We start from the raw sequence: 288,358 nt of genomic DNA, 5'->3' as shown, positions 1-288,358 counted from the left end.
TTTAGTTTCAAACTATTTGTACCTTTGAATCTAAAGCATGTCTCCTATAGACAGCACATAGTTGGTTCTTGTTTTGTTTTTTTGTTTCGTTTTGTTTTCCCCTCTGACAACCTGCACTTTGAGTGTATTTTTTAATCCATTCAAATTGAATGTTATTGTTGATATAGTTGGATTTATATCTACCATTTTATTTTGTTTTCTCTTTATCTTTCTTTGTTCCCCTATTCCACCTTTATGAACTTATTGTCTTAGTCATTTAGTGCTGCTATAACAGAAATACCACAAGTGGATGGCTCCAAGAAAGAGAAATTTATTCTCCCACAGTCTAGTAGGCTACAAGTCCAAATTCAGGGCTTCAGCTCCAGGGGAAGGCTTTCTCTCTCTGTCAGCTCTGGAGGAAGGTCCTTGTCATCAATCTTCCCCTGGTCAAGGAGCTTCTCAGCACAGGGACCCTGGGTCCAAAGGATACGTGCTCCTGCTCTTCATTCTTCAGACATCTGTTTTGGTCTTTTCTTTCTAATGACCTTTTCTCTGGAAACCCTGGTGGCATAGTGGTTAAATGCTACGGCTGCTAGCCAAAAGGTCAGCAGTTTGAATCCACCAAGAGCTTCTTGGAAAATCTATAGGGCAATTCTACTCTGTCCTATAGGGTCACTATGAGTCAGAATTGACTTGACGGCAATGGTTTTTTTTTTTTTCTTTTTTGCTTTCTTCATGTGTGATGTCCTTAAGGTCATCAACAACTCTTTTGGTCTTTGGTCATTAACGTTCAGTGCTTCAAATCCTTCCTTGAGATGGTCTCTAAATTCAGGTGGAATATACTCAAGGTCATACTCTGGCTTTTGTGCACTTGTTTTAATTTTCTTTAGCTTCAACTTGAACTTGCATATGAATAATTGATGGTCTATCCTGTAGTTGGCCCTGGCCTTCTTCTGACTGATGATATTGAGCTTTTCCATCATAATTTTCCACAGGTGTAGTTTATTTGGTTCCTGTGTATTCAATCTGGTGAGGTCCATGTGTATAGTCATCGTTTATGTTGCTGACAAAAAGATATTTCCAACAGATAAGTCATTCATCTTGCAAAATCCTGACATGCAATCTCTGGCATCATTTCTATCACCAAGGCTTTTTTTTGCAACTATTGATCCTTCTTTGTTTCCAACTTTCACATTCCAATTACCAGTAATTATCAATGCATTTTGATTGCATGTTTTATCAATTTCAGACTTCAGAACTTGTTACAAATCTTCAATGTCTTCATCTTTGGCCTTACTGGTTGTTTCATGAATTTGAATAAGTCTTATTAACTAGTTTTCCTTGTAGAAGTATGGATATCAACCTATCACTGGCAGCTTGTACTTCAGGATAGATCTTGAAATATTCTTTTTGACGATGAATATGATGCTGTTCCTCTTCATTTTGTCATTACTGGCATAGTAGACCATATGATTGTCCAATCTGAAATGGCCAATACCAGTCAATTTCAGCTCACTAATCCTAGGCAATTTCTGAAGTCTGAAGCACTGATAATTACCAGTAATTGGAATGTGAAAGTTGGAAACAAAGAAGGATCAATAGTTGCAAAATAAAGTCTTAGTGGTAGAAATTATGCCACAGATCACACATCAGAATTTCAGAAGATGAATTACTTATTCATTGGAAATACCTTTTTGTCAGCAACATAAACAATGAGTATACACATGGACCTCACCAGATCGTGTCCCAGTGGTTAAGTGCTACAGCTGCTAACCAAAGGGTCGGCAGTTTGAATCTGCCAGGAGCTCCTTGGAAACTCTATGGGGCAGTTCTACTCTGTCCTATAGGGTTGCTATGAGTTGGAATCAACTTGACGGCACTGGGTTTTGGGTTAATGCCTAGGATATCAATCTTCATTTCATTTTGACAACTTCCAGTTTTCCTTGATTCATACTTCCACGATCTACTTACTGATGGATTTTTTCAGCTGTTTCTTCTCATTTTGAGTTATGCCACATCAGAAAATGAACTTCCCAAAAGCTTTATTCCATCCAATTCATTAAGGTTGACTCTACTTTGAGGTAGCAGCTCTTCCTCAGTGTATTTTGAATGCCTTCCAATCTGAGGGGCTCATCTTCAAGCATTATATCGGACAATGTTCTGCTGCTATCCATAATGTTTCACTGGCCAAATTTTTTCAGAATTGAACTGACAGGTCCTTCTTCCTAGTCTGTCTTAGTCTGGAAGCACTGCTGAAGCCTGTTTACCATGGGTGACCCTGCTGGTATTTGAAATACTAGTGGCATAGCTTCCAGCATCACACCAACACACAAGCCACCACAGTACAACAAACTGACAGGTAAGTGGTGGGTGGTTGCTCTAGGACCTACCATATACATCTTAACTTACTATACTCTACTTCTAATTTATACTAATTTAATTCTAGTGAAATATAGAAATATCCCTATAGATCTATTTTCTTGTCCCTACTTTATGCTATTATTGTTATACATATTACATCTATATATGTTACAACCCCAACAACACATTGTTATAATTATTGCTTTCTGTAATCTTATGCCAATTAAAAAAGCTGAGAAAGGAAAGAAAAGCAAGAATTCATTATATTAACCTTCTTATTGACCATTTCTGGTTCTCTTCATTTGTTCCTGTGGATTTGTAATACTATTTAGTGTCATTTCCTTACTCCATTAAACTTTGCCCCAATCACTTCCTTTTTGCTGCTATTTTCAAATACATTACATTTGTATATGTTATAGGCCCCAAAATACAATTATATACATAATGTATTATACAGCTGGTTTCTAAATTAGTTAAGAGAAGAAAGATGCATTTATACTGTCTTTTATAATTGCATAATTGCCTTTACTGGTACTTTTGTTTTCTCGTGTGGACTCAAATTACCATCTGGAGTTACTTGTTTTTAGTCTGAAGAACTTCCTTTAGATTTCTTATAAAGTGGGTGTGCTAGCAATGAATTCTCTCCATTTTTGTTTTTCTTGGATTATCTTTATTTCATCTTAATTTTTAAAAATTTTGCTGGGTGTAAGATTCCTGGTTGATGATTTTTTTTCTTTCAGTACTTTGAATATGTCATTTCATTGCCTTCTGGTATTTATTATTTATCATAAAAAGTCAGCTGTTAATCTTATTGGTGTTCCCTTGTGCATGATGAGTCATTTTTCTCTTTCTGCCTTCAAAATTTTCTTCATTTGTCTTTGGATTTGGGCATTTTTATATGATCTGTCTGGTTGTGAATCTCATTGTGCTTATCCTTCTTGGAGTGTGTTGAATTTCTGAACTATAGATAACCATTTTTTGAATCAAATTTAGAAAGCTTTCAGCTGTGATTTCTTCAAATATTTTCCCGGCTCCTTTCTTTCCTATCTTTTTCATATACCTGTTACATTTATATTGGAGTGCTTAAAAAAAAAAAAAACCCTGTTACCGTGAGTCAATTCCAACTCAGCAACACATTTCTCTGAGGCTGTTTATTTTTCTCTCTGTTCTTTGGACTGCATAATCTCTACTGATCTATATTCAAGTTTTCTTATTCTTTCTTCTACCAGTTCACATCTACTATGGAGCTTTTCTGTTTTATTTTTCATTTCAGTAATTGTACTTTTCAACTCAAGAATTTCCATTTCATATTTCTTTTGATTTAAAGGAGTATTTTTTAATTACTCTATTTTATCTGTTTTGTTGACTTATTAACTATAACTTTTTGTTGTATTATTTTTTTGCGGATGCTTTAGGGGTATAGTGTACATATGTTACTTATCACAGCCTACCTTCAGGTAATATTATACCACTTCATCCAAAATATTAGAATCTTACAAAAGTAAACTTACATTTCTACCTTCCCACCCTTTGTGCTGGAAACCCTGGTGGTGTAGTGGTTAAAAGCTATGGCTGCTAACCAAAAGGTTGGCAATTTGAATCAAAAAGACTTTCCTTGGAAACCCTATGGGGCAGTTTTACTCTGTCTTATAGAGTCACTAAAAGCCAGAATAGACTGAACAGCAATGGCTTTGGGTTTTTTTGGTAGCCTTTGTGCTATGGTTGTCATACATTTACTTCTGCGTATGTTATAGACCCCACAAACCATTATTATTTTTTGTTTTAAACAGTAAATCACCATTTAAAGAAGTTAAAATAATAAGAAAAATCTTTATATTTATCCATGTAATTGCCATATTAGTGCTCTTCATTCCTTTGTGTAGATTCAGATCCAGGTATCATTTTCATTCTGCTCCAAGGTTGGTTTTAACATTTCTTGGACTGCAGGCTAGCTGGTGACAAATTATCTCAACTTTTGTGTGTCTGAAAAAGCCTTTATGTTACCTTCACTTTTGAAAACCATTTTACCTGGATATGGATTTCTATATTGGCTGCTACTTTCTGTCTCAGTACTTTAAAGATGTTCCTCCACTTTATTCTAACTTGCAATAATTCTGATGAAAAATCTGTTGTCCTCCTTATTTTTGTTCCTTAATATGTAATATGTCCTTTTTTCCACTGGGTTCTTTTTAAGATTTTCTCTTTATTACTGGTAGTAAACAGTTTGATTATAATATGACTTTTTGGTTTTCCTTGTGCTTCTTGTGCTTGGCATCCATTGGGCTTCTTGGACCTGAGGTTTTATAGTTTTCACTAAACTTGAAAAATGTTGTCTTTTTTTTTTTTCCAAATTTTTTGTCCTTCACTTTCCCTTCTGCTTTAAGCAATCAATTAAGCATATATTAGGCCTTTTGAAGTTGCCTCATAGTTTAAATGCTCTCCTCTTTCTTTCTTTCTTTCTTTCTTTCTTTCTTTCTTTCTTTCTTTCTTTCTTTCTTTCTTTCTTTCTTTCTTTCTTTCTTTCTTTCTTTCTTTCTTTCTTTCTTTCTTTCTTTCTTTCTTTCTTTCTTTCTTTCTTTCTTTCTTTCTTTCTTTCTTTCTTTCTTTCTTTCTTTCTTTCTTTCTTTCTTTCTTTCTTTCTTTCTTTCTTTCTTTCTTTCTTTCTTTCTTTCTTTCTTTCTTTTTTAATTCTTCTCTGTTTCATTTTGGATATTATTTTGCAATGTCTTCACATTTACAAATCACTTTGTCTTCAAAGTCTACTCTGGTGTTCATCCCATGCAGTGAATTTTTCATCTAAGACTGTGGTTTTCACCTCTAGAGGTTCAATTTTTGTCTTTTTTTTAATCTCCCATATCTTTACTTAATATGTTCAGTCTTTCCTCTAACTTGCTGAACACATGAAATATGGTTTTAATGTTTTAATAACTTTTGTGTCCTTGTTTACTAATTTTATTTTTTGTGTTAGTTTTGGGTCAGCCTCAACTGACTGATTTTTCCCCCCTCATTATTGGTTGTGTTTTTTTGTTTCTCTGCATGCTTAGTAATTTTTTATCAAGCAACAGACATTATTAATTTTATCATGTTGGTTGCTAGATATTTTTGTATTCCTAAGAAGATTCTTGAACTTCGTTTAAAGACACAGCTATTTGAAATCAGTTTGATCCTTTTGAGTGCTGCTTTTAAGCTTTCTTAGGTAGGCCAGAGCAGCATTTAGCCTAAGGTTAATGTTCCCTGCTATTGTGGGAAAACCATGTACGCTGTCTCTGAGAATTATGATATTATCCACTCAGAACAGTGAAAACATGTACTGTTCCTGGCCTCATATGAACTTTGGGGATTTTTCCCTGTAATACTTTCTGATAGTTCTTTCCCTAGCCTTAAGTTCTTTTTTTCACATGCATATACTCATCAGAGCTCAACTGAGTTCTCTAAAATTGTTGCTCTGTGCAACTCTCTTCTCTTTTGTACCCTGCCCTACAAAGCCCTCCTTCCTTGGCCTCCCTAGACTTCTAGCTCCATCTCCTTAATTCAGAGAGGCCACCAGGTTCCACATAGGTCTCCTCTCACTGTGACATGGCCTGAAAAACAGGCAGTAAGCTGGGACAGTCATGGGGCTTCCCTAGCTTTTTTCCTACCTCATAGGGGCCCATGTCCTTCATTAACTGGTATCTAATTTTTTTTTTTTTAATGTCTTTAGAACTGTTGTTTCAAATATTTAATCTAGTTTTTAAATGTTTTAGGCAAGAGGATAAATCTGGTTCCTGTTTACCCATGTTGGCTGGAAGCAGATGTCTGAGAAATTTAATTTTATTGACTTTAACAAAAGAAAAAGAAACAGAAGTGAAAGAACAAACTTCAGATAAATATTGTTCACCAAGAGATATTATTTCCTGAAAGATTTCTCTTAAGTTAAAAAAAAAAAAAAAAAAAGATTATGAAAAACATTAAGGGGTTGGAGTAATTTTTTTTAATTATATGTTTAAATTTCACTAGAATCAATAAAATCCCTTTTATGAAAAACGAGTATCTTAGCACTTTTACATTTCCATCCAATGTCCTTTTGTCTGCATTCTGATTTTTGGTAGTTACATTATTATTTGTTCTGCCAAGGTTTATTAACATTTACATTCTGTATCTGTAATTATACAAGTGTTTATTTGATTGGCATCAGTGGACATCATCAATCAGTTCACATGGCTTCTTCATTTCATTGGAGGCAGGATTATAATCAGGGACTAAAAGCACAGGCTCAAGCCCCAGCCACCTAATTTAGGAACCTGGTATGTCCATACTTCTCATGTGACCCAGGACAAATTGGTTAACCCTTCTGAACCTCAGTTTCCTCATTCATAAAAATGAGTGTGATAATACTGCCCACATCATAGGATTGTTGTGAGAATTAAATGAGTCATTATGTGGAAAAGCACTTAGAACAATGCCTTGCACCTAGTAAGTACTCAATACCTTTTAGGGATTATTTTCCTTAAGTCCTTTATTTTGATTCATCTTCATATTTAAGTAGCCCCCTCACCCACTTAAAGGGCTCTTAGAGGCTGTTTGAGAGTTCTTACATGTTTGAGAATGTCTACTCGTTCCCTTTATATTTCATAGCATTTGGGCTGGGTTGAATATTCTCAAGTCACACTTTCTTTCCATCAAATTTTCTAGACATTGAACAATTGTCTTCTAGTATTGAATTCTGCTGTCTCCTTCCAAGATCTCTCAGTACTCTTCACATAGTTCAGGGAGTCTTGAGTATTTGTCTGTGATCTTGGACCATGGTTCTGAAACTTTGGCAAATATTTTAAAAACGTAAATAGCAAAGCCATAGCATCAGACTTCCCACTCCTTATTCCCCAACCCCATCCCCTTCCACCATCTACATATTTACACCCTGGCATTACACACATCTAACACTACTTAGAAGGTGAGGGAAAGGATCTTCAGCTGCACAGATTCCCCCTAAGCCCTGGTCCTAAGTCATGGGACTTTATTTCCCAATCTAAAAATTTCCCTAAAAAGCCAAACCATAGGTACACTGCTCAATATATTTTTATTACCATAGTGCTGAAAGAAATATAGAGATTTATTAAGGCACATGTATGAATTGAACCAATACATATAATCACCATGCATGAAATCACTTGGAAACTGTAAGACATAAATTGTCTATTAAATAATGGAAAATGAAATATGCAGCCTAAAAATAAGCCTTTCAACAAGATAAATGAGGTCATTTTCTTGGAAAGAACTCTGCCAGATGTTCCTTATGCCTATGCATTTGAAGATATTGAAAGAATGGAACCCAAGACTTCTTATTATGGACATTCAGTAAAGGTGTGGTGTTGGTTCTAATTATCATTCTCAAAGAAGAAGAAAGAGAAGGATAGAGAATTTTGTTTTTTGATTTCTCTCTCTCCCTCTCCCACAACTTAAATACCCAGACACTGCCCATTTTCTCACTGATGTGCATGAAGCTCAGAAAATAAATAGCCAATCTGTGCTTCATCTTCTCCCTCCATAATCTAAGGAATTCTGATGTTGTCTTTGAAAGAGCAAATGTGTAGAAAAGGCATAGAGAGGGGTTAACTTATTTACACCTCCACAACCTTTTTGAGTACAAGTGGCAAACCAATTTAAAGATTGATGGAAAGAGAAAATGGAAGAAGTCATTACCCAGAAGGAGAAAACAAAGATGTCTGAGGATGTAAATCTTAGAGAGAGAGAGAGAAATGACACTATTGACAAAAATGAGTAAACTAGGAAGAGCAGCCAGTTTCATCTTGGCTGGTAACCAAAAAATCGATGGTTAAAACCCACCACCTGCTCCAAGGGAGAAAGATGTGCCAGCCTGCTTCAGGATGATGGGCAACATAAGACCAGTGAATTCTATGAGCATAGGCCCATTGCTGCATTTAATTTGCCGTGAAGTGAGCTCCTTGATCTGAGGTGATGTTGTGTGGGATACCATGACAGTGGATAAGGCATCCTGTAAGTCCACAGATGGTAGTTTTGGCAGAAGCATTGTGTGCAGGAAAGACAAATCCATATCCACAGTGTCTATTCCAGTAAGAACAAAATGCTGCCCTTTTCATGATGGAAGTGGTCTAATGCAATCAGCCTGTCATCAGGTTGCTGGATGATCACTTCAAGAAATGCTGCCATATCAGGGACTCAGTGTTGGTCTCTGCTGCTGGCAGATTGGGCACTTCACAGTGGCTGTAGCCAAGTCGGCTTTGGTGAGTGGAAACCCATGTTGCTGAGCCCATACACAACCTCCATCTCTGCCACCACGGCCACTTTGTTTCTGAGCTCATTGGGCAATGATGGGAGTGTCTGGGAAAGATGACTGGCATCCACAGAATATGTTATCCTATCCACTGGATTGTTAAAATCCCCCTCTGCTGAGGTCACCCTTTGGTGAGTGTCCACATGAGACACAAATACCTTCACTTCTTTGGCCCATTCAGACAGACCTTTTCCCCATACATCCTTGCCTCCAATTTTCCAGTCATGTTCCTTCCAAGTCCCTGACCATCTAGCCAAACCACTGGCCACAGCCCATGAATCAGTATACAATCGCACATCTCCATTTCTCCTTCCAAGCAAAGTGAAAAACCAGGTGCACTGTTTGAAGTCCTGCTCATTGAGAGGATTTTCCTTCAGGGAGGTCCCAGAAAGGGGATGTAGTGCTGCCACTGTCCACTTTCAAGAAGTGCCAGCATATCGTGCAGAACCATCTGTAAACCAGGCTTGACCTTTCTGTTCCTAAGGGTCTGTCCTGTGATTCACCAGTAGGGACCTGCCAAAAACCCGAAACAGCATTTCTATCTGCCACTGACACTTCAAGCATTATTGAATCAGTTGGATTAGATGTCCCAAGTGGCAGAACAGCTTGCATGGCAGCCTGAGCCTATTACAGAGCCTTCTATTGTTCTGGGCCCCAGTCACAATTAGCAGCTTTTCAAGTCACTAGATAAACAGACTGGAGTAACACACCCAAATGAGCATTATGCTGCCTTCAACATCCAAAGAAGCCCACCAGGTCTGGTGTCTCCTTTTTAATTGTAGTAGGGGAGATGCAATACCTTATCCTTCATTTTCAAAGGAATATCTCAACATGACCCACACCACTGAGCCCCTAGAAATTTCACTGAGGTGAAAGGTGCCTGAATTTTTGTCAGATTAATTTCTCACCCTCTAGCATGCAAAAGTTTTATCAATAGCTCCAGAGTCATTGACACTTCTTCCTTACTAGATCCAGTCAGTGTAATGTCATCAGTGTAGTGGCTTAGTGTGAAATCTTCTGGAAGAGAAAGGTGGTCAAGGTCCCTTCGGACTAAACCATGACATAGGGCTGGAGAGTCGATATACCTCTGAGGTAGGACATTAAAGGTGTATTGCTGGCCTTGCCAGCTGAAGGCAAACTGCTTCTGGTGATCCTTCAAAACAATTGTGCAGAAAACGACACTAGACAGAACAATAGCTGCATACCACATACCAGGAAATATATTAATTTGCCCAAACAATGAAACCACATCTGGAACAGCAGCTGCAATTGGAGTGACCACCTGGTTAAGTTTTCAATAATCCACTGTTATTGTCTCAGATCCATCTATTTTTTGCACAGGCTACATAGACAAGTTGAATGAGGCTGCAGTGGTTATTGCCACCCTTGCCTCCTTCAAGTCCTTCATGGTGGCAGTAATCTCTGCAGTCCCTCCAGGAATGCAGTATTGTTTTTGTTTACCGTTTTCCTAGGTAGTGGGAGTTCTAATGGCTTCCACTTAGCCTTTCCTGCCATAATAGCCCTTACTCCACATGTCAGAGATCCAATGTGTGGGTTCTGCTAGTTGCTGAGTATGTCTATTCCAGTCATGCTTTCTGAACTGGGGAAATCAGTACAAGATGGGTTGGAGGACACACTGGACCCACTGTGAGATGGATATGAGCTAACACTCTATTAATAACCTGACCTTTATATGCCCCAGCTCTGAATGGTGGGCCACAGTGATGTTTTGGGTCACTTCAAATTAGTATCAGTTCAGAGTCTGTATCCAGTAATCCCAAAAATGTCTGATTATTTCCTTTTCCCCAGTGAACAGTCACTTTCGTAAAAGGCTGTAGATCCCTTTGGGGAAGGATGGGCAAAAGATTAACAGTATAAATTTTTTGGCAGTATAGTGGGACCCTTCCTCAAGGGGACCCAGCCTCCTCCTTCACCCATTGTGAACTTGCTAAAGTCTGGGAATTGACTGAGGGGCTGTGACTCTCTGTTCTGATGTTTCGAGTTAGTCTGCCATTTACTTGACCTAGAATTCTTTAGCTTGCACAGATCAAGTAAATATTTAGTAGATTTTCCATCTATTTTGCTCCTAGGGATGCCATAAGTGTATATGAGTCAGACTATTCTAGTTACTGCTCTGACTCCGCTGTCCATTACAGTAACCATGCCCATCCTGTCTTTGTCAGTTGAGTGCCACCACTTGGCCCCTACCACTACAGGGTACAATCAGCTCCATTGTAGTTAGGTGTCTTAATTCAGTTAGGGCAGCTCCCACTGTCAAATCTAACTTACATAAAATAGCAATCACAGCAGTCTTCAAGGATGCTGGGGCTCCCTTCACAAATTCGTTCCTCACCATTGTGGTAAAAGGTGTGTCCTCTGGGCACACCACGTGTGGGTCTATGGGTCTAACCTGATAAAGTCACTCTAACATGCAGATTTCCCTAAGCCTTTGGATACCTTCTTCTACAGTACATCAAGACAGGTCTGGTATTTCAACTTGATTTAGTGTAGGCCACCATGTAATCCATACTTCAGCAAAAGAACCAAATAAGCTATTAGATTCTTCCTTGACTGAAACGCCAAATGAAGAATCTATGCTTAGTGTGCTCATATCAATAAACTCAGATTGCTCCAACTTTATGGTTCCTTGCACCATTATTCCACACCCTTAATAGCCATTCTCACACACATTCCCCAGGTTTCTGTTTGTACATATTATAAAAGTCAAGTAGTTCTTTTGGAGTGTACATACCTCCTCCTGGGTCACACTTTGTACTTCACCTTTTAGGGTTTGCTGGGACTTGAGTCTAGTTGTAGATTTAGAAGCAAAAATGAGTTGTGGGGATGCATTTTGAGAACATTCAGCAAAGTCTTCTAAGGCATCTGCCTCAGGTGATGCCCCAGGGGATGTCTCAGACAAAAGCTCTTCAGACAGAGCTGGGTTAATATCCCCAGATAGGGGTGGAGTGGCTAAGAGTTTGTTGGCAAGAGTGATTCAACAGAACTTGGGGGCTCCCCTGCTTTATGATTATCTGCCCATATGTCCCCATCCCAAGTTTCAAGATCCCATTTCTTCCCAATCAATGCGCTCACATTAACTTCAGAAACTATTCAACGTTGGGAATTTAATTGATGAAATTCAACCACTTGTATGATAAGACTCTGGGTTTGGCTTTTGGCAATATCAGCTCTATTACTATAAGAAATAACGCTTCCTTTCAGTGCACAAGTGGCAACTTTAAGGTCATTTATGTGGTGCTTGAGCTTTGACTCTGAAGCCCTGAGCTCATGTCTTTCTTTCACCACTTTGTCTAGTGAAAGTAGGACCAACCAACCAGCTTCCTTATATTTCTCATTCTGACAAAATTGTATAAAAGTATCAAACATGTAATAACCCAGAGCCTCGCCTCTCACCAATACTTGGTCTAATGGTGGTGACATTTTGTGTGTTTCTATTGCCACTTTACACCATAGACTAGTCATGCCCCTTTACTACAGGAAGCAGAGTCATCAACATCTTTAAGGCTAGCTAAACTTGAGAACCAATTTAGAAAACTCACCCTTACAATTTTGTTTCTCTAGAACCACTCTTGGTACCAAATATCTTAGACTGGGTTCTCTAGAGAATCAAAACCAGTGAAGCGTAGAGAGAGAGAGAGACAAATGGTTCATGCGGTTGTAGAGGCTGGAAAGTCCCAAGTCCGTGGGTCAGGCACCAGGCTGGAGACCTCCTGACACACGTAGCTGCCGTGGCTGATGGACCCAAGATTGGCAGGTCAGATGGCAGGCTGCTGGCTCATGGGCTGTGAAGGCTGATGAATCCAAGATCGGCAGATAAGGTGGCAGGCTGCTGGGTTAAGTCCCAAGATCCAGAGTTCAGATGATTATGGTCTGAAGACAAGATCCAGAGCAGAGCAAAAGCCAGCAAACTTTGCCAGAAAGTCCATATATATTGGATGCAGGCCATGCTCCCAAGGAAACTCTCCTTCAACTGATTTGGTTTCTCATAGCACATTTCATCATGGAGGAGATTATATTGTATCAGATCTCATCATCAAGTGATTACATCATTACGTAACTACCAAACTACATCGTAACTGCCAAACCATTGAAACTCCTGGCCCAGACAAGTTGATACACCACCTTAACCATCACAAAACAGATAAAACCTTAAAGGAGCCTGATGCTAGCGCAAATCAGGAAGGAAGAAGAGATGAAAAAAAGCAAATTACAGGGAGAAACGAGACGTATTATATGGTCTATATGTTTTCCTTGGGTGGAGGAGAAAGGGATTTAACTCTGGTCTGTCTGAATTTAAAGTTTACACTTTTGCCACCATTGAGTGGTGCAAGCAGTTAATGTGCTCAGTTGCTGTTGTGAAAGGTTGGAATTTCAAATCCAGAGGCACCAGAAAAGAAAGGCCTGGCAATCTACCTCCAGAAATCATCCAATGGAAATTCTACAGGGCATAGTTCTTCTCTGACACACACGGGGTCTCCAGGAGTCAGAGTTGACCTGACGACTGGTACTTCCAGGACAAAATTGCAGCTTCTCAACCCAGCCTGTCCCTTGTCTTGGTCTCCAAGGTCTTCTAGAAGTACAGAAAACCTCAAGTCTTCTGAAAAGGGGCTTTACCCCAGTCACAGAGAGTTGGAGTGGGCCAACAGCTAAGGCTTACAGATGAGTGACTGACTGTAAGTGTGATGAAGCAGGTGCTCAGAGTCAAGAGTCTCAGATGAGGGGCAGTCAGCTGAGAATCTAGGCCATGCTCTTTCCACAGTCTTTTGCTGCTGGGAAAAGTTTTTTTAAATGAGTTGGTCATTTGTCACTAAAAAGTTAGGGAGGCTTTGAGATACTGATGAATAGTTTGAATAGTAAAAAGATTACCAGTGACTTTCAAACATCCAGTGGTGTAGAAAAGAATGGTGATTAGACCACACTGTCAAGAAGCATGGCAGTGACAAGCAGGAGATGAGTCCGTGGGGAGTTCAAAGTAGGCAGCAGGATTAAGTGAAGGCATTGTATTAGAGATGGTAGAGGATATCTGTTTAAAAGTAGAATATCATGAGCTCTTTGAGACTGATACTGAGACTAAATTAAGTGTTGGAGTTCCTGGTGGCACAAAAAGTTAAGCACTCTAGTACTAACCTAATGGTTGGTGGTTCAAACCCACCAGAGGTGCCTTGGAAGAAAGGCCTGGTGATTGGCTTCTGAAAAATCAGCCATTGAAAACTCTGTGGAGCACAGTTCTACTTTTTCTTCATAGCCTGGTGGCTGACCTGATGTCACAGCCCAGCCAGTCTCTCAACTCCCACAAGGGTTGGAGGTGCTAGGGCAGGAAGGCCTGAGAACTGAAGTGTTACATCACAGAGACTGGGTACACCTCGTCCAATTTGTGAAACTCGATTCTTACGAGGAAGTCTCCCCAGGCCCCAACCTTCCTCTCCTTATGGGATTCTGACCTGTTCTAAAGACAGCAGAGAAAAATTAGGTTTTGTAGAGCAAATTGGAAAAAAATATTTGTGCAATTCTAGAAGCTAGGATGTCATAACCAAAACCAAACCAAACCAAACCCACTGCTGTTGAGTTGATTCCGATAGCGACCCTATAGCACAGAGTAGGGTTTTCAAGGAACAGCTGGTGGATTTGAACTGCTAACCTCGTGGTTAGCAGTTGTAGCTTTTAACCTCTACCCACCAAGGCTTCTAGGATGTCACAGTGGGCTCAAAATACCACAGGTGGCCCTTCTTCCTCCCAGAAATGGGCCTAGGGCTCAGGCAGCAGCCATCTCCAAGTGGGGCCAGAAGTGGTCCCAGGTCACACCCAGAAACAAGCATGACAGTGATGCGGAGCAGGCCATCTGTGGGCCAAAGAGACTCCATGGAGCCTGGACCAGGAGCAAAGGAAATGATTATAACAGGAGATCTGCATCCAATTACTCAGGAAGAGCACCACCCTTTGGACCACTGCATTTTCTTCCAACACCGAGGGAAGAAACACATGCCCATCCAGCAGACCGCCCACTCCACTCTCTGCCTAGTCACCATTGCCGGAGGCCCGGCAGGAAGCAGGGCCCACGCACAACGGACCGAATGTGCTTGTGAGAATTCTAGAAGGTCTGTGGTGGAAGGAACCTCAGAGATCACCCTCCATAGTGGTTCCTTGTGTTCTTCTGGGCCATAGACTCCTTTGAGAATCTGAAAAAAAGTTACGGGCCTTTCCATCAAGAAAATGCACATACAAAAGTTTGCACGTAATTTTAGAGAGCTCACAGAGTGTCTGAAGCCTACCTGTGGACTTCAGGTTAGAATCCAGGCCCCTCAAGTGAAGGTTTAGCAAGACTATGTGACTGGTTCCAGGAGGCGCAGCTGACCTTTTGCAGAGCCAGGACTGGACTTACAGTGCTCCCACCTGAGCCCTCTTCCTTTCCACCACTGTATCCATCTACCTGATGGATCCAGGGCCTTCCATGGCCCAGCACCCTTCCTTGGAGAACTGGAAGCTTTCCTGTCTCTGCTTTAACTCATCCACATCATCTCAAGAATCCTAGTTGTTATAATTTGCTTTAGTAGCTTGGTGACTCTACCACTAACTGCGCTAAGCAAGGGGCACAGTGAGCAAATCCCAGTTTTACTGTGGGAAGGATCAGCATGAATCCAATCTCACCTGGAAGTGGGTCCAGTCCTCACTTTCCAACAACTCCATCAGCCTCATTGCCAGCCATGTGGCAATTTCTTTCTCTGACCCTAACCACCCAGACCTTACAAGTTAAAAGGAACTCTGTCCTTTTAGATCAACTGCTGTGCAGCCTTTCTCTGACCATTAACCACCTAGAGCTGGGTCTTCACAAATTAGGATTCTGTCCTTCAGCCCTTGCTGGCTCTTACTGCCCCCAGTGAATACGATAATTTGTTAGAGTGACTTACAGAACTCATGGAAAGGGCTATAGTCCCTGTAACAATTTTAAGATAATCACAAAAGGATATACGCAAAGAGAAGTACAGGCAAAGTCAGAAGGGGGTTTCGGGTACGGAGCTTCATGTCCCCAGAGATGCAAATCTCTCCAACAAGCATCATGAATATAGTCAAAGGCCTTCTAAGAACAATGACTCACTTTCTGGTACTAAAATGTCTAGGTTAAGCCTAGCTACTAAGGAATGAAGTTTAATTCTCCTGGAATCCAGATTTCTGAATTCCACAGAGGTTGGGGTGACCCACCTAGGCCATTGCTCTCAGATGTTCTTGTGGATATTGAGACTTGAGGAAACCGGTTTCCTAAAGTTATCTTTGAGTCAAAAAATAATCCAAAAACCAAACCAAACCCATTGCCGTCAAGTCAAATTCTGACTCATAATGACCCTATAGGTCAGAGTAGAACTGTCCCATAGGGTTTCCAAGGCCGCAAATGTTTAGGGAAGCAGACTGCCACATCTTTCTCCCATGGCGGGTTCAAACTGCCAACCTTTTAGAGCAACCAAGTGCTCAACCTCTTGCCCCACCAGGGCTGAGTCAAACAATGGTCTAGATAAATTAGTAAAGACCATTTTGCCTTAGGCATTGTGTTCTTTTTAAGAATTATCTGTGTGTAGTCAATTTCAAGAAGCAGAAACTCCAAGGTCAGACTAGAAGCTGTGTTTTAGGGTAATTCACTATTACATAATCACCATTCTAGCCCTGTTTCTATAGCAGTGTTGATAAGATGGGCTATAAGAATCTTTGGAAGTTCTTTCTTCTTGGGAATATTTTTTACTTCCTAGTCAAAATTTTACCCTGATTTGCAAATAAATTTCAATTAATATCTATTATTAGTGTGATATAATCTTTGTTTTAACAAAAATATGGCATCAGAAGTGGGACTTGAAGGCATCTGCCCATGTCCTTGGATCCTTGGAGGAAATCAGAAATTAGGCACATCTTTTTTTTTTTTTAGCTCATTAATAATTTTTAAATATTAATTACCTGTTGAAATTATACTATTTTAGATATATTTGGTTAAATAAACTTTATTATCAAACTTAATTTCGCCCGTTTGTTTTTACCCCATAGAGTATTTCTTTTTGCTCCGTGTTTCTCTCCAGTATCATCAGGGCCGTGGTAAAAATTCTTGGATCCTGAGTTCCCTGTCTCCTGCTGCAGCTCGGCTGGTTAATAGAAATTGGTTTGAAGTTGTAGAAGATTAAGTCTCTAGCTGCAGAATAAACTAGGTCCAGAAAAATTGAAACTAGGTTTCAGATGGTTCTTACAGAGGAATCTCAGAGACTTTTTCAGCCGTACGGATGTGTGGGTATGAACTCGGCACTTTAACCGCCTCTAGGGTGCTCGCCACCAACAGAAAGATGCTCATGAGAGGATGAGCTGGACATAGGAAGGGCCAAGACATTAGGCTGCCCTCCGTTTGCGAGAAAACTCTCATGCAATAGAAGAACACGGTAAAACAAAACACTGACCAAACCCCACGGCAGACTCCTGCTAGGTATTTTTCTGGATCTAGGAAACCAAAGTTTCAACCTAAGGAAAATAAGGCCCTTGGTATCCTAGAAAAGTGAGCTTGGAGCTCTCCAATCCTGGGACCCTGGTTTGGGGTTCATGTTCAAAAATGCTATAAACTGCGTAGCTGTTTATTTCTAAAAAATATTAGAGGTTATTTGGAATTCAAGTGGTTACTTTGGGGAACTGGATTCCCATCTACTCTGTCATTTTTTCTGACTTTGGAAAAGGTGAGTTCCCATTTGCATTGTCTTTTCTTTTCCTTTTGGAGAATTTGTGTTTGGTGCCCAGGTTTTGTTATTGCTTTCCGTTTGTGTTATTTGAATACTGTCCTTGGACTGGGTCCAAGGGAAATAGGTGTAGGTCTGATAAAAAGAGAATCTGACTAGGTCTGACAGAGGCATCAGGTAGTTTTTAACATTGATTCAGCTGAGTCAAATTGTCTGGGATTCCTCCATCTGAGACTCTGGCAAGTTAAAAAAGTTTTATCTAGAACCTGTATTTTTCTGTTGAAATGGATCAACCTTTCCAAAGACAACTTAAAGTTACAGTAACCATTTTAGGAAACTGGATTCTCTATTTACTTTGTTTTTTCTCTTTTCTTTTTTTTTTTTAATTGTGCTTTAAGTGAAAGTTTGCAATTCGAGTCAGTTTCTCATTCAAAAACCTATACAGACATTGTTAAGTGACCCTAGTTGCTCTCCCTATAATGTGACAGCACACTCCTCCTCTCTACCCTGTATTTCCTGTGTCCATTCAACCAGCTCCTGTCCCCTCTGCCTTCTCATCTCACCCCCAGAAAGGAGCTGCCCACATAGTCTTATGTGTCTACTTGAGCTAAGAAGCACACTCCTCACCAGTATCACTTTATGTTTTATAGTCCAGTCTAATCTTTGTCTGAAGAGTTGGCTTTGGAAATGGTTTTGGTTTTAGTCTAACAGAGACCAGGGGCCATGTCCTCTGGGGTCCCTCCAGTCTCAGTCAGACCATTAAGGCTGGTCTTTTTACTGGAATTTGAGTTCTGCATCCCACTGTTCTCCTGCTCCATCAGGGATTCTCTGTTGTGTTCCCTGTCAGGGCAGTCATTGATGGTAGCCAAGCACCAGCTAGTTCTTCAGGTCTCAGGCTGATGGAGTCTCTGGTTTATGTGGCTCTTTCTGTCTCTTGTACTCTTATTTTCCTCGTGTCTTTGGTGTTTTTCATTTGACTTTGTGTTTTTGCTGTGTTGTTTAAGAATATAAGCCTGGTTGTTTTAGCTGGCCTCACAGATGGGTGAGCTTACGTGGTTCTTCTGTCACGTTTTTTCTTGAGAGCTTTGGGTTTGATTTAGAGAGTGTTTTGTCTGATTTTTTTTTATTTTAACACCATCAGATAGTGTGGCTGAAAGTGACTTTACTAGCTTTCATGGGGTAGTTTTAAATATCAGTTCTTTCCTCTTCCAGATAGTGCACCTATCTTTCTAAATGGCACGATTCACTAAGGATGATTTTGGCCTTTAGTAGCTACTTTGAGAAACATTTTAATATAAATTGGTTCATTTGAAAAGTGCACTAAAAAAAGGATGGATAGTAAAAAAAAAAAAAAAGTAGCTTCTGAGGCTGGTTGTATATAACCAAAATCCTCATGGGTTTTGTTTTCTTGGTTTAGAGTCAAGGTTTCACGAGACATCCCAGTTAATTGGCCTAATAACATGCTTAGTGCCTCTGGTCTACCTACTAGTTTGTTGCATAGTTTGGGGTTGTAAAAGCTTACAAGTGGCCATCCAAGGCACAACAATTGGTCTCTATTCACCTGGAGCAACAAAGGAAGAAGGAGAGTCAGGAATACAAGGAGGATATGGAATTTGTGGTTAATTGCCTACACGAATAACTACTTCCTTCGCCGTGAGACCAGGAGAACTGGATGGTGCCTGGCGACCATTACTGAACATTTTGATCAAAGATTCCATAAAACAATCCTGATCACGGGGGGGAATGTAGAAGAGAATTTCAAATTCTCATGGACTGTACACTTTTTGGAGCCATGGAGGGTGGACGAACTCTTGCAACTATTGCCCTGAGAAAATCTTTAAACCTGACACCAAAAATATCCCTGAAGTCTTCTAAAACCAAGCAACAGTTAGTAAAAAACGTCTGACTTGAGCATTATGCTCTTTTAAGAACTATCTATATAGGATCAAATAAACAACAGCTGACTTGAAAGATTAGATAGAAATCTTAGGGGGAAGTGAATTTATGTTAAGGGGGGAAGGAACAACTCAGAAAAGGAGGGTGAGAATGATTGTAAAACTTGAAGAATGTAATCAATGTCACTAAATGGTACATGCAGAAAGTATCGAATTGGTGTATGTTTTGCTGTGTGTATTCTCAACAATAACAACAAAATAAATTTTTAAAAAAAGGATGGATTGTTTATTTTGGTTGGTATAACAAGACCTGGGAAAGGCAAATTATTCTAAATTGTTCCTCTAAAAGATTATTTAAAGCATGAGTGATAAGTAAGCACTTATATAAAATTGAATTATTTCCACAAGGAGATTTATTCTGACTGGTTGAGTGATAAATAAATACTTATATAAACTGAATAGTCCTAATAGTCCCAAGGGAGCCTTAGTGGCACAGACGTTAAGAGCTCAGCTGCTAACCAGAGGGTTGGCAGTTCAAATCTACCAGCTGCTCCTTGGAAGCCCTGTGAGGCAATTCCATTCTGTCCTATAGGGTCGCTATGAGTTGAAATCGGCTTGATGGTGACAGGTTTGGTTTTTGGTTAGTATTCCCAGAAAAAGTGAATTCATTCTGACAAATTTTTTATAGTATGTTGACTTAAAAGCAGTTTCCAAGATCTTTTTAAGTAACTTAGGCTGGATTGAGTACATGGAATGTATCTTGTTAGAGGAAAAGAGAGTACTTTGCCCATTTTATAATTGAATTATTTGTCTTCTTTTTGTTGTTAAGGGGTTGAAATTTTATATATACCTTGGTTATTAGATTCTTGTCAGATATGTGGTTTCTGAAGATATTCTCCCGGTCAGTAGCTTGTCTTTTCACTTTTTTGGCAGAGTCTTTTGATGAACAAAAGTTTTTAATTTTTATGAGGTCCAATGTATTTATTTTGTTTTTTGTCGTTTATGCTTTTGTTATATTAGATAATCCATTGTTGAAAGCTAGGCCTGACAGTGTTGCCCCTTCTTGTTCTTCTAAGAATTTTATTGTTTTAGTTTGCACATTTAGGCCTTTAATCCATTTTGAATTTGTTTTTGTATATAGTGTGGTATATGGATCCTCTTTCATTTTTCTACATGTGCAAATCCAATTTTCCCAGCACCATTTATTGAAGAGACTCTTTTTTCCCCGTTGATGGCTTTATCTATCACTCTTGTCAAAAATCGGCTGACAGTAGATGTGTACGTTTGTTTCTGGACTCTCAATTCTCTTCCGTTGGTCTGTGTCTATTGTTATACCAGTACCAGGATGTTTTGATTACTGTAGCTGTATAAACCAAAAAACCATTGCCATTGAGTCGATTCCAACTCATAGCCACCCTATAGGACAGAATAGAACTGCCCCATATGGTTTTCAAGGAGATGCTGGTAGAGTTGCCGTAGCTCTTAAACCCTGTGCCACCAGGGCTTTATAGTTGTATAATATGTTTTGAAATGAAGAAGTGTGAGTCCTCTTACTCTGTTCTTCTCTTTCAACATTGTTTTTAGCTCTTTGGGGCTTCTTGCCTTTCTGTATAAAGTTGAGAATTGGTTTTTCTATTTCTGTGAAGAAGGCTATTGGAATTTTGATCAGGATTGCACTGAATCTACAGATCATATTAGCAATATTAAGTCTTCCAATCCATGAACATGGAACACTCTTCCATTTATTTAAGTCTTCTTCAATCACTTTCAGCAGTGTTTTATAATTTTCATTTTATAAGTCCTTCACATCCCTGGTTAGATTTATTCCTAGGTATTTTATTCTCTTAGGTGCTACGGTAATTTCCCTTTCAGATTTCTCATTACTGGTATATAAAAACCCAGCTAATTTTTGTTTGTTGACCTTGTACCCTGAAACTTTGCTAAATTCCTCTACTACCACTGTATGTTTTCTTGTGGACTCTTTGGGATTTTCTATATATACGGTTTTATGTTTACAATTAACGTCCTTGATTAAGAAAACCAAGCCTCATGACTTTCGAAAAAGTTAACGTTTTTACTTCTAAAATCTTTTTTTTTAATAATTTTTAGTGTGCTTCAAGTGAAAGTTTACAAATCAAGTCAGTCACTCACACAAAAACCCATATACACCTTGCTACACACCCCTAGTGAGACAACCCGCTTTCTCCCTCCACTCTCTCTTTTCTTGTCCATTTCGCCAGCTTCTAACCCCCTCCACCCACTCATCTCCCCTCCAGGCAGGAGATGCCAACATAGTCTCAAGTGTCCCCCTCACCAGCATCCCTCTCCAACCCATTGTCCAGTCCAATCCATGTCTGAAGAGTTGGCTTCAGGAATGGTTCCTGTCCTGGGCCAACAGAAGGTCTGGGGACCATGACCACCAGCATCCTTCTAGTCTCAGTCAGACCATTAAGTCTGGTCTTATGAGGATTTGGGGTCTGCATCCCACTGCTCTCCTGCTCCCTCAGGGGTCCTCTGCTGTGTTACCTGTCAGGGCAGTCATCGGTTGTAGCTGGGCACATCTAGTTCTTCTGGTCTCAAGATGATGTAGTCGCTGGTCCATGTGGCCCTTTCTGTCTCTTGGGCTCGTAATCACCTTGTGTCCTTGGTGTTCTTCATTCTCCTTTGATCCAGGTGGGTTGAGACCAATTGATACATCTTAGATGGCTGCTTGCTAGCGTTTAAGACCCCAGACACCACTCTTCAAAGTGGGATGCAGAATGTTTTCTTAATAGATTTTATTATCCCAATTGACTTAGATGTCCCCTGAAACCATGGTCTCCGGACCCCTGCCCCTGCTATGCTGGCCTTTGAAGCATTCAGTTTATTCGGGAAACTTCTTTGCTTTTGGTTTAGTCCAATTGTGCTGACCTCCCCTGTATTGTGTGCTGTCTTTCCCTTCACCTAAAGTAGTTCTTATCTACTATCTAATTAGTGAATGCCCTTCTCCCAACCTCCCTCCCTCCCTCCTCTCGTAACCACAAAAGAATGTTTTCTTCTCAGTTGAAACTATTTCTCAAGTTCTTACAATAGTGGTCTTATACAATATTTGTCCTTTTGCAACTGACTAATTTCACTCAGCATAATGCCTTCCAGGTTCCTCCATGTTATGAAATGTTTCACAGATTCCTCACTGTTCTTTATCGATGAGTAGTATTCCATTGTGTGAATATACCATAATTTATTTATCCATTCATCCGTTGATGGGCACCTTGGTTGCTTCCATCTTTTTGCTATTGTAAACAGTGCTGCAATAAACATGGGTGTGCATATATCTGTTCATGTAAAGGCTCTTATTTCTCTAGGATATATTCCAAGGAGTGGGATTGCTGGATCATATGGTAGTTCTGTTTCTAACTTTTTAAGGAAGCGCCAAATCGATTTCCAAAGTGGTTGTACCATTTGACATTCCCACCAGCAGTGTATAAGTGTTCCAATCTCTCCACAGCCTCTACAACATTTATTCTTTTGTGTTTTTTGGATTAATGCCAGCCTTGTTGGAGTGAGATGAAATCTCTTTGTAGTTTTTTGATCCGCATTTCTCTAATGGCTAATGATCATGAACATTTCCTCATGTATCTGTTAGCTACCTGAATGTCTTCTTTAGTGATGTGTCTATTCATATCTTTTGCCCATTTTTTAATTAGGTTATTTGTCTTTTTGCAGTTGAGTTTTTGCAGTATCATGTAGATTTTAGAGATCAGGCGCTGATCAGAAATGTCGTAGCTAAAAACTTTTTCCCAGTCTGTAGGTCGTCTTTTTACTGTTCTGGAGAAGTCTTTGGATGAGCATAGGTGTTTGATTTTTAGGAGATCCCAGTTATCTAGTTTTTCTTCTATGTTCTTTATAATGTTTTCTATGCTGTTTATGCCATGTATTAGGGCTCCTAACATTGTCCCTATTTTTTCTTCCATGATCTTTATTGTTTTAGATTTTATACTTAGGTCATTGATCCATTTTGAGTTAGTTTTTGTGCATGGAGTGAGGTATGGGTCTTGTTTCATTTTTTTGCAGATGGATATCCAGTTATGCCAGCACCATTTGTTAAAAAGACTGTCTTTTCTGCAGTTAGCTGTTTTGGGGCCTTTGTCAAATATCAACTGCTCATATGTGGATGGATTTATGTCTGGATTCTCAATTCTGTTCCATTGGTCTAAGTATCTTTTGTTGTGCCAGTACCAGGCTGTTTTGACTACTGTGGCGGTATAATGGGTTCTAAAATCAGGTAAAGTAAGGCCTCCCACTTTGTTCTTCTTTTTCAGTAATGCCTTATTTATTCGGGGCCTCTTTCCCTCCCGTATGAAATTGGTGATTTGTTTCTCCATCTCATTAAAGAATGTCCTTGGGATCTGGATTGGAATTGCATTAAATGTATAGATCGCTTTTGGTAGAATAGACACTTTTATAATGTTAAGTCTTCCTATCCAGGAGCAAGGTCTGTTCTTCCACTTATGTAAGTCTCTCTTGGTTTCTTGCAGAAGTGTACTGTAGTTTTCTTTGTATAAGTCTTTTACATCTCTGGTAAGATTTATTCCTAAGTATTTTGTCTTCTTGGGGGCTACTGTAAATGGTATTAATTTGGTGATTTCCTCTTCAATATTCTTTTTGTTGGTGTAGAGGAATCCAACCGATTTTTGTATGTTTATCTTGTATCCCGATACTCTGCTGAACTCTTCTATTAGTTTCAGTAGTTTTCTGGAGGATTCCTTAGGTTTTTCTGTGTATAGAATCATGTCATCTGCAAATAGAGATACTTTGACTTCTTCCTTGCCAATCTGGATGCCCTTTATTTCTTTATCTAGCCTAATTGCTCCGGCTAGGACTTCCAGCACAATGTTGAATAAGAGTGGTGATAAAGGGCATCATTGTCTGGTTCCCGGTCTCAGTGGGAGTGTTTTCAGTCTCTCTCCATTTAGGGTGATGTTGGCTATTAGCTTTGTAGAAATGCCCTTTATTACGTTGAGAAATTTTCCTTCTAGTCCTATTTCGCTGAGAGTTTTTATCACGAATGAGTGTTGAACTTTGTCAAACGCCTTTTCTGCATCAGTTGATAAAATCATGTGATTCTTTTTTGTTTTATTTATGTGGTGGTTTAAAAAAATTACATTAATTGTTTTTCTAATGTTGAACCATCCCTGCATACCTGGTATGAATCCCACTTGGTCATGGTGAATTATTTTTTTGGTATGTTGTTGAATTCTATGGGCTAGAATTTTGTTGAGGATTTTTGCATGTACATTCATGAGGGATATAGGTCCATAATTTTCTTTTCTTGTGGCCTGGTTTTAGTATCAGGGATATGGTGTATGCTCTGAAATACCTTTAGTAGTAGTGGTGTTAACTCTCCTCTGAAAGTTTGGTAGAACTCTGCAGCGAAGCCACCCGGACCAGGGCTTTTTTTTTGTTGGGAGTTTTTTGATTACCTTTTCAGTCTCTTCTTTTGTTATCATTCTATTTAGTTGTTCTACCTGTGTTTGTGTTAGTTTAGGTAGGTAGTGTGTTTCTAGGAATTCATCCATTTCTTCTAGGTTTTCAAATTGGTTTGAGTATAGTTTTTCATAGTAATCTGATATGATTGTTTTAATTTCAGTTGGGTCTGTTGTAATATTGCCCATCTCATTTCTTATTCGGGTTATTTGCTTCCTCTCCTGTTTTTCTTTTGTCAGTTTGGCCAGTGGTTTATCAATTTTGTTGAGTTTTTCAAAAAAACAGCTTTTGGTCTTGTTAATTCTTTCAATTGTTTTTCTGTTTTCTATTTCATTTGGTTCAGCTCTAATTTTTATTATTTGTTTTCTTCTGGTGCCTGTGGGTTTCTTTTGTTGCTCTCTTTCTATTTGTTCAAGTCGTAGGGATAATTCTTTGAATTTGGCCCTTTCTTCTTTTTGGATGTGTGCATTTATTGATATAAATTGGCCTCTGAGCACTGCTTTTTCTGTGTCCCAAAGGTTCTGACAGGAAGTGTTTTCATTCTCATTGGATTCTCTGAATTTCTTTATTGCATCCTTAATGTTGCCTATAATCCAGTCTTTTATGAGCAGGACTATACTTTCTTTTCTAGTGCACATGGAACATTCTCTAGAATAGACCACATATTAGGTCATAAAGCAAGCCTTAGCACAATCCAAAACATTGAAATATGACAAAGCATCTTCTCTGACCATAAGGCCATAAAAGTGGAAATCAATAACAGGAAAAGCAGGGAAGAGAAATCAAACACTTGGAAACTGAATAATAATTTGTAAATTAGAGAATGTTCCATGTGCACTAGAAAAGAAAGTATAGTTGGTTGCTGTTGGGTGGACTGTTCTGCATATGTCTACAAGGTCAAGTTGGTTGATTGTGGCATTTAGATCTTCTGTGTCTTTATTGAGCTTCTTTCTGGATGTCCTGTCCTTCACCAAAAGTCTTGTGTTGAAGTCTCCTACTATTATTGTGGAGCTGTCTATCTCACTTTTCAGTGCTGATAGAGTTTGTTTTATGTATCTTGCAGCCCTGTCATTGGGTGCATAAATATTTAATATGGTTATATCTTCTTGGTGTATTGTCCCTTTAATCATTACATAGTGTCCTTCCTTATCCTTTCTGATGGATTTAACTTTAAAGTCCATTTTGTCAGAAATTAATATTGCCACTCCTGCTCTTTTTTGATCGTTGTTTGCTTGATATATTTTTTTCCATCCTTTGAGTTTTAGTTTGTTTGTGTCTCTAAGTCTAAGGTGTGTCTCTTGTAGGCAGCATATAGATGGATCTTGTTTTTTAACCCATTCTGCCACTCTCTGTCTCTTTATTGGTGCATTTAGTCCATTTACATTCAGGGTAATTATGGATAGGTATGAATTTAGTGCTATCATTTTGATGCCTTTTTTTGTGTGTCGACAGTTTCTTTTTCCCACTTGGTTTTATGTGCTGAGTAGATTTTCTTAATATATTGTCCTTTCCTCATATTTGTTGTTGTTGATTTTATTTCTGCTGAGTCTGTATTTTTCCCTTGTATTTTATTTTGATGAGGACAGTTTGTCTCCTTTGTGGCTACCTTATTATTTACCCCTATTTTTCTAAATTTAAAACTGACTTTTATTTCTTTGTATCACCGTATCTTCCTCTCCATATAGAAGGTGTATGATTACATTTCTTAGTCCCTCTTTATTATTTTAATGTTGTCTTCTCTTACATAATAACATTACCGTTACCCTGTGTTGGGCTTTTTTTTTAAATCTTGCTTTGTTTTTTTGGATTTCCCTGTCTGGGTTGACTTCTGGTTGCTAGGCCCAGTGTTCTAGTCTTGGGTTGATACCTGATATTGATTTTCTAACCAAAGAACTCCCTTTAGTATTTCTTGTAGTTTTGGTTTGGTTTTTATGAATTCCCTCAACTTGTGTTTATCTGGAAATGTCTTAATTTTACCTTTATATTTAAGAGATAGTTTTGATGGATATATGATTCTTCGTGGGCAATTTTTTTCCTTCAATTTTTTAAATATGTCATCCCATTGCCTTCTTGCCTGCATGGTTTCTGCCAAGTAGTCCGAGCTTATTCTTATTGGCTTTCCTTTGTAGGTGACTTTTCATTTATCCTTCGCTGCTCTTATAATTCTCTCTTTATCTTTGGTTTTGGCAAGCTTGATTATAATATGTCTTGGTGACTTTCTTTTAAGATCTACCTTATGTGGAGTTCGATGAGCATCTTGGGTAGATATCTTCTCATCTTTCACAATATCAGGGAAGTTTTCTGCCAGCAAATCTTCAACAATTTTCTCTGTATTTTCTGTTATCCCTCCCTGTTCTGGTACTCCAATCACTCGTAGGTTATTTCTCTTGATAGAGTCCCACATGATTCTTAAGGTTTCTTCATGTTTTTAAATTCTTTTACCTGATTTTTCTTCAAATATATTAGTGCCAAGTGATTTATCTTCAAGTTCTGAATTCCTAGCTTCTACTTGCTCATTTCTGCTCCTCTGACTTTCCATTGAGTTATCTAATTCTGTAATTTTATTGTTAATCTTCTGAATTTCTAAGTGCTGTCTGTCTATGGATTTTTCCAGCTTATTAAACTTTTCATTATATTCCTGAATAATCTTTCTAATTTCTTCAGTTGCTTTATCTGTGTGTTCCTTGGCTTCTTCTGCATATTGCCTCATTTCCTTCCTGACAACTTGAAGGGTTCTGTATATTAAACTTTTGTATTCTGCATCTGGTAATTCCAGGAATATACTTTCATCTAGAAGATCCCTGGATTCTTTGTTTTGAGGGCCTGCTGAGGTGATCATGATCTGTTTCATTATGTGACTTGATATTGACTGTTGTCTCCGAGCCATCTATAAGTTATTGTATTAGTTTATGCTTGCTTACTGTGTCGTAGCTGCTTGCTTTGTTTTGTTTTGGTATACCCCTATGGGTTGCTTAAGTGAGCTAGCTTGATTATTTTTCCCTTTGGAGCTCTGGTGTCCTGTCACCAGCTGGCTAGAGCTGTTACCAGGTATATCAGTCTAGGAGTCCATTCAGTTTTCTTGTATGAATTCAGCTCAGGTTTCCAGGTAGCTGATATCAAGTGTGTGACACAGGCTCTGTCCTACAGTCTTAGAGGGGCAGGGGTGATTGGCATATATACCAGTATCTGATTGCAGCAGGGGGTCAGGCTCTGAACAAGGCAGGGGACTGAGAACCAATCCCTGAGTGTCTCTGAGGAAAATGCATCTCTGTTCCCTAGAGCATGCTGGCAGGTGGGTTCTGCAGAGGGACCATGGGCACCCAAGGTTTTTGGTTGTAAGGACTGGGAGGTACCAGTTATCTTTGGACCCCTGTTGTGGGTGGCTGGGTGACCTGAGTGGAGCTACCAGTCCTTATGTCCCTGTTGTGGGTAGGTGAGGACCTTTTTTAATAGGTAAAGCAATGTCAAACATCAAACAACACCCACCTCTCCACTGCGCAGCTGAAATGGTTGGAGTTTGCCGACAAGTGTCTATTCTCCTGAGATAGGCCCACACAGGTCCATGCAGAAGGGAAAGGTGCTCAAGGTCCATGGACGGTTTATGCCTGGACAGGAGCCACTACTGTCCTGAGCTCCCCCGGCTAATGGAGCTAGCAAATTATCTTTTCCCCCAGTTGCAAATTTTTTCCTTCCCCAAGGCCAGGAAGATGGCTCTAGGTGCTCACCAGGGTCTATCTCAGGCCCAGAGATTCAGCCACTGAAGCTGGCTTGGGGGTGGGGAGGCGTGGTAAAATATATGCAAGTACTTAGCTTTTGCCAAGAGCACTGTTCTCCTCAGGTTTCAGAGGTGTGAGTGGGCTGTGTGGCTGGCTACTTCTCCCCGAGGAAACTGTGGCCGAACACTAGGACCAGCCCGCTGCCGCTGCAGCTCCAGGAACAATGCCAGGAACAATGCCTGAGGCTCCCTGCGATTCAGGCCTGGTAACTCCTCTCCACTTCTGAATGGCCTCTCCCTCCCCCTCCCCCTCAGTTCATTGTCTAAGCTTGCCTTTGGTGCTCAGTGCTCCCAGCTTGTCATAAATATACTCGTTTCACTTCTTTTTTCAGGTCTTTTTTGTAAAGAGGGCTCGACGGAAGCATCTGTCTATTCCACCATCTTGGCTCTGCCTCCTACTTTTAAAATCTTTTATTCTCACTGTAAAAATGGAGTGGCAGTGGCAACTGACCTCCCCTAACTTCAGAAGGGGAGAGAGAATCACATCAGCGTCAGCCAAAGGCTGATTCCTTTGAGGTAGAGGTCAGACATGCCTCCTCTCTCCACCATCTGTAACAATTCTGACACCAACTGTTCCTCCCACGGCACTCTCTACTTCTCTGCTGATTTTGATAATTCATTGCAATGGCCGCGCAGAACTCACAGACAGTGCCCACAATTATGGGTTTTATTAGGGAAATAGCAGGTTACAATTCAGGTTCAGGAATGCTCAGGATCCAGTTCTTCAATCAGGACAGCCTCTTCTCAGTCATGCTGGAAGACACACCTCTCTCTGGCCCCTCACCCTCTGCCCTGCTTGGGCTATTTGTTACAAAGCACTTCTGGCTCTGCCAGTAAGCCCCAACCTGAAAGAGCTCGACTCTAGCTCCATGAGTGAGCAAACCTAGCTTCACCAAGTGTCTGGAGGCAACCTACTCTGCCAGCAAGCCTCCTGTCCAAAAGCACTCAACTGAAGCCCTCTGCACTATCTCCTGCACTCTCTCCTGCCTCCGCTGCACTGTTTCTCTGCAGTCGCTTCTCACTGTATTCAGTGTTACAGCTCTCTCTCTTGGTCTCTTGGTTCCAATAGCTTCTCAGCACAGGGATCCTAAGTCCAAAGGATACACCCCACTCCTGGTTCTTCTTTCTTGGTGGTGGTGAGATCCTCTCCTCCCACCTCTGAAATGGCTCATTTTAAGCTTAATGGGATGGCAAAACTAACCAATCCCCTCATTAGGGTTCCAAGTACCTTATCAGCATGGTCCCATCCAATCATTTGGTGGGAGCTACAAAGACTATGGCTAGAAAGGCCATATTAAGTAATTCAATTGCACCACAGTCACTGTGGCTAAATAGATATTTAAGGAAAGGAAACGTTAAAAGGATTAAAAGAAAAATTAGGAGACGAGAAAAAACCCTTACCATAGGATACTTTATAGTCAGCACAATATTATTAGTTACTGAAATAGCTGATTTCTGCATTAAAAGGAAGCTTCTCAGACTTCAAATGGTTTTATTTAATCCTCGAATTAGAAGTTTTTGTTGATAAACTTGGCAAGGTTGTAAAACCATAACTAGAGAAATATCTGAAGTTTGAGCTATGACTTTACAACATAGGATAACATTAGGTTTCCTGTTAGTCTCCCAAGGAGGAGTTTGTGCCTTAATATATGAACATGCTATGTTTATATTAATAATATACAACCTGAGATTTTCCAGAAGGCAGTTGCTGCTCAAGCACTTGAAAAGCAGTTTTACAGCTGCTGTTGATGTATAACCAAACACGTCATGGGTTTTTTTTTTTTTCTTGGTTCAAAGCCTTAGCGTCCTGGTTTTGTGGGTCATTTCAGTCAACTGGCCTAATATTGTTCTTAGTGTTTCTGTTCTACTTCCTAGTTCATTGTGTAGTGCCTGGGGTCTTAAAACCCTGCGAGCAGCCATCCAAGGTGCAACAATTAATCTCTATTCATCTGGAGCAGCAGAGAAAAAGGAGAAACTAGACACCATGGTCTCATTGCCTCCATTAACAACTATCCCCTTTGCAAGCGACAAGAAGAATCAGATGTACCCAGCTACCACTATTGAATATTTTTGATAAAGAATTCTACAGCAGAATCCTGATCAAAAGGAGGAAACTGAGAAATGTAGTTTAATTCTTCTGGAATCCAGATTTCTGGGTTTCGTGGAGGTCGAGCTGACCACCCCAGGCCATTGCCCTGAGATGTTCTTTTGGACATTGAGCCTTGAGAAAACTGATTTTCTAAAGTAAGTGACTTTGAGTCAAACAGTGGTCTAGATAAATTAGTAAAAACTGTTTTGCCTTAGGCATTGCACTCTTTTGAAGAATTATCTATGCGTAGTCAGTTTCAAAGGCATTCTCCTGGGTGGATCATAACAAATTATGGATAACATTGCAAAGAATGGAAATTCCAGAACACTTAATTGTGCTCTTGTGGAAGCTATACATAGACCAAGAGGCAGTCCTTCGAACAGAACAAGGGGATACTGTATGGTTTAAAATCAGAAAAGGTAGGCATCAGGGTTGTATCCTTTCCCTATACTTTTTCAATCTGCATGCTGAGCAAATAATTTGAGAAACTGGGCTATGTGAAGAAGAAAGCAACAGCAGAATTGGAGGAAGACTCATTAATAATATGCAGATTTGCAGATGACACAACCTTGCTTGCTAAAAGTGAAGAGGACTTGAAGTACTTACTGATGAAGATCAAAGACTACAGCCTTCAGTAGAGATTCCTCCTCAACATAAAGAAAACAAAACTGCTCACAACTGGACCAATAAGCAACATCAGGGTAAATGGAGACCAGAGTGAAGTTGCCAAGGATTTCATTTTACTTGGATCCACAGTCCACACCCACGGAAGCAGCAGTCAAGAAATCCAATGATGCATTTGCATTGGGCAAATCTGCTGCAAAAGACCTTTTTAAAGTGTTCAAGAGCAAAGATGTCACTCTGAGGACTAAGGTGTCCCTAATCTAAGCCATGGTATTTCAATCCTCTCATACGCATGCAAAAGCTGGACAATGAAAAATGAAGACCAAAGATAGATTGACACATTTGAATTATTGGTGCTGGCAAAGAATATTGAACATATGGACTGCCAAAAGAACAAATAAATCTGTCTTAGAGGAAGTTCAGCCAGAATACTCCTTAGAAGTGAGAATGGCAAGACTCTGTCTTGCTTACTTTGAACATATTATCAGGAGGGACCAATCCTTGGATAAGGAAAGTATGCTTGGTAAAGTAGAGGGTCGGCAAAAAAGAGGAAGACCCTTAATGAGATGGATTGACACAATGGCTGCAAAAATGGGCTCAAACACAGCGACAATTTTGAGCATGTGTAGGACTGGGCAACATTTCGTTCTGTTGTACGTAGGGTCACTATGAGTGGGAATGACTCCATGGCACCTAACAACAACGGTCAATTTCAAGACAGAAACTTTGAGATTTCTTTGATTCAAACTGTGTTTTATGGTAAATTGTTATTGTATAAACACTGTTCAGGCCCCTTTCCATGGCAATGTTGATAAGTATAAGAATCTTTCCAAGTTCTTTCCTATTGGGAACATTTTTTATTCACTGGATGAAATAGACTTGATGGCAGCGGCTTTTGGGCTGGTTAGTCAAAATGTTACCCTGATTTGCAAATCATATATTAAATAAACTTCAATAAGCTTCTGTTATTGGCTTAATATGATTTTTATTTTAACACTACCTTCTGAGTGTCCCTCTGACTTATGAGAAGCCCCAGCACCTTCTCCACTCTTGATTTGGACATGCCGGCTGCTCCTCTCTGTCAGCCCTGCATGGACCCTGCCTCTGCTGTCCTTCCACCACTGGGATTGGGAGCTCAGGGGCACGGAGTGAGGGAAATGGGAGAGAAGAGCTAGAGCAAAATGTCAGCAGCAAGTCAGGCAGAACAGACACTTCGTACATGCCAGGCACTATTTCAGAAGCTTATGTCCCAGTGGATATGCAGGTAAAGGTGATTTTAACCAGTAGCTGGAAGGTAAACTTGCTTTGTAATATAACCTAATTATTAAGACCAGAGAGAGCAAAGACTGTAATATGTGTTGATTTTTATTAAAGTTGAGTCCAAAAAATTCAAAAAAAGTAGCATAACTCACCAGTCAGAATCATGTTTTAAGGAAGACTGTAGTGTGTATGGCTAAGAAAGAGCAAGCTATGAGGTAGGATGCATTGTAAACCTCCTGCTGGGAATATACTAAACATCTGTAATTTCTGAGTTGCATTTACTCCATTAAGTCAGATACTGATACTGTGACTTTGTGAGCAATTATCCAGGCTATAGAATATAGATATCACAAAATTTCAGGGGAAAAGAAAAAATTTCAAAGAGTTTGATTTCGGGCTGCTTTATTTAATAAGTTTAATAATGATAATAACATTGAATAAGTATTTGCTATGTGCCAGGTGCTGTTGAATGTGGTTTACATGTTTTTCACTGAATGAATCCTCATAACAACCCTGTGACACAGAACCATTATTTCCCCACATTAGATATGAGGAACCCAGAGAACAGAAAAGCTAAGTAACGTGCCTTATGTGATTTGCTAATAAGAAGGCACTTAGAAATCGAAATTGTTTGCTGTCAGTAATGGGATCAAGACATAGCGGGGCCCCAACAGTAAGATAGCCGATGGCAGGGGAGGCTTTTTCCTAAGTGGTCTGGCTCTAGAAAGAGGGTAATTCATAAGATAGCATATTCTCCTAAATAGTGTTACAGAGTGGCTGAGGCTAGAATCCCTTGGGACTCAGGATGCTAGCAGGGAGGGGAACTATCCAAAAATGCAGTCCTGTGGAGTCCTATCACTTGCCGGAAACCCTGCCTCAGAACTTGCTGAGTTTGGGATGCAGGTTGATGTAAAGTAAGAGATTCAAGGACACATCAGCTGTTCTACTTGTTCCCACGGAGCCGTGGAGCCGTTCTGTCTGCCTTAGGACAGGATCAAAACAAAAGCTCAAGTTGGAGGGGGGCAGAGGCCATAGGGTGCACACAGCCAGGCTTGCACAGGCTAAAAGAAAGCAGAGTATGCAGGTCCAGCTGTCTGGGATCAAAGCTGGGCACCCAGCCTGTCAGTACTTCCCAGCCACCAACTCCATCCTCAATGCCCAGTTCTAGCTGGCCTGGCAGAAGAGTTAGGGAGACCGGGAGGCTGGGGGACAGAGCCAGTGTGGTGGAAGGAATCATCCATTTCAGCACAGTCTGAATCCCTAACACCTCCCCCTACTTTAGAATCAGCCCTCAGGAAGTCACAGGGGAAGTCAGATAAAGGGATAGCAGGGCAGCAAATCACAATGCATGGACGTTCACAGAAAGCAGGCATGCAGGTAAGAGCAGATTAAAATGAGCATCAAGAGAAACCTGAAGTGAGAATAAAGTCATTAGATGGCATCATGCCCTCTTAGGGGTTGGAAAGAACCTTCGGCATTGCCTTGGAGGTAGAAGAGAGGAGAGGGGACAGTAACATGGCCAGCTGGGTAGAAGTCGTCTTAGGCACCAGGAGGGGAACCCACTTCCTTTGGCCCCTTCCTCCTGCTGCCTTCCTGAGTCATGTGCAACTGCTAATAAAAATAATGGCTGCTGTTCACTGAGTGTTTGCTATGTGCCAGGCATTATGTTAACAGCTACTTTATTTCATCCTCACAACTACCCTGTGAGGTTGATAGAAGCTTTTGAGAGAGGTTTTTCTATAATTTACCAAATCACAATTGGGAAGGAATCTCAACCTTGTGGCCCCAAAGTCCATCTTTAACTTCTCTACACCCCTGTCGATACTTACCTGGAACTCCCAAAGCTAAGACCACAGGTGGTATCCACAAGGCTAACACTTGCTGAAAATCAGGGATGTCAGTGTTATTACTCTTGTGCTTCTGAAGGAATAAAGACACTGTATCGCAAAATTTTTTTTTTTTTTTATCGCAGGGCATAGGTTGTGCCTGAGGCCACTGGAGCCCTGGGATACACAGGGTGCAGGCACCAACCATCCCCAAGGCTAGACAGTCTCTGCTGTAACTCCACCCCTCTCCCTACCCAACCCTGAGCCCTCAGGGACACACTTACATAAATTGCATTTTAGAGGCTGTGACAGCTTCCTGCATTATTCCCCTCTGCGATCCAGTGACAATCAAACCCAAAGAGCTCTTCGGCAAGGCCTCTCTGAAAGTGTCCTCTGGCCCTACTCATCCAGCGTAAGTTCCAGGCATTGGCACAGTCATTGGGCTGACACCCCCATCGAGCATGGCAGAAAGTTAAGTGTAACAATAGGCCTGGATCTACCACAGGGAAGTTATCTCGCCCAGGAAAAGAGGCCACTTGACTCTTCTCCAAACCACAGAATACGTACAAGCTATTTGTGTTTAAAAGACAATGCACCCACGGAATCTGAATGTCATGGTCACGCATCTGTGCCCAAGTATTTCTAAAGAGGCTCCTGGGGTCTGTGCAGCAGCCAGCTCTCTCCACCCCTCCCCAAAGGCTGCCTACTGCCAGCCATCCTGTCTCTGCCCTCCCACGTACAGCCTTTCCTCTTGGTTCGCTTCTCCTCCCCCGCAGGCCCTGGATGCTGTTCTTGGCTCTGCCGTTGTTGGGTTGGATGCCTTTGAGCAGAACAGTCAACCTCAATGTTCTTCTATTTCTTCAGCTGGAAAAATGGAGAGAATGCTGGTTACCGTTTTCCTCAGGAGGAAAAGAAGTCACTACAGAGAATGCCTGGTAAAGACTGAAAACACACTGATTATCTGGAAGAAACGCTGCTGCATAAAGAAGCTGCTGACACCAGGCCCATCTTGCACTTGTCCAATTCTTTGATGTCATTTTTATTTACTTTCCTGCCTCACAATCCTGAAAAGTCAGGGTAGGCCAAAAGGCAAGCCTGCCCTTTCCAGACCTTTCCTGTCAAATCAATCTGACAATTCACTGGCATAGTGAGGTAGAAGGAATTGCTCAGCTGTGAGGCTGATGGTGGGGTTCCCTGAGCAGAGAGGAAAGAGCACTGGCCTGGAGATGTAGGTGAGTCTCCCTCAGGACCTGAGCTCCATGATTTGTGTTGAAGTTGTCCAAACTCAATAAGCTTTCCAGTCCAAGGCTGAGTAGGCCAGTTTTTAAAACTGGCTGTTAACTCTGACTTCAGGGTGTTACCAATCGCCAATCTGACACAAAGAGTCCTTGTCTTTTCCCGAGTAAGAATACAGGTGAAAGACAAACTTTATCTTCAGCAAGCTTTATTTTGCTTGAGTCAAGCAAAAGGAGTCAGTGGGGAACTAAGCCTCTCCAAAAGGCTGACTCGAAAAGGGAAGCAAGGCTAGGGCCTATATGGGTTCGGTGGAGACAATAGAGTAATGAATATTTAGTGGGCTTCTTTCAAGGGGCAGGTACTTCTCAAAATGGTGGTGCATGTTAATTAGGTTGAGTGCTCATTTGGAATCCAAGATGGAACCCGCTGATATTCAAGATGGAGTCCACTTGGCAGCCCTTGGCATCACTTATTATGGGATATAGCACAAGCACTCTGATCTTTTGCACTACATCGCCATCTTCGGAGGGCTAAGGAAGGTTAAACAGCAGTCACATCTTGTTCTTCTGTGCATGCATGAAAAGGGGGAAGAACCAAAAAAACCAAACCCGTTGCCACGAGTCAATTCCAACTCATAGCAGCTCAGTAGAATTGCCCATAGAGTTTCCAAGGAGCACCTGGTGGATTTGAACTTTAGGTTAGCAGCTGTAGTGCTTAACCACTACGCCACCATAAAGGTGGAAGTAACTAGAAAAACACTGAGAGGGAGACAGTAATTCAGGGATATTTCAACCTTATCTCATGTTGATAGGGTGTGGTTCCTATTTACCCAACTTCTAGATGGTAATCTTTTAATAGCTCTTTTGTTCCTGCAGGCAGAGTTAACCCTTTCTGTCTCAAAAGTTCCAGTCCCTAGCCTTCAGATTAGTCCAAAGTTTCATTGATTGATTCTGTCCATTTTGCTGCACACATTACATTTAAGGTAAGGCTGATAAGTTTGTCTGTGAATTAAATATGTTGTTGTTGTTGTTAGGTGCCATCGAGTCGGTTCCAACTCATACCGACCCTATGTACAACAGAACAAAACACTGCCCTGTCCTGAGCCATCCTTACAATCATTGTTATGCTTGAGCTCATTGTTGCAGCCACTGTGTCAGTCCACCTCGTGGAGGATCTTCCTCTTTTCCGCTGACCCTGTACTCTGTCAAGCATGATGTCCTTCTCCAGGGACTGATCCCTCCTGACAATATGTCCAAAGTATGTAAGACGCAGTCTTGCCATCCTTGCTTCTAAGGAGCATTCTGGTTGTACTTCTCCTAAGACAGATTTGTTCGTTCTTTTGGCAGTCCATGGTATATTCAATATTCTTCACCAACACCACAATTCGAAGGCGTCAACTCTTCTTCGGTCTTCTTTATTCATTGTCCAGCTTTCATATGCATATGATGTGACTGAAAATACCGTGACATCTTTGCTCTTCAACACTTTGAAGAGGTCCTTTGCAGCAGATTTACCCAATGCAATGCGTCTTTTGATTTCTTGACTGCTACTTCCATGGCTGTTGATTGTGAATCCAAGTAAAATGAAATCCTTGACAACTTCAATCTTTTCTCTGTTTCTCATGATGTTGCTCATTGGTCCAATTGTGAGGATTTTTGTTTTCTTTATGTTGAGGTGCAATCCATACTGAAGGCTGTGGTCTTTGATCTTCATTAGTAAGTGCTTCAAGTCCTCTTCACTTTCAGCAAGCAAGGTTGTGTCGTCTGCATAACACAGGTTGTTAATGAGTCTTCCTCCAATCTTGATGCCCCATTCTTCTTCATACAGTCCAGATCAGCATACAGATTGAATAGGTATGGTGAAAGAATACAACCCTGGTGCACACCTTTCCTGACTTTAAACCAATCAGTATCCCCTTGTTCTGTCCGAACAATTGCCTCTTGATCTGTGTAAAGGTTCCTCATGAGCACAATTAAGTGTTCTGGAATTCCCATTCTTTACAATGTTATCCATAATTTGTTATGATCCACACAGTCGAATGCCTTTGCACAGTCAATAAAACACAGGTAAACATCCTTCTGGTATTCTCTGCTTTCAGCCAAGATCCATCTGACATCAGCAATGATATCCCTGGTTCCACATCCTCTTCTGAAACCGGCCTGAATTTCTGGCAGTTCCCTGTCGATATACTGCTGCAGCCGTTTTGGGCTACAATTGATGGTCTGTTCCACCATGGTCAGCAAAATTTTGCTTGTGTGTAATATTAATGATATTGTTCTATAATTTCCACATTCAGTTGGATCACCTTCCTTGGGAATAGGCATAAATATGGATCCCTTCCAGTCAGTTGGCCAGGAAGCTGTCTTCCATATTTCTTGGCATAGATGAGTCCTTCACTGTTGCAATTTGAGCCTTGAATTTTTTCTTCAGTTCTTTCAGCTTGAGAAATGCCAAGCGTGTTCTTTCCTTTTGATTTTCCATCTCCAGCTCTTTGCACATGTCATTATGATAATTTACTTTGTCTTCTCAAGACGCCCTTTGAAATCTTCTGTTCAGTTCATTTACTTCATCAATTCTTCCTTTTGCTTTAGCTGCTCGATGTTTGAGAGCAAGTTTCAGAGTCTCCTCTGACATCCATCTTGGTCTTTTCTTTCTTTCCTGTCTTTTCAATGACCTCTTGCTTTTTTCATGGATGATGTCCTTGATGTCATTCCACAACTCGTCTGGTCTTCAGTCACTGGTGTTCAACTTGTCAAATCTATTCTTCAGATGGTCTCTAAATTCAGGTGGGATATACTCAAGGTCATATTTTGGCTCTCATGGACTTGCTCTGATTTTCTTCAGCTTCAGCTTGAACTTGAATATGAGCAATTGATGGTCTGTTCCACCGTCAGCCCCTGGCCTTGTTCTGACTGATGATATTGAGCTTTTCCATTGTCTCTTTCCACAGATGTAGTCAATTTGATTTCTGTGTGTTCCATCTGGCGAGGCCCATGTGTATAGTCGCTGTTTATGTTGGTGAAAGAAGGTATTTGCAGTGAAGAAGTCGTTGGTCTTCCAAAATTCTATCATTCGATCTTCAGCATTGTTTCTATCACCAAGGCCATATTTTCCAACTACTGGTCCTTCTTCTTTGTTTCCACTTTTTGCATTTCAATCAAGAGTAATTATCAATGCATCTTGAATGCATGTTTGATCAATTTCAGACTGCAACAGCTGATAAAAATCTTCTATTTCTGACTTACATCATCCTGAGACCAGAAGAACTAGATGGTGCCCAGCCACAACCAATGATTGCCCTGTCAGGGAGCACAACAGAGAACCCCTGAGAGAGCAGGAGAACAGTTGGATGCAGACCCAAATTCTCATAAAAAGACCAGACTTAATGGTCTGACTGAGACTAGAAGAATCCTGGCAGTCATGGTCCCCAAACCTTCTGTTGGCCCAGGACAGGAACCATTCCCGAAGACAACTCATCATACATGAAAGGGACTGGACAATGGGTTGGAGAGAGATACTGATGAAGAGGGAGCTACTTGTATTAGGTGGACACTTGAGACTGTGTTGGCATCTCCTGTCTGGAGGGGAGATAAGAGGGTAGAGAGGGTTAGAAACTGGCAAAACAGTCATGAAAGGAGAGACTGGAAGGAGGAAGCAGGCTGACTCATTAGGGGGAGAGTAAATGGGAGTATGTAGTAAGGTGTATTTAAGTTTATATGTGACAGAGTGACTTGATCTGTAAACTTTCACTTAAAGTGCAATGAACATTATTATAAAAAAAAAAAAAAAAAACCCTGTGGAGCACAGTTTTACTCTGGCATAGATGGGGTCACCATGAGTCCTAATGGACTTGAAGGCAACAGAATTGCTTAGCATAATTAAACAGTTGTGTTAGTCATTAAAAAAAAAAAAAATTCTTCTATTTCTTTATCTTTGGCCCTAGTGTTTAGTGCATAAATTTGAATAATAGTCTTATTAACTCCAAATGAGAAGAAACAGCTGCAAACATCCATTAATAATCGGAACCTGCAATGTACGAAGTATGAATCTAGGAAAATTGGAAATCAACAAAAATGAAATGGAACGCATTAACATCAATATCCTAGGCATTAGTGACCTGAAATGGACTGGTATTGGCCATTTTGAATTGGATAATCATATAGTCTACTATGCTGGGAATGACAACTTGAAGAGGAATGGTGTTGCTTTCATCGTCAAAAAGAACATTTCAAGATCTATCCTGAAGTACAAAGCTGTCAGTGATAGGATAATATCCATACGCCTACAAGGAAGACCAGTTAATATGACTATTATTCAAATTTATTCCAATAAAATTAAATATGGGATCCTCTAATTCTAAAGAATACAGCACTCCACCTTCTGCAACCCTGGCTTTTTGCCAGTCCTAAATTATGGACCCAGAAGTGGCACATGTTTACAAAAATGGCAAAATATTACCAAAGACAATCATGGGGAATGATCCAATTGGATAAAATTGTCTATTAAAGAGGTGCTTTTAAAAGGAAAGCTTCCTGAATTAAATTTAAAAAATGGGACTCTTATTTTAATTGGTATGCAAATCCTTCAAAATGGCATCATTAAAGATTCACTCCAAAAAGCAAATGAAAAACTTAAAACTCAGGAAACTTCAAAGACAGATGACTGTTGTAAACGGCTGACTGCCTTGACTTTCTTTCTCAGCACGCTTAGCTCCTCTTTACCCTTCTTTATTCTGCTAACTCTTTGTCACAAATGCCTTTCTATCACAAGGAAACAGTTAAGCAGCTGCCTTTTAAAAATCAGACCACCAAAGAATGATTTGGGCCTTCAGTTGCTACTTCCAGAAACTTTTTGACATAAACTGATTCATTTGAAAAGTGCTCTCAAAAAGAAAAAAGGATGGACTGTTTATTTTGATTGGTATAATGAGGTATCAGAAAGACAAAATTATTCTAAAATGGATTTCTTTAAGAGATTCTTGAAAGCGCATAGAAGATAGTGTTATAAATGTGAAATATTTTCTACCTCTGGATGGCATTAACAATTTAGATTATAATATTCCTTTAAAGAGCTTTATTCTGGTTTCTGGTTGAGTTAGAGGTAAACAAACACATAAACTGAATAGCCCTAATATTCCCAAAGATTAATGAAAGTGAATTTGTTCTGATGAAAATTTTTGTTTTGTAGTATGTCAGCTTAAAGATAATTCCCAAGATCTTTTTGGTAACTAAGAATAGATTGAGTATGTGGGGTGTGTTTGTTAATGGAAAAGAGAGTAATTTTGTTCTAAAGTAAAAAGACTGGTTGTTCCAGAATGAAAAAAAAGGGAAGTGTAGGACAAAACCTGGATGGATATAGAAAGGGGAAGATGGTTTAGACAAAAGGTTAGCTAAGAACTCATGGGCTTATTTCTCTACAAGATTGTTAAAGAAAGGATTATACTAAAGAAGAAAAGGCTACAACTGATTACCAAGAAAATAGTAAAGAAAGATTTAAAAAAAAAAAAAATGTCAAGGGACCTCTCCCAACAGGATGGAAATCTTTATTTAAAAGATCTAAAAGTTTATTAAAAAAATAGGATAAACAAGGTGGATGCTAATGGGGTTAAAAGAAAATAAATACTGTCTTAATACAGCTATCAGAAACTAGGTGGATCATTAGGAACTTCTGCTTATCATCCAACATTAAAGAGCCATAAGCAAGTCTCTTCTACTGTGACTCAAAAAAAAAACAAACCCACTGCTGTCAGGTCGATTCCAACTCCTTGCGACCCTACAGGACAGAACAGAACTGTCCCATAGAGTTTCCAAGGAGCACCTGGCAGATTCAAACTGCTGACCTTTTGGTTAGCAGCCCTAGCACTTAATCACTACGCCACCAGGGTTTCCTCTACCATGGAGGAACTCTAAAATGCCAAATGACAAAAATCACAATAAAAAGCCTCGCCTGAGTTGCCTGGAGCTGTGATGTAGATTCATTACAATTTCAGTTTACATACTTCTGATTTTATATGCCACAGAGAGACGATATATACATATTTTGAATCTGCTGCTAATGAATGTGTTCTTTTTTTTTGCTACGTTAAAAAGTTGTATTATAAGTGAACTGTGATAAAGCTAGAAAGCTTAACAGGTTTATAAAAGGATATTTATTTGATGTGGTCAAAGTTTTTATTTGTCATGGTTAAAGTCTGATGGGCTTTTTTAAGAGTTTAGTATCAAATAGTATATAAAACAAAATTTGGTTTTCTCTCTGTTAAAATTACAAAATTTTCTTTTATTACTAGGATGAAGGTTGTAAAAGGTTAACTTCATCTTCTGTGTAATCTGCCTAGAAGGCAAAGATTCCACATTTCTTACTAAGCTCCTGAGCTCATGTTGACTTAATCATGCCCTTCTTGTAGTGTGCCTTTGAGTTGATTCCAACTCATAGCAACCCTTTAGGACAGAGTAGAGTAGAATTGCCCCATAGGCTTTCCAAGGCTGTAATCTTTACAGAAGCAAACTGCAACATCTTTCTCTTGTAGGGGCGGTTGGTGGGTTCAAACCACTGACCTTTCAGTTAGCAGCTGAATGCCTAACTACTGGGCCACCAGGGCTTTTTTGTTGTTATTATTTAAAAAGAAAAAAAGTCAAGACTTCTGGCTTTTGGAAGCTCAGGTTTTTACAATCATGTTACCTCCAATATATACTTCTAGCTATCCAACTATTATTTCTCAGTGACCTATGACCTGATCCTATTTCACCAATTGTTAAAACTCCTGATAACTTCTAATCCTAAATGATGTCTTTTATAACTAAAACCTTGTCTTTTGGAACTTTACAGAAAACTTGTGGAGAGCCACAAAACATTTTTTCCTGCTTTGTAAGGGGAAACGTGCTAGAAATAATAAAGGTTATTTGGTGTGTTGTGAGTTGCATGGGAAAGGCCAAATCAAAAGAGGAGCTTAGCTTCCCCAGGTTAAATTTGTGTGGGTGAAATGTTACTAATATAGACATTTTTGAAAATATATACTATATAGGAAGTTCCTAGAGATTTGTCAACATTCTTATTGTCCATCATATGCTTCTATTTATCAGGATCTTTTTGTTATTTGATCTCATATTAGACAATCAAAATATAGTATTATCAGTTATAACTTCAGTTTTTTGTTTTTTTTTTTAATTGTTAACTCAAAAACCAAAAAACCCAGTGCCGTTGAGTTGATTACGATTCATAGTGACCCTACAGGACAGAGTAGAGCTGCCCTATAGAGTTTCCAAGTAGTGCCTGGTGAATCCGAACTGCTGACCCTTTGGTTACAAGCCGTAGCACTTAACCACTACGCCACCAGCGTTTCCATTGTTAACTGAGTCACAACTTTATTTCTTTAATTTGAATCTAGCATTATCTAGGTCAATGGTTTCCAATCAGAGATTCACATCACTTAATGAAGTTTTACTAATACTCAGTTTTTTGCATCTGCTAACCAAAAAAACCAAACCCATTGCTGTCGAGTCGATTTCGACTCATAGAGGCCCTGTAGAACAGAGTAGAACTGCCCCATAGGGTTTCTAAGGAGCGCCTGGTGGATTCAAACTGTCGACATTTTGGTTAGCAGCTGTAGCACTTAACCACTAGCTAGAGCTGTAGCTGTAGCACTTAACCACTAAATCTCTTCACTTGATAATCTTGGTATAGTCTTGGTATATCCTAAATGTATGTTTGATATATCTCAAGGTAATAACATGTTATATCTGAAGTTCTTTTCTTTCTAAAGATTGTGTTTAGTTATTTTTATAGAATCAGATATAGTATTCATATCCACTCTTTGAAAACAGAGTAAATCATTATGCTTAGAGATATTTTGTCCAAAGGTTTTTTTAATTGACTTTATTTTGCTTTAATTTCCTTGTCGATGCATTGTTTTTGTAATAAATTCTCATTAGATCTTTCACTTTCAAAAAACTATTAGTAGTAAGTGGCCATTTTTAAGTTTTGTCATCTGCAGATAGGCTTTACTCTGACTCCCTTTACTCTCCCTGCCCTTGTAGACCAGAGTGTTTCAGTTCTAGGGGGATCAGAGAGAGAGAAAGGTAAGTGTTTCATTTTTGTTTACAAAATATAGTCTGTAGGAGAAAAGAGAAAGATGTGTAATCAGAGAGGTGTGGTCACTGAGAATATAAAAAGGGACTGTCTCAGAGACACATGGAAAGGACTATGTTGGATATATATATATATATATATATATATATACATATATATATATATATATAAGTCCCTGACTTACGACGGGGTTCCATTCTGATGACCCCATTGTAATTTGGTTCTGACTTTAAGTCAAATACCTGTTTTTACTTTTTAGCTTCCATTATTATTGCCTTTTATTATCGGTATCTTTACAAATCTGATTTTAGAACACCTGCGAGTAAACACCTGAGAATGAAAACATCAGCAAATTATACACTGTAACATTGTATGTAGTACACACTACTAATGATAAGATGTACAAAAAAAAAAAGTCTTAAGTGGGATTCATTGTAACTTGAATATGTTGTATGTCGGGGACTACAGATGACGGATGGATGGGTGGATGGATGGATGGATGGAGAGATAGAGAGAGAGATAGATAGGTAGGGAGGGAGGGAGGGAGGGAGGTAGGTAGATAGGTAGATCAATCTAGGCTTAATATAATTTATTGTATTATTTTGTTGTTGCTGTTGAGAATATACACAGCAAAACGTACACCAGTTCAACAGTTTCTACATGTACAATTCAGTGACATTGATTACATTCTTTGAGTTGTGCAACCATTCTCACCCTCCGTTTCTGAGTTGCTCCTCGCCATTAACATAAACTCACTGCTCTTTAAGTTTCCTATCTAATCTTTCAAATTGCTGTTGTCCATTTTATCCCATATAGACAGATCGTGAAAGACCACAGTGCTCAAGGCATTCTTTACTAGTTAAGCTAAACTATTGTTTGGTTTTAAGAAGTTTCAGGGGCTATTTTTGGTTTAAGGTTTAAAGATTATCTTAGGGCAATATTTCCAGGGCTTCATCCACTCTCCATGGCTCCAGAAGGACTGGATTCTATGAGAATTTGACATTCTGTCCTATATATTCCCCCTTTTGATCAGGATTCTTCTATACAATCTTTGATCAAAATGTTCAGTAATGGTAGCCAGGCTCCATCCAGTTCTTCTGGCCTCATGGCAAAGGAGGCAATTCATGGAGGCAGTGAGCCACACATTCCACATCCTCCTATTCCTAACACTCCTCCCTCTGTTGCTCCAGGTGAATACAAATCAATTGTTGTGCCTTGGATGGCCACTTACAAGCTTTTAAGACTCCAGGCACTATGCAATGAACTAGAGGTAGAAGAGAAGCACTAAACACATTTTGGTCCAATTAACTGGAATGTCCTATGAAACCATGACCCTAAACATGCAAACCAAGAAAGCAAATCCCATGAGGTGTTTCGTTGTACATACCATATTTTTATGCAAATAATGGCCACCTTTTACGTTTGCTTGTTTGCCAACCACTCCCTCCCCCCGCAAAGTATTTTCATGAACGTCGCTATGCCAATTTTTTTTACATGTTTCCGTGAAAAAAAAAAAAAGGATGGCATGCCTACAAAAATACTTCAACAGGGGAGGGAGTGGTTGGCAAAGAAATGTACAAGGAACACATTATTTGCATTAAAATACTAGAAGCAACCTCAGCAGCTACTGTTTTTGTTTTTCATTGTTACAAATATATCTATCACACAACTTTTGCCAATTGAACTTTTTACAGGTGTACATCTAATTGACAGCACTTACAATAATCAGCCATGCAACCCTACCCCTAGTTAATGCAATTTTTTTTATCACTATAAACCAAAACTAAGTACTCTATAAACAATAATTCCCCTCTCCCCCACCCTTTTGCCCCTGGTAACCACTAACAAAATTTGGTCTCTATACGTTTGTCTGTTCTTGTCTTTTTATATAAGTGAAGTTATATGATATTTGTCCTTTTGTGATTTACTTAGCATAATGTCTTTAAGCCCCATCCGTATTATAGCATATATCAAGACTTTATTTCCCCTACTGGCTGAGTAGTGTTCCATTGTATGTGTGTGTCACATTTTGTTTATCTACTGGTCTGCTGATGAGCGTTTAGGTTGTTTCCACCTCTTGGCTCTTGTGGATATTGTGAATGCACCTTGTATACTAGTCTCTGTTTGAGTCTCCGCTTTCGAGTCTTTTGGGTATATACCTAGGAGTGGAATTATTGGGTCATATGGTAGCTCTATTTTTAGTTCTTTGAGGAACTGCCACACTGTTTTCTACAATGGCTGTACCATTTTGCAGTCCCATCAGTAATGGATAAGGATTCCAATTTCCCCACATCCTTGCCAACATTTGTTATTTTCTGGTTTTTGTTTTTATCTTAGCCATCCTACTGGAAGTAAAATGGTATCTCATTATGGAATGCCAGATATTTTGAACATGGGCATCTAATAACACTGCTTAAATAGCTCTGATATTATATCACTGAACAGAATCATGATTTCCAGAACTCCTGGGGAAAAGCTGACAGGTTCAGGAGACTGCTAATCCAGGATCGAGCAGAACAGAAATTAATTACACAGGACTTAGTGGACTAAAAAATTATTATGGGTTTTAAGTGGTGAAAATTACTGATGTTTTGAGGTTCTATTTTCTGAGTATAAGAAACCTCTTTCACTTTTCTCCTAAACTACAGACTATGTTTTGCAAACAAAAATGAAACGTTTATCTTTTCTCTCTCCCTCCTCCCTCCAGAATGTGAAAACTCTGGGTATTCTTATTTTTATGACAATATAATTATTTTCATAAGTTCAATAAGAATCTGTCCTCTTCGTTAACAGGACATGATTGGAAACCTCGGTAATATAACCAAGCTCTAACTGGAATGTCATATTTAAAATGATGCTCAGAGAATCAAGTATGACCAAACACATACTTTATGGAGCCAGTGCTTACAAAGCCCTTCCCCAAAAATCGCCCTGTTTACCTGGAGAAGAACTCACTCAAATCTGTGAGTACTACAAATGAAATAATCTGGTGGTAAGCTCTTGGTTTGGCTTCCTAGCCTCACGAGGCTTTCACAAATTTAATCTGAGATTCCTTATAAAAACTTCCAGCAAAGCAAATTTAAAAGGCCTATATGATAAATGGCAGAGTGGCACAGTGGTTAAGAGCTCGGCAGCTAACCAAAAGGTTGGCAGTTGGAATTCACCAGCCACTCCCTGGAAAACTTATGGGGCAATTCTTCTATGTCCTATAAGGTCGCTATGAGTCAGAATTGACTTGACTTGATGGCTGTGGGTTTTTATGGAATAAATTACCATCCTTGCTGTCTTATTTTAGATCAAGAAAAAATTTGTTTTGCGCTTGTATTTTGGTTAAGAAGAGGGTGATTGTACAGAAAAATGTTGTTTCAATCAAAAATTATGGCAAAGATTTTGTGGGCTATCATTCTGGTTTTGTTTCATTGTCTTTGAGCTATTTTTACATCTTTTGTAAACTACAGACAACTAACGGCTTTGATTTCTACCACACATTGGACTGGTTCTTGTTATATAGCTTATATTTTGCATATGTGTCTATACATAATTAATTCTTAGATATTAGTCCATGTTCTAGTTATAGTCACAATAATGGCTATTGTTTTTCAGATACTAAAGGCTTCTGCTCAGGTTTATTTTCTTTCAAGGACCAAAAGACCTAGGAACTAAGGACATTATTTTGTGTGTGGTCACCAAGCATGTAAAGCCCTGCCACCAAATTAGATTGAAGCTTGTTACTTGGCTTATGGAGTCCCTCATATTTCATTTCATTCAGAACTCCCATCAGAGAGAATTTGGAATATGACAGACTAAAACTGATAGCGACTGTGAATAGACTATCAAACAACTGACTGAACAGCTATCAAATCAAGGTCCATCGGCTAATGGAGCATTAACTGAGCGTACTGTAACAGCCATAGTACCCATAGTTACTGGAACTGGCTTAACCTATGTAAAAAAAAAAATTTATGGTTGCAAATGGTGTTGGACAAAGTGACTCTAGAATTGGATAGCTTTGTTAATCATCTACCAAAAAAAAAAAAACCCAAAACCCATTGTCTCCGAGTCAATTCCGACTCATAGCGACCCTATAGGACAGAGTAGGACTGCCCCATAGAGTTTACAAGGAGCTCCTGGTGGATTCAAACTGAGGACCTTTTTGTTATCAGCTATGTCCTCTCATTCTCAGAAGTAGCACAGATAAAGATAAAAACATTCTTGATTATTTACCTGCTCAGCAAGGAGGAGGAGCCCTGGCAGCACAGTGGTTAAGCGCTTGGCTGCTATCTCAAAGGTCAGCAGTTTGAACCTACCAGCTCCTTCGTGTGAGAAAGATGTGGCAATCTGCTTCTGTAAAGATTTACAACCTTAAAAATCCTATGGGTAAGTTCTACTCTGTCCTTTAGGGTTGCTATGAGTCAGAATCAGCTCAACAGTAAAGGGTTTGGTTTCGTTTTGGAAGCAAGGAATAGTCTATTTGGTGGCTAATACCACCTGTTGTACTTGGATTAACATTCTGGGGCAGTCGAGGCTCAATTACATGAAAGAGAAAAACAAGTTGTCTGGCTTAAACAAATAAAACATAACTCAGGGTCATTTTTTGACCTATTTGATTTAAGCTGGTTTCGGTCATGGGGACCTTGGCTTTGAAGTGCACTCCAAGCAGTAGACATTGTTCTCTTTATAATTATAGTTACCCTGGTGCACTGTATTCTCTCAAAAATCTTAAATGTATGTTCACAGTCATTAACGCATCACCAAATGGTCTCAATAAGACTAAAAACAAAGGAAAAATGAAGCAGAGGTTGGCCTTTGTTGTGTAACAACCCAGCGGCACCTGAACCCAAGGTCAACTGCATCTGCAAGAGAGGGAAGAAAGACTCCGGAACCGATGATCATGACATATGGTTTATTTGGGAAGCCTACTTACAAGACCATGGCCCAGGGCAGAGGCTGGACCAGTTTAGTGCTCCACAACCACCTAGCAAGAGACGCAAGCTTATATACCATTCCAGCTGGGACCAAGGCTCACTGTTTTTCTGCCCCGTCCTTGGGCAATCAGTGTTCCCAGGGACTTCATGCCCAGGCCCAGATGTTTTCCTTCCTGTGGCTAGAGAATTCCTCGGTCTTGGCTGCTGGCCTAGTCATGCTACTCCCAGTGTTGTACCTTAGCCTGGGTCCATCCTGAATTCATCCCCAGCATGCTTTGGGGAAGAGCAAAGCTGATTCCATTAGGAGGGGATGCATATAGCTGAATAGCATTACCCTACAGCCTTCAAGAATACAAACTTGATATGTGACCTGTGAATACTATGCAGATACCTCCCCCCAATGACAAAGCAGTGACCTTAAATTTTGATCACACCTCTGTAAAGGAGAAGTTCATGAAGTCTTTTTGATCAGGACTGGATGATCGAATTAAACTGGTCTATTCACCTGCCTGCCCAGGGTACACTAATTAACTGAGTCAACCCAGAGTGCTCACAAGCTCTATCACTAAACTCTTTTAATTGCTTAGCTATCATAGAAACATGGGAGAATGTTTTCTCTGGGTCGAGTTCGAGATGTAGAAGCAACGCACTCTGAAAATGGAATGTTGACATAGGTGCACTTTGTGTATAATGGGCCCAGAAAATATTTCTTTATGACAAAGATATGATAATAATGTTTTGAGAGTTAGCCTTATCTGAAATTCCCTGAGTAACTTAAATGGATTTTGATTAATCAAGCAATCCTGAAAAGAAGAATCCTGGTGCCAAGTGTGCATCATGAATCTGGTCCCTAACCTCTCTTAGGGAGCCCTAGTGACACTGTGGTTATGATCTTGGCTGCTGATCAAAAAGTCAGCGGTTCAAATTCACCAGCTGCTCCTTGGAAACCCTATGGGGCAGTTCTACTCTGCCCTGTAGGGTCACTACGAGTCAGAATCGACTCTACGGCAACAGGGAAACTCCCTTAGAGATACTTTTCATTAAACATAAAGTTTCATGACATGCCATGCTGTGACTATAATTTGTAATCTCTGTAACTTCTGTAATTAACTTCCGTAATACATTCTTAGTCCCCTTACCTCACTAACCACCAATCAAAATAGTACAAGCCCCATTCTTTGTCTAAACACTGTAAAAATATTTGTGTAATTATTGGGACCCTGACTTGTGGTTTCATCCTCATAAGCCACATTGTTCCCAGTCCAGACTGCTTTTAAAACCCTTAATAAGCCTCTCTTTTATTCTAAAGCGGCATTGGAGTTTTCTCTACAATTTCTCTCAATAAAGCAAGAGTATGATCAAAGAGGAAGAGTTGTTAACCTGACTATTATAGGCCCAAGATGGAGTCACTTATGCTAAACCCATGTCAGAAAACCAAAACCTAGTTAAGTTTCTATTTCCTGTAAATACCTGACCTTCCCAGGAGCGGAAACCCAAGACAATCAATTTAGTCTCTCAGTGACAGAAACCTAAGATAACCAATTAAGGCTTGCCTGTTCAGTTTAACCTAGTTCAAAAATTGCCCTTAATCCCAAATAAAGAAAATGCCTGCCAGTCAAACCAAAATTTGCCCAATATAGCTTCTTTGTTAGTCTGTATCTGTGCTTACAGAAACCCTTCCTCTTTATACCACGCTGAAGAGCTCTTGTCTGACTTCCAGACCAGGAGTTCCCTAACTCATGAATTGAAAAGTAAAGCTTATGATATCATGCACAAATTTAATATTGTGGAAATTTAAATTTAATAGCATAAACATAGGCCCAGGTTCGGAGGGGCTGGAGAACGTCTCTGGAACAGAGAATTTGAGAGGCCAAAGCAAATGGACAACTTCTACTGTCTAGCAGTTTCCAACCTTCATATCTTCAGTGGAACATTTCTCACAATGAAAATCTGATGAAAAATCTCCATGTATGAGAGAGATCAAGTTAGAGTTGCTCTAACTGAAGAGGTTAGACCAGTCACCAAGCCTCTCCAAATGTGCCTGAAGCACCTCCTTAGAGTTTTAAGCATTCAAATTATCAAGTTGCCCCAGCCTCTAAGCTTGGGCCCACGTCCCCAAGCCCCACATGCATCACTCTCCAGACTTCCCTCCACGACTTCCCTAGGGAGGCAGGAAGTGTCTATGACCTCTGCCGAGTGCCTGGTGCTTTACAAACCTTCATTTACAGTAGCCTCAAAAAAAAAAAAATTTTTTTTTTTTCACAGCTTTAAAAAACAAAACAGAACCTAGTGCTGTGAAGTAGATTCCGACTCATAGCAACCCTATAGGACAGGGTAGAACTGCCCCATAGAGTTTCCAAGGAGCGCCTGGCAGATTCAAACTGCCGACCCTTTGGTTAGAAGCCGTAGCACTTAACTACTATGTGACCAGGTTTTCCCTCACAGCTTTGTGCAGTGGGAATTACTGGGCTCATTCTGCAGAGAAGGAATCTGAGGCATTGAGAGCAAAAGTAACTTGCTCAAGATCACACAGCTACTAAGTGGAGGAGTCTATTCATATCAACCTGTCTGCCTCAAAGCCCATGGACTTCCCATGAGAACAGATTCCATCCGCTTCAGACAGACAAACTCATGATTAGCAGGAGTCTCAGTATAGGTACCTTTCAAGATATTAAGATTTCTGAAATCTCCCAGAGCACAGGCTTAACATGCTTCACAGGCTGTGTAATTCAGACTTAGAAATCAATATGCCTTTCTAGAGTGTCCAAAGCACCATACAATTTTAAAATGTGATTTTTTTTTTAATGTCTCACATGTAGGTATATTTTGTGACATAACTTAAATGCACCTATAGGCCTAAAAAAAGCTATGAAAGTATAGATTTATCTGACACACACTGGGTGCCTATCCCATCACAAGCAATTCAAAAATATTATTCTATTCCATATTCATCCCCATTGTGGAAAGAGGGGTAATGGGGCTCAGAGGAGTGAAATCATCACACAAAGGTCTGAGAGCTCAGGAGCTGCTACTGGATTCCGTGAAGATTGTTTCCTCCTAAAATACCAAGGGCAAGTGGTATTTTCCCCTCCCAGAGATGGGACTTTAGAGGCAAAGCTCCCCCCACCCCCGCCTGTGACAGGCACTGCCACAGTGTCGCTCCAGTATGGGCACCCAACAACTCCATCCAGATGAGGATGGGAACAGTTGGGCACCAAAGACCATGTGGAAAACAAAGGGAGCAACAGCTTTCATTTAAAAAAAAAACCAGGAACATAATTATGAGCCCAAGAGACAGAAAGGACCACATAAACCAGAGACTACGCCAGTCTGAGATCCGAAGAACTAGATGGTGCCCGGCTACAACCCATGACTGCCCCGACAGGGAACAGAAGAGAGAACCCCTGAGGGAGCAGGAGAGCAGTGGGATGCAGACCCCAAATTCTCATAAAAAGACCAGACTTAATGGTCTGACTGAGACTAGAAGGACCCCAGAGGCCATGGTCCCCAGACCTTCTGTTAGCCCAAGACAGGAATCGTTCCCAAAGCCAGCTCTTCAGACAGGGATTGGACTGGACTATGGATAGAAAATGATACTGGTGAAGAATGAGCTTCTTGGATCAAGCAGACGCATGAGACTATGTTAGCATCTTCCATCTGGAGGGGAAATGAGAGAGCAGAGGGGGTCAGAAGCTGGCCAAATGGACACAAAAATAGAGAGTGGAGGGAAGAAGTACGTTGTCTTATTAGCGGGAGAGCAATTAGGAGTATACAGCAAGGTGTATATAAATTTTTGTATGAGAGGCTGACTTGATTTGTAAACTTTCACTTAAAGCACAATAAAAATAATAATAATAAAAAAAAAAAACAGGAACATTAGGCATGTAAAATTGGGTGTTAAAGTGACCGAATTAATATTTCACTCTACAATAAACAAGCATATGAAAAGGGGGCCAGTGTGATGTTCGGGAAGATGAGTTCTTTGTGGCTCTGTGCTCTAAGAAGAGAAAGGACAAAGGTTCAATATATCACAGCTCAGTGAATTTAATGTCATGTCAGAGGAAGCATGAAGATGTTTCAGAACAAATGTATCTGTCTTTTAGGAAACTACTTCATTGAGTTTGAAGGAAATAACGATCCTCATAGGCAGGTGATCAGGACTGTATGCCTCTGCAAAATGGCTGTGCACTCACTCAGAAGTCAGGTGGGCCTGGGCTTGAATCCCAGTTTGGCTACTTGCTAGCTGTGTGACCTTCAATAAGTTGCTTAACCTAGCCGAGCCTCGGTTTCATAATCTGTAAAATGGAACTAATACCAGACTCACAGAGGGTATGGTGAGGATTCAATGGCATAAAATAAAACACCTAGTACACCAGTTGATACCTATTAGATGTTTAATAAAGGATAACTCTTATTATAATAAGATCAGTTTCCAAGTGTCCCAGACAGCTCTGGCTACCTCAACCCACACTCGATGAGATAGCCGCAGCACCCGTAGCCACAGGGGAAATGCCAGTTTAGCTCCTGAGGCGGTCCCATCTGAGACAGGACAGGTAAAAAGTACCGTAAAATTGAAGTCCTTTCATCTGTGGCGCTTTCCCAGCCTGCCTCACACAACTGATCTCTCCTTTCTGTCATTTCCTCTAACTCTATAAGTGTTAGCAGGTTGGTAATTTACAGTGACTTACAGATTAACAGTAAAAAATTTTCAACTCTAGCTCTCTTTGCCTCAACAGTGAGATGCTTGAGTACAATGATCACACCATTATTCTTCTTTGTACCCCCTGCTGGTCCCAGCACTGACAGCCGTATGTACCCCACCCACTGGCGGGTTAAATGCCTCAGAGTGTGGCTGGACACTGGTGGTCAGGGCAGCGTCTGTCCCCACCTCCTGTCCTCAGAGCTCTCTCCAGCATCCGGCTGCCTCTTCCGGCAGGGGGTTGCTATCATGATCTAGGGGCTCCTCTTTCCACTTCCAACCCAGATGGCTACCATTTCTCATCGCAGTGACGGAGAGAGAATGAAGGCAGGTAAAGTGCTTTGTAAATGGTCAAGGGTCTGCAAAGGAAAGGAAGGCTGTGTATCTATCAGTTTATTATTGCTAAATGAAAACAATAAAAATATTCATTGTACTCTACAAGGCTTTATCAGGTTGGGTAGGATTTTTTGTTTTGTTTTGTTTTCTCTTCATAATAGAAATGCATTGTGGGCTTCAAGTTAGGGGGTAGCGGATAAGAAAAGTGTATTAGTGATTTTGCCGTCCATGAAACCACCCCAAAACTTAGTGACTTAAGTCAATCACGTTTTAATTGCTCACGATCCTCTGAGTCGGCCTTTAAACGGGCCTGTAGGAGCATTTGGTTTTTGCTGGGTGGGTAGGAGCATTTAACTTACGTCTCACAAAATGTACCTACAAGTCAAACATTTTAAAAAGCACCTTTTGAAATTGTATGGCTCCTTTGTGTTCCTTGTGCTGTCAGCTGGGCTTCCTCCTGTGTTTGCAGTCAGCTGGCAAGTTGGCTGGAGGCTGGCAGGTCCCCTGAGCTCACTCAAGTGTCTGGCAGCTGGCTGAGTCTTCCCTCCGAGGTGCCACAGTTCTCCTCCCCAAGGCCCCTCATCCTCTCGTGGGCTGGACCAAGCTTTTTTGCAGGATAATGCAAACACTTCTAGAGGGCAAGAGTGGAAACTACAAGGCTTCCTGAGGCTTAGGTGCGTAAGTTATACAACATAGCTTCCACCACATTCTTTTATCAAAGCAAGTCACAGGGTCAAAGGAAGTCCCAGATTCAAGGCGATGGTAAGTAGACTCCACCCCTTGACAGAGAGAGTAGCGTGCATGGTCAAAGGTGGGAAGAAATTGTTAGAGGCCATCTTTGCACACAATCCATCCCAGTGAATTGTGAGTTTACCAACAGTATGTTGGATTAATCTAACACTGACACTCGAGCTTGGCTTAGTGAGTACTTGTGGCTAATAAACTAGCCAAAAAAGATTTCATTTCTTATCCGACCTCAATTTTGGAGAATCAGGTCATCTCCAGTCCACACATCGTTTTCTTACCAATCAAAAATGCCACTCTCATTTGTGCTTAGCCTACCATGGCAAGGCTGATAATAGACTCCATCTCCCTAGAGTGTGCCCATTCTGTCAAGCTGCCTCCTAAATGTCTCTTAAATCCACCCACTTCCTTCCATCTCCACTGCCACCCATCTAGGCCAAGCCGCCATTCCTTGTCACCTGAACTATTGATTACAATGGTTTTCTAAGTACTCTCCTGATTTAAATATGCCTTCCTCATTTTGGTGATTTTATCAGGTAATTAAAAACATGCTGAGTGCAGGGAAATTGAGACCTTTATGCGTTGCTGGTAGGAATGCGGAATGGTACAACTGCTGTGGAAAACAGTGTGGCAGTTCCTCAAATAACTAAAAATAGAACTACCATAAGACCGGGGAGTCCCGCTCCCAGGTATACACCCCGAGGACTTGAGGGCAGCGACATGAACAGACATATGTACACCAATGTTCATTGCAGCACTATGCACAATGGCATAACGGTGGAAACAATCCAAATGTCCATTGATGGACAAATGGATAAGCAAAATATGATACATACATACAATGGAATACTAAAACATGGATGAAACTTGAAAACATTATGTCGAGGGAAATAAGTCAATGATAAAAGGACAAATATTGAATGACCTCACTTATATAAAGTGACAAGAACAGGCAAATATATACAGCCCAAAGTTTATCAGTCGGGGGTGTGAGGGAAGGGGGAGAAAGGGAGCCATTGTTTGGGAAGCAGTGAGTTTTTGTTTATGGTGATCAGAAATTGGACATCAATTAAGGGCAACAATTGCACAACTGATTAATGTAATTGATATCATTAACTTGTACACCTGAAAAATATTGACTTAGTAAATACCTTGTTATATATTTTTTACAAAAAAAATGCAGCTGTTGAGGCTGCTTATGCACAACCAAACACTGCATGGGATTTGTGTTTTTTGGTTTGGAGTTTTAGGGTCATGGTTTTGACGGACATCCCAATCCCTCCTAGTTCCTTTTGTAGTGCCGGGGGTCTTAAAGGCTAGCAAGCAGCCATCCAAGGTACAATTGGTTTCTCCATTAGTTGAAGCAACAGAGGAAGAAGAAGAGTCAAGAATCGAAGAAGGAAATCAAATGGGTATCTGGTTGTCTCCATGAACAACTGCCTCCTTTACCATGAGACCAGAAGAACTGGATAGTGCCAAGCTACCATTACTGAATGTTTTGATCAAAGATTCTATAGAAGAATTCTGATTAAAAAGGGGGAAATGTGGAACAGAGTTTCAAATTCTCAATGGAATCCAGATTTAAGGGAGTCATTGCGGCTTGATGAGGCTTCAAAATATTGCCCTGTGATAATCTTTAAACTTTAAACCTTAAACTTATCCCCTGAAGTCTCCTGTGAACAAAAAAAATTGTGTAATTAGTAAAACACATCTGCTTTGAGCATTGTGCTCTTTTAAAAAATTTTCTGTGTGAGATCAAGTTAACAATGGCAACTTGAAAGGTTGGATGGGAAGCCTAGGGGCAGTGAGCTTAAGAGAATGGCAGTAGAATAATGCGGAAAAGGATAGTGAGAGAAGTAGCCCAACTGATGTCACAGAATTGTACATGTAGAAATTGTTGAAATGGTGTATCTTTGGCTATATATACTCTCACCAAAAACAAATATCCTATGGTAGGCGGAATAATGGCCTCCTCTCTCCCCCAAAGATGTCCTGTCCTAATCCCTAGAACCTGTGAACATGTTGTTATATGGCAAACGGGAATGAAGGTTGCAGATGAAATTAAGGTTGAGAATGAGCTGACCTTAAAATGGGGGGCTTATCTTGGGCTATGCAGGTGTAATCACGAGCTTCCTTAAAAGTGGAAGAAGGAAGTAGATGAGGAGAGGCAGAGGGAGATGTGAAATGTGGAAGACCTGTCAGAGAAAGAGATGTAGCAGTGCAGGTTTTAAAGATGGCACCAGGCCCCAAACAATGTGGGAAGCCTCTAGAAACTGTAAATGGCAGGGAAGAATTCTCCCAAAGAGCCTCCAGAAAGGAATGCAGCCCTGCTGGCAACTTGATTTTAGCCTAGTAAGAGCTGTGTTGGACTTCCAACCTACAGAACTGAAAGATCATAAATCTGTGTTGTTTTAAGACACCAAGTTTGTGATTTGTTACAGTAGCAATAGAAAATGAATACATGTTCTCAACCACCTCTTGGGCTTGGGGTGAGGACTGGGGATGGGAGCGGGTGAGGCAAGCAATGAGGCACGGTCCCTGGATGGGGTACGCATGCATATTTCTTATCAACAAAAAATGGTTTTCATTGTACTAACTACTACAACATCAAAGTGTCCCACCATCACATTGGCTATGCAGAAAAGCTGTTTGAAACCAGCTCCTTCAAAATATCTGCTTTAACAAACCAGCCCATTCATCATTCAATTTAACTGAAATATAAGAAGGAAGGCTCACGATAGACCATCTCATCCATCACCAGGTCTTCAAGCAGATCCAAACCAGACCAGTTTGGTTCCGGTGTCCAAGCCCTGCCTAAACACACTGTCATTTTAACTACTAAGATTTTTATTTTAGTTTATAGGGCCCATTCAGCTGAGGTAAGCATTTCAGGAGTTGAAAAAAACTGAGTTGCCATTATTACGCTCCAGAATCAGCTTCAACTTCCTTTTTCACACTGTCTTTCCAGCTCTTGGGATATTTCTGGGGCCAGGGACTACATGAGGACAAGCCCCATGAATTTCTAGGAAAGCATAACTGGAAAGTGGAGGACGAAAATGACCTCCTACTGAGCTAAGTAAAAGGAGCCCTGGTGGCACAGTTGTTAAAGCACTTAGCTGCTAACAAAAAAGGTTGATGGTTCGAACCCACCAACCGCTCCACAGGAGAAAAATGTGGCAATCTGCTCCGGTAAAGATTTACAGCCTTGGAAACCCTCTGGGGTCACTATGAATCGGGATTGACTGAAGAGCAGTGGGTTTGGTTTGGGTTTGGGTTTAAGCTAAGTAAATTCCAACCTGACTGGTCACTGTAGCAATACATTTGTTCAGATTCATCCATGTTGCCATGTATACATCCGACTTGTTACTTTAAATGTCTGCATAATGCTCCATGGTGTGAGTCCATCACATCTTATAGCTTACATCCACCTCCTACATTAACACTGCAACGAGCAGCTCTTTACACATTCCCTCAAGTACTTGTGTGAGAATTTCCTTAGTATATGTATTCCAGAGGGGAATTGAGGGGTACAGGATATAAAGAAAAAAATATATATATGTACACTTAATTTGGCAAAATGGTGGCAGATTACTTTTGACACAATAGCTGTATGGTTCTTCTGTCCCAGGGCTTCTCAACCTTGGCACTACTGACATTCTGGGCTGGATAATTTTTTATTGTGAGGGGCTGACCTGTGCACTGTAGAATGTATAGCAGCATCCCTGGCCTCTACCCACTAGATCCAGTAGCACCCCCTCCCCAATTATGACAATCAAAAACATCCCCATAGTGCCACATGTTCCCTGGGGGGCAGAGTTGCCCAGGTTGAGAATCACTGCTATACCCCATCTCTGTCAACATTTGGCATCATCCAGTTCTTGGATTTTTCTCTGATTACCAATTATTTTTAGCATCTTTTTGCGTATAGGGTCATTATGAGTCAAAACTGACTTGACAGCAAAGGGTTTTTGGTTACATATTTGATAGTTTTTTGGATTTTCTCTAATGTTAATTTTGTATTGTGGTTGTTGGCCTCTTCTTGTTGATTTCCGAGAGTGCTCTATATGTTCTTGATACTTCTTTATTGGAACTGAAATAGTAAGTAGCTTCCTGTTCTGTCAGCTAATGAACTCTATCCATAGTGTACTTCACTGATGTGTGTCCTAAATTTTCATGTTGTTGTTAGGTGCCGTCGAGTCAGCTCCGACTCATGGCGACCCTATGCACAACAGAACAAAACACTGTCCAATCCTGCGCCACCCTTACAATCATTGTTATGCTTAAGCCCATTGTTGCAGCCACTGTGTCAATCCACCTCATTGAGGGTCTTCTTCTTTTCTGCAGACCCTGTACTTTGCCAAGTATGATGTCCTTCTCCAGAGACTGACCCCTCCTGACAACATGTCCAAAGTATGTAAGATGCAGTCTCGCCATCCTTGCTTCTAAGGAGCATTCTGGTTGTACTTCTTCCAAGACAGATTTATTCATTCTTCTGGCAGTTCACGGTATATTCGATATTCTTCGCCAACACCACAATTCAAAGGCATCAATTCTCCTTCGGTCTTCCTTATTCATTGTCCAGCTTTCACATATATATGATGCGATTGAAAATACCATGGCTTGGGTCAGGCGCACCTTAGTCTTCAAGGTGACATCCTTGCTCTTCATCACTTTAAAGAGGTCCTTTGCAGATTTACCCAATGCAACGCATCTTTTGATTTGACTGCTGCTTCCATGGCTGTTGATTGTGGATCCAAGTAAAATGAAATCCTTGACAACTTCAATCTTTTCTCAGATTTTCATGTAATCAAACTTATTAATATTTTGCTTTATGGTTTGTGTTTTTGAAGTTTTATTAAAGAAGCCCTTCCTTGCCCTAAGTCGCAAGATATATTCCTCTATTAATTTTACACTTTTATAATTGGTCTTTAATCCATAGAACCCACCTTCTATGCGATGTTGGGTAGGAATCCATATGTCATATAGGGAGAATCCATCCACTAAAGAATCTTTCATTTTCCCCACCAGTTTGTGGTGTCACACTGATTGTAACTTAAGTTCCGATATCGGCCTGGGTTTGTCTCTAAGCTCTCCATTCCATTTCATTGATCTAATTGTCTGTCATTGTACCAATATCCACACATTGTAACTCTATGGCCTTGTAACATGTCTTCATAGCTGGTAGAGTAAGCCCCGTCCCCTTTAGTAAACTATCTTAATAAACTATTGAACTATTTAGTAAACACCAGGGTTCTTTAGTAAACTATTTAAATTCCTCCATTTACAATTGGAAATAAATTTATCAAATTTCTCAAAATATCCCACTGGAATTTTTTACTGAGGTTGCACTAAATTTATTAGATGATTTTGAAAGATTTAACATTTTTATAATATGAAATTGTCCCACCTAGGAACTATTCAGATCTCCTTCTGAACAATAGGTTTTCTAAGTCTTCTATGATTTTCATAGTTCTCTTTAAAGAAGTCTTTGTCAAAGCTGAGTCCTGCATACTTTATATTTTTGTTTGCCATTATGAGTGTTATCTTTTTATTTAAGTGTCTAGCTTGTATTGCAGCTCTTGATTTTTGTTAAGTTGATCTTATATCCTGCATTGCTCTCTTGTTTTCTGCCTGAGTTTGGGTGAAATTCAGAACCACTCTGGTTTCCTCATAAAGTGCCCCCCTCTTGGTATGAAAGCACCTAGAAAGCTGATAAATTCATCCCAAGAGTCATATAACACAGAATCAGACCAAAGAAACTGTTGGGAACCCCATGAATACCCTTGCCCTACAACAGAGAATGTTTTTGTCCCCTAGATTCAGCATCTTCCTTCCCTGGCTGTAACATGCTGAATAAATCTAGATGTATTTTAATGGCTCCCTCTTATATAGAAACACTCCCTTGTACTGCATAATAAGCTACCTTAAAGGTTGCCAAACTTAAGGGCTTGGGAGCTATTTTACCTCCTCCCATAATTTGTAGCTAAAATAACCCAACTGTTGACAGCCCACAAACCTTATCACAAATAGTCCATATCAATACATAAACCAAAAAATCAATACATAAGAGATTAAAATAACCTCCTTGCCCAGAAATCTCTGCTCCTAGAGGCACAACTTAGAAGTCTGTTAACTGGAAGCACCAATTTTCTGAGCGATATTAGTTTTTCTTTCTTTTTTTTTTAAATAATTTTTATTGTGCTTTAAGTGAAAGTTTACAAATCAAGTCAGTTTCTCACACCAAAACCCATATACACCTTGCTACACACTCCCAATTACTCTCCCCCTAATGAGAGAGCCTGCTTTCTCCCTCCGCTCTCTCCTTTCGTGTCCTTTTCGCCAGGTTCTAACCTCCTCCACCCTCGCATCTCCCCTCCAGGCAGGAGATGCCAACATAGTCTCAAGTGTTCACCTGATTCAAGAAGCTCACTCCTCAGCAGCATCCCTCTCCAACCTATTGTCCAGTCCAATCCATGTCTGAAGAGTTGGCTTTGGGAATGGTTCCTGTCCTGGGGCAACAGAAGGTCTGGGGGCCATGACCACTGGGGTCCTTCCAGTCTCAGTCAGACCATTAAGTCTGGTCTTATGAGGATTTGGGGTCTGCATCCCACTGCTCCCCTGCTCCCTCAGGGGTTCTCTGTTGTGTTCCCTGTAAGGGCAGTCATCGGTTGTAGCCGGGCACCATCTAGCTCTTCTGGTCGCAGGATGATGTAGTCGCTGGTCCATGTGGCCCTTTCTGTCTCTTGGGCTCATAATCGCCTTGTGTCCTTGGTGTTCTTCATTCTCCTTTGATCCAGGTGGGTTGAGACCAATTGATGCATCTTAGATGGCTGCTTGCTAGCATTTAAGACCCCAGACGCCACTCTTCAAAGTGGGATGCAGAATGTTTTGTTAATAGGTTTTATTATGCCAATTGACTTAGAAATCCCCTGAAATCATGGTCCCCAGACCCCTGCCCCTGCTACGCTGGCCTTCGAAGCATTCAGTTTATTCAGGAAACTTCTTTGCTTTTGGTTTAGTCCAATTGTGCTGACCTCCCCTGTATTGTGTGCAGTCTTTCCCTTCACCTAAAGAGTACTTATCTACTATCTAATTAGTGAATACCCCTCTCCCACCCTCCCTCCCTCCCTCCCCCCTCTCGTAACCACAAAAGAATTTTTCTTCTCCGTTGAAACTATTTCTCAAGGTCTTACAATAGTGGTCTTATACAATATTTGTCCTTTTGCAATTAACTAATTTCACTCAGCATAAAGCCTTCCAGGTTCCTCCATGTTATGAAATGTTTCACAGATTCCTCACTGTTCTTTATCGATGAGTAGTATTCCATTGTGCGAATATACCATAATTTATTTATCCATTCATCCGTTGATGGGCACCTTGGTTGCTTCCATCTTTTCGCTATTGTAAACAGTGCTGCAATAAACACGGGTGTGCATATATCTGTTCATGTAAAGGCTCTTATTTCTCTAGGATATATTCCAAGGAGTGGGATTGCTGGATCATATGGTAGTTCTGTTTCTAACTTTTTAAGGAAGCGCCAAATCGATTTCCAAAGTGGTTGTACCATTTGACATTCCCACCAGCAGTGTATAAGTGTTCCAATCTCTCCACAGCCTCTACAACATTTATTCTTTTGTGTTTTTTGGATTAATGCCAGCCACGTTGGAGTGAGATGAAATCTCATTGTAGTTTTAATCTGCATTTCTCTAATGGCTAATGATCGTGAACATTTCCTCATGTATCTGTTAGCTACCTGAATGGCTTCTTTAGCGAAGTGTCTATCATATCTTTTGCCCAATTTTTTATTTGGTTATTTGTCTTTTTTCAGTTGAGTTTTTGCAGTATCATGTAGATTTTAGAGATCAGGTGCTGATCAGAAATGTCATAGCTAAAAACTTTTTCCCAGTCTGTAGGTTGTCTTTTTACTCTTTTGGTGAAGTCTTTGGATGAGCACAAGTGTTTGATTTTTAGGAGCTCCCAGTTATCTAGTTTTTCTTCTATGTTCTTTATAATGTTTTCTATACTGTTTATGCCATGTATTAGGGCTCCTAATGTTGTCCCTATTTTTTCTTCCATGATCTTTATCATTTTAGATTTTATATTTAGGTCTTTGATCCATTTTGAGTTAGTTTTTGTGCATGGAGTGAGGTATGAGTCTTGTTTCATTTTTTTGCAGATGGATATCCAGTTATGCCAGTACCATTTGTTAAAAAGACTGTCTTTCCCCATTTAACTGTTTTGGGGCCTTTGTCAAATATCAACTGCTCATATGTGGATGGATTTATGTCTGGATTCTCAATTCTGTTCCATTGGTCCATGTATCTGTTGTTGTACCAGTACCAGGCTGTTTTGACTACTGTGGCGGTATAATGGGTTCTAAAATCAGGTAAAGTAAGGCCTCCCACTTTGTTCTTCTTTTTCAGTAATGCCTTATTTATCCGGGGCCTCTTTCCCTTCCATATGAAATTGGTGATTTGTTTCTCCATCTCATTAAAGAATGTCCTTGGGATCTGGATCAGAATTGCATTAAATGTATAGATCACTTTTGGTAGAATAGACATTTTTATAATGTTAAGTCTTCCTATCCAGGAGCAAGGTATGTTCTTCCACTTATGTAAGTCAGTTTTGGTTTCTTGTAGAAGTGTACTGTAGTTTTCTTTGTATAAGTCTTTTACATCTCTAGTAGGATGTATTCCTAAGTATTTTATCTTCTTGGGGGCTACTGTAAATGGCATTGATTTGGTGATTTCCTCTTCGATGTTCTTTTTGTTGGTGTAGAGGAATCCAACTGGTTTTTGTATGTTTATCTTGTATCCCAATACTCTGCTGAACTCTTCTATTAGTTTCAGTAGATTTGGATATTAGTTTTTAAAACTTATTTGATATGGAAAACTGACATCTGAAAATCGTCCTTAATCTATAGTTTGTAATTTAGTCCCTGCACCATAATGAATGAAGTAGGACTGACTGGCTGGCTTAATTTTGTGTTTCTCCTGCTAAAACGCAGCTTCAACCAGGTCAACCAGATGCAACGTAAAAGTTTTCAGGGAGATAGCATTTGCTCTGCTGAGTCTTTGGGAAGACTCACCAAAGCTTCATTTCACTGGAAAGCCCTCCGAACAGGGCTCCCCTTTTGTCTACAAGCCCTCCAGGACAGAGCCCCCCTTCCGTCTACAAGGCCTCCCAGACACAGCCTTCCCTACTCCTCACCAGGGACCTTGTGCATCAAAATGGTGCAAATTGGGCTTTCTGAAGAGGTATCAAGCTAGTTTTAACTAGTATTAATCCTTTTTTCCTCTCATGTTCCTATCAAGCTTCCTGATTCCAGCAGAAACCTGAAATACACACACCCAGCATATTTTAAATGGTTTTATTAAAGGTTATTAATATAAAATATGACCAAGTTACAAGTTGTCAGTAAGAATTTATAGTTTTTGAAAACATGTATCAAAGAAAGGGCAGCATATTCAACCTCAGTGGCAGCTGCTCTGACATCCAGGGGGACAGAGGTGGGCAGGGTGACCATAGCACCGCCCAATGGGGGCCGCCTCCGAGACCCAAAGGTAGGGGACCAATCCCCGGGCTGAGAGAGCAGAGACTGGTTTCTCATTTCCTTGGGGAGGTTTTGTAATATGCAGTCATCCAAAGCAGGGCTCTGAATCTCAGGTGCAAAGAATGGGGTGGGGGTGGGGCGGGATCCGAAACTACATACAGGCTTTAGCTGAAAAGTGTGTATTTTTTTTCCCAACAAATATAAACTCTTGATGCATGGAAAAGAAAGGGACAAATGTAGAAGCTTAACTTTCCTCTACTTGGGCACACTGAACATAGATCCCCAAGAGAAAGGGGAAAGAAACTACTTTTGCTTAGACTTTGCCCAGGGTTTGGAGGAGGATCTCACAGGTCAGGAGGAATGGACAGTCCTGGGAGCAAGTCGCCCCAGTCCTTCATCCCCCTGGGATGCCATTACTTTCATTACTTCTGAAACTGGAGCAAAGCAACACAAGGCTTAGGATGCTGTCCGTGATTCCCCAGTTGCTAATTTTTACATTCAACCCTGGGAGGCTATACTATTAAAAAAAACTTTTAAAAAATATTATGAAAGATAACTAAACACTGGTGGACACTGCCCCTAGGTGCTACTAAACATGGCAGAAGCTTTCAACAATGCCCACACCCCCTAAGCTCCCAGAAGAACTTTAAGGGAATACTGGGCTTTATGAGAAAGTTGGAAAGAAATTAAATTTGTCTCCCAAGAGAACACACAGATCATCTTGGACCAACTGTCCAAGGACATAAACCTGTCTTTCCTGCTACAAAAACACCAAGGAACATAAGCTCACATCTACATATCTTAAAAAAAAAAAAAAGGAAGCCCCAAATTCTAGGCTGGACTGTGTAGTGTAGCACCTCGTTGGCCACGACGCTGAGATTGGAGGGCAGGGCAGGCTGCGAGCCCATCCCTGAGGCTGCAACCCAAGAGGGGAGCAAGCATCCTGCTTGTGCAGTTCCAGCTGGGATCCGAAGCCCCTTTCCCCTCATTGCAACTCGGGAAACTTCCTCTCCCTCCCCCTTGTATATATCAACTATGCTCAAACAGTACAGAAAGAACCTGTATTTGCCAAGTTATAGTCAGTCGCTGAAGGAGAAATGTAAAACCCAAGACCCCAGGGGGCCAAGTGAGGTTAAGGGACATAAAGCAATTGGCAGGAGCCAACCCAAAAGATGGCTGAGCCACAGCTTTGGCAGAAACTTTCCTTGAAAAAAATAAAGTTGCCATGTGCTTTACCCTGGAGCCAGATAAAATATTCTGGAAATCATTGTAGAAGGTCCTATAACACAGAAAAACATTAAAAAAAAAAAACCCACCATGGTATTGAAACCAAATGCTTACTGGCAAGGGTTCAAAGGAATTAAGGCTTCAGGTGAGAACGCAGTGAGAGGAGACGTGTTAAGTCATGCTGTACTGGGGACAATGGCTCTGCCCAGCGCCTCCTGCACGCCATGTAGCTCAGGTGCACTGGTCGGGGACACCATGTGGGCAGCTTCCTGAGGGAAGGTCATACTCTCCACCTACTCGGAACATGGTCCATCTGCTCCACTAGGAAGCCCTGGAGTCTCCAGCCACAGTCAGAGGTCACCGGAGCAGCAAGGAACACAGTGCAGGGCAAAGTCCAGGTCCAAGGGACACCCTCACTTTGACACCACCGAGGTCTCCAGGGGCACGCCACCAGGGATGCAGACACTTGCTTTTGCACTTCCGGTAGTGGTCAGGGTGGAAGAGGATCCATCACAGGCTGACCAGTCCTTGGGGTGAAGGACATTGCCTCCACCTGCCAGTCTCACACTGAAAGGTTCAAACCCAACTCATCAGAAGCCAGCTCTTTCCTCCAGCAATGCCTGCCATTGGCCCTTTCTCCTGTCGACGCCCAGTACGGAAATAACCAACAGGTCACAGAAGTAACAAAGAATTTCCTAAAGGACATTGGTATAAAACAAGAAAAGTGGTAGCCCCATGGCTGCTAAATCTAGATACAAAATAATGAAGTGTTAATACAAAACTTTTAAACATGCAACTTTTTTAAAACAATGATCAACAGTTTCAATATGTATTAGGGCAGATTAAGGATGAGCTTTACCAGGTGCCAACCATCTAAATCTGAGAAATGCCATGAGGGTGGCGTGTGGCACAGAATATGAAAAGTGTGGCTTCAGAAAGAGAACCTCTGGACAGGCAGAGCATCACTGAGAACTTCATTGGAGGCAAATCATTCTATGGTTAACAGCCAGGATATTGATGTCATGATGCTGAGGACATCACCGTCAATTACCCCATCAAAGTCAACCCCATCCATCAAAGGGGGGATAAAAGAGAAGGAGATGGAGACCATGTTTATGATTTCTGTGACATGGCTAAGAAAACTCTTTCTTTGAGGAGGGGAAAAACCGGGTGGAGCCGGGAACAGGAATTTTATTTACAATATTGACTGAGTGCCAAATAGTCTTTTAAAATTCCAAATGTAAAAGTGCTGTTATCAAATCATGGAAAATGGCATATATATCTGGTCTTACCAAAAAAGGAAAAGACCATATTTAACAATTCCCCAATGATTAAGAAAAGAGTGTACAGAAATCAGGGAAATACACAAGAAAAATGTTGCCTTTTCATCCTCTACCACCACACCACTTTGGAAAACATTTGGGAGTTCTTGGTTTTATTTATTCATTTTTTTCTCTTCTAGCTCATTTTACCAATTGTCCAGAAAATCAAATCCCGTCTTCAAGACGACACTGCTGGAGCTGACCTGCAGAAGGGACAGAAACACAGAGTAAGGAGAGAGCTTTTTCCCATTACACATAATCTAAAAACAGCAATTCATTTAAAGTGACCCAAATGAAGCAGCCTGCTTCCTCCTCAGAGGCTCCCTGGCCTGAATGGACCTCAGTGCTTGGAACCAGAAAATTAAATAAACTCATGCTGCCAGCATCCAACACCTTTCCCTCCCTCCCCAGGCAAGCCTGCAAGCAGCCTGCAGACCTACCTACTGAGCAAAGGACAGAAAGGCAGTTTTCCTATTTGTGAATGACAGACACATGTTTAAATGTATTCGCCGTGAAATAAGTGAACAAATCATAAGGTATTCTTTCTAATATAAAGCAAACGCGTGCACACACAGAACATAACAAAAAAGAACTGGCAAAGTTGAATGAAAGGATTTAAAGCTTATTTCTTTCAGATTATATTAAAAGGATCTGAGGTGACTTTCCCTAAACCAGGAACATTCTTAGGGTCCAGGATAACCCATTTAAATGAAATATGGCTTGATTTATAGGGGCCCTTGAGGAACACGGGCTTTCACAAGCTGCGGCTGGGTTTATAGACATTCCAACAGGCTTCTGCTCAAGAGCCTGGTTAAGGTTTAAGATGCCCTAATCTTTTCGTCTAACACAAGCAGGTCTTCGTCTGGTAGGCTGCTGTCCTCTCGAGCAAGGAAACCTTGGCACTACGTCCTCCACAAGGCTGGTAAAGAAAAAACACTCACGTGGAAGCAATGGCCTGGAATGTACTAAGCAACTTACCCCTGAAGCTTGGCTCAAGTTTTGCTGCACCTAAGGCTGATACACAGCGTGCTGAAACATGAAAAATCAATGGTGTCTAATCGAGGTTTTCCTCTTCTGATCTCCCGTTTCTTAAACGCTATGTATGGCATTTCACTCTGCACTTTGCTCTCGGCAATCTGTTCTTTAAGGAATGGTCTGTGCTCTCGCCTGCTCTCTACCCCCACCCCCATACTTTCCTGCTCCTCCTTATGGTTTATATAAATGCTTCCTTCAGAGGCAGACTCAACTCTAGAGTGTCAAAGAGGACTCAAGTAGACACAAAAGACTATGTGGGCAGCTCCTGTCTGGAGATGAGATGAGAAGGCAGAGGGGGACAGGAGCTGGTTGAATGGACACGGAATTCAGGGTGTAGAGGTGTGTGCTATCTCATTAGGGGGAGAGCAGCCAGGGGTACATAGCAAGGTGTGTATAAGGTTTTGTATGACAGACTCACTTTTTAAAAAAGAAAGAAAGAGGGAAGAGGAGCATGGAGCATGTTTGTCAGGAGGACCTGAGAGACAAAAAGCTCAGAGCAGTAAAAGGTACCAAAAAGGAGGTATGAGAGGGGTAAGGACCAGAGAGGCTGGGAAGTATGGCATCAAAGCACTGCCTCAGATGGTGGAGATGACGGAAGTCAAAGGGACAGACACGGAAACAGAGCCATACCCGGGACAGACTGCATGTGTGGAAACAGCTACAAGCAGCAGAGCAACACCAAGGATGCCAGCAGCCACCAGACACTGGGCAGGAGGTGGGGACAGGGGCCTTCTCAGAGTCCTTAGGGGAATGGACACCGCTGATACCCTGAATTCAGATTTCCAGCCTGCAGAACTGTGAGGTAATAAATGTCTGTTCTTTACAGCCACCCACTTGTGGCATTTTGTTATGGCAGCACTAGGCAACTAAGACACCCCATAATCATGCAGGCCAGTTCCTTGCAATAAATCTCCTACTACCTCCCACGGTTCTTCGTCAACAGGACACAACACTCATCCTCAGGGGCCTTCCTCACCACCTGCTGGTGGCCGACTGTCACCCCCACTGACATCACCCACAGGCACCTCTGCTGTAGAAAGTACCCACAGCCTGCCCATACCAAGGTCCCACCCCACTTCGAAGAGCTGCTCGGTGTCTCCTCACTCATGTTTGGCCTGCCGACTTCATGGCATCCCACCAGCTACTTCCCAATTCTGCATTTTGGCCTCATTGTTATTCTAGGTGGCAGCTGGGTTATAACCCCACATTTGGTCCTCAGTTCTCTCATCTGTGAAATGGAGACTACAGCTTACCTCTCTGATTCTTGGTTTAAGTTAATGTACATACAAGCCCTATCCCAAAGTAATGTGAGCAACATTATTTTTTCCACCAAGATTGTGGTGAGGCCAGAGATGAGTTTTAAGCAGCTAGCAGCTGCTCAGAGCTGACCTCACGTGCACCCTTACTCCTGGTCCCAAGTCCCCGGCAGCACCCTGGGAAAGGCAGCAGTGACAGGAGTGGGCCCTGGTGCAGGCTCTGCTGGTGAACAGACCCTCAGAAAAACTCTTCAGGGGTCAGCAGGAGAGCAGCAAGGGAGAGCTACTGGCTCCACTGGGGCCACATGGCTGGGCCCTCAGCCCCTTCATGGCCAGCACCTTTGGGCAGTGCTCACAGGGAGGCTAGGGCGCACAGGAGACCAGGAAGCAGGGGAGGCCAGAGAGCACGGGAAGCCAGGGTGCACGGGAGGTCAGGGTGCATGGGAGTCCAGGGTGCACAAGAGGCCAGGGAGCACGGGAGGCCAGGGCACATGGGAGGGCCGCAGCCTCCAGACCCCGTGTGTCTTCCCTCTGGCCATCCTCACCTGTAAGCAGGTTTGCCTCTTCTCATATCCTCCCTTCCTCCTTCCCTCAGGGGATCAGCAAGCACCCTGACTCCTCCAGAACAGCTCTGAGTGACCAGAAAGCACCAGTGTATGGACAGCACCAGCCGTTTCTCCCAACAGCGGCGCAGTATGTGAGGGGGAGCAGAGCTGTGCCAGAAGCTGCTGCCAGACAGCCATTGCCCGGTGTGGAGCCTGCCTACGGCTTCCTCCAGATGTAGGAACAGTCTGTGCTCTTCTCCCAGAAATGGTGCTCACACACACCATGTCCACAAGTATTGTTCTGTTTATTATACAACACTGACTCGAACCAAGGGCTCCCTCTAAAACATAATGACTAGTTTTTTTTTTTTTTGGTTTTGTACATCTGTCCAACAGTAGTTCCATTTAAATCAAAGGTTTTTTCTTCTTCTTGCTTTAAAAGGTGCCCTGGTGGCAAAGTGGTTAAAGCAATCGACTGCTAACCTAAAGGTAGGTGATTCAAAACCATCAGCAGCTCCTAAGGGAAAAGATGTGGCAATCTGCTTCCTTGGAAACCCTATAGGGTCACTATGAGTCATTTTTGGTTTTGTTTAAGATATGCAAACCAACCAGTAAAGAACAAGGGACACTATTCCCACAAAAAAATGGGGAGAAAAAACTCTAAAAGAAGCCACTTACACTGTTTCCCCTTGCACAGTCCCTTCCTTCCTTCCTCACCCCACCTCGCCCAGCGACCTCCCAGACGCCCCCCCTCAGACCCTCTCAGATCTTTCCTTTGCTTCCTCTACATCCAGTGAGAGGAACTGCTGTCTCACGGTCCCTCTCAGGACCCCTGCCCCTGCCCTGGTGGGGAACGAGCAGCTCCACCTGCTTCCTCTGTATCACCTCTGGACCTAGCAGGACCCCTGCCTCTGCCCTGGTGGGGAACAAGCAGCCCCACCTACTTCCTCTGTATCACCTCAGGACACCGCTGACCCGTCCACACCCAAAGCCACAGCCAGCCTTGAAGGCCCTCCAGTTCAGCAGGTGTCCAACTACCTACCAACCTGACAGCTTTCTCTTCTCAAGTTCCCTGTTCACACCCCCTCCTGGGACCTTGCAGTCAAATAAGTCAAGACAAGCTCCTGTAACTCACTGCACTGCACATTTAGCAGTGGCAGTGCTGATGAGTAGTCCAGCTCTCTCCTGACCCTACAAACACTCTTAGGGGGAGGTGGGGCAAGAGGAGGAAAGGGGAGGAAGACAGCCGGTGAAAGCCCTCTGTCACTCTAGGAGCCACCGACCTGGAGCAGCATCGCACAGGAGCAGCATCGCAGCAGCCACCCACCTGTGTAGGCGTGGGCTCCGAGAACAGAGCATCGTCCTCGTCCTGCTGGATGGTGTCAGGGGCAGGCAGCTTCCTCTCGGGCTCGGTGGGGCCAGCCTCCCTAGGTGGGCTGGCGGATGCTTGCATGAGCAGAGGTCTCTCGTGCTCAGCCCCCAGGCTAGAGAGGTCGCATGGCTCCTGCCGTGGGCCGCTGGGCCACTCAGCCTGGGTCTCCCTGTCCTTCAGGGCAGGCTCCTGACGATGGCAGGCAGGCACAACCTTCTCCCCCTTCTCCATAGACTTGATCTGGCTGGGGGTCAGAGACTGGAACTCTGCCTCAGGCCCATCACCCCGGGACCGCTCAGCATTGATCTTCCAGAAGGTGGCTTCCTCCTCCTTCCGCAAGGCCCCCAGGACTTCTGGGACAGGTTGCTTGTTGCCCTGGGAGGACTTGAGGGCCTGAGTGGCATTGCCCGGGTCTTGGACTGACAAAGAGGAGATGCTGAACTCCATCTGACTCTGGCAGAGGGGGAGCAGGGGAGAGAAGAGACAAGAGAGCAATCATTACAATCAGTCAGTGGTAAGAGCCCTGATGCTCACACACTTCCTCCCCAGCACGCGCACCAGCAACGACACTACTTAGATCATCTCGGTTATTGTTCTCCGTTTGCTGGAAATGACTCTCTGTCCTGGTGGTAAGTTTCACAACTGCCACCATACCTGAAGCACACTAAAGCTGGGGTATCCAGGCCCTTCCAGCCCCAGGTCCCACGAGCCATACCAACAGTGAAGGGTCTCTGCTTGGCAGGCAGAGTGTGCTCACCTGTCTGCTCATGGTGACCCCAGCGCCTTCCTAAGAGAGCTGAGGAGGAAGGGAAGGATGCCTGCCTCTTTCACCCAGTACAGTAGCCAAGCTGGGTCCGCACCTCAACATGACTGCACTGAAAACCAGTTGCCAACCAATCTACTCCAACTCATGGCGACTCCATGCATGTCAGAGTAGAATCAGAGATGGATTACCCAATAAGCAAGGTACGCACAGGCTTGTGTTTATTTACTAATCTGTAGTGCACAATTCCACATGGGTTTCTGATTCCATGCATATTTTATGAGGGTAGAGTTGTTCTTTTGTGCATATTATCTGGGGCACTGCTTTGTCACTTCATCATAAGTATCATCCATATTGCTGCATAATCTTCATAACCATTATTTTTTCTTTTTTATTGTGCTTTAGGTGAAGGTTTATACAGCAAATTAGTTCCTCATTAAACAATTAATACACATATTGTTTCATGACATTGGCTGCCAACCCCACGACATGTCAACACCCTCCCTTCTCAACCTCGGGTTCCCCATTTCCATTCATCCAGCTTTCCTATCCCCTCCTGCCTTCTTGTCCTTGCCCCTGGGCTGGTGTGCCTATTTAGTCGCATATATATGGTTGAACTACATGTGTTATTGTTTGTTTTACAGGCCTATCTAATCTTGGGCTGAAAGGTGAACTTCAGGAGTGATTTCAGTACTGAGTTAAAACGGTGTCCAGGGGCCATATTCTCGGGGTTTCCCCAGTTTCTGTCAGATCAGTAAGTCTGGTCTTTTTTGTGTGTGTGTTAGAATTTTGTTCTACATTTATGTCCAGCTCTGTTTGGAACACTCTATGGTGACCCTGTCAGAGTAGCTGGTGGTGGTAGCCCAGCACCATCTAGTTGTGCTGGATTCAGTCTAGGGGAGGCTGTGGTAGATGTGGTCCATCAGTCCTTTGGTCTAATCTTTCCTTTGTGCCTATGGTTTTCTTCATTCTGCTTTGCTCCAGATGGGGTAGGACCAGTAGACTTAGATGGCCACTCACAAGCTTTTAAGGCCCCAGATGCTACTGATCAAAGTATGATGTAGAACATTTTCTTTATCAACTATGTTATGCCAGTTGAGCTAGATGTCCCCTGTCTAACCATTGCTTTTAATGGATGCAAAATATTTCATTGAGCAGCTGTCTCACTATCTACTTGAACATCTTTTTATTATTGGACAATTTAGTGCTTCTGATCTTTGTTGTTATAATTCAAGTTATGACAAACATCTCCTCTATTTTGGGTTAATTTTTTCAGTAAGATTTCCAGAAGTGATATTATAAACCAAAATAGAAAAGATTTAAACCTTTCTGTTTAAACCCTTCCTGGGCGCAGATTAGGTCAGCAGTTCGAGTCCACCAGCCGCTCCTTGGGAACCCTATGCGGCAGTTAGTTTTACTCTGTCCTATAGGGTCACTATGAGTCGGAACTAACTTGATGGCAATGGGCTTTGTTTTTTTTGTTTGTTTGTTTGGGAGCAGATTTGCTTTCTAGGGGCTGCCCTGATTCTAATGCCATCAGCTGTCTATCAGAGCAGCATTTTTTGTCACTGAATCCACGTTAGCACTAGGCATAACAATCTAAAAGTATGCAAACTCAGTATCCAAAACATGGCTCTTTCTTACTTTAATAAGTGGTCAAGTCTTTACAAACAATGGCACTCCTCCAGGATTCTCACCGATGGGCCAAAACATTTGTGAGGGCAAGCACGAAAAATATTGCTTTTCCTGTAAAAACTGTAGGCCCCGGAAGAGCTGCCACATTCTAGCAGTCTCAAACCTAAGGCCCATCATTTCTGTGATGGCTAGAGGGCTCCCTCCATGTCTCAGAGGCAAGATGGTGAGGCCACAAAGGACTCCAAGTTTAAATCACAGCCCAGGCTGCCTGGAAATTCAATGTTACAAGAAAGAAAACCCAAGGAAAGATATCTGGCTTTGCCAGTTGCTGTGGTTACAAACAGACGTGGGTTCCCGTGTGCAGGTTCTGCACCAGACCCTTACTATCTGCATTCTACAGATGAGGACAGAGGTCTGGCTGATGAAGTGGCAGACCCTGGGTCACTCGTCCATCAGGACATCTGGAGTCGGGATTTCCATTCGATGGCCTGACTCAAAGCCTGACAACTGCACTCATGGCCCTGAGGTTGGGTCTGAAGCCATGCTGGGCATCACTGGTATATAAGAGCCAGGTGCCACCAGATGTAATGTCAATCTAAACAGCTGATGGCCTTTGCACATAGTACAGTTTTGATAAGTATCTCAATAATCTAATGTGATTTTTAAAGGACTGTGTCTGAGTGAACCTGTCTGAATACTCTCCAAATTCTACAAAGGAATACAGAGACTGTGGGCAGGGAGACTGTGGTTTCTTTAAATATACAAATTGTTAAAAATAGCTCAGAGGTGGGGCCCCAAGATTCTGAGAACAGATTTGACTTTGATTTGGAAATTGTAGTATCAGGGAAGCACTCAGCACTGAGCACTTCATCCAACCCCAGGCTTTTTTAAGATCAGCAATTTCTCTTTGCTTAGAAGCTTCTGGAAGGAGGGGCTGAACATTTTGTCTATGTGGAGGGCAGCAATGGGCCGAGTGGCAATGCTGGGGACAGAAGGCAGTCACAGTGGCTCCAAGAGTGATTCGGGGCCACTGCTGAACTCGGCAGCACTTAGCTGGACGTGGCATCCTCAAACAGAATGACAGATGGCTCCCGTCTCCTCCTGGTAACAGATATCTGGTTAGAAGAGGGTCATGCTGAGAGAAGCAGCTACCTGCTGCTGTGGCTCCAGCGTGGATATGAGGAAAACAGGAATGCAAGAAGAAAAAGTGCTAGCGTATTTGCTTCTAGGGCTTTCCTACCATGTACATATTGTTTTTAATTTTGCAAATAAAATAAAGCTACAGTCTCCTTTTACGAACAGTTCTCTTTGATCACCATGTCCTGTGCCCACCTCCCCTCACCCGGAAGGAAAAGGGTTTGTTTGTTATCTAGTATTCCTAAAAACTTGTTGGGAAGGGAGGAGTGGGATGGTGGGAGAAGAGGTAGAAATGCTCTTTTGTTCTGCCTAGATATGATTTTACTCAGCTCCAAGGACCCCAGGAACTCTAACAAAAATGGACTCTAACAGGGCCAGGTGAGGCGTCGGGGAGAACACACTGCACCCCAGGGCTGCAGTCTACCAGAGAACTCCTTCAGCCCTATGGGGCTGTCTACAATGGCACAGACCACAGGGAGCCGTCGGAAGCACAAGGACAGAATGAAAGTGACTTCATGCCCACTTCATGTTCCTTTTGCCTTTTCCAAATACACCTTATTGCTTTTTTGCTTCTGCGACACTACACTACCCCTGGGATTTCCTCCCTACTGACCGCTCCTCCTTCCCTACCAGCCGGGGGCAGCCCCAGGGTTCTCTTCACTGTACCTAAAGGATATCAGTTATCATCCAATGTTTGGGAGCCACAGATTCACCCCCAACTAGGAGCTCCTTGCTGAGCCCCAGACCTATAGATAACCCTGCCAGGATGTTTAAAAGGTACCTCAGCTCACCAGTCCAAAACTAAAGTCACATTCTTCCCCTCAAACCTACTCTTCCTCAGTAAATGGCAAAGCTGTCCACCAACTGCCAACCCCCAAACCCAGGGGTCATCCTTGACTCTTCCCCCTGCCCCGTTAATCAGCAAACCTTCGCAATTCTTCCTCGTCAATACATTCTGTTTGGCCCATTTCTCTTCTTCCTCACTCTGGTCACCCTAGCTCATGTGTCACCTACAGCTGCCTCCCAGCTGGCCTCTCTGCCTCCATCTTGCTTCCCTCTAGGCCGTTCTCCAGACAGCAGCTAGAGAGTGACCTTTTACCACACCAATCTGACATGTCATGTCCCAGCCTGGAATAGCCCCAAGAGGTGGGGTCTGTCCCCCGCCCCTTCAACCTGTGCTGGTCTGTGGCACTCTTTGACCAATAACAGAACAAGGCAGACATGATTCTGGGCCATCTGGCCTGGCCTTGAAGAGGCCAAATTGCTTCTGCTCTCCCATTTGGAAGCCAGCCAGGTCAGGGAACTGCCACCCCCTACCTGGAACATTGTGCCATGAGGCCCTCAGCCCAGCCCAGCCTGCTCCCAGTCCTCAGCCAAGGTGCCTGGCCTCCTACTCACTGTTGACAACTGCACTGGTCACCCCCGCCCCAGCCCACTGACCTGGACAGCTCTTCTTGTGTCAGCACCCACAGCCCTGCATCTCCACACAGCGGCAGACCAGGTGTGCAGAAATGGCCTCCCCTATGGGGCTCTAAGTCCCACGAGGCAGGGCTGTCTCTCATCTCCTCAGTGATCTAGCCCTCACACCCACCTCTCACACTCTCCAATATTACACAGCCAGGGACCACCAAAGGCACCAGAGAAGGGGCGGAGATCCCACCCAGGAGGGCAAGGCTCTGGGGGAGCCCATAGAACTAGACAGAGGCTCAGCCACAATATCACGTGTAGTCTCACAGCTCTAGCCCCACTGCCCCTACAACAGGGCGGCATCCACCCCAGTCCTGCTCTTCAGGCACAGGCACCGGCACAAGCTGCAGTCCCAGCCATGCTGGGCAGTCCAGGTCCAATGATTAGAGGAATGAGGGAGAGAAGCCAAGCCCTGTGGGCACCTCAGGAACACTGCTGCTGTGCCCCTAAGTCATGGTTGGGACATAGAAGTGGCCAACCTCAGCCCAGGGCGACTCAGGAGGAAGAAGAGGCCAGTAAAGTAGCTTAGGCTTACTAAGCACTGACTACGGGTCAGGGGCTGCTCTAAAACCTTTAGACGCACTCATTCATTTAATTCCCAGAGCTGTCCAATGAGATAAGTATTCTCTTTTCATTATAAGGAGTCCCTGGGTGGTACAGTTAATGTGCTTGGACACTAAACAAAAGGCTGGAGGCTCAAGTCCACCCAGAGGTGCCTTGGAAGAAAAGCCTGGTGACCTACTTCCCAAAAACCAGCCATTGGAAACCCTATGGAGCACAGTTCTACTCTGACACATGGCATTGCCATGAGTTAAAGTCAACTCAATGGAAACTGGTTCTGATTTTATTATATAAAAAAAGGAAACACAGCAGTCCCCAGCACAGAGCCCAGTCTGTCCCCTCCAGGGAACACCCTGCCACCATTCAGCCAGGGTGAGAGCAGGCACTGGATCTGTGAGAAGGGAGGGTGTAATCAGAAAAAAAATGAAATTCCACAGAGTTATTTATTTCTGGGAAAAGTCCATTTCCCAGGTGTGGCAGAAGAGCTAGGCTCTTGTGTCTTGGGAAGGGCAGGAACATCAGCCCCACTTCCACAGCACTGAGCAGCACCAGCAGAGGGCTATGGCAGGAAGAAGGGGCAAGGGTGATGGTTAAGTAGGCTCTCCCACACCCATACTGGATACAGGCAAAAGTCAAGGAGCAGAGATTCGGCCCAAGGGGTCTTACACAAGGTTCGCAACAGGGTGCTGAGAAGGTAAGGAGCCGCTCTCCCCTGGCAGCCAAGTGGAGCCCCACCTCGATGTCCCCAGAGCTCTGGCTGGACCCTGGGAAGACCTGTCCAGAGGACCCAGTTCAGTCAGGTCAGGATCTGGGCGCCAGCCACCCCATGTGGGGAATTGGGTCTTAGCTGGCCATGTCTGCTCTAAAAACAGAAGAGCCACAACTGAACCCAGTGTCTATTTTTGCGCCCTCGTCACTGGAGAGGAATGTGTAATGTTTCAGCAAAGCGGGGGATGCATGCGGCCAACACTAATTGTTTGGCTTGGCAGCCTCCGGCACATCTAAACTGTTGAAACAAAGGCTGCAGAAACAGTGTCAGAAAATAGTTTACTGGAGCAAATCCTAATAAATTCACAAACCATTTAATATCTATTCTCCCCACCTCACCCTCCAAAGAAGGGGGAGAAAGACAGGAAAAAACTAAAAACCTTCATAATCACAGAATTAGCAGAAGTGAAGACCTGGCAGGAAAGAGAGTATGAGAGGCCACCAGAGCCGGAGGTCTCAGAGTGCTGGTCCACATGGCCTTGAGCAAGTTTCAGAAGGGCAGCTCCAAGTGAACCCTGAGTCCTGAGGTGCTCTGCACAGACAGGCCAGGCTGATGCCAGTCCACACCAACCGCATCTGTCCAGCCTCCATGGGGCTGCGTGCCTGGGGGACAACCCGATTCAGATCAGACATCCGTGAAGGGCGTGCAAGGGGCCATGCTGGGCCCTGTGGTTGTAAAGACTAAAGGATAAATATATAGTCTTTGCCCTCCAGGGGCTTGTCCTCTAATAGGGGCAGGGACACAGCGGCAGCTAATTAACAGGACACTGGCATTCTCAGTGGTAACACAGAAGAGAGAAAGCCTGCGGCAGGGAACAATGTTGGAAGCTGCAGCACAGGGCTACCAGCCTGGCCTAGGGAGTCAAATCTGTCTGCCCTCAAATCTCTCCCTAGCTGCTCATGCTGTGGTTTCCTCATCTGTAAAACAAGGCTGCTGTGAGGATCAAATGAGGAACTCACCCAAAGTGCTCAGCACAGCACATGGTGAGCCATGTCAGCGGTTATGTTGCTGGGGACAATAGTCAATCACAGGTCTGCACTGGGTCTTGGGAGGACAGGTGGGCCTGTCACAGACAGGTGTGCAGGCCAGGGGGTGGGTGGGAGGGTAAAAGACATTCCAGCAAGGAACTGAGGGAGGCGAGAGCATGGCCCCTGGAGACAGGGAAGAAGAGAAGCTGTGAGTGTGGGAACTGTGGGGCTGCGGGAAAGACACCTGGTGAGGAAGCTGGTGAAGTTCTTCCACAAACATGGACAGAGCAGCAGGGGGCCACAGGGGTCAGCTCCAGGTCTCAGGAGGTGAGCTGGGGCAGCACAATAAGAGGAGGGAAGGGGAGAGCCCAGAGCCCAGAGCAGTGAGAGGACAGAGTGACTGCACCCCTGGACCAGGACAGGGCAGTAAGGGTACAGGACTACAAGGTGGAGAGATGCAGGGTCAGGGAGGGGGTGAAAAGGACCCTTGCTTCTCAGAAACCTTATGACCAAGGGAATGGATCCTCTGTGAACTGAGATGACCCCTGTGAGCCACCAACAGCCCTGAGGGCCAATCTCAGCTCACCCAGTCAACAGGCCACGGTTTCCGGGACCGCCAGTCTCCTGACCTGTAACAGTTTGACCTATAATAAAAACACCTGCCTCGCAGGGGCACCGTCAGAGAATTCATAACGTGCACAGATGCCTACGGTGGTGGGTACAGCACATAGAGGTGCCCGTGCTCATTCCTCCCCTTGAAGAGGGGCTGGAGGGCTCCCCTACCTTGGGAATGATCTGTACTAGCCCTTGGAGATCTCTGAATGCTAAAGGACTCAAGGATCTGATCCCCACCCCAGCTACTTGCTATCCCACAGCAGGCAGCTCAACAGTAGCAAAGGAGACAGAGAGGAAAAGCCAGACAGCTGGGGGAGGAGTGCAAGGCTGGGCAGGGGACCCAAGAGTCTCCCCAGGCGTCCTCCTCCACTGGCTGGAGAATGCCAAGAATTCGCTCTGCTCCCTACCTCCCTTAGCTAAAGCATTCCAAGTGCTAGGTTTTTTCCTCTTGGAACACCAGCAGCACGAGAAGAATCCCACACTGGCCATTGGCACCCTCTCCGCAGCACTCCCTCCATGATGACACGATGACGAGTGTTAAAGATGGTCACCCTCACCTCTACCTGGCTCTTTAAAACTCAACCGTGACTAGTGAAGGGAGCAGAAGGGACAAGTTACTCTGTTCTCTAACCCAAACTTGCTGCTATCGAGTTGATTCTGACTCATAGTGACCCTACAGAACAGAGCAGAACTGCCCCATAGGCTTTCCAAGCAGTAGCTGGTAGATTTGGACTGCCGACCTTTCGGTTAGCAGCCAAGCTCTTAAACCACTCTGCCAACAGAGTTCCCTCTGCGCTCTGGGGTGCTCTGTTTTGCCTGTAAAAGTTCTAACACTGAACTGTATGTACTAAGTCTGACCTCCAGAGATCACACCAAAAGAAAGGACACGCGGTGAACCTACCACAGCTTGTGAAGTGAGCTGGTACTCCTGGAACATGGAATTGAACTGAGAACTCTAAGCTGCAAAGACTATGCTTTTCTCTAATAAGACACGGGTTAAAAAGGGCAGCATACATGGACTTGATTTCAGCTAGCCTTCTCAATTTACAATGGCTTCAGAAGTGGCCCCGCTGGTGGCTGTGGCCAATCAGCATCAGCACAAGTGTGACCAAGCTGGACTGTATTAGTTCTACTTGTTATGGAGTAAAAAGACCCAGTAGCTGGGCCTGTATCAGCAGCTGCCCCAGGCGCCACACTGCCCTTGTCCCAGAATGCCATTTGCAGCAAGTTAATAATAGATGTAATGTCCCATCCTGCAAATAGCTGACTCAGGAACATTTAACAAGGTAAATTCTTAAGAGAGCAGATAATTCTCATGGGTCGCCTGATGGGCTTAGGTGTGGAGACATTTGAACTGCTTTGACCGCCCTGAATCCCCATTGCTGTGATATCACCAAATGCAGGGCTCAGCACAGGCAAACAGGTGCTGCCTTCTGGGCCACTGCACTCAAGGCTGCTGGTTCCCAGCATATAGAGTGCCTATTTACATATGACCGCCAGGCATCACTATAGGATCAGTGCTTCTCACAGCCACCCATTCTCGGCGACAGAAAAAAGGAGTATCCAGGACCCTGGCTGAACACCAGGGCAATGATGTGCTTCCACCCAGCATGGTCTCCTCTGCAGTGCCACCAGACACAGGATTTTGGTCCCATTGAGGAGCTACTGAAATTGCAGGCTGCTGTCTGGTATCCTCTGCTCCCCGCCCCAACCTCAGCCAGCCCTTCAACCAGTGCCCAGAACCCCCAGGGACACTCAGCTGCCAGTCAGGCCATCCTCCCTCGCCCTGCCCTCTGCACAGACCTGGGCCATCAATCTGCAATGGCAATAAAAACAAGACACACAGGTCACTGACATCTGTGTCTTTACTTCTAGGACGTTTAGGATCCAACATAAATGCTACACTGAAGGCAGAGGGCATGTCAGCTTGCCAAGTGAATTAGCGCCATGCACTCCCCCAAACCACCTTGTCACTCTGACATGAGGATAGATTCCACCTGGGAAAGCTCCATGTCCTGAGCCCAGCCCGCTTCACTCAGGGCGATCACAATCACTTACTGAAGGTGTCTGTGTGCTGGCGGCACCTGTCCATCTGATCCCTTGTGACATACTTCCTTGGAAGACACAGTTCCCCGTGTGAGGGCCCTAGGCCCTGGCTGGCCCCCTCACTACTTCCCCCACCTGGCTCACCCTCCCCACAGGCTTACCGGGTGGCAGAATCCTGCCCTCTTCACCTGGTGCTGCTGGGGTGAGGGCCCCAATTGGCGACCGACAGGTTTCATGAAAAACCCACAAGTGCCACCTCAAAGATGAGTGGCTGAAGCCCTGATCTGACTCCTGGCCTAAGTCCTGTCCCAGGCACACAGCCACCTCCATCACCCCAGCATCCACACTGATTACACCAGTCTTTAGAAACGCCTGGCTCTTCTTTGGGAGATAGACGCCTGCCTTTGGACATTTTGCTGCTTATTAATACAGCTCTACCAGGGCAACTCACGGGGGAAATATACTTAAATCGGTCAACTTGACGCTCTTAAGCAACTCTGTAAAAAAATAATAATCATCATAAATAAATGATTGGGAGAAGAGAGTTAGAGTCAATCAGCCAATGTCATTCGTTGACAATACACAATTCTCATAAAGCTTTGTCTTACGGAGCCACCGAGATGCTCAGTCCTGGCGGGGGGTGGTGCCAGCTAGAAAGGCCTGATGTTGCTCCTCACACACCCTAGTCGTGGGGCCACTGGGCCCGCCAGCAGCACTCACTGCTACTTCACATTCCATCACCAGACCCCATGGCAGTGTCCTAACTCCCAACAGTCTCTCCTCCTTCTGCTCTTCTCCTTTTCCCTCCACAAGGGCAGGCCAACTGCAGCCCGGGAGTGTGGGCAGCTGCCTTCTAAGTCCATCAGATGTGGAAAGAAAAATACTTAATCCCTCAATTCTTTTTAAAAAGTAGAAATAAATCTAAATTTAGTCCAACTTACCCTTGTTTCCCAGGAGAAAGGGGCCGAGTGCTCGTCTTGCCAAGTTATGTCCTGAAATAAAAAGTCCAGAATAAATCTGAAACCCAAACCAGACATACCACATGCAAACACCCACCCAAGGCCAAAGGGGAAGGAAAACTCAGGCGTAACCCTGGCTCCCGGCTCAGAACAAGCCCGTCGTTTGGATGCTCTGAGTGGAACGCACTGGCCTTCTCTGTGGTTTCATCCTCACCTTTCTGGCAGAGGCTGTAAGACCATTTCCAGCACTCTCCTCCTCTCCAAACAGGCCCACAACGGACTCAGAGAGGCAGGGACGGGAGCAGAGAGGGAACAGGGCTTTACTGTGTATGCGGAAATGGGCTCAAGTCTCAGCTCTATCCATGACTGGTCATGCAACCATGGGAAGACACTTAGCCTCTTGGGCTCAGTGTCCTCAGCTGAAAAAGGAGTATATTGGTTCCCTCGCAGGGTTGTTGCGAGGTTACATAGGAAAAGAAAGCCATGCCAATACAGCTGAGCTCCCCTTCTTCCTCCACGGCCTACACTCTGAAAGGTGAAGGCAATGAAGAAAACACCCAATTAATATATAATGGGAACTTAGAAATCCCTCCCCAGCCTCTGCCCAGCTTTTCAGAACCATCGATTCGATTTGATGTTGGGCCCAGGATGGTGTGACTTAGGGAAATGACTTAGGGAAACCACCTCACCCTGCCTAGCCCACCCTGTCCCAGCCCTCAGCAGGATTCCTATGCTGGCAAATACCTCACCTGTGCCCAGCTGCCTTTAAAGATCATATTTTCTGAACCAAAAATTGGGACATGCTGTGTGATAGAGACTGAAAATGGCATGAAATATTTTAAATTGAACTGATAATGAGAATATTATATCGATGTATCACCCCACCCCCAGGCTACAGTTATTCGTCTCTTTTTCCCACCCAGAATTGCTCTCTGCCCCAAGTTAGGTCATCTGCCTCTTCCTGTCTACAGACAAACCAGTTCTGTCTGTTGATGGGCCGCTTCCTTCAGCTTCTGGCAGAGCCCAGTCCCACCCCCAGCTTAGCCTCAGGGATCCCAGGGATCAAGAACATCGAGGGAGAATGTCTTACAACAAATTGCAGTTAGCCATGACAGCCTTCCAGCAGGCCCTGTGCACTCTCTGTGTGGAACCCTCCAACGGCAATAATGAAGCTGTTGCAGGGTCTTGGCACTAAAGGTCTTTCCTGAAGAAATGCGGGAGAGGAAGGGCACTGGATGCTGACTCCCCAGTAAGCCGCAAGGGCCAGGCACCTTTAAATCATTAAGTCTACCAGAGCGGGGCTGTGTTCGCTGTCTACGGTGTGTCCAGTGTCCATAACAGTGTTGGGAGGTAGCGCACATGCAAAAACCACTTATGAATCAGTGAACTCTGTACAAGCCCAGGTCCTCCCATGTGGTTGACGATCCCCTCCCCCAGGCCCCACACTCAACACTCATCCCAAGACTTCCACACGCAGGGACTCAGCGAGGCTTCCCTTTCCCCCTTCTTGCCAGGGCTGATCTCTGAACTCTAAGCCCAGGAGATAGAGCCACCCATCTGCAGAGCGCAGAGTTTCTGCTTTGCACCCTGCCGCACCCAGGGCTGGGCAGCAGGGCCTTGCATCTGTGACTCGAATACTTCACATCAACTGGGGATAAAGAGCAAGGAAGACCCAGAGTGGAGGCTGCTGGAAGCCCAGAATCCAGGCTTTTATTTCTGTGTGGCTATATGTATTCGTATCAAGAAAAAACTACTAACAAAGGTATTATTTATGAACATTAAGAACTACAAAGGGGGGGAAATATTAGAAACTGGGCTGAGTTTTAAAGAGTAGTATTTTCATAGAACCAGTAGTAATATCAATTATAGTACTATAGTCACTTTTGAGAACCAGATACTGTGTACAACTAATTACCGTGTTACAATAAGATTATCCCTATCATTAAAACGTCATGCTAATGTCCATGTAATACTATTTGATTATAATCCTGACATCTGAAGGGGTTTGCATAGTCTCTTATCAGTCATGGTTGTCAGGAAAAACTTTTAAAAATTAGAGGGAATATAGGTTGTCTTCTTCCTGTTTAGGATTTCGGTTAAACTCAAGTTACTTCCCAATTTACTAAGGTTGCTCCTCCAAAATTAGAAATAGCTGTTGAGACTAGAAGTGTTTGGTAGAGGTTGTGGGTCCCCCTTCAGCTGTCAGGGTGACCCCTGCATCAGTGTCTCCACCGGGATGTTGCCGGGGAGGTGTGTAGCAAACGTCTAAAACTCTAGTGTTGCAGCAAACATCTAAAACTCTACGATCTCAGGGCCCTCTGAGTTCCTCTTAGAAATAATAAAACAAGCCAAGGAGGACTCTTACCCCCCAAATGGGAAAAACAAAGGAGGCTGAATGAATGTAAATATCATTTACTCTGCATTTGAACCTACGGAAAAGAGGCAAAGGGAAGTCAGCCAGCCAATCTGCCCTTTCTGTTCTGGGGTGGGAAAGTCCGCTGACCAGCTCTGTGGGCAGGTAAAGTACATGCAGACTTCATCTGGGGAGCAAAAGCTGGGCAGCAGAACCGTGTGCGTGCCAAGGACAGAGCCCCATGTAGCTGGACTGCCCTGTCATGTAAATACAATCGATCATCTAAACAGCAACTTTGCAACTAGAGTCCCTTTGAAATCTGTAAGGATTAAAATAGAGGCTTTTGGACTTTGGGAGGTGAAGTGGGTACAGAGAGCTCAGAGCTGGGTGAACCGGCCCAGTCTCCAGGGACTGGAGCCCAAATGAGCTGAAATTCCAGGGGGCCACAGACTGAGAAAGGGTCACGCCGTGATCTCTCCCCAACTTGGTGCCAAGTCAACAGTCTTTTGTTTACTCCAGCAAGAAACTGAGTCAAGGAGCAGATTCCTTGGATGTCTGCAATTCTGAGCTCATAAAAATAAAATAATAAAACGCTTAACAAAAATAAACATGTCAAACAAAAATGTGATTAAAGTTCTGATGTCAGCCACCAGCTGCACACTCTAGCCACAAAAAAAAGTATTTGCAGCAAGAAAAGGCTCCCAGGCAGCTGGATGCAAAATGGTATCAGAATTGCAAAGTGGCAGCACCCCCCTCTCACACACACAGTGGAATCTTTCTTCTGCTCCCATGATGACCAGCAGGCTCTCAAATCATGGCCAGGCACTAGCTTGTGGACCAACCATGGATGCTTTCTGTAGGGCTGCTTGGAAGGCTGCCCCCTCGCCATCTGATTATCTAAATATCCATTTATTTACACACCCATTACTTATACCACAGAACAAGACAAAGTGGTTTCATTTTTGCTAAGAGTGTATCCTCAGAGTCAAATTCCTTTCCGTCAGAGATATGCATACCAAAGACAGCACTGAACCTCTTCTTTTCTTGACAAAGCCTCCTCAGGGCACCAAATTCCAGAGGAGAAAGTCAAAAGGTCAAGTGGAATCCACTGAAAGCCAGAGACACACACAGTATCTGGCAGTTACCAGAGACAGCACAAGTGGGAGGCTTTGCTGGTCCCCCACAGTGACTCCAAGGACTTCAAGTTGAAAAGTCACAGAAAGTACCTCTGCCTCTAACCTCCCAGAGGCCTTGAGCACTGCGCTCTCTTCTGAGGAACGTTCATCCAATACAGTTTTTACTTCGAAAGGAGACAGCATTTAAAAAGTAAATAAATAAAAACATATATTCTCTGCCTGCAGTACCTAAATACATATTTGCATGAAAGCGCTAACATTTACTGCTTTCCTACTTGGTAAAAGGAGCCCCGGTGGTGCAACGGTTAAGTGCTCTGCTGCTAACTGAAAGGTTGGTAGTTCAAATCCACCCAGTGGCTACACAGGAGAAAGACCAGACAAACTGCCCCCATAAAAATTACACCTAGAAAACCCTATGTGGCAGTTCTACTTTGTCACATGGGTCGCTATGAGATGAAGTTGACTGGGTGGCATACAACAACTACTTAGTAAAGGATGAACGCATGGTGGTGGGAACGTAAAATGGTATAGCTGCTGTGGAAAATAGTTTGGCAGTAAACATAGAATTTTCATATGTCCCAGAAATCCCACTCCTGAGACCTGAAAGCAGGAGCTCAAACATACACTTGTACACCAATGTTTTTTCCCATTCACAACAGCCAAGAGGTAGAGACAACCTAAATGTCCATCAACAGATAAGCAAAATGGTATTTATAGACAATGAAATATTACTCAGCCATAAAGACAAATGAAGTCCTGTCACATTACGACATAGATGAACCTTGAAAACATTATGATGAAAGAAATAAATCAGATGCAAAATGAGAAATATTATTTGTTCTCACTTACATGAAATATCTAGAATAGGCAAATGTATAGAGACCAAAGTTTATTAAGTTGTTACCATGCACTGGGGGAGGGGGATGGGGAGTTATTGTTTAATGGGTACAGTTTCTGTTTGGGGTGATGAAAAAATGTGAAAACACATATTTAGTGTTGTCAGTCTCAGGGCACGATGAATGTACTTAATGTCACTGAATTGTACGTGTAAAAATGGTTGAAATGGCACATATTTTGTTTTATATACAGGTAAGTGCCAAATAACGTCCGTTCGGACAATGTCCGATTGCATATACTTCCATGGTCCCATAAGATTATAATGGAGTTCAGAAATCCTGATGGGAGAATGGAACGTGTCCTGTGTACTTTGGTACATACTGTAGATTCTACCTGACTCTCACTGGCTATCTGTGACCACGTAGGAATGGTGGCGGTGGGTGCAGTGCCAAAGTTCTCATGCAGTCCCTCAGCTCAGTGGAGGCGGGATGGAGGCAGCTTGGTCCTGGCTCAATGACCCGTCCTGTGCATCTCTCTCCTGTATGTAATACGGTGATTGCACATAACATCCTATTTCACAGCCCTGGTGGCACAGCAGTTAAGCGTTTGGCTGCTAACCAAGAGGTCAGCAGTTCGAATCCACCAGCCACTCCTTGGAAACCCTATGGGGCAGCTCAACTCTGACCTATAGGGGTCACTGTGAGTCAGAATTGACTCAATGGCAATGGGTTTTTTTGGGTGGGTATCACAGACGTTAAGCGACATACACCTGTATATATTTTACCACAATAAAAATTTTAAATTAAATTTAAAAAATAAATAAAAGAATGGATGCAAGACTGTTTTAAGATCTCTGTTGTTGTTAGCTGTCGTCGACTTGAGTCCTACTCATGGCGACCGTATGTACAACAGAACGAAACACTGCCCAGTCCTGCACCATCCTCACAATCATTACTACATTTGAGCCTACCACTGCAGCCACTGTGTCAATCCATCTCATCATGGGTCTTCCTCTTTCTTGCTGACCCTCTACCTTACCAAGTATGATGTCTGTCTTAGTTATCTTGTGCTGCTACAACAGAAATACCACATGTGGATGGCATAACAAACAGAAATTTATTCTCTTGAAGTCTAGGAGGCTAGAAGTTTGAATTCAGGGCACCAACTACAGGAGAAGGCTTTCTGCCTCTGTCAGCTCTGGGGGAAGGTCCTTGTCATCAATCTTCCCTTGGTCAAGGAGCTTCTCAGCACATGGACCTTGAGTCCAAAGGATGAGCTCCACTACCTGGCGCTTCTTTCTTGGTAGCATGAGGTCCCTCTCCTCTCTACGTGATTCTCTCTTTTATATCTCAAAAGAGATTGACTCAAGATACAAACTAATCCTGTAGATTGAGTCTTGCTTCATTAACATAACTGCCTCTAATCCTGCCTCATTAACTTCATAGAGGTTAGGATTTACAACACATAGGATAATCACATTGGATCACAAAATGGTGGACAACCACACAATAGTGGGAATCATGGCTTAGCCACGTTGATACACATTTTGAGGGGACACACTTCAATCTATAACATCTGGAATTCCCATTCTTCACAATGTTATCCATAATTTATGATCCACACAGTCGAATGCTTTTGCATAGTCAATAAAACATAGGTAGACATCTTTCTGGTATTCTCTGCTTTCAGCCAAGATCCATCTGACATCAACAATGATATCCCTAGTTCCATATCCTCTTCTGAATCTGGCTTGACTTTCTGGCAATTCCCTGTTGATGTACTGCTGCCACCATTTTTTAATTATCTTTAGCAAAAATTTACTTGTGTGTGATATTAATGCTATTCAATAAATTTCGCATTCTGCTGGTCACCTTTCTTTAGAATGGGCACAAATATTGATCCCTTCGGTCAGTTAGCCAGGTATTTCAAATGTCTTGGCATAGACAAGTGAGCACCTTTAGCGCTGCATCCATTTGGTGAAACATCTCAATTGGTATTCCGTCAATTCCTGGAGTCTTTTTTTCCTCAATGCCTTCAGTACAGCCTGGATGTCTTCCTTCAATACCATAAGTTCTTGATCATATGCTACCTCCTGAAATGGTTGAATGTTGACCAATTCTTTTTGGTACAGTGACTCTCTGTACTGCTATCTTCTTTTGATGCTTCCTGGATCATTCAATATTTCATCCATAGAATCCTTCAAAATTTAACTCAAGGCTTGAATTTTTTCTTCAGTTCTTTCAGCTTGAGAGATGCTGAGCAAGTTCTTCCCTTTTGGTTTTCTAACTCCAGGTCTTTGCACGTTTCACAATAATATTTTACTCTATCTTCTTGAGCCACCCTTTGAAATCTTCTGTTCTGCTCTTTTACTTCACCATTTCCTGCTTTCACTTTAGCTGCTCTATGTTCAAGAGCAAGTTTCAGAGTCTCTTCTGACATCCATTTTGGTCTTTTCTTTCTTTCCTGACCTTTTGCTTTCTTCATGTATGCTGTCCTGGATGTCATCTCACATCTCTGGTCTTTGGTCATTACTCTTTGATGTGTCAAATCTATTCCTGAGATGGTCTCTAAACTCGGCTGGGACACACTCAAGGTTGTACTTTGGCTCTTATAGACTTGCTTTAATGTTCTTCAGCTTCAGCTTGAACTTCCATATGAGCAATTGGTGGTCTGTTCCACAACTGGCCCCTGGCCTTGTTGTGATTGATGATATTGAGCTTTTCCATCCTCTCTTCCCACAGATGTAGTGGATTTGATTCCTGTGTTTTCCATTTGGTGAGGTCCATGTGGATGGTTGCCGTTTATGTTGGTGAAAAAGGTATTTGCAACGAATAAGTCATTGTCTTGTGAAATTCTATCACAAGTTCTCTGGCATCCTTTCTATCACCAAGGCTGTATTTTCGAACTACAGATTCTTCTTCCAACTTTCAAATTCCAAATCACCAGTAATTATCGATACCTCATGATTGCAGGTTTGATCAATTTCAGACTGCAGAAGTTGGTAAAAATCTTGAGTTTCTTCATCTTTGGCCTTAGTGGTTGGTGCGTTATTTTGAATGACAATCATATTAACTGGTCTTCCTTGTAGGCATATGGATATTATTCTATCACTGACAGTGTTATACTTCAGGATAGATCTTGAAATGTTCTTTTTCTGGTGAATGCTATGCCATTCCTCTTCAATTTGTTAGTCCCAGCATAGACCATATGGTTGTCCAATTCCAAATGGCCAATACTAGTCCATTTCAGCTCACTAATGCCTAGGATATCGATCTTCATGCATTCTATTTCATTTTTGACAGCTTCCATTTTTCCTAGGTTCATACTTCCTACATTCTATGTTCCATTTATTAATGGATGTTTGTAGCTGTTTCTTCTCATTTTGAGTTGTGCCATATCAGCAAACAAAGGTCCTAAAAGCTTTACTCCATCCATGTCTTTAAGGTCAACTCTACTTTAAGGAGGCAGTTGTTTTCCAGTCATATTTTGAGTGTCTTCCAACCTGAGGGGATCATCTTCCAGGACTATATCAGACAATGTTCCAGTGCTATTCATAAGGTTTTCATTGGCCAATTTGTTTTTATTATTGTGCTTTAGATGAAAGCTTACAGAGCAAATTAGTTTCTCGTTAAATAATTTCGTGACATTTGTTGCCAACCCTGCAACATGTCTACACTCTCCCCTTCTCCACCTTGGGTTCCCCATTTCCATCCATCAAGCTTTCCTGTCCCCTCCTGCCTTCTTGTCCTTGCCCCTGGGTGGTTTGCCCATTTAGTCTCGTATACATGGTTGAGCTATGTCTATTACTGTTTGCTTTATGGGCCTGTCTAATCTTTGACTGCAGGGCGAACCTCAGAAGTGACTTCACTATTCAGTTAAAAGAGTGTTTGGGGGCCATACTCTCGGGGTTTCTCCAGTCTCTGTCAGACCAGTAAGTCTGGTCTTTTTTTGTGAGTCTGAAATTTTGTTCTACATTTTTTTCCAGCTCTGTCCAGGACCCGCTATTTTGATCCCTGTCAGAGCAGTGGGTGGTGGTAGCAGGGCACTGTCTAGTTGTACTGGACTCAGTCTGGTAGAGGCTGTGGTGCTTGTGGCCCAATAGTCCTTTGGACTAATCTTTCCCTTGTCTTTGGTTTTCTTCATTCTCCCTTGCTCCAGATGGTGTCCAATTTTTTAAGAAGTAGACTGCCAGGCCCTTCTTCTAACCCTGTCTTAATCTGGAAGCTTCACTGAAACCTGTCCACCAGGGGTGACTTTGCTGGTATTTGAAATACCAGTGGCATAGTTTCCAGCATCACAGCAACATGCAAGCCACCACATTACAACAAACTGACAGGCACAACGACAGGCCTCCTGCTGCAGCCTCAAAGACAGAAACAGCACCTTTCTGTGATACTCAAAGGGGTGTTTCTGTGGCACTTGCACACATTAAGAGTCTATTCTACACTTCAAGCATCTCTGGAGGGCAGGTTGAGGGGCTGTCTTTAATCTCATCCTCAAACTGGGTCTTCTGCCAGTGCCTCCCCATCCTGCCCTGGAGGACACTGGCCTGTCATTTATATTAATTGTATACACCTCTTTCTGTCCTTGTTCTGCCCTGGCTTCACGCTGGAATTTTTTCTTAACACCCAAACTTAAAATCCTGGGACTGAGAGAGGCTCAGAGACTCTCCAGCCCAGTCGTCCCCAATTCTCGCTGTAAATCAGAGCCGCCCACGACGTTATTTTAGTATGCAGAATCTTTGGGTCCCACCCTCACTTAGTTTAAAAAACAAACAATTCCCTAGATCACTCTAATGTGGCCACTATACTGAACAGCTTACCTAGTTTCATCCTTCCTGGGATGCTTGAAGCCCCCCTCAACATTTTTAACATGAAGCCATATGGCTCTGCTCACTCATCCCTAGTGCACAAGAGCCTACATCCTTCTGCCTGGCTCCACATAAGGTGATACCATGTGCAAAGATGCCCTCAATGACTACCGTCATGCAGGCTCCCATGCTCCCCAAATAAAGAACACCTGAGAAAGCAACCAAGGTGCAGGTTCCCTCACCCAGCCTACTGTGGAGCAGACAAACTCAAATTCTTATCTTCGATGTGGGAGACCCAGTTTCGATTCCTGGCCAACACACCTCATGTGCAGCCACCACCCATTTGTCACTGGAGGCTTGGGTGTTGCTGATCCTGAGCCATTCTCAGTGGAACTTTCAGACTAAGATAGACTAGGAAGAAAGGCCTGGAGATCTGCTTCTGAAAATCAGCCAGTGAAAACCCTAGGGACCCTGTTGTACATGGAACTGGCACGAGTCAGGAGCCAACTCAACAGCAGCTGACAACATGCTTTAGTATAAAGCAATAAGGCAAATTAACAGCCTCCTAAAACACTACAAGACTCTGGCATAATAAGAATCATGTTTAAAGGCTTCTTTGGTTTTTCGCAGCATTGAAAGAGTTTATACAAGACTACTGTAATGGATTTTTAATAACACTGTTTCACAATTACTACAACTATGTAACTAGAAACAAAACACCTTGTCTGGTAGAGGCAGCATATGGACATAAATACAGCTTTGTGAATATCACCCCATACCTAGAATGCTGAGTACTTAAAATTAGAATCTCAACTATCATACCCAACCAAACCCATTGCTGTCCAGTCAATCCCGACTCACCAAGACCCTATAGAACAGAGCAGAATTGCCCCATAGGGTTTCCAAGCAGCAGTTGGTGGATTCGAACCGCTGACCTTTTGGTTAGAAGCCAAGCTCTTAACCACTGTGCCACCAGGGCTCCTCCCAACTATTAAGCTCCCCCAAAATATATTTAATTTTTCTTGGATGGTTCAGAAGCAACTTCAGGATCTTAAAACACGGGAACCATCGATTGCCACTGTATCCCTGAAGCACGTCACTTAGGGTGCTTTCTGGTTCACAGGCTGCGGCTTCTTGGCTTGAAGGTAAAAACTCAACCCGTTGCCATCGAGCTGATTCCGGCTTGTAACAACCCTATAGGACAGAGTAGAACTGCCCCATAGGGTGTCCAAGAAGTGGCTGCTGGATTCGAACTGCCTACCTTTTGGTTAGCAGCTGAACGCTTAACCACTGCACCAAGGAAATTCAAACCGAGAATATACCAGAAGGTAGAGAAACAGCCCTAGATGGAGACTGAGAAAAGGGGGCAGGACCCCCTATACTGATGACTGCAATCCCTGTAGTGACATTTGTGGGCTGGGCCTCCAGGTGAAGCACACTGCTCCTGTGAGCATGTAGGGTCTGTATGTGCCTCCAAGGTCAAGCAGTCTGACCCGTGGCCCACCTGTAAGCCTAGATACCACATGACTACGCAGCACCCTGGATGTGATAACGAACTGAAGGCAGTATCTAGCCTCTGACCCACAGCTCCTCCCTCCACAATTTAAACAGCGCTACTGCTGTATTAATGGCTTCACATTAATAATGGGAGGGAGGAAGAAAAATGACTAAAATATGCTCTAACTTAACAACTGCTTCTTTTTAAGGACAAATCAAAAAAAAAAAAAAAAAACCAAACCTGTTGCAGTTGAGTCGACTCCCACCCTTAGAAATCCTATAAGACAGAGTAGAGCTGCTCCATAGGGTTTCCAAGGATGTAATCTTTACAGAAGCAGACTGCCACATCCTTCTCCCATGGAGTGGCTGGTGGGTTCGAACTGCCAAACTTTTGGTTAGCAGCCAAGTGCTTAACCAATGCGCTGTTAGGGCTCCCTTTTTAGGGACAACTGTTTGTATATTTGGAAACCCTGGTGGTGTAGTGGTTAAGTGCTACGGCTGCTAACCAAAAGGTCAGCAGTTTGAATCCACCAGGTGCTCCTTGGAAACTCCATGGGGCAGTTCTACTCTGTCCTATAGGATTGCTATGAGCCAGAATTGACTCGCGGCAATGGGTTTGGTTTGTGTATTTATTGAGTCAATGCTCTCATCTTTGACTTGAATATATATTTAGCTCAGCTGAGATAAGGGGGTTTCCATAAGTGGAAATACAAAACTGCAGTCCCAATGACAGTGATGATCTAACAGCTGGGCAGGTTCCACCATGAACATAAACTCAGAATTCGGGTCTCCACAACGACAGCTGATCAAGTCCTCTGGGCAATGTGGTGATGGGGGAAGGTGGAGGGGGTGCTAAGGAAATGAACAGGAAGAGGAAGGAATCTAAACAGACAAGATTCGGCCTTCCTTAATTTTTTTCAAGAAATAGGTATTTTTTTCCAGCACTATGGGAATCTCTGGAGCCCTGTTGGCACAGTGGTTAAGTACTTGGCTGCTGAATGAAAGGTCAGCAGTTTGAACCCACCAGCCGTTTCACAGGAGAAAGATGTGACAGGCTGTTTCCATAAAGATTACAGCCTTAGAAACCCTATGGGGCAGGTCTCCTCTGTCCTGTAGGGTCACTATGAGTCAGAATCGACTCAACAGCCATGGGTTATGGGAATCTCTTGCTTAGAGTGTAAAAGTGATGCCTGTCATCTAAAAGATAATACCATACCTGCAAACATGCTTCCCAGCTCTGCCCTCTCCCTCCCTGCTTGATGGTGAGCAAGTCATTTAATTGTTTGCAAGCCCTGTTCCTGGGCACCACTGGGCCACCCCTGCCAAGAGGTGGAGGGGGAGAGGCCCAAATGTGGTTTAGCACGCTTCGGCCTGGAGCCTACCAGTGAGGGTGCCAGGATAGGTACTGCTCTGGGCGGGAGAAACCTCAAACTGAAAGGGGAGCCTGGCAGGAGGGAGGCCCAGCAGCCTCCTACCCCAGCCTCTGGGAACTGGATTTGGAAGGCAGGGCCACATTCTCACCTCCTAAGGTAGGGAAACAGAGAAACATGCCTTTGGTCATCATCCCTAAAAAGCACATTCATCTGCCCGACTGAGGTAGGAATCACAGTTATACACTCCACCTTCTCAAAAATAGTTCCGAACACTGAAAACGCCAACGCCCAAACACCCTGTTTTCTTCAAAACAAAAGGCTGAGCTGCTAACGTGGAGGGGGCGGGCTCTCCTGTGTCACAGGTCTGGCATCAAGCCACTCAAACCTAAACAAAGACTGAATACTTGAGAAAAGTTCTGGAAGGGTACCAGTGCTCCTTCTGCATTGCTTGCAACAGTTAACAACAATGTACAAGTGTAACTTTTTTTGGCAACTTTTACAGTTAATTAAAAACACATACAAGCATCTAGGCTGGCCAGCGCTTAGGCCTCCAAGCCAGCAGGAGCCTGGATCCTAACAAGGAGAGGCCGGGGGCGGGGCGGGGAGGCCTTTGCAGACAGCTCCAAGGGCACCATGTGGCCTCTGTCCACCCAGACCCTCCACAGCAGCAGCTCAGCAATGTTTGCTGAGCCCGCACCTACTCCTCGGGCCTCCTCAGGTCCCTAAGGAGCACTCTAGGAAAAGGTGGGGGGAAGGAGCGCTGGAAGAGGCCTGCCACAGAAGAAAGGGTGGGTGTCTAAGAATCAGGGAGGGCACGGCTCAGGCATAGAAAAGCAGGTCAAGGCTGAGCACTCAGAGAGCAGCCAGCAAGCCAGCCAGGCTCACTGGTAGTACTGGAAAGGTGCAGTGAAGGCCACAGGCAGGGTGGACAGCAGGCACCAAGGGACTGTGCCCGCCGCTGGGACATGGTAAGCTAGTGACAAGGGGGCAGAGCTGTCTGGCTCCAGAGTCTTAAAACTCCTCGATCAACAGCAAGCAAAGTCCAGATCAGGGCCCCTGTGGGCTGGTATGTGGAAACACCACACCAGTTTAGCTCCACCGACTTTATGGAGAGGCAGAAGAGGTAAGTAGGTCTATACAAAAAAAATGCACGGGCTGTCCTCATTTCCCAGGTCATCTGCTTATGGCCCCTTTGGAGCAAAGAAGGTGGCTCAGTGCCACGGCTTTAAACTGGTTCATTCTGGTTCAAACCATTGCTGAGAATTTGTACTTCCAACCCTAGATATACTGAATCAGAATCTACTTTTTTTCTTAATATTTTATTGTTGTTAAGTGAAAGTTTACAGAACAAATTAGTTTCCCGTTCAATAATTTATACCCAGCTTGTTTTGTAACATCGGTTGCAAACCCCTGAATTTGTCAGCACTCTCCCCCCTTTCTCTCTGAATTCCCTGTGTCCATTTGCCCAGCTTTCCTGCCCCTACTGTCCTTCTGAACTTTGTTTTGGGGCAAATCCTGCCCTTTAGGTCTTGTATAATTGATTGCTCTGAGGTGCACATTCCTCACTGGCATTTTGTTTATTTTATAGGCCTGTCTCTTGTATGAATATAATATGATCTCTGAGCATGATTTCAGTTCCAAGTTTGAAGGGTGTCTAAGGACCAGAGTGTCAGGGGTTCTACCAGTCTCTATCAGACCCGTAAGTCTGGTCTTACGTATGAACTTGAATTTTGTTCTACATTTATTTCCCACTCTGTCCATGACCTACTATTGTGGTCCCAATCAGAGCAATCAGCAGTGGTAGTTGGGCACCATCTAGTTCTTCTGGTTTCAGGCCAGTGGAGGCTGTGGTTCATGTCGTTGATTAGTCCACTGGATTGCTTCCTTGAGTTTTTGTTTTCTTCACTATTCTTTGCTCCAGATGGAAAGAGGCCAATTGTTGTACCTTAAATGGCAGCTTGAAAGCTTTTAAAACCCCAGTAGCTAGGGGCAGGATATAGAACATTTTCTATGGATTATGATATGCCAATTGACCTGCATGTCCCCTAAGACTATGGTTGCTAGCCCTCAAACCCAGTATCTCAGTCCTGGGATATATGTGGTTATGGCTAAGAAATTTTCATGACTGTGTCCCCTGTGCACACTACTGCATAAAAAACTAAAAACATAGATAGGTATATTTGTAGCATGTACCCATATATATGTTGAGTGGGTGTACTTCCACACGCCCACCCACCCCTGTTCAGCTTACATACCTACCTATGAATCCACTTGTACATTAAACCAGAACCAATCCCGTTGCCGTCCAGTCAATTCCAACTCATAGCGACCCTACTGTTCATTATTACTGTTGTTGCAGGATTGTATGCATATTAGTATTTACCACTGTTGCCTTTTACTCTTGTGTACCTTTCAGTGTCTTCCTTTAAAAAAAAAAAAAAATTACCTTGATTATATTGTGCTGACTTCTCCCATATTGTGTATTATCTCTCCCTTCACCGAAGTTAGTCCTTGTCTACTGTCTAGTTAGTGGTTTTCCCTTCCCCTCCTCCCATCCCTGGTAACCAACAAAGAATGTTTCTGTCCGTGTGAAACCCTTTTCTTGACTTTTTATAACAGTGGTCTCATACAATATTTGTCCTTTTGTGACAATGGGGTGGAAATGCAAATTCTCAGCAGGAGTTCAAACCAAAATAAACTGGTTCAAAGCCCTGTTCAGAGTAAAGAATCCTTAACTCCTTTCAACCTACCCTGATCCTACTAAATTAGTAGCAAGGAGTTTGGGCGTGGGAGCAGAGAGCAGGAAGTGAAACATGTTAGTAAACCTTAAAAATTCAGCTTTTTACCATTTCACTTCCACTAGGATGGCTAAGGGGCCCTCATGGCGCAGTGGTTAACAGCTTAGCTGCTCACCAAAAAGGCTGGCAGTTCAAATCCACCAGCCACTCCTTGGAAACCTTACCGGGCAGTTCTACTCTGCCCTATAGGGTTGCTATAAATCAGAATCGACTCGATGGCAATGTGTCTGTTTTTTGTTTGTTTGTTTTTAGTATGGCTAAGATTAAAAAAAAGTGGCAACTAACAAGTGTTGGATGGGACATGGAGAAATTGAAACCCTCATCCATTGCTGGTGGGAATGCAAAACAGTACAGCCATTGTGGAAAACAGTCTGGTGCTTCCTCAAAAAACTAGAAGTAGAGCTGCCATATGACCCAGTAATTCCACTCCTAGGTATATACTCTAAAGATCTAATAGAAGTGACACAGACGGATACATGCACACCTATGTTCATCACAACACTATTCACAATAGCAAAAAGGTGGAAACTACCTAAGTGCCTATCAGTGGAAGAAAGGATAAGTAAAACATGGTACATATATACAAAGGATACCAGAACATCTTATGTGGATGAACCTGGAGGACATTATTTTAAGCAAAATAAACCAATCACATAAAACAAATATTATATGTTCCCATTTTTGTGAAATGACATGAATAGGTAAATATACAGAAACTCATGCTCATTAGTGGTTGCCAGGGATGGAGGGGAGGAGGATTCACTCTCTAAATAGTAGATACTTGTTATTTTTGGTGATGGGAAAGGTAGCACTGAATGAGGGTGAAGTGTCCACAGCTTGACCAAAGTAAGTGATGTCTCTAAGATGTACGCAAGAAAAAAGGACCTTTTGGTAATTGCTGACATATATAATTTTGCAACAACAGCAAACACAAACAAAAAATATATGTGCAGGTATATATCTACGTATGTAGGTATATACACATATAGGTATGCATATGTGGGTATATGCGTGTGTATATATAGATGTGCTTCAACACTTACTAATGAAGATCAAAGACAACAGTCTTCAGTATGAATTACACCTCAACATAAAGGAAACAAAAGTTGTCACAACTGGACCTATAAGCAATAACATGGTCAACAGAGAAAATACTGAAGTTATCAAGGATTTCCTTTTACTTGGATCCACAATTGACACCCATAGAAGTAGCAGTCAAGAAGTCAGACAACATATTGCATTGGGCAAATCTGCTGCAAAAGGCCTCTTTAAACTGTTAAAAAGCAAAAAAGCCAACTTGAAGACTAAGGTGTGCCTGGCCCAAGCCGTGTTTTCAATCACCTGGTATGCATGTGAAAGCTGGACAATGAATAAGGAACAACGAAGAAGAATTGATCTCTTTGAATTATGATGTCAGCAAAGAATACTAAAAAATGAACAAATCTGTCTTGGAAGAAGTACAGCCAGAATGTTCCTTAGAGGCAACGATGGTGAGACTTCGTTTCACGTACTTTGGACATGTTATTAGGAGGGATCAGTCCCTGGAGAAGGACATCAGGCTTGGTAAAGTAGAGGGTCAGTGAAAAAGAAGAAAATTCTCAATGAGATGGATTGCCACAGTGGCTGCAACAATGGGCTCATGTATAACGATTCTGAGGATGGCACAGGATGGGGGCAGTATTTTGTTCTATTGTACAGTGTCACTATGAGTCAGAACTGACTTGACGGCACCTAACAACATACACAGGTGTATGCATATGTATATGCAGTATGTGTGTACATACACATATATTCATATATAATAATAAAACATATTGGGGTACAGTTACAGATACTTCTTAGACATAACCAAACATCTCCCAGGATTGGATTTCTGGGTTTGAAGGCTTAGGACCGTAGTCTCATGAGACAATTCAGCCAACTGGCATAATACAGTTCATAAAGTTTATATTCTACATCTTAGTTTGGTGAGTAGTGTCTGGGGTCTTAAAAGCTTGCGAACAGTCATTTAAGATACAACCATTGGTCTCCACTCGTCTGGAACGAAAGAGAAAAAAGGAAACCAAAGTCTCAAAGAAGAAACTAGTCTGCGGGACTAATAGTCTACACAAATCATGGCCTCATCTACCCTGAGACCAGAAGAACTAGATGGTGCCCAGCTACCGCTACCGACCATTCTGATCAAGGCAACAAGAGATGATCCTGATAGAATGGGAGAAAAATATGGAAAGGAACCTCAAAATCTTAGAACCACAAACAAAAAAACCAGACTTACTGGACTGGTTGTGACTGGAGGACTCCCTGACACTATTATCCTGAGATACTCTTTAAGCTTTGAATCAAAACTGGCCCCTCAAGCCACCTTTTTGCTAAATAACAAATAGCCTCACAAAATAAAGAATACTACCCATGAGTACTGTGCTTCTTTAAAAAAATCACCTATATGAGACCAAACAGTCAACAATCACTTTAAAACAGAGATGGGAAGGTAAGGGTGTAGGGAAACTAGATTAACGGCAATGGAACAACCAGAACGGAAATAATGAGAATGTTCCCACATTGTGAAGAATGTAACCAGCGTCACTGAACGATTTGTGCAGAAATTGTTGAATGGGAAACTAAACTGCTGTGTGAAAACTTCACCAAACCACAATATCATTTTAAAAATCAGCTTTTCCCTATTTGTTAACAGAAAGCAGCAGAGGCAGGCTGGGGTGATCACTAAACACTTCCAGAATGAAAAGCTTTAACCTCCCAAAGTAAGCCTTCCTAGAACTTCACTGCTGGAGGAAGAGCACAGGAATCAAGAAACCCAGGGCAAGTGACCATGTTAAAACATGCCTTGATCTTCTCACCAAAATACTTGACCCAAAGGGCTTGTCTCCAGGGTCTATGTCTGCTCAAAGCCAGACCACAGGCCTGAAAGACCTTGTGAGCCACTTGGTTCAGCTCTCATCCCACAGGTGGGAGACCAAGGCCTTACAAAGTGAAGTGACTTACTGCTGGTACAGGCAGGACTAGAACCCAGGTCTTTGAATCCAAGTGCTTCTCTCCTCTTATGCAGAGAAAAATGGTCCTAACAGCAGAAGCTCTGGATTCTGTATACAGGAGAGGCTTGAGGGAAACAATCTGGGTGGGAGAGGGCCTTGTGTTAACACTGTACTTACATACTTTTTACTGAGATCATATGTTCAGGCAGGGTGATTTTTTGTGAGGCTGGTGAAGATTATGGGGGGACTAAGAACCTCCTATTTAAAGTATCTCTGGGCAGTGCTGGCTTACTGGTAGGATTCTCGCCTTGAGGCCCAGCCAATGCACCTCGTGCACAGCTACCACCTGTCTGTCAGTGAAGGCTCAACTATTGTTACGATGCTAAACAGGTTTCAGTGGAGCCAGACTAAGACAAAGTAGGAAAAAAGGACTGGCAATCTAGTTCCAAAAACCAGCCAATGAAAACTGGATTACAATGATCTCCTCCCCAACAGATCATGGGGATGGCGCAGGATCAGGCAGCGTTTTGTTCCATTGTGCATGGGGTCACCATGAGTCAGGAGCTGACTCAATGGCAGCTAACAAAACAAGGATCCCCAAGCTAAAATGTCTCTAGTACTAATACAGTGAAAAAAAAAAAAATTTTTTTTTTTAGTAGTCCCCGTTTATTCATGGTTTTGCTTCCTGCAGTTTCAGTTACCCGCAGTAACCATGCTCCTATTATTGGTTATTGTTGCTAATCTCTTACTGTGCCTAATTTATAAATTAAACTTTGTTATAGGTATGTATGTATAGGAAAAAACACACAGGGTTCGGTACTATCTGTGGTTTCAGGCATCCACTGGGGGTTTTGGAACATATCTCCCACAGATGGGGGGAGCGAACTACTGTATAATAACCAAAACAAAAAAAATCCATTGCCATCAAGTTGATTCCGACTCACAGCAACCCTATAAGCCAGAGTAAAACTGCCCCATAGGGTTTCCAAGGCTGCGGTGCTTATGGAATCGGATGGCCACATCTTTCTCCCACAGTTCTAATATAATAAAAAATATATATAATAGGCCTTGAGAAATATTCGCTAAATTGATTCCCAAAGAAATAACCACCCCCCCCCCCCAAAAAAAACAGGTCCCTGCACAGCTAAAATGATCAAAAGCAGTCAATCTCCTACACGGCAGAGGGTCACACTAGCCCAGGGCCAGGTCTTCCTGCCTCACAGGGCGCGAGAGTAAACATACACTCAGATGCCAAATTGCTGCACCTCTTCTATGCAGGCGGTACCATGACATCGCCAGTTCTGGTGTGTGAATTTGGCCCCTGACGCCCTCACAGTCACCAAGCTCTGTGTTATCATCATACAATGACGTTTTTCCTCAGTCGTTCCTGCAATATATCGAAATGGCTAAATGGATGGGTTAGAACACTAGGAGGCTATATTCGCACGGTCTGACTTACATTATGGCTGTGTGGGACACAAAATGTCACTGAGGAGGATATTCAAACAGGCAGCTGTCCTCCAGGCTGGCTGAACCAAGGCACAGTGTGAGGCTCATGTGACTGCTGATAGGAGACATGCCATATCAAGTCTACACACTGTTTACAGAGCAGACTGAGGTTTCAAGTACATGCCCAAAGACACCACCAGGCCTCTGGGAGCAGGGCTGCTTCTTGCATGGGCAACTCTGCTTTAGGGTTAGCAACAGCAGCAACTTATTTATTTCATGATGGTGATTTTTCCAAGTGGAAATGGGGAGACTAGCTAATATTATTACTGCTACCATCAGCAGCCACCACTTCTATGCCCATAGGCCTTTCACATACATTATCCCTAGCATCATCCTGCCGATGCTATTTCCATTGCTGAGGCAAGAAAACTGAAACTTGGAGAGGTTAGTAATTTACTATGGTCAAGAGACCAGTAAATGGTGGAGACAGAATTCAAATCCAAGTCTGACAACAAAGCCCAGACTCTCCTGCTATAAACCAAAAAACCAAACCCACTGCTGTTAAGTCAATTCTGACCCATAATGACCCTATAGGACAGTGTAGAACTGCCCCATAGGGCTTCCAAGGCTGCAATCTTTACGGAAGCAGACTACAACATCTTTCTCCTGTGGAATGGGCTGGTGGGTTCGAACCACTGACCTTTTGTTAGCAGCCAAGTGCTTAACCACTGCACTGCCAGGGCTCTTTCTCTTGCTATAGCCCCTAAGAAAGGCCCTCAGAGCCAGCATCCCCAGGGGTCTTTCATCAACCAACTGGCCAAGCTCTCCCCTGATTGTCTTCTAAGGTCAGACATCGGCTAAAAGCAAAAGCTATGTTTGCTTGTGGATGCTGGGGTCACACAGATTGGTGAACCCTACACCACAAGGCACTGGGTGGCCTGGGATGCATGCTCTAACACTTGATTGGACATGAAAGCCTGTGAGACCAAATTAGGAGATGGATCAAGCAGGAAGGGACAAAGTGCCCTACTCAATCTAGGTCTGGGTCATTTTGGACAAACCCAGGGCCACCTGTTTGGGTGGATCTGCCCAACTACTAGGGAGCCACCCGCCCACCCTGTCCTTGTCCATGGCCCCCTTGTGCCCAGAAGCTGATCCTCTTCCACCCAGGTGCCGATCTCTTAACCAGCCCAGGAGAAAGTATTTTAAACTCCTTAGTGCCATTCAACCATGGCAGGCTGCCATTGTAGACTACCCTACCCACTGGGTAATGTTTCTATGCACCTCTCCTAAAACTCAGTGTCTGTTTGCTGCTCGGCCATCTGCGCTGAGGGTGGGCAGATACATCTGGGGCATGGTCATAGTTTTGCAAAGCTAAGGTTCAACTCTGAGAAAAAAGGCTGGTTTGCTCCTGGCAGGGTGTGTAGGTGCCACAGTGCACAGTCCATCTGCCTTTAAATCCCATTGGGTTCACAAGCAGCTTAGTCTGGCATTTAGTACAGAATAGAGTAAAAAAATAATTTGGCCCCATCTTTCCTTAATGGTGATATCGGGTTTTTATATGGCATGGGCTTTTTGATTATAAGCAGGTGTGTGTGTACATTTGGCCAGACACCAAGCCAGGAAAAAAAGACTGTCACGTTTCAACATTTGTAAGTATTTACAGATTTATTTCCTCTCCTATTTATTTATTCATGAATCTTTGAAAGAAGCGCTGACTACCTCTCATCACCCCGATCTGAGCGCAGATACTCCACACGTGTCTCTATAGGCACAGTTTCACCCTGAAAAATCTCTCAGCTCTGGGAATACATCTTAAAACTTTCCCAGTTTATTTCACCCTTGTCTTCCTGGCAAAGCCCTTGGAGTTTAAAGCCCAATGGAGAATTCTCTTTTAATGCCGTCAGAATAAGGCAATGTTGGCAGCAGAGTTCTGTCCTTTCCCACTCCTCTCACATTCAAGTGGTTTTACTACCACAAACGTTTTCTGTTAATAAATGCCTCAGCACACCCAAGCCTCAAAATTAGATTTAACCCTTATTCTTAAGTTCGATTACTTCAACAGTAAACAACTTCCCCTGAAAAACTCTCCAAGCGCAGCTCCTATTTCCTGCAGCCTAACAGCCTTTAGCATGCTGATTTCATTTTCATCATTTTCACTCCTTTTGACCCTGCCCTTCAACGTCAAAGTTTAATTTGAAAGGCCAAATAGCCACGCTGTAGATTCTCATGGCACTAAACGAGTATTGGCTAAACACCTTTCCAAGAAAAAGATGAACAAAGTTTCTGAGCAGCACAAACCCCTCCGGCCTCTGTGATGTGGGGAGCGACCCTTTTTCTTGCACAGGGTCAGTGTTTCATCCTCCAGTGACTGCCCCTTTAGAGAAGTCTGAGCACAGCGTCTCCATCAGAGACCTACGCATACTCCCACGTAGTGGAGGCTTGTCGTGCCTTACTTTTTCAGTGGAAAAATGGGCGCCACAATGCTGACCCTCAAGACATAATAGGGGTGAAATGCTCACCGGCAAACACCTCAGGGGTTTGCTTCAGGATTTGGCTTTCCCCTTCTAACCTCGGGAAGCACCTCTTCTTTCTTGTTATCTCGGTTGGCAATTTCACGAGTCCGAATCGACTCGACTCGACGGCACTGGGTTTGGTCTGGTATAATGCTCACCATATTCATAATAATGCCTGTCATTTACTACGTGACTTCCCTGGCAGGCACTGCATCAGGCACCCATGTCCTCTCCACTCACAACAACTCAGTGGGCGGGGTATTATTACCCCAGTTTTACACAGTGGCTAACTGAGGCTCTATGAGGTTAAGTCACCCACGCCACACAGCTACTAAGTGCCAGCGCTGGGTTGGAATCCACACTTGTCCGGTTTAAGAGGCTTTGCTCTTTCCACTTTGGGCTGTCTGTCTGCCCAGCGGCCGCCTCCCACTCCCGGCGAAGTCTCAGGCTGGGGCGCGGACCCGGTGGGGCAGGTCCAGACCGAGGGTCTTTGAAGACCCCTCTCGTCTCGGCGATTTCTCCACACCCGCCCCCCCGGGGAGCGCCCCTCCCCCACCTCACCCCATCTTCGGCTCCGGGACGCCCGTGCCCCTCCCCCACCCGGGGTGCTTTTCTCCTTCCAGCCGCTGGGTCCCCGCGCCCACCTCGTCCCCGAAGTGCACGATCTTCTGGCCCGTGGGCCCGCGGGGGCCGGGGAGGCCGGGCGCGGGGTCTCGGGCGCCGGCGCGGTGTGCCGCGTAGCGGGCCTGGACGTGCGGGCCCACCAGGTGCCGGTCGATGATCTCGTCCTGCTGCGCGGGGGGCAGCCGCTCCCACTCGGGCCCGTACTTCTCGCGGATCTTCTCCTTGTCCTGCATGATCTTCCTGGCCATGGGGCTCAGCGACGAGAAGTAGGTGAAGCGCTTCCGCTCCTTGTCGTCCAGAGGCCGGTTCCCGTTCATGACCGCCGAGCGCGAGGCCGCGATCGCCGCCGCCATGGAGGCCATGACCGGGACCCTGCCCTGTCCGCGGCCGCGGTCGCCTCGCGCCGCCCCGCCCGGCTCCGGCGGAGGCGGGCGGCTGGGGGAGGTGAAGGGCCCGGGGCGCCGCCCCCAGCCCCGCCCCTCCTTCTCCGGATCCCGCCCCGCCCACCCGGCCCCCCCCCGCCCCTCCCTCTCCGGACCCTGCCCCCCCCCCACCCGGCCCCGCCCCTCCCTCTCCGGATCCTACCCCCCAGCCCCGCCCCTCCCTCCCCGGCCCCGCCCTTCTCTCCCCGGGTTCCCCTCCCTCCCCAGCCCCGCCCCCTCTCCCGCCCCTCCCTCCCCGGCCCCGCCCTTCTCTCCCCGGGCCCCGCCCCTCCTCCCTCGGCCCTGCCCCCTCCTCTCCCAATCCTGCCCCTCCCACCCCGGCCGGCCTCCCTTTTTTCCCTTTCCTCTGCCCTCTCTTTTTTCCCCGCCTCCCGCTCCCGCTCTCTCGATCCTCCTCCTCCTCCCCTTCTTCCCCACCCCTCTCCCGGCCCTTCCTTTCCTCTCCGCCACCCCCGGTCTGGCTCCTCCCCGCCGGCCCCCAGCGCCGGGCTCCCGGCTCTCCGCCTACCCAACCGCTGCAACCTGGCCCGGGCGCCTGCTTCGCGCTCCCCCGCCCTCCCCACTGCGAACCCCACTGGGCTCCGGCTTCTGGTTTCTGCAGTGTACCCACCCCCTTTTCGGGTCCTCCCACCGCGCGCTCTGGAGGTGGCTGGCGCGTCCCCGAGCCCAGCCCGGCGCTTTGAGAGGGTCGTTACAGGTTTATTCTTACGGTCATCACCGCAGCGCCACGTGGTCACTTGCTGGACAAAGGAAACTTTTCCCCCTCAAATGTGCTTGAATAAGCCCCGACATTTCAGGACCGAGCCACCTGTCGTCCTACTCCTGTCATGAGATCCTTACTAATTCCTTTCCTTGTAGTGCGGTCCTCGTTTTGTTTCTTTAACTGGTCCCAGAAGCCGGGTTAGGGTCTGGCCACGATTAGGTACGAGAGAAGTGGGTGGAGTACCGGCTAGCCACTAGGCGCGGAGGAACGCTGTGGGAACACCAGAAGTAACGTCTGGCACATAATGATATTAGAAAACTAATTCCCACCCTTTCTGAAAAGATGGGGGAGTAAATGAAGCATCAGGTAATTCATAAACGGCTCTCTTTAATCAAAGGAGCGGGAACTACAGGACAGAGGAGACCGCCCCGAAGCCGGGCACACCTGGAGAGGCCGCTGCCTTACAAATGTCTTCGGGCAGCAACTCAGGCTCAGGTCAGGAAGGACGTTTCCCCCAAGCAGGCCGTGTGGCCTTTCTTTTCTCCAATGACAAGGTTTATTTTCGAATTTCAGAAGTCACCAAAACTCTGACCAGCTCCATGTTTGCAAACAAATCGTTTTCAGTCAATCAAGCAGAGAAGTACTGTACAAACAGTGCGGGGGAGGGGGGAGGGGGAGGGTTTGCAGTGCCGCAGGTGTATCATAGTGATATGAGTCAGAATGGACTCGATGGCACCCAACGACAACAACCAGGTGTATCCCTGGAACACAAAATAAAAATCGTATAGCGCCCCATCTGCTTGACCTGTCCGATTTTAACACAAGACTGTGACAATAGACAACACAGGTGAGAAACGTCCACTCTTTACAAAAAACACCAAAAAAAAACTGAATTTCAGCTCTTACTTAGGGTCTTTGCCACTGAAGTAGCACTTGGATCATTCTGAACACAGAAATGGAAAATAATTTGCAAAGTTCTATTTTAAATGTGAGATGATGTTCTTATCATCTTCCAACCCAGAAATTCTAAGAAAACATTTTTGGAACGTCCTGAATGTGGCAAGTTCTAGAATAAAAGATAATATAATATCAGTAATGTTATTATTAGAATAATATATTGTGGCCATTGGGAAAAGTTCCAGTCCAGATAATAGCTGAGTTGCCAAGTATGTGGAATACTATTTATGAAGCCACAAAGTTGAGAACAGCTTTTTGGTGAAATTATTCTCTCTATTCAAGTTGTCGCTATATAGTGTCAGTACACTGACTTGAATCCCACTGATTTCTTTCACTGGGTTTGGTTTTGTTTTTTTGGTACTCCTTATTTAATAACGTGGGTGATTTTTAAAGATGTATTCTTGACATTTAATTAACATCTTCAAACTTGCTTTGAAATTTACATATGAAGGTTTCTATATTATTAGAAGCTTGGTCCCATACTGTTTTCAAAGCAGTTGCAAAAATAAATGTTGCTTTCAAAAAAAGCACAAACCTTGTTGAGTGTTTTGAATCAAATATAATTTATGGCCAGGGAGGTTTGCAAAATAATATAAATATGAGATAATTCAGGGACATTGGCCAAAGAATGTAAAGTCCATGATCTGGATGGTAAGGGGTAATTAAAAGAAAAATTGAGATTGTGAGAAGAAACTCAAGGGAATTAAATGGTTCAGACAGATGACTTGACTGAAATTTAAGAAGTTTGATAAGTATGCTCCAAGGGGGAAAATAAAAATAACCAAACTTAAAATATGTAATGTAAAACAGTGGGATGGATCTAGTGTTAAGAATCTTCTTAAGCAAGAATTCGGTTGGAGGAACCTGACCTTGTCTCTCTGTATGAATTTGGTTTAGCCAGTAGACTGGTTCACAAAACAAAGAGATGCATGGTCCCTGACTCACTGAAATGATCTAAAAACTTAGAGTGGTCTAAAGAGCATTCCTTTATTCTTAAAACACTTACTAAGTCATTAGCTTCTTTATGTTAAGCACTATGGTGAGAAATGAAAGCGGTTTGAGAACATAGAGAATACAGTTATTTTTACTAGATCTTTTGGTGATGGACAATCTATCTTCCACAGAAGGTCAACTCCTCAAGACCTTGATCATACTCCACATAGTTTATATAATGCAAACTCAAGTTTTTAGGTGCTGTTCGTTCCTGGAAATGCTTTTCTTAGAAACTAGGGAGACATAGCAACGAGTGCCTTAACTAAGGATTAAATTGTCTCGCGTGGCCTGGGCTGTGGAGCAGTGCCATTTCAGTTATTTTTCTCAGGTGTTCTTGAGACCCCATCACAACAGTGAGAACTTTGTCTTATTTACTGTTGTGAACAATAATGCCTGATTCAGAATAAGGGCTTGATGATGACTATTTGTTGGATGAATGAATGAATGTTACATAATTCGTATTATTATCCCCTCTTTACAGATAAGGAAACTGAGGCATTAAAGAAGAAGGCTCACCTGAGATTATCTACCACTCACCCTGCTATTCAGGTCCCTGAATGGTGCAAACAGTTTACGCTAGGCTACTAAAGGTTGGCAGTTTGAATCCACCCAGTGGCACCATGGAAGGCAGGCCTCGTGATCTGCTTCTGTAAAGATTACAGCCAAGAAAACTCTGTGGAGCAGTTCTACCCTGTAACACACGGGGTCACCATGAGTCATACTAGACTCAATGGCAACGGGTTTGGGTGCTTTTTTGGTTTACTCTGCTTTATAGTTTTTGGTGGAATTGAGATTTATAGAACAGGAGTTCCTTTGCCTTTTGTTAAATCCTTAAGCATAGATAAGTGTGCCTAAGGTTAACTAATTAGGAAACCCTGGTGGAGTAGTGGTTAAGTGCTACAGCTGCTAACCAAAAGGTCAGCAGTTCGAAGCCGCCAGACGCTCCTTGGAAACTCTATGGGGCAGTTCTGTCCTATAGGATCGCTATGAGTCGGAATCGACTCGACGGCACTGAGCTCTGGGTTTTAAGGTTAGTTACTAGATTATTAATAATAAACGGGGTATATGGCTACAATTTATTAGTTTTCATTTCTCATTTGTCAAACACAGAGCTAACTTTCAGTATAACTGAATTCCCAAGGTGATGACCAACATTTCCATCACACACCTGACATCTTGGCTAACAGTCATTTCCCTGAAACTCCTCTCTCTAGGTCAGCCCGTTTTAAAAAAAAAAAAAAGTCTATTGGTAGAGACACAAACAGCAAGACTAGCTGGTCTCCAGGAAGGTGAGCAATTCTCTTCAAGAACACTGCTACATCCTGTGTTTTGGCGAAGGAAATTTCGTTTATTCTGTTCACTTCTTACTAGTATCTTACAATAGAAACTAACTTTATCATTTAAATAATTATATATTTGATTTTGTTTCTTTTGGCAGTTGTTCACACATATTTTCTCGTGTAATTGACACTTATTGAGACCCTCTGTGGCAGGCATTGTGAAATTTTACGTTAGTTGGCTGTTGTACATTAGTTAGGAAATTTTACATTTGTTGGATGTTTGATATGCATGTTAATAAGAACCCCCCACCCCACTGAGGAACTTACTAACTTCTATTTTCTTTCCATTTGGCTTTAGATTGGCTTTGGAAGTTCTTTGGGAATAGAACAGGTAGGATGAAGAAGATGTTTAAAATAGACTAAATTGTCAGCTGCTGTGTTTCTTCCTTTGTGTCTCCTAAAGCAGCAGTTCCCAAACTTGACGGCGTCAGAAACACCTGGTAGAACAGATTCCTAGATTCCACCCTGTGAACTTCTGGTTTAATTGAGGCCCAAGAATTTGCATACTTAACTAGCTGCCAGGTGACGCTGGTCTACTGAGAGGAGGACCAGCTTTAAGAACCATCATTCTACAGCAGGAGCCCTGGTAGGGTGGTGGTTAAGAGCTCGACTGCTAACCAAAATGTCGGCAGCTCAGATCCACCACCTAGCCGCTCCTTGGAAAGCCTATAGGGCAGTCTTACTCTGTTCTGTAGGGTCACTATGACAGCAGTGGGTTTGGGCTTGGTTTTACAGATCCTATTATTTTTCCACAGTTGTTGAGTGTACAGTGGTGCTCTCAGCTGTATGACTCATGGAAGCGTTAGAGAACACAAGCCCCAAGAAACCTGTCCTGGAACAGAAAATGTGTTGTTATGTCACTGTTTTGTAGGAATAGGGGTGATCCCAGCACTTTTGGGAAGTTTCCTCTCCAGGCAGACAAGTCCATAGGGGGGTGCAGAATGCTTATGTGGGAGGCAGAGATGAAATATGAAAGCCCTTGCCTCAACACATGTTGAATCCAACTTCTCTGACTCCACATCCACCTGGCATCTATGTGCGCTGTATTTGTCATATTTTACTTATGTGTCATGTTGGTTGGTTTTTTTCTATGGCTATTTCAGGTCTTTAATCTTCTTAGTTGAAGATAAGGACAGAGTTCCTTTCTTTTCTTTCAGTCACCCATCCCAAAGTGCCTACTACACAGCTAAATTCCAAGTAGGCTGTGATGGCTAGGCCATGTTTCTCAGTGATTTGGCAGATATTATGTAATCATCCTCCATTTTGTGATCTGATGTGAGCAGCCAATCAGTTGGAAGGGGAGTTTCTTTGGGGGTGTGGCCTGCATCCAATATGTATGGATGTTCTGGCAAAGATTGCACTCTCTATCGATCCTACATTTGTCTTGTCATCCTCTAACTCTGGTTCTTGGGATATGAGAAGCGTTCAGCCTGCTGCCTAACCTGTAGATTTTGGGTTCGTCAGCTGCTGCAGCCACGTGAGTCAGAAGAAGCCTGTGTCAGAGGAGCCTCCAGCCTGATGCCTGACCCATGGATTTGGGACTTGCCAGCCTCAACAATGATATGAGCCATTTTCTTGAATATTTCTGTATCTATACTCATATACACCTTTCACTGGTTTTGATCCTCTCAAAAGCCTAGCCTAAGACATAGGCTCTAAGTATAAATGTTGTTGAATGAATTTCCTATCCCGAACAAATACGTGTGAGACCATACTCCCCCATGGAGATATTCTGGAAGGTAATGGAAAAATCACAGGGCAAGGACTCTAGTCCTACTTCTATTAGCTGAGTGACCAGCTCTACCACTTTGCAAGCCTGTTGCTGATCCCTAAAGGAGAAATTTCAGGCAGATGACAGCTTTGGGAAGGGAGTTGTTACTGTTACCTGACCAATGAAAGATAGTCTGCTGGTAGATAAAGTTGGCCTTCAGCTTTATCAGATAAAACAGATGCTTTTAACCTGGTGCAGGTAAGGCTCCCTGAGGATGATGATTCCTTTGTACATCTGCTACTGATTATTCTACATGCTGCCCTGTAGGAGGCCTATTCTTAGCCCTTCATCTTCCTTGCCCATCAAAAAATGGGTAACATTCCATTTACAATAGCACCTAACGGAATAAAATAACTAGGAATCAATTTAACTAGAGACATGTAGAGTTTATACAATGAAAATCATAAAACACTGCTGAAAGTGATTAAAGAAGACTTAAATAAGTGGAAAGATTCTTCATATTCATGGACTGGAAGACTTAATATTGTTCAGATGTACGATAAAAAACAATGATGAAACCACAAAACATAACATGGATGAATCTGGAAAGCATTATGCTGAGTGAAATTAGTCAGTTGCAAAAGGACAAATATTGTATGAGACCACCATTATAAGAACTCAAGAAAACTTCCAAACACAGAAGAAAACATTCTTTGATGGTTATCAGGGTGGGGAGGGAGGGAGAGGGGTATTCACTAACTAGACAGCAGACAAGAATTAGGTAAAGGGAATGACAACACACAATACAGGGGAAGTCAGTACAACCGGACTAAACTGAGCTAGGAAGTTTCCTGAATATAACCAAACACTTTAAGGAACAGAGTAACAGGGGCAGGGGTCTGGGGACCATGGTTTCAGGGGACACCCAGGTCAATTGGCATAACAAAATTTATTAAGAAAGTGTTGTGCATCCCATTTTGGTGAGTGGCACCTGGGGTCTTAAAAGCTGGTGAGCAGCCATCTAAGATGCATCAATTGGTCCCAACCCACCTGAAGCAAAGGAGAATGAAAAACACCAAAGACACAAGGAAAATATTAGCCCAACAGAGGGAAAGGGCCACGTAAACCAGAGACTCCATCAGCCTGAGACCAGAAGAGCTAGATGGTGCCCAGCTACCACCAGTGATTGCCCTGACAGGGAACACAACAGAGAGTCCCTGATGGAGCAGGAGAAAAGTGTGGTGCAGAACTCAAATTCCAGCAAAAAGACCAGACTTAATGATCTGACTGAGACTGTAGGAACCCTAGAAGACATGGTCCTGGGCTCTCTGTTAGCCCAAAACTAAAACCATTCCTGAAGCCAACTCTTCAGACAAAGATTAGACTGGACTATAAGACATAAAATGATACTCATAAAGAGTGTGCTTCTTAGCTCAAGTAGATAACATGAGACTAAATGGGCAGCTCCTGTCCGGAGGTGAGATGAGAAAGTAGAAAGGGACAGGAGCTGGCTGAATGGACATGGGAAATCTGGGTGGAAAGGAGGAGTGTGCTGTCATACTATAGGGAGAGCAACTAGGGTCACATAACAATGTGTGTATAAATTTTTGTGTGAGAAACTAACTTGAACTGTAATCTTTCACTTAAAGCACACACACAAACACACACAAAGATGTCAATACTACCCAAAGCAATCCATAGATTAAATGCAATCCCAATAAAAATTCTAACAGCCTTCTTTTCAGAAACGAAAAAACAACCCTCAACTTTGTATGGAATGGCAAGAGGCCCCCAAATAGCTAAAGCAAAGTTGAAAGAGAAGGACGAAGTAGAAGGACTCACACTTCCTGATTTTAAAACATGTTATATGGCTACAGTAATCAAAACAGCCTGGTACTGGTACAACAATAGACACATGTTGCTGTTGTTTTTAGGTGCTGTCAAGCCGGATAAGACACGTAGTGACCCTACGTACAACAGAACAAACCACTGCCCAGTCTTGCGCCATCCTCACAACCGTTGCTATGTTTGAGCACATTATTGCAGCCATTGTGTTAGTCCATCTCATTGAGGGTCCAGTGAAACAGAAGTGAGAGTCTAGAAATAATGCCACACATCTGTACCACACCTGTTGCCATCAAGTTGATTCCAACTCATAGCGAACCTATAGGACAGAATAGAACTGCCTCATAGGATTTCCAAGGAGTGGCTGGTGGATTCGAACTGATGACCTTTTGGTTAGCAGCTGAGCTCTTAACCACTGCACCACCAGGGCTCCCATACATCTATGGTCAACTGATTTTTGACAAGGGTGCTAAGTCCATTCAATGGGAAAAGAAGTCTCTTCAAGAAATGGTATTGGGAAAACTGGATTTCCACATGCAGAAAAGTTAAATAGGATTCATGCCTCAAACTATACACACAAATTCAAAATAGTTTAAGGACCTAAATGTGCAAACTAAAAGCATAAAACTTTAGAAGAAAACACAAGGGCAATGCTGTCAGGCCTAGCTTTTAACAATGGATTACCTAAGAACAAAAGCACAGAGAGCAAAAGACAAAATAAATAGGACCTCATAAAAATTAAAAACTTCTGTTCATCAAAAGACTTCACCAAAAAAGTGAAAAGACAAGCTACCAGCTGGGAGAATATCTTCAGAAATCCGACAAGAATCTAATAACCAAAAAATATATAAAACTTTGACAATTTAACAACAAAAAGACAAATAACTCAAACACAAAATGGGCAAAGAACTTGAATAGACATTTCACCAAAGAGGACATTCAATTGGCCATCAAACACATGAAAAGATGCTTATCATCAGCCATCAGAGAGATGCAAATCAAAACAATAATGAGATACCTTTTCACTCCTACTGGGATAGCTAAAATTAAAACAAACAAAAAACACGAGAAAATAACAAATGTTGGTGAGGACGTGGGAAAATGGAAACACTATCCATTGCTAGTGGGAATACAAAATGGTACAGCCGCTGTGGAAAACAGCGTGGTGGTTCCTCCAAAACTTAAAAATAGAACTACCATATGACGCTGCAATTCCACTCCTAGGTATATACCCAAAAGACTTGAAAACAGAGACTCAAACAGAGACTTGTAGACCAGTGTTCATTGCAGCACAATTCACAATTGGCAAAAGGTGAAAACAACCTAAATGCCCATCAACAGATGAATAGCACATACATACAACAGACTACTACTCAGCCAATAGAAGAAATGAAGTCTTGATTCATGCTATTGTATGGATGGAGCTCGAAGGCATGCTGACTGAAATAAGTCAATCACAAAAGGTCAAACATTGTATGACCTCATTTATATAAAAAGACAAGAAAAGGCAAATGTATAGAGGCCAAAGTTTATTAGCAGTTACCGGGGCAAGCGTGGGGAGTTGGGGGGGAAAGAGGAGTGTTATTGTTTATGAAGTATTGTGTTTTGGTTTATGGTGATGGAGAATTGCATTGATTAAAGGTAGGGTTGCACATCTGATTACTGTAAGTGCTGTCAATAAGTTGTACACCTATAAAAAGTTGAATTGGCAAAAGTTGTGTGATAGACGTATTTACAAAAAAAAAAAAAAGGCTGTAGTTGCTGAGGCTGCTTATGTACAACTACACACCTCATGGGATTTGGTTACTTCGTTTGGACCTTTAGGGTCATGGTTTCATGTGACATACCAGTTACTTGGCCTAATAACATGTTCAGTGCTTTTGTCTACCTCCTAGTTCCTTGTGTAGTGCCTGGGGTCTTAAAAGCTTGCAAGCAGCCATCCAAGTCACAACAATTGGTCTCTATTCACCTGGAGCAACAAGAAGAAGAAGGAGAGTCAGGAACAGGAGGAGGAAATTGAATATATGGCTAATTGCTTCTAGGAATAACTTCCTCCTTTTCCATGCGATCAGGAGAACTAGATGTGCCCAGCTACCATTACTAAACATTTTGATCAAAGATTCTATAGAATAATCCTGATCTAAAGGAGGAAAATGCAGAACAGAATTTTAAATAAATTTGCTGATGTCTGCTGGATCCTGGCTGAAAGCAGAGAATACCAGAAGGAGGTTTACCTGTGTTTTATTGACTATGCAAAGGCATTGAACTGTGTGGATCATAACAAATTATGGATAACATTGCAAAAAATAGGAATTCCAGAACACTTAATTGTGCTCATGAGGAACCTGTACATAGATCAAGAGGCACTTGTTCTAACACAACAAGAGGTTACTGCATGGTTTAAAGTCAGGAAAGGTGTGTGTCGGGGTTGTATCTTTTTACCATATTTATTCAATCTGTATACTGAGCAAATAATCCCAGAAGCTGGACTATATGAAGAAGAATGTGGCAGTAGGATTGGAGGAAGATTCATTAACAACCTATGTTATGCAGATGCACAAGTTTGCTTGCTGAAAATGAAGAGAACTTGAAGCACTTACTGATGAAGATCAAAGACTACAGCCTTCCATATGAATTACACCTCAACATAAAGAAAACAAAAATCCTCTCAACTGGACCAATAAGCAACATCATGATAAATGGAGAAAAGATCAAAGTCTTCAAGAATTTCATTTTACTTGGATCCACAATCAACATCCTCAGAAGCAGCAGTCAAGAAATCAAAAGACGCATTGCATTGGGCAAATCTGATGCAAAAGACCTCTTTAAAGTGTTAAAAAGCAAAGATGTCACTTTGAGGACTAAGGTGCACCTGACCCAAGTGATGGTATTTTCAATCTTCTTATAGGCATGTGAAAGCTGGACAGTGAATAAGGAACACCGAGAAAGAACTGACACCTTTGAGTTGTAGTGTTGGCAAAGAGTATTGAATATACCATGGACTGCCAAAAGAACAAACAAATTCATCTTGGAAGAAGTACAGTCAGAATGTTTCTTTGAAGTGATATTGATGAAACTTGGTCTCACATGGTTTGGAAATGTTATCAGAAGGGACCAGTCTCTGGAGACAGACATCATCCTTGGTAAAGTAGAGGGCCAGCAAAAAAGGAAAACCCTCAACAAGATGGATTGACACAATAACTGCAACAGTGGGCTCAAGCATAGCAATGATCATGAGGATGGCACAGGACTGGGCAGTGTTTCATCCTGTTGTGTGATAGATCACTATGAGTTGGGACAAACTTGTCAGTAGCTAACAACAACAACAACGTGGACTCCATACTCTCTGGAGCTATGGGGGCTGGATAAACTCCTGAAGCTATTGCCCTGGGATAACCTTTAGACCGTAAACCAAAAATATCCCTGAAGCCTTCCTAAAACTCACCAATAGCTTAGCTTAACTAGTAGAGTATGTCTGCCTTGAGCATTGTGCTTTTTTAAGAACTATCTATATGAGATTACCAAGGTCATGGAAGCTCCATAGACACAACCAAACTCCCTGAGGGACAGAATTACTGGGCTGAGGGTTATGGGGATCATGGTCTCAGGGACATCTAGCTCAACTGGCATAACATTGTTTATAAAAAAAAAATGTTTTACATTCTACTTTGGAGAGTAGCATCAGGGGTCTTAAAAGCCTGTGGGTGGCTGTCTAAGATACTCCACTGGTCTCACACCTCCAGGAGCAAGGGAGAATGAAGAAAACTAAAGACACAAGGGAAAGATTAGTCCAAAGGGCTAATGGACCACAACTACCATGGCCCCCACCAGACTGAGTCGAGTACAACTAGATAGTGCCCAGCTACCACCACTGACTGCCCTGACAAGGATCACAATAGAGGGTCCCTGACACAGCTGGAGAAACCCCAAGAGTATTGATACAGGAGGATAGAGGAGAAGAGGATGAGTAAGAGAGACAAAGATTAGAGAGAGAGAAAGCGAGACTGGGGAGAGTTCTAGAAAGTGCCGGTGTGAGAAGGAGAGAGCCCATAAGAAAAGAAAGACAGAGACACAGAGAATGTAAAGAAAATAACAGTGTGAGATTGAGAAACAAAAGAAGGGGAGGCCAAGATATTTGGTAGACAGTGCGGGAGGCACTCCCCTCTATTACTTGGTATCTACCCCTTTTGGGCCCCCTAGTTGCTATCCTTTTACTTCTGATTTTTGGGCCTTGTCTCCTCAAGATTCTGATAAAGTTTGTATTCTCTAGGTTACAACAATTCCAAGATGATACAGGGTTTCCAGCCCATTCCTGAAAGTGAGGCTGCCAGTCCTTACAAAACTTTAGAACCAAATAGGGAGAGATTTCTACTCTGCTAGGCAGGCCAACAACCCAGTGTCAGCTTGAAGAAGTTATAGAAGAAGAGACCTCAGCCCCTACACCCCCGTAAAGAATCATAAGTATGAAATCTCTCAGGGGCAATTGAGACAGAGAGGGTTAACTGTGCCTGAAGCTGAACAAAAGAGGTGTTAAAAGATTACCATCTAGGAGTTGGGTAAACAGCAACCCACCCTGTCAACATGAGATAAGATTGAAACATTCCATGAATTACTATCTCCTTCTTAGTGTTTTTCTAGTCCCCTCCTCCTTTACAAGCTCTGCATGTGCAGAAGAACAAAGTGTGACTGCTGTTTAACCTTCCTTAGCCCTCCAAAGATGGAGATGTAGTGCTGAAGATCAAGTGCACTTGTGCTATATCCCATAATAAGTGATGCCAAGGGCTGCTGAGAAGACTCCATCTTGAATATCAAAGGGTTCCATCTTAGATTCCAGACCAACCTAGTTAGCGTACACCACCATTCTGAGAAGTACTCGCCCCCCTGAAAGAAGCCCACTAAATATTCATTACTCTATTGTCTCCACTGAACCCATACAAGCCCTAGACTTGCTTCCCTTTTCCAGTCAGTCTTTGGAGAGGCTTAGATTCTCTCTGACTCCTTTTGCTTGACTCAAGCAAAATAAAGCTTGCTGAAGATAAAGTTTGTCTTTCATGTGTATTCTTACCCGGGAAAATACAAGCACCTTTGTGTCAGACTGGCAATTGGTAACAGTATGGCCCCTGGACACCCTTTTAGCTCAGTAATGCAGTCCCTCCTGTGGTCCACCCATTAGCCAAACATTAGACAGGCCCATAAAACAAAACGAGACTAGAAGGGCACACCATCACAATGGCAAGGACTAGAAGGCAGGAGGGGATGGGAAAGCTGGTAGTAGGAACCCAAGGTTGAGAAGGGAGAGTGTTGACATGTCGTGGTGTTGTTAAACAATGTCATAAAACAATATGTGTACTAACTCTTTAATGAGAAGCTAGTTTGTTATGTAAACCTTCCGCTAAAGTACAATAAAAAAAGAACCATCTATATGGGATCAAATTAATTAACAGCAACTGAAAAGATTAGATAGTAACCTTAGAGGGCAGTGAGTTTATGTTAATGGGGGAGCAGCAACTCAGAAAAGGTGGGTGAGAATGGTTATACAACTCTAAGAATGTAATTAATGTCACTAAACTGTACATGTAGAAACTGTTGAGTTGGTATATGTTTTACTGTGTATATTCTAAACCACCACAACAAATAAATACAAGGTTTTTAAAAAATTGAGACCAATAAATAAATAAAGAATGGGTAATGGATGTGAGTGAACCTGTTGATTTAGGAGACCAGTGCCTGGATGTGGTTGCAGGGCAGGTTCACGACCAAGCGGAGTACGTGCTTTGAACTGTCTAAGGTGTTGAGTCACTTTTCCAACTGTAGGGAGAGTGTTCCCTGAAAGAACCCTGGTCTGTCACCCCGTACACTCCGTTTGGAGACCTCCCTGTGCCTATAGCATAGAAGAGAGTCCTCTTCTCCAGGCAAAGCCACATGGCTCATGGGTGGGTCAAAACCAGGCCCTTCTTTCCATCTACCCCATAATCTAATTAGCAACAGTAACCGGTTTTGACTGCTCTGTAAAAAATGCTAAAAATCATCTCAACAGTAAAAAAACCAACAAAATCTCCTACCTTTAGAGAAGCCTTTGAGTTTTTTACTCTCTTGTAAAAACATGAATAACTCTAGAAACAGTTACTAATCCCTTTCTCCTTCATCTGAAATTCCTGCTCCACTTACCTCGGACTTCAGAAATTCTGTCCTTAAGACCTAGCTCAACTCCCCCCTTCCGTGAAGTCCTCATGATCACCCCTACCAATAAAAGCTCTTCCCTGGAGAGAAAAGGAAGTAGGAGCAACAGAGACAGTTCCTCTCCTTCTTAGTTTGCTCTCAGACTTTGGTGACTTGGGAAGAACAATGTCAACATTTTTTACATCATGCATATGGAAATGGCTTCAAATTCATATAAATATTTTATTTATTAAGAGTGTATAAATATAGCCAGAGAAAAGAGGGGAGTGAAAGACAGGGAGAGAATGAACAAGGGAGATAAAAACGGCTGAAGGAGAAAAGGATATATGGAAAAGTATGTGGCAATAATTTATTGAATGAGAAGGGAATTCCCCTCTTTCTTCCTCTAAAGGATCTGTTCCCAACTTCTAAACAGTTCCAGATGTGGAATGCATTTTTCCTCATTCTGTTCTTCTCTTCAGGCTGCCCTGACATTTGTTATATGGGTTCCTGGCCCTTGGTTTTCTGAATGTCACAACTTAGACCCATAGATGGTCATTCCAAGGCTCCCTCTGAGAGTTTTGTGGAATCCACCAAAGCCCTCTGCTTGAAAGTAGAGTCAGTCTGGGTTTTTTCCTTTCCTCTTTCATCACTAGCCAAAGCTCAGGGACTTAGTTAAAACTTTAGGCAATTAAAAAAGACTGATGTACGGGGATCATAGTATTTGCACTGAAATGTCCTTGCTTGGATTTAATCTGTATCCTTGAATTCCATTAGAATTCTGAAATGCTTTCAAAATACTAAGATGATATGAAGAACGGGAATGAATATGGAAAGGTCAAAGCCTTTCCAAAGGTTCTGCAATTATATTTTATTTTTTAATCTCTGTGAAAATATTTTTTTGTATAATAAATACATAAAACTTATCAAGTGCTGTGAGTCATTTGCATTTCCAAACAAAGAGTGAGATACTACTGAACACTAAAAATATGATCAGTGTGGGTTGGTGACAGTGAACCTGACCACCAGGATAAACTACATGATGGGGAGTAAGAGCAGCCCTCACCTTCCTGGTGGTTGACATATAGTTCTGCTCCCCCAGCTTTGAGTAAATGAAAGTTACCAGCCAGTGCCCAAAGGGAGCCCTCAATAAATACTTTTTCTATAATGAAAGGTGGATGGGAAAGGGAATCGTGCCAGTACTTCGGCCTCCAAATTTCATGGTGTGACTCAGCTCACTATCCTATAGGTCTATTCAAGGAACAAGTTGTATGGTGTTTTTAACAGTCTTCAAAATCTCTCTTGTTCTTACCTTTTCTACTGCCACCCTCCATACTCCGTGTCTTATCATCCATTCTGGCCTGCCTGGCCTTTCCACCTCCAGGCCACCCCCTCCAGATTCTCCTGCACACCACTGCAGGACTCCTTTCCCTCTGCAAACCCTGCCTTTTTGTTATCACTTTAGGCCTAAACTCTCTTTGGCCTTCAAGGGCCTCCCCCACTTTTGTCACATCATCAAAGCCTCAAGTATGCATGTCTAACTTCATTTCTACCTCCATGCATTGATTCACATCAGTCCATTTTGTTGGAAAGCCTTTCTTCCATACTTCCACCTACCCAGAGTCTACCAAATCTTAAAAGTTTGATTTAAATGCCAGCTCCCTGAGCTTCAGTGCACCCCTTTTCCTCTAAACCATGGCTGTCTTGTACCCAGTACAGTGGTCAGCACATGGTGGTGACTCATTACTACATAGGGTGTGAGGACACACAACAGATGAGCAGCTCAGAGGGTGCCAGAGTGGTGAGGTGGTACTGCTCCCAACCCATGAGCAAACGGTCCTTAGGTAGCAACCCTTCAAGGCCCTTTCCCTGCTGGCCAAGCACCTCACTGTTGCTGTCACCTTCCACGAAGCCAGTGTGGACACGTTGTCTACGGGGCCTGTGGAGCTCCTGCTGGTTTCTAGAAGGTTATTGGGCTAGAAAAACAGAAATATGGAGACCTCTGATTAAGCTGTTTTGAAAACATCATAAAATAGAGTCCAGTGAGATCAAGGAAGCTAGATTTCTGAAATATTAGTTATGTGCCTGTTGCGGATTGAATTGTGTCCCCCCAAAATATGTGTTATAAATCCTAACCCCATACCTTTGGCTGTAATCCCACTAGGCAATGGGTTTTCTTCGTTATGTTAATGATGCAGTGTTAGTGTACAGTGTGTCTTAAATAATTTCTTTTGAGGTATAAAAGAGCAGATTAAGCAAGAGCAAATAGAGGGGAAGATACACACCATACTTTCACCATGGAACCTAGGAATAGAAACTGAAAAGAAACAAGAACCTTTCTCTAGAGCCGTCAGGGAGACAGAGAGACTTCCGCTAGAGCTGGAGCCCTAGATTTGCACTTCTAGCCTTCTGAACTGTGAGAAAATAAATTTCTGTTCTTTAATCCACCCACTTGTGGTATTTCTGTTTCAGTAGCACCGGAGAACTAAGATTGCCTGTATCAATAAACAATAGCTAGATGTAGTTAACTACTTTACCGTCCCATCACGCTCCTCTAAACCAGAGTTAGAAAAAGCAAAAATCAAGTGTTCCATGTATCATGCATTTGGAAGAAAAATCAAGGAACTTCCTGAGGCTAATGTTATATATTTAATAGAAGCTTTCATGTAAGAAGCTTTGCTTTAGACACATTAGCACCTAGGCCTTAACAGCATCCCCTTTAAGAAGAAGGAAATTAAATTCCCTTCATCTAATGGTTGGTATATAGAGAAAGAGAAAAATGATTTGCTCAAGTTCACAGAACATGCCATCTTAGATTGGGAATAAAACTCAGAGTCTGGAATCTCAAACTAGCATGCAGCTCAGTTTCACAGTTTATTACTCCATGTGCATCCATTCATTCTGTGCCAGACACACACTGAGAAACCAGACCCTGCCCTCACAAAGCTTATAATTCAATAGGTGAGGCAGAAAATGAAAACTAAACATACAGACCAAATAAATAGAATATGTTGAATGCTATGAAGGAAACAAATATCTGTTGAATCCTTACTGTGCCAGGCACCAAGGTTGGCATTAATCCTCATAGCATCCCTTTGAAGAGGGTATTCCACAGGTAAGGAAATTGAAGTTCAAAAAGGTCAGATAACTCACTCCAAGTGTCACTACTCTTAGTGGCTGAGCAGGAATCTGGACACTGTTGACCTCCGATGCCTGGTTCACCTTTGTGCCCAAACACATTCCCCTCCACTTACGGGGTCGACCTCCAATGACATACAGACATGGACCTGTGAAAGAACACCCCTCTTTTTCTTACATGTTATGTTGGGTGACACTTGAGTCTTTTCTTCCCTATTTATCAAGGGAAATGGACTTGATGGCACGACCTAAGGAAGGAAATTGTTACCATAGCTTAAGGATCCAGCTGCCCAAAACAACATTCTCCAAACTGTTCCAAAGAGTGAGTCCATTCTAAGCAGGATAAACACAGCAGAGCTAAGAAGCATGGGGAGGTCCTTGAACATTTATAGAGGACCCATCAGGTTTCTGGGGCTCCAAGGATGCTATGACAGTCTCTCTACCCTTGGGGAGGACAGTGCGCATGCCAATAGCTATAACCCAGCATTGTAACTGCTGCATGGGAAGTAAGCAACAGGTACTTCGGTGGTGAGGAGGAAGCACATAACTGCCTGTGGGGGGAAGGGAACAGTCCACAAAGAAGACAAATGCTGAGACCCATGGTGAAGGATGAGGGGCTCACCTAGCACACGCGTGGGACAGAGAGCAGGTTGCACTGGGCCCGTCCAGGACGTGGGGTGTGTGTGTGAGCACGCACCGCTCATAGGAGAGCAGTGGGGAGCAAGATGGTGTGGGAGGAACCCTTTCTCAGGGCTACATCAGGAGCTACCTCCATTGCTGTCATCTCCCTGTCCCTCCTTCTCCCACTCCATCTCCTGGTGGGGTGGACAACCAGCCTTAGCATCACAGTGCCAACTTCCAACTCTCTTGCTTATAGAGCCGAAGCTTTATACGTAGAGTTGCTTATAGCATAAAGTTTACATAAGCCTCTCTCCTATGCACATACACACAAAGCCTAGCACTTATAAATCAAAAGCATCTTGGTTATCAATCTTACTGCCTTTTCTGTGAGTTTACAAATCTGTTGAAAAAGACAATTGGCTTCTTTGTTCTTCGCTTCCATGGGCAAACAATTGCCAACCCTGCACCTGCCATGAAGGCTTTTGCCTCCAGAAGCTGGAGGAAGGTGGCAGGATAAGGAGGGAAAGTACTCTTCATAGAGAGGAACGTGGGCTCTGGGGCTAGGCTGCCTGTGTTCAGGTCCTAGCACTGCTACTTGGAAGTGGCGTGATGATGGACAAATCACCTCTCTGTGCCTCAGTTTCTACATATGTAAGATGGGGATAATAATTGTACCTCCTTCATAAAGTTTTTATTTGGTTTAAAAGTGATAAACAACATATATAAAGTACTTAAAAGAGTTCCTGACACATAGAAAACCCTCAAAGCCACTCTGGTCTCAGGATTCATTCCACCACAACAGGGAAAAATGTGGCTGGATGGCTCGTGTGTGAAAGGAATGCTCTGTGGAGAGGAGACACGAAGCCTGTGGAGTGGCAGAGGAGCAAGCAGTCCAGGGAGAGGTTGGGATGCCGGGGCACCTGGCGTGTGATGCAAAGGGAGTTCTGAAGGAAAACTGGTGGGAGGGTGACAACCAGGACAAGAACGGCAGGCCGGAGCAACCTGGAGGAAGTAGGTTTGTGCATCTAAACACCGTGAGGGGCTCACGCTATGGGAGGTAACAAAAACTAAGAGTCCGCAGTATCCAGAGTCCCTAGGTGGCGCAAACAGTTAAGTACTCTCTACTTCCGAAAGGTCACAGCCACTGAAAACCCTATGGAGCAGTTCTACTCTGTAACACAGGGAGTTGCCATACGTGGAAGCCCACTCAATAGGAACTGGTTTGGTTTTGGTCTTAGTATCCAAGAATGCCATGCTGGGAGCAACCCAGGCTTCCAAAAGCTGTACAGCGGCTATCTGGCTGCAAGGGAGAAAGAACCCAGAGAGGGACTCGGATGGGTACCAGCATCAAATTAGCTCAGCATCTAGTCATTGAGACTATCATGTTACCTCCCCCGATCCTGCCCAGAGCAGGCATATCCTTAGGCCAAGTCCTGTGGCTGAGCTGAAGGGTACCTCCATTCAGCCTGAGTGGGGAGGGCGTGGGATGGCACAGGGGTTACTCTACGAGGGCAGAGCCTTGTGCCTCCACCTCCAGGCTGCATGCTCTCCCTCATTCAGGCTCTTTCTCTGCATCCCCAAAAGCACGGGGCTGCTTTTAAACAAAACTTGTTGAACAAACCTTAGCCCTGTGGGCCCTGGACTATTCAAATCTGTGTGGAACATCTCTTTCCTTCTGTCTGCTTCTTCTCTTTTTCCTAGGGTGAACTACTCTTCTCTGCCCATTATCCACTTCATTTCCTCATCACCTCCATGTCCTTGCCTTCTTCTTAGGCTCTCTGTCCTTAGGGGCCAACACCCACCCTTCAACACCCCCAGATGTTATATTCTTCCTGGCTCTCCTACACTCTCTGCTAAGTGGGACAGAGGGGACACTGCTGGGCCCGGGGCCACCTTAGGAGACTCTTCTCCCAGGCTCTCGTTGCTATGGTGCCATCCTGGTCTTGTGTCTGATTTTCTTGCCATTCCTCCTGTTTCCTTGTTCTTCCTCAAGGCCTACGCCTACTCTTGTCATCTTCCCTGCCTCAGGAATTCCCACAATGTGTTCCTTGGGGTTCCAAGGAACATTCAATGCTGTTACACTAAGAGCTCTGAGTCAGTCCCTTTGAAATGGGCGTGCACTGTAGTGGGGGGAGCTAGCTATGTAGCAAGTAAACTGTGGCATGTGCTGTGATGGGTGTGAGACAGGTGAGTGAGCCCAGGAAAACTCGTTCCACCTGGGTTTAGAAGTTGGCAGAATCTTGAAGTATTAGTGTTATGGATTGAATTATGTCCCCCACAAAATACATGCTGAAATCCTAACCCCTATGCCTGTGGTTATAATCCCATTTGGGAATGGGCTGTCTTTGTTATGTTAATGAGGCAGGATTAGTATAGGGTGTATTTTGATTCAATCTCTTTTGAGATATAAAAGAGATTAAACAAACCAGCAGAAGGGAGATGGGGCAAAATAGGTGCCAAGACACATGGAGATCTTCAAGGAACCAGGAAGCAGAAGCTGAAGAGACAAGGACCTTCCTCCAAGTTTTCCCCTGGAGCTGGCACCTTGAGTTCAGACTTCCAACCTCCTAAACTGTGAGAAGGGGCCCTGGTGGCGCAGTGGTTGAGCATTTGACTGCTAAACAAAAGGTCAACAGTTTGAATCCACCAGCCACTCCTTGGAAACTCTATGGGGCAGTTCTACACTGTCCTATAGGGTCGCTATGAGTCATAATTGACTCGACAGCAACAGGTTTGATTTTTTTTAAATGGTGAGAAAATAGATGTTTGTTAAAGCCACCCTCTTGTGGTATTTCTGTTATAGCAGCATTAGATAACTAAGACAATTAGTAAGTATTTGAGCGACCACCCTTGGTGGGGGAGTCCAAGTCCAGGGAGGATGGTGAGGAGACACTGAGGGCAGAGCGGCCACCATCCTGGACCGTGGCATCATTAGGGGTATTAGGGGGGGTGCAGACCACACTGGGTGACACTGTCAAAGGGGGTGACACCAAAATGACTGTCTATAAAAATCTTGTGCAGTGTTTCAGCAGAAATTTATTATTTTTTATAAAAATACCCCTGTAGTTAGTTGTAACAACAAAAACATTTTTTGTAAGCCCAGTTTACATGTATCAATATAGCTACAAGGCTAAAACTCTGCTAATTTACTTTTTGAACCTTCTAAATGCACTGGGTTTCTGGTAATGCGCTCTGGTCAGAGCTGTCATTATTACTCAACTACAGTGACACTTTGAGTCATGTGGTTTCGTCTGCATGCAGCTAGTAGTAGCACTCGCTATTGTTTTTGTTGATGCCGGTATTTTTATAGTTGCCGATTTCGTCAAATTTTCTGGTGTGTTAGCTACAGTACTGTGGTAATCAGCATCGGGGGGTGACACCAACTTTAGCAATGCCATTGGTCCTGGAGCCATGGATAAAAAAGGTGCAGGGAATTGAGGCTAGAGGAGCAGCCGGGCTGCTCCCCACACCCCACAGTCCCTCGTCCCCGTTTGCCTCCTCCTTCCCATCCACTCTCCCACCCCTGTCTCCGTTCTTATTTTTTTGTCCCATCTGTGCTACTTCCCACTCTTTCCTCCTTGACAAGGCTATAACCACCATCCCCAATTCTCCCTTCTCAATTAGAGTGGAACTCTGCACATTGTAAAAAGAAACAAAAGGCCTTTTCCTGTTTTATGGAGGTGCCACCAGGTGCTGGTTCAGGAAGTTTACGAAGAAACAATGTATCTTTTACATGTATAATAAACCCTTTCACCTGAGTAAATTTTTCTGTAAAAATTAAGCTCTTCAGTCATTTATTCCATATGGTTACTTCAAACTACCTAAGGTATGAGTGGAAACCCTGGTGGCGTAGTGGTTAAAAGCTATGGATGCTAACCAAAAGGTTGGCAGTTTGAATCTACCAGGCATTCCTTGGAAACCCTGAGGGGCAGTCCTACTGTCCTTTAGGGTCGCTATGAGGCGGAATCGACTCGATGACAATGGGTTTGGTTTGGTGTTTTTAAGACATGAGTTATTCAGAATGACTTAAATGAAGTAACTTATAATCAACTGTCACCAGTTAAACATGAAGTAAATTTATATTTTATCTGTAGCAGGAGACAGTGGCTATTAAAAATGCTCACTGATCAGAGCCACCGCCCCTCAGGAAGAGGGTACTTTATTTGGAAATACATATTTATGAGCTTCTTTCGGGTGGAGACCTGGTGGTGCAGCGGCTAAGAGCTCGACTGCTAAGCTAACCGAAAGGTCGGCAGTTTGAATCTACCAGCCACTCCTTGGACACCCTATGAGGCAGTTCTACTCTGCCTATAGGGTCGCTGTTTGAGTCAGAATCGACTCAATGGCATCGAGTTTGGTTTTAGGATGAAAGTGGGAGAAAGACGTGGCAGTCTGCTTCCGTAAAAATTACAACCTTGGAAACTCCATGGGTTGCTGAGTCGGAATTGACTCGACAGCAAAGGGTTTGGTTTTTTGGTTGTAGGATGAAAGGGCACTTAGTCCAGACCAGGTGCGGTAGGCTGAAAATGCGCCCTCCAAAAGACAGCAACATCCTTATCCTGGAACCTGTGAACCTTGCCCCCATATGGCAGTCTTTGCAGATATGATTAAGGATCTGTAGATGGAGAGATTACCCTGGATTGTCCAGGTAGGCCCTAAATGCCATCATAATTGTCCGTTTACGAAGGAGGCAGAGTGAGATTTCACATACACACGCACACCCACAAGAGGCCATGTGAAGATGCAGGCAGAGGTGAGAGTGATGTGGCCACAAACTAAGGAATGCCAGCATCCACCAGAATTGTCAGCCCAGAAATTTCTCATTCCCTTTTTTGGTCCTGTACAGTTACCATGTGACATCACCCAAAACCATTATCGATTGGCTTAAGTGGTCACCTGACCTCAGCTAGCCAGAGTTCTTTCCCTGACATTCTGGGGCCAGAACTGAGGAAGATGGACTTCGTGAATAAAAAAAAAAAGATGTAATTGTAGTCATAGTCTAAAAAAATTGAACATATTTTCATGAAATGTACATGAACTAAATGTAAAAAATTTTTAATTTTCAAAGTGAGTTTTCTTCAAAAATGTTCAATATTACCTATTAATATTTAAATGAAATATATAAATTATAATTTATAAATACCAGAATTGAAATAAAATTAAAGCTGAATTTTCACTTAAATTTTAAATGTAATTTAAAATTTAAGTATAAAAATTATTTGCAATTCTAACCTTCAATGTCTGTGATGGTTAAGGTTGTGTGACCACTTGGCTGGGCCATGATTCTCAGTGGTTTGGCAGTTATGATGTAGTTTGGCACCTATGTAATGATGCAATCACCTCCATGATGAGATCTGATATAATGTAATCACCTCCACGATGAGATCTGATATGATCAGCCAATCAGTTGAAACGGAGTTTCCTTGAGAGTGTAGCCTGCATTCAATATAGGTGGACTTCCTGGGAAAGCTCACTGGCTTTTGCTCCCTCTGAATCCTGCAGCTGGCTCCTGTTCATCTGAGCTCTGGTTCTTGGGACTTGAGCTAGCAGCTTACCTGCTGTTTCACCTGCTGATCATGGGATGCACCAGCCTCTGCAGCCTGTGAGCCAGAGTCCTGCTGTCCAACCTGCCGATCTTGCGTTTACCAGCCCCCGTAGCTACGTGAGTCAGAAGCCTCCAGCCTGACCCATGGACTTGGGACTTTCCAGCCTCTTCAACATCGTGAGCCACTTCCTTGCTATAAATTGCTCTACATATTTATATGCTTCACTGGTTTTGCTTCTCTCGAGAACCCAGCCTAAGGCGATGCCTATCTTGTTGCCAGTGTAAAGAATTGGTAATATGATTTATGTATGACTGGCCCTAGATATATAAGTCACCATGTGCAACTGTTATAAATACCACACTAATTCATGATCACCTCTGGATTTAGTACACGAAGTAAAAGGACAAGTAACAGGACACTTGGCACTACTGGGAAAAGATGCTTCATTAAGTAAGCATCTACTGCATTCATACTGTCTGGATGGAAGAATTTGACAAAAGTTTTTTTCCCTCTTACCTAAGGCATTTCCTTTGTTTAAATCTTCACTGCGCTCAGAAGGTTTTCATCTCTGATGTTGACAGTGGCACAAACCACGAGCTTTTATGACATTCAGATGAAGTTGTGTTTCAATAACATAAAGCATTTCCCAGGGGCCTGTTGTGGAAACCAGTCATGCTGTGCCAGCTTTGAGCACCAGATCAGGGCAAAGATCCCTCTTGGGCAGATAAAAAGATAGTACTATTCCACTTCTGGCTTAAGCTACTTTGAATTAAATTTCTGTCATTTGCAAACCAAGGAATTCTAATATAAAGGAAAATTCACAAATGGAGATTAGTCAGATACTTTTCAAAAGTAAAATAAAGAGCTCCAAGAATAGCATGATCTTCCTTTCACTCATCATGAAAATCTTTCTAGGGGGAATGGGCGAGTCCAAAAACCAAGAATTTGTGCATAAATTGCTTCTGGCATTCTAATGAGAAATTCAGGTTCAAATCCTGGTTCCATCATTTACCAGTTATGTTACATTAGAAAAACAACACACCACCCCCTTAAGGGAAATAATTTCTATCTTACATAGTTCCTTGTTGTAATGAGAACCAAATGTACATGGTAGGGATTTATTCACTATGAAGTCTCTTGTCTAAAAGGAAAAAAGGGATTAAAAAAAATAAAAGGGCAGTTTGGAGGGTTGAAATATATAAGCTGGAGCCTTAAAAGTCCGTCTGTTTCTGAATGAAATCTGTTCAGAGGAAGGAAATACACAGAAAGGAAGAAAAGAAAGTAATAACTAAAATTAGGTCCAATAATTTGAGAGGAAGAAAATGAAGCCTATGGGTATCAAAGAGTTTCTCTGAGAGAACTCAGATTGATAACTGCTAAGTGTTCTCATGTGGCTGGGAAGCTGTCATGGACTGCATTGTGGCCCCTCAAAATATGTCCACTTAGGTCATGATTCTCAGTATTCTGTGGTTGTCCTCCATCTCCCTGGACCACCTGAGCTGTGAAAATGCAGATTCCCCAGGCTTAACCCCAGGCCCACTGGATCAGTAATAGATGGAAACTTTTCAAGCACGTGCTGGAGATTCTCTTTTCCTCTCCTCTGTCACCCCGTGCTACCTCCAAATGCTGAAATTTTTACCCTGAGCCTCTCAAAACTGGGACCCTTCCTCAAGACCATAGACTCTTGCTCTAATTACTGTCCAATGCAGAAGTGGGGGAGGGTGGTTGTCTCTGTTTTCAAAGTTGCAGCACTGTCCAATAGAACACTCTACTATGATGGGGATGTTCTGTATCTGTGTTATCCAATATGGTAGCCACCAGCCACATGTTGCATTGAGCACTTAAAATGGGGCCAGTGCAACTGAATGACATGCTTTTAATTTTATTTAAATAGCTTTGGCTTGGGTGACAGTGGAGATGGTTAGACATAAACAGATCTGGGATATTTTTAGAGATACACTGGATAGGAGTTGAAGATGAATTGGGTGGTGGTCATTTAGAAACTAGGGAAGGGACACTGCAGAATCAAGAATGCCATCTAGGTTTTTGGCTTGAGTCACTGGGGGGAAGGGACCATTTACTGAAATAGGGAAGGCTAGGGGAAGGGACAGACTTTGGGGCAATGAATTGCCAGCTCCCTTATGAAATCGTAGGATACATCCACGAATACAGTCAAATCTTGCTGGTCTGGGACACATGGGTCTCTCCAGGTAATTTTGCTGGTCTCTGCCTTGGTTCATAAATTGACTTCATAAATCTTATTCCCTTATTTTCAAATTATCAGAGGTTAAATTCTGGAGAGTTGGAGGCCAGTTTCCTGTCCTTCAGATACCTTCGACATCAAAGAAGTTCCTCACTAAAGCATTCCTAATTTACTAACAAGTTTTGAACTAGGGTAGTTCTTTTTAAGTTAGACTTTTGAAACTTTGAACATCTTCATCCACAGAAAAAATTTTACAAACAGAGCTTAGCTACTTGGCCAAGTCTGTAACATCAAGTTCATAAATATATTAAACTGCCATCTGAGAACATCGCTTAGAATTATTTCTATGGAAAAATTTATTCTGAAGTCTAACTTGGAATTCTCTAGGCTGTGCCATCCAATACAATAGACACAGCCTACATGCGGCTATTTAAATTAAAATTAAAATTCAGTTCCTATGTAACAGTAGCCACATTTCAAGAGCTCAGTAGCCACATGTGACTAGTGGCTACCATATTGGACAGTACAAATAGGGAACATTCCCATCGCAAAAACTTCTACTGGACTGTGCTAATTGTAAAGTCCTTAAGGAAGAAAAAGGCTCTGTGAGTTGATGGTGCAATAAAAACAGGAGTGTGGCTATGGTGTATAGATAAAGGGAAGAGTATGAGATTGGAGAAACTGAGAGAGTTGTATCATGTAGGCTATAGTAAGGAGACAGAATTTTATCTTAAGGGCAATAAAACTGTGACAGGCTCAAATAGAATAGAAACAGGAAGTCCAGTTAGGAGACTACTGAAATAGTCCAAGAGAAATTTTATACTGGACTAGGGAAGTAGTAATTAAGATGCAGAAAATGGAGAAGGATGATGGATATTGTTTTGGGGTAGAAAAGAGCAGATTTGCTAATGGGTTGTGTATGAGCCATGAGGTAAAGAGCTGAATCCTGAATTACATTCCTGGACTAGGTTCCCCTCTAACACACATTTCAAATTTTTTAGGGGGTAAAGGAACCCCAAGACCAACAGTGAGTAGGCAAATGAATATCTGAAGGAGTTTTACTAGAAATAACTGTAGTATAAGAAAACCAAAATGCAGATATGAAATTAGACAAATCTGCAAAGCATGGGAATATGGCTTCTCCTACTCTCATTGGACCTTGAGCAGAAACACACTCAAACATGCTTTATCGCAGTTGGAGGGACAGTAGTCTGAGGGTCTCTGGGCCCTAGGAGCTTCCTGGGTATTATGCCATGAAATCAAAAGGATAAAGGAAACTAAAACCAAAAAACCCGTTGCCGTTGAGTCGATTCCGACTCATAACAACCCTATAGGACAGAATAGAACTGCCCCATAGAGTTTCCATGGAGCGCCTGGTGGATTTGGACTGTCAAACCTTTGGTTAGTGGCCGAAGCACTTAACCTAACCGTTACACCACCAGGGTTTCCAAGGATAATGCCTGAACAGGGACATGAACCCTGGACCCTCAGATTAAAAGTCTGATGCCCTACCAGCTGAGCTACCCAGGCTTAAGGGTAGCTAACAAGAAAAAAACCAGATCTCAACAAAACAAACATAGCAGTCCTGTCTTACCAGAAAGATCAAAAGGTTTCAATATAAAAGTTTTAGGATAAAAGTAAACCTAATTTCAATTTTTAAGAAAGAGACTTAAGTTAAAAAAAAAAAAAACGTGTTTAAACACAGAACAAATTGTATAATGAAATCCTGGTTGATTTTTAAGTGCAATTCTCATTTTAAGAGGATGTGATAAGAGAATCTCAAATACAGTGATATAAAAATACATTTCTTATCATCATGGCCTTCTTGAGTTAAGAGTTCCTGAGATGAGCTGTAGCTCCAACAGGGGCATCTTCTCTACTACCAGGTAAAACTGTTCCTAATGTTTTGTTCATACCACATTCAGTTTGGTGATCTAGGCCAGAGGATAGAATGTTTTTCCAGAACATCTTACGATCATAGAATTTAGCACAGTTTCCCAGTATTTGCAATGATGAGACAGCTATATTCCTTGTATGAGAAGAAACTGGACTAATTAAATTCAAATTGAAATGTAATGATTTGGAGTTTCAAAGTTTCAAGAAAAACATATTCTAATTCTGGGGTTTAGACAAATTGTTATATTTTTGAAGAGCCAGCTAATTTATTTATACCATTTCCCTAATTGAAAAATAGAAATTTCACAATTTAAAATCTTATGAAGCTGGTGATAAAGTGAAGAAAGCTCTTGATAAAACTGAAGGATTTTGACTTTGTGAAATAGTTAAGTGGAAAGAGGGAAATGTTTAAAAACCTGTTCATTTATACATGTTTAACCTCTGTAATTCTCATCTTGCATTTGCAATCCTGCAGAGCACACCTGAACGCAGCTCCTCTTCGGTTTTAAAAGTCTTCTAGTGGGCAAGTGTGATCGAAACATCATGATGTTAGAGTGCAAAGAAACACAATGGAGATACACAGATTTTGCAGGTAAAGTGTTTAGTATTTTGTGGGTCTTAAGAAGAGTGAGAATTAAATCTTTGGCTCCCCAGTGCCATGGTGGTGCAGGCAGGCCGGCCGCAGTGTCAGAGAGGACTAGCTTAGTCCCAGCACTATCCCTTATAAACAGCTGGGTGACCCTGGAGAGTCACTGACTTCCCAAGGCTCATCTGTAAAATGGAAATAAAGACACTTGTTCTTTCTGAGCACAGGCTTAGACTCAGGAGAAGGTAATCTGCAGATGTGCCATCTGTTCCTAAAATAAGGCGTGACTAAGGATTTACCTCAGCATCCCCCTCTCCTTCAGTGGTTACCCGAACGAGATGAGAACATTAACCATGTCTTTGTCAGCGCCCAGAACAGCATCTGCCCAAGGCGAAATCCAATGAAGGTTGGGAATTGACCAAAGGTGCCACGTTCTACCAAGTTGTACGGACACATCTGTTGATGCCCAGCACCGTGTAAACCACCATGAACAGAGACTCTTTTCTAGGAAGCATCGTCAGGCGGCTCTCGCGCAAAATTTTGAGCGGAAAAAAATGAAATGGAGTGAACAGTTTAACTCTTAACAAAAATCCAAGAACAAAAAAATGAAAATGATTTGGAAACGGCAACATTTTAATTAACCAGTTGTCCTCATTCATCATCATCTCCCGTCTGAAAAAAAAATCAGTAATTTTCTGAATGTTCTTATATCTGAAAGTGAAACTAGTTCACAAAATAAAAACATATATAATCCAGTGTCAAAAGTGGTGATTTACAGAAATCACCTTTTTTTTTTTTGCCTCCAACAAAGAAAAAAAATACACGGTTTAATAATTCAGTGTTTGGTCATTGGTAAATACTGTCTGTGTCACACACAATAAGTGCTCCTGGCTGTGCGAGTCATCATGGACCCCAAACCTTTCAGAGTCAAATTAAATGGAGACCACATACATGAGGGCTACCTGAACTGAAAAATGACACTCTCACAAAGTGCATCAAGTGAAAGTCTTTGAAAAAATATCCACATCTTTAAAGGAATGAGAATACTCCTGTTTTGTTATTGGTTCTATTCATTTTAATTATTAATTTTTTGGTCTTTGAAGTAAACTTTTTTTTTGCTGTAAGGAAGTAGTCGTATAACTTTTACAAGTGGAAACCAACAGGCCACTGGCCAGTACAGACACTCTTCCTCCCATACATATAGCTTTCTTCACCCCTTAAAAACCCTCTTTCATGATTTTTGTTATGGTTCAGAAAAGTAAAGAAAATGATTTCAAGTATTCAATTCCTATCAAAAATTGGTATCAAAAGTAATAAAGGACCTAATTTCTGTATAATTCCATGTTTTTAAAAAATAACTTAAGAAGCAAGAGGTTCCGGCCCTTTACTTGTATAAATACCATAGAGTAACTAGAGTTTCTTAAGACAACGTGGAGAAGAGTCTGTGTTTAGCACCTCAATCATGGATCTTAATGTTGGAAATGTCTCTGATACTGATGGTAGAGTCTTATAAGAAGGAGAAATACTGAAAGAGAAAAAAACAGAGAACAGGCATGAAAATTAACACAATTTTCAAAAAAAAAGGCAATGCTTATATTATATTTATTCCTAGTACTATATTTATTTTCCATCACTCCATATGTATAACATATCAAATGATATTTAGAAGAGTAGGGAAGAGAGCTGTGCAGAGAACAGATGCCTTCTAGAGCAATGAATTGGGATATCAATGATCAGGAAGATGGCACAGGACCAGGCAATGTTTTGTTCTGTTATATATAAGGTTGCTGTGAGTCTGAGCTCACTTGACAGCCAGCTAACACAACAACAACAACAACAAATTATGACCCTCTTGGAAACTGAACCAGAGTCTTTGGGAAAGAAAACTAAGCTCTCTGATTTATACAGTAGCTACATACCACATGTCACTGTTGGGTAGTGCAAAACATACATGACTTTGAACCAGAAGGTACAAGTCTTGGTTCCAACTTTGCTCCTTATTCACTTTAGTCACTTCTCTAACCCCTCTTCCCTTATTTGTAAATACATGGAGACTATTTTTACCTCACAGAAGTACCATAAGGATTGAATGAGATAATATATGTCAAAGTGCTTTGAGAAATATTAACTGTACAATGTAAGATAGTTGTCACTCTTTTCCAAAGGAATTGTTGGAAGATTAACACTTCAAAATTGTGTAAGAAAAGGAGGCATGGCCTTATGGTCATATTATTTAAAAATGTGTAAACTAGTAAACCTGAAACAAGAATGTAACAGGATATAACAAAACTGTTAGAAGTTTTAATCACAAAGAATGTAATACTTACAAATTGACCAACAGTGGACTACAGACACGAACTTCTCAGTTTTAAACAGGACACAAGTTACCCAGTGTGATGGTTAATTTTCTGTGTCCCTTTGGCTAGGCTATGGCACCCAATTGTTCGGGTGGACACTAGTCTAGATGTTGTTATGAAGGTATTTACATATATAGTCAGCTGACTTTAAGTAAAGGAGATTAAACTCAATAATGTCGATAGGTCTCATCCAAACAGTTAAGGCCTCAGAGCAAAATTCTGAGGTTTCCAGGAGAAGGAAAAATTCTGCCTCCAGCGAGTAACAGAAATCCTGTCCCAGTTTCCAGCCTGCTGGCCTGTCCTAAGGATTTTAGACTCAACACTGCAACATTAACTCTTTCCTGAGTGTCGAGCCTACCAACCTGTCCTAAAAATTTTGGGTTTGCCAGCCTCACAATCATGTGAACTAACTCCCTAAAATCAATCAACTGATCAACCTCTCTCTCTCACAAAAAGAAGTATGACTTTATTATTGTCTTTATTTGGAGATTAAGTATGACTAAGTACAGAGAGTGTATATATATGTGTGTGTGTATATATATATATACACACACATATATATATACACACACACACACATACACCCTATTGATTCTGCTTCCCTGGAGAACACTGACTGATATTATAAGGGCGGTTCCTACATCAAATAGATTTGAAAGGCAAAGCTGCAGGTGGTTGGATGTAAAAAACATAGAGGAGGAACAAGTATAAGTAACGTCAAATATTAAGACCTGCTTGCTATTTACTGAGGAGCCCTGGTGGCACAGTGGTTAAGTGCTTGGCTGCTAACTGATAGGTCGGCAGTTCTAACCCACCAGCTGCTCTGTGGGACAAAGATGTGGCATTCTGCTTTCATAAACATTGACAGCCTTGGAAACCCTATAAGGCAGTTCTACCCAGTTCTACAGGGTTACTATGAATCAGAATTGACTTGATGGCAATGGGGTGGTGGGTTTTTTGTTGTTGTTGTTATTTATGAACTATTAAAACACCTGTAAGTTTAATTCCACCTCAAATTCATACAATCCCATCCCACACTTCTGGAAACAAGAGCTAGAAAATATCACAGCATCTGCAGGTCTCCTCCCACAGTGACAGTCAGGGGTAATTATCAGCTAGTACTCACTGACTCACACGTAGCTCTTGCCAAAATTACAATAAAGTACCACCTTCTCCAAGTCTAGGAATTAGTGAAAAAACAACTCATAAGGTTAAGTGCCACCACTCAGAGTCAGTCTGAAATGGGTTCAGCTTATAGTTTCAAATTCACTCCTGAAGACTGGCCCTAAGAGTCTGGACTGGAAGGTAAACCAGTCAAGAGAAATGAATATCTAATTAGAAATGACAAAAATAAGACACTTGCCACTTCTCCTTCACAGTTACTTTCCTTATTTTTCACTCATTCTGTATCCATACAGTTACTCTTTAAAGGATCTTATAAGCCAGCAAAACATTTTAACCTTGAAAGAGTGAATTTAACCTCACTGTATAATAATGCCTTTTAAAGATGTGAACAAGAATTCTACTTTTCATATGTTTCTAGAAAGTAATGTTGCTGCGTGCCATCAAGTTGGTTCTGACTCATAACATCCGCATGTGACAGAGTGGAACTGCCCTATATGGTTTCCTAGGCTGTAATCTCTACAGGAGCAGATCACCAGTTCTTTCCTCCCACAGAGCCACTGGGTAGGTTTGAACTGCCGACCTTTCAGTTAGCAGCCAAGCTCTTAACCACTGTGTCACCAGGGCTCCTTTCCATAAAGTCATAGGAAGGTCTTTTTACCCCTCTTCAGTTATAATATATATATATATATATATTTTGCTATTTATTATAATATTCATCATGATAAACTTATCTATGCCTTTAATATATATATCATAAGAACTAATAAGGAAATGCACTTTTAACATATAATATGCACTTTTAACATACAGACCAGTGTTATTCAATAAAATATAATGCAAGCCACATGTGTTAAGTCTGCATTTTCTATTATTGTTGTTGTTAGGTGCTGTCGAGTTGGTTCCAACTCCTCAGGACCCTATGTACAACAGAACGACATATGCTGGTCCTATATCATCCTCACTATTGTTGCTATGTTTGAGCCCATTGTTGTAGCCACTGTGTCAATCAATCCATCTAGTCGAGGGTCTTCCTCTTTTTCACTGACCTTCTACTTTACCAAGCATGATGTCCTTCTCCAGGAACTGGTCCCCACAATATGTCAAAAGCACTTGAGATGAAGTGTTGCCATCCTCACTGCTAAGAAGCATTCTGGCTATATTTCTTCCAAGACAGATTTGTTTGCTCTTCTGGCAGTCCATGGTATATTCAATATTCTTCACCAACACCATAATTCAAAGACATCAATTCATCTTTGGTCATCCTTATTCACTGTCCAGCTTTTGCATGCATATGAAGTGACTGAAAATACCATGGGTGGGGTCAGGTGCACCTTAGTCCTCAAAGTGACATCTTTGCTTTTTAACACTTTCAAGATTTCTTTTGCCCAATATGTCATTTGATTTTTCTTTCTTTTAAAAAAATTGTGATTTAGGTGAAAACGTACAGCACCAATGAGTTTCTCATTCAAAAATTTATACACAAATTGTTTCATGCATTGGCTGCAATCCTGCATTGTGTCAGCACTCTCCCCCTTTCCCTTTCCACCTCAGGCTCACCATATCCATTCATCCAGTTTTCATGTTCCCTTTCGCCTACTCGTCTTTGTTCCTGGGCAGGTGCTCCCTATGTGATCTCGTGTACTTGATTGACCTAAGAAGCACGTTCCTCATATATGTTATTGTTTGTCTTACAGGCTTGCCTAATCTGTGGCTGAAAGGTGAACTTTGGGAATGGCTTCAATTCCGAGTTAGAATGATGGCTGGGGGCCATAGTTTCCAGTGTTCCTCCAGCCTCTGTCAGACCAGTAAGTCTGGTCTTTTTTGTGAATTTGATCATTTGTTCTATCTTTTTCTCCTGTTCTGTCTGGGACCCTCTATTGTAATACCAGTCAGGGTGGTTGGTAGTGGTTGCTGGGCACCATCTAGTTCTTCTGGTCTCAGGGTCATGTAGGTTGTGGTTCATGTGGTCCATGAGTCTTCTGGACTAATTGCTCCCTTGAGCCTTCAGTTTTTTCCCTCTCCTTTGCTCTGGATTAGAAGAGACTGACAGCTGTATCTTAGATGGCTGCTTGCAAGCTCTTAGGACCCCAGATGCTACTCAACAAAGTAGGATGTAGAACATCATCTTTAAGAACTATGTTGTGCCAATTGATGTAGATGTCCCCCCAAGTCCATGGTTATAATACACTTTCGTCCATCCCCACCAAGTAGTTACCTTTTCAAGTTCATCCAGCTTTTAGCTATTTTGCTGAAGGCCTCTGAGCCAGGGGCTGTCATAGCTTCAAAGTCTACTAACTGAAAAAGAGAAATTTAGAAAAGTGATTAAATATGGAGGAGAAAGGCTTAGTATGAAATCTGTTCAAGTCATTCTAAAATAAAAATTCACAGATTGAGATTTAACACACAACCATTCTCCCATTTCAACTCCAACATACCTTCCCTTTGGGAATTTTTCCTGCTATTTCTTTTCCACTTGCCATCAATGCTCCCACTATCACCGAATAAGCTATTACACTGTTCAAATAAAGAACACTTATTAATCAATCCTGTTCTATAGGAGTCTATAAATAGTTATCATGTATAAAGCTCACCATGTACTTTCTATCATAAAAAAAAAAAAAAACCTTTATTTCTTTTAAGAATTCTTTGGATATTAAAAATAAGAGCATTTTTATTTGTCTTAAAAATGTTTACTAATACTAAGGGTAACTGTGACAAAAACATTCTTCTTCTGAGAAAAAAAAAGTGCTTTTCTTTCTATGAATACTTTTCTTTCCACTTGGGTTTTCTATTCTAGTGAAATAATGAGTTATAAAAATGTGCCCATTTATATTTTTAACAGCTTCATGAGGCTTGGCTTTAAAATGCATGTATACAACATACTCTGTAAATAATCTTATTTTTCAAGCATTAAAAACTTTGGTCTCCAAAGAAGAAAAGCAGAACCTATCCTCAGAATGTGCTAACACACTGGTCTGAAAACTGATGTTCTCTAAGTTTCCTCCTTGACATGTAACAGATCATTTTTTATTTGGATGTTTATTATGCACCGACTGTGCACTTGTGTGAGGCACTAAAGACACAAAGAAAAGTAAGACTAAGCTCTTGAGTTCTGAGCATGCAGTCCAGGAGACAGACAGCATGCAGCTCAGGGATTACAGAGTGCTCCGAGGGCATTGGAGAACACGAGTACTAGATTCCAGGGACAGCTCACCGAGGAAGACCTCACAGAGTCTGTAAGTATCTGAGCTGCACATTTGAAGGATGGGGCAGAGTAGGGGGACAAGTGGGCAGGGACGGGCTGAACAGAAGGGAAAGCATGTGCACTGATGTGAAGGTATGCAAAAAGGCATGGAGGGGTGGTGGAGGGTGCAAACAGAACGAACCACAGACATTCCCAAGGGTAGAGAAAAGGGCAGATAAAAGGGAGTGGTGATTAGGCTGTGACGTAAACCAGGGCAGGATCAGGACTGGCACTGGCCACCATGCCTGAGTTTGGATTTCTGCCAGAAGGTACTGGGGAGTTGCTGAAGCACCGTAAGCAGGCTTGCGTTTCAGAGATAATGGGTGGCTTGGTGGTGCAGAGGGAGGGGAAGGAGAGAATCCTGGAAGCAGGGGAACTGGTTAGAAAGGTCATGGCAGAAGATGATAAGGGCCATAGTTTATGGAGTAGCTGTGAGGATAGGGAAGAGAGAGAATAGAAGCTTGGAAGGCACAATCAACAGGGTAGGGACTAAACAGTGAACAGATGTAGGCGTGAAGGGGAAGGGTCAAGGATGACTGGAGCTATATTTCCTTCCTATACCACCTGTGAGCCAGCAGAGCTGTGTGAGAGACAATGAAGTGAGTACTGTGCACACGCTGTAGAGATAGATAGGCCTTATGCACATCATGCATTCAGTGGATACAACTGATCATAAGTATGCTGACTATACAATATGCACATTCCTGCTATGTTTCAATGGTTTATTATTATAATAATATATTTTATTGCCACATTTAGTTTTACTTTCTAAAGCATTAATTAAAGATACAGACATTCAAGCATATTATTTTAGCCAAAACATCTCAAGCTTAAATGTGTGTTAGCAAGAGGAAAATACCATTTACATGATATACTGTGCATAGTACTGGAAAAGGGAATAGAAGAAAACTCCACTGACATATCCCTTGTTTTAATAGCACTTAGAAACAAACAAAAGACCCGATGTATACAAACGAGTAGGCTAAAATTCTCTAAAATAATAGAATTATTAAGGAAAGATTGGTGAACCAATGGTTTATAACAATTAATGGCCAAGGGGGTGGGAGATAAGGGTCTGGCAAATATAAAAAATTAAAATACACTGAGTGCAATGTACAGCACAGAGTAAGCTTTAATAAATTTTTGTTGAAGAAATGAATCCCTAGCTTATGAAACTTGTTGTTGCTGTGTGCCATTGAGTCTATTCTGATTCATAGCAACCCTACAGGACGGAGTAGAACCGCCCCATAAAGCTTCCAAGGCTGTAATCTTTATGGAAGCAAATTGCCAGGTCTTTTCTCCCACATTGTTGCTGAAGAGTTTGAACTGCCCATCTTTTGGTTAGCAGCCAAGCACTTAACTGCTGTGCCACCAGGGCTCCTTTTATTAAACTTAAGCATACCATATTAGAATTAATTTTTATCATTCTTTTTTAATGGTAAGGTAGATTAAGGAGATTATTCAAAAAAAGAAAGAGGGGGTGTGTCTCGCCATTACTTTGTATACTTTTGTACCTCCATTCGTAACAGGCAGTAAAAGCAAAAAGGACCAAATTTTTTAATTAAAAAAAAAAGTTTTTAATTATAGAATATCATCACCTGGAAACCCCGGTGGCGTAGTGGTTAAGTGCTACGGCTGCTAACCAAAGGGTCGGCAGTTTGAATCAGCCAGGCACTCCTTGGAAACTCTATGGGGCAGTTCTACTCTGTCCTATAGGGTTGCTATGAGTCGGTAATCGACTCGACGGCACGGGGTTTTGGGTTTATCACTCACCTGGATCCTCGAGAGAGTGGCATTAAATTATAAAAGTAATAAACTAAGGATAAGATTAAGTTACAAACAGCATCAGCCTCCTAGGAAAAAAAGATACATGCCCATTAAAGATTAGATTATAAATTTTTATAGGTGATTAGACATATAATGATCACTTACATCAAGAAAAAGGTTGTTTCTTGCCTCTACAAAACCTGACTTTTTACATTCTTGAATATTCCTTACTCTTCTTGTATCATTTTTTTTTCCAATGATAGGGTATACACACAGTTCAATTTATAGCACTATTTTCCCAGTTGTTTTTTTAAACTTCAACTTTTTCTGATAAACATAACAATCTGTCTCCTTTAACGTTATTTAAAATGTCAAAATATATATTGTGACTAAAATAAAACAAAAGCACTCATTAATACTGAATATGGTTCCTCAAAGTACATGCATCCCTACCCCAGAAGATTCCACTAAGCCCCCACTCCACACTAAGGTTTAGGTGATAAATATGCTTAATTATGTATATAAGTTCAGATGCTTAGCTGTATGTATGAAGGGATGCCAGTCAGAGAAGTGAGGTGACGTTCTGAGGGCCCCAGGCACCAGTTCAGGAACACAGTGGATGGTGCGCCTACCACACTGCAGGTACAGTGGCAGGGTAGAGACACACAGCTGAGCATGACACAGAGCCTGCTCCAAGGCAGGGCAGGCCACCAAGGGCAGAGGCTACAGCCTAGGAAGGGGCTATCAGGTGCAAAGGACCATAACCTCAGTCTACTTTCACTACCAAATTAAATGTATCATAAGGACTAAGTTCAAAAGCTCACTACAAAACATGACTGTAAGCAACAACCGCTGTGATGGCAAGAAAATGGAAGATAAAGGGGAAGCTTAAGCCGTTTTCATTATGGACCAACTTTTTCATTTAAATCTTGTTGAAGACCAAACTTATGATAATGTATAACACGGTATACATACCTTCCAACTATATAAACTTATCGTTTCCCCCCAATTACTGTAGTTACTAAGTTTTTTTTCTACGAGAATATTAAAAAAGAAATACTTATAGATCAATTAAAACTGACATCAAGTATAATATGTTTATTCATAAGGAAGGGCAGAGATTTTAAAATTTTATAAAAGAATCACAGAAAGAGAGGATAAAACAGAAATAAACAAAAACTCACCCCAAATTCTGACGAGAGAATCAATACCTTTCCTTTTGCTGTCAGATCTTTATAAAGTGCATCTATTTCAGCATGATACAATTGTGTTCTTTCTTCCGTGGTTTGCGTTTCCACAGAAAAGAGTATATTACCAACTCTAAAAATACAAGAATGAGTGTAAAAGGCACATATTATACAATTCAAAGAGCCAAACACAGACAGTAAAAAAAAGAAGCAAATAGCATGCTGATGTGGCACTAAACAGATCTAAGAATATATCCTACCTTTTCAGTTATAGACAGAAAGGTATGTTTCCTAAGTATGCAATTATTCCATAAAATGTGACATAAAGGCTAACCAGCATCTGGCTTAGTCCTACCATATGTATTTATTATATGAGCTTAAGCTAATACAGGGAAAACAAGTATACATAGTAAAGAATGAATCTAAATGGCCAGTAAATATTTTATAGACAGTTATCCCATTACGACTGAAAAAATCAGGAGCAAGAACTGTGTTATGAAGGAAGTTCAGGGAGTCTGCTTTTTAAAACTAAGCTTCTGCTTCATGCTGTTAAGCTCTATGGAAGATATAAAGTCCTTTGATGCTATGAAGAAAAGCAGGGCACAGATGTCGCCTTCACTGAGTAAGGAAGGGAGTAACAAGGCCACACATTATTATGAGACCCTCTATAGTACCATAACATAGTTCAGTAGGGGTTCAAATAAGGCAGCGACTACATCTAATTTGGAAGACATGGAATAAAAAACAGGAGATGCTTGGTAGAAGAAGTGGCTTGAAGATGGATCCTGAAGAACAGATATGGGATGACCAGGAGCCTGGAGAGGAGAAGTGGCAGGTGAACATGGGGAACAACAAGCAGTCCAGTCTGATTAGCAGGCAAGACTCCTACAGGAAAATGGTGGAAGGTGTGAACCTGGAAATATTGTTTGAGGCCACACTATAGAAGGCCTTGAGTGCCCAGCAGAGGGCTTGGTTTTGGTACCTACAGACAACAGAGTATGGAGAAGTGCTCTTTGGTGCTGGGGGACTGCCCAGCGGAGTAAAGCTTTAGGAATGTTAATGTGGCAGTGATGCACAGATGCATATGGGGTGGAGAGACCAAGTATGAGTCTCTGCGAGAGGTTATGAGGCCGAGACCAAGGGCAATGGGAATGAAAGAAACACTGTGCATGGTAATGAATGGGATGAGGACAGTTGAAGAAAGAAGGGATTTTATATACTCTTTTATTCAGAACTTCTATTTCTGCCTAAGAACTTAATCTGAGGATATACATGATGGATATATAAAAAGGGAGGAGAAATGTTTCCTTGAACAGGCAACCCTGAAATTCCCTTTCGGGCAAGAGTACTTTAATTGGGAAAGCACTTTGATTAAGTCGCTTAGGCTAGAGATTGGGACCTCAAAAATATGCAACAGCAACACAATTTGAAAGTTGTTAAACTGCTGTGTACACATGAAGGCCTGTGTGAATAAGTTTTGATATGGAACCTAAAGAAGAGGTTCCCTGTTGTTTGAGAGAGAAAAGCACATGAAAAAGGCAGAGCCCAAGAGGCAGAGAGGCCAGGAGAATATAAGTCATACCCTGATCACTGAACTGGCAGGAGTCATTGGGAAAGCTCTGACCTTCCACAGGCTACGAAACTGAGGAATGTGTCGGGGGGAGAGGGAGAAGAGAGAGGGGATCCCCTAGGTAATTCCACCTAAAATTCAAAGGATATGGAGGCTCCTACATGAAGTTTGGATATCGCAACCCAAACCCATTGTTGTCGAGTCAATTCTGACTCATAGCTACCCTCTAGGACAGAGCAGAACTGCCCTATAGGGTTTCCAAGGTTGTAAATCTTTACGGAAGTAGACTATGGGTCTACATAGCTGAGGAGTAGCTATGGGTTCAAACTGCTGAACTTTCAGTTAGCAGCCAAGCACTTAACCACTGCGCCACCCCACCAGGGCTCCTTGTTTGTGTATCAGATGTATATAAAGGTATAGTTAATAAAGATGTTCACTGCAGTGCTATTTACAAAGTAAAAAAAAAAAAAGAAAAAGGCAAGCCCCTAAATGGTCAATAACAAAAAATTAGTAGGAAAACCTCTGCGACATCCATACAATGGAATACTATGCAATGATAAAAAATGTTTGTACGAATATGACACAGGAAAATGTTCATGATAAAACAATAGAAAGGGTTAAAAAAAACAAGTTACAAAACAAGATGTATAGTATAATCACATTTTTTAAAATATCTTAATGATTTTTACTTTTTAGTTTTACTTTTCTATATATTCTAAATTTTCTACAGTAAGAGTGCATTACTCTTGTAATATATTAAAACTTGTATTATAAAAACAAAACTTTACAATGGTTTCAACTTGCCAATCTCCCATCTTATTTCCATTTTATCAGTCAAATCCTTTCGAAACTTCAAGAATCCAGAAAAATGCTTTCCACAAATTAGACATTGTACTAAAGATCTAGAAAGTTGTTAGATTTAGCACAGTCAGAATTTATCTGCCAGAGTGATACCCTAGCTGTCATATCCAAAAGATGACTGGCTGTAGCTACACACTGGAGCTTGATCATTTTCATTTCAGGATAAGAGCAAACGCCTACTATGACGGTCTCCCAGGCAACACCAGGCATGTGTACACTTCTGGCCACAAGCCCCTACCCCATCCCCACACTGAGGACACACACATACTTGTCTCCTGTAATAGTGATTGTGAATCCATCATATTCCTTCCCTGGATCTTTGAGGCTGGGGACTTTTGTGTTCACAGTGAACCCATCCTTCGTTTTAGTATTAAACTGCTTTCAGGGGAAAAAAAAAAAATCAATGTCACTAGTCTACAATTCACTATAAACCCCATCTGCATTTCTGTAGTGCTGCCTCCAACTCAGATGTGTTTAAGAAGGATCACAGAAGTCACCTGATGCACAAGACCGTGTGCTCCGTCACAGCAGTTGGTTCCTGAGGATGCCTCTATGGCCAGCACAAACTCTGACAGCCCCAGTGATGCTCCCCGTGACCCCTACTGGCGTCCAGCAGAGGGCCTTAGCACAAAAGCCCCCCCCTTCCCCCCCCCCCAAAAAAAACCCAAACCCATTGCCGTCAAGTCAATTCCGACTTATAGCAACCCTACAGGACAGGCTAGAACTGCCCCACAGAGTTTCCAAGGAGTGCCTGGTGGATTTGAACTGCCAACCTTTTGGTTAGCAGCTGTAGCTCTTAGCCACTATGCCGCCAGGGTTTCCAAAAGGCCCCCAGCTCCCCTAACCAATGAGGCAAGGTATTCTGCTCACTCCTGCCAGCTTTTTCATTTTTTTGTTTTTCACATCATTTATCTCTCTAAGCAGCAACTTTCTTGGCAGAGCAGTTGTACTCAATATCCTGTAACTCAAAAACCAACTTATGTTTATGTTAGTGCTCCTTCAAAGTAGGGTTTGGGTCTATTACGATTTATCTGAAAAGTACTCAGGTTTATATTCACCCACTGGAGAATGCCATTTACGCACAGGCCGGCTCCCAGCCTGCAGACCACACCACAGAGTACGTTAAGGGATGGCACGGCTGTACGAATGGCCCTCAGGACAAGCTAAGCATGGGGCAGATTCAGATGCCAACTTTCTTTTTTGTAATTTTATTTATTTTGTTATTGTTGATGAGAATATACACAGCAAGACATACAACAATTCAACAGCTTCTACATGCACCATTTAGTGACACTGATTACACTCTCCGAGTTGTGCAACCATTCTCATCTTCCTTTTCTGAGTTGCTCCTCGCCATTAACATAAACTCAGTTCCCCTTAAGGGTCTTATTTAATCTTTCGTGTTGCTATCATCAGTTGGCTCCCATACAGATCGTTCTTAAAAGAGCGTAATGCTCAAGGGCAGACATTTTTTTACTAGTTAAGCTAAACTACTGCATAGTTTTAAGAAGACTTCAGAGGATATTTTTGGTTTAATCTTTAAAACTTAAATCGAAAATACTAGATGTCAACTTGCTGTTTAAAATATTTACAACAAAACTGAAATGCCAATAATAGGTCTGTCTTTGCCCCCCAAAAGCACCCCCTAAATTCTAAAACCAGCAAGACAGATCAAGTGTCCACAGCAGGTGCAGAGAAGGATGGGGTGGACAATGGGATGTAAATGTAAGCCGACAGCTCAGGCACTCAGGGCCAACAGCGGGAACTGAAACAGAGTGTCTGACACGAAAAATATGGTTTTTATAAAGAATACACAGAGATGGAGAAGGAGAAACTTTGTTAAACACTGAGGATACACCAATTCTCATTTAATCCTCACAACATACTTGTAAAATAGGGTCGGATCTCAATTTTACAGATGAAATGAACTTGGTGACATTAAGTACCAGACCTGAGTTACACAGCTGGAAACCAGCAGAGTAAGAATTTAAGCACAGGGCTTTATGACTTCAAAGTCCACATTATTTTCTAAGAAGCTGCCTCTAGGGGACCTAAGTGTGTTGGTTTCCCATCAAGAGTATATTGTGCATTTTCGGTGGGAGCTGTTGCAGTGTCATACTTTACTAAGCACTTTAAACACAAAAATATTTTGTTTTATATACTTCTAAGTGTGCCCTTTAATGACCAATGTATCAGTTGTCAGGTGCTGTCGAGTCGGTTCCGACTCATAGCTACCCCACGCACAGCAGAAACACCGCCCTGTCCTGTGCCATCCTCGTAATTGTTGTTATGTTTGAGTCCGTTGTTGGGGCCACTGTGTCAGTCCATCTCATTGAGGGTCTTCCTTTTATTCGCTGACCTCTACTCTACCAAGCATGCTGTCCGTCTCCAGGGACTGGTCCCTCCTGATGATATGCCCAAAGTATGCGAGATGAAATCTTACCATCATTGCTTCTAAGTAGCATTCTGATTGTACTTCTTCCAAAACAGATTTGTTCATCCTTCGGGCAGTCCATAGTGTATTCAATACTCTTTGCCAACACCATAAATCAAAAGCGTCAATTCTTCTTCAGTCTTCCTTATTCATTGTCCAGTTTTTGGAAGTTTATGAGGCGACTGAAAATATCATGTCCTGGGTCAGGCATACCTTAATCCTCAAGGTGACATCTTTGCTTTTTAATACTTTAAAGAGTTCTTTTGCAGTAGATTTGTCCAGTGCAATATGTTGTTTGATTTCTTGACGCTGCTTCTGTGGGTGTTGAATATGGATCCAAGTAAAATGAAATCCTTGACAACTTTAATATTTTCTCCATTTATCATGATGTTGCCTATTGGTCCAGTAGTGAGAATTTTTTTCTTTATGTTGAGATGTAACCCATACTAAAAAGGCTGTAATCTTTGATCTTCATCAATAAGTACTTCAAGTACTCCTCACTTTCAGCAAACAAGGCTGTGTCATCTGCATATCACAGGTTGTTAATGCGTCTTCCTCCAATCCTGATGCCTTGTTTTTCTTCATATATATAGCCCAGCTTCTCTGTTTGCTCAACATATAGATTGAATAAGTACAGTGAAAGGATACAACCCTGATGCATATTCATAGTCCTGGACTAAAGCTAGTAAAGTGTGGAAGTGATAATGTCACCCCTGCCATCTCTCAGGCAACACAGTCAAATCATCAGAGAGACCTCATACCAACAAGGGCACAGTGACAGCATGTCTACCTTCTCTCAGGCTGTGCTCTAAATGACCAGTCTTATATACTATTTTTAGTTTTCCTTTTACACCAGACATATGTAAGCTTATTTTTTATTTTTTAATGCCATGGTAAATTTAAATGCCTAAAATAACCACAGAAAAGCAGTTTAAAAACTCTGAGACACATTCCAGTTTTCTTTCTGTAGTGCATCCTAGGGGCCTCAGCAAAGCCATTCTGCCCTCTGGGGGACACTTTGGGAATTTAGGAGAGCATTTTGGCTGTTATCAAGTAGGTGGGGTATCACTGGAACTCAGCAGGCAGCGACCAAGACTCCTAGAGGCTCCACAATGCAGGGGATGGCCATACAGTATGCATGGTTCTCCAATGCCCATGGGACATTTGTGTAGATGGAGAGCCTGTTTAACCAGTGGTTAAGAGCAACAGTGAGCTACGGCTGCTAACCAAAAGGTCGGCAGTTCAAATCCACTAGCCACTCCCTGGAAACTCTATGGGGCAGCCCTACTCTGTCCTACAGGGTTACTATGAGTTGGGATTGACTCGATCGCAATATGTTTGGTTAGGCACTGCTCTGTTTTACATTTTATACACTAAGTATTTTTTACAAAGTTTTAATATACACTGAATTTTCCAGGAACACAAACAGCAGATAAATTAAGAGAAGAATGTATTATACAGAGTTTGAAACTTTACTAAGAATTGTTTGCAATTTCATGACACCAACCACAGCACAGCTCCTGTGTCCCCAGTATGACATACATATACAGGGCTGTCCCATTCACCATGACTTTACATACAGGGGCAAGCAAATGACTACTTCTTTATGATTTTAGCGAAGGCATACTGACTGTATACTGACATACTGAAATACACAGCATGGCCTTTTACAACTACTTTAGGGCAGTTTTTCTTTTTCTGGGGGGAGAATTTTTAGAGGTGATACTCTCTAAAAATATCACTTTAGTGTGGTAAAGGGGGCATTCAAACATGTTTGATGAGTTAATACAGTAGGTTTGAGAAAGTTGTGAAATGCTGCACTAGTTCATCAGACCCGGACAACAGCTCCTAAGGTAGATCTGGCAAGAACCTCTGCTCTTAGCAGATGAGGACCTGGGACTCAGCCTGGTCCATGGCTTGCCCAAGATTAGAAAAGTAGATGCAGATGCTGGCTCAAAGATGCTGAGGACGGACGGTGCTCTGATCCCTGCAGTGGCGTTCTGCTTATCCTTAGAAATGTATATGCTGTGATTATTCATATAAACTTCTGATATTTAATTTGGTATAAATCAATCTTATCTACTATAGCTACAAAAGAGCCCTGGTGGCGTAGTAGTTAAGAGCTCGACTGCTAACCAAAAGGTCGGCAGTTCAAATTCCCAAGATGCTCCTTGGAAACCCTATGGGGCAGTTCTACTCTGTCCTAGAGGTTTGTTATGAGTCAGAACTGACTCAATGGCACCTAACAATGACAACAACAAATAGCTACAAAGAGAACATTTATTCAAGTTTTATATTAAAGTTCAAACCGTTACTTATAAAAGCATATCCGCCTGCCATTAGCACATTTTTGAGTAGTTATACTTTTAGGTGGATAAAAGGTTCATAAAGTTATAACTTTTCAACAGATTATACTTTTAATCCACATAATTTTTGTCACCTGTAGAGTCCTTTACCTTGAATTCAAATGTTTCTCATATTGACATGGCCATTGCTACTTTTCTTCTCATTAGCAGTTGCCTAGTATTACCTTTTCCCCTTTACTTCTTTAAATATCATTTTGTTGTAGGTGTCTCATGTAGAGAACAGATAGCTGGACTTTTAAAAACCAATCTGAAATCCTCAGTCTTTCTGTAAGGGGGATGCTTACTATTAATGTTATGTCGAGGCTTGTCACTGCCATCACATTTCCTATTGACCTTACCGCTTTTTCTCCTCTTCGTAAGCCTTTAATTTCAAATGATTTTGTTTTCATTATTCCATTTTCCTATCTTATAGAGGTTTAGTATTCTTCCAGTGTTTATCTTTAATTTTTTTTTTAAGAATTTGAAATTTCTTTATTGAAAAGGTGTTTCTTCCTCCACTTTTTAAATTTTTTTTTTAATTTTATTGTGCTTTAAGTGAAAGTTTACAAACCAAGTCAGTCCCTCGTACAAAAACTTATACACACCTTGCTATATACTCCTAGTTGCTCTCCCTCTAATGAGACAGCACACTCCTTCCCTCCACTCGCCATTTTCGTGTCCATTTGGCTAGCTTCTGACCCCCTCTGCCCTCCCATCTCCAGACAGGAGCTACCCACACAGTCTCACGTGTCTACTTGATCCAAGGAGCTCACTCTTCACCAGTTATCATTTTCTATCCCATAGTCCAGTCCAATCCCTGTCTGAAGAGTTGGCTTTGGGAATGATTCCTGTCTTGCGCTAACAGCAGGTCTGGGGACCATGACCTCTGGGGTCCTTCTAGTCTCAATTGGACCATTAAGTCTGGTCTTTTTACAAGAATTTGGGGTCTGTATCCCACTGCTCTCCTGCTCCGTCAGGGCACCATCTAGTTCTTCTGGCATCAGGCTGATGTAATCTCTGGTTTATGTGGCCCTTTCTGTCTCTTGGGCTCGTAATTACCTTGTATCCTTAGTATTCTTCATTCTCCTTTGGTCCAGGTGGGTTAAGACCCATTGATGCATCTTAGATGGCTGCTTGCTGGTGTTTAAGACCCCAGATGCCACTCTCCAAAGTGGGATGCAGAATGTTTTCTTAATAGATTTTATTATGGCAATTGACTTAGACGTCCCCTGAAACCATGGTCCCCAAACCCCCACCCCTGCTACACTGGCCTTCAAAGTGTTCAGTTTATTCAGGAAACTGCTTTGATTTTGGTTTAGTCCAGTTGTGCTGACCTCTCCTGTACTGTGTGCTGTCTTTCCCTTCACCTAAAATAGTTCTTATCTACTATCTAATTAGTGAAAACCCCTCTCCCTGCCTCGATTCCTGCTCTCATAACCATCAAACAATATTTTCTTCTCTGCTTAAACTATTTTTCGAGTTCTTATAATAGTGGTCTCGTACAATATTTGTCCTTTTGCAACTGACTAATTTCACTCAGCATAATGCCTTCCAGATTCCTCTATGTTATGAAATGTTTCACGGATTCATCATTGTTTTTTACTGATGTATAGTATTCCATAGTGTGAATATAGCATAATTTATTCATCCATTCATCCATCGATAGGCACCTTGGTTGCTTCCACCTTTTTGCTATTGTAAACAGTGCTGCAATGAAATGGGTGTGCATGTATCTGTTCGTGTAAAGGCTCTTATTTCTCTAGGATATATTCCAAGGAGTGGACTGCTGGATTGTATGGCAGTTTTCTTTCTAGCTTTTTAAGGAGCCGCCAAATCTATTTCCAAAGTGGTTCTACCATTTTACACACCTTTAAATTTTTGTGTCTACTTTTTTCTATCAATGTCAAGGGTTAGTCAGTAATGATATTCTCTCAGTGACAAAACAAGTACCATGGTGCATTTACTTTCCTCAATTTTTAATGTTGAAATTATCTAGCATTTTAATTCCAGCTTACATTTTTTATATTTTTTAACATTACGCATTAGCAATACATTTTACTAATTTCTTTGTTCACCACTATTCCTTATATCTCATGTTTTCTCTTTTCTTGGATTCATTTTGTGAAAGTATATCCTTGAGTTATTTTGACAGAGAGGATCTGGGCTTGATGTATTCCTGTGATTGTCCAATGCCTGAAATAGTTGCTTAGTATACTGTCCAGTTTTATTACTGTTACAGTGTGGAAGGGCCATTGAGTGCCAGTTATTCCATGGCAGACAGAGGCAGAAGTCAATTATATATATTCTTTTCTCCCATCAATGGCTGTAAGTCTAATAGAAGTAGATCGCCAGGTCTTCTTCTATGGCCCCTGCTGGGTAGATTCAAAACACCAGTCTTTGGTTAGTAGCTGAGCACAAACCATTCGTGCTATCCAGGGGCCTTCAATTACATGTATTTGTAAGCTTTCTTCTGTTTCCTTCATTAACTACTTCCTCACAGATTAATTCTTCTGTTTGAGTCTAATGCCTGTGCTTCATTTTCTTTTGGTTATTATTCAGAGTATATTCATATTAGTGTTTTCAGGTAGTATGTATTTTAAAACATTTATGGCACAATGTTAATAAACACGCATTAACAATTAGGAATTCTTTTTAAAAAGTACTGTAGTTTTTTTCCCCCTAAAAATATTTACCAAATTTTTGATAAATTTACCTTCATAATTGGAAGAAGGTCTTCTACTTTGTGAACCTTTTCCAGAGCTTCTCTGACTTCTAACAATCCTTTAGGATTATTAGCTCTTAAAAAGAAAAGAGAGAGACAGATGGCAAGTGAGATTAATACAGAGATGTAATAGCTAGTTATGCTATTACTTTCAAATTAATTTTCCTTTATTATGAGCACCTCAATGTTCAAAATGATGAACCACAACTGAAGTTTCTAAATCATGGAATGGCTTCATCTTAACGATTCTGGGGCTGCAGATGAGAATTAAGGAAATAAACAGCAGTCCATCAAGAAGATGAAAACGGAAAAGCAGAATGAATTGACAGCCAGTGTTTGGTGTATACATATACTGGCTTCGGTTTGCTTATAAAGCCTTGATTCTCCTATACCAACTCTGAAATTAGAAGTAAAGTTGCTCAAACAGAAGCTTCCTGTTAGGTATTTAAACCAATTTTATATTTATCTGGTCAAAACTAACCATTCAGATTTTTTTTCCCCTAGTGTTCTGCTCACTGTTCCGCCTATACCATACTGCCTTTCAATGCAGAGAGACTGAATATTAAAGCTGGAACGCGTAATAGTTAAATTCAAAGAAACCTCTTGCTTTGTAGAGGAAAGAGACTAGAAAATTCACACTATTGACTGTAATATTAAAAACACTCAGATGGGGTCCACTGATTTCATGAAGCTATTAAAACGAAGATTCTCACAAGTAATTATGAAAGGCTTTCTGTTTCTAAACATTACATAAAAATTAGATGCATTTTGTTTAGTCTGTCAACGTGGGTTTAGTTTTTAAGGTAAATATAACAAATGGAAAAACATATGAAATCAATTAATTACTATGAAAAAGAAAGCTGAAGAATTACCCATGATAAACAAGAATTCTATCTTTAATAAAATGAAGTATTTTCTCAAAATATTCCAGGTATCTCATGTTAATCACCTGACCCCTGTAAGGAAAAACAAACCAACAATAAAATTAAGACTCTTTTTACAAAGGAATATGTTCAAAACAAGATCTAATTTCAAGTTATTTTTTAAAAAATACAAGAATAAGAGAGCTGATTAGAATAATACAGCGAAAATGTTTGGGGAATCCGCATGTTCACAGTCAATGACCAGAGGAGAAGTAAAGTTCTGTCTGAGCAGGGCTGGGTGTCGGATCTTGCAGCTATCCTGGAGGGAAGGCAGCGAATGGTTGGTTGTCTGTACCATGCAGACTCCAGATATGCCCAAACGGCAAGAAAGACACACAAGTGCTTAAATGAGGTTTAGACTTGTATGCCAATCTCCTTCTATGTATCCCTTTACTTTTTCGACAATGTACCTTTCTCCTCCCCATGGGGGTTTCCTGATATTGTTACCTGCTAATTCTCCTTCTTGCTCTCTAGCTAACTAGCAGTCTTCACTCCCTCTATCTGCTCATAATATTATTTTCCTCACACTTTTTTTTTTTTTTTATCGTGCTTGAAGTGAAAGTTTACAAATAAGTCAGTCTATTTTCCTCACACTTCTATCCTTTTTTTTTTTTTTAATTGTATGCTCTCTGGACACTCTCTCTCCCAGAACTTCATTTACCACCAGCATGCTGACGAGTCACATGCACACCAGACAGCACTCCCTGGGGTCCCACAGGCATCTCAGGCCTCAAGTTCAGAATCATCAAATAGGAAATTTACTGCCCCACACCACACCTCGTCCAGCTCCACCCCCAAACATGCTCACCTACTCAGCTAGCTTTAATTGAAGGCCACTGTGTTTCAGTCAAGAAGCCCTGGTGGCGCACTGGTTAAAGCAATCGACTGCTAACCAAAAGGCTGGCAGTCCGAAACCACCAGCGGCTCCGTGGGAGAAAGATGTGGCAGTCTACTTTTGCAGAGATTTACAGCCTTGGAAACCCTGTGGGGTCACTATGAGTCAGGATCGACTCAACGGCAGTAGGTGGATTTGTGTGTCAGTCAGGAGTCCTAACAGTGCAGTGGTTAGCCCTTGGCTGCTAACTGAAAGGTCAGCAGTTCAAAACCCACCAGCCACTACGTGGGAGAAAGACATTGTAGTCTACTTCCATAAAGATTCCAAAAAACCAACCCACTGCCATCAAGTCGATTCTGACTCATAGTGACCCTATAGGACGGAACAGAACTGCCTCACAGGTTTTCCAAGGAGAGCCTGGTGGATTTGAACTGCCCACCTTTTTGGTTATCAGCCATAGCTCTTAACCATTACGCCTCCAGGGTTTCCTGTAGATTACAGCCTTGAAAACCCTATGGAGCAGTCCTATTCAGTCCTTTAAGGTCACTATGAGTAGGAATTGACTCCAGGGCACACAACAAGAAGAACAAGCAAATGAAGGGATGGGTAAAGAGGTAAACATTGCAACCATTTCCTGACTTGCATATCCTCTTGACAAAACAAAAGCTCCACAGTTAATGGACTTACTTACCCTCTCTAGAATGACCAGATATTGTTATTTACCCAAGCCCTTTGTGCACGTGTTGTGTTTTTTTTGGGGGGTGGGGGAGTGGGGGGGTGGGGGGGGTGTAGTGTCTTTCCCCTACCACAACAGACTTGTCAAAAAACTTCTTTCAGTAACATAGTATTATCAGAAAGAGTTATGGTAAATGTAACTTTCTCCATCTAATTACTTTCCATGATGCTTTAGGACCCTTAAAGACTGATACCTTAGGCAACAACTTGCAGCCTACCCTTCAACTGAGCTCTGCCTCGAAGACATGCACCTTGGGAAGGAGGACAGCCTGCATTTCTTTACGTGGTTGAAAGAGCTACAGGCAGGTCTATGGATTCCCATATCAAAGAGCCACCAAAAGGAGCAGTGGATCACTCACCTTCTCCAAGGCCTGTCTATTTAGAATAAACTCCCATAAGAACAGGAAAGATGCCCAAATGTTCATACCTGATTAAATTGATGTGATTATTAAAACCTCTGCTGAGGCTTCGTGCTGGCATTTGATCTAACCACAGCACAGGCTGGTCTGGATCAGCAATCCTATAAAATAGAGCTTGTTACAGAAAAAGACTTTATGAAACCTGTAGATGTTCAAAAGCATTAAAAAAACAAAATGCATGGAAGTCTGCAAAATTAGGGAGAATGCAACTGCTAAGTCCGTTACATCTAAAAATATAATGCACAAAACCCCAAAACCAAACCCACTGCCGTCAAGTTGATTCTGACTCATAGAGACCCTATAGGACAGAGTGGAACTGCCCCATAGAGTTTCCAAGGAGTGCCTGGTGGATTTGAACTGCCAAACTCTTGGTTAGCAGCCTTAGCACTTAACCGCTAAGCCACCAGGGTTTCCAAAAAATATAATGCACAGACCAGCAAATCCCAAACAGATGTTCCAACTGGACCAACTGAGAAGACTATAAAGGCTTAGTAGCAGAGCACTGTTTTTCTCATGAAAATGAATATCAGAAGCTTCCCTCAAACTGAACCTGGTTAACCAGGCACTCTTCAAAGATAAAGGGACCTGCACACTGAAATTCAAAGAGACTACTTTTTCCAAAATACTTTATTTAGAAATATGCTTAGAAACATATCAATCAATTCCTATTTCATAAACATTAGTTGAGTATATTTGAAAGAATAAAGATGCTAGCGATTTCTGACAAACTTTAGAGAGGAAAATGTAACCTACATGTCTTGGACGAAGTACAGCTAGAATGTTCATTAGATGCAGGGATGGCAAGACTTTGTCTCACATACTTTGGATATGTTAGTAGGAGGGATCAGTCCCTGGAGAAGGACATCATGCTTGGTAAAGGACAGAGTCAGTGAAAAAGACGAAGACCCTCAATGAGATGGACTGACACAGTGGCTCCAACAATGGGCTCAAGCCTAACAATGATTGTGAGGATGGTGTAGGACCAGGCAGTGTTTTGCTCTGTTGTATGCAGGGTTGCTATGAGCCAGAACCAACTCGATGGCACCTAACAATAATACGGTTAGTAAGCAACATAAGCATCAAACCTTTTAACTAGACGAGACTTACATTATTGTACAATAATAAGGCCTCGAGTTTATTTTCACTTAAACGTTACCTTCTCCATTTAACTGCAATGTCAAACATGTCTCTCCATTGCATCAGACGAGTTTTCCCATTCATTCGCACTTTTGAGTTGGTCCAGGTGCGCTGTACAGCCTGCATGACTTCTAATGCTGCCAAGCCCATGGCTGAAAGTCAAGTAGTATGGAGAAAACAGTTAATCGGTACACTCTGAGAAGCACTGACTTTCACCTACTTTACATTTTCCTCTATAAAGAGTCTCGGTGACAAATCAAGATTATTATACGAAGAAAGAATCAGAAGTACTCATAATGTAAGAAGACCTGAGATACTATTCAGCCATAATGATCCTACTGTTCAGATGACACTAGAGACACTCCCAAGGTGGTCTCTCCCAATTCTGCCTCCTACTGAAGCAAGTGGACGTTCGAATTCTTCCTCCCGCCTACAAATCCCATGGATCTGCTGTCTGATATACAGTAACTACCCAAGATCTATATTCTACAGCTACACTATAAAAAAAAGCAACACCAAAAAGACAGGATGGAACGGTATTTCCAGAATTCAGTGTGAAGCATTCATACATTTCTGTTCTGATCAAATGCAGAGTTTGAGTAAGCTCAGTATATAATTTATCAAAAAACAAACAAACAAAAACACAACGCGGTTTGACAATTCTTGCTCTTAGAGCAGAGATATTTCCAATTCCAGAATACCTCTGTGTATTCTCTTGTTTGGCAGGAAACCAGGTGTTTCGTATTGCATCAGTGATCCCAAACGATCCGCTACACAAATCAGCTCTTGTACCTCAAGTTTATAACTCTCAAAATTCTGATGTAACACATCTCTGGAAGAAACATCACATGCACGATAAAGGTTTTTAAAAAGATATTCAGTAATACAATCTCATCTGAAAAACATTCAGTTCCTCCACTGGGAAAGTAATTAAGAAGTCTACAACTACTTTATCTTTACTTCAGAGCTCTGCGCCCACCCACACACAAATTAAAAATGGGAAACACTTATGGAAGTATGAGCACAATTAATACCACATGTTGTTGGGACAATGATAACTAGTGTGCAATCCAGAGGATTACCATTGTCTGCCTTGCAAGCTTCTCCAGAATACACACCTGTGTGGACTGCCTTTTCCAACGAGCAACCCAAACACACCTCCCCATTCACCCAAATTGTATCAAACCAAGCATACTTAGAATGACATGTAAAATTGCTATTGTTTAGCTGCCAACCTACTCGTGATCTTACAACAAAAGCCTGCAATTCTAAGCTATAGGTTGAGTCAGGAGTCCCCCCGACAATCCCCAGCTTCAATGTTCTACTAGGAAGACTTCCAGGACTTAGCACACTGTGGTGCTCGCAGCCATGATTTACTACAGTGAAAGGATACAGCACAATTGGCAAAGGCAAAAGGTGCATGGAGCAAAGTCCAGGGGAAATCTGGCACAAGCTCCCAAGTGTCACCTCCCAGTGGAGTCACACAGCAACAAGTGTGACAATACCTGTGAAATGTTGTCAACCAGAAAGCTCATTAGAGAGTCAGTGGCCACAGGGGTCTAGTGAGGGTAACAAGCACCCAGAGGCAATCTCTTAAATTGCCTTCCCCAATTTTAAGATGAATAGGCATTGATGAAATGTCTTTCCCCCTCTTAACCACTACCTCAGCCAGGGGCTTTCAGTTTTGTGGTGCCTTGGAATGTCATTATGTGCCTTGTCTGGGACCCCCTTGGACTTGTGCCCAGGTGCAAGTGCTTCCCTCTGCTGCACCCCTTCCCCCGCCACGCCTCTGAATGCCCATGGTTTTTACTGGGGGCTGGTCACGGAGGCACCTCTGCCTGAAAGCACCTGAATTACAGATTCACAGAAGGCAGCAGGTATTTAGCACAAACTATATTGTTTGTAGGTGTCTGTGGGTGTCAAAAATGGTTAAACACTGTGCTACTAACCAAAAGGCTGGCAGTTCAAACCCACCCAGTGGTGCCTCGGAAGACAGGCCTGCTAATTTGCTTCTGAAAGGTCACAGCTGTGAAAAACCCTACGGAGCACAGTTCCACTCTGCAAACATAGGGTTGCCATGAGTCGGAATCAACTCGACAGCAGCTAACAACAACAACATACTGTCTGAACAAACAGTTTAAGCATATAAGCCACTTTTATCAGTTTTGGGAATGGTGGACATTCTCCCGAAATCTAAGTTCCCAAATGCAAGCTAAACGCTAATCTTGCAGAGGCCTTTCCAAGGACAGCAGTATAAGCCTGCTATGTTGTCTTCTGCACATAGGTATTTGTCTGAACAGGGGTGGCAGAGGACGTATGTATCTGCTTTGAGAGCTCTAGTTTCTTTTTATTTTTGATTATGTGATAATTGGTACATACAAAAATCATATAAACCCATCACCCAATTTAAGAACTAGAATAATTACGTAGTTCCATCTACTTGTATGCTACTTCCCTATTCCATTCCCCTGCATCACAGGCAGAGGAAGCTTGAGTTTTGTATTCATGATTCCCTTACATTAAAAAAATATATATAGTTACCTATATGTATATCCTTAAAAAATATATTCTATAGTTTTGCTTGTTTATGAGCTTTACAGGGAAAATGTCACCCTGTAGCCTCCCGACTTGTTTTTATTCAACATTATATTTTAAGATCACGACCTGTCAGTTTGTTGTATTCTGGCGGCTTGTGTGTTGCTGTGATGCTGGAAGCTATGCCACTAGTATATCAAATACCAGAAGGATCACCTATCGTGGAGGGTTTGAGTAGGGTTTCCAGACTAAGACAGACTAGGAAAAAAGGCCTCATGATCTACTTTCAAAAGTTAGCAAATGAAAACTTTATGGGTCACAACAGGACATTACTTGACTATCTTGCTTTGGATACATCATCCGGAGGGATCAATCACTAGAGGAGGATATCATGTTTGGTGAAGTAGAGGACGAGTGAGGGCGAGGGCGACCCTTGGTGAGATGGATTGGATTAGCCAAAGCAATGGATGACACAGGATGACATGCTTTGTTCTGTTGTACCTAAGGTTGACATGAGCTCTATCTATTTATCTGTGTTTTAAGATTAATCCACACTGTTGGATGGTTCATTTGTTTATACTGCTATGTACTATTCAATGGAGTGACTATGTCACATTTATCCATTCTTTTGTTGATGGACCTTTGGGTTCATTTCCAGTTTTTGGTTGTGAACAAATGCAGCTATGAGCAGTCCTATACAGGTCTCCTGGTAGACATATGCACATGTAAAAGCTTCAATACGATTATGTAAGGAACGGAGTTGCAAGATTATACGATATACAAAGGTTCCATTTTACTAGTTGCCATTATTATTATTGTCAGAGTTCTCAGTATTTGCATATCTAGTGAGTATAAAATGATACCTCGTGAGTGAGCTTAATCTGTGAGCTCAAACATCTTTTCATATGTTTCTTGTCATTCATGTTTCCTCTTTTGTGAAATTACCTGTGTATTTCTTTAGCTCACTTGGTTACTTTTTAATTTGTGGAATCATAAATTCTGGATAATAATTCTTAGTCAGTTATACCAAACCCCTTGTCATCAATTTGATTCTGACTCATGGCGACCCTGTAGGACAGAGTGGAAATGCTCCACAGGGTTTCCAAGGAGTGGCTGGTGGATTCAAACTGCTGACTTTTTGGTTAGCAGCTGTAGCTCTTAACCACTACGTCACCAGGGCTCCAGTCAGTTATATATGTTGCAAATATCTTTTCCCAGTTTGGGCTTGTCCTTTTACTCTTTATGGTGTCTTTTGATGAACAGGTAGTTCTTAGTTTCAGTGTAGTCCAATTTATCAATCTATTCAACTAGGGCCGATGATCTATGTATCTTAATTAAGGAAATCCTTCTACATCTCAAAGTCATAAAAGTCTTACATTTTCTTCTAAAATTAAAAAAAAAAATGCCATTCACATTTAAGATTATAATCCACCTGGAACTGGATTTCTACCTGCTCCATCACAAAAAAAAAAAAAAAAAAAAATTTTAATCAATAGGAATAACTAATTATCCCACTCCCACTTATTGATGAATCCCAGTCTGGTCTATAATATGCCTCTAGGATTAATCTGGGCTGTCTACATAAATGCTCCTAGGCTCTCCATTATGCTCCTTTGGTCTACTAGCCTGTCCCTGCACCAGTACTACCCTGTCTTCATTACTATATTAAGTCTTGCTATCTGGCAAAATGAAAACTTTCCCCTCAACAAGCCTAGGCCATCACCTTCTTCAGGAGTATCTTAATTAATCTTGGTCCTTTGTTCTTCCACAAATTTACAGAATTAACCTATCAAATTCCTCAAAAACTATAGGGCTTTTGAATGGCATTTTATTGAATCCATAATTAATTTGCAGAGAACTGAGATATTAATGTAATTGAACTTCCAATCAATGAACATAGTATTTCTCTCTATTTTCTCTTAGCAACTTGCAGTAATGTTTTATAATTATCTCCATATAGGTTTTGTAAATTTTTGTAAGACTTATTCCTGAGTATCTTGTTTGCCTGTTGCTATTATAAATGGCATTTTAAAAATTATATTTTGTTTATTGCTGACATATAGAAATAGAAATGATTCTTATATACTGATTTTATAATCAACCACCTTTCTAAATTCTTCTCACTTCTAATACTTTGTAGAACTTCTGGGTTTTCTTTGTAGATAATCATGTGATTTGCAAACAATGACAGCTTTCTGTCTTCCTTTCTAATTCTTATAATTTTTAGTCTTCTTGTCTCTGCATTGGTTAAGACTTCGAGTACACTGTTGAAAAGAGCAATGATTTTAGGCTTTTTTTGTCTAGCTCCCAATTTTAACACGAATGCTTCTAATATCTCAATAGTTAAAATAATATTTGCAATAGGTTTTTGATAGATATAATGTATCAGGCTAAAGGAAACACCTTTGTTTTTCTAGTTTGCTAAGAATCTTTTTTTTTTTTCTTTTTAAAAGCATGATAATCATTTAATTTTTCTAGTTTTCTACATCTATTGATATGGTTATATGGTTTTTCTCCTTTAATCTGTTAATTACTATAATTATAGATTTTTTAAAACTAGACCACCTTTTCTTTCCTGAGAAAAAACAAATTTAGTATGACATGTTTTTTATACATGAATGGATTTGGTTTACCAATATTTTGTTTAAGATTGTCTCATCCATGTTCATGAATGTGATGACCTCTAAACTTCCTTTTATTTGCAATCCCTGTCTGGTTTTGATATCGAGGTTACACTGGCCCCACATATGTTAGAGCTTCTCCTTGCATCTTCTATATCTTCTAACATGTCTTTCATGTTTTCTAATTCCTTGACTCTCTGTGCCATACTCTGCATAATCCTACTGCTCTATCTTCCAGTTCTGCAATATTCTCTCAGCTATGTCTACTCTTCTGTTTAGCTTATACATTGAATTCTTTATTTTAATGAATGCATTTTGTATTTCTAATTATTCTTTTTAATACCCAGGTATTTTTGATAGTCTCTTGTTCCTGGCTCATTCCTTGTGATTTCTTCTTTAATTTCTGTAAACATTTCATTTAGAGTCTATATTCAACAATTCTAACATCTGAATCCCTTGAGGGACTAAATCTGTTGTCTGTTGTTTCTCTCATATGGGTTTGGTGATCTTGGTTTCTGAATTTTCATACTAATGATCTTAATCTGTAGGAATACATGGGGCCCAAATTGGCAATGCTTTCCTGACAGGAAACATGTATTGGCTTCTGTTGTGATCCTGGGAGTGCTTCCACTATGGGGCCACTTTAGCCCCTTTGAAGTTCAGCAAACTCATTATTGCAGTAGTTGTTATATGCACTGACCCTCAGACAATGCCTGCCTTTTAAATGTGTTTACCATTCATCACTCTAGATTGAAACCCCCTTTTTCTTTCTTTTTAGAGGTTGAGGGACTTAATATTTTATCAATTTCCCTAATTTTTAATGCATTGCTAGACTTACAGGAATTAATAGAGCTAATGGTTTTATAGTAGGGCAGCCCTTTAGAATATATATTTTGCCATATTACAGAAGTAGTAGTCCAATAGTAAAGTCTCAAGCTGCTAAAATGTTCAATAACTTGTTTAAAGCATGGTAAAAGAAAAATGCATATCAAAGACTACCAAGTGGTATGCGTACACTCCAAGTGTTAAAGTTGCCCAACGTTAGCAAATTAGGAAGGTCAGGCTAGAAGGAAAGTTGATATTTAAAGGTAAGTTTCAAGATAACTTTATAAACTAAAAGAAATATTTTCCGACATACCAACTCCAAAAAGAAATTCATCAGAAACATGGGCAGAAAGCAATTTAGTGATCATGAAACAGCATGATGAACTTATAACTCAGTCTTGAAAAAGAAAAAGGTTCATATTCATTTAAAGTACTTACTTTATGTGAGGTTGCAACCCTGGCTGTTCTTCATAGTCTTCTATGAGGAAGGGCAGATTTTTAGCCCAGTGGTCCTTAAAGCTTCCAGGTAGATCCACGTCGATGTTATATTCCGTTAGGGAGGTATCAAGGTGTGCGTGAAGGTATCGAGAATACTCTGCAGGCAGAAAATGAGATCTGACACGCCCAAATACTGCTAAAGAAATATTTTCTGTAGCTAGCTGCCACACAAATACTTTGTAACAAACGATTATCTAATTATAGAAAATTTAAAAGGGGATTCTAAAGGTTAGTTAAAAAAACCAAACTGTAACTAGCCACTGGTTTGAGTTACCAGGGTGAAAAAAAAAAAACAGTCAATCTGGGTTTACTTTCACTTAAGTTTAACCACCTTACCATACACTGGAGCCTTGGTGGTGCAGTGGTTAAGAGCTATGGCTGCTAATGAAAAGGTCAGTAGTTTGAATCTACCAGCTATGAGTTAGAATTAACTCAATGGCAATGGATTTGGTTTTTACCATGTACTAAACCCAGTGCCATCGACTCATAGCGACCCTATAGGACAGAGTAGAACTGCCCCCAGAGAGTATCCAAAGAGTGCCTGGTGCATTCGAACTGCCGACCCTTGGGCTAGCAGCCGTAGCACTTAACCACTACGCCACTAGGGTTTCCTACCATGTACTACATACACCAAAGATCTCATTGTTTCAGTTCCAGAGCCTGAGAATCCAAGTTCAGTATCAGACAGAGCCTGGTCCTCTGTCAAAAAGACAGGCCGACTGATAGGTATACTATTTCACTGACTGGCTGAGTGACTGCTGCTTATCTCTGTACAAGCAGTGTAGAAAACCCAAGATATGGGCTGTCCCCTCCTTCAGTCTGTAGTTTACAAGTCCAAGCTATACTAAACCAGGGAAAAATGGGAACTGTAACTTAGAGGAAAGAGATGCACTGTCCAACAGGTAGCGATTAGCCACGTGGCGACTGAGTACTTGAACTGTGGCTAGTGGGACTGAGACACTAAATTTTTCATTTTATTTAATTTTAATTAATTTAGACTTAAAAATTAACACTCAATTCAATTATTAGAAAACTTCAGTATGTTTGAAGCAACTTGCATCTATGAATCTACTTTTTGAACTGAATTATATGAAACCTAAATTCAGACCAAGTATTTCCAGTGAAAATTTAGCATCCAGATGATGTGCTGCTAAGTGTAAAATACACATCAGATTTTGAAGACTTAGTACAAAAAAATGTAAAATACCTCATTAATAGTATTTTTATACTAATCACATGTTGAACCAATATTTTGGATATACAGGATTATAGTTTATTGTTACAGTTAATTTAACTTTTTTAATGTGGCTATTAGAAATGTTAAATTACACACATGGCTCGCATTATTTTTATGATATAGAGGAATGATGATAACAAAGGAAAGAGAAGCAATACAAGTAAAGATTTGGGCTTTAAAACAAAAACAAAAATATCATTATGTATGGTAGAGGAAACATGAGTAACGCTATGATATAGTTTTTTTTTTTATTGTGCTTTAAGTGAAAGTTTACAAATCAAGCCAGTCTCTCATACAAAAATTTATATACACCTTGCTACCCAGTGCCGTCGAGACACCTTGCTATATACTCCTAATTGCTCTCGCCCTAATGAGACAGTCCGCTCCTTGCCTCCACTCTCTCTTTTTGTGTCCATTCTGCCAGCTTTTGACCCCTTCTACCCTCTCATCTCCCCTCCAGATAGGAGATGCCAACATAGTCTCAAGTGTCTACTTAATTCAAGGAGCTCAATCTTCACCAGTATCTTTTTCTAGCCCATTGTCCAGTCCAATCCCTGTCTGAAGAGTTGCCTTTGGGAATGGTTCCTGTCTTGGGCTAACAGAAGGCCTGGGGGCCATGACCACTGGGGTCCTTCTAGTCTCAGTCAGACCATTAAGTCTGGTCTTTTTATGAGAATTTGGGGTCTGCATCCCACGGCTCTCCTGCTCCCTCAGGGGTTCTCTGTTGTGTTCCCTGTCATGGCAGTCTGATATAGTTTTTTAGATGTGCTTTCTTCCTTATCCCAATTTATCAAAAACATACGAGAATTTTGATATGAGAAAATAACAGATCAAAGATACTAAGCTCATATTTCAACAGTAAAAACCACATAAAAAGGTTACTCTTCCTGCAATTCCTACATCTTTGGATAAGACTACACATGATGAGACATAAATAACCCAGATGTTTGTCATATTTAGTTCAAAATGTGGTTTTTAACTCAAGTAAAACTTCTTTAAAGATTAGAAAGAAAAAAGTAGGAAGTGGCAGAGGACACATTGGACCTGTCTTCAGAAGACAAGGACTCTATCTAGTCCAGGCATCGCCACTAACCAAGGGGTGCCTGTGGACAAGTTACCTGCCTCTCTGAGATTCAGTTATCTCATATGGAATGTTAAGACAGTCAAGTAATAAGATCTCTGCAGCTTCGCACATTAAAATTCAATGATTCTAAAATTGTCTGACTTACCTCGGAGATATTTCACCTTAAGATACTCTGGGCTAGCCTTCTGACCTGGGAGAGGATCATTTAGCATAACTTTAGTTTGTGCTTTTATCCCTTCATAAAACTGTCCCATTGCAACATGGCTGAGTCCTTTCATATACTGGCACACTTCATTATACGGCTCTAGCTGCAGACACCGCTAGGGCATTGAAGGAGAACACGCTGTATTAGTATCAACACAGTTTAAGAAAACTTTTGAGCACTTTATTCTTTTACTTGGAATTAGAAAAGTTTTCCCTCCAGGTTAAATCAGATCAAATACACAGTCTGCAAACGAGTCTATAAGGTGAGGCAGTGATTTATTATTAGTGTTGTTCAAGTATAAATGCTACTCTTGGTCCCTTCTTTATACATTTCATTAAACCTTGTTGAGGGATCAGTCCCTAGGGAAGGATATCATGCTTGGTAAAGTAGAAGGTCAGTGAAAAAGAGGAAGACCCTCAATGAGATGGACTGACAAAGTGGCTCCAACAGTGGGCTCAGGCATAGCGATTGTGAGAATGGCATAGGACTGGGCAGTGTTTCGTTCTGTTGTACAAAGGGTTGTTATGAGTCAGAACCAACTCGACAGCACCTGACTACAATGACAACAGCAAACCTTATTGAAGAATAACCCAAGAACTCCAATAGCAGTGCCTCTCATTACAGAAGCTCACCTTAAAGTTCTTAAGGGCCTCCTGTAAGCTGCCATGATGATAAAGCATCATCCCCCGGAGCTGGAGGGTCTGCACATGGTTTTGGTTGAGCAACAGTGCCTTCTGAAAGCTCTCAGTGGCTGCTTCAAAATTGCCCAGTTCTCTAGGTATTGAATGATAGTTATGAACTCAGTACAGACATAACAGTAAACATACAGAACAAGTTACCTTTAAGAATTATGGTCCAATATGTGAATAAGGTACCTCGATGTTGGTGTTCCCTTTTTCACTTGACCACTTTATAGCTATATAGCCGTTGACACATCACATTCCACTAATTACTTCTAAATTTACCAGATTATAGACAACCACACAGTTCTTGAAATTTTTTGGAGAAAATTAACTTATTAATTTCCAAAGGCAAATGCTAATTCAAGCCCCTCCCCTCAATTCATGATGGCCTTCAACCCCAGGAACTAAAATTTTAGTTTTTTGATAGAAACATACTTCTTTCCTTTACAAAAAAAAAAAAAGGTATATGCAATAGTTATACAGAGGTTTATTATTCTGAACCAAATTCACGGATTTAAAATATTATTTTTCTTTGACTGAAGCTACTTCATTTAAATACTAATAAATCACTATCCAATTTAAAATTCTGAGAAAAAGAGGTATATCTTTGTACTGTAATCATTTAAGAATGGAAATGGTTGGTGCTAACCAGTCTTCCTTTACATATTAAAATTTTTATGAAGAATTGAAATGTCCTCAAAATGGCCTACAAGTAAATTTTCTAAAAGTAATGTAGCTTTTTAAAATATATAATACCAGCTGACATTTATACAGCATTTTGCTATTTACAAGGTGATTTCAGATCTATTTTCAATTTGTATTTCCCACATCTGTGAGACAGGGAAGATACATATTACCTCTAAAATCCAAAACAAATCCAAAAACACTTTCTCCAAGCTAGTGTAAAGGAGCTCCTCAAACTATCACATTAGATAAGCAATTAAGCTCGTGAAATGAATCCTTCCTGAATAGTACCTAACAGAGTTCTGATGCAAATTTCTATTACACCCTTTCTTTTCTGTTTTATGGCATCTTTAAAGACAAAAAACCTGAAGATCAGAGAATTAAAGATGCACACCTGTTGAATGGTTAAAGCAGGACTAGAACCAAGTCTCTTGACACCTAAACCACAGGCTCCTTCTATTATATCATACCATCTCCTTTTCCAGATTAGGATACAAATACCATTTTATTTTCAAGCCAAAAGTCAGAATAGCTCTACTTGATCAGGGCAATGCATGGAGTCCAGAAGCCAGGTTCCGGTCACAATTTCTCATTCTGACAGAGATAAACTATAACAGAAGCTTTCTCATCCCTTTATTCTAGGACTCTTCAATAGATCATAGCAGATAACCTAAGTTATGCCCTAAAAAAGCAGCAGCATTGAAAGACGTTACCAAAAAATGAAAAGACAAGCTACTGACTGGGAGAATATCTTCGGAAACCATATATCTGACAAGAATCTAACAACCGAAATATATTAAAACTTCAACAATTTAACAACAGAAAAGACAAGTAACCCAATCATAAAATATGCAAAGGACTTGAGTAGACATTTCATCAAAGGGGACATTCAAATGGCCACCAAACACATGAAAAGATGCTTAACGTCATTACCCATCAGAGAGATGCACATCAAAACCACAATGAGAGACCATTTTATTCCCACTAGGGTCACTATGAGTTGGAATCGACTCAATAGCAACGGGTTTAGGATGGCTAAGATAAAAAACAAAACACAAACAAAAAGCAGAAAATAAGTGTTGGTGAGGAGGTGGGGAAATTGGAACATTTATCTATTGTTGGTGAGAAGGCAAAATGGTACAGCCATTATGCAAAACAGTGGCAGTTCCTCAAAAAACTAAAAACAGAACTATCATATGACCCAGCAATTCCACTCCTAGGTATATATCCAAAAGACTTGAAAGCAGAGACTCAAACAGAGACTTGCACACCAGTGTTCACTGCAGCACTATTCAAAATAGGCAAAAGGTGGAAACAACCTAAATGTCCATCAACAGATGAATGAATAAACAAAATGTGGTACATACATACAATGGAATACTACTCAACCAGTAGGATAAATGAAGCTTTGATACACGCTACAATATGGATGGAGCTGTAGACATTATGCTGAGTAAAATAAGTTAATCACAAAAGGTCAAATATTGTATGACCCCACTTACATAAAAAGACAAGAACAGGCAGAAGTATAGAGACCAAAGTGTTTTAGTGGTTACCAGGGGTGGGAAGGAGGGGGAAGGGAAGGTTAGTGCTTATGAAGTACTGAGTTTCAGGGTACGGTGATGGAAAAATCACATTAATTAAGGGTAGGGTTCCACAGCTGATCATCCAAGTGCTGTCAGTAAGTTGTATACCTGCAAAAAGTTGAACTGGCAAAAGCTGTGTGATAGATATGTTTACAACAATGACAAGATAAAAAAAAGACTAGCTGCTGAGACTGTTTATGAACAACCAAACACCTTATGGGATTCGGTTCCTTGGCTTAGAGTCACGGTTTCATGGAACATCCCAGTTAACTGGTCTAATAACATGCTTAGTGCTTCTGTTCTACCTCCCAGTTCATATGGTAGTTTTAGTTTCTGGAGGAACTGCCACACTGTTTTCCAGTGCCTGGAATCTTAAAAGCTTGCAAGGGGCCATCCAAGGCATAACAATTGGTCTCTATTCACCTGAAGCAACAGGGGAAGAAGGAGAGTCTGGAATAGGAGAAAAAAATGGAGTGTGTGGCTAATTGCCTCCATGAACAACTGCCTGGCTACCATTACTGGACATTTTGAACAAGAATTCTGATCAAAAGGGGAAAAATGCAGAACCAAATTTTAAATTATTATAGAATCCAGATTTTCTGGAGCCATGGAGGCTAGATGAACCCCTGAAACTCCTGCCCTCAGATAATCTTTAAATATGAAACCAAAAATATTTCCTGAAGTCTTCTTAAAACCAAACAATAGTTTAACTAGTAAAGAACGTCTGCCTTGAGCATTATGCTCTTTTAAGAATTATCTATGTGGGATCAAAGTGACAACAGCAACTTGAAAGATTAGATAGGAAACTTAGGGGGCAGTGAGCTTATGTCGGTGGGGGAGGAACAACTCAGAAAAGGAGGGTGAGAATGATTGCACAACTCAGAGAATGTAATCAGTGTCACTGAACTGTACATGTAGAAACTGCTGAATCGGTGTATGCTTTGCTGTGTATATTCTCAACAACAACAAAAATAAAATATTAAAAAAAGAGGAAGAAGCTGCAGCAGCAGTAGCACCTACTACCTGAGAGCTTATAAAGCCGCTGTTGATATAATAGCCCTGGAAGGACTAGCATTTTCTAAATCAATACATACAAACTGAAGTTGTTTCAGAGATTATAATATGCATCATATTATAAATATGACATTCTCTGACACATGGTTCTTTCTATCTTCCAGAGAAGATATCTAGTATTTAATGCCTATGCAATTTAGAACGACCATCTCTCCTGGTTAAGAAACACAATTTCTTTTTAAATATCACTATCATTCGTGAGGCTATATTGTCTTTCCATTCCTTACCCATCCTGCCACCCCAACTACTACTACTTGACTTACCTATAGGCCTGCCCCAGACTTTTATACGCATCAATAAAGTCAACTTTCTGCTTCAAAGCCTCTTTGAAGGATTCAATAGCTTCCTGTAAAAAGTATATAGAAAATGATTTAATTAGCATAACTGTTAGAACTGAGTTTTACTTAAATCACTAAAGGACTTAAATATATATATTACATGGTTTCTGACAGATCTTTTTAAATAGGAAGATTTAAAGAAAAGAGGTTGAAAGTTCAATGAAATATGAGTCAGGATTTAATTTCAGCAGTAAATCAATGCACTGCTATGAAAAATAACAAAGCCTTAAGCTTCTTCCTTTCAAAAATGGGAAAACAGCTTCTCACTATCTATTTCATTTCAACTTTGAGTACGAATGGTGTACCCTTCATAGTAATAGCAGTTCCTTATTTAATAAAGGCCCTACAGAGTGAAAATAAGGCTGAGAGCTGTGTGAAATAATTAATTCAAAATGCTCATAACTAGCAGCATTTAAACATGAACCAAGAAAAGAGACAAAAGAGCAAGCCCAAAATGAAATTGTTTATAAAACAAGCAAAAAAGCTCCAGATTGGCTACCTGAAGGATTGACATGATCTCTAGGGAGAAAGAGTAAAAGAAAATAAAATGAAAACCTTAAGTTCGGAATGTTTGGGTACAGCTTCTATTCACATAACACCAGGTCTGAGGCTAATGAAGCGAGAACTGCTACAGGCACTACTCTTTAGGAAGTCATCTTAGGAAATAAATGGTGTACTTGGCTACTACAAAACTATCTATCTGTGAAAACTATTAATAAAATGTACCGTTGTGTTTAACAGCAAACATTCTAGGCTTAAACCATTATTGGATGTACTTTTCATTAAGACTTCATTATTTACTCTAAAGCAAAATTATGAAGACATTTCCCACAGTCCCCAAGGAAAAGACATATTTTACTAAAGTTACTACGACAGAGTATTATGATCTCTAAGAGCTTTAAAATTTCTAGGCAGAGAACTTCATACCTGATCAGATCATCATAGGAGTAAACTACTACAGAGGTTATCCACCTTGCACATGGTAGGCACGCAATAAATATTTAATGACTTGCTGGGAACACAAATAATTTTACAAAAATAGTACAATCATTTTTTAATCAAAAAGTCAGTCATTCTCTTCATCTAGATTTTCTTTGGGGGCAACAGCAGGGCTCAAGAGGCTGGTATTTAAACTCTTCAAAGACAAAAATTGTGAAAACCACCTACTTATGAAGTAAACCTACTGAATATCCATTGTTTGGAAAGATAACGTTCTAAGAAATTTTAAAAACCACTATTGCCATTGGCCTAGTAGCCTTGATTTTTTAGATTTATACAACTATATTTTTAATTCAACAAACATCTATTGAGCGCCCACTATGTGCCAGGGACAGTGTGGGTACAGGGGATATAAGGGTGAGCAAGACATTATCTCTGTCCTCTAGGAACTCACAGTGGTCGAGATAGAAAGCCAATTATGTAACCAGGTTATCATGATACAAATACAGAGCTATAATAGAGATGTGAGCAAAAGTATCTGGGAATAAAGAGAAAGAAACAACTAACTTAGTCTAGGGGTATCAGAAAAGGTTTCACAGAGGAAGTGACAACTGAGTTGGATCTTGAAGAATGAGAAGGAATTTACTAATTAAAGAAAGAGGGCCTTTCAGACAGGGGAAATGGGACTGTGCCATGGCACAGAGCACTCAGGGAATGGTGGGAAATTTGGCATGGCAGAAGTACAGGTGCATGGGTAGGAGTGAGGGGAGACGGCAATGACAGGAGACCAGGTGAGGGTGGTAAGATGGGACCAGACAGTGAAGGCTATACAGTCTGGGCCTTACCCTGCAAGTAATATCAACTACAAGTCTTTAATCAGGCAAGCAACTTCATGAGATTTACTTTTTAAAGATGATTAATTACTATTAGCAGCAACAGAAAAGATAGGCTGGAGGGGAAAGAGAATGGAGACAGAGCCCAATTAGGAGGTTGCTGCAGGAGTCCAGGCAAGAGATAATGAAAGCTCAAATTGAGACAGTGTCTCTGAGGAGAGAAAAGAAGGGTCAGATTCAGGCAGGGCTTGGAACTGGTTCATTCTGGTTCGAACCCCCACTGAGAACTTGCACTTCCACCCCAGATATACTGAATCAAAATCTACATTTTAACAAGATCCCCAGGTGATTCTTATGTATAATAAGTTTGAGAACCACTGCTCTACTAGTGATTCTCAGAACTGGTCCCTAACCAGCAGCATTAGCATAGCCTGGGAACTCATTAGAAGGGCAAATTCTCAGCAGGGGTTTGAACCTGAATGAAGCGGTTCGAAGCCCTGAATTCAGGAGGTATTTTTAAAGGCAAAATAAGATGTAACTTGGTTTGGGTCTGAGGGATGGGGAAGAAGAGAGAACAGAAAGCTTTTAAGCTGAAGAGACTAGGGAGATGGCAAGATTATTAACCTAGAGAGGGAGATACAGGAGAAAGAAGAGCCGCAGGCTAGGAGGGGTGGGAGAGATGATGAGCTCCATCGGGCGTGTTAAGTCTGGAGTGTCTGTGGACATCTCGGTGGAGATGCCCAGTAGGCATCTGCTGCCCACTCCACTTACAGCATACGTGGACGCCACAGTTCTTCAAAGTCTGATTTCTCTTCAGCTTTTTAGAGCCTTTGGTTTCAGGGTTCCTGTCTAATCACACTGCACAGTTCTCTACCTCATTCTGCCAAAGAGGGGACATAGCAGAATCAAGATCTGAAAGCCATTGGGAACAAAGAAACTGTGTTCGAATGAATCAATCTCTAAGCACATGAGCTGCCTCTGCATTCATTTGTGTAGCAAATGCTATCATAACCCCACTCAGTCACCATCTTTCTTACTAGTTGATGGGCAACCATCATTCTGGGACTTTCTGTTACAACGAAGAGAACAATCTCAGATGACTCTCAGAGTGCAGGCAGTTCTAAATAGCTGATAAAAATAGGTACATAGAATGTATAATTTTTGAAATAGCCTTTCAACATCAATAAAACAGATGGAATTCAACAGTTACATTTCTACTTGTTTTGTTTTTCCTAATACAAAATTTCTCATATGAACGGTTATGAAATTTGTAATGTCATATTGCCTAGTATACTTCTAATTTATTGTATCATAAAGTAAATAAGCAATCACCCACTTAATTAATTTTTAAGTTGATGTTGACCTGGAGAGACCACCTTTAGAATACAAAGATAGCTCTAACTCATTGGTCCATTTAATACTTTTTATCTCTACTGTTAGCAAGAGAATTAGAAATATCTAAACTAATTTCATTAAATTAATTAAGCCATGTCACCACTGACTCAGTTTTCCAATCTGTGTACTGGGACACCCTCTGCTCCTTTTCTACTTCATGGGGATGCCGTTGGATGAATGAGACAATACGTAAACACTCTGACCTCCTCAGACAGCAGATCTACAGAAATGCAAAGAAAAAGTTCCCATCTATTATACATGCAGATGCCATGTTTATGATCATGGTGAAAAGGATAAGAACCAAATCATGTGGTAAGACTGGCTGACAGGGGCTTTTAATGCTCACAAAATGAGGCTCTGTTTCTAGGCTCTTATTACAAGTATTTGAAATAAAGCAGGCTGAAGTTTAGTCCTTGTCCAACTTGCAGTTAGTGTTTCTGTCACAGCTCCTTTCTGAAAAACTTCCATTTCCAAATCATTCAAAGAGCCCTGCTCATGCTCCTAAACCTGACTTTATAGTAACAAAGAGTAAAGCCATTTGTTCACATTTGCTTACTTTTAAAATGCTCAGCTGCTAACTAAAAGGTCAGTGGTTGGAACCCACCAGCCGCTCAGTGGAAGAAAAGACATGGTGATCTGCTCCTGTGAAGGTCACAGCCTAGGAAACCTTATGGGGCAACCTACTCTGTTATATAGGTCACTGTAAGTGAGAATCGACTTGATGGCCCACAATAATGACACAATAGTAATAGGTTGGTATTTTTTGTATTTCAAATCTTTTTTCCTCCATGAGATATTCAAGGACTAGACATTAAATATAGTGCTATGATTCTGAATTTTGAATTTCAAGCTGACTGTGAAAGAAGAAGAGAGGAACAGAGGGCAGATATAAAATAAACTAGAAAAGTTCATCTGGCAGCTGCTCAAAGCACATTTTAAGTAACCTGCTCTCATAGCCCACAGCTGCTAGTCTGAACCCTGACACGAGAGAGAGAGATTTTATTAGGACTAACCCCACTTACTTGCTAAAAACGATGTGAGATGTATGAAATAGAGTTTGCAAAGGTTTTTTTGTTTTGGCTCTTAGTTGGATGGGACTTTTTTTTTTCTTAGAGTCTAGAAAATTTAAATTTTCACACTTAAAGTAATCTATAGTAATTAACAGTTGATTCATATTTCTATCTTACAAAGTACTTTTTACATACATTATTTCATTCTCACAATAACTTCAAGAGGCAGAGGACAATCATCTCTGCTTCACAGGTGTGGAAGGAAAAGATGAAAGAGTTTAAATAACTTGTCTAGTACTTCAGTTAATAAGGGTTCAGAGCAAGACCTCAAACCAAGACCTTCCAGTTCTAAATTCAATGTTCTGTCCTTGAAATTCATTTATTCTGCTAATATTTATTGAGCACCTACTATGTGACAGGCACTGTCCTTGAGGATTTACAACATGCAGTTTTTTTTTTTTTTATCGTACTTTAGATGAAGGCTTACAGAACAAACTAGTTTCTCATTAAGCAGTTAGTAAACATATTGTTTTGTGACATTGGTTAATAACCCCATAATGTGTCAACACTCTCCCTTCTCAAACTTGGGTTTCCTATTACCAGCTTTCCTGTCCCCTCCTGCCTTCTCATCCTTGCCCCTGGGCTGGTGTGCCCCTTTAGTCTCGTTTTGTTTTATGGGCCTGTCCAATCTTTGGCTGAAGAGTGAACCTCAGGAATGACTTTATTGCTGTGCTGAAAGGGTGTCTGGTGGGGGCCCTACTCTCAGTGTTTCTCCAGTCTCTTTCAGGCCAGCAAATTTGGTCTTTCTTTCTGAATTGCAATTTTGTTCTACATTTTTTTTCCAGCTCTGTCCGGGACCCTCTATTATGACCCCTGTCACAGCAGTCAGTGGCGGAAGCCAGGCACCATCTAGTTGTACTGGACTCAGTCTGGTGGAAGCCATGGTAGATGTGGTCCATTAGTCCTCTGGACTAATCTTTCCCTTGGAGCTTTAGTTTTCTTCATTCTTCCTTGCTCCTGAAGGGGTGAGACCAGTGGAGTATTCTAAACGGCCACTCACGGGCTTTTAAAATCCCAGACAACATGCAGCATTTTTAAAGGTAAACCCTCTTCCCACCCCCCAAAATATCTATCTCAGTTGCTCAAAATCCTCAGAACCAGCGTCAAATGCAGCCACAGCGCCCTTCCCTGCCATATACCTACTGAAATTCCTCACAGCTTTCAAAGTTTGAGTTAGTACAACTTCTCTGTGGAGGCTTTCACGATCTCCTAATGAGAAATATTTTTCACCACGTTCCCACCAATGAAGGCTGAATGCATTTAGCTGCACGTCACTGTCTTCCATCAGTCAGTGTTGATGTATCCTGTATTAGAGGGCTTACTACATGCTGGCCATTGTGAGGCTCCGAGGAAACAGAGGTAAAAACACAGAGCCCCTGTTCCCCAGCTCTAGCTGTGTGTCTGCGCACCCTTACTTCTGGCAGAACCCTGCTGCACAGTATGTTCTCGACACATTTATTTCGAGAATGTTGAATAAAGTACCAGGGCAAAAGAAAGGGACAGGCTGGAGACTACCCCAAACTTTTAGTCAATTTACAGAACTCCTTTCTTGGTCTCCTCTACTACCTCCTCACACTAGTCAGTCAGCCCTCAGCTTAGAGTAATCTGACCAAGGCAGAAGTGTCTCCCAACCTGTTCCTCTCTTTCATTCTTGCTCCCTGTCAAAGCATGAGATCAAGTTTTATCACCTCTGACATGGAATACAAGTGGCTCCCAATCAGTCTCTGTCTGTCCCCAATCTTCAGCTACCATGTTGTCAGAATCAACGTCTTAAACTGCAGGTTTGGTCTAAACTCTATATTTTTCCAAAATCTCAATTTGACAGCTACCCTAGGCCTACAAATTAAAGTCAAAATCCTTAGCACAGCATTCTGGACTTTTTAAAACCTGCCTTCAACCACCCTCCCGGTCTCATCTTCCTTGAACTCTATGTGCCTCTCCCTGACCTGGCCGTCCTTCCACCCTTCCTGTCCCCCTTCTATGGCAAGAGTGCCTTTCTCCAACTCCACTCTCTCATCCACGCTGCCTTCAGGGTCTAGAGCAGGCTCCATTCGTTCTTTGACACTTTCTCTAAATCCTGTAGTTTAAGTGAATCTTTCTTGTCTACATTTCCAAAGCATTGTGTTCATATTATTTTTTTGAGTATATTTACCATATTATAAACTGCATGTGGAAAAAAACTTTGTAAACTGTACACTTTATAAGTAGGAAGTATTATTTCTCCCTCTTATTAACCTTTTATCCTCTCCTTTTCTGCACTTCCCTCCAAGCACCTAGCAAATAGTAGGAGCTCAGTAAATATGCTGATTCAACTTCTTTCTAAAATTAACCAGTCAGACACTCGAGACATCATTTTTAAAACACGCCAAACCAAATTTCACTAAACTCTTCCCACCCACAAAAGAGTAGAATGACATTTTACACATATAACACAACACTTTCACCTTCAAAAGTCCTCTGTGAAAGAAAGTTAAACCTTTGTATAGCATAGCTATAGGCTGATTTTTGTTCAGTTCTAAGGACTGCTGAAAGTCTTCGTGGGCTGTTGCATAGTCCTACAAAAAGGAGAGTAGGAAAAAATAAAGCAGTAGTCATTAGATATTTGGACATTTCCTACTTTTGATTGGTAGAGAAAAACAATCCTAATTCATTCTGTGTCCTTCCAGGCTTTAAAGGAAACATCTCATAACCATAAACATTAGTTAAGTGCTTACATTGCTTGTTGAAACAGCTGGTTTTCTTAGGAAATTAATGGGTGAAAAAACTAATAAAGGATTAATTTAAGCATTTCATCTCAGCTACAATAAAGAACATTATTTCAAATATTATTAAAATAAAAGTCTGTTAAAGAAAGTTTCCAAATTATTTTCTGGCACTAGAATTTGAATGCACTAAATTTTTTCAAATAATTACACTATTAAATTGAAATGTATTACAGTGAGGTTTTTGTTCTATTTTCTTTTGCAATAGAATTTTTGTCATTAAAATTACTATAAATCACAAAAATAAATGGGGCAACCATAAATACCAGTGTGACAATAAAAGATAACCGTGCTAGGTTCACACAGAGAAGCTACAGTCTGGGAGCCAAATTAGTTTAGATTACAGTTGTTGGGTCATGACACCCAGAGAGATTCACATTGTGCCTCTAAGTTTAATAATTGCATCAATAACTTACACACCTGCTTCCCTAGGATAATATCTATAAGAAAGGTTGAAGTCTGATCCATGAACCAAATTTCTCTTCTTCTCACCTTTTCTTTTTTAACCCCAGTCCAGAATTAGTAAGAAAATGTATTATTTGTACTTAATATCCCACATTTTAATTTTAGCTAAAGAAAATGTTTTTATAACCCTCTTGTATCATAAGCATATTGCTAAATAGCCTCAAACCTAAAATCTATCGAATAGCAGCTTTGTCAGGCAGAAGGAAAAGTAAAATCTTTACCATCATGAAAGGAAATGCTCAAGACCACAACAACTCACTTCTGATATGAAGTATAGGGTCCCCCGGTGCCTGTAGAGCCGTGCTGAGGGTTGGAGCTGGATAGCTTTAGTGAGGTCACTCACTGCTTCATTGATTCGACCCAGAGGGGACAGAATCTATGAATCCAAAACATGCAATTAGGGGAGAAAACGTCCAATAACCAACCCTAACGCTGCCAATGTTTTTAACTTTTCAATTCTACTTCACCACACTCCACTCACAAAATTACTTTCAGCACACTTGAATTCTAGAACCCATGAACTGAGGTTCAAAGAAAACGAATTAAGGTGCCACTAATCTTAGTCCAGTCAAGGATATTCATAAACTATGACTGTAGTGATTACCCTTGTCATTATTTCACATTCTGAGTTATAACAGATGTTGCTTTTCTTGAAATGTGGAATTTTTTCCATTGACCTACAATTTATTTTTCCAAAGTCTATAAAACCAAAAATTGGGATTCGTGTATATATATATATATATATATACACACACACATACATACATATATACACACACACACATATATATAAAAACATTAAGGTGTTAAAATTAATCTGAAAGAGAACTTTGAGCCATTAAAACATACAAAATGTTGCACATAAAGTTCTTCTTGGTCTTTAGCTATATCCTTTCTGGTAATAAGTACTGAATGGCAATTTCTAAGTTTCCAGGTGTTTTATAAGCTTTTTGTGTTAATAACTCTTAACTAATCAGTCACAATCACTAAGGTAAGGAGAAAAAATATCTGCAAGACTGGAAAATCAATTTATATCCAGCTATCAGCTGTGTTCAGTCAGTATGATAATACAGAAGACAGTTCAGAATGAATACGTAAACTAAAAGGACGTGAGGAAATCCTAAATGGGTATCAATATTCATGCAATCAAGCCCAAGCACTGTATCCTAAACAAAAGTCCTTAAATTAGGGTTTATTTCGCTCTTATAGATCATTTGTATCAAGTTTTATTAACCGGTTTCCTACTCTACAGGAGCTTAAAATCAGCAAAAGAGAGAGAGGATCCAGGAAGGCACGTTGCCAGCGGCAAGAACGGTAGCTCAGAAAGAGGAAAGAAATGGAATGACTATAAAATAGGATGCCTGAGAATTCAAAAAGCGTTGCAGTCTGGAGTCATATTTTAGGAGGAAAAATGTACTTATCTAGTTTATTAACTCCTAGATACAGAAATTGTCACAATCCAGCACAATAACTGAGATGCATAATAATAACATGAGTAATTAAAAAAAGTTAAATTCTGTCTATTAAATACAGACTATTTCAGAAAGCATGAAAGTGAAAGATTTCTCATAAAATAATTCCTAGTATATGTAAGTGGAATGTTATACTTTACCTGGGAAAGTTGCTGTGTAGTGATATTACTTATCAGCAATATCAGAAACGGGAAATATTACTATACATTTTTAACATACTTCAGATTTACTTTTCTAGTTACCAATATCATTTTTGGATATACACAACTAGCTTATACAATATGCACATTTCAAAAACCTTCTAAATAAGTCTTATTTCTAGGTATGCTTAATTAAACTCATGCTTTATCATAACATTTCAAAATGACATTTGGGTAAGGAGGAAAAAAGCATCAGAACTCCCTACCTAGAGAATATGTCTGTCAAATTAACCACCAAATACTCACACAAAAACCAAAAAGACTCTCTTACACAGTAATTAACAAATTACAGTCACTTAACCTTTAGTAGTTACAATCCAAAATAGAAAAAAGAATTGTATCACTGAGAATGGATTTTATTCAAAAAGTCAAATCCCCAACAAGACCTAAAATTCACCTTATGAAACTTAACTATAATTGAAGACACGATAATTTTGAGGGGAAAAAAAAAATGACAAAAACAGCTTTAAAATGACTACACATGTAGCGCTTCCTTTATTTGCCGTTTTCTCCCCCTAAAGAGAAAAATCATTTTTTCATCAGTCCAACTATGAATCATGCCACATCAGGTGATTAAAAGTTAAGTTTTACTCAGACAATGCATTAACATAAATCCTAAAGCATTTAACATGATTACTACGTGGGTGGGACATGGAGAGCGGACTATTATTTTATGAAAATGGTAAAACGAACACATTTCCATTTGCACACACTCTTTTCTCTGTTCTGAACATCTTTCTCCACCTTGTGTCCCCAAGACATGGGCTTTCATCCAGCTCAAGTGTCACCGTCTCAGTCACTTTCCTCAAACATTCCCATCGCTCCCTCTGCTTCACCAGCCCTTGTTAGGCAGTGCCTCCTCTGTCCCTTAACAACCACCTCTTCTGAGTTTCTCTTCTAGCAAATATGACATGATATTTTCACCACATTCACCTCTCTGTCTCTACCTCAAGTCGTAAGTTCCTTTAAGGTCTCAGTATAGCCATCCTTACCCGATCTATATATTTAGGTAGATAGGTACATCTCATAAACATTATACATAAACACAAACACATGCGTCAGTGGAATGCTGCTTCAAAAGCCTATAAATTTCATTTTAACCAAATTGTCATATTAAGTTTTGCTAAGTATCATACAGACAGTACACATTACATGTGATATATTTTTCAGTGAACCCTGATAGAAGTAGTACAAGTGTATGTCATAACCACATGCTGTAATACTAAATAATAATATATGTTAGATCAGGAGTATCACTCAGTCCATAGTTTTCGAGCAATTTCAACTATGCTTACTGGCATTAAGTGCCTATGTGGGAAAACACAATGGTATACAGGAATTTAAAATTTGCAAGTAATGAAATAATAGGAAAAAAGAAATCCGAGATTCGACTAATCCGAAAACAACATAGGGAAAAAGAAAACCGCACTCACTTCTGCTCGCTGCTCAAATACCTCTGGACGATCTGGTTCCAAGGTAACTACTCGGCTCAATTCGAACAGAGCAAGTTCAGCATTCTTAATGTCCTTAAAAAGGCATTAGCTTAGTATGAGACACACTGTTACTCAAAGGGGGGCTGAAAAGATTTTCTGAAAAGACTAGTAACTTAGTAATGATATAACCAACTTTCTAGAAGTAAATATGAATGTAGCTTCTGCACAAGAGATGTTCTGCCATGACAAATTTGTTATGACATTACAACTCTGTAACTCACTCAAGTCTACCTACCCATCCATAGCACCTTGGGCCTAGCTGCCTTCAAGGAGTTCCACAGATGGCACTAAAAATTTAGTGTACTTTCTCAGTTTAACCTATTCGAACACTGGATCAATGGTTTCAACGATGAGTATGGGGATACCAGCATGCGAAAGGATGCTGACTGGTGACAATGAGGGGTGAAAAAGGGACTAAGTTAGTCTTAATCAAAAACCACAAGCCTATCTGTAATATACCTACACTTGAACAAGTCTAGGTAAGTTCTCTTTCAAATTTGCCACAGTGAGTAGCTTATTTTTATATTAAAAATATGGCTTAAAATGTAAATGTAACTTTGTTTCAAGATAGAAATTGCATGCCAAGATATAAAATTAAAAGAGACGGGGATTAGGAAGAAGAAGCTTAGCTCTGAACTTTAATAGGGGAACTCCATACTGGTCAGTTACTGACCCTCTGAATGTAACACTGTTTCCTGCCTGAACCACCTCCCTCATCCCCAATTCTGCATTCTTTCTTAGTTCTCTATGTTTCAGATGATCTTACTTGGGCAAAAGGATGATAAAGTATACAAATATTATGCAAAATTTCTCCAACAGGCCAGCTTAGTATAATATTTTTATTGGCAAAAAAAAACTTGATATTTCTCCCTCAAAGCATAATACCATTTGAATATTTTTAGCATACAACGAGACAAAATAGAAAAAGTTGTGTCCAATGTTCGAGACTAAAAATTTGAAGATCTGAATCTTAGACCATTTCCCTACTTACGTATAATCTCAATTAAGTCTTAATTTTTACACCATGGTGCCTTTGTTCGTATAAAACATGTTATTATAATCTTTCTCTTGCCTTCCTCAGAGAAACAGGGAAATAATTGATTATGAGTACAAAGATATTATACCTATCTGAGAAAAGTATAATATGTGGTAACAGACAAAAAAATAAGTTTCATGCATTAAAAAAAAAAAAAATCTGTTCTTTTATTCAATTTTTAAACATTGTGGAAGGAATTCAAAATCCAAGTCCTACTGCAAATGTGGATGACTGATCTCTACTGGGAACAAAGAACACTTCTTAGGAATGCAGCCAAAGTCTCAGGCTTTTCTTGGTCTCTGTCCTGTTCATCAAGAAATCAAGTTTAGGCAAGCAAAGGCTGTCCTTTTGTTGGAGTGGAAATGTGGCAAAATTGACCTCAGAAGGCCTGGGTGGAAATCCCGAGTCTACCACTTTGTAGTCATTTGACCTTGAGTAAATCATTCTATTGCCATTTTCTCATCTATACAACTGAGAAAACACCTCTACTCATGCTATAAAAGCTCGGTGAGCAGGAAGTAGCTCCATCTGACCACTCGGCCCTGTTAGGTAACGCAGGCGCTATGGCAATTGTAACTATAACATACTCACATGTAGTCCCTTCTTTCCATAGGCTATCCCTCGGCCATAAATTGCACTAACCAGATCAGGCTCCTCCTAGTCAGACCAAAACAGAGACACGTCAAAAACTATAAACAAAACAAAACAAAAATCAGTTTCTGCTTAACGCACGTTAATGCCACAAATGAGAAGCTATACTTCTTTATATTACTACTACTCAGAAGTCGATCCAAGCAGCCCACAACCTGGAAAGCCTATGTTCTAAAAGCTTGTGTGAATGAGATACGTACTCAGCGTTTTGCATTAGAATAAAATAATAAAATAAAGGCAAGGGAACCAACATTACTGAGCACCTACTAAACATCAGGCAGTATGGCTAGTTTCTTCCACACAGTATCGTTTAATTTAATCCTCTCAACAACTCTATGACTTGGCAGCATTAGCAATCACATCTTATATGGGAGAAAACGGGGGCCTAGAGAGGTAAACAGATATGAGTCACATATTGGGTAGTGCCTCTTATTAGTTTCCTTTCAAATATCCACAGAATAATCAGAAAAGAACTCCTCACAGTCATCATAATGAAGAACAGGAAGTGGATCTACTCCACGATCTGGTGGAGATTTACACTTTGTACTAATGCGTTAGAATTAGAAGCCAGACCCTCTCTACAATCCATTATTTTCCAATCCAGATGGGCAGGGTGAAACACAGATCAGGTGCCAGGACAAAGTATCTGCTGGTTCCCGTCCATCAAGTCCCTACACCAATACGGTATGAACCACCCTAATTGCCGAGCACAATGGCTCTACATTTAGCCACTGCAGTTTTTACCTCTTCTCTGAATCCTTTGCTCTACATTTAAGAAAAAAGAGTAAGAAACCTGTGGCTATGAGGTCCTGGCTGAAACTCCTAACATTGCTAAAGAGGCAAATGAGGCACTTTACAGACGAACCTGTTGTTCAGTTTCATACCTGAGGCAGGTTATCTGCCAGCATTGTAGAGGAACATATCAACTTCAAAGGTGAGTAAATGGGAAAAGACAAAAGGGAAGATGCCCCTTTAAGCAGAAAGGACTACATCTACATCAAGTGGCAAACTGGTGGGTCACTGGCCACAACCCAGCCAGCAGATCGTATGGCCTACACGGTGTATGAAAAATTGGAAAAATTCAACTAGAAATTCCAGATTTCCAGCTTCTCTTATAAAATCAAAAGCTCCAACACTGAGAGGCCCACATTTTGGCATCCCTACTAACAAATAACTAGAGCTAAGTAGCGGCTGCCTTTTTAGACACTGCATGTCCTGACCAGTTCACCCCAGCTCCCTCCTATCTCTACTACGTTCTGGCAATTTACTTTGCTCATTTAAGTTACCTCCCTGGTCTCCCCCACATCTGTGGATTTGTAATTTATAACATAGATAATTGGCATGAAAGGATTCCACATTTCCCAAGTGGAAAGAAAAAGCACAAGCTACAAAACCGTAGAGGTGTGGTAGTTACATGTTACAAATAATACACGTGATTGTGGGTCAGGGTATGCACAGGAGAAATCTCTCCAAAGTATTAACCATAATTATGTCTGGAGGGTAGGATTACTAGTTGTGTTCCACCCTACCTGATACACTGTTGTGTTCTTTTCAATTTTTTAAAATATGCAAACATTTGTAATTAGAAAAATATGTTTTAAATAATGTTTCATTACAGAAATTGAAGAAAAGCACAGAAAAGAAAGTAAAGGGCGCCCTCTTATCTTGCACCAACAATAACTACTTTAGACATTCAAATATCCTTGCTGGCTTAAAAAAGAGCAGGAGGAAAAAAAAAAAAAACAACAAAGAAATGAGAGAGAGAAAGAAAGAAAGGCAGGGCAGGTGGCTTGGAGGGAGGGGGATATAGGTACAGTGAGGGGGGGAACAAGAAAAAAGAGTTACCTACTGAGTAATCAAAATAAAACTGCCTTGGATTTTTCTATAGCAATGATACATGCCAGAAGACAGAACAAAGTCAACAGGACAGAGCCTCTGGTCAGGCTGGGGCAGAAGGCAGAGTCAATATAGCCCATGCTTTGTGATGACACTCTTGAGGGAGAGTGAAAGTTACTCTTAGATTTGTTAAGCCTTAAAATATACCAATCAAGCAAGAGGTGAACCAGAAAACAGTGTACGAAAATAAATAGCTATTTTATTTACTTGACTAGCACCCCCATGCGCCATGATGCCAGCACCAGCCACTTTGAGAGTCATTTTCATGTCCCTAACTAATACTAATACACTTACTCATGGAATGCTGACAATTTTACCTCTTAAGTATATCTGTTTCTTCTGCTTCATCAGTCATTTGCTGTTTTGAGCCTTCATTTCTTACCTCGGCTACTACAATTAACCTGCTTTTTTCCAATCTATTCTCCGGACCCACAACAAAAATAAGCTAACATTAAAGTTGTGTCACTTTCCTAACTGAAATTATTCAATGTCACCCCAATACCTACAACAGTAACATTCAACCTTTATTTTACTTCAATACATAATAAGACATACACTTTGCATTGCAATCCAGTACACCATACACAGGTGTATAACACACACACACACACACACACAGAGGAAACAAAAAAGTTTTATTAAATCATACCTACCCTTACTATACACAGTGTAATCTGATACTTACTAGCCTACTATATTTCATTTCATTTTTTTTCTAAATTTTATTTGGTTTGTAGTTGTTGAGAATATACACAGCAAAACATACACGAATTCAACAGTTTCTATATGCACAATTGAGTGACACTGATTACATTCTTCGAGTTGTGCAACCATTTTCACCCTCCTTTTTGGAGCTGTTCCTCCCTCATTAACATAAACTCACTGCCCCCTAAGGTTCCTCTGTAATCTTTCAAGTTGCTGTTGGCCATTTGATCACATATATAGTTCTTAAAAGGGCATAATGCTCAAGGCAGACCTTCTTTACTAATTAAGCTAAACTATTATTTATTGTTTAGTTTTAAGATAACTTCAGGGGATATTTTTGGTTTAAGGTTTAAAGATTATCTCAAGGCAATAGTATCAGGGGTTCCTCTACTCTCCATGGCTCCAGAAAGTCTAAAGTCCACGAGAATTTGAAATTCTGTTCTGATTCTTCTATGGAATCTTCGATCAAAATGTTCAGTAACGGTAGCTGGGCACCATCCAGTTCTTCCGGTCTCACGGCAAAGAAAGCAGTTGTTCACGGAGGCAATTAGCCACACATTCCATATCCTCCCCCTACTCCTGATTCTCTTCTTCCTCTATTGCTCCAGGTGAATAGAGACCAATTGTTGAGTCCTGGATGGCTGCCTGCAAGCTTTTAAGACCCCAGGAACTGCACAACGAACTAGGAGGTAGAACAGAAGTGCTAAACATGTTACTAGGCCAATTAACTGGGGTGTTCCATAATACCATGATCCTAAACCTCCAAACCAAGGAACCAAATCCCACAAGGTATTTGGCTGTACATAAGCAGCCTCAACAGCTACTCCTCATTTTTATTTTTCGTTGTTGTAAATATATTTATCACACAACTTTTGCCAATTCAACTCTTTATAGTTTGTGTAACTTATTGACAGCAATTACCATAATCAGCTATACAACCCTACCCTCAATCAATGTATATTTCATTTTTTAAAAAGTATTAGTCTTGCCCCTTTGTCTTAGTTATGTTGTGCTGCTATAACAGAAATACCATCAGTGGATGGCTTTAACAAAGAGAAATTTATTCTCGCACAGTGTAGGCGGCTAGAAGTCCAAACTCAAGGTGCCAGCTCTCTGTTGGCTCTGGGGAAAGGTGCTTGTTCAACCTTGCCCTAGTCTAGGAGCTTCTCAGTGCAAGGACGACCCTGGGTCCAAAGGGTGTGCTCCTCTCCTGCCTCTTCATTCTTGGTGGCATGAGGTCACCCTCCTCTCTGCTCGATTCTCGATTTCATATCTCCAAAGAGATTGGCTCAAGATACAAACAAATCCTATAGATTGAGTTCTGCTTCATTAACATAACTGCCTCTAATCCAGCCTCATTAACATCATAGAGGTTAGGATTTACAACAGATAAGAATATTACATCAGATCACAAAATGGAGGACAACCACACAATAGTGGGAATCATGGCCTAACAAAGTTGACACATATTTTGGGGGGACACAATTCAATCCATAACACCCACCAATTAATTTCAGGTAAATAAAGAGTTGCTGTGCGCTACCAGGTCGATTCCGACTCACAGCAACTCTCTATAACAGAGTAGAACTGCCCCCTAGGGTTTCCAAGACCGTAATCTTTACAGAAGCAGATTGCCAGGTTTTTTCTGAAAAGTGGCTTGGTTGATTTTAACCACTGACCTTTCATTAGCAGCCAAGCATTTAACCATTGTGCCACCAGGGCTCCTGCTAAAGGATTGTTGTTGTTGCTAGATGCCATCAAGTCAATTCCTACTCCACAATTTGAAAAAACCACCACGTACTATCTACATGCCTTTGCGGAAGATACTGGTCAGTTTCCTGCCTTATAGTTCAACTTCATCTCCTTTTACTCCCTCCCTCATTTTATACTTGAGAAATTAGAGCTACTTAACTCACCCAGGTGTGCCTCAGAAGACAGCCCTGGCCAGCTGCTTCTAAAATGTCACATCTCTGAAAATTCTACGGAGCAGATGTACTCTGTACACACGGAGTCACTATGAGTTGGAATCCATTTGACAGCAACTCTAGATACGACATGCTCTCCCAAGCTCAGTGCGTTTGCAAACGCTCTTCCTTCTGCCTGAAAAGCACCCTCCCATCACCTCTGTGCCCAAGAAGTTCCTCCTATCTTTAAGTCTCAGCCCAAAGCCTACCCCTTCTCTGACTCATTTCTGGGAAATAAAGCTGTTCCTTCTCCTCTGCTCTCACTGACTTCAATCATTCGTTCAACAAATGGTTATTCAGGGATTTCACCTGTGGCCCCATGGCCAGAGTGTGGCAGCCGCCCTCGAGCAGTCCCTTCCCGCAGCCCTGCTCTGCACTACCATTGTGGCCTGACCACGACTAAGTAGTGACTTGCTTCTCAGCAGTAAACCAGTTACTGTGTGCAACATATTTACATTTCATTTAATTTACTCTCTCTTTTTAGAATGTTTTTTCTAACCACATCGATATCATACCCAAACCCATTGCTGTTGAGTCATTTCTGACTCATAATGAGCCTACAGGACAGAGTAGAACTGCCCTTTGGTTTTCCAAGGAGCGGCTGCTTTTGGTTAGCAGCCATAGCATAGAAGGATGTGCAATTATTGTGGTTATTATACTTACCATCTAGTGTTAAGTGTTACATTTAAATAATTGATTTTATTACTTTCCTGGATGGGTAAACCTTTACTTATTATGTTATCTATCATTCGTTTTGGTTTTGGATGTTAACAGTAAGTCAAAAGTCTGTCTTTATGGAATGTTATAATTATTGAAACAATGTTTACTTCTAAAAAAACAAATTGGGCTTAGAATAACAGTTGATTAAAGTAATTTTGAGTGTGTAAGTGTAATAATATTTATATTTTATAAATTTTTCACAATTTTAACTGACTAAACTGAAAACTATTATTTCAAACTTCCAATTTTACTTCCTTCACGCAAGAGCAAAAAATAATGGTATAATAAGAGTTACTTTAATGGCGTTATGTCCATTTAGATTCTCCATTCTCAAAAAATCAATCTTCTGAATCCTTAAAGAAATAATATATTATCCCCCATTATACTACTTAAAATTTTACAGATATTTATTTTTCCACCACAAGGCTGGCTTTTTAATTAAAGCTGGAAATTCATTAGGTTTGAAGATAAACATATAAGTCAAAAAAGTCACTGCATAAACAATGTAACCAGTTGCTGTTGCCACCGCACCATGAACTCTGGGTTCACGGTGAACCCACAGGTATCAGAGAGGTGAACCCACAGGTATCAGAGAAGAAAAGGCGCTCCATGGGGTTTTCAATGGCTGATTTTTTGGAAGCAGATCACCAGTTCTTTCTTCTGAGGCACCTCTGGGGGAACGTGAATCTGCCAAACTTTGAGTTAGCAGCTGAATGCGCTGTTTGCACTACTCTGGAACTCCCATAAGCAATGTAGTGAGGATTAAATACTAGCTTAAGTGTCTCATTTACAAGGGAGTATAAAACGAAGCAATGATGGCAAACTACGCAGACCCACATATCTACTTAAATTAAGGAGTTTTAAAAAATCATATGCAAAGATATGTTTTAGATTTGTCTGCTAATGTAAGATTAGAAAGTTCTTTCATGAGTTCATTTATACCAGAATCAGATCAAATCAGATGAGCTCAGTCACACAATTAATAGCAAAGGCCAGACTGCTTCATAAAATTGCTCAATCACTTATGTTACCTAGCCCTGCATGGGGAACAAAGAAGCATAGAAATAAAGAAAAGGCTCCACTTTCCAATAACCCCACTGTCAGACGCACTGACATGCGTGATGTGGAAGTGACATAATGGCTCTGACGTAGTGACAGCACTCATTCGTATGCCTTTACAATCAAGAGTTTCAATGCAGATTGACATGTATAACCTTGTAACTGTGCTGTTAAAAATCCTGATGCTTGGAGAGCGTTTTTTTTTTTTTTTCCCCTGTACAGAAATAGCAAGTGAACCACTGGGGATAAATATTCACGAGAACGCTTTGAAATACATAAGATTACGGAACTATCCCATAGGTCTGCACCCCGATGGTACGGCTACAACAGCAGCAAGGTACCAATGCTTGACAGAAAAAGGCCATTCGGAATTTAAGTAGCTGTCATAAGTAGGTTTAAATTTCACATTAAATGATGTTATCAAAATGGCGAATCTAATAAAATCCAAGTCCCCATGGTACCATTTGTTCACTGTGTTATATGAATGGAATCGGATACCATCCTCTTCTTTTGGACAGCCAGCCAACTCCAGTAGGAAACAGCAGAGGATGGTATCTGTTTTGTCAAGGCTTACTAAACCCAAGAAAACTGAAAACTTTGTGTATGAACAGTTAACACTTTGCAGATTTGTTAATGTTTATGGGCTTAAAAACAGACTTTTGAACATTTGGAAGATCCTGCAAGAAACAGAAGAAAATACATTAAGATACTGACAAATATGATTTTCTAGTGATATGCAGTTCAGTTATAATTTGAAGAACTGAAAAGTAGTAAAGCAACATCTGTGTATACTTGAGGAAAAGCTTCATCACTATTCTGAAATACTGGATATGAAAACATACTATTGGGATAAAATCTTATTTCATCACCACAAGAAATGTTAACACTGCATTTGTGAATAAAAAAACAGCAACTAGATTTAAAGAATAATCATACCTTTAAAAGACAATTTAAAGAGACAAGTCCATGTAAATTCTGCTTTGTGGTGAGAAAGTTTTTGTTAATTGGAAAAGAAGCAATAACTACTCTTCAGCCATTTGCTACCACCTACATGTGTAGTTTCCTGATGGTATTAAAAAAAAAAAAAATCCACTGCCTCCAATCGATTCTGACTCATAGCGACCCTACAGGTCAGAGTAGAACTGCCCCATAGGGTTTCCAAGGAGCAGCTGGTGGATTCAAACTGCTGATCTTTTGGCTGGCAGCCGTAGCTCTTAACCACTGTGGCATGGGGGCTCCTTGAAGGCATTAGTAGTCAAGAAGTTGAAGAAATCAGCTAAAAACTCATGAACTGGAAAGTGTGTAGCAATTTCAAACATAAAGCCTAATACAGAAAAGTTCTGTCCAGAAAAGCAGAATCGAGTAAGATTTTAATCTTAGTAATTAAAAAAAAATTTTTAAGTATTTAATATCAAATTTTTTATTTCTTATCATAATCATGTAATGAAATAATATGTGACACATTTTCACCAAGCTCTATATGATGCTTCCAAATCTGCTCCTGTTTACACCCCAGCGTGCCATAAAACACACCTTTCCACATGTGTCACAATGTGAAAAAGATTGCGAAGCACTGAAATAAGGGGTAAGAAGAGAGAAAGCACCAAGATAAGCACCACCAGGCAAGCAGTGGGCACTCTAACTGCCGTACAAAAACGTGTTACAAATGATCGCCCAGTTCTTTTTTCTGTAGGCCTGGAGTGTGTGAACCTTCTGCTGCTTCACCATCCTCCACTCCTGTCCCATCGATAGCCTGAACACCAGAAATGCAGTCCAACCTTGTAATTCACACACATTATCAAAGAAGAATTTCTCAGTTGAATGCAACCTGCTGTACCACGTGGTTATTGTTGTTAGGTGCCGTTGAGTTAGTTCCAACTCACAGCAACCCTATAGGACAAGCAGAACTGCCCCACAAGGATTCCAAGGAGCAGCTGATAGATTTGAACTGCTGACCTTCTGGTTAGCAGCCAAGTTCTTAACCACTACGCCATAAGGGCTCCCATTGTAGCACAGATTGATGAAAATGCTATATCAAATTTCAATATATTAGTATCTTTTCTTTTCACAAAGAGAAATCCTGATTTGCTTTCTGAATGAAATTACAAGAGAAGCATAGGATATTAAATAGCCCACTAACATCATTAAGATTGTGTAGAAATATTGAAAAACATTTAAAGTATAAAATTAGGTTAAAAAGAAATACAAGCTAATACATATATACAGAATATAAAACATTTACAAATGCATACTTTGAAATGGTAATAAACAAAAATGTAAATAATGTTAGTCACATAATTAGACATTTTTTATTATTAAATTTTTTTTTTAATTTTGTTATACCACCTTCGACTATAATGGCAATAGTATTTTTCAGAAAGTTAAATGAATTGATAATATGTCTGCAAGCTCCTAATGTTTTCTGCTGTTGGCTCCCAGAAATTAACTGACATTTGCTTCTATAAATGAAACAGAACCTCCTGTTCAAACAAAGGCTTAGGTCTTAACTAGAGTAAGTGCTTTTATAACATTTCAATGCTAAACAGAAAGGTGATTTTTAAAACTCTCTATAATCTGTCCTTTGTACTTCAATCTCTACTGAAAAATATTATTTCATAGTCTTTAGCACCAAAACACAGCTATTTTGATATGAGGACATCAAAATAACTAAAAAAAAAAAAAAAAAAACTCATCAATTTTTGAGAACCAAGATAGAATTAACATAATTAATCTTATTTTAAAAACTGGAAAACAAAAGCAGAACTAAGATTTCAGAATTTGTATTTTAAAAATAAGTCTACCTGCTAGATTTTAAGCTATCTGTTGGTTCTTACTATGATTAGCAAAGAAGAATATACCAGAATGGCACTTTGAGTAGCTAAAATTTACTAAGCACTTAACTATGTGCCAGGGGATTCTAAGTACTTTATATATTTCACTTAAACCTACCAAGAATTTTTTGGACATAGTTATTATTATACCCATAAACCGGGGGGTCAAATAACTTGCTTAGTATGTAGTACAGTGGATTAGAACTTGGGTGTACCTGTACTCTACTGGACAGATAAGTAAATAATAAATAGTTAAGCACGTACAGTGAATACAGGTAAGTAGTCATGGGGAAACAAAGCCACTGAAGTTAGGCTTCAATGCAGGTCTCCACTGCAACTCTTACACATGTGTTTAATGTATTTTGTCTTAGCCAGGCTTCATCTCAGCCCCCAATCAATGAAGGCTCACGTATCTCCATCAAGGAGTCTCGTAACTGTCTTCCAAGGTGAGAAACAAATCCATGAGTATAACTTAAGTCATCATGCAAATCAACTCCCACATAGAACGTAAACATCTGGAATTTTAAGTGTCCACATCTCATGAGAGATGTCGTGGTAGATTGTTTTTTTTGAACTTGCACTTGAATCCCATTTCTGCCACCTAATGGTTGGGAGATTATGAACATATTACTTGACCTCATTAGATCTAATTTTCCTCATTTGAAGTAAAGTAACGCTACAAAGATTAAACAAGAGCATGTTACCAGGCCGGGCACCAGAAGGTGCCCAGTCAATGTGATTTCCTTTGCTGTCTTGTATAGTCTTAAAATAGATGTCTTATTTCAGCACTTTAGCTATGCATAAAGTCATATTTTTGTCATGACAATAAACTGGAAATTACGTAATTAAGAAAAAAAATTACCTGAAGCATTGTTGAAAAATGCCTTATTGCTTCATCATAGAGACCACTGCCAATCAACACATAAGCAATAGCTATGAAACAAAATACAAAAATATTAAAGGAAATGATAAAAGATCTCAGACTGGAATCACTAACTCTAAATTCTTTACTAAATCTTAAAATATAGCTCCAAGGACTGGAAGCAGTAAAAGAACACCTAGAAGAAAATAAGATATCATTAATTCTTCTACCTTGAAACTTCTTCTACCACTAAGCCTTCTAGTTCTACCTAGGTTAAATTATTAAGGTCATCTATAAAATATCTGCCTACAAGAAGTATCTTTTTCTAAGCCCATCACTCACTTCCAAAGCCCAAATAACCTTTATCATATTTTCTATCTATATATGAAAAGGGCTATAAATAAGCTTGAATAATACTCAAATAACACTGTAATGTGATTTTACTATAATAAATTATGAGAAATACCCAAATAGCACCACAAATCTAGATTCCTCGAGATATTTAATTTACTGCCAATTACCTAGTACAAACAAAAACAGGGACTCAAATTAATATAAAGCCTATAAATGCTTAAGCTATAGAAAATTCACACGACTGCAATGCAAAGACAGCCTTTTCCCTGCCTCTCCCATTTGAAATGTAGTCAAAATACTACCCAAAATAGACACTAAAAATGAAGAGGTTTTGATCAAATTGTTTAGGTAAGTGATAGTTTGAAATTAGAGTCAAGACAACTTCTTAAAACACGGCAAGATTTTGACTCAACTCTCATCAGTCCAAAAAAAATTTTCTTTATTTTAATATTTTAGATCAGATTACATCACCCTAGTCCTCTCATCTCTCAGATAGGACCTAGTATGTGTTCAAGAAGATAGGCAACTAAAATTTTTATTGTCATGAAGAGCTTAAATTCCTTGACAGTTGAAAGTAGTAGGAACCTTAAATGCAGGGAAAGATTTCGAATGTCTTTATACATAACCTGACAAAAGCAAAATTCAAAAATATTGAACATTATAATAATACAAGAGATTTTGGGGCATTCTTCAAGACAAAAAGATTGGTTTTAACCTATTTTCTCTGAAAAGATAAACTAAGGTCAAATTCATATTCAAAATGATAAGAATGGCTATCACTCAGGTATCTAAAATCCAGATAACCAGAGACATCTTTAGCAGTAGGATAGTGGTATTCATAGTAAAAGCAATAATAACAGTAGTATAGTAGTTATATGTATTTTGCACTTGTAATATCTGCCAGGTCGGCATTGTCCTAAGCCTTTACATGAATTAACTCATTCACTCCGTTAAGTGCACTGAGGTAGATACACTTACTGTCCCCGTTTTACAGACAAGGAAATGAGGCACAAAGAAGCTAAACAAGAGAATTAAGAGGAGAGAACACTTAGCAGTAAATAAGAGGCTGCCTGGCTCTGTAGCCTACCCTCTTAATCAACACACTATGCTGAAACAAGTCAAGGCTGTACCAGTTGTGTATGGGGCTGGACTACAAATGGTCTGAATTCCTCTATGATTACATGAATGGACACTAAGAAATGTGTAGTTGCATGGTTATCTGAATGACCATATCTTAGAAAGCCAAGACCTGGCCTCAGGTTCTGGCTCTGCCACTTATGGGCTGTGTGATTATGGGATGTCGGTCACGTTTCATTATGTTCTAGGTCTTACTTAACAAGTCTGTTGAAAATGTTCTTAAAGATTCTTTTCAGATCTAAATTTTTAGAATTTTTTATTAGTCTTCCCACAATTGGTATTTGTTAAACAAATAAACGAATGAGCCATAAAAACAAACAGTTTTAGTTGATACATTTTGTACTTTTAGGAACATATTTAAATTGTTGGCCACGGCTGTTGTCAGGTGCCATCGAGCTGGTGTACCCTATGTACAACAGAACGAAAGACTGCCCGGTTTTGCACCATCTTCACAATCGTTGCTATGTGTGAGTCCATTGTTGCAGCCACTGTATCTATCCATCTCATTGAAGGTCTTCTTCTTTTTCACTGACCCTCTACTTTACCAACCATGATGTCCTTCTCCAGGGTTTGGTCTCTCCTGACAACATGTCCAAAGTACGTGAAACAAAGTCTTGCCGTCTTCACTTCTAAGGAACATTCCGGCTGTACTTCTTCCAAGACAGCTCTGTTTGTTCTTCTGGCAGTCCATGGTATATTCAATATTCTTCACCAACACCATAATTCAAATGCATCAATTCTTCTTCAGTCTTCCTTATTTATTGTCCAGCTTTCGCATGCAATATGAGGAGACTGAAAATACTATGGTTTGGCGTTAGGTATACTTTAGTCCTCAAGTTGACATCTTTGCATTTTAACACTTAAAGAGGTCTTTTGCAGAAGATATGTCCAATGCAATACATTGTTTGATTTCTTGACTGCTGTTTCCATGGGCATTGATTGTGGATCCATCCAATTAAAATGAAATCCTTGGCTACTTCTCTATTTTCTCCATTGATCATAACTTTCCTTACTGGGCAGGTTGTGAGGATTTTTACTTTCTTTATGTTGAGGTGTAATCCATGCTGAAGGCTGTAGTCTTTATCTTCATCAGGAAGTGCTTCAACTCCTCTTTACTTGCAGCAATTCCACTCAAATATATCAAATGCAGTTCTTAAATCCTTCTATTTAAAAGTAAACATTTTATCAGAAAAATCCAAAAGTATTGATCAAAAAAAAAAATCACCCTAATCCAAATTTGGAAACCCTGGTGGTGTAGTGGTTAAGTGCTACAGCTGCTAACCAAGAGGTTGGCAGTTCGAATCCACCAGGTGTTCCCTGGAAACTCTATGGGGCAGTTCTATTCTGACCTATAGGGTCGCTAATGAGTCAGAATTGACTTGATAGCAATGGGTTTGGTTTTTTTTTTTAATCCAAATCTTGTACAAATAAAAATAACAGGATCTAAATTTTGTTATGTCTAAAGACATAAAGCAAACAGCAGGAAATTTACAGAAATCTCTACTAACCAGTCATTCCACAAAATGTTTACTTTTAGATGGAAAGATTTAAGAACGCATTTGATTTATCTTTTTTTTTTAATGTATACCATGACAGAAGTCATTTTTCCAAGGAAAAAAAACCAAAAACCTGTAGTACAAAAGCTAAGCCAGCTCAGGGCCTATATTGCCCAGGGTATAGTAGGGTTAGTCTTAAGAGTACAGAGCAGGACCTAGCACATATCAGGCCCATCAGACATTATTCAGTAAATCCAGTGAGTACAACACTGAAAGAATCCAAGGACTTCAGAAAAGACCAAATCTGAAGACTTAAAGGGTAATTAATTCAAAGCCTCCTAAAAAAAAGTCACCAAAAAGTGATTAGCACTTTCAAAACAGTCAGCTCTCAATGATCTACACTAACAGGAGAAAGGGGATAATACCAGAAGTGGTTTGTCTCAGTACAAACTGTGGATGGCTGCAAAAATGGAAAAATGATTGAGACCGAGAAGATCTCCTGCAGGAGCTTTGGACGACCAGGCCCCACGGGGGCCACGTACTTAAGTTTGTCCGCTGCAGTGTCTGGGTCTCTGTTCAGTTGTGCAAGCAGACTGGGCAACAAGGGAGGCACACCAAAAGCATGTCTGACACTGATGAAACTAGCCTGCTTTAAACACGCCTTGGACAAGCTAAACTACATGACACATTTGCAGATTTGAATAAATTCAGTTTGTCTACGCCCACATTCTTCGACCCAGCAAGAAATGACTGGCCTCAAGAGTAAAAGAAACTAAAACTTAGCTGTTTTATTACACAGAAGGATAAAGTAGGTTCTCTATGACTGTATTTCTGCTTTCACTTCTTTATTGTTCATATTTGATGACAGCACACAAATACCCTTTTAATGAGTGATTTGTAATTATGAATTTCCATAGAAACACAACTGGAAAAATCCTTACAGACCATTCCATTCACACTTTTTTTAAAAACACATAATAGACTAGAACCTGAGAAGAGCTGAATGCCCTATCCTAGATCAAACAGGTCGTTATTGGCAGAGCCAGTCTCAGAGTTCTTTCTACCACACCACCCTGCCTTCCTGTTCTGCAGCTAATAATTCTAGGCAAATACAGTAATATTCTGAGATTCATCTTACCTAACTCTTCATTTGTGCTGTCATTATCAGTAGCAAAAGGGAATCTCTTTTGTTCTGCAATAGACCTGGCCTGGCTCTGAAAAAAATATCAAACAAAAATTTCAGCTTATCACAAATAAAATACTTATTCTATAAACCTGTATTTTTAAAAATTAAAACATTTGATTTAAATTAAAGTGAGAAAGTATTAGCTTTAAGTCATACTAATCACAAAAACATAGTTTGTAGTGTAACAGGTTTGCTCCCTTTTTTTTATCATTAGTAGTCCTATTTCCAATTAGCAGTCCCTTTTTACTTCTATAAGGATTAATCTTGCTAGCTGCTTAAGAGTTCACTCTATAACTTTAGAGGCTATTTAATAAACTTAATTAGGTTGCAAAGATTATATTCTAGCAACCAGTCCTCCAACATGGCTTACTTTTTAAACGCTAACAATATTTTAGAAATAACAGCTACAAGTTGCACAGAGATGATGCCATAAAAGCGCCAGCAAAACTTCACTAAGAAATATGGCAGTCTATTAAACAACACAAAGCAGGTTATTAATCAACTATCCTACTTAATTTGTAGCCTCATCCTTGAGGAAACTATGCAGACACACATATGTACCTGTGGCAGGAGAGGCAAGACAAAAGTAGGAACTAGGGAGAAACAAAGTAAATATGCAAAAAATGGTTTTACATGCTGTATTTCTTCACCATACAAAATGATGGCTCCATCATGTTTTAGAGACAAACGAGGTCTGATAATACATACACCTGCCATTTCCCCAGATTTATTACCAGTAATAAATCGTGATATACTTAGCCTACAGCATACCCATTAAATTACAACTTTATATCAGTCACCTGAGATATAATTAAAACATATATTCACACACACGTATACACAGGAAAACCTAAGACACTAAGAGACTATAGGATGTGTTGCTTTTGGCAAAGTTATAGGATTAGAACCCAGTGGCAGCCCAATTATTTGAATTCCTCTTTTTTTTTTTAATCCACAGTACAGCTATCCACAGGCATATACTATTGGCAAATATATATGACTTACTCTTCTAATTTATACGCTATTTAGCCAATGATTGGCATTTATTAGCCAAGATGTACTGTGATCTATTGAGCTTCACTGACTTAAATAACAGGGTTTTGGGTATTTCCATTTCCTGTATTCTCAAAATCCATACTAAAGCCCGAGTATAGACTGGTATCTGGTTTGCCCATAAATCAGGTCAAGAATAAGGTAGCTCTGATTAAAACACATGCTGCTGCTTAAAATCTCAAGTCAGCGGTACAGGCCAGGAAGGGCAGCCATCTTGGGAGGTTCACTCATTCTACTTCACCCCATTCAGAAGGCTAGACAAAATGAGACATCTGGAAATGCAACTATCATGGAGATGTTTTACACATTATTCCCTCCAGTAAGACCTTGATAATTAAAGAGATGCCCCATCAGTTCTTTCTTATCTTACTGTGTAGCTAGGAGCTTTGACACATAGGAATCTTCTAAGGCTTCTTTAAGACATGGCAGATTTAACAACGTGAGAGACATCATATCCGGGGTATGTTTGGGTGTGGCCAGAACACAATTCCCTCCTCTCTGTCAAGCGGTTACAGACGAGCACACAGATCTGAAAGACTTCCCTGCCTAATAAACTGCTTATAGCCAAGGGGAAAAACTATGACTATTGCTTTTAAAATTAAAAAAAAAAAAAGTCTTATTATTTCATCCAGTATTCAATATATTTGATGAGCATTTGATTTCCCAGGCCTTTGTGCTGAAAAATATGAAGATGAGAACAAAAATGAAATCCCACAAAACAAGAAATCATTTACCAAGCCACATCAAGAACTACTAAAGAAATATATCTGATGTAAAATTGTTTCTATTACATTAGAAATAAAATCTGCAACGGAAGTGGGCAGGAAACGTATAGTATGAACAAACTCAATTCTTGATCAAAAAGTATCTTATCCCATGTCTAATACTACCTCCGTAGATATCTTCTCTGGACAGGGGTGAGGAGCGACGATCAAGTTAATTTAAACACAGAACCCAACATTGCTAGTAGACTAACCCCAACCCATCCTTCAGGTCCCTGCTTACGTTTCAGTGCCTGAAAGCTGCCTTGCCTGATGTCCCTAATCTAAATAACATTACATTGGGAAAACCCTTTACTTCTCTTTCATATGATTTGCATAATTTACTTGCATATTTATTTGTATAATCATTTTGTTAGTAAGTGTAAGAGTCATGAGTGCAGGACAGGGCCTATCTGGTTCACTGCTGTATTCGCAGCACGTAAAAAACCAAACTGAACCTGTCACCATGGAGTTGATTCTGACTCATAGTAACCCTAAAGGACAGTGTAGCACCTCCCCATTGGGCTTCCAAGGAGCGGCTGGTGGATTCTAACTGACAGCCTTTTGGTTAACAGCTAAGTTCTTAACCACTGCATCACCGAGGCTCCAAATATCTGCAGAATGAATGAGCAAATGTACACTGTAAAGTTCCCCGTTTTCAACCTAGAGAAACTGAAAGGTCAAGATTGATGAGCTTTCTCCCATAGGTTACTGGCTGGTACCATCTTAAACTAGAAATGCAACTAGTAGAAAATATCTGAATCCCAAGGTGCCTCTGGGTTGCTCAAACCTCCAACTTTTTTGGTTAGTAGCTGAGCATTTTACCATTTGCACCACCCAGGAACTCCTAGAAATAAGACTCAGCCATGGTCTCCTAGGTCCAGAATGAGCAACCATTCCATTTATAAGTAATAATTCAATGTGACCAAATAACAGACAACTTAGCTTTATCTTATGCACATAAAACCAACTGGACCTAGCTAATAAACAGAAGCAACCCCCATTTTCTGGAACTAGCTCACTGCATTTCAGGTCACAAAACACAGAAAGCATGGATGAAAAAAACATACCAGAATCTTTTCTGTGTTGAGGGAAAGCAAAGAGTCACAAGGTGGTGATCCTTTGGGCTCGCAGTCTGAATCATGGAAGTTCAGAAAGGATGACTCTGAAAAGCAAACATTCCTTGTTATTCTCCTCACCTTAAATATATATGGTTCTAGCTATGAATTGGAATTTTAAGAATCTACAAAATCAAAACAAGGATAAATGTGCAGACACTAAGAACGGCATCTTCCACATTTACAACTGTGTCACGTTTTACAGTTTCCACGTGTTGTGCACATACCTGAGTGACTGCCCTCACAACCCTCCTGGGGGTGAGCAAAGCCAGTTAGACCTCTCAGATGATGAAAAGAAGCTTAGGAGGGCTGTGACTTATCTAAAGGCATCAGTGACAGGTACAGTACTAGCTCAACTCTCTTTCCACTAGTCATGTGAAATTAACACCGTTCTTAAGGTCCTTAAGTTATGCATCTTCTATTTGGCAGCATTCATCACAAATTAAAAAAAAAAAATCACAGAAGGGAAATGTAAAGGAATAAAATGAGAGGTCACAAAACCAGACCAGGGAGATCTAATGTTTAAAAACAAAACAAACAAAAAATCAGTTGCCACTGAATTGATTCCAACTCATGGCGACTCCACATGTGCCAGAGTGCAACTATGCTCCATAGGGGTTTTTAATGGCTGATTTTTCAAAAGAGATCACCAGGCCTTTCTTCCAAGTTCCTTTCTTCCAAGGTGCCACCAACCTCTCACTTAGCAGCAAGCACATTAACTGTTTGCACCAATATGTACTAATTCAGTAGTCATTAAAGAACATCAAATTATGTGCAAGGAACCATTTGAAGAAAGGAATAGACTACAGAGTAATATTAAAATCTGTTATGTACCCTTAAAGAGATTGGTGGGAGGGAACCTGCAGGCTGAAGACTGTTGGGACCGCATCCTTGCCCCTGCCTAGCGACTGGCAGGAGCATCCCCTCACCTGCTGCCTGGTGATCAGTGCAAGCACCAGGGAACCTGCTGCCTGGTGACTGGCAAGAGTGCACCTGTGCCCAGCGACCAGCGGGAGCACACCTGTAGCCCAGCAACCAGTGGGAGCGTGCATGTAGCCCAGTGACCAGTGGGAATGCACCTGCTGCCCAGTGACCAGTAGGAGCGCATCCTCACCTGCTGCCTAATGACTGGCAGAGGCACCCCCTCGCCTGCTGCCTGATGACAGGCAGGAGTGCCCCAGCACCCACTGCTCAGTGATGGACAGGAATGTGCCTGCAGGCTGGCGACCAGCAGGATCGCTCCCATGCCCACAGACCGCAGACTGGCGAGAGCAAGCCTGCAGCCCAATGACTAGGAGAAGAGCCTCCTTGCCCACTGCTGGGTGACTGGTGGGAAGGCCCAGCCCCTGCTGCTCAATGATCAGCAGGAATGCACCTGCTACCACTGCCCAGCGACCAGTGCTATCCCCCCATGCCTGCACTGGAAACACATCCTGCATCATTGCCCAGCACCCAGCAGATGTGCCTCACATCCTAACCCAGCAACTAGCAGATGTATTCCTGGGCACCCTTCCAATGACTACCTGGCACAGCACAGCAGGCATGCCCCATTATCAGTGACTGCCAGGTACATCCTGACAGGCTCCAACAGCGTCCTCAACCAACAATAAGCAGGTACTGCCTCTGCCAGCACCCAACAGCCATCTGGCCACAGTGACATCCATCCCAGACCCAGCTAGTTCCTGCAGGCCAACACCACATGCATGGAGACACTGCGATCTCCCACCATCTACTGTGACACCAATTTGTGCCTACACAAAGACCCTAACGCCCTCCATTTGGGTAGCACTGCCACCCCGTAGTTACAAGATGTCCTGTCCTGCTCTCCAGCAGATGCAACAACTGCTAGTACCAACCCAGAAGGACCCCAAAGTCCCACAAGGGCTATGGAGGGACCATGACCACACAACACTCATCATGCAATATCGGGGAAAGAACCTGCTCTCCCACCTCCACTCAATCTGGTATGGGAAGACATACAAGCCGAACCACAGAGGACTTGCACGTGGGTGTAAACCACCATATCCACTAGTGAGGGGAAATCACTCCTAGCCAACAGAACTACCAAAGTTACACATAGACCAGAACCACAAAACAACAACAATTGAAATAATACAAAGGAAGACATTCTAAAGAGAAAGAACAAAGCTCTAGGTACATTGAAACAAAACAAAAAAATCAACACAAAACAATCAATAAAGAACTATATTAATAAATAACTTAATACCTTAATGCCTCAGAGACAGAGACAATAACAAATCATATAAAGACGGCTCAAGCTAATAACCAAAACAGAGGAACAGGAAACCTTCCTAAGGAAGAAATGGTAATGGTTCTACCTGATAAGCAATTCAAAAGACTTATATACAGGATCTTCAAAGAGATCAAGGAAAAAACAGACAAAATGCTAGAAGAATTCAGAAGACAATACAAGAACAAAATTACAAAATACATAGACAATTAGAAACCGCACAAAAACAACTAGAAATAAAGAAGATTAACAACAAAATATCAGAAATAGGTAACTCGATGGAAGGATACAGAAGTAGAATTGAAGCAATGGAAGATCCCATTGCTGTTGAGTCGATTCTGACACATAGTGACCCTACAGAACAGAGCAGAACTGCTCCATAGGGTTCCCAAGGACCACCTGGTAGATTCGAACTGCCAATCTTTTGGTTAGCAGCCAAGTTCTTAACCACTACGCCATCAGAGTTTCCACAGAACCAGCAAAATAGAGAACAAATTCCTTGATACCAACTTGTTTTAGGAACAATCAGAAAAAAGAATGAAGAAAAATGAAGAAAGCCTAGGAGTTACATGGGGCATTATCAAGAGGAATAATTTACATGTAATAGGAATTCCAGAACAGGAGGAGAAAAAAAATCACTGAGAGAATCTTTGAAAATTTATTGTCCAAAAACTTTCCTAATATCATGAAAGAGATCAAGAAGCTCAACAAACCCCATACAGGACAGATCCCAAAAGAAAGTCACCAAGACATATCATAACCAAATTTTCCAAAACCAAAGACAAAGAAAGAATCCAGAGAGCAGCTTATGAAAAAGGAAATATCACCTACAAAGGGGCATGAATAAGACAAAGCACTAATTTCTCGGCAGAAACCACGCAGGCAAGGAGGCAATGGAATGACATATATAAAACCTGAAAAAAAAGAATTGCCAATCAAGGATCCAGCAAAATTGTCTTTCAAATATTACGGTGAAACTAGGACATTTCCAGATAAACAGAAATTAAGGAAATTTGTAAAAACTGGACAAAACTTACAAGAAAAATTAAAGGGAGTCTTTTGGACAGAGAACCAACAATATCAGACCAGAAGCTGAAATTAAAACACAACACACCATCACCCAGGTGTCAACCCAGATAAAGAATTCTCAAAAGTAAACTAGGCTGCAAAACTGAAAACAGGGAACCAGAGGTGTCAATCTGTAAGTGACAACAAATTTCAAAACATAAATGGAGAACAAATGGTATAGTTATAGAACTTCCATATGGAGAGGAAGCCAAGGTGGTATCAAGACATAACAGACAGTTTTAAACTTAGAAAGATAAAGATAAATTTCAGAGTAACAACAAAGAACATTAATAAATCTACTCACCAAAATAAAGTAGAAAATGAAAAAGACTCAGTAAACACAAAACTAACAACAATGAAGGACACAAAAGACAATTCATAAACAAAAAGTACTCCGTACAGGGAATTAAGCAGAAAAAAGAAACTGTTCACACTACACACACACACACACAAAAACTGTACTCCAACAAATTTGAAAATCTAGAAAAAATGGACAAATTTCTCGAAACACACTACCTAAAAATAACACAGAGGAAGAAAATTTGAACGGACCCATAACAAAAGAAGAAATTGAAGAGGTCATTAAAAAAAAAAAACTCTGAACAACAACAACAAAAAGGCCCAGCCCAGGTGGCTTCACTGGAGAATTTTACCAAACATTCAGAGAAGAACTGACACCAATTCTACTCAAACTATTCTAGAATATAGAAAAGGAAGGAATATTCCTTAATTCATTCTATGAAGCCAACATAACTCTGATACCAAAGCCAGGCAGACACCACTAAAACAAAAATTACAGACCAGTCCTGATGCCTTGGTCTTCTTCATATAACCCAGCTTCTCAGATTATTTCCTCAGATTACTGATGAATAAATACCGTTAAAGGATACAACCCTGATGCATACTTCTCTGATTTTAAACCATGCAGTATCCCCTTGCTCTGTTCAAATGACTGCCTCTTGGTCTATGTACAGGTTCCCCATGAGCACAATTAAGTGTTCTGTAATTACCATTCTTTGCAATGTTATCCATAATTTGCTATGAGCCACACCTTCGAATGCCTCTGCATAGTCAATAAAACACAGGTAAACATCTTTCTCGTATTCTCTGCTTTCAGCCAAGACCCATCTAACATCGGCAAGGATATCCCTCGTTGCACATCCTCTTCTGAATCTCACTTGAATTTCTGGCAGCTCCCTGTCGATGAGCTGCTGCAACTGTTTTTGAATTACCTTCAGCAAAACTTCACTTGCGTGTGATAGTAATGATATTGTTTGATAATTTCCGCACTCGGTTGGATCACCTTTCTTTGGAAAGGGCGTGTGTATGAATCTCTTCCAGTCGGCTGACCAGGCAGCTGTCTCCCAAATTTCTTGACATACACGAGTGAGCACTTCCAGTGTTCCATCTGTTTGCTGAAACATCTCAATTGGTATTCTGTCAATTCCTGCAGCCCTGTTTTTCACAAATGCCTTCAGTGCAGCTTGGCTTTCTTTCTTCAAGTACCACTTGTTCCTGCTCATATGCTACCTCCTGAAATGGCTGAATGTTGACCAATTCTTTTTGGCACAGTGGCTCTGTGTATTCCTTCCATCTTCTTTTGATGCTTCCTGCGTCATTCAATATTTTGCCCACAAAATCCTTCAAAATTGCAACTCAAGGTTTGAATTTTTTCTTCAGTTCTTTCAGCTTGCAATGCCAACTGTGTTCTTCCCTTTTGGTTTTCTAACTTCAGGTCTTTGTATATTTCACTATAATACTTTACTTTGTCTTCTCAAGTCACTCTTTGGAATCTTCTGTTCAGCTTTTTTACTTCATAATTTCTTCCTTATGCTTTAGCTACTCTATGTTCAAGAGCAAGTTTCTGACATCCATTTTTGGTCTTTCTTTCTTGCCTTTTTAATGGCCTTTTACTTCCTTCATGTATGATATCCTTGATGTCATTCCACAACTCCTCTAATCTTCAGTCATTAATGTTCAATGTGTCAAATCTATTATCGAGATCGTCTCTAAATTCAGGTGGGATATACTCAAGGTTGTACTTTGGCTCTCGTGGACTTGTTTTAATTTTCTTCAGCTTCAACTTGAAATTATATATCAGCAATTGATGGTCTGCTCTACGGTTGGCCCCTGGCCTCATTCTGACTGATAATATTGAGATTCTCCATCATCTCTTCCCACAGATGTAGTCAATTTGATTCCTGTATATTCTATCCAGTGAGATCCATGTGTATGATCACCATTTACGTTGTGGAAAAAAAGGTATTTCCAATGAACAAGTTGTTGGTCTTGCAAAATTCTATCATGCGATCACTGGTGTCATTTCTATCACCAAGGCCATATTTGCACTATATCAGCACCGTATCAGACAATGTTCTGCCGCTGTTCATAAGGTTTTCACTGGCCAATTTTTTTTTTTTTTTTTTCTGAAGTAGATCGTCAGGGCTTCTCGTCTGTCTTAGTCTGGAAGCTCAGCTGAAACCTGTCCACTATCGGTGACACTGGTGGTATTTAAAATACAGCTGGCATAGCTTCTAGCATCACAGCAACACACGAGCCACCAAAGTACAATAAATTGATAGACAAGAAGTGGTACATACACACAATGTAATATTTTTCAGCCTTAAAGGGAAATGAAGTTCTGATACATGTCAATATATGGATGAACCTGGAAAACATTATGTTGAATGAAATAAGTCAGACGCAAAAGGACAAATATTGTAGGATTCTGTTGACATAAAATATCTGGAATAGGCAAATGCATAGAGACGAAAGCGTACTGGTGGTTACCAGGGGCTTGGAAGATGAAAATGGGGAGTTATTGCTTAAGGGGTACTGAGTTTCTATTTGCAGTGATGAAAAACTTTCAGAAATAGTTGTGTTAGTTGTATAATATGGTGAATATAATTAATGTCACTGAATTGTATTCTTAAATGTGATTAAAATTGTAATGTTTTTGTTTTATGTATTTTACTACAATAAAATTTTTTTTTAAAAAGATGGATGGATTTGGATTAAGATACAGAAAGAGAAAGGGTATTCCAGGTAAAATAAGTGGTACATGCTAAGGTACAAAGGCAAGAGAATACAAACAAAGAGTGAATAGACAAATCTGACTAGAATAAGGAGTTCATGTCAGAAAATAAAAAGCATAAGGTTGGAAGTGACTGTCTTAGGCTGGGTTCTCTAGAGAAGCAAAACCAGTGAAGTGCTGCAGAGATGCAGTTGTAGAGGCTGGCAGGTCCCAAGTCCGTAGGTCAGGTTGGAGGCTTCTCCTGACTCACATAGCTGCAGTTGCCGACAAACCCAAGAAGGGCAGGTCAGACGGCAGACCACTGGCTCACAGGATGTGGAGGCTGATGAATCCAAGATCAGCAGATAAGATGACAGGCTGCTGGCTCACGGGCTGCAAAAGCTGATGAATCCCAAAGTCAGCAAGCAATATGACAGGCAGCTGGCTGAAGTCCCAAAACCCAGAGGTCAGATGATGAGGAGCCAGATGCAGGATCCAGAGCAAGCAAGCAAGCTTTACCAGAATGTTCACATACATACTGGATGCAGGCCACACCCCCAAGGAAACTCTCCTTGCGACTGGTTAGCTGATCACATCAGATTATATCATGGAGGATGACTACATCATTACATAACTGCCAAACTGCATTAATACACAACTGCCAAACTACATCATTACATAAATACCAAACCACTGAGAATCACATCCCAGTCAAGGGAGCACACAGCCTCAACCATCACAGTGACTAAAATCAGAATGTGGAAAGGCTTCAACCCAAAGGTTTTATTCTGATAAGAATGAAGAACTAGTCATCATTTTTTGGTAGGTGACCAGAGGATAGTGACTTTATGGAAGATATTTTGGAAATACGCTAATTTAAAACCTGTTTCTCCTACCTTTTTTATACTAACATTTGAGAATTTACCTTATGCTAGGCACTGTGCTAAGCATTTATATATACATTGCCTTATTCAATTACAATACATTCAATACATTGCCTTATTCAATCTGGAGTCCAGTTGCTAACCAAAAGGTCAGCAGTTCAAATCCACCTGGCGCTCCTTAGAAACCCTACAGGCAGCTCTACACTGTCCCATAGGGTCGCTATGAGTCAGAATTGACTCGACAGCAGCAGGTTTGGTTAGGTTTTATTCAATTTTAACAATCCCCCTCTTTTCTGGAATCCATTTGCATTTCAACAAATATACATCTACATAAACTTTAATAGCTTCACAGCATTCCATTGCATGGAATTTAGCCAGACCCCTATCATCGGATGACTTGGATGTCCCTACTTTTTTCTTAATATAAACAGGGCTTCAATAAGTACCTATCCATGATCTAGATTTCTTGCAAATTTATCCAATTAGAATAAATTCCAATAACTGATAACTGCTGACTCAAAAGACATAAACAATTTTAAATCTTTAAATATATGTTGCCACATTCCCCTCCCAAAAGGTAGTAATAATTTTCATTCCCATCAGCAGTGTATGAGAAGGTCCCTTTCCGTCTGTCCAGAACATCGCCCTTCTTTTTAGCTTTCCCAATCTGAAACCAATACTAGTAAGGTTGAACTTTCGGATTATTTATTTATTTTGTATTTCTTCTTCTATAAATTGACTGCTTATTTTTTTTACTCATTTTTAACTCATGTGAGTCTATTCTGGTAGAAAATATTGAGAATTCCTAATTATTTTCCAAATGGTTAGCCAGTTATCCCAGTAATGTTTGCTAAGTTACCAATCTGAATGCTATCTTTATAATACATTCATCACTGGGGTCTGTTTGCAGATTATTTTCCTCTCCTACAGGGTCGCTGTGAGTTGTAATTGACTCAACGGCAGTGGGTTTGGTTTGGTTTTAAGGAATCTTTGAGATTAATTAAATCCAACTTCTGCAAAGCCTTAAGAGACAATTGTTCAATCTCTATTTGAATATTTTTTAAAAATTACAGTATTAATTCATGTTCACCGTAGAATATATGAAAAATAGAAAACACAAAAATAAAAAGTCTTTATAATGACTTTTACCACTCAAGGGAACCACTGTAACAATTTTGGTGTATGTAATTGTGGGACTCGACGGCACTGGGTAATTGTGGGGTAAAGAACCTAGTTTCTACCTTATTTAAGGTGGCCTTTGTCCTTCGCTCTGGTGAAATAACCTTTGGAGCAATTGGTGTGCCTTGGTCTAGGACTTCCCGGCCACATGTGAAGATTTGTGCTGGTGAGTGGTGGCTGCCCAGACCAGAAAAGACTCATCCGGGAGGCTGGCATCAACTAGCCTTGGGAGGCATGATTTAGCATATCATGCAGGACTGGTCAATAAAAGTCCTGAACACCCAGAGGGCTTAGACTGTTTCCTTGAGGCCTAGCAGCTTTGCTTTGGGAACACTCCCAGACCTCACCCTATGAGTCTCTTCGTTTGAATCCTTTTTGGCAATAATAAATCTGTAGTCCTAAGTATGGTAAATTATAAAACCAAAATCAAACCCATTGCCGTTGCATTGGTTCTGACTCATGATGACCCACGGTTATAGTGTAGAACTGCTCCATAGGGTTTGTTCTCTCTAATCTTTACAAAAGCAGATCACCAGGCCTTTCTTCCACAGCTCAACTGGTGGGTTCAAACCACCCTTATGGTAGTAGTTGAGCACAAACCATTTATGCCACCCAGGGACCTTAATTTTGCTATGCTCTCTGGGAATTCTGTGAGTTGTTCTAGCAAATTTTTGAACCCAAGGGGGCAGCAGGAACCAGCAGGTCAGAAAGTAAAGGTGTCATGTGGATTCCTGATCTTGTGGCTGGCATCCTGAAGGGGTAGTGGGAAACCAGCTCCGAACTGGTGGTCAGCAGGTCAGAAGGTCAGGGTGTCATAGGGACTCCCCAAATTTGTGGATGGCATCTGCCTATTTGGCAGTCTGAAGGATGGTATCCTTTTAACTTTTAACTTGTGAGCTCTGGTCTTGCTCCCGGTGGCTAGGATCAGGGAGAGAGGGAGTGCCTCGGGGGTGACTGGCAATGAGGATGGAGAAGTCAGAATGTGAGGGCTGGGTTAATCTTCCTATTTTGGGAACTGGCTTCATGCTAGTCTTTATCATGCAGTAATTACTAATGCTGATTCTGAAATCAGACTGCCTAGGTTTGAATTCCCGTTCTCTGCCACTACGTACTAACTCTTAACCACTTCAACTATTGTAGCTTCATAATAAACACATACATTTTCATGTAAAGCAAAACCTTCTTTCTCAAATGTGTCTTGGCTATTTGGACAAAAATTCTTTTTCCAGATAAACTTCAGTCATTTCGCTAAAATTCCAAAACAAAAAATACCTCTATGGTTTTATAAGAATTGCATAAAATTGTAGATTAACAGAGAAAGGGAGACTTGACTTCTTTACAAAATTTAATCTCTCTATTCACGTCTTTTATAGAACTATGTTAAACTGTATAATATTTTTGCAGGATTTACACATACAGGTTTGTTGTGATTTTAAAAATATTTGGTTGAAAATTATTGATCTAATATATATATATGTGCTATGTCCCAGACACTGTGTTAGCCTCAATGGCCAGCAAACACAGAAATGACCCCTGTCCTCTACAGTCATTACAGTCAGTGAGGGGAAGTGACAGTCATCAGAACCACACAGAGAATGTAAAATAACAATAACAACAGTATGAATTATGAAAACATTCTGCATCCCACTTTGAAATGTGGCGTCTGGGGTCTTAAATGCTAACAAGCGGCCATCTAAGATGCATCAATTGGTCTCAACCCACCTGGATCAAAGGAGAATGAAGAACACCAAGGTCACACCATAACTATGAGCCCAAGAGACAGAAAGGGCCACATGAACCAGAGACTTACATCATCCTGAGACCAGAAGAACTAGATGGTGCCCGGCCACGACCGATGACTGCCCTGACAGGGAGCACAACGGAGAACCCCTGAGGCAGCGGGAAATCAGTGGGATGCAGACCCCAAATTTTCATAAAAAGACCAGACTTAATGGTCTGACTGAGACTAGAGGAATCCCGGTGGTCACGGTCCCCAAACCTTCTGTTGGCCCAGGACAGGAACCATTCCCGAAGAGAACTCATCAGACATAGAAGGGACTGGACAATGGGTTGGAGAGAGATGCCGATGAAGAGTGAGCTACTTGTATCAGGTGGACGCTTGAGACTGTGTTGGCATCTCCTGTCTGGAGGGGAGACAGGAGGGTAGAGAGGGTTAGAAACTGGCAAAATTGTCACGAAAGGAGAGACTGGAAGGGCTGACTCATTAGGGGGAGGGTAAGTGGGAGTATGGAGTAAGGTGTGTATAAGCTTACATGTGACAGACTGACTTGATTTGTAAACGTTCACTTAAAGCTCAATAAAAATTATTTTAAAAAAAAAAATAACAGTATGAGAGCTATAAACAAGAGCATAATTGGGAGAAACGGCCCTGTAAGGGAATGTTTCCAGAGAGCATGAACAACAGCAATAGCTAATACTTCTGTTGTTACCATGTACAGGCATCATTTCAATTCCCAGTTTAAAGATGAGGAAAATAAGGCAGAGAAGCCTTAAATAATTTGACCAAGGCCACACAGCTAACAATGTAGCAGAGGTGGGATTTGAACCAGGCTGCAGATTCTGTGCTCCTAACACTAAATGAGTGAGCAGAGATCTGAGGGAAGTGTAGGCTATAACAGGTGAAGGGGCCATGGGAGGTTGAGGGAATGGGACAGTGATCCATACAATAACATCATACTGTAAGTCTTCTGTCTTCTTAACTAGCTAGAGCTGAATATTTTATTTGCCCACACTTTTGAACTCTTAACAGTTTCATTACAGGCCCCGTTTAGTTGAAACTGTATTATCTGCATGTCATTTTAGCAAGGTCTTTTAATATCTATACTCAAACAGCATCTTATACTGGATAAAACTTCCAAAAAGTTCTCAACGATATCAGTGATAACTGGCACCTTGCTTATTCCTGACATTAATACTTCATTCACCAACCTAGCATTTCCTAAACTTTTGACAATAAAACTTTGTTTATCAGCACGCAGTGGAAAGCTGCTCTAAGATGCTCCTATTGCTTTAAGGTTGATGTATTTTACCATCTAAAGGAAGTATCCTCCTAGTCTTTGTTTTACCTAAAGGTTTAAAATCAAGAAAGCCTGCTAAACTTCATCAAGGGTCTTTTGAGATTTAAGACGACCATTTGATTTTTCTCCTTTGATCTATCAGGTGATTAATTCAATTTTTTTTTTAAGTTGAACTATATTTATACTTCTAGAATAAACTGTAATTGATCGAGGCATATTATTCATCTAATTGCTTGCTAGCTTCAGTTTACTAACACATTTTATTTAGGATTTTTATAACTATGCATATAGCTTTCTTTTTCATCCCAACTGTATTAGATTTTGACATCAGTGTCTTTCGCTAGTTTGGTAAGGTCTGTAATCAAAAAACAGTGCATTAGAGTTGTAAACTATGTCTGGAAAATGTTAAATTTGTTCTCCTATCTTAAAAATACTTAACTAAATACTAAATATTTAACTACGACTAAACCAAAAAACCTGCCACCATCAATTCCAACTCACGGTGACCCCACAGGACACAGCAGAACTGCCCCATAGGGTTTCCAAGGAGTGGCTGATAGACTTGAACTGCTGACCTTTTGGTTAGCAGCCGTAGCTCTTAACCACTGCTTCATCAGGACTCCAACTAATACTAACTAAACCAAAACCAAACCCAGTGCCGTCGAGTCGATTCCGACTCATAGCGACCCTATAGGACAGAGTAGAACTGCCCTGTAGAGTTTCCAAGAAGCGCCTAGTGGATTTGAACTGCCGACCCTTTGGTTAGCAGCCGTAGCACTTAACCACTACGCCACCAGGGTTTCCTCCAACTAATACTAAGTACAAAATAAATATTTAACTAAAATACTATGGCTTCAATTACTTTACTATAATAACCCAATCAGTTGTATTAAAATGGTGTGATTGTTACAGTTGTATGTCAACTTGGCTGGGCCATGATTCTCAGTGCTTTGGCAGTTATGATGTAGAATGGCAGTTGTATACTGATGTAATCACCTCCATGGTGATATCTGATATAATGTGATTACCTACATGATGGGATCTGCTGTGAGTGGCCAATTGGCTGAAAGGGAGCTTCCTTTCTGGGGCGTAGGGACTGTATCCAATATAGGTGGATCTTCTGGCAAGGCTCACGGGCTTTTGCTCACTCTTGGCTCCTGTTCATCTGACCTCTGGTTCTTGGGACTTGAGCCAGAAGCTCACCTGCCGATCTTGGGATCCATCAACCTCTGCAGTCTGTGAGCCAGAACCCTGCCAGCTTACCTGCCTGTCTTAGTCATCTAGTGCTGCTATAACAGAAAAAACCACAAAAGGATGGCTTTAACAGGGAGAAATTAATTTTCTCACAGTAAAGTAGGCTAAAAGTCCAAATTCAGGGTGTCAGCTTCAGGGGAAGGCTTTCTCTGTCAGCTCTGGGGGAAGGTCCTTGTCATCAATCTTCCCCTGGACTAAGAGCTTCTCCACACAGGAATCCCGGGTCCAAAGGTACTGCTCACAGCACTGCTTTCTTGGTGGTATCAGGTCGCCCTCTCTGCTTGCTTCCCTTTCATCTCTTGTAAGATAAAAGGTGGCGTAAGCCACACTCCAGGGAAGCTCCCTTTACATTGGATCAGGGATGTGAGCTTAGTAAGGGTGTTACGATCCCACCCTAATACTCTTTGACGTAAAATTACAATTACAAAATGGAGGACAACCACACAATACTGGGAATCATGGCCTAACCAAGTTGACACATATTTTGGGGGGACACAATTCAATCCATGACACGGATGATGTTGGGATTTGTTAGCCTCCACCATCTGTGAGCCAGATGCCTGTTGTCCGACCTGGCGATGTTGGGTTCACCAGTCCCTGCGTCTACGTGAGTCAGGAGAAGCCTCCAGCCTGACCTACACACTTTGAACTTTCCAGCCTCCACAGCTGTGTGAACCATATCCTTGATATAAATCTCTCTCCATACACATATATACCCATATACGCGCGTCACTGGTCTTGTTTTTCTAGAGAATCCAGCCTAAGACAAATGGTATCAATTTCCTTAGAAACAGCATCTGTTTTCCTCCTTGTTTAGATTGTAAAAGTGAAACTTAATGGTTTTGCAGCAGAAATATTCTTAAGAAGCATCACAGAACCTCATCTTTTTCTTCTGTATCATCTCCTTAGACATTTATTGCTTCAGACTTTTAACTTTTTTAGCAGAGATTTCTACACAGTTGTCTCAATACTACTGGCCCCAACGCCGTGCCGATACCCTCATTCGTGATGTACGTTTGCATCTGCTCTCCTCTTTATGGGTCAGCCTCATCAGGTATATCTATCCTATTCTTTTTAAAGGACCAACCTTTTGATCTATTCATCAATTCTACTGTTGCTCTATTTCTAATTCATTTATTCTGGCTTTCCTCTACTTAGTCCTTCCAATTTCCCAAATCTTCTTTTCTAGCTTTTCAAGTGTAGCATCTAGTTTATTTATATTCTTTCTTCTTTAATAATAAAAACCCACGAAAGGTTTTAAACAGGAAGAGAGATTCTTGACAGGTGTGTAAGGACAGAAGGAGCCCAAGACTAGAACAGGGAGGCCAGATGGCAACTTAAAAATGGGTCGAAATGGAAGGCGATAGTCTAGAGAAATATAAATTTTACAAAGGACAGGACTTTGAGAAAAATTAGGTATGGAAAGAGGAAAAAGGCATCAGTCTCTGGTCTGTACAGCTAGGGAAGACATGGTACCACTAATAGGGTGTTTAAGAGGCAGAATGGTTTTGGAGGGAAAAATGTAAAGGGCTAACTTTGGATTTAAATCTCACAGAACCTGTAAGATGTTAAACTGAAAGCTATCTAGCACATAGTTAGGAAACTCTAGAGAGAGGTAAAAACCTCAGACATTAATTTGGTAATCGTTAACTCATGGTGAACGATTAAGCTGGGAATATAGGCAAAATCTCAAAGAAAGCTTAGGATGCTTAAGTTTAACAGTAAGTAAAGGATCTGGACCTTTAAGAGACGGGGAGCATAAATGTGGTAGTTTACCTTTCTAAAGTAAGCGTTCGTCTCTTTGAAACCTTCTACATCTTTGCCATAAAGCTGTAAACAATCATTATAATGACTTCCAAATTTCATTACATTATTTTATTTCTAAAGTCAAATACTTATTCCTTCTCTATTATTTTTGATTAGCCTTGGTAAATAATTATCTAAACTTTACCAGAACTTTCAAAGAAATTTAGAGTAAACCGCAGATTTAATCCTACTCTTTTCCCGACTTCAAATTTACTTAACTTTAGTTCAGAGCACAGGCAGGGGAGTCAGAAGGACTTGGATCAGATGCTGAACTGGCTGTTTGACTTTGGGCATGTTATTTAATATCTCTTAACCTCAGTTTCCTCATCTGTAAAACAAGAATAACCACCTCCACGTAGCTTCATAGGGCTATTGTAAGGAATAAAGGATATAATGTCCAGTTCACAGTAAATGATTGTTAAGTATTAGTACATAGAGAGAGGCTGAAATTGCCATTTTAATTGTTAATTTCTTCTTTCTACTTCCCTTAAGTTTATGTTAGTCTTCACAGTATTTTACAGCTTTCAAAATACTTTCACAAACATTATTTCTTTCGGTCTTTCATCCTTTGAAGTTGGTAGAACATATATCATGTCCATTTTACACACTGGGAAATAAGCCTAACGCTACTAAATACGTTCAAGGTCACGGAGCTGAGAAACAGCACAGCCAGCACTCACCACATCCAGTGCTCTAAGACACTATATCAATGAAAGAAACAGTACATTTGTCACAACTTACTCTACCAGCCAATGCTGGGTCAACAGCTTAGGCACAGCAGTGTCAAGACCTTCTTTCCCCTCTCCACCTCACACACAGTGGATCTGAAAAACAGCTTTGGTGGAGTGATGAGAACAAAAGCTGACCGTAACAGCTGAAGAGAGAACAGGACGAATGGAGACAGCATATAAACATCTCTTTTGAGGAATTCTGCTGTAAAAGGAAGCAGAGAAATGGGGCAGCAGCTGGAAGAACATGTGGTCCTGTTTTTGTTGCTTGTTTTTTCAAGATGGGAGATATGATAACCATTTGTATGCTGATGGAAGACAGGAGGGAATGAGATCCAGCGCACAAGTGGAAAGTTTACGCGAGGCAGAAGCACCAAGTGTTCTTCCACTGTAACATGACAGAGACAAAAATATCAGTACAGCTGCTGGAAGACTGAGAGCTATGAAGGTGGGAAGGGTGGATATTCTCTTCTGATTGCTTCTTCCTCAATCAAATAAGAAGACTATGGCTTTGGATCAAGGAGGAGAAAGGAGCATGCATTTGTCACACATTCATGTCTATAAGTAAAAACTGACTGAAAGCTTGCGAACAGCAAACCCACCACCAATCACAGAAGGAAAAGTTTTCACAAGGAATTTAACAGTCGCTGGGTTGCACCCATCACATGACCACCTAGTTCTGGTTATAACAGATCAGGTGTACTGAATTGAGACTCCTGGTGGCACAGTGGTTAAGAACTTGGCTGTCAATCGAGAGGTCAACAGTTTAAACCCACCAGCTGCTCCGTTGGAGAAAGACGTGGCAGTATGCTTCTGTCAAGACTGCAGACTTGGAAACTCTATGGGCAAGTTCTACTCTGTCCTATAGGGATGCTGTGAGTCAGAATAGACTCCACAGGAACGGGTGCTGAGTTACTTGAGAATCAGATGACTGGGCTTTTCTCATGCATGGGCTAGAAGCTGGAAGTCCAGGTATTTATTGACAATTCTAGTCCTATATGTAGGGTGACCTGGGAAGAGAAGATAGAATTATTGTGGCTGGAGGAGCCACCTGGAAGCCAAGAGATGACATGGCAGCAACCATAATGCCTTTTGCTTTTAACAATTTCTATATTTATAAGACACCCATTATATTCCACAATGGCCCCTATTTGTGGTCCCAAGTAATAAATCTCTTTTCAAACATAATAACAAGAAGAGTTCTCTCTCCTCTGAAGAATTTATATGCTTCTTTTATTCTAATAAAATACTATTTCTTGGTACCCAAGGTGGGTAAGTTACATAAAACAACTTGGAAATAGAGAATGCCCACTGAAAAGTAAATTATAAAGTCAACATATAAATAATTCATCAGACCAAGGATATGCAAAAGCCATCTTAAAGACAGAATGGCTTTTTAACACAGCTTGAATGTAATCTGATCAAAGCTGTATTAACCCACATAAAGGCATCAATACACATAAAAATGGATAAAACAGAAAGAAGAAGAGTTATTCAGTTGTTCGGAATGGAAAAATAGGCACAGAAGCAAATTATGCGGAAACCCTGCTGGCACAGTGGTGAAGAGCTACAGCTGTTAATCAAAAGGTCGGCAGTTTGAATCCAGTAGGCGTTCCTTGGGAACCCTATGGGGCAGTCCTACTGTGTCCTATAGGGTTGCTACAGTCAGGATCAACTCGACAGCAACAGGTTTGGTTTGGTTTTAATCCAAGAAGAGAACAGGGTGGAGAGTGCTGTGGCCCCAAGACTAAGCGGCCCGCCTCACCTGCACACGTGTTCACTTGACCTGCTGCTACAAGCTAGCTGGAAGATGCACCAGTGCTCCAACCCCAAGTACTGTTAAGAGCTAGCAACTTTCTCTCAAAACCCCACACACTGTCAACTACTGACTCACTGGGAAAGTTGAAAGAGATCTAGGCAATGATAAGGCAACACCGAATCACTTAGAACATCCCAAACACAGGCAGGAAAAGGCAGCGAGAGAAGTCAACTGGTCTCTGCATGTAAGAGAGGTCCTGAACAGTGAGTGGATGGAGCATTTGATACAGGATTCCGGAGCTCAAGATGTGAGCGTGTGCACAATGGAAATCCAAAGCGCTGTCCTGGAGCCTTCGTGGCACAGTGGTTAAGAGTTTGGCTGCCAACCAAAAGGTTGGCAGTTTGAATTCACCAACCACTCCCGGGAAGCCCTGTGGGGCAGTTCTACTCCATCCTATGAGTAGGAATCAACTTTACAGCAATGGGTTTGGTTTTCGGTTTGCCATGGACCTTAAATCAGACATAAAGCTAGAAAAAAATATTTCCAAGTGAAAAGTAGGGTCTCAATTCTGGATTTAGGTTCTGTCTGGTTACACAAGTTTTTCAGTTTATAAAAGTTCACTGAGCTGTACACTTAAAATATATGCATTTTTCTGCATATGTCATATTTCAACAAAAATTCAAAATAAAATGTAACAGAAGGAAAATGTTAAAGCATTTACCCAAGTGAAAGGTATTAAAAAGTATTGAAATTCTGCTTCTTTTATAAATTTTGTACTTATTCTATTTGCAATATAAGATGAGCCCAAACAAATGGTCTCTTTAAAGCAACCCACTGTGAAAGGGAAAAGCTGCACAAACTGGCCCTTTGGTCAGGCACTTAACTAAGTGCAGTGAAGCCAAGTCGACTCCACACTGTGCACAAAAGACTTCTTTAAAAGTTTTTATACAGAAAGTGCTCAGCCTGGGCAATGCAGTCCTGTTCCACAATCTAAACTCAGACCACAAATCTTTTGACCTCAGCCAGACGTGAAAAAAAGAAAAAATAACGGCTCTTCACTCAAAGATGCACACTTGTAGTAGTTACAGGCCTTTTAAAATGCAAACATAATTCTGCATGACAATAGATGTGTATGGAAAAGCTAAGGAGTACTCAAATACCACAGGCTATCATCTCCAATAACCAAAACAATGGGCTCAAACATACCAACAATAATAAAGAATGGCACAGAATCAGGCAATGTTTTCTTTTCTTATACATGAGGCCGCCATCAGCCAGAGCTAACTCATCGTCAACCAAACAACAATCATCTCCACAGGGCTCATGTTACAGAATGCTACCTCTAAAACCGGAGGGCTTTCTGAAATGTACTATTGATTAGCGAAGGTGGTGAACACTCGACTGGCCATAGCAGCCAGGACTTGGCCAGATATCAATCTACCAATCTCTCCACCACTCTATGCACTCTATGCCCAGTTCCTCCATTCAAAGTAAGCCTGCTACTTCACATTGGCAAATTCACTAATATGTGCCTTAATAGAAAGTTCTGAAGAGATTTGCCACAAAGCTAAATATGATAACAGACAATCAGAGCCAAGGGGAAAAAAGGATAAAATAAATACACTAACCATAAAAGTTACCACAGTTGCTATGACTAAGCATATAATCTCGTCCTTAACTTCCTCATAGCCAGAACAAAAAAGGAGATAGCTCTCATCATAAAAGTCTCCTTCCATTGATTCCCAACTATTTCTAAGGCGTAACAACGGCTTCAGTGCTATGAGCAACAAGACATCCTCCTTCATGTATTTAAATATTTCTTAATTAAGATATCATATATGCTGACAAAGTCTTTAAGTCTTACTGATCTTGTCAAAAACACAGAGCTAGGTTTGTAGCTACTTCCTTATTTTTCTGGTACTTAGCAACTCCCAAATTGGACAGACAGACACTAAATGCTCTCTTGTCCACAAAGAACTGAGGGAAAACAAAATGAAACTCATTAATTTCAACAAACTAAAGAAAATGTCTTCAGGTCATAAATTAATCAATAAACTTGAGGTAAAACATAGTTAAGTGCTAATGTCACCAATTTGGTAGAGGCAGCTACTTGAAAACTACTATAAAAACATCAAGAACAAGGACTATATTCCTTGGGAGTAGACGAAAAGTCTAGAGAAGGCAGCAAAATAAAATTCAAATAAACTCACTGTCCTTATTATTATTACATTTTCAAAGGAGTAAGAAAGTATTTTTTAAAGGAACAGCTAGAAATGCATATTCGAACCATTACAATATATTTTAAACTGTAAAGAAAATATAAGATATACTTTATATAAATGTTACATTTTAACGAGATGCAGTATAGCTTCAGTAAAAACAGCAGAGGAGAGAGCCTGGATTCTTAAATCAATGGACAAGTTACAGTTTACCTATGCCTTCATTTACCAAATAGTAATCTCTAAGGTCTCTCTAAATCTCACTTTACTCAAGTCTCTGCTCAAATGTCACCTTACCAGAGGCCTGTCCTGACTATAGTATCTCACAGTAGCCCCTCACATTACCTTTTTTTTTTCATTTTTATTGTGCTTTAAGCGAAAGTTTACAAATCAAGTCAGTCTCTCATACAAAAATTTATATACACCTTGCTATATGCTCCTAATTGCTCTCCCCCTAATAAGACAGCACACTCCTTTCCTCCAGTCTATTTGTGTCCATTCAGCTAGGTTCTGACCCCCTTGGCCCTCTCATCTCCCCTCCAGACAGGAGATGCCAACATAGTCTCATGTGTCTACTTGATCCAAGAAGCTCATTCTTCACCAGTATCACTTTCTATCCCACAGTCCAGTCCAATACCTGTCTAAAGAGTTGGCTTTAGGAATGGTTCCTGTCTTGGGCTAACAGAAGGTCTGGGGACCGTGACCTCCAGGGTCCTTCACAGTCTCAGTCAGACCATTAAGTCTGGTCTTTTTATGAGAATTGGGGGTCTGCATCCCACTGCTCTCCTGCTCCCTCAGGGGTTCTCTGTTGTGCTCCCTGTGAGGGCAGTCATTGGTTGTAGCTGGGCACCATCTAGTTCTTCTGGTCTCAGACTGATGTAGTCTCTGGTTTATGTGGTCCTCTCTGTCTCTTGGGCTCATAATTACCTTGTATCTTTGGTGTTCTTCATTCTCCTTTGCTCCAGGTGGGTTGAGACCCATTGATGCTTCTTAAATGGCCGCCTGCTAGCATTTAAGACCTCAGAAGCCACTCTCCAAAGTGGGATGCAGAATGTTTTCTTAATAGATTTTATTATGCCAATTGACTTAGCTGTCCCCTGAAACCATGGTCCCCAAAGCCCTGCACCTGCTACTCTGGCCTTTGAAGCATTCAGTTTATTCAGGAAACTTCATTGCTTTTTAGTTTAGTCCAGTTGTACTGACCTCTCCTGTATTGTGCATTGTCTTTCCCTTCACCTAAAATTATCTATTATTTTTTTAATTAGTGAAAGCCCTCCTCTCTCCTTCCCTCCCTCCCCCCTCTCGTAATCATCAAAGAATATTTTCTTCTCTGTTTAAACTATTTCTCCGGTTCTTATAATAGTGGTCTTATACAATATCTGTCCTTTTGCAACTGACTGATTTCACTCAGCATAATGCCTTCTAGGTTCCTCCACGTTATGAAATGTTTCACAGATTCATCATTGTTCTTTATCGATGCATTGTATTCCATAGTGTGAATATACCATAATTTATTTATCCATTCATCCGTTGATGGGCACCTTGGTTGCTTCCATTTTTTGCTACTGTAAACAGTGCTGCAATGAACACGGGTGTGCATATTTCTGTTAGTGTAAAGGCTCTTATTTCTCTAGGATATATTCCAAGGAGTGGGATTGCTGGATCGTATGGTAGTTCTATTTCTAGTTTTTTAAGGGAGTGCCAAATCGATTTCCAAAGTGGCTGTACCATTTTACATTCCTACCAGCAGTGTATCAGTGTTCCAGTCTCTCCACAACCTCTCCAACATTTATTATTTTGTGTTTTTTGGATTAATGCCAGCCTTGTTGGTGTGAGATGGAATCTCAGTGTAGTTTTGATTTGCATTTCTCCCCTTACATTACCTTTTATTCCCTTGTCCTGCTTTATTCTTCAAAGATCTTAGCACCAGACACATTATACGCTATGTCTCCCCACTAAAGCAGGAGTCCCATGAGGGGAACTTGGCTGTTGTGCTATATCCCCAGGGTCTAGAATACTGAATAGCAACTAGTAGACACACAAATATTTTCTTCAATGGAAGAACAGATGCATTCTAGCTCTATAACTCGAAATATAAAATCCAGTGAAACATCCGTATATATATGCCAAATATAAAATACTAGAAGTTACTCAAGAATATAGCTTTCAACACAGCTTAAGGTGTGGAACTTTATTATTAATACTAGTAAGAAATTGGGAGCCCTGGTAGTGCAGTGGTTAAGAGCTCGGAAGCTAACAAAAAGGTCAGCAGTTCATTCCCACTTTGGTGAGTGGCATCTGGGGCCTTAAACGCTAGAAAGCAGCCATCTCAGATGTATTAATTGGTCTCAACCTACCTGGGGCAAAGGAGAATGAAGAGCACCCAAGACACAAGGTAATTATGTGCCCAAGAGACAGAAAAGGCCACATAAACCAGAGACTACATCGGCCCGAGACCAGAATAATTAGATGGTGCCTGGCTACAACCACGGACTGCCCTGACAGGGAACACAACAGAGAATCCCTGATGGAGCAGGAGAACAGTGGGATGCAGACCTCAAATTCTCGTAAAAAGATCAGACTTAATGGTCTGACTGAGACTGGAAGGACTCCGGAAGACATGGTCCCTGGACCTTCTGTTAGCCCAAGCCAACTCTTCAGACAGGGATTGGACTGGACTACAAGACAGAAAATGATACTGGTGAGGAGTGGGCTTCTTGGCTCAAGTAGACACAAGACTATGTGGGGAGCTCCTGTTGGAGGTGAGATGAGAAGGCAGAGGGGGACAGGAGCAGGCTGAGTGAACACAGGGAATTTCAGGGTGGAGAGAAGAAGTGTGCTGTCTCATTAGCGGGAGAGCAACTAGGTATACACAGCAAAGTGTATGTATGTTTTTGTATGAGAGACTGACTTGATTTGTAAACTTTCACTTAAAGCACAATAATAAAAAAAAAAAAAGTAAATAAAGCAAGGCTCCTGCCCTCAAAAAAAAAAAAAAAGGTCAGCAGTTCAAATCCACCAGCCGCTCCCTGGAAACACTATGCGGCATTTCTACTCTGTCCTATACGGTTGCTATGAGTCAGAACCAACTCAATAGCAACAGGTTCGGTTTTTAGTTTTGATAAGGACAGGATTGTGGCTAGATGGGCGAGAAGTGTGAGGACAGCTTGATTAATGGTGGGTGAGGTCAGGTCAGTCTGATTCTGAAGAACTCATTAGTTCTGAATCCCTACCTAGACCCTAAGGTTGATCATAAAAGGGTTCAGAATACAGAATATCAGCTGCCCCTGAGACTAAGTTGCCCCTCAGGCTATGTTATGGTTAGTTGTAAACTGCTAAATTTGTTTCTAGATCTGTTCTCCCTAAGATAGAGAGGGGCGAGGGTAGGTTTCATAGGTTCCAGCAACTACACAGCTGTCCAGGGTGGGGAGGGAGAAATAGAGGTATTTCCGGGAACCTCTAGGACAACAGAGGCTGCCCTTTGTCACATACTGCAGTCAGCAAAGCTGAAGGAAATGGCTCCAAGTAGCATTAGCAACTGGCTCTAGGCATTTACTTAGGGGTTCTGCTGGCAATGCCAGATAAGCTGGTCTCAGTAAAAAAAAAAAAAAAAAAAAACACTTCCAATGGCTTCAGCACCTGTTGGCAGTTACATGCTGCTCATTTGCAACAGAACATTTTAATTCCAAACTAAAAATGTAACTACTACTTGAGGGAGATGGAAAAAAAAAATTGAAACATTTAAATAAATTATACTTAAAGCCTTTAATACAGTGTTCATTCCCTGAAGCAGAGAATGCTAGGTAGCCTCTGTATGTGAGGGGATGGGGAAGGGACACAGGGTTTTTTCAGTTGCCTAGTTTATGAAAATATGTTTATCATTACTGGGGAAAACCTGTAAAACAAGCCAGAGCTGGCTCAAACGAAGACTTTTAAACACTAGTATAAGCCCTGATGCCACAGGATGAAATGAACTACCTAGATCACATCATAATATCAATTATGTTCCCCTGCCGAGCATCTGGGTCTCCTTTAGCCAATGAGTTTTATGTAGCTCAGTGGGAAGGGGAAAGGAAGATTCACTCAATATGCACTCTTGTTGTACCTATGCTATGCTTTTACTTGGTGGCTAAGAGCAAAGGCTTTGTTTGGAGTATGACTGTATAGGCTCCTTTACTGCTGTGTGGCCTCAAGAAATTGACATTCTCACTGTGTCTCAGTTTCCTCATCTGAGAAAAGGAAATAACAATCCAATGAGGTAGTTACTGCTGCTATGAGGATTTAAAAAAAAAAAATCCAAACCCACTGCCAAATCCATTGCCACTGTCAATTCCAACTCATAGTGACCCTACAGAACAAAGTAGAACTGCCCCATAGGGTTTCCAAGGCTATAAATCTCTATAGAAGCAGACTGCCACATCTTCCTCCTGCGGAGCAGCTGGTAGGTTCAAATCACCCACCTTTTGGTTAGCAGCAGCCAAGGCTTTAACGACTGTGCCATCAGGGCTCCTTGTTCTGAGGATTAACTAAGCTAACTGATGTAATGCAATTAGCTCAGCACCTGGTATATGGCAAGCACTCCATATACGTTGGCTATTCTTATTTTCCTCACAGTACCCTTGTGAGGAAGACAAAATCTTGTGAGTTTGGTAATGTCGTTGTTGTTAGGTGTCATCGAGTTGGCACGGACTCATGGTAACCTTATGCACAACAAAACAAAATGTTGCCCAGTGGTGCACCATCTTCATGATCATAGGTATGTCTGAGTCCGTTGTTGCCACCACCGTGTATCTTCAGTGCCTTCCAACCAACAGGGCTCATCTTCCAACACTGTATCAGACAATACTCTGTTGTGATCCATAGGGTTCTCATTAGCTAATTTTTAGAAGCAGATCGCTAGGCCTTTCTTCCTCGTCTGTCTTAGTCTGGAAGCTCTTCTGAAATCTGTCCACCATGAGTGGCCCTGCTGGTATTTGAAATACCAGTGGAATAGCTTCCAGCATCACAGCAACATGCAAGCTACCACAGTACGATTATTATCTAAGTTAGGTAATACTGCCTTCAATTTACAGAGGAGGCAATTTATGCAAAGATAGGTTATTAATTTGCTCAGAGTCACAGAAAGAGGCACAGCTAAAAGCCATTCTTTTTTCACTATGCAACGCCAGCCATGTTATTTATCCTGTTACTAGTCGAGATCTACTACAAAATAGAGAAGTCACACATCTCTTTCTGAGTGAAACTTCCTCAAAGAAATCAGATTGTGCTAATCTTGACATCTCATCCCATCTTGATTAAAGTTGTCTCTCCAGGTACCATTGCTGTTAAGCCATGAAAGCAACCAACAAGCTCCTAGTGAGCTGGTAAACCCAGGCCCTTTCAAAGGAACTCACCCAGGGCTAGGGGAGGGAATTGAAGGGTGAAAAGGCCCCCCTATACAACTTCAAAACAAAAAACTCAGACGTGTGTTTTGCCCCTGCGGCATCTCCCATTACATATTACACTGAGGCGAATCGCGACCTATCCAAAGGAAGGCTATGCACAAGTTTCCAATATACATAAGCTTCGGACACACGCAGTCTGATGGCCTGCAGGGAGACATGCGTGGCAGGTCACTTGTCATACTTAACTGGAAGCGAGATGTCGATGAGAAGAATAAAATGGGCTCGCTCTCTGGTACCTTCTTTCTTCCACGGATCAAGTTTTTAGAGGATGTATTTAATACAAAACATTAATCCAGGAGGTCAGGAAACTCGGTTTCCAGGCCTAAGATAGCCAGGCATCTCCCCTGCGGTCACCGGCAAGGTTCTAGCCCGTCCTCCCTGGTTCCCATGGCACCTGGGCTGGACCAGCGGCGGACACGGAGGCAGTTGCCTCAGACTCCGGAGAGGTGGCCCTGAACTCCAGGTGCACGCTGTCAGTCCCCTTCTCCATTCATCGCCCTCCCCGAAAGGCGGCTGCGGGAGGGGGCGCGCGGCGGCGGGGGTGGAGAGCGCGCGAGGCAGCACCGGGAACCGCTCCAGCACGGCCCCTCGCGGCTCGGCTCTCGGCTCACCGCCTCCCGCCGGAGGACGCGCTGCGGCCGCGGGATGTCCCGCACCCCCGGCCCCCGGCCCAGCCTGGGGCGCCCGGCCTCCCACTTACCGCCGCACTCGGCCGAGTACTGATCCCCCCAGTCTCCGGACTGCGGGTTGCAGCCGCCGCCGCCCGCCGGGGCCTCCTGCTGCTGCCGGTGCTGCAGCTCCTGCTTGAGCAGGGACAGCGGCGAGTAGTACTCGGTGGCCAGAGCCCCCGGTTGCAGCTCGGAGGGCAGGGCCCCCAGCAGCAGCAGCAGCCCCAGGAGGCGCCGGGCAGCGCCGGCGGCGGGCACAGCGCCTCCCCAGCAGCAGCAGCAGCAGCAGCCGGCAGGTGCCATCTTCTCCTAAGGCGCATGTGCGGGCGCCCCTCTCCCCGCACTCCAGCCTCCTGCCTGCAAGCCGCGGCGGGGCAGGTGGGCCGTGGGAAGGTGGGGCGGGAGCAACGAGCCGACGTTGCCTTCTGGGAATTGTAGGCTCAGCTCTGCCAGCCTTTGGCCCCCTTTGCGTACTAGGACTACGAGTCCCAGCAAGCAACGCGCGTCACAGGCCTTCCGCTCGCGCGTTCCTACGTTTCCCCCGCCGCTGAGCTGGAAGTCCCCGGCGCAGTTGAGGCAAATGGGAACCGGCGGGCGGAGCGGGCCGCGGCCCGCGAAAGGGAGCGTCGAGGGGGCGGCAGCGACTCCTACTGCCGCCTCGGCCTCCTGCCAGTACAGGTGCATCGAATGCAACGAAGAAGCGAAGGAGCTATACCGAGACTATAACCACGGTGTGCTGAAGATAACCATCTGCGTGAGTTGTCTGGGGTGTCCTTGGGAAGAGTATGGCGCGGCGGGACTTGGGTAGCTTGAGAGGTAATGGGATCTGTATCGGCTTTTTAGGACGACGGAAATAAGCGGTCTTCAGTTAGTTGCTTGACACTCCTGCCCGGGGTCTGTGGAGCCTTCGCAGGAGTTCCTGTAGTGATAGCGAACTCGCTGTCCTCATCGCCGTTCTCACGAAGCGGCGTGACTAGCCGCTGAGATCTCCCAGGCGAGGGGACCTGCGGGCGGAGACTTGTAAAGATCGAATTGGCGTGACATTTGGGTTCATGCCAAAGCTATTTCGTTCTTAGCTAGTTTTTCTTTGCCACACAAATATTACCCATCTTTATTCTCCACAACGCATGTTGAATTTTCCTGGAATACTTTTTTTTTTTCAGTTTTCTCCGGTTGCAGTTATTGTCTAACCCTGGTGGCCTAGTGGTTAAGAGCAACGGCTGCTAACCAAAGGGTCAGCAGTTGGAATCCACCAGGCACTTCTTGGAAACTCTCTGAGGCAGTTCTGCTCTGTCCTATAGGGTCGCTATGAGTCGGAATCGACTCAAGGGCAACGGGTTTTTTTTTTGTTTTTTTTTTGGTTATTGTGTACAAAGCCCTACTAGACGTTGGTGATGCAAAAATCAAAAATGAAGAAGTAAAAATTCTGCTTTCCAAGTGTTCATAATCTGTTTAGAGAGGATGATCTTGTTTTAACAGCCCACAGAATTGGAGGTTCTTTTGGGGACATTAGCAAAGAACCTGTGTACAATAAAGTTTTGTTCCATTTCTGATCTCCTGATGATGTTTTAGTAATAATTCTCCTTAAAAAATATCTGTAGTAAAATACAAGGGAGTAGGCAAAATGTGAGTGTGAATCTGTATAATCCATTGTTAACCATTGTAAACACTCTGGTGCACACATCTGCAGTTTCCTGTTCCTTTCTCAGTGGTTTCCCTCACTTGGCAAAATTTCAACCCTGGTTGGGTCTAATACATTGTCTGGCCTGTCCCTGCACCTGTGTGGCTTAACATTACTGACCACTAGCCTCAAGTAGATCCTTAATGCTGACTGGCAGTCATATTTTCCCTCGTCCATTCACACTCCCACTCTTGTGGAAAGTTGTAACATACCTTCTCTCTCCCCAAGTTTCTAATATATTCTCCCCTGCTTGATTGTGAACACAGAAGAGAACTTGCATAAGCTCCCCAATCACATGTACCCCATACTAACATTGTTATTCACAGACTTTGTCTTTCCTCCTGTTACTATGGACGAACTGTTACATACCTATGTAAGGCCAGTCCCTCTACCTGTGCACTAGATCCCCATTCTCTTCCATTTACTCAAGGGCATCCGTGTATCAGTACTCTTCTGGACCATTCCCACCAGCGTATGTACTATTATTTCTCCCATTAAAGAAAAAAAACTCGACTCTGCTTCCCCCTTTAGCTTCTGCTGTTTTCTCCTCCCTTTGACAGCAAAACTCCTCTAAAAGTTGTTTGTACTTCCTATATTTTCTCTTAAACTTACTTCGGTCAGGCTTCTCTTCCCACCCATCATTTCATTAGAATCTTCTTGTTAAGATCACTGCTGACTTGCACTTTGCTAAATCCAGTGGTCAGTTCTTGGCCTTCATCTTACTTAACTATCAGTAACATTTGACTTCATTACTTCCTCCACCTGGAGCACTATTTACTGCCAGGAAACCATGCTTTTAGTTCTTACTTCACTGGCTGTTTCCTCTCAATCTTCATTGTGTTTTTACCTAGCCTTCCTTGCAGCTTAACAGTGGAGTACCCTAAGGCCCAGTCCTTGGACCTCTTTGTATCTACATGCTCTGTTGTAGAGAGCTCAGCCTGTCTCATGGCTTTAAGTAGCATCTAAAGTTTGACAGTTCCCAAATTTATATCTTCAGCCTGAATCGCTCCCCTGAATTCCATACTCGAATATCCAGCTACCTATTGACTTCACCACTTGGATTTCAATAGCATCTCAGACTTTCCTGTAATAGTGGCAGCTCCCATTTTAGTTCCTAAAGCCCAAAACCCTTGGAGGCACTCTTGATCCCTCTCTTTCTCTCACAGCCCGTATTCATTTGATCAGCAAACCCCTTCTCACATGGATTATTGTAATAACTCCTACTAGTCTCCCTTCTTTACCTTTGCACCTCTTCTGACTCTTTTCCACATAGTAGCCAGAATGATCCTTTTGAAATAGAAGTTAAACCATGCCATTCCTTTACTCAAAACATTCCGATGATTTTCCGTCTCACTCAGGATTAAAACCCAAATCCTTGTAATGGCTTATAGGAGCCCTGGTGGCACAGTGGTTAAGAGAACAGCTGCTAACCAAAAGGTCAGCAGTTCAAATTCACCAACCGCTCCTTGGAAAGCCTGTGGGGCAGTTCTACTCTGTCTTATAGAGTCTCTATGCCATCGAGTCTCTTCCAACTCATAGCAACCTTATAGGACAGAGTATAACAGCCCCCATAGAGTTTCCAAGGAGTGGCTGGTGGAGTCGAATTGCCAGTCTTTTTGGTTAGAAGCTGAGCTCTTAACGGCTGTGTCACCAGGGCTCCGTAATGGCTTATAAGGCCCTATATAGTCTCTTATTACTCACACCCTACCTCATTCCACTGTAGTACCTTTGACCTTAATATTTCTCAAACCAGGTAAGCCCCTCCACACGGCCTTTGCACTCAACTCTTCCCTCTGCCAGAATGCTCTTCTCTCAAATATGTGCATGACTAATTCCCTCACCTCTTTCAAGTTTGTTTTTTTTTTTCCAAAACATCATCTTTTCAGAGAGGCCTAGTCTGAACACCAGTTAAAAATTGTGATCCTCTGCCAAGTCTGGTACACTTTATACCCTTCCCTGCTCTTTCTCTATAGTACCTATCATCTTCTAATCTATATATTTGACATTTTTATTTTTCATTGCTTATCTCCTCCCACTGGAGTATAAGTTACATGAGGACAGAAATTTTATTCATTAATTTTTATTCATTAATGTAGCTGGACCACCCGGAATAGTGCCTGACACATGGTAGATACTCAGTAAGCATTTGCTGAATGAATGACCTATTTCCAGGTCTTTAGATTAGCATATTCTTGGCCATCCTGGTACAAGGGAGAGAATAGTAATTTACATGTGGTCTAAACTTAATGACTTTTGGGCCACTCCCCTTAAATCGTCCATCTGGAAGATGGCAACCACGTAACTGTGAATACAGTCTGTTGTCCAGAGAAAAGCTAGTATATGTATCTATTCATTTTGGTAATCTTTTATAATGTAACAGTCTTTTTTTTTTTTTTTAAATATTGGCATTAAGCTCACAACAGGAAAAACCCTTTCCTAATCATTCCATGCTTTCTTCGTTACTCTATAATTTATGCAGAGACAACATTATTATTAGATAGCTGTTTAGGTCAACAGCCACCTTTCTCCCCGTTTTCCCTAACATTGCACTCTCTCTCCAAGGAGACAGATTTTAGAGTTAAATTTGGAATAATGAATGGCGGCACAGTATATCATGGATCCGTATTGTACTCAGTAGTTTTCCTAGTGAGATAAAACATGTGGTATCATTTTTATCATGTTAATTCTAACTTACTATAGTAAACTCTGCCTTAATAGCATTACTCAAGAAAAATCTAGTTGATACTAGACTGAAAATTAAACAACAAAGTAAATAATTTTAAAGGCTCTTGAAGTCCTGAGATTAAAAAGTAAAAAAGTTTTTAGGCATCAGGCTATCTGTTGTGAAATAATATTCAAAGTTTCTAAGTGATTACAGCAGGTAACTCATACATACTTTGATCTTTCCTCTGCCAGCCTTGGAGTCAGCAATATACTCAACATGATCTACCTCTATTTATTACCTAGGAAACTCTGTGGGGCAGTTCTACTCTGTCACATGGAGTAGTTCTACTCTGTCACATGGGGTTACTGTGAGTCGAAATCAACTCGATGGCACCTAACAACAACTACATTATTAAGTTCCCACCCGTGGGGTGTTGGATGCAAAGGTGATTACGACACAGCCCTTCCCTCGAGGAGCTTAAAGTCTAGGGGGATCCACTTTTAAGATACGGGTTTACTTATTGTGGAGCTAAAACTAAACAGATTTGAGAATAAGTGGGGAAAGTTATGGTCCTAGAGATAGATGATGACAAGGAAGAAGCAGCAAGAATATTCATGAAAAAAAATTGAATTGGCCAGTTTATTCTCTGAAAGAGGTATATTTCACTACGAAATTGGAGAGCATATCAGGAAAAAGCAAGACATACTGATATTAAGATTGAGGTGGTGGAAGCAGCCAGGTGTCTGCGTTCCCAGGGATGTGCGTGGTCCCTGTGCTGCAGGGATTTTTTGGAAGAAAGGCTTTCCCTTTTACTATACATGTCTTTTGTTGGCAAACAACATGGGATGGAATAATTTTGCTAATATGAGAGAACACATTTACTAAATGTAGATGTCTCACAACAAGGTGTTTTGTTGCATTTATTTGGTTTTTATTTTCTTATCGTTTCCTTCCTTACATTCAAGGTAAAGGGAGGAGAGTTGAGAGAAGCACATGAAGAAACACTTAAGGGAAGAGCAAATAATAGAGGCAGAACAAGGAAAAATTAGGTCTAAGCTGATGGGAAGGGAACCAGCAGACTTCAATGACTTTTTCATGTTTATAAGATACTCAGCATGCTCAGACGGGAAGGTGGGAAAAGCAACAGCATATCACAGGGCACCAGAAGCTGCCTTTTCTGTTTGGTCTCATGTTACACTGTGATTATCCCACTTATCAGACAGTATCATAGTGGCATGTTTATTTATCTGTCTTCCCCTGTCGTCTCAAGGACTATACGGTCCTTGAGGATAGAGACATAAGTCTCAAGGTTAATATATAGCATTTGGGAAGTGCCTGGCCCACAGAAATAGCTAAGAGAGTTATTGCTGTGAATGTACTAGCCACTCCAAAAGCATTTGTCAAGGAAATGAGTGTAAAAGGAATGACTGAGCTACTTTGTCTCCAGGTGCTAGTTTCAGCCTACCTCCTACTGAAAATTGTCTCAATCCTCAGTCTCAGACTTGTGATACTGTCTGAATATGGGTTTTAGAGAACTTTTAAAGGACATAAAGAGGATCTTTGACTTCTTAATCTGTGGTTTTGTTCAAAAATGAAGTAGCATCTCAGGTCTTTCAATATTCCATGTGTAAAGAGAGTAAGTGTCCTCTGTTTGTTTGAGTAGAACAAGGGGCTCTGTAAAACTGTTCTTTGCCATGAATATAGAATTTCAGAGCCTGTGGCTTCTGTTTAGACGCTGGCTTACCGTTTGCTCTGGTAAAGACCTTCAAAATACTAACTCTTCATGCCTCCATTTTATTAGGTAGATTTAAATTTGAAGTAGTTGGTTCGATTGATGACTGGGAAAACGTACCTATGTGTTGTAATGACATATACCAAGCGCAGAAACTCTTTAAATTGAGAGCAAATCCAATTTTTCATTACATTTGAAGTACAGGATTAATATTCTTCGATGTACTTCACTTCTTCCAGCACTTTGATGTAATTAAAAGGCCATCCTATTGGTTTTTTTTTTTTTTTTTGCACACCTGTCACTTCTAGTGGTATTTTATCCTCTCAGAGTTTGAAAATGCTTTGTGTTTGAATTGTAGCCACTAAGTTTTGTGCTGTGAAGTTGTAGCCTTGATGTAACTGACATTGTTTCAAATGTCACATTTCTAATGAGCTTGTTCTGGTATGTTGTTGCTGTTGGGTACCTGTCCAGTTGGTTTCAACTCATAGTGACCCCATGTGACAGAGTAGAAGTGCCCCGTGGGGTTGTCTTGGCTGTAATCTTTATGGAAGCAGAACTCCAGGTCTTTCTCCCCCAAAGCCGTTGGATGGGTTTGAACTGCCACCTTTTTGGTCAGCAGCTGAGCTCTTAACTGCACCACCAGGGCTCCTTTGTTCTTGTATAGGGCATTTTATATGTTCTAATGGTGTCGAGTTTGAAATCACCTATGTCTACAGAACTGTGCTCTGAACTGGAGACTCTTCCAGGAATTGCTGAGAGCCACAGGGGCTCTTACTTTGATAACCTAGAACCAGGCTGCACAACCTAGTTCCTTACACCCAAGCCAGCATTCTCCAGTGTCTCCACAGTCTCGATGTTATTGGAGAGAAAACCAAACCCCCAGTATTTGCCACCCGAGGATCATTGGCACTGTATCACAGTCCTTGCACACCTGTAGCTCATTCTTGGAAGCTCTGAGTACAGGGTAGCATTTCTGTATACTTATCTCCATGGTTTAAGAACCACAAAGTTAGGTGCCATCTAGTCAGCAGACAACAATTCATTGATGAAAGTGCATTATAAATTTATTTTCAACAATCCCTACAAATCGAAAGTAGAATCTTCTATGAAACGTCCTTGCCTAAAATTAGCTTTTAAATGAAATTTTTCATTAGTTTCTCCAATATGAGATTAAAATGCTAATGTCTCTAGCTTAGAAGATTATATGTAGTGATTTCTGAAACCACTTCTTACATAGATGAATGTGTAGTATCTGAATGGAGGTTTATTTAAATAAATGCTGATATAACCTTATTGCTATAAAAAGCTAGAATAGACTTTGCCGTTTTAAAATCCTTAAAGGTTTCAAAATGTATGAATTTGCTTGTTCTAATATTCTCTTGCATTATTTCAGAAATCCTGCCAGAAACCTGTAGACAAATATATCGAGTATGATCCTGTTATCATCTTAATTAATGCCATTTTATGCAAAGCCCAGGCCTACAGGCATATTCTTTTCAATACTAAAATAAATGTAAGTTGTAATTGTTCTATTTTTTTAATTTTACTTGATGATGCTTTTTCTATTTTAAAAGGATAATAATTTTGAACAGAATTAAAGAATATTATTTTTAAGAAAAGTTCTAACTTGGGAGTGGATCTTTTACCTCACCATATGCAGAAGTTTCTAGAAATAGCAGGTGTTGATTGAAAAAGGTGCACGATGTTTAGTGAATATTTAAGAATATGGTGGTCGGCAGGAAACTGACAAACTATAATCTATGTTGTCTTTTACTGGGGTACCTTTTGAAAGAAACACTAATTAGTTTAAACAGAATAAAATTAAACGTATCCAGGTAAAGGAAGAATTATACCTAAAAGAAGTAAACAAGTATTTAATGACAAATAATTTAAAATTAATTTATTGCATTTTATACGCTGCTGTTAAGGGAGGTATGAAGTCAATAACAGCATTGAACTTAATCGGAAAAGCTCTAATTTATTAAGCTGGATTTTTCAAGATATACGTTTAGCGTGTTGAAGTTTGAACTCGAATAGTTTAGGTAGGATTGACAAATAAAATAGAGAACACTTATTTAGATTTGAAAATTAGATAAACAATGAATAAGTTTTTAGTACCAGTTTATCCCAAATACTGCATGGAGCATATTTATACTAAAAAAATCATCTGTTTTTTTATCTGAAATTCAAATTCAACCGAGTGCCCTGTATTTTTATTTGCTAACTCTGCCACCCCTAAATTTGGACTAACGTGGACGATAGCAGTGCAACTTATTTGTCTCCCCCTCCTTCTGCATTAAATAACTGGGGCAGTTTTTATATTATTAGAGCATAGATTCTCAAGTGTTGCTATGCCTTAGAATCACCTTGAGGCCTTTCAAAACTCCTAAACCAGTGTCTCACCCAGAGCCAGTTAGAAACTTTGGGAATGGGATTAATCCCCATCAAACCAAGCATCAGTATTTTTTAAAACTTCCTAGGCCGTTCCAGTGTGTAGCCACAAGAACCAGTGTGCCAACCAGGGGAGCCTCAGAAGCCTTAGACTGACTCTGGGCCATATCAGCTTTGCACACACGGTTCTGTTTCCCACTTTATACTGGTAGAAAGTTCAATCCCCAGGAGAAGTACATAGGCAAAAAGCTGATCCTTTTTTCCTAGTATTTTCTAATTTAGGCAAAATTTCAGACTCTTTATAACTTCCAAAGTTATTTGCCACCTTTTAATTGCTCTTTTTCAATACAGGTTATCTCCAATTTACGACATATTCAGGTTAATACAATCAGCTCTTACAACAGTGGTTTTTTTTGGTACATCTTATTGTTAGTAATAAGTACTACATACAGTGTTGCAGCATGTAATTTGCTGATGTTTACATTCTCAGATGTTTACTCGCAAATGTTCAGTGTTATGATTTACTGATCAAAACAGTGCCATATAGCAGGCTGTGGCCAGTTTTCTGATGAAGGCTGTGTCAGCGTAGGGAGTTTTAATGGATAGAAAGTTGGGCAGTGTTCAGCTGTTAACGACATACAGCAGTTGAACTGTGCACGGTTTTATGACCCTGGCTTCGTTGTTATGACACTGATGCCGACAAAGATCGGATTTATAAAGATACTAGTAATAAAAGGCAATAATCATGAAAACTAAAAAAAAAAAAAAAGACATGCCCTATTTTTGTGCAAACAACCCGTGCCTTCTGTGCTTATTTGCTGGCCATGCCTTCCCCCTGGGAGGTATTTTCATAACTGCGTATGCTAATTTTTTTTACAAACATAGAAGGCTTTAGTTATTTGTGTGAAAATACAGTATAAGAACTGACTTAGAACAGAGTTATTAGAACGGAACCCCTTCATAAGTTGGAGACTACCCATATAAGGATTTATACTCATCCAGCCCAGAGGCTTTTTTTTTTTTTAATTTATGGTCAGACTAATAGTTTCTTATGAAGTATTGTGGGATTTTCAGATTAAATCTATTCTTACTGCTGCTTCCGCCTATACATGAGTCACATAAATTCTGTGTATAGGACAGATGTTGAAAATATAAATGACAAAGGAACAATTATTTAAAGCAGTAGTTCCTTAATTAGGGCGCACATTAGAGTCCCTCAGAAACTGTCCCAAAACACACACGTTTAGGTCTTAGTCTCAAAGGTTTTAAACTAGGACCTGAATTTGGCTGGGGCCCAAACATCTGTGTTTTGAAAATTCTCCAGAGTGATTTCTGGTGGGCATTGCCGAGTGTGAACCACTGATTCACAGAGTGAATGCAGTTAGGCACTTAATTTTGCAGTCCTGAGTTTGAAAATCTACAAGGTGGGACGTTTCTCAAAGCCACAAATACTTAGTTCTACTTAATGTTTACAGGGAACACAGCTAAATGTTTCTCTACCTAATCGAATGGCGACGTCTTTTTGCTTATCAGATCCACGGAAAACTCTGCATATTTTGTTTGCTCTGTGAAGCATACCTGAGATGGTGGCAGCTTCAAGATTCAAACCAGAGCACTGACCCTGATGACTTGATTAGATATGCTAAGGAGTGGGATTTCTATAGAATGTTTGCTATTGCTTCTTTAGGTAAGAAGAAGCCATGCTTTCTGTTCTTATTTAACTAGATTTACTATTCTGATTAAAACCTGTTAATAATTGTTAAGAGGAGTTAGTGAATATACGACTTGAGACTAAATTTTCAGCTCCACCACTAACCTGCTTTCTTACTTTTCTATTTGATACATGATGGGGGGGGGAATCAAAACCATTGCTGTTGAGTTGTATCTGACTCATGGTGACCCCATGTGTGTCAGAGTGGAACTGCATGTAGGGTTTTCAGTGGCTGTACCCTTTTGGAAGTAGATCACTAGGCCTTTCTTTTGAGGCGCCTCTACCCAAAACCCACTGCCGTCGAGTCAATTCCGACTCATAGTGACCCTATAGAACAGAGTAGAACTGACCCATAGAGTTTCGAATGAGCACCTGGCGAATTCGAACTGCCAATCTTTTGGTTAGCAGCCGTAGCACGCCACCAGAGTTTGAGGCGCCTCTGCGTGGATTCAAACCTCCAACCTTTCAGTTAGCAGCTGAGCAATCAACCATTTGTGGCACCCCCCCAAAAAAAAAAAAACCAATGCCACTGAGTTGATTCCGACTCATAGTAACTCTATAGGACAGAGGAGAACTTCCCCATAAGGTTTCCAAGGAGCAGCCGGTGTATTTGAACTGCCAACCTTTTGGTTAGTTGCTGAGCTCTTAACCACTGCACCACCAGGGCCCCTCATATTTATCAGATTAGAAAGTTGCATAAAATATTTTGCGACATAATGTTGATAAAATTTTTAATAATTAAGCTCTGATTATCCAATTTGAAAATTATCTAGGACTCATCTTTATTAAATCATCTTTATTAAAACAGACCAATAACTGCCAGGCATTAGCCAGTTACTAAGTGCAGTGTATGTAATAGGGAAAAGGTGTTACTTTCTGACTGCATACAGGAAAATTAGCTACTCCCCCAAATGTCTTAAGTTCAGGAATTGCTTTTCTTCAGAATTTGAGTTTGGATCATTATTTTCCTAGGGTAAAAATTGTGTTGGATTACATAACTTCTGTGACTGTTCTCTTACCTGCTGGTTTCCATGCTTCTCTTCGTCTTAATTCTTTGATTATACTGAAGCATTTTAGTGGTACAAAGTCTCTAACCCACTCCAGTGTCATATTTCTGGGCAGCATGTTCACTTTTCTCCTCTATCTACCCTCACTTGCTTACCCATCTCATCCAGTCCTGTGGTTTTAAAATTCATCTATATGCTGAGAACTCAGATATACATCTGTAATCCAGACCTTTGCCCTGAACTCCAGACTCTATATCCATCTGCCTTCTCAGCATCCTCACTTGGATAATAAATCCCCATATCCAAAACCAAGCTGCTGATCTCCCTTCCTCTGCCTCTTCCCTTACCCTCCCCACTCCAAATCTGTTCCACCCACAGCCCTCCCCATCTCAGTTACAGGTAACGCCATTCTTTTTGTTGCTCAAACTGAAACACCTTGTAGTCTTCCTTGATGCCTCTTTCTTGGACACCCCATAGTCAGATCAACAGGAAGTACTATTGGCTCCACTTTGAAAATGTTTCTCCTACTTATATCCTCTCCATGCTACTGCCCTGGTACAAGCTACCATCATCTCTCACCTAGATAACTACAGTAGCCTTCTTGTTTCTAGCTTGGTTCCCCAGCAGTCTATTTGCAGCATAGAGCAGCCCTTGTAAAACTAGTCAGATATGTGACTCCCCTTGGATAAAACAGTAACTCCTCACTTCACTCAGAACCAAAGCTGAAGTCTTTACGGTGGCCTAGAGGATCCTCCATGATGTGCCCTTCCCAGTGCATCGCTTATCTGTTTCCACCATCTCCCATCTCTCCTCTGACCCAGCCTCTAGTTTTCTTGCTTATCTTCAAACACGCTGGGCAAGCTTCTACCTTAAGGCCTAAGGCCTTTGCACTGGCTGTTCCCTATGTCTGGAACAGTCATCCCTTGACAGCTACATGTTTGACTGCCTCATATCCCTCAAGTCTTTGCTTTAATGAAGCCTATCCTGATGGACTCCATTTAAAATTGTAACCTACCACTTCCCCTCTGATACTTCTGATCTCCCATTCCTGTTCTACTTATTTTTCTTATGGTTCTTGTCATCTAACTTATCATAGAAGATGTTATCTATTTTTTATGGTCTGCCTTCTCCGACTAACACATAAGCTGAATGGAGGCAGTGGTCTTTGCTTTGGTCACTGATGTAGTTCACACACCAGGAAAGTGTCTGCCATGTAGTAGTAGTAGTTGTTGTGTGCTACCGAGTCATTTCTGACTCCTAGTGACTCTGTAGGACAGAGTAGAACTGCCCCAGAGGTTTCCCAGGCTATAATCTTTACGGGAGCAGATCACCAGGTCTTTTCTCCCATGGAGCTGCTGGTAGGTTTGAATTGCCAACCTTTTGGTTAGCTGAGCACTTAGGTGCCCAGTAAACATTTGTTGAATAAGTCGAATGAGTGGATGCATAGATGCATACACGAGCGTGTGCATTAGCTAATCTGAGGCATGTCGCCACCAGTTAGAGTCAATGATGTATTATTCATCCACTTAAGAAATAACTATTAAATACTTTGGCGCACTTTAGCACTAAAGCCATATCCATGAAAAATACATATAATCTATGCTCTCTTGGAGCTTACAGTAAAAAATCAGTCATGATTTAATTGCTAAGCTTGTGATAATGACCATGATGTCTGTTTTATTGGCAATTTTAGAGATAATTTGGATTCAGCTGCCATAATTTAAAAACACTTAATGTAAATGTTTCTTTAATATCTTTTTGAATAATATTCCAAACATATGAAAGAATATATTAACATTGACATCTTTTAAAGCATAGTAATATTAAAACTATCCATGACATAACCCAAAACATCACCTAATCCAAGAACTAAAACCTCTTATAATTTTAAGATTTAATCCAAAACCCAACCTTTTGAGATCTTCCCATTTAAGCAAATCCTTGCAATTGACAGTCTTTCAGTTGTTTTGAGGGGAGATGGTGTGTCTCCCTGAAGAGTAAGGCAAATTCCATGCAAACTAACCATCCTAAATTATTTCTGTTGGTCCTAGGCACCTATATTTGGGACCTCTTTAGCGCTTAGGATGCTCTAAGACATTTTAAGGAGACTAGAGCTGTTTCTTCTATAATGTATGTGTTCCTGAAAAACCTGATTTTGCAGAAACCAAAATTATAAATAACAAGATAGAATTAGGGACAGACCACTCAAAATGAATACAGCTGGGTAATCAGAGGACTCACAAACCTAGTAAAATAATAGCGCAGTTAAAAGAACTGTCAAATTCCTAGTTAATAGGAACAGACCAGATTGTGCTGTATTCTGGCCAGTAGAACACCAGTGGAACTACTGCTGCTTCTACTTCAGGCTCTGTTCTATTAATACTCTCTGGAAGTATAAGGAATTACACTAAAAAATAGTTGTTAAATTAATAAAGGAAATCTTTTCATTTGATTTTATTAACAGTATTCAAAATCTTGTACATAGTGGGCACTCAATAAATAATGGGTGAGTACACGAAGAAAAATGTCTTCATATGTTATTCTTAGACTTAAAACTTGCATTCTCCTGGTTTATTTTTTCTGTGGAGATCTCTTACACTGAAGATGTTTAAACAGAATCTTGCTTCCTAGTAGGAACGTGGAAAACTTGCTGCTTACAACTCTAATGAAGTTATTTTTTCTTCAGTGAATGATGAAATACTTCATGAAAGAATTGTTGGAATATGTTTCTGAAATCATACCAGCAGGATTTGACACAAAAGCCAGGGGTTCATTTTTTTAAGAAGAAAAAATTTGATCTTGATAAAGCATTTTTTATGAAGCCAGCTGATAAGTTACATTTTGAAATTTGTAGTTTATTTGCTTTTAAGGGAATATAGTTTGGATGGGGACGTTCATGTTTTTATTTTCCATTTCCTCCTTAGAACAAACGGCCTTTTTTATTGGCATTTTTACTTTTCTGTGGGTCGAACGACCCATGACAGTGAAAAAAAAGCTCAACTTCATTTTACTGCTGAAAGCATTATTGTTATCTAGCTATGGAAAACTCCTGCTGATTCCAGCTGTCATTTGGGAACATGACTACACACCTCTGTGCCTCAAACTGATTAAAGTGTTTGTCCTTACGTCAAATTTTCAGGCAATTAGAGGTATGTTTATGTTTTTTATTCTGCCTTCTCACCTTTCAACCCATATAAAAGCTTAAAGCATTGTTTCTAGATGAAAGTTTTTATAAAGCCAGTTGGACAGTAGAATTCTTCATAGGATAATAACTATACCTAACATCTGTATAGTGCTTTATACAGATCAGGGACATGGTATTTGTTAAATTTAACCATGTAGTACCTTATAGTTTTCACAGTGCTTTCATATGCACTCTGTTGTGTGAGGTTAGTAGAGCAGCCATTATTACTTGCATTTTATGAATGAGCTCTTGGGGCCATGAGGGTTAAATGACCTGTCCAGAGTAACATGGCTGGGCAGATGTCAAGCCAGGCTAGAATGCCAGGACTCTCTTCCCAATCCAATACAGTTACTACTATACCAGGAAAGGGATAAGTTGCTGTGTATGTCTCAATTTTTCCCATACATTTTGAGAAGCACTGTTTTAAATGAGCCGATTACCTGATACTTTTTATCATAATCCTTACCATTTTGCAGACTGTGACAGTAGGAGTATCATTTTTTTGTTACTGTCTTTTAATCAGTCTATATTTTCTTGTTGAATATTCATAGGAATCTGCTGCTTAATTTGAGGAGAAGCTCAGTGATTTTGTTACAAGCAGATACTTTGGCTCTCAAAATGTTTGCAGATGGAAAATGGGAGACGGTAACAGTGTAGATTAATAAAAACAAATACAGATTTTCTAAATCATACCCCCTTTACAAAACAGCCATACTACCACATATTTTACATGCCAGTATCATTTGATTAAACTCTTAACAACTTACTAATTGGCTTTTCTTTTCCAGTGACCCTGAACATCAATCGGAAACTGTCTTTGTTGGCCATCTTGAGTGGATTACTGTTGGAAAGCACCATGGTCTACTTCTTCCAGAGGATGGAGTGGGACATTGGAAGTGATTGTGCCATCTATAAATCTCAAGACTTTTGAAGAGGTACTAAAACCATCAGTAGTGTTCATACATTCAAACTAAAGTATCCTTCTCAAATTAGATAAATGTACTTGTAAAATAAATCGGTGCATTTACATACCCCACCCTCTAGCATCCAGTTGCCTCTGATCCATCTCCATCTTCCTCAAGGACTTTAGTATGTGGCTCTGAGGCTCCTTCACTCTAGTTCTTCTCATCACCCTCAGTGACATCAATAGCCATGTTTTTGTCACTCCCGAAGTCCTACCTTCACAATTTCTCTTAACACCTCAACTCCAACTCACTCCTACTAAGATCTCAGACTCTTAAATCCCTCCCTCTAACAACTATCTCCTACCTTTTTCAAACATTCTGTTCCCTCACTTTGACGATCTCCGCATATTGACATCTTTTCTACCTCTAGTCCCTTGACCTCTGACATCTACTTCTCATCTTACTTGCCTCTTTTTTAACCAAACCCAGAACCTACAGGCAGCTGTTTCAGTTATTCTCCATTAGTTCTTTGAAACCATCAACTACAGTGCCCTTGTACCATACATACCTTGTTATGGCCATTTGATGAGCCTCGCCATCTGTTTTCTCCACGAAGCTTTGCAGGTGTTTCTTGAGCAAGCCTTCTCTGTCAATGAATATAAGCTCAACTGAACATCAGTGTGGTTCCTCGTCTTTGTATTCACTTGCAGTTAATTTCCCATCACATGTCCTCGATGCAGTAGTTCTGAAAATCTTACCAGGCTCCTCCATCATAGGGCCACTCTCACTTCTCTCAGCTTGTCTTCCATTTTACTGAGAACCTAGGCTATTGCAAATTCCTTTAGCTTCCTTCTCCACATCAGAACCTCTTTGATCCTCATGCGTTCTTTCCTCTCTCTCCTCCTTCTACCTCAGAAGTTGTGCTCAACCTCCTTTCAGAGGCTGTTTTCTAGCGTGTAAGTATTTTCCTCCTTCCAGTCACAACCAGACCAGATCGTAGTCTGTACAGCCTCTGTGTTATGAATTACGATCTTAGAGTAGACTCTTGCAGGTTGAGTTGGGAAATCTGGGGCTGCAGGTGATGAAGACACAGTGAGTAAAGGCAGATGCAGAAGAAAACAGACTGTGCCCATGACCCATGTCAGGGAAAGTTGTAGGCAGTGCTTTTAGTCACCCATTCCTCATTCTGTTACGTACTCCTTGCAATTGGCTGTTCTAAACCTTCTCTACCTCTCAAAGCACCAGCCTTCAACTCTGTTGCCTCAGCTTCCCTTCATGGTCAGTAAACCTTCTCCCTTTCCAGGTCTTCATTTATCTTCTCTCTCTACTGTGGCCCCTTCCCCTCTGCCTGCATACACGCATAGCTCTTTATTCCAGAACAATTGTTCTATGCCTGCTTCCTCTATTTCTTTACTACATTTTCTCTTTATAAAACATACTACCTGCCATAGTGTCCTAAAGTTTACCAGGGAAGCCAGTTGCCTGTTCTTTTTCAGAGACCTCATACTCTGCACTCTGCGGTGGAAGCTGCTGGCCTGTGGCCCCTCCTTCTGAAACAAGCTACCCCTGTTCTCTCCTGTCGTATCTTCCTTCTTCTCTGAATTCCTGTGCCTGCTCAAGGATTCCGTTCTCAACCTGCATGCTGTCTCTTTTGCTGTCTGCACACTCTGCTTTGGCAGTGCCATCACTTAAACTACTATCTCTGTGCATATTCTTCCCAGATCTAATGTCTCTACCTCTCCTTCTCTGCCAGTTCACTTGTGCCCTTCCCACTGCCTCTTAGATAATTCCACGACCATCCCGCTGTTACCTTAAATATTGGCAGGTCTAGAATTCAGCTCATTGTCATATGGCCTGTAGCCACCAAAACAGTCCTTTCCTGATAGCTTTCCTCTTGAAATGTTCCTATTCTTGTTTTCATTCACACCCTAGCTCAATCCTCATTGTCGCCTAAAAGGTTATAATAACCTCCTAACTGGCCTTCAACCCATACTGGTGCCACATTAGCCTTTGTAAAGTGCCACTTCTGGGTCACTCCAAAATTTTCATTCATTTCTCAGTGTTGATACAGGAGTTTCTAGTCTCTTCCCAAGCAACGCCTTTTCACTTTCTCTAAGCCTCAGTGTGGCCCTCTACCATCTGGTCCTAATTTTCTTCCGCAGACTCTGTTGTGGGTCTTCTCATCATTTCCAAACACTTCTCATGCATTCTCCCAGGCCTCGAGTGCCATTTTCACAGCCTACCCAAACAGCTGTCTCTCCCTTCGCCATGGAGTGAAGACTTCCAAAGAACTGAATGCTGTAGTGATCACTCCTTCTATTGCCGTACTAAGGCCCGGTGTTTAACACCTACAGCAGTCCTGTGTCCAAGACTGCTGAGACAGTTCCAGGCTCAGATATTTTGTCCTATACTTTGATAAGTGTTGCTACTTGTCAAACTATCAATTAGAATTTATAGATATAAGAATAAGGCCATTTGTTTTTAATAGTCATTCGAACTGCATTATCCTGCTTTGTTATCTCATGTTTTATACTTACCTATCTCATATTTTGGGAGTCCCTGGGTGGCAGAAACAGTTAAGTGCTCGACTACTGGCCAGAAGGTTGGCGGTTCAAACCCAATCAGAGATGCCTCAGAAGACAGGCCTCGCGATCTCCTTCTGAAAGGTCACAGCCCTAAAAACTATGGAGCAGTCCTACTCTGCACATGTGGGCTTGCCATGAGTTGGAATTGACTGGATGGCAACTAACAACAATCCCTTAGATTAAAATTTCACGTGTTTATGCCTCACTTCCCCAACCTGGTTGAAAGTTTGGCGCAGGGAGATACCACGACCTGGTCACTCTGTGTCTCCCATAGGACAGGGCCTTGCCCCAAATAAGTATTTGTTGATTTAATTATCAGCAGAATGTTTGCCATTCTAAATATTTCCTTTGTTTAAATCCACAGTTTTATTCTTCTTTACAATTTATGCTGTGACCAGCTTCATCTGAAAAAGACAAGACATGAAATATAAACCAAGCTACTTGTTTGTAATGAGTAAAATGAAGCAAAGATTTGGAAACATTTCCCAAAAATGAAAGCAATGATTATGGCAGTGGAAACCCCCCACCTCCCGGCCCATCCCCACACTCAAGAATCAGCTGAACCACATACATACAGATACACACAGACTTACGTAGAAACACACAGCCACAAGGAATGTTGCTAGAGGAACTGATGTATGCAGCAAGTGGAGATTTATTCATTAGAGACACCTCAGGTAAGCATTTGAATTTAAAGAGGGAGAATCCGATTTCATAATTCATATAAATAAAATATCTGTGTTTCATTCCTTTGACGTGTTTACATGGTTTTAATTTAAGTAACATTATTGGCATTATATATTTGAAATAATATATTAATTTCTTAAAACAGTAGAAACTTTTAATAAAGGTTTTCAGAATAAATTGAGTTTTTGTTAATTTTCTATTCCGTATCTTCCCTTATAACTAAATTACTCCCTAAAATTAGCTAATCCAAAATTAAATAAGATGCTAAAATCCACTGAATTACACACTTTACAGGGATGAATTTTATGGTTGTAAATTATCTCTCAGTAAAGCTGTTATTTTTAAAAAACAGATAAGATGGCACATCTTTTCACTCTGTCTGTTTCATTCATTCAACAAATATTTACTGAGCACTTACTATGTGTGTTAGACACTGGACTCGGTAGTGAATAAGACATGGCTGTCTTAAACTTACAGAGTAGTGATGGATCCAGAAATTTGACAGTGTGACAAGTGCTATAATGAGAAAAGCAGAGGGTACTAGGGAAATCCAGAGTAGGAACACCTATCCCAGCAGGGGAAGTCTTCCAAGAGGCCTGGGAAAGGGAAGGAGCTGCCCAACTATCCCTGCTAGGGAGAAGAACAATACATGGGAAGTCCTAGAGGGCAGAGAGTGTGTAACATGCTATCATATGCAGAGAACTGGAGGTACACCCTACAGCTGTGTAGAGTATGGGAAGTAGTTTTTTTTTTTTAAATGATGCTAGAAGGTCATGTAAAGGTCAGATTATAAGAGGCCTCATTATTTACAACTTATTCAAAGGACAGTGAAACCAATACAGACAGTTAGAAAACTCCAAAATATAAATTAGGATAATATCACACAGTAGCCACAGGCTAGAGGAGATTTTTGACCACCAGAGGGAGCCTGTAAATGTTAAGAAGAGAACATGGCTCACAAGCAGACAACGAAAATGGAAAACAAGTATTAGAAACCCCTTTCCCTGTATCAGTGAGGTGTCAAAGAGCAAGTTAACACTGTGGATGTATGTTAAAGGACTGGTTTAAACCTGCAAGGTGTAAATGAAACGCATCTTGCCCATCTGTAATTTTAGACTGCATTCAGCACATTGTTTATCACAGCACTCCTTGGAGTGACAGAAAAAAGGGTACGGCTCCAGAGAGAAGGCAGACTTCTTTCAAGGTGGTCAGCTAGGTACACTGGAGAGAAGGTAATTCTCTCCCTTCCCAACATTCTAGCCACTGCCAAGCCTAGGGAATTAATCTTATACTGTCCTCTAGTGGCCTTAATTTTTTTTTTTTTTTTTAAGTTTTAAATATTCCTGAGACTAGGCAGAATTGCTCAGTTACATTGGAAAGTTAATAAGGTGGTAGGTGGTTCTTGGTGCTTTAGAATGTCTGTATTTTTTCAAACCACCCTCCCCCCTGCCCCATGGATTGAATTGTGTCCACCAGAAATGTGTGTGTCAATTTAGCTAGGCCATGATTCCCAGTATTGTGTGATTGTCCACCATTTTGTCACCTGATGTGATTTTCCTATGTGTTGTAAATCCTATCTCTATGATGTTGATAAAGTGAGATTAGTGGCAGTTATGGTAATGGAACAGGACTCAATCTACAAGATTGGATTGTGTCTTGAGCCAGTCTCTTTTGAGATGTAAAAGAGAAGCAATCAGAGAGATATGTAGATCTCATACCACCAAGAAACAAGAGCCAGGAGAATAGCACGTCCTTTGGGCCCAGAGTCCCTGTGCTGAGAAGCTGCCAGACAAGGGGAAGATTGATGACAAGGACCTTCCTGCAGAGCCAATAGAGAGAAAGCCATCCCCTGGAGCCGATGCCCTGAATTTGGACTGCTAGCCTCCTGGACAGAGAGTAAATTTCTGTGTTAAAGCCACCCACTTGTGTTATTTATGTTATAGCAGAACTAGATGACTAAGACACCCCCCACCATTAAGATGTGGTCTAACAAAAAAGTATATGAAAATCCACAAGAAAGTATAAAAGTTAAATTACGTTTAGATGTCTCCATCTGTGTTGAGAAGTACATGGAAAACCTGCCTGGTGATCACAATTAGCAATCTCCAAACAGTGGCTATACTTTGACAGACCCACTGCTAACTCTAAAGAGTTTTCAACACTGCCAAGAGCCAGATGAGAAAAAGGATTCCATCTATGGAAACACAACACAGACTAATGAGAGGTAAGGGAAATAAACAACAGGCCTTTTTTAAAGCATTTTCTACCAGAGTATTCGAAGCCCTTTGAATCAAGTTGGGAAGAAAACATGGTGTGTATATGAACCAAAGAAAGGTATCTTTAGGTATTTACAACAGAGAATGCAACAATCAGAAAAGTTAAAGGTATACTTTAAAGCATTTGGGTGAAGAAACAAACTTTAAATGGCTGAAGGATTTGTTCGGAATCAAATAGGAGGCGACAGAATTGGAACTAAATCCTGGCTCTCCACTCCTGGTCTGGTGGATCCTTGGATCTCCCCTCTCATTGAGGAAGAGAGAAATTACTGTTCTTCAAGTACAGTTAGGAATAAAGAATAAGAGATTTTAAATAGAGAACTCAAATGCCTAGACTTTATAAATCCTTTGTCTCCAAGGGAAGAAGCTGTAGAAGAAATAAGTATTTTACTGTGTTCTCTCCTCAGTGGAAGATCTGTTTAAAAGTTGTGCCTTTCTGATATCTAACACATCTAATCATGACCTTTCATTATAAAAGTGAGGACACATTCTGAGGGGAAAAGTTTTTAACCGAGGACTGAACTCAAAATGTTATCTGGTTCCTGAAGGGTCAACAGAGGGAGAGCATGACAAAAGCAAGAACCTCAGTATCCCAACCAGGACTCTACCGATTTAGTCCCATCTAACAAACGATTGTATGTTTATATGTGCAAGGCACTATTTTAAGAATTTTATAATTATTAATTCATTTAATCATAATAACGCTAGATAATACCTGTAGACTTTAAGAGTCCATCTGCAAATTTATTTCCATGTTGATAAGGGCCTGCTGACTAATGAGGATGTCCCCTAAGGCAGAAGGAATAATATAAAAGTGCCTAGAAATAGGCAGTAGTTTCCTATGGCTGGTATACCAAATTACCACAAACTGGGTGGCTTAAAACAACAGAAATTTATTCTATAGTTCAGGAGGCCAGTGGTCCAAAGTCAGTTTCACTGACTTGAAATCAAGGTGTCAGCAGGGCTCCACTCCCTCTAAAGGCTCTGGGGGAGAATCTATTCCTTGCCTCTGCCAGCTACTGGTGGCTGCCGGCATTCCTTGGCTTCTGGCTGCACCATTCCAGCTTTCAAGGCCAGCATCGTCAGATCTGTCTGCTTTGGCTTCATATCACCTCTTCGTGTGTGTGTGTGTGTGTGTGTGTGTCAAATCTCCCTCTGCCTCTCTCTTATAAGGATGCTTGTGATGGCATTTAGGGCCCACCTGGATAATCTCTCCATCTCAAGATTCTTAACTTACTACATCTGCCAAGAACCTTTTTCCAAGTAAGGCTACATTTACAGATTGCAGTCATTAGGACCTTATATCTTAGGGGGACCTCTGGGCAGTTCTACTCTGTCCTATAGAGTCACTGTGAGTTGGAATCGACTGCACAACAACGGGGTTTTTTTTGGTTTTTTTTTTTTTTTTAATCTTGGTGAGGGTACTTTTCAGCCTACCACAAAATCCCTCTGGCTAATAAGTCCCCCCACCCCAACACACACATAAATCCTACCACATTTGAACAGGACTCTACGGTGAGATCAAATGATTTATCTACAACTTCATCAAAACCACAGGGAGGTCAACAGATGAATGGGTAAAATATATCTGTACAATGTAATAATATGCAGCCCTAAAGAGAAGAAAATTCTAATACATGCTACAATATGAATGAACCTTAAAAACATGTTGAGTGAAATGAGTGAGACACGAAAGGGCAAATACTGGATAATCTCACTTACATGAAATAGGTAAAATAGGCGAATGCATAGAGACAAAAGCTTGTTGGCTACCAGGGGCTGGGGGAGGGGGGAAGGGGGAGTTGCTGCTTACAGGTACTGAGTTTCTGTTTGGAGTGGTGAAAACTTGGATATGGTGGCAATGATTGTACAACATGGTGAGTGTAATTAATGTCACTAAATAGTATACTTAAAAATGGTTAAAATGACAAACTTTTTGTTATGTTTATTTTCCACCCCCCCCCCAAAAAGAGGCACACGGAGGCAGATTTCAGGGCGATGTAAAAAGCTCCCTTTAAGGTACCTTGCAACACAGTGAGCTAACTGTTCTTGGAGTTGTTCAAGCAGGACCAGAACGGCTGTTAAAATGAAGGCAGTCCTTGCACTGGTTGGACAGTGATTAGATATAACTCTTAAGATTCCCTGTCAACGTTTAAAGAATGCCATTCTAATTATTCTCCAGATTTTCCAGACATCACGTTGCCTGGACACATTGGCAAGGAAACACCAAGGCAGCATTTCCGCTGAGCAATTACCTTTTATCTGTGGGCCTTAGTTTGAATTCAAGTCAGAACCTGCAAGCAAATAGGACTTAACTTGTCTTTCTCACAGCATGTACTTCTTATGCTGATTTTACTCCTGGCTTCATCTCTGTCCTACCCTCCTTTGTCTTGATTTCCAAACCCACTTCCTTTTTTTCTTTTTAATTGCATTTAATCTTACTGAGTTGGTAGATTTTTAGAAAGCAGCCTTAAACAGTTTCTGGAACAAATATCAACCAAATTTAAATAAGTAAATATATGAACAGGCACCTCTGTAAACTAGAGTATGCTTTCTGTCCTATGGGGCAACCTTCTGTTCCTAGGTCTTTTGCGCTCTTTCGGGTTCCGCACAGTGGAAGTGACTTCTAAGGGTGTCTGAGCCTGTATAGATTATTAGGCAATGAGACCGTCATTTAGGGTATGTGTGATAGAAGTTTGAGTAGGGGGGAGGGTTGTCACATGGCACATGACTAAAGGGAGGCAGAGTTGAACCTAATGTTTTCTGCCAGACAGGCAAATGGGTCGAGAATTTTGGGACCAGTACCCAGTGGGTAGTATGAAATGTTTGTAACATGGTAACTGTAAGTGGAATCTGGTGAGTGAGGGCCCATCCTCTTTCGCCAAACTCATCTCCACTCTAGAATCCTAAGGCATTTATGCACAGGGACACACCAGATACATGAGCTTGCCCTTCAACCTCAAATCCCCAAGTCTTTCCTACTGTTGTGCTGGACTCACGAATTTCAAATGAACTTTCTTGTCTCTTTAGCACAAATCATGTTTGTTATGGATTGAATTATGTCCCTCCCCCCCACAAAATATGAGTTGTAAATCCTAACCTGTGGTTATAATCCCATTTGGGAATGGGTTGTCTTTGTTAGGAAACCCTGGTGGCGTAGTGGTTAAGTGCTGTAGCTGCTAACGAGGCAGAATTAGTATAAGGTGTGTCTCCAGTCAATCTTTTTTGAGATGTAAAAGAGATTAAACAAGCAGGTGAGAGAAGCAGAGCTGGAGAAGTGAGTTGCCAAGCCACATGAAGATTGCCCAGGATCAGAAACTCAGAGACAAGGACTTTCCTCCAGAGCTGACGGAGAGAAAAATCCTTCCCTTCGAGCTGCCGCCCTGAATTCGGACTTCTAGCCTCCTAAACTGTGAAAAAATACATTTCTGTTTGTTAAAGCTGCCAATTTGTGGTATTTCTTTTATAGCAACACTTGATAACTAAGACAGTGTTCTAAAAGCAGTCTTAAAGAGCTCTCTCACCTTTTCTCCCCTAGCAATCCCCTAAAGCCAGGAGAAAAAAAGAATGAAAGATAAAGGGTGCCTTTCTTCCTACAACTTAGAACTGAGCTAAGGCCCTTATAGACTAGGTTTGGCTCTTTTCCTCTCCTAGGCTCTTGTAAACTAGGCTTGGCCATCCAAGAATCAGGAAGTACTCTCAGGCCTTACGGTGACTGTTAACTTTAACCAAGACAATTTCTAATGTTGCAAATGGTTAATGCGCTTGACTGCTAACTGAAAGGTCGGAGGTTCAAGTGCATATAAAGGTGCTTTGAAAGACAGGCCTGGCAATCTACTTCCGAAAAATCAGCTATCGAAAGCCCTATGTAACAGTTTTATTTTGACACTCATGGGGTTGCCATGAGTCAGAATCACTTGATGGCAACTTGTTTCATTTCCTAATGCACATACTTCTCCCATCAGAAACTACCTTTCCAATATAATGGTTTATGTGTTCCTGGGGCTCCATTTGTCACTGACTGTTACTAGAGCATCTCTGTCTTGGAGATAAAATAGGAAGCAGAGAGAGGAGGTCTTTGAGCTCCTGCCAGAGCTTGGGGATGCATAATTCTCCAGTTAGCATTTGCCACTGGCCTTTCCTCAGGCGTCTGGGCTATACCTCTTTCTTGCTGACTATTGCTTCATGCTTTTATTTTGATAATATTGCTTTCTTGGTGTATTTAATAAAGGTTTTGCTCAACATTCTGTAGATCCTAAGCTTGTTTGTGCAAGGCCTCCAGGAGATAGGTCAAGAGAATTACATTGGAAGCTGGATTCCACTGAATTAGATACCCAGGGGTCTGTCTTCAGAGAATTCTGGCCAAGGGCTGAGGGCTTGTCAAGGTGGAAGGTAACACATTCCTATCACAATCAGAACAAAGGTGTCAGTCAGGGCCTTAATATTTTTTCTAAATCTCACAATAAGTGATCAGCCAGTCAGGTGGCCCATGAACTTTTGTAGAATTTTCACCCATGAAACTCATCAAACAGGTGTCAGTTATTCAAGTATAACTTCCAAATGTTATGTTTGCAACATAAACTCTATTACCTCCAAACAGAATGGGCTCAGATACAGTTCTCTGAACTCTACACATCTCTCTGTACAATCTTTCCTGAAGACAAGAAGATGGGACATGCTCGGGCTTTCAGTCAGGAAGGTTTCTTCAGGCAGAAAGATAAAATTGAATTGCCACCTTGCCTACAGCAAAATGAAGGGATGTAAGTTGCTGTACAGCCTTTCCATCACCCCTATATTTAGCGTACGTTTATAATCATAGGCTTTAAAAGAAATCAGGTCTGTGCATGTAAAAGTCAGACCAAGAGCCTGTAAAAAAAATATTACACAGTAAATCATTGAAATAGTAAAGCGTAGTGGTGTAAGATTAGGGGGTTGTACCAGTTAATCGGTTGTTGCAGCCATTCAGTGATTCTGGCTTTGACATTAAAGCCAGTAATGAGTTTAAGTTGACATGACCCCAATCTTTGAAATTGTGATAACAGCTCTTAATAGGCATCCTCTAGGTTTCTGGGCCAAATTTGACCTGTTACTTAGAAAATGTACGGCAGAATTTTGTTTAGGGAGAGAACCTCAGCAATTTGAAAGTATAGTGAAAGTTTAAAGAGCCAAAATTGCTTTTCTGGAGAAGAAAAGATGGAAGGGCTGGCCTAACTGCAGTCTCCCATCTAGATAAATGAAGACAGAAATACAACTTGAAACCTTATTTAGAGTTTAAAAAAAAGAAAAAGAGAAAGCAAGCTAAAAAATCCCACATCTTGTGAGTTAGACTGCCCTAATGAAATGTGATTCTGTTTCACTCAAATTGAAAATCTACTGCTGATTCCATTTGTTTGGGATCTGATGTAATATGTGAGAGGGCTGTAGAGTTGTGGAAAGTTTTCTGCAATAGGCACCTGAAGACCACGTTTGAACCTGATTCTTAAAGCTTTTACCTGGATGGCTTAGGATGAGTCAGTCATTTACTCTCTCCGAACCTCGGTTCTTTCATGTGTGAGAAGTGAATTCCACCCCTGCCTTACAGGGTATGTAAAACCAAAAAAACCAAACCTGTTGCCGTTGAGTCGATTCTGACTCATAGCACCCCTATAGGACAGAGTAGAACTGCCCCATAGAGTTTCCAAGGAGTGGCTAGTGGATTGGAACTGCCAACCTTTTGGTTAGCAACTGAGCTCTTAACCACCAAGCCAACAGAGCTCCACAGGGTATGTAAAAGTACCTTTAAATATTATGGAAATACAGGGCAAGTGAAAGAAAAGCAGAGGTATCTCTTTTGATCAAACTCCTTCATTATCTTGGTGACCCAGCTTCAGTACTTCATTTGTAAATAATGATGATTTCCCTAAAAGTTTTAAGCACCTTCTATGGGCACCTGCTCTCATGAAGCTTCAAGCTTCCTTTAGTTGGATCTATTTGAATGCCTCAGAATTTTCATCCCAAAACCAAAAATGGTTTGACTTAGGGCCTAACACTCATCACAGTAGCCTTTTCCGTTCTGTTCTTCAAATGAGCATTTCCCCAAACAAGGTTCCTGATGAGCCTTTTCTTTCATAGCAAAAGAGCTGTTTTTTCTATTTTATTCTGAAAATTTCAATTCATGGGACCTTATAGATGAATATCTAACACTATTTGACCTAGTCAAAAATAAACACTTTAAAGGAATAGGCTGATTTTTTCCCAATTCAATCCAATAACCTTTTCTGGTGGCATAGTGGTTGAGTGCTACGGCTGCTAACGAAAGAGTCAGCAGTTCGAATCTGCCAGGCGCTCCTTGGAAACTCTATGGGGCAGTTCTACTCTGTCCTATAGGGTCGCTATGAGTCGGAATCAACTCGACGGCACTGGGTTTGTTTGTTTTTTTATAATAACCGGCTTTATTCCACGGCTTTTGAAGACGGTTTCTTTCACTTTCTTTTACACTGCCATTGAAGTAAGTAAATGACCATGTATAATACTGAAGCAAAGGAAAAATATTTCTTTTCCAAGCCATCCTTATCAAAGATAAATTCCTTCTGCAGAATGATAGTTCTTAGAATCACATATGATCCTCTCTCCTGATGAGCTTCTTCAGATTCCAAAATTGTTAAGAAACAGGAAATGCTGTCCTGAAAACTCCTCCAGCCTTTCACCGGCACGCCCAAAAATCTAGCTATGAGAACAATCTTCCTGAGAGGTAAGGTCTGGGCCTCTTTGTGAAACATCAAAGTCGATCACACCGGCGATACCTGCTTACCAGACCAAACCCATTGCTGTTGAGTTGATTCCTACTCATGGCGACCCCATGTGTTACAGAGGAGAACTGTGCTCCATAGAATCTTCTTGGCTGTTATCTTTATGGAAGCAGATCTGTGGCACCGCTGGGTGGGTTCAGATCACCAACCTGTAGGTTAGTACTTGAGCACAAATGGTTTGCGCCACCTAGGGACCTTTCTACTTCCTTAGATTTCACTTTATTGTAGCACTAGCCTACGGCTTAAAATGGGCACTTAAAGGTAGATAAGAGTACAAGCTCCAGCTCAGTCTTTATTTAGCTATGTGAGAAAAAAAAAATAACAAATATCTTACTTTGATTTTAAGGGTTATTTCTTACCCAAGAAACCAAAAGTTAATTGGAAAAAAAAAAGCCTGACCCAAACTGCAAAAGCATTAACTCTTTTTTTCCCCAGAAGCTGCTCTGCCATATTGTCTATTTGTCTTTTCTGACTAGAAAAGGGTAGTCAATAACACACCCATTACCTCTGATTTAATGAAAAAGACTGTGGGTTTCTTTAACGTTAATTTCAGAGGTCTCAAATTTACAAATGGGTACAGGGCCAAACCTTCAGGAGTTACCTTTTTAATTTCCAGAACCCAGTGCCCTCAACTCGGTCACCATTAATTACTTGGTCACTATGGAAACTTGTATTCATTAAGGAAAAAAATACTTAAGCTTTTGGAAAATCTCCAATCCTCAGAAGTGTCTCTTTTCTTCATTTTTCCTTTATTCATGGGAGACTCTGCTCCTCCAGTTTACAAATTGTCAATTAAATTATGAAACAATCAAATATTATATTCTTGTTTTAAGATAATTCAAAAGTGGACACGGGCAATCCGGGGTGGAAAGGAGGAATGTGCAGTCCCATTATAGGGACAGCAGCTAGAGTCACTAACAATGTGTGTATAAATTTTTGTACGAGAAACTAACTTGAGCTGTAAACTTTTAACTAAAGCACAATTAAAAAAAAAAAAAAGATAATTGAAAGGTTTAATTTTAACAATTGTAACTAGCCAACTTTGGGCTACTTACTTTTCGAGGTGAAATGATCTCCCTGCATGCATATAGAATGACTACTTGGATTAAACTTTGTTTCAATTTCTTGGAGTTTTGATTATTCATAACAGTAGCAAGAAAGTCCCACTCCAAACTTAAAGGTAATGATTTATGCCAGGGAGCAGTAAAGGGCACTAGTTGAATTTATTTTTTAATCATCTGCGGAACGTTTGCAAGGAGAGCCTATTAGAAAATGCTTGTATTTAGAACAGTACATTACGTTTGCAGTGAGAGAAAGCTTGAGGTGATTTATATATATTTCACCTGGAGTATTAAAAGTGCAATGGTTTAAATATATATATGCCCACTGCATCGTAAGAGGGGGAATGTGTTTAGTCCTTCCCCAAAGTAAGGGAGAGTCCTCCTGTTTGCCTCAATTCACTCCACCTCTAAATTCTGACAGAATATCCAATAAGGATGAGAGGCACTGCGGATCACAGTGATCTCAGAATAGCCCAGAGGCCAGGGGGCAACGAGCCGGGAAGGAACCCATTCTAAGCTATAAGGCTCCAGAGCCTGAGCCTGGGCTGGTCCTGCATGCTTCACTCCTTGTCGGTGTCCGGCCCAATCCCGGTGGACTGGTATCTCCTGGCTATAGCCTTGGGGCCCGGGACAGGCCAGTCTCTTTCTTAGCCCTACACAGAGACTCCACAGCTATGCAGAGCAGAACCAGTCTTTAAGTGCTGGGCACTGGATTGACATAAAGCAGTGCTTCTTGAATTCTGTGCAGAGAATCCTCTGGGACTCATGTTGAAACGCAGGCACTGACTCAGTAGGTCTGTGGTGGGCACAAGACCTGCATCTCTAACAAGTGGCTGGTGATACCTAGCTCATGGACCACACTTTGAACACTGAATACCTGAAGCAGTGGGCCTCAACCTTGCTGCCCGTTAAGAGTCACCTGGAGAGCTTTTAGACCCACACAGGTGCCCAGGCCTCCTCCTTACTAATCTGAATCTCTTGGGTTGGAGTACAGGCATCACTGATTTTCTAGAAGCTCCCCAGTCACTGATTGGGGCTGAGAACAGCTCACCTCCGGGTCCAATTCATTGTAAAGCAGGAGCCCAGTCTCAAATGAACAGGTTCCTGCAGATGACCAGACTTAACCTGGTCTTATCACTTTCAATTTTTTTGTCCTCCACGACCAGAAAAACAAAATTGCTGAAGGTATTTTACCGCTGAAGGCAATGTACTGTCATCCCTCATTTTAGCCACTATTTTCAAGAGAGGAAAGAGGCAGGAATATTCTCTCCTCTTTGTACCCAGCCAGCTCTTAGCACAGGGTCACGGACACAACAGGGTGTCAGCACTTGGTGGTTTGTGATGTTGCATTTTACTACCTCTCACTAACCCTGGAAGAGGTGCTAGTATGCAGTAATTTCATCTGAAGGTGTAAAAGGAACAGAGTCTGGAGTATTCAAAACCTGACCAGTGAAAGGATAGTGAGAAAGGTTTCACAGCTTGAAGAATGTAATCAATGTTACTGAATCATCCATGTAGAAACTGTTGAATTGACATACTGTTTATTGAATATATTTTTACCACAAACAAAAATCCTGACCAGTGCTGAGACCTAAAGTTAATAGTGGTCTACTATCAATAAAACGACTCCAGAATCAGGTTAAAAGAGGAATAAAGTATCTTTCAGATTTCTTTCGGAAAACAAATCAAAATTGTCTTCAGCATTTGATTTGATTCAATGCACTCAAGTTATGAAAGTTGGTGATTCTATCCAGACAAAAATGTATCTATAGACAGAAACCATTTTATGGTCATTTACACCTACAAAGTGTAAAGTTTTCATAAAGTAGTTTAATAAATATATTAAGGCTTAAGGTAATCATTGTTTTAAGCAGATGAGGATAGTTTACATACTTGTTTACTAGTACATCTTAAACATACTAGTTTACATTCAGAATCTTTAAAAACAAAAAATTTACTATCTTACAATGAAGAATACAAAACATTAGTTTGCCCCAGTTTTTTTTTTTTTTCCATTCAACATATCATCCTTCCACCTATATCTGATGGACAAAGAATGATTTAGATTTTTTGACAGACTGAGAAAAAAGTTGATAGGTGTGATCTGAAATGTTTACTTTTTCAGCAAAAAGCTTTCACTGAGTTGCCCGGACAGTTAGTAATGCAGCTTACAAATAAGTAAAGCTGAACCAATGACTTAAAGGTTCATTTAAATAAAAAGCATAGCTGTGGAAGGTACTGAGGAAGAGGAACAGTAAAATGTTACTTTTCATACATCCCAGCCTTGAGGCAGGAGCCCCACTACAAGGATGGTGCCGATAAGCTACTATCCGCAAGGATACCCACACTAATCAAACACCCACTAAGGCATTTTGCAGGGACCCTCTCATCAATGTATCATATGACTCCCCAGCAGGAGGGAGTCACAGATACTGCTAAGCACCTCAGGTCTGCATTGGCAAAAACCCCAGCCATTAAAATAGACTACCCACACATGTTGATGGAGAAGACCTGTTCACGAATCAGCCTGGCAGTGTTCATCCCACATGCCAAGGCCCTCCAGTGGGGAGCACGGGAGGGTCCTAAAAGAAGCATTTGCAAGAGGAGAAGCAAGTGCTGCCATGGTCCAGTTGTAAGGGTTTCTCCAACAATCACAGCCCTCCTGAGGACCCTAGATGGGCTCCAGGATCCAGTCACTGCTGGACAGGGGTGAGATGGGCGGCGCCATGTCCCGCGGGGCTCCTTGCTCCCTCCCGTCATGGAGCCGGCCCTGCTCCTGGAAATAGTCCTCTTCCTCATCAAAGAAGCCGTTTTCCAGAGTGTAAGAGCAGTCTGGGCTGGAGGCTGCCTGGCATGCTCCCTTGTACTCCTGAATTGACTCATAGAGGCTGTAGAGTTGACAGAGCAGAGACATGTCCAGCTGTCGGAGGCCAACCTTGTGGAGGGGCGGAAGATAAAACAAGAAGTCAACACTTGGGTTAATTTTAAGATTACGCACTCCTCCAGCAACACGCTGGTGGCTAAGCATTTTTCTGTACAGCTGATGACTCAAAGCACTGCTGGATGCTTTGTACTTCCAGTTTTAAGAAAATCTTAATTGAGTTTCCCCACACCTCAGACAATTACTCAGTGTGTCAGGGAAGGATTACGACTGTGAGGAAGTGAGCCCCCAGCCTGTGGAATTTACCTGGTGTTCCTGAACACACCTGCTAATGCAACAGTATTGCACAGCTGGTATCTCCAGGTGGTTTCACTTTGGACACCAATACGCAAGTGTGTCATTTTCTCTCCCTGTGGTCAGATGAAGGGAAGAATCACACTGCCTTCCCTAATATGGCATCAGGATCCCAAGAGACTCAGTCACTCTCATGACTCCCTGGTCAAAAGGTCCCCTCTTGCCTGTGGCAGTGGTTCACCAGTCAGCATCATGCACTGCCTCCTGGAGCACCACTCTCTGACCAGGCCAGCCCCCAGGCTCTCAGAAGAGGCCAGTGGTCAGGACCCTCCTCCTGAGAGGGTCCATCTTACTAAGACAGTCTTAACCAGGAATGGTTGTGGGAGCACTCTTCAGAGCGCACGACAGAAGACAGCCCAATAAGGTAAGGTCCCCTAGAGCTCTCCCTGGGGGCTTCACAAGGAGTGGTGAAGAAACCACAAACATTAACAAGTTGTTGTTATTGTTAGGTGCCCTCAAGTTGGTTCCTACTCATAGGGACCCTATAGGACAGAGTAGAACTGCCCCACAGGGTTTCCAAGGAGCGACTGGTGGATTTGAACTGTTGGCCTTTTGGTTAGCAGCCAAGCTCTTAATCACTACACCACCAGGGCTCCATTAACAAGTTAGATATTAGATATCTGCTTATCTTCAAATTCCTCTCTTCCCCACAGCCCACCCCAGGGAAGGAACACAGATACCAGGAGAGCATTGTTATATCAATCCCACAAAGAGGAGGGTTAACACATTTAGCAATGCAGTATATATCAGTGCATCCTAAACTTCCATGTGCATGAGAATCCCTTGGGCATCTTGTTAAAAGTGCAGATTCTGGTTCGGTAGGTTAGGCTACTGGCAGTCCAGGCTTCTAACAAGCTCCTGGTGGTGCTGATGCAGCATGCTGCCTGCCCACCTTATTCCGAGTAGCAGGGAAGAGCCTCTAAACATGGCGCCAGGAACCTGCCTTCTGCTTCTTGGACCTTAAGTAAGTTATTTACCACTTCTGTGCCTTGGTCAATGTCAAAAAGGAATAATAATTTTTCTTACTAAGTTACTTGGGGGATCAAATGGAGTATTAATTCATTTCAACAAACAGCAACCGAATGCCTCCTGTGTACCAAATGCTGCGCTAAGTGCTAAAGGTACTTGGTATGCGTGCATATAAAAATACATAGACAACATTCATGACTCATTAATCCAGTAAAGAGGTTTACCCCATAAGACGGACTTTCACAAAAGGAAAGCTGAGGTTGGGAGAGGAGTATCATCTTGTGACAAGATAGGGTGTTGAATTCCAGGTTATTCTTCATACCCTTCCTTAACCAGTGTAAATCATCAAGTAAACACTGGCAATGTCCCTACTACAGCCTGAATAAACTATAAAAAACAGAACTATGTTATGTTTATGTAGTGTATTCTCTTGAGAAACTCAATGGAAGACTTCCCGAAAGAGGCAGTCTGTTGTTACTGTAGCAACCCCACATTACTCTAGAATTCCTTCTACTCTGTTGCTGTTGCTCTTAGGTGCTGTCAAGTCAGTTCCAGCTCATAGCGACCCCTATATACAATAGAATGAAACCCTGCCTGATCCTGCACCTTCCTCATAATCGTTGCTGTGTTTGAGCCCATTGTTGCAGCCACTGTGTTAATCCATCTCTTTGAGGGTCTTCCTCTTTTTTGCTGACCCTCTACTTTACCAAGCATGATGTCCTTCTCCAGGGACTGGTCACTCCTGATAACATGTCCAAAGTATGTGAGACGAAGTCTCACCATCCTTGCTTTTAAGGAGCATTCTGGCTGTACTTCTTCCAAGATAGATTTGTTCACTCTTTTGGCAATCCATGATACATTCAATATTTTTTGCCATTACCAAAAAGGCATCAATTCTTTGGCCTTCCTTATTCGTTGTCTAGCTTTCGCATGCATCCTTCTACCCTAGAACTCCTAAAAGCCATGATTGGGAGGCATGGTCTCTAGGCCAAGCTTTGCTATTCTAGATGGCTTTGTGGAAGGTCCTCGCCCTTGACTGGCCTATACAACAAGAGGTTTAGGCTGTGTCATCTACGGCTAGTTCAAAAACTTTGAGACTCCAATAGCAAACTGCTGCTTCTTTGTCCTTTGTTCTTTGCAATGAGTTCCAAGTGCTTAGAAGAGAGTTTCCCAAAAAGAGGGCACAGACTTGGCTCAATGGCATCCTACTCTCAAAAGCATACCTTTAAAAAGTAAGAAAGGGGGCCTGGTGGCACAGTGGTTAAGTACATGGCTGCTGACCAAAAGGTCGGTGGTTTGAACCCACCAGAAGCTCCACAGAAGAAAGATGTAGTAGTCTGCTTCTATAAAGATTACAGCCTTGGGAACCCTATAGGCAGTTCTACTCTATCTTATAGGGTCACTATGAGTCGGAATCGGCTTGAAGGCAATACATTTGGTTTTTTGTTTGCTTTAAGAGGTAAGAATTTGGTAAACCAAGACGCCCGGGCCGCCACAACATACCTGCCTATGGTCAGATACCATCGATTCTTTCCCTCAATTAGCATGTGAGCCATGCATGTGGGCAGGTGGGAGGGTGGATCCTGACATGTGTGTTTTCAAAATTACCCCCAGATGATTCTAGTGCCCAGTTCTGGTAAAGAACCAGAATTCTTCATGCAAATATTTTTCTGTCTTTCCCGGGCAACTTACACTTCACTGTAATCACTCAGTTTTAGGCTAGCCAAGACAGAAGAACATAGAATTAAAAATGCAGGATCTGGAGCCTGCCTGTCCATGTTCAGATCCTGGCTTTGCCACTTATTAACCGTGAGACAACTGCCTTATTTCTAAAAATAGCAACAGCTGCTGCTATCAGGGCAGAGTTTCCAATAGGAAAGGCCCTTGGATGTCTTACGTCAAAACTGAAAAGGGAGAAGCCCAGTACCTCCCAAGCTGGGTCATTCTTTTTCAAACAGATGTAATGGTTCCTCATACAATCAAAATCTACCAGCACGTAGGTTCTATAGAGCTCTCTGTGCTCTAGGTAACCTTTCACACACAAACAAATCTAAGTTCTCTTTTTCATAACCACTCTTTAAATATTTGAAGATAATTTTTACTCACCCATCCCAACCCCTAAAAAGTAAATCTTCTCTTTTCTAAGCTAAATACCCTCAACTATTTTCATTATGATATTCTGGTCCACTACCTATCCTAGTCTCTTTCTTCTGGACTTGCTCTATTTCCCAAGATTCGTCTATAGTATCCGGATTTGAATACAGTAACCAAGCCACAAGATTCTGACTGGGAAAATTCAAATATATCTCTCTTTTCTAAGATTTAATTATTAGGATAACCCGAACCCGTTGCTGTCAAGTTGATTCCGACTCATAGCAACCCTATAGGACAGGGTAGAACTGCCCCATAGAGTTTCCAAGGAGTGCCTGGTGGATTTGAACTGCTAACCTTTAGGTTAGCAACTGTAGCACTTAACCACTATGCCACCAGGGTTTCCAATTATTAGGATATAAATTGTAATTTAAAAAAAAGTCACACCCTCCCAATATTTGCTCAACAGTAATGGAAATGATTCACTCTGAGAATCTAGATGTACTTCTCCTGAGTCACTTTGATACTAGTCAGGTTAGGCAAGCCCAAGACTATTATTTCCTACCTCAGGAATGAATGATGGAAAATACATAAGTGGCAGTGAGCTCATTTTCACCCTTGTGGGATAGTTTGAGCTCAGCCCAGGTAAACATAGGAGCCTGGGCTCTATGGCTTTAAAAAATCCCTTCTAGGTTTCAAAGGCTATGACTTCCCATGACCCCATGCTACCAAGACACAAGGTTCCACACTTTCCTCCTTAAGGTACTGTGGGGTAAAGAATTTAACTTTACCCAAAGTATCTGTTTTTTTGTCCTTGGTTCCTTAGAATTTCCCACAGTTCAAGTGTCTTTGATGAGGCCTCTGGACTACACCTGAAGGTTTGTGCTAATGTAGTGATTTAGGTGGGGGCTGGCCTAAAAGACCACCATGTGATATCAGCCCACCCTCAGGGAAAAGGGGCTCATTCAATCAATCATGACTACATAATGAGGCCATAACAAAGGCGCTGGACACCAAAGCTCCATGGACTTCCTGATCCGATATCCACGCACATGGGAAGGTAGTGCATCCCTTTTTTGGGACATGGAAGCTCTGCAGTGGGAACCCTCCCAGACCTCACCCTATACGTCTCTTTACTTGTATCTTTTTTGCTATAAGAAAACCGCAGTCTTAAGCATGGCAATTTCTTGAGTTCTGTGAGTTGTTCTAGCAAATTATCCAACCCCAGGTAGTGGGAGCCAGTAGGTCAGAAATGAGGGTGCCCTGGGGACTCCCGAGCTTGCAGCTGGCATCCTAAAGGGGTAGTGCGAAAACCTGAATTTGTAGCCAAAAAGGTCAAAAGTGAGAGTGTTAGGACACCCAAGCTTGCAGATGGCATCTGAAGTCTTGGGCAGATTTGGCAGTCTGGAGGACTGTGTCTTTTAATTTATGAGCTCTGACCTAGTTCTGGGTGGCTAGAGTCAGAGGAAGCAGTTCTGCTGTGCAGCTGGTGTCAGAACAGAAGTGGAAGAGAGGGGAACAGAACTGATAATAAATTGATTTGGATTGATCAACATACATTTGGAGTCAGGGAAGTGGGATTTGATTTTCACACAAGTACCACTCCCAAAGTACTCCCAGGCCTGAACAGGATTAGCCTGAGACAGGGAGTCAGCAGAAAACAGGGCTGTGTCCCGGGCCGTTCTGCATTGCAGCGAGCAGATGACTAACAAAGCAGCCCCGTCATCGGGTGGAACGCTATCCCAGAAACAAAGGTTTGACCCACCTAGAAGTACAGTGTGATTCCTGCCACACAACCTATTACACAACAAAATGTGTAGAGTAATTTAACAAGGCTTTAAACACACATGTGCACACATACACCCATGACTGAATGACAGATCCACCTATATCCCAGCTTCTTGGTGCCACCTTCTTCTGGCACCTCACTAAACTCCCCCTTACTTATCAGAACTCCACTAAATTAGCTGTGACGTGAAGCGAGTGGTGAAATGAACACACCTAACTTCCTAACCAGGAAACCTCTTCCTTGGGTGTGGCTGTTTTAACACTTCCACTTAACTTGTTGTTGTTGTTGTTGAGAACTTACATAGCAAAACACACACCAATTCAACAGTTTCTACATGTACAATTCAGTGAAGTTGATTACATTCCTCAACTTCTGCAACCATTCTCACCCTCTTCTGAGTTGTTCCACCCCCAGTGACATAAACTCACTGCCCACTAAGGTTAATATCTAATCTTTCAAGTTACTGTTGTCAATTTGATCCCATGTACATAGATCTTAAAAGAGCATAATGCTCAAGGCAGACTTTCTTTACTAGTTAAACTAAACTATCGTTTGGTTTTAATTAGACTTCAGGGGATATTTTTTGGTTTAAGGTTTAAAGATTATCTCAAGGCAACAGTTTCAGAGGCTCAGCTAGCTTCCATGGCTCCAAAAAGTCTAGACTCTATGAGAATTTGAAATTCTTTCTGCATTTTCCCCCTCTGATCGGATTATTCTATGGAATCTTTGATCAAAATGTTCAGTAATGGTAGCCAGGCACCATCTAGTTCTGGTCTCACAGCAAAGGAGGCAGTTGTTCATGGAAGCAATTAGCTACACATTCCATTTCCTCCTTCAATTCCTGACTTTCTCTGTTGCTGCAGGCAAATGGCGGCCAATTGTTGAGTCTTGGATGGCCACTTGCAAGCTTTTAAGACCCCAGGAACTACGCAATGAACTAGGAGGTGGAACAGACAAACTGAACATTTTATTAGGCCAGTTAACTGGGATATCCCATGAAACCGTGGCCCTAAACCTCCAAATCAAGCAACTGAACCCCATGAGGTTTTTAGTTGTACATAATCGGCCTCAGCAGCTCCTCTTTCTTGCCTTTTTTTTTTTTCTTCTGTCATTGTTGTACATATATCTATCATACAACTTTTGCCAATTCAACATTTTACAGATGTACAACTTACTGACAGCCCTTATAATAACTGGTTGTGCAACACTACCTTTAATCAATACGATTTTTCCATCATCATAAACCAAAACTCAGTACTCCACAAACCAAAACTCAGTACTCCACAAGCAATAACTTCCCCTCCCTCTCCATTCCACACTTGGTAACCACTACTAAACTTTGATCTCTACACATTTGGCTATTCTTGTCTTTTAATATAAGTGAGGTCATACAATATTTGTCCTTTTGTGATTGGCTTATTTCACTCAGCGTAATGCCTTCAAGCTCCATCCATACTATAGCATGTATCAAGACTTCATTTCTCCTCCTGACCGAGTAGTATTCCATTGTATGGATGTACCACATTTTGTTTATCCATTCATCTGCTGATGGGCATTTAAGTTGTGTCCACCTTTTGGCTACTGTGAATACTGCTGCAATAAACATGGTATACAAGTCTCTTTTTGAGTCTCTGCTTTCAAGTCTTTTGAGTATATACCTAGGAGTAGAGTTGTTGAATCATTTGGTAGTTCTATTTTCAGTTTTCCACAAAACGGCTACACCATTTTACATTCCCACCAGCAATGGATAAGGATTCCAATTTCCCCACGTCCTCGCCAACATCTGTTATTTTTTGTTTGTTTGTTTGTTTCATCTTAACCATTCTAGTGGTAGTGAAATGGTATCTCATTGTGGTTTTGATTTGCATCTCTCTGATGGCTAATGATGTTAAGCATCTATTCATGTGTTCAGTGGCCATTTGAATGTCCTCTTTGGTGAAACGTCTATTCAAGTTCTTTGCCCATTTTATGACTGGGTTATTTGTCTTTCTGTTGTTGTCTAAGTTTTATATATATTTTGGTTATTAGATTCTTATTGGATAGGTGGTTTCCAAGGATAATCTCCCAGTCAGTTGCTTGTCTTTTCAGCTTTTTGGTGAAGTGTTTTGATGTACAAAAGCTTCACTTAACTTCTCCATAGGCAAGTCAGAAATCCTTACCCGGCATTCCATAATCTGGTCAGAATCTATTCTTTGGGCTTAGGTCCCTTTCTTCCCTACCTCCACCTCATACAAGGGTCAAGTTGAGGCTCTTTCTGCTCCCATTTCATCTATAAAGCCTCTTCTGCTGCCTAGCTTAACGCCAGTTGTTTTGAACTGTCTCCCCCAAATATGTGTGTCAACTTGGCTAGGCCATGATTTCCAGTATTGTGTTGGTTGCCCACCATTTTGTGATCTGACATGATTATCCTATGTGTTGTAAATCCTAACTTCAATGATGTTAATGAGGCAGGATTACAGGCAGTTATGTTAATGAGGCAGGACTCAATATATAGGATTAGGTTGTATCTTGAGTCAATCTCTTTTGAGATAAAAAAAGAAAGAAGCAAGCAGAAAGGAGATGGGCCTCATACCACCAAGAAGGAAGAGCCAGGAGCAGAGCGTGTCCTTTGGACCTGGGATCCTTATGCTGAGAAGCTCCTAGACCAAGGGAAGATTGATGACAAGGACCTTCCCCCAGAGCTGACAGAGAGAAAAAGCCTTTCCCTGAAGCTAACATCCTGAATTCAGACTTCTATCCTCCTAAACTGTGAGAGAATAAATTTCTGTTAAAGCCATTCACTTGTGGTATTTCTGTTATAGCAGCACTAGATAACTAAGACACTGGGTTCTCCCCACTTTTTAGACTTCAATTGCTTCGGCCTCAAGTGAACTTCACTTTCTCACTTTCTCTGCCTCCTTTATGACATTTGCTATGTTTTTACCTTACATTACAGCCATGTACAAGGACCTCCTTCTCCTCATGCAGTGTGCACTCCTTTAACACAGCAACCCTGCTTCTACTTTGGATCCCTCAGCACCGGCAGAGCCTCCCACAGCAGGCCCTAAAAGGTTTCTTGACTCCATATAAATGCCCGGCTGTACAGATTGTAGGCATTCTCCCAGGGAACATCTGGCTATAGACACAGGCTGACAATGGAACCATCAGGCTCTTCTGACCCTTGGTTATTAGCCCTCAGTCAAGTGTGGAGATTTGAAGATGGCAGCACTGAGACCAGGGCTGAACAGGCAGCCCTTTGTACCTATATCCCAAGATGCCCCTTTGGAAGTTGTCTGACTACTAAGTGTCAGCATGGCTCCCTCCACGAAATCAAGTTTGCTCCCCGAGTACTCTTTATGGAGTTGCCATGTGCAGTGAGGGTAAGGGAGAGACAAGTGGCAGCCTGCCCCTGAAAGCCAGTTTCTCCACACTGAAGGCATATGGGTCTGTGTACGTGTGAAGGGGCAAGAAGCACCAGCCTGAACAACTAAATCTGCAGAGCTGTGCTTCAAGGCATGGTGGAATCACTCATCAACAAGAATGTCTTATCCTCCCAGAAGAAAAGAGGGGTGGGAAGCCCCTCAGCAAGCCCATTAAAACCCATCACTCACAGTCCCCATTACAAGAGCACAGGAAGTCTATCATCTTAGTGCCATGTCCTTGAAGGAGGGCTGGTCTCCTAATTCACAGCTGGATTCAGAAAATACAGCTTTCTTGAAAAAAAAAAAAAAATCCAGATAGGTTCACTTATTTAAGAAAAATACAGAATTTTCAGACTTGAAATCTGTAGGTTTTAAAGACAGTTAAGAACAATCAACTAGTTTCCGTTGCTTTAAACTGCTAACGCGATTCCTTCCTCTCTGTTTGTTCAGGTTTCCTGCTTCCTTCCCCTCTGATCTGAGTCTTCTCCCATTTACCCCCGCCTGTGGCAGACGCAGGTGGCTTACCAACCCAGAACATTCCTAACAATGGGACCAAACAATCCTGAACTACCTTTGCAATGATTTCCTCTTACTTGTGATTTTTAAAAGTTAATAATAGGTTTACCACATGAATATATGCCTCCAGGGTGGTGGTTTCACGTCACTAAATCTTTGAATATATTTGGCAGGTGCAGTGGGGGAGGGAAAGTCCCTCATAACTTTTTAAAACTTACAATAGAAACACCACCATCAGAAACAAGGCTTAGAATTTGAGACCAGAAACCAAACCAAACCCACTGCCATCAAGTTGATGCAGACTCATAGAGACCCTACAGGACAGAGCAGGACTGCCCCCAGAGGGCTTCCAAGGCTGTAAATCTTTATGGCAGCAGACTGCCATATCTTCTGCAGAACAGCTGGTGGGTTCGAACCACCAACCTTTTGGTTAGCAGCTGAGCACTTTAACCACTGTGCTACCAGGGCTTCTTTAGAAGATGAAAACTTTTAGAAGGAAATTTTCGTTGACTGAAAACATCTTGAGAGATCTTTTAGAAATAAAAAATTGTATTTAAAAATATCTTGTTTTAGTTTTAAGAAATAAAACTAAAAGCTGGGGTAATTTACTGGAAACCCTGGTGGCGCAGTGGTTAAGGGCTACAGCTGCTAACCAAAAGGACAGCAGTTTGAATCTACCAGGCGCTCCTTGGAAACTCTGTGGGGTAGTTCTACTCTGTCCTATAGGCAATGGGTTTTTATGGGTCATCATTGTCCTTGGGAAGAAGTTCATTTTGTTTATGTTGATAAATTTGCTAGTAAATTACCTCCAAAACCAAACCCATTGCCCTCGAGTCAACTGTGAGTCATAGTGGCCCTATAGGACAGAGTAGAACTGTCCCACAGAGTTTCCAAGGAGCAGCTGGTGGATGTGAACCACTGACCTTTTGGTTAGCTGCTGTAGCACTTAACCACTATGCCACCAGGGTTTCCAAACAATGATGAGTAGAAAGCAAAAAAACAAACACAAAAAAGAAGTATTTCCACCTTTCTCCATATGGGAAAAGGATATGTGGGTAGGTCAAGGGAGGAAGCAGGGAAGGCTGCTACAATGGGTTATGGTCAGTAAGTCATAATAGGATCGTCTCTGAAACAGACAACCCACCACAAGCCTGTACAAAATCCATTGTCTCCCCTATCATTGCAATGGCTCCAACCTAAACTGAAAAATATCCCACCTCACACAGGGGTGAAGCACAGGTCCAAAGTTAAGCTATGTAATCAGGACCTATAGTACAAGGTCCCCAAACTTGAGGACAGATGCAAAAAAAGTTTGTTGTATGGAAGGTTTAGATCAAAACATAATGGATAATAGTTACTTGGTTTAAAGAACTATTGTAGCCACACAATAAAAAACAAGGCCATCATTTAAAAGCATGAAGCAACTCTGCAGGTACCATAACGGAAGAGTGACCAAGGTATACTGTGAAGCACAAAAATTCAAGGTCCAGGATAGCATATTTAGTGATTTCACTCCACACATACATGCACACATGTGTACAAGCTTTGACCTGAGGAGAAAATGTACTGAAAAGATACACACTATTAGAGAACTACTTCCAGAACGTGGGACTCAGTAGAGAAGAGGGGACACTGACTTTTCACGTTACAACCTTCTGTACTGCTTAACTTTTTTCCCCAACAAACACGTTACTTATCATTCTAAAAACCAGCAATAATTAAAAAAAAAAAAAAAAAAGACATAACAGATGTGCACTACTAGGACTACATAACTGTCAAACTCTCTTGGAGAACTGGCAATACTTGCCAAACACCTTAAAATGTTGCATGACTTTGACTAACCAACTGGTTCATTTCTAGGAATTTGTTCTAAAAAACTAATTACAGCTTTACACAAAAATTCAATCCTCATCTTTGTTCTGTGAGATAGGCTATCAATTCTCTCTTAAGATAAGGACATGGAAACACAGAAACATGGAAAGATGAAGGAATTTGCATAAGACCACACAGTTAGTAAGTGGCAGAGCAGGGATTTGAAACCAGGTCTGTAAGACGCCAGAATGGATGCTTTTGACAACTAAGCTGGTGCACTCACAGCAAATTCTGGCTTTTCTCAATTTTCTTATTTTCTATATGAATGCATAGTAATGTATGAGAAAACTTTTAAGGTTGCCTTTTGAAAACATAATGAATGAATAAGCATATACAGATAGTGTGTAAATTTATTTTAGAAAAGACTTGGAAAATGCCCCAAATCTAATCAAGGTGTCTAGTATGTGGCCATGGGACTGGCATGTAACTAAAGCAAGCAGTGACCTAATCGATTGTAACCTAATTTCTGAACCAAAGAAAAAGACTTCATCAGTGTTTATCTGGAAGGGAAGGGGCTGTTACCTCAGCTACCCAAGCTTGATAGGAATGTCCCTTAGAGACCTCTAAACTCCTCTGTGGCTTCTAATTCTGTGCTCACTCAGCAAGCTTCCGATCCATAAGGTAGTCTCCGAAGCAACATTCTCCTCCCCTGGACAGGAACACATTTGTGTTACTTCGCCAGCTTCAAATTTTAGACCCGCCAAGCTGAGCACCAGACCCTGGAAAGCCATAGTGATTCAGACATAAATAAACCAGGTTGCTTAACTGAACCCCCAGATTAGGTCAAACCCAAAATGCCCAGCTGTACAGATCACAGCTGGTCCCTCCTCTACCCTTTACAAATTCTTCTTTTATTTAGGCCAATTTGAGTTGGGTTTTCTGCTACTTACAACTGAAGGTACCCACACAGATACAGAGAGGTATTTGATACTCACCACTAGAAGCCCATCCTGAAATAACAACTCTCATGAGGACATTCTTGTTTATCTCTAAACTAAACTAAGGTTAGGACAAATTAAACCAATTTCCAATGTTCTTTACTCGGTACAGATGAAGAAACACAATTGGCAATGTTCTTTAAGAAATGTCTATATACATTCTTTTAATTTTTTCTTATTATAAAAATAAAACATTCTAATTGTTTTAAAAATCCAAATGGTTCATAATTATAAGGCAGAAAATGCCAATCTTCTATAATTCCATGCTATAAAGTAGCAGTCCTCAAATGTTTTGGTCTCGGGACACTGCAGTGCAGTGAATCACTTAATATGGCTCTTCTATCCATAGTCTTTGTGACCTCCACAAAACAACTGGGTGGGACAATGCAAATTAGGCACTTGTGGCCCACCAAAGGGATTGGACAGCTTGCTGCTAATGCAAATAAGGTGCATGGAACCCTGTGGGGGTGGGACCACACAAATAAGGTGTATAGAACCTTAACAAGGTGACTAGTCAGTTTTGCTATCCTGCTAGGCTTAAAAGAGAGCCAATCCCAGGCAGAAGGGGATCTCGCTACCACCAAGAAAGAAGAGCTAGGAGTAGAGTGCATCCTTTGGAACTGGGATCCCTGTGCTCAAAGCCTCCTAGATCCAGGAGATGGAGAGAAAGAGCTCTAACACTGGAGACAGTGAAAGACAGTGAGAAGCTGCAACAGCAGAGGCAGCAGAACCAGGAGATCAGCAGGAGATGGCCTAGGGGGTTTCCTGGCCCAAAGAGCGAGAAACCTGAATGCCTTCCAGCAGGAGGCTTACTGGCAGAGTGGGGTGTTCCCAGGCACTTGTCAACGGAGCTAGGCTTGTTGACCCACGGAACAAGAGAGCTGAGTGCCCTTGGTCCAGGCTTCCTGGTGGAGTGGGGTGCCTCTAGGCACTTATTGGTAGAACTAGAGAGCTTTTTAACACTTGCCCAAACACGGCAGGGGCCAAGGGGCCAAGGGCCAGAGAGAGGCATGCGTGTGGACACAGCTGAGAAGAAGCTATACTGATGGAAAAACTGTATCTTGAGTCCCTCCTGGTCCTAAATCTGTTACCTCCCTAATAAACCCCATAATCACAAGTATTGTCTGAGTTCTGTGTGGCCATAGCAACGAAATATCAAACTCAGCAGAGAAGTAAAGAGTATCATGAGAGGGACGGTTGGTGTCAGAATTGATAAAAAGGTTGGAAAGAGGACGTATGTCTGACCTCCAACTCACAGGAATAAGCCTTGAGATGTTGTTCTTGATTCTCCTTCCCCTTTGTGAAGAGAAAGGTCAGACAGCCCCGTCACGCCATTCTAACAGATACTCTTAAAATTATTGACGGTCTCATGGAGCTTTTGTTCATGTAGATTATATCTATCAGTATTTACCGTATTAGAGATTAAAACTGAGAAATTAAAAAAATTAATCCATTAGAAATTAATAAACACATTACATGTTAACAAAAATATTTTTATGAAAAATAACATTTTTGGTAAATATTTTTAATGTCTGGCTTAGAAGGCAGCTGGAGTTTCATATCTGCTTCTGCATTCAGTCCTTTGTAATATGCTGTTTTGTTTGAAGTAAATAAAGAGTATCTGGCCTCACACAGCTATGTAATTGAAAAAGGGAGTATTTTAAGAGCCTTTTCAGATAATTGTGGATATTCTTCTTTGATACTATACTTTAGGTGGGCTACATTGTGAAATCTGAAACCATATCAATGAATTGTCCATGCTCTATTACATTAAAATCCATTGGTCTTGCACTTTGACTGGATCTTTCAAATCATGGGCGATTTTATAGCATCAAGCATTGGTCATTTGAAAAATGCAGAAAATTGATTCACTGAGTTATGCAGAACTTTGAAATACTGATAATTTTCAGCACATATATCAAGAAAAATCACGTGTTTTTTAATACCATCAATTATAATTCAGGACCCCTAAAAGGACCTCTGAGACCCCATGGGTCCCTAGACCACACTTCAAGAACTTCTAGTCTACAGATACCCACTTTTTAACAGTTTAGCATATATCCCTCAAGACTCTTTATCCATATCTAATTTGCTTTTTGGCCACCATTACCCATTTATACGTGTACTGGTTTGTCACTTTTTTACACTGTGAAAAATTGGAACTAGACCAAGTGGTCATCAATATGGAGTACTGAGCAATTGTTACAGAGTGTGGTAACTCCACATATATGGACATGGAAAGATGTTCTTCTACACAGAATGACCCACTTGGGATCTCAAAAGATGAACTCCAATGTTAAGTATGTGTGTGTGAGCTTAAAATAGAAAACCCTGGACAAAATAAAAATGGGGTGGAAAAAGTACTTGGTAAATAGTAGTGACCAACACCCAATGCTTTCATACCAAATTTGTGCCATTTTGCCACAGATTGGGTTCTTAGGAAATATATATATATATATGGAGTAAGCTTGACTAACCTTACAGAAAAGAGCCCTGACAGCCCAGTGGTTAGGTGCTCGGCTGCTAACTGAAAGGTCAGTGGTTCAAACCCACCAGCTGCTCTGGGGGAGAAAGATGTGCCAGTCTGCTTCCATAAACATTACAGTCTGGGAAACTGTATGGGGCAGTTCTACTCTGTCCTATACGATAGTTATGAGTCAGAATCAACTCGACAGCAAAGGTTTTTTTTTTTTTTTACCTTATGTAAGCCACATCTGGAAGACACAGTTACAAAGAATTTGATATCTTAAGGTTTTTTACTTGTTCCCAGATAAACTTTTGCAAAAACATTTTAGAGCATATTAGTACTAGAATCATAAATAAAATGGGAGAGTTTTTACATGTATATCAACTAATTATCTTTCTTAGTGTTTTATCTCTCTAGTTCTCCCGGAATTTTCTGTACACCTAATTTCTTTGGCTGCAGAGTTTTAGGCGTCCTTTCACTAAACTTTTTTTTTTTTTTAATTGTAGACTTCATTTAGTAAGGAAAGCGATACCAGAAATAATGTTAAAATATTAAGTTATATTACCACCAAACACATGAAAAACTGCTCAGTATCAGTAGGCATCAGAGAGATGCAAATCAAAACCACAATGAGATACCATTTCACTCCCACTAGGATAGCTAAGATTAAAAAAACAGAAAATAACAAATGTTGGCGAGGATGTGAGGAAACCGAAATCCTTATCCATTGCTGGTGGAAATGCAAAATGGAACAGCTTTTGTGGAAAACAGTGTGGTTGTTCCTCAAAAAACTAAAAACAAAACTATCATGTTGTTGTTCTTAGGTGCCGTCAAGTCAGTTTCGACTCACAGCGACCCTACAGAACAGAGTAGAACTTACCCATAGGGCCTCCAAGGAGCAGCTGGTGGATTCAAATTGCCCAACTTTTGGTTAGCAGCCATAAGTCTTAACCAGTGCACCACCAGGGCTCTGTGGAACTACCATATGACCCAGAAATTCCACTCCTAGAAGTACACCCAAAAGACCTGAAGGCTGAGACTCAAATAAAGGCTTGTACAACAATGTTCACTGCAGCACTATTCACAATAGCCAAAAGGTGGAAACAACCTAAATGTCCATCAAAAGATGAAAACAAAATGTGGTACATACATACTACTCAGCCAGGAGGAGAAATAAAGTTTCCACACGCTACAGTATGGACGGAGCTGAGTGAAATAAGCCAGTCACAAAAGAACAAATATTGTATTACCTCACTCATATAAAAAGACAAGAAAAGGTAAATGTATAGAAAACAAAGTTTATTAGTGGTTACCAGGGGCAGGAAGGAGAGAAAAAACGGGAGTTAACGGTGATAGAAAAATTGCATTGATTAAGGGTAAGGTTGCATAGTGGAATATTGTAATTGCTGTCAATAAGCTGTACACTTGTAAAAAGCTGAAGTAATAAAAGTTGCATGATAGACATATTTACAACAACAGCAACACAACAAAAAAGAATAGCTGCTGAGTCTGCTTATGTATAACTAAACACCTCAAGAGATGTGGTTCTTGGTTTGGAGGTTTAGGGCCATGGTTTCATTGCACATTCCAGTTAATTGGCCTAATAACGTGTTTGGTGCTTCTGTTCTACCTCCTAGCTAGTTATGTAGTTCCTGGGGTCTTAAAAGCTTGTAAGCGGCCACCCAAGGCACAACAATTGGTCTTTATTTGCCTGGGTCAGCAGACGAAGAAGAAGAGTCAGGAAGAGAAGGAGGATATGAAACACGTGGCTAATTTCCTCCATGAAAAAATTGCCTCCTTTGCCATGAAACCAGAAGAACTGGATGGTGCTTGGCTACCATTACTGAACATTTAGATCTAAGATTCCATAGAAGAATCCTGATCAAAAGGGGGAAAATGCAGGACACAATTTCAAATTTCAAATCTGGACTTTCTGGAGCCAAGGAGGATGAATGAACCCCTGAAAATACTTCCCTGAGATAATCTTTAAACCTTAAACCAAAAATATCCCCCTGAAGTCACCTCATAATTGAATAATAGTTTAGCTTAACTAGTAAAAAAAATGTCTGCCTTGAGCACTGTGCTCTTTTAAGAACTATCTATATGGGATCAAACTGACAACAGCAACTCAAAAGATTAGACAGGAACCTTAGGGGGCAGTGAGTTTACATTAATGATAAACAACAACTCAGAAAAGGAGGGTGACAATGGTTGCACAGCTCGAAGAATGTAATCAGCAGCACTAAATTATACATGTTGAAACTGTTGAATTGGTGTATATTTTGCTGTGTATATTCTCAACAACAACAAAATAATATTTAAAAAAAAAAAGTATTAGTTATAATGGGAAGAGAGAGCTCCAGTAATATGGTTATGAGATGTGGACCACTTTTAGTCATGGAATAATCCTACATTTGTATTGGTGTAAGATTCAACAAATGACTTTAGCTATATGATGATAATAATAGTTATATTACCCATATTTTAAATCCCTTTTGGGACCTAACTTACAAACACTTAAAAACTGTACTGCAGTTCTCTTTTGCTATTTAATAAAACATGAAATCACAGCATCAAAAGACAGGTACATATTCAATTTCATAGGTATTCCCAAACTGTCCTCAAAAAAAAAAGAAGTACCACTTCCACCACTTCACATTCCCACCAGCAATGCATGAGAAGGTTTATTTCTTCAAACTCCATCACTATTATCTTTCTTTTTAATCTTTGCTGGTTTTTTTTAGATAAAGCATGAAAACATATGGGTTTTTTGTTTGTTTTTTTACCTTACTGTTTTAATTTGCATATCTGTGGTTATTTCTATTTAGCTGCTTTGAACTTGGATATTCTATATCTAATTCCAAGGATTGCCAACAACCTAAGAATACACCAAACACCCTCTTTCCATATGTATTTCAGTAATCTTCTTCCTCACCCCACCTCTCCTGGCTGGAACAGGCCTGACATTCAATAGACATGGCCCCTCAGCTAGAAAGCACTGGTTGGAGGGCCACCTAACACCACCACTTCTTCAGTCAAGGAGGGTGCCTCCCTCCATGAATCCTTGGAACTTCGATGCTCTCACTTGCAAAAGCAGGCCAGCCCATGGCTCTTAGGGTCAATCAAGGAAGTGAACAGAAAGTGTTCATAAAGAACTGAAAAGGCCACATGCCTTAAAGAATTTCAGTATCGCTGTAAGGAAGGCTAAGGTTTTTCTTCTGTCTCCAAACTTCATGGGGGAGAATGAACATCTCTGTGTTGTTTGTGGGGTAAGGAACCATAGGAAAGAATGAGCAACCTTTATGAGCCATGCGTAATTATCACTTGGAAACATCTGGAGCATCTGAGCAAAGAATGAGGTGCATGGGAGGCCAGGACTCTTAAGAATGACGCTGGGCAAGAAGGGGCTAATATCTGACCTACACAGCCTAGGGCTGGTTTCCTGCTAGTGGAGTCTGTGGGCCGCAGGGTTTCCTACACAGTCATGAAAACTTGGCTTTTCAAACAAGCGTGTGAAGTTTCTAGGAAGTTTATCTGAGTATTCCAGGAGCAAAGCTTCAAAGCTTCGAACTCCTGCTTGGTGGTAGTGAACTGCAAGGTGAGCATGGACCTCCTCTTCTGGAGTCCACCTATGAATACCCTTGCTTACCTGACCTCAAAGGTCCAGCAATGCCAAGAGACAGGGGCCTGGAGCAGGGGGCCTCTGACGTTTGCTACTCATTCACTGTGCTTGGAAATGCAGAAACGCCTGGGCTGTTTCTAATGTGGAAACTTAAAACTAAAACCAAACCCGTCACCATAAAGTCGATTCCAACTCATAGTGACCCCATAGGACATAGCAGAACTGCCCCATAGGGTTTCCAAAGAGCAGCTAGTAGATTCGAACTGCTGACCACTATGCCACTAAGGCTCCACAGTAAGTACGGTAATAGGTACAAATTTAAAGTTGTACAAAAAATATCTTCCAATTCTTTAAATCCTTGCAAGTTAGGACTATACTATAACCGCAATGGGGGATAAAGCCAAAAGTGAACATGAGGCAAGGCAACACTGAGCCCACCGAGTAGACACAGTGGGCAAAAGCTCACCCATCTGAGTTGAAAAAATTTACGGACAAGAGGTTATCATTGAAATTAAACGGTGGCAGACATATCCAAGGAATATTGCAGTGATCTGATTCCATTACCAATCTTGTGGTAGATCAATACGTGCAGATGGCAACTAGTGGGCAAGAGTACCATACTGGAATGGCGGTAACACGAAGAAATAATATCATGTTAGAAGCCTTGGAACGAGTATAAATAATGGCTGTGCTCAGTAGAAAAATCAATTGTTCCCACATGTGCCGTCTCGAAAGGGCTTGTTTTACTCTGATATAAAAACTGGGCTGCGTACTTTCTTCCTATTACATTTTTTTAGCTAAATACACTCTTGCAATAGTTAAAAAAATAACAACTGAATATAAGCCCTAGGCCCATGGCCAATTGCCTGCCTTTTCCACACCTCCCACACTTGTGTGCTTTCGCATGCACGAGGTATTATATATTATTGTTTGGTTTTTGCTTTTATTGGGGGAATACTGGGATACGGACCAGTACTATAGGGCAAAATGTGACCTAAAAACTTTTAAGACTATTATAGACAAAGTCTAATTTTTGATGAACCGAGACCCAGGAATAGCAAATGTGCACCATTCTTCCTTTCTGCCTTCCAGTTCTTTGCATTAAGTGGATTTTACACAACTAGGTAGAGTTGTGCAAATGTCCTCAGGTTCAAGTAAGCACACTGCTGTATGTATCTGTCCTTCTCCTACCCCCAAGTTGTTTTATGACAGCAAACTTGTTTATGGACATGAGGGGACAGAATCATGCTGCTGTAGTCGAGAGGATCCTCTGTGGTATCTCCCCCTCATCTGCCCAACAGGGGAAGTGGTTTGCCAAGGCACATCACATCATTTAATAACATGGAACTTGAACTTCTGACTCCTGGTTCATGCCTTCCCTACATCTTAATAATGTGTTAAAATGCAGATTTTGTTTTCTCCCAGGTTCTGATACAGTAGGTATAGATGGAACACAGAAATCTTCATTTTAGCCAGGGGCCTAAGAGAATTCTGGGGCTGGTATCCATCCTTGGACGGATACTGCATTAAAGTATTCTAGCGGGGAGACTACCCAAGACTGGAAAAAAAAAAAAAACGGTATTAAAGGCCATTGGACATTCCTAGTCTCCTCTGCTTAAATTCAATTGAGAAGGCACCTAACAGGCCTAATTTGAGACTGAACTTTTACCATAAACTCTCTTAAAGATCGAAACCTCCTTTCATGTCCGGGAAAGGAGCTGATCTCCTCTGGGCTGCCTGCTAGCCAAGCTAATACTTGTCTCCTGGAATACAGTCCGCGGGAGAAGCTCACTAGTAGGCACTCGGCAAGCATCTGGATGCAGACAAAGGCAAGAGGACATTTTGTTGTCTCAGGTTAAACATGGGAAGGATAAGTGTTGCTAGTTTCAGATATCAAACCTATTTTTTTTAGACAAAACCGATTCATTTCTTCACCAGACCACTGCAGCTCAGTAACTCAAAAGTTCTGTGTGGATGTCTTCTCGCTCATACAGAGGTGAGAGATCAAAATCGCTGTTTGAGAGTCTGAAGAAAAAATGAGGCAAAGGGTCCCGGAATGAAACAACTAAACTTCCTGCTGATTTGAGAAGCATAACCCTTAATACCCTGGGAAGCTGACCCTCAATGGCCTTCTGCCCAAAGGTGAGGCTCTCTTTCAGTTTCTATGCTCTCATGTCACCCTTGTGAGTATCCACAAGCTTGATTAACTAACCTACTCCAGGCGCTGCTGGAGGGAGGGATGGCCTATGTAGAAATCTGTGCCAGGAATGACTCTGCCAGGAGTCCCCAACTGACACAGAGGTAAAGGGCATCTGTAAACCACTGTGGTAATTTGAAGACAGCAGATATTTAGGTAGCCAAACTAGTCTGCCAGTTTATAGATAAAAATCTTTCAAATTGTGGGACCCTTGAGAATAAAATATTTTTACATAAAAAGGGGTATAGAGCAGACGTCTATTATTTTGGCTGTCTGGCAGCCCCTGCTCCATTTCTGGAAACTGTTCTTTCTTTGGGGAAGTGGCCCTCCCCCCACCCTACCACATGGTTGGTTACACCATCTTAGTAAATATGATCTGCCCTCAGTCACTATTAACTGGTCCAGAGCTAGACACCAACGGCATCCTTCCACGGTATTTACAAACTGGAACTAAGACATGTGGTTGGAACTGAGAACATGGAAACTGTCAGCAGTCTTATTCCAAAATGCAGAAAACAATGAAACGGGTGGGGAGGGAGAAGAATATGGTGGGCTTCCTGGTTCCCCATGAGTTCTGCTCTAGTCTGTTTCTGTATACATTTACAAGACTTTTTAAAAGGTTTTAATCTTTAAAAGCATATACATTTGCAAAAGCTAGTTCAAACTGTGGTCGTGAAAAATAAGAACTGGTCTAAACTAAAGCAACTATATTGATGTAAAGATGTGCGAAATCTACCAGACATGATAAAAAAAAAAAAAGTCAACTGTCATGGATTGAATTATGTCCCCCCCCCAAAATGTATGTATGAATTGGGCTGAGCCACGATTTCCTGTATTGTGTGATCTTCCTATATAAATCCTGCCTCTATGATGTTAATGAGGGAGGACGGGTGGCAGCTGTGTTAGTGAGGCAGGACTCAACCTACAAGTCTGGATTGTGTCTTGAGGCAATCTCTTGAGATATAAAAGAGAGAAGGGAGTGGGGGATGGGGGTGTGGAGGGGGTGGGAGGGATGGGGGGGAACTGGACTCATACCACCAAGAAAGGAGCATCAGGGGTAGAGCGCGTCCTCTGGACTCAGGGTCCCTGTGTTCAAGAAGCTCCTAGTCCGGGAAACACTGATGAGAAGGCCAACAGAGACAGAGTGTCTTCCCCTGGAGCTGACACCCTAAATTTGGACTTTTAGCCTACTTTACTATGAAGAAATGAATTTCTCTTTGTTAAAGCCATCCACTTGTGGTATTTCTGTGATAGCAGCACTAGATAACTATGACATCGACTATTTAAATTTTTTCTTTAGTCTAAAGAGTCGCTATGAGTAGAAATTGACCCGATGGCAATGGGTTTGGTTTTTCATAGAGCAATAAATAACCATTTGAGTGACCCTTGTAGCTTTCCAAATGGGCTCATGGGGGGGGCGGGGACAGGGATGGGGACTCACCGACAAGGGGTTACTAGAATAAGAAGTACTGATATTTGGAGTGGAAACCACAACACTCAAAGCAGGGCTTCAACCAGTCATGGGACAGAACTCTCTCTGCCCATATAAGCTCCCCTCCTCCACTGTCTACTCCCCAACACCAGCTTCCTCAGAGAGTCCACCCTCTGTGCCCTTTTGTGTCTTCTTCCTTTGAAATTTCATTTACTCCCTCAGCTTCCACCACCTCTTCAATCAGTTATCTCTAGAACAAACTCTTTCTTCCAATCCCCAGATCCACATTCTGAAATGTTTAACATACTCTTTCACTGATGTAATGGAAAACCGCCTTCTTCCCTAAAGCAGCCACTCCTCCTGACCCCTACTGCTGCGCAGAACCCCACCTTCCCAATGATCAATTGTCAAGGGTCAAAAACTCGCTACTACTGCCATACAAAGGCACACTAAGCAGTCATTGAAGACACTGCTTTAGAATAAAACATATTGTCACAGAAAATGTTTGCAATATGTGCAAAAAAACCCCAGCAAACCAGAATGTATAACATGATTCGTGTGTGTGATAGACAGTGTGTGTGCGTGTGTGCACACGTAGGTAGTACAGTGCAATGGTTAAACAGGGCTTTGGAGCTAGACAGACCTGGTTGGATCTGTGACCTTAGGGGTGTTACTGAGTTACTTAAATCACCTATAAGCACATGATTTTTTTTTTTTAACGTAAAACAGAGAGACTCTGAGTACCTATCTCACGAAGAAGATACAAAGATTAAATAAGATAATGTACGAAGAGCACTTACATTGTGCCTATATGGATATTCCAAATATTAACAGTAATTCTCTCGACACTTTGATTATAACTTTTAATTGTTTTGCTTAGCTGTACTTTCCATTAAAAATCTTAAGTTACCTCTGATTCCTTTTTCAACACCTTCCCAAACCTAGTATTTAATCAGCATTTCCTGCAGATTCTGCCTCAGAAAAGTCTCTCCCATTTGATCCCTCCTCTTTCTACATGACCCCACTCTACTGGAGCTCTCATTACCTCCTCCATGCACACCTCCATATCTTCATGATTAGTCCTCCACTTCCAGCCTCTTCCTCCTACACTCTGCTTTGAAATTCATTTGCTCAAAGCATACCTAAACCCTACTCTGCTTACCTGAGGTGTTCCCAGCCTACCTCATGCCTTTCCCGGCCCACCCCACTCACTCTCTCTCACAATGTTAAGTGTACACTCAGTCTACTCAGTCTGCAGTATTCACAGTCTGGCTTTGCTGCTACTTTCCATCTCCATGGAGCCCTCGTGACGCAGTGCTTAAGAGCTCAGCTGTTGACCAAAAGGTCAGCACTTCAAATCCACCAGCTGCTCCGTGGAAACCCTATGGGGCAGTTCTACTCTTCCTATAGGGTCACTATGAGTGTGAATCGACTTGACGGCAACCCACTTGTTTTCTTGGTTTCCTATCTCGTTTCCCTTGTTAAAATGCTGTCATCTCCTGAAGCATTGCTACACCACCACCTCCTTCATGAAAAGGAGCCTTCCAGATGCCCACTGATGTCATCTCTCTCTCTGTGCTTTCATGAAACTCTTCTTTTAAAGCATTTATCACATTCTGCCATGACATTTAGTTATGCCCCTTGTAACAGATTTGACCTTAGGCCTTCAAATTAAACAGATCTACACAAGCTAGTCTAGAGATAATTCAGGAATGCACTCCCAGTTCTTATTTTGCAAGGCCTCCCTAGTCAAAACCTCAGTGGAGTTGACCCTATTCTTAGAGACTGCCCACTCAGACCCCACTGCCCCAGACTAATAAATCTCCAGAAGACCAAAACACATTCTTAAAAAGCCAAAAGACCAGCACTTTTAAAAACCTTATGGCCTATCTTAGAAAAGACTTGTTAAAGCCTGTAGCCATACCTATCTTTATCTCAGCTAAACATGAGACAGACCAAAGACAGATGTTTATTTTCCATGTGCTTCAAATAGTCAGATTCAGAGATCGCTCTGGTCTAAGGCATAATTATAAGGTTATGGCTGTTCTTGAGTCATACCAGGAGGGACCCGGAAAAACACTTTCGGGAATGGTACATGGAATCCCAAACCACCACAGCAAGACTCCAGTCACGTTTATAACCTAGAACTTCACAATAAGAGAGGCTCTGGGGTCTGTCTTCCTGTTCTATTTGTGTTGTTGCTGCTGTTCGAGTATGGAACTTAAATCACCAGGGAAGGGGTCTTCCTTTTTCTCCCCCATGTTTATGCCACATTCAAGTTCAGCCTGTAAACATACTCACTGTAGATTTATCTAATTAAAATGCAGTCCACCAGCTGTGCAATGCTGTTGTCAATTAATGTTCATTAATAAATTTAAAAGGTTGACTTGGAATTTATGTGGTTCAGTAAGAAACAGAAAATCTTTTCAGAGAGAATTGGAAATAGCTTCAATCCCAGCTACAGAGTGGGAAAACAATACCTAATTGATTAAAACAGTGTTAGGGCTGTTTTTCTGGATGCAATCAAGATTTAATTTTCGGAACAGATATACTCCTTTAAAAAAAAAGGACGCATAAGTGGAATTTTTCTAAACAATCCTAAATACACTAGATGCACACTTAAAGGATTCTTACATGAATCTTTTTGTGAATGTATTCTTAAGGAAAATCAACTTTCATATATTAGATATATGTACCTGTACTAGGGGAGGGAGAGATGCTGGACTAGATGAAAGGAAAGAACAGATTAAAAGCAAGTGGGGGTGTAGAGGTTGCCAGGGAACCACTAGGAGGGTTAGAAAGGAGGGAGGTTTTCTTTTATCTCCAGAGAGAGATATCGGGCTAAACCTGAGAGAGAAAGCTGGGGAGATCCACAAACACCTTATATTCTTCCCAAGGACTGAGAGAAACTAAGCCCCATGGTTTGGAGCCCATACACAACCCAAAGAACCCATGTGGACTTCACCCCGGACGGGGAGGACGACTACATGCCCAGGAGTTCCAAGCGGTTTCAGGCATTTAGCCGTACAGAGCTGAAAGGCGCTGGGGCCGCCCTCACGCGCCTGGCGCGCGCTCGGCTTTCGCGGCCATCTGTGGGCCGGAGCCATCCGGGCGGTAATCGGATTCTGAACGCACGGCCTGAGGGCGCGGGGGAGGGGGAGACGGCTGCTTCAATCTGTTGTCTACACTCGCAGCTGACAAAAAGCCGTCCTCTTCTGGGTAGGAAAACACAATCGTACACTGCCCGTAACCACTCGGGGGAAGTGAAAGCCTCTCCCGGACTGGAGAGAAGTGACAAAGCCCTCCCCAGCCCCCAAGGCCAACACGAACCCCACACCGCGCCTCCTGCTGCCTGGGTTTCCCAGCCAGATGGGGCCAGGACGGGGGCGGCTGGTGCCCTGCCCCCGAAGGCTGACCTCAGAGTGGGGAGACCCTCCTGGGGTCAAAGTCCAGCCTTGGGCACGGAGAGGGCAAGCAAAAGAGGGGTGTGAGAGGATAGTCTTCGTCTTTCATAGTCGGCGCCTGGGGCAAGAGTCAGCAAGTGGGCGGGAGAGGACGGGTGGGCGCGGGGACTTCCCAGCCGACAGCTGGGGCAATAGAGAACTTCCCGGTGCTGCGCGCCCCGACGCGAAGGGACGGCCCGCGGAACTCCTCTTACCATCTCTTTGCGAAGCAGTGCCAACGCCGCGTCCAGGTTGGGGGGCTTGGCCGGCAGCGCCGCGGCCCGCGCCGCACCGCCCCTCTGGCCTCCGCGACTCAGCTCGTCCTGGATGCGCGATTTCTGCGCGTAAAGCCGCTCCAGATGCCTCCAGCCGCCCGGCGCGCCGCCGCCCGACGACGAGTTGAGCAGCCCGCTGAGGCTCTTGGGCAGCGGCGGCAGCCCGTCGACCCGCAGCCCCCGCACGCCTCCCAGACCGCCCGCGTCCGCCGGTGCCGGTGGCGCCCACCCGCTCATCGCTCCGCGGACAGAACTAGCCAGCCGGCCGCCCGCCTCCGGCCAGAACCCCTGCTGCCGTGCCCCCGGCCCGCCCCCGCCCGCCGGCGCCCCGCCCCTGCCCTGCCCGCCGGCGCCCCGCCCCACGTCTCGAGCCCCGCCTCCAACTCCTCCTCCAGCCCCGCCCCTGCCTACTCCTCCGCTCCCCGCCCCCACCCCGGCTAGCCTCCAGGTCTGCCCAGGTGCCCCCCTCACCTGCCCGCGCACTCTCGGAGCACGGGAACCCGAAGACTCACCGCCCGACGGCGACCCGGCCCGGCGGTCCCCACGGCGGCGAGGTCGGCCCCTGATCAGCCCCGACAGCCCCTTATAATCACAGAGGGGGTCCGCCCCCAGAAAGCTGATGGGGCCCCGCAGATGTGGAGAAGCAAGCCACCGCGCCCGCTCGCGGCGCGCAGAGTCGAAGTCCGAGCGCCCACTAAGGGTTCGGTCAGAGAAGGTCCGGCCAGGCCGACCAACACCGCCCTCGGTCACCTTTCTCGGAGGCCAGGGCCTGACAGGCAGTCGGGCAGATCAAAGGGAGAGAAAGCCGCGCTGGCCGGGGGACCTCAGGCGCGGGCCACCCGCCGTCCCCTCCCTCCACCCGATGCGAGGCCGCGCGCGGGTCCAGGTGCCTCTCATTTCTGGTCACTCGGCGTCAGGAGAACTCTGTCCCTCCCTGCGGAGCTCCTGGCCTTCCAAGTCAGCCGCCAGCAGCCAGCTGTGCTCCCTGCGGCCAAGAATAGCGCCGGCGCACTTTCAAACCTTCCAAATCCAAACAAACATTTCTTTCAGCCTGGCACTGAATACAAGAGTAATTCTAAGTGGAAATGCAGGCGAAAGTGATTAAACCTAGGAAACTATCCGTTAACTCTGCGGTTTAAAACTAAACACACACGACTCACACCTCAGAGACAGGCGCTACCTCTTCAAGGCGGAATGGAAAAGACAGAGAAGGCTATAGCCAGACAAGAAACAGAAAAGCCGAGGAAGCAACGGCTAGTTTATAGCCCAAGCCCAACCACGGAGTTAAAACCAATGCAGTATGGAGAGTGGATGGTGTCAATGCCTTCTAATTCTCTGTTTTAATTATAAAAGGTATCGAATTGTTCTAAATGCAATCAACTGGATCTAATTATGAAGTGTTCTGAGCTCTTCAGACAAGCAACTTAAAAGAGCCCTGCACATCTGGGGCTTTTTTCCTTTTAATCTGCCACCCCGCAGAGCACTGACTAGCCCTATCCTACAGGCCAAACACACCCCAGAACCAATGTTTTTGACACTAGCATAATGTCTTCCTCTTGATCCTCGCAAAGGGGTGAGATGTACGTGGAGAGCCCTGCTGCAGGCAGTCTGCATGGTCGAGGTGCAGGGGAGGGTACCAGGCAGGCTTCACACCCACCCACACCCAGGATCCACCTCATCCCTGTGCCTCACCTTCCTCTAATTACCCAGTCACATTTCCAGGTCTCAGGTATGCATTCATGGGTGTCTTTGGTAGAGTTACCAGTTTGCCTTGTAGGAGTAAGGGAGAGAAGGGGGTGGTAGGCATTTTGATCTTTCATTCACAGCCTGACATGAATCCTTTCATTTGGTGTGTCAGTTTGCTGTCCGTCCTGCAGACACCTAACAGAAATTACTGGATTTAGGAATAGGAGTTTCAGGTATAGATGAGTGCAATGAGAAAAGAAATCATTTTAAAGCACCAGAGCACTGAAATGATTGTAAAACACATACTGGAGAGAATTATGGGTAGCAAGATGGAAAGAGGGCAAAGGACCAACTAGATAGCATCGTGAGGTCCCTGGGTGGCAGGACATTAAAAAGGGGGTACAGATTAGATGATGTCAACCTCACAATGTTTAAGGCAGTCTCTGCTTTCTGATACATACTCAATGAGAGTCCTTCGTATGGCCCAAAACCAAAAACCAAACCCACTGCCTTCAAGTCTATTCCAACTCCTAGTGACCCTATAGGACAGTGTAGAACTGCATCATAGGGTTTCCAAGGCAGTAATCTTTTCAGAAGCAGACTGCCATGTCTTTCTCTGGCAGAGTGGATGGTGGGTTCTCACCACTTACCTTCAGTTAGCAGCCAAGCACTTAACCACTGCCATGCCGGGGCTCCTTTGGATGGCCCAAAAGGCTATAACTCCTCTGCGTTCTTTCACCAACCCCCAACATCTTTTGGCTTGGTAAGAGACTATCGCACCTCCCCCTCTGAAGCCTAACAAATCAAAAACCAAACCTTTAAGTTAATTCTGAGCAGCAGGGCTAAAGAGATACAATTCTGGGCCGGCATCCCCCTATCTGACTACCCACCTCTGTGGGTGGCCAGGCAGGAAAATTTGCTTTGCACTCCATGTGGTGAAATGTACAACCCCTGGAATATAAAACCAGGTGGGGGAAGATCTTCAGGGAGGGAGGGTGCCTGTAAAGTTTTCCATCCCACTCGGACAGCTTTTGAGCCAGGAGGACCGCTCGTCATGGAACTTCTTCTGTTGTACCCTGTCTGTTGCCTGTGATTTATTAAAAGGGCTTTCACTGTTGGCAAACCCATTTATGTGTCTCATGGGTTCAACTTGACCAGGATAAATGGATATAACACCCAAGGAGTGATTGGTACCACTAGGTGGAATTCTCATCCCAGTACTCCAATAAGTACGTAGGATCCAGAGACAGCCTTTAAGGCTACCTCATGTGCAACGTACTCAATGGGGTTACCATATTGAATTATTCCCTTTCATATCAACAAATAACATCACAAGGTGAATAGAAATTTCTACAGAATTTCTTTGGTACTAATTAAGATTGTATTTGTATATGCCCAAAATATAATTATGTAACAGTCCACCAAATATTTTGACAGCCATGCAAATGTCAGTCAGTACCTGCTTACTCAAAATGACAATATTAGGTACATTTTAATGTCCATGCTTATGACTGGCATGGAGTAATAGAAACTTCTGAAACTATGTGATTTAATTCAAGGCTTAAACACCAGTATTTTAACCTCAAGCCAGAATGTGGCCCACCCATCTCCCAGGCAGCTATGTCACTCTGTTGTTATAGTTTGTTTGTTTTATTCATAAACTCTTAGAAGTCAGAAAATACAGACTTCTAGTCTAGTGTGCCGTCCATTAACCCATACCTCTTCTTAGATTTTGTAGATCGAGGTCATGAACATAAGCCATGGAGCACAGACCTCCAAGTCACCGTTAGGTAGATGATGCTGCCAGTTGCCTTCAGGTTGATTCCAGCTCATGGTGACCCCATGAGTATCAGAACAGACATGTGATTTACAGGGTTTTCAGTAGCTGATGTTTTAGAAGTAGATTCCCAGGACTTTCTTCTGAGGTACCTTTCAGTTAGCAGCTGAGGTGTTAACAGTTTGCACCACCCAGGTACTTAAGATGGTGCTAAAAAAAATTTTCTTTAGGTGGATCTAAAATCACGTTTCTTTTTCATGCCAGGAGCTCAGGTGCGAACTCACCTGTGAACTTTCCAGGATTCACAAGAGGTATTTTCCAGCTCCCTCCATCCTGTCTTTCCACTAATCCAACCACTTGTTCATTTCCATTTATAATCCCTACTCACTTCGTGTGGGTTGCTTGGAACTTTGCAAAATCTTTTTTTTTTTTTCTTTTTGAGAATATACACAACAAAAACATACACAATTCAAGTATATTTCAGTGTACATTTCGGTGACATTGATTCCATTCTTTGAGTTGCACAACCTTTCTCATCTACCTTTTCTGAGTCGTTCCTCCCACACTAACATAAACTCACTGCCTCCTGAGCATCATATCTTTCAAGTTGCTGTTGTCAATTTGGTCCCACACAGATAGTTCTTAAAAGAGCATAATGTTCAAGGCAGACATTCTTTCTTTACTAGTTAAGCTAAACTACTGTTTGGTTTTAAGAAGGCTTTGGGGGATATTTTTGGTTTAAGGTTTAAAGATTATTTCAAGGCAATAGTTTTGGGGGTTCATCCAGTCTCCATGCCTCCAGAAAGTCTGGAGTCCACGAGAATTTCAAATTCTGTTCTCCATTTTTCCCCTTTTGATCAGGATTCTTCTATAAAATCTTTCATCAAAATGTTCAGTAATGGTAGCCGGGCACCATCCGGTTCTTCTGGTCGCATGGCAAACGAGGCAGTTGTTCATGGAGGCAATTAGCCACACATTCCATTTCCTCCTCCTTTTCCTGACTCTCCTTCTTTCTCTGTTGCTCTAGGTGAATATAGACACGTTGTTGTGCCTTGGATGGCCACTTGCAAGCTTTTAAGACTGCGGACACTATCTCAACGAACTAGGAGGTAGAACAGATGCATTAAACACCTTATTAGGCGAATTCACAAGGAACTAGGAGGTAGAACAGAAGCATTAAACATATGATTAGGCTAATTAACTGGGTTGTCCCATGAAACCATGACCCTAAACCTCCAAACCAAGGAACCGAATCCCATGAGGTGTTTGGTTGTACAGAAGCAGCCTCAGCAGCTACTCTTTTTTATTGTTGTTGTTATAAATATATTTATCACATAAATCTTTTTTGTTATTTTTTAAATTAATTTTCAATTTATTCAAATGATGAACTTCCAAATTTAGATTCTTTCTTTTTTTTTTAATCCCACAACTTTTGCCGATGCAACTTTTTACAGGTGTACAACTTATTGACTGCAATTACATGAATCACGTTTACAGCCCTACCCTTAATTAATGCAATTTTCCATCACCATAAACTGAAACTCAGTACTCCATAGCCCCCCTTTCCTGCTCCTTCCTGCCCCTGGCAACCACTAATAAACTTTGGTCTCTATATATTTGCCTGTTCTTGTCTTTTTATATAAATGAATCATATAATATTTGTTCTTTTGTGATTGGCTTATTTCACTCAGCATAATGTCTTCAAGCTCCATCCATACTATAGCATGTATCAAGACCTCATTTCTCCTACTGGCTGAGCAGTATTCCATTGTATGTATGTACCACATTTTGTTTATATGTTCATCTGATGATGGGCATTTAGGTCGTTTCTACCTTTTGGCTATTGTGAATAGTGCTACAGTGAACATTGGTGTACAAGTCTCTGTTTGAGTCTCTGCTTTCAAGTCTTTTGGGTATATACCTAGGAGTGGAATTGGTGGGTCATATGGTAGTTTTCCACAACAGTTGTATCGTTTTGCATTTTGAATTCTCACCAGCAATGGATAAGGTTCTAATTTCCCAACGTCCTCATCGACATTTGTTATTTTCTTCTTCTTCTTTTTTTTATTAATCTTAATCATCTTCATGGGGGTGAAATGGTACCTCACTGTGGTTTTGATTTGCATCTGTCTGATGGCTAGTGAATTTGAACATCTTTTCATGTGCTTGGTGACCATCTGAATGTCCTTTTTGGGAAAATGTCTATTTAAGTCCTTCGCCATTTTATGATGGGGCTATTTGTCTTTTTGTTGTTAAGCTGTCAAAGTTTTATATATTTTGGTTATTAGATTCTTATCAGGTACGTGGTTTCCGAAGATGTTCTCTCAGTCCATAGATGTCTTTTCACTTTTTTTTGTAAATTCTTCTGATGAATAAAAGTTTTTCATTTGTATAAGGTCCCATTCGTCTATTTTGTCTTTTGCTATTTGTGCTTTTGTTATTATATTAGATAATCCATTGTTAAAACTAGATCTGACAGAGTTGCCCCTGCGTATTCTTCTAACAATTTATTATTTTAGTTTTCACATTTAGGTTGCAATCTTTACTGCCTTTTCATAATTCTAAAACTTTAATAACTTAGATTGTTGACATAATGGAAAGAACCTTAAAAACACATTGAAAGCCTGATTGAGCTTTCTTTTTAGAGATTGATGACTTTAAATTCTGCTAACCTAGAGAAGTTTACCTTCTTGTCCACCTTAGTCATTTGTTACAGAACCTAAAATTGGAATACTTTGAGAACAATTGTGCAATGTATTTGGCCTACATTTGAGAAAACATATTTATTTCAAGATGTAATTTTGTATGTTTCTATCATTTCTAAAACAAGTCGTAAACTTGAAAGTGTACACAAAACCTTTTGACTATCCTTATATCCAAATATGTACAAATATAAATGGAACTAAGAGCTTATCATTTAATCATAAACTCTTTTATATAATTTTATTTTTTTTTAAATAATTTTGTAATTGTTGCCTTGTTGCCTCAGTTATATATAAGTTCATTTAGGACAGAACAAGGACAATTTTTTTTTCGTAGTTGCTATAGTACCTAGCACAATGCTGGGCACCTAGTGATACCAAAAAAAAAAAAAAAAAATGTACCATTAGACTTAATTTGTTGAGTATCAGTCAATTGTGTGCCACCATGTTAAGCTCTATGGTGAATATACAGATGAATGAGAATCAGTCTGTGACTTTGATTAGTTTATAATTCATCAGGAGAGATAATACTGATGAAACACATAAGCAGTCCCCAGAAGGGAAAGATTTGTTGTGGCGATTGGAGAGGGCATAATAGAAAAGTGTCCAATCGGATTGGTCTTGAAGGGTAAGTAGAAGTAGACTCTTAGCAAGTGAAGGCTTGTCAGGGAGAGGTGTTAGTGGTCCTGATTAGTCTGAAGGTGGGCTGCATTTGGTAAAGAAGATGCAGATCTGGAACAATCCGTTGATGTCAGATTGCCAAGGGTTTCAAGTGCTGTGCTAAGGAGTTTGGACTTCATTTCTTAGGCAATGGGAAGCTACTGGTCATTTTAAATTAGATAAGCCACACAACTAGAGCTTCAGAAGGATCATTGGACACTTGCATGTCAAATAGATTGGGGTGGGGCAGAGATTAAAGGCTAGGAGAGTAGTTTTAGAAGCTGTTGCATCTTTGAATTGAGAGGTCATGAAGGCCTGAATTGGGCGGCAGAACAAGTAATAGGAAACAGAAATAACCAGCATTTTGCAAAAAGGAGCCCTGGTGGCACAGTGCTTAAGCTCTGCTGCTAACCAGAAGTTTGGCACTTGGAACCCACCAGCCGCTTTGCAGAACAAAGATGTGGTAATCTGCTTCCATAAAGATTACAGCCTTTGAAACCCTACACTGTACTATAGGGTCACTTGTTGTTGCTGTTGTGGGATATGGAGTCACTTGTGACCTTAGAGGACCGGATAGAACTGCCCCACAGGGTTTCCAAGACTGTAATCTTTACTAAAGCAGACTGCCACATCTTTGTCCCACGGAGTGGCTAGTGGGTTCCGACCACTGACCTTTCGGTTAGCAGTCGAGCACTTAACCACTGCACCACCGGGGATCCTCATAGGGTCTCTAGCAGTCGGAATTGACTC

The 288,358-nt window shown here is 41.5% G+C and overlaps 4 protein-coding genes, 1 non-coding gene and 1 pseudogene across 13 annotated transcripts; 2 read left to right on the top strand and 4 right to left on the bottom strand.

Annotated features, from left to right (window-relative positions):
- Positions 1-63,649: 63,649 nt before the first annotated feature.
- Positions 63,650-104,358, bottom strand: C24H1orf198 (chromosome 24 C1orf198 homolog). Its single transcript, XM_049868660.1, has 4 exons — positions 103,943-104,358; positions 81,522-81,572; positions 70,575-71,072; positions 63,650-66,614 (listed from the first exon to the last, which is right to left on the bottom strand). The coding sequence occupies exons 1-4, from the start codon at positions 104,282-104,284 to the stop codon at positions 66,558-66,560; spliced, it is 948 nt and encodes a 315-aa protein (XP_049724617.1). The 5' UTR covers positions 104,285-104,358; the 3' UTR covers positions 63,650-66,557.
- Positions 104,359-131,038: 26,680 nt separating this feature from the next.
- TRNAK-UUU (transfer RNA lysine (anticodon UUU)) lies at positions 131,039-131,111 on the bottom strand. The gene has a single exon. It is a non-coding gene; the product is annotated as a tRNA-Lys (tRNA).
- A 723-nt stretch (positions 131,112-131,834) lies between these two features.
- On the bottom strand, positions 131,835-224,250 carry TTC13 (tetratricopeptide repeat domain 13). Of its 9 annotated transcripts, none has more exons than XM_049868638.1 (24): positions 223,896-224,250; positions 198,505-198,599; positions 195,573-195,648; positions 191,448-191,518; positions 181,351-181,416; positions 179,664-179,756; positions 176,818-176,934; positions 175,776-175,886; positions 169,020-169,102; positions 165,362-165,503; positions 164,670-164,844; positions 162,144-162,300; positions 156,426-156,556; positions 155,744-155,876; positions 154,596-154,688; positions 152,548-152,631; positions 151,667-151,751; positions 144,443-144,552; positions 141,741-141,876; positions 140,563-140,642; positions 137,981-138,059; positions 137,761-137,840; positions 133,519-133,588; positions 131,835-132,248 (listed from the first exon to the last, which is right to left on the bottom strand). In XM_049868638.1, exons 1-24 carry the CDS (start codon positions 224,164-224,166, stop codon positions 132,192-132,194), a joined length of 2,595 nt encoding a protein of 864 aa, XP_049724595.1. In that variant the 5' UTR covers positions 224,167-224,250; the 3' UTR covers positions 131,835-132,191. The 9 variants fall into 9 exon arrangements, with proteins under 9 accessions (XP_049724595.1, XP_049724602.1, XP_049724594.1 ...); XM_049868637.1 differs by lacking the exon at positions 131,835-132,248 and adding an exon at positions 132,274-132,444 and having other exon boundaries at positions 144,443-144,549; XM_049868636.1 differs by lacking the exon at positions 131,835-132,248 and adding an exon at positions 132,275-132,444.
- A 145-nt stretch (positions 224,251-224,395) lies between these two features.
- On the top strand, positions 224,396-242,477 carry ARV1 (ARV1 homolog, fatty acid homeostasis modulator). Its single transcript, XM_049868662.1, has 6 exons — positions 224,396-224,617; positions 231,335-231,454; positions 233,866-234,019; positions 237,975-238,199; positions 239,023-239,169; positions 242,089-242,477. The coding sequence occupies exons 1-5, from the start codon at positions 224,444-224,446 to the stop codon at positions 239,163-239,165; spliced, it is 816 nt and encodes a 271-aa protein (XP_049724619.1). The 5' UTR covers positions 224,396-224,443; the 3' UTR covers positions 239,166-239,169; positions 242,089-242,477.
- An 11,595-nt stretch (positions 242,478-254,072) lies between these two features.
- On the bottom strand, positions 254,073-281,058 carry FAM89A (family with sequence similarity 89 member A). Its single transcript, XM_049868663.1, has 2 exons — positions 280,724-281,058; positions 254,073-255,471 (listed from the first exon to the last, which is right to left on the bottom strand). The coding sequence occupies exons 1-2, from the start codon at positions 281,018-281,020 to the stop codon at positions 255,208-255,210; spliced, it is 561 nt and encodes a 186-aa protein (XP_049724620.1). The 5' UTR covers positions 281,021-281,058; the 3' UTR covers positions 254,073-255,207.
- On the top strand, positions 273,419-274,115 carry LOC126066661 (small nuclear ribonucleoprotein G-like; annotated as a pseudogene).
- Positions 281,059-288,358: the final 7,300 nt, after the last annotated feature.

This window comes from Elephas maximus, chromosome 24, assembly GCF_024166365.1.
Source record: "Elephas maximus indicus isolate mEleMax1 chromosome 24, mEleMax1 primary haplotype, whole genome shotgun sequence".
In the NCBI taxonomy this organism is placed as follows: Eukaryota; Metazoa; Chordata; class Mammalia; order Proboscidea; family Elephantidae; genus Elephas; species Elephas maximus.
This window is presented reverse-complemented; position numbering and strand designations above follow the sequence as displayed.

Bases quoted from the DNA above. Each gene is read 5' to 3' on its own strand.
- C24H1orf198 (XM_049868660.1), bottom strand. From the start codon at position 104,284: ATGGCCTCCATGGCGGCGGCGATCGCGGCCTCGCGCTCGGCGGTCATG. The intron at 81,573-103,942 runs GTGGGCGCGGGG...TTTTTATTTCAG, and splicing joins TCGTGCACTTCGGGGACGAG to GACATAACTTGGCAAGACGA. The intron at 71,073-81,521 runs GTAAGTTGGACT...CCCCTCTGCCAG, and splicing joins CTTTCTCCTGGGAAACAAGG to AGTCAGATGGAGTTCAGCAT.
- TTC13 (XM_049868636.1), bottom strand. From the start codon at position 224,166: ATGGCACCTGCCGGCTGCTGCTGCTGCTGCTGCTGGGGAGGCGCTGTG. The intron at 169,103-175,775 runs GTGAAAGTGTTG...TACTTTTTACAG, and splicing joins TTCACAGAGGACTTTTGAAG to GAAGCTATTGAATCCTTCAA. The intron at 154,689-155,743 runs GTAACGTTTAAG...TCTATTTTATAG, and splicing joins ATTGCAGTTAAATGGAGAAG to GATTGCTGATCCAGACCAGC.
- ARV1 (XM_049868662.1), top strand. From the start codon at position 224,444: ATGGGAACCGGCGGGCGGAGCGGGCCGCGGCCCGCGAAAGGGAGCGTC. The intron at 224,618-231,334 runs GTGAGTTGTCTG...GCATTATTTCAG, and splicing joins TGCTGAAGATAACCATCTGC to AAATCCTGCCAGAAACCTGT. The intron at 238,200-239,022 runs GTATGTTTATGT...TTTCTTTTCCAG, and splicing joins AAATTTTCAGGCAATTAGAG to TGACCCTGAACATCAATCGG.
- FAM89A (XM_049868663.1), bottom strand. From the start codon at position 281,020: ATGAGCGGGTGGGCGCCACCGGCACCGGCGGACGCGGGCGGTCTGGGA. The intron at 255,472-280,723 runs GTAAGAGGAGTT...CCCCTCCACAAG, and splicing joins CACTGCTTCGCAAAGAGATG to GTTGGCCTCCGACAGCTGGA.